At 39.0% G+C, this 205,000-nt stretch overlaps 4 protein-coding genes across 4 annotated transcripts; 2 read left to right on the top strand and 2 right to left on the bottom strand.

Annotated features, from left to right (window-relative positions):
• Positions 1 to 12,735: 12,735 nt before the first annotated feature.
• On the bottom strand, positions 12,736 to 26,230 carry LOC139710952 (developmentally-regulated GTP-binding protein 1). The gene is made up of 11 exons (XM_071622874.1): positions 26,141 to 26,230; positions 24,173 to 24,296; positions 23,643 to 23,687; positions 23,002 to 23,132; positions 22,067 to 22,136; positions 21,062 to 21,161; positions 19,025 to 19,177; positions 18,418 to 18,520; positions 16,688 to 16,800; positions 15,643 to 15,765; positions 12,736 to 12,835 (listed from the first exon to the last, which is right to left on the bottom strand). The coding sequence occupies exons 1-11, from the start codon at positions 26,177 to 26,179 to the stop codon at positions 12,736 to 12,738; spliced, it is 1,101 nt and encodes a 366-aa protein (XP_071478975.1). The 5' UTR covers positions 26,180 to 26,230.
• A 3,305-nt stretch (positions 26,231 to 29,535) lies between these two features.
• LOC139710949 (pseudouridylate synthase RPUSD4, mitochondrial-like) lies at positions 29,536 to 36,467 on the top strand. Its single transcript, XM_071622870.1, has 8 exons — positions 29,536 to 29,669; positions 30,292 to 30,739; positions 31,766 to 31,864; positions 32,579 to 32,623; positions 33,562 to 33,767; positions 34,514 to 34,748; positions 35,591 to 35,688; positions 36,260 to 36,467. Exons 2-8 carry the CDS (start codon positions 30,322 to 30,324, stop codon positions 36,449 to 36,451), a joined length of 1,293 nt encoding a protein of 430 aa, XP_071478971.1. The 5' UTR covers positions 29,536 to 29,669; positions 30,292 to 30,321; the 3' UTR covers positions 36,452 to 36,467.
• A 4,863-nt stretch (positions 36,468 to 41,330) lies between these two features.
• LOC139710954 (LIM domain kinase 1-like) lies at positions 41,331 to 152,243 on the bottom strand. The gene is made up of 16 exons (XM_071622875.1): positions 152,123 to 152,243; positions 146,297 to 146,396; positions 135,156 to 135,291; positions 94,251 to 94,360; positions 86,884 to 87,093; positions 81,390 to 81,483; positions 68,955 to 69,271; positions 58,117 to 58,270; positions 56,857 to 56,943; positions 53,090 to 53,177; positions 52,247 to 52,290; positions 48,888 to 48,947; positions 47,997 to 48,062; positions 46,635 to 46,809; positions 45,461 to 45,671; positions 41,331 to 43,326 (listed from the first exon to the last, which is right to left on the bottom strand). The coding sequence occupies exons 1-16, from the start codon at positions 152,136 to 152,138 to the stop codon at positions 43,197 to 43,199; spliced, it is 1,998 nt and encodes a 665-aa protein (XP_071478976.1). The 5' UTR covers positions 152,139 to 152,243; the 3' UTR covers positions 41,331 to 43,196.
• A 286-nt stretch (positions 152,244 to 152,529) lies between these two features.
• On the top strand, positions 152,530 to 168,762 carry LOC139710951 (nucleolar complex protein 4 homolog). Its single transcript, XM_071622872.1, has 11 exons — positions 152,530 to 152,673; positions 154,992 to 155,243; positions 155,962 to 156,066; positions 157,454 to 157,606; positions 159,660 to 159,797; positions 160,675 to 160,837; positions 162,116 to 162,176; positions 163,062 to 163,172; positions 164,900 to 165,063; positions 166,525 to 166,721; positions 168,646 to 168,762. The coding sequence occupies exons 1-11, from the start codon at positions 152,530 to 152,532 to the stop codon at positions 168,760 to 168,762; spliced, it is 1,605 nt and encodes a 534-aa protein (XP_071478973.1).
• The last annotated feature ends 36,238 nt before the right edge of the window (positions 168,763 to 205,000 follow it).

The raw sequence follows: 205,000 nt of genomic DNA, 5'->3' as shown, positions 1-205,000 counted from the left end.
ACTCCAAAATGGTTGGGCTACATTGATTTACACTGCATATCCCCGTTCTTCTTGGGCATTTGCCATCATGACTATCGGACTATTCCTCAAAATCGCAATAATGAATTAATAAATTTCAATAATAACAAACAAATTGGACAACTACATCCTGCTGATAATTTTGACACGTATAAGGGTGATGTATCTTCAGTTAAGGGTTAACTTTACACTACATTGATACAGAATTATCCTGTATACACCAATTGGTTTTAAGTCTTATTTTATAGCTATTATGCCAATGATTTACATTGATCTGACATTTCTCAGGTTACAATATTGGCATTCTTCGGGATTATATTCAGATTTTAGACAATGTGAAATTAAAACGTGTTCAATCAGCAGCATGCACTTTTCTGAAACATTCAAACTACCTCAAAGGAAATTTCTGTATTAGTCTTGAATTTGAATATTTATTTCCACTTTCTGTTCCCAAAAACAAAGAAGCAAGCATAACTGAATTACAGTGACTATTACTGTACCGTGACATTTTGTATGACGTGAAAGATATCAGAATATATACTGTAGCAACAACATAGTGCATATATATAATATGTATATAATATATATATATATATATATATATATATATATATATATTTATTTATTTATTTATTGTGTGTGTGTGTGTGTGTATGTGTGAGTCGCTTATCTTTCATAAGTATACAGGGATGGAGAAAAGTAGTTACCATCTTAAGAGTGGTTTGTCATGTTATGCAATGAGCTTTTTGTGAGGCAGGTCCAGTTTGACACATACTTCAAATTCTTCTTTGAGTGTCGGCTTCGAACATGGGTTCAGAGAGAATATAGAATAGTTGTGTGACTCCAATCTCTTTAACCTTATTGAGTATACATGACACATATATAATTATGAATGATTATGGGCAAGTCCAAGATAAGGTCCCCTCAGAAGGCAAAATTTCATCTTTGCTCAATATTGACATGTTTGGTATCATTTTGAAGCTTATGAGTTGAAGTTTTGATTTCCGTGGAGGAAAAAATGACATTATGTAAATTTATGCAAATTTCAAGGGCTCCATTTGCATAAATGTGAAACACAGCGTTACGTATGGGACATTTATAAAAATTCATATTAATTCAAAGGAAAGCAAATAATATTTGATTAATATGTGGACATAAGAAGTTCATCACATAGTTTAACTTGGTATGAAAATTTAGGGATTATGCAAATGATTATGCAAATTAGCTCGTGTCCTATCATGAGATGTCCCATACGTAACAAAATGAGGTCATTTTTTTAGGTTTTTTCTGAAATTGCTAAGGTTATTTTAATGCCCTTTTGGAAAGTTCTAATTTATAGTTTAGAGAAATTAAATACCAGAAAAAAAAAGAAAAAAAAGTAAACGAAATATCTTTTATTAGGCATTGAAATAATGATACGTATGGGACAAATGCGTTACGTATGGGACATCCTCATATATATTGCATGTGAATGCATGTAGCTAGCTGGGAAGGTCTCTCAGTACACAAATGGTCAATCATCCTGAAGAAAGCATCCCAACATTGTAGCTACTTTTTGAGTTATAGACACTTGAAACAATACATGAACTTGACTGAACAATTTTCAGAAAGGGGGAGGGGAAAATGGCAAAATACACAATGAAAAATCAGCATTAAAGGGATGGTATAGTTTTTTGTAGAAATGGGGATTCAGTTTTCAACATTTAAAGAGATGATTGGAAACCAATTATATGAATTACTTAAGAGCATAAAATCCTCAGACTAGAGGAATTCAAAGTTTATGTGATGGAGATCCAATTTGAAATGGTTGTGATATACATGTATATAGAAAAAAAAAGTAAATATGATTTTTTTTTTTTAAATTACAAGTGATACACAAATTGTCCTTATTCAGTTTTCAGTAGTAGCCACAACAAAATTCATGGGTATACATACTGAGGTGTGACTCGAATCAATGACCTGACTGCTAGACAGACATCATATATCTACTCAATCACTGGGGTTCCACGCAGCAGGTATTGCTTATTTATCAAACTTAATATTTCTTGTGTCAAGTTGTTATTTATTGAAACTAAATGGCAAACTGCCCTTCATCAATGGAAGTAAACACTTTAAAACTATTCAATTTTTCAGTAGTAACTATCCTGATAAAAATAGGGCATACATACTCAGGTTGGTCATAAAAAATATAGAATATGATTGAATGTGATTATGATGGTAAATATCTTGGGAATACTGTTCCCTTGTCAATCTGGATCAGTATTTGAGTAATTTCAAGTGATTCCACCTCAACAATTATGCAAAAATTTGTTTATGGGTATTTTGCAAAATTATTTTGCAAAATACCCATAAACATGGTTCTCCACACACTAAACGAATGGGGGACAAAGGGCATGCATACCTAGGTTGGTCATAAAAATATAAAAATATGATTGAATATGATTATGATGGTGAATATTTGGGAAATATTATTTCCTTGACAATCTGGATCAGTATTTGAGTAGTTTCAACTGATTTTACTTCAATAATCATGCAAAATACCCATAAACATGGTTCTTCACACACTATATGAATGGGGGACAAACTGTCCCATACGTAACTGTCCCATACGTAACACGTCATGTCTGTCTTTAATTAGAACCTGTGATTAGAGCTTTTTACCTAATGACATGAAACTTACCCGTGATAATCTTGAGTGTTGTGACTTTCATCACAGTGAGTTACAAGTTGTAGAATGATATACTTTCAGAGAGTTTTGAGGTTGAAAAAAATGTTCCAAAAAACAACATTTTTCTGGTCCCATACGTAACGGCACATATTTTCTCTTCTAGAATATAATTGTCAAGGTCATTTTTCTCAATTTTTTACATGATTATACTTCTCCTAGATATCAATCACCATGATGAAGTTCAATATGATCAAAGGCCATTAACACTATTTTTCAGGTCATAAAAGTCTCTGAATGTCCCATACGTAACGTGCGTGTTATCTTGGACTTGCCCTTATACTCGCAATAACTGACGTACTTGTGTACGTCAATAGAGAAAATTGAATTATGTACGAAATCATTTAGGCTCTATCTTGAATTCAAGCAACAGTTTTGTTTGCACCTTCGGAAACGTCTATCACTTACTTTCTCATCCACGACAAACTTCTCAAATAGCCATGAACGATAAATGTTATTGTCCGAAGAAAATTCTATCTAAGTTAGCAGAATGAGAAAAGCTTTCTACGGTTTAAAAAAAATAATGGATTTTCAAATTCTGTACCACCAAGCCGGCAATTCATCAGAATACACTGAAGCGAAAATTGCATTGAACTGTATCTAAGCCACTTTTCGTATTATCATGACTCTAGTCCCTTACTCATACAATAATGAAAATGAAATCGAACATCTGCATCATTCTAAAGTCTCAATAACTCGGAAGCCCCCCCCCCCCCCCCCCCAAAAAAAAAAAGTCAGTACTTCGGGACGTATGAAATCCTTTATTCAAATATCTACACAATTTTCCCACAAGTTGCTCAAACTCTGTCATAAAGAAGACCTACCAGGTGTGCGTTTCATTTTCATTAAAATATCATGCATTCTTCTCTCTACACAAAGAGACACAATAAAAAGGAAAGCAGACTGAATCAATTTCGGACAGGTGAACTACGAACAAAACTGCGCCATGGACGCCAACCTCTCACATACCACCACACTTTGGGGACCCCCAAAGTACTCTCAAGAAAATGAGTGCTTGTCTTGTGGTGCCAGAAATATTCGATACCCACACACTTCATTAAAAAAACCAAAACCAAACAAAACAAAACAAAACAAAACAAAACAAAACCCAAAAACAAAACAAAAAACAGAACAACAACAACCTGCCATCAAACGCCGGTTTATAATTTCTCTTGTCGTATCTCATATCTGTATCGCAAAACCACAGCAAAGTAATGTGCATTACAAAATGCTCACCAAGGAGTAAAAAAACACCCATATTTCATTTAATCAGGCCATCCGTGATAGAAAAAAAAAAGGGTTTTCAGTTTTCAGCTTTATTTATTTTTAATGCTAAGTATAAACTTCTCACTGATGAGTTGTAATGCTTGAGCTAAATCAGGAGAACCTTGTAAAATATACAAACTGATTGATGATACATGTATCTGCTGACATCGCAAGGGCACGTAGTAATTTCCAGGCACCCGTAATGCCGACGATTGTATTTATATAATCCGACTAAAGCATATGTCAAGGACAGCAGTCAGCCATGTAAAGTGTGCACGTATACCTGTTGCATAGTTGTGTAGTTTTCAGGGTGATTCATTTTTAATGCTACGCATACACTTCTCACTGATGAGTTGTAATGCTCGAGCTGGACCAGGAGAACCTTGTAGAATGTACAAACTGATTGTTAAATGATAAATAGATGGTTAGATGCATGTGTTTACCCGGGGAATGTAGTCATTTCCAGGCACCCGTAATGCCTATTGGGCCGTATAATGCCGACGATTGTATCATAATCCGACTCAAAGACAGCAGTCCGACATGAAATAATGTGTGCATGTAAAGTGTGTACCCAGTGTACGTATACCTATAATCGCATAGTTTTTAATTTGGTTGTAGCCTTTGATATTCATCTCATTTCATGAGGTTGCCATTGGTGGGAGAGTGCATTTTCGATTATTAATAATACATTGCATAATAAAAACTGGGAAAAAAATCGTATCTGTACATGCAATGAGACCGCTCTGTGCGATACGCATAGCATCACCAAAAGATTAATACGTCTAGAATGACCAAGGACGATCAAATGACAAGAGTCCCAATTTCATTAAAAAGTTGAGAGGATAGCAACTCTTGCTACAATAACAACTACCCGTAGTAACAGCCAATCAGGAAGCTAGATTCTTGTTATCATGACGAATTGCTATTCCAGCAAGAGTAGTTGCCATTATAGCACCTTATGAAATGGGGCTCAGGTGTACCATTCACCTCTGACTCCCCCATCCCCCTCCCCAACACACACACACACGCGCGCGCACTTAAAAACCCCCAAATAAAACAAAACACGCAAAAACAACAATAACAACAATGACAACAACAACAACAAACCTCTGGCTGGTATACTCATTCATGATGATTGGCTTTTGTATGATACAGTTATGTGTGAAGGAGAGCAAATTGATACACTTGTTTTTCAGAAATCAAATTTCCTACTTTGTTAAGGTTACGCCTGACCTATCCTCTCTCTTCTCAATAGATAAGGTCTGCAACACTTTCTGTAGTGTAGGAGGAGGTGGGACGTTCAATCTTACAACTTTTCATGCTTGAATGTGAATTATGCGATTTATAGACAAGGTATCTCTGATATATTACCAAAGTGATACAGGATTATATATTTCCCATCCAATTTTGCACTTAATGCATGCAGGAATATAAATTGGTCATTCAATTTTGCAAAATAAGATGCTATCCAAAAGTGCAAAACCTCTACTCAAAATCGCTACTGGGCAGCCAAAATACTTGCAGCGGAAGGATTAAAGATAATGATACCACTTAGTGGTAGAAATGCCCCCATATTTGTTGTTGTTTTCTTTTGCTGTTTTGTTTTGTTAATATAGGTTATCCCTTTCAATATTGCACTTAGTGCACGTGAAAATATAGCTACAGCTGTACATCATTCAATTTTGCACATAGTGTAAGAAACGGTGTGAATAGGTAATTCAATTTCATAGACAGGGCAGCCAAAATTGCTAATCTTTATTCAAACTCGTTTTAAGGCAGCTACAATTGCCAATCCACATTCAAATTCACTGCAGGGTAACTAAAGTCGCCAATCGGCAGACAAGCTTGCGCATCGGACAATCAACTTTGCTCATGAAGCCCCCTCGAGCTAGGTTAGAGCATTCAGTGATTTGAAGGTAAACGTAGTGGTTCAGCAGCTTAGGCTAATGCGGACAACATCAAGAAACACAAATGGCGCATGACATGGCCTGTATTATTACCACTGAATCTGTTTTATTTGGTAAGATTCCCACTTTCTGTTCATGACCTTGATACAATCCTATATTACGACAAAGCTTAATCATATAAAGGCAAATAATGATGAGGGTGTGTCAAACTAGTGCCGTGTTCTCCTTTTGCTTGCCATATAGACAAAATCATGTTAAACAATGCATCTGACTTAAATACTATCCTCACTCCTACTACAATGTAGTAAATGAAGAACAGGATAATGCAAGAAAAAGAAAAAATCACAAGGTACAATCAAATACTAGTACCCAAGATTGACACATTCTTTCAACATGTCAACATGCATGGGCCAAAGAACATTTATAAATGTGTGTGTGGGTAGAAAAATGTGTCTATGCCTGTTATGATGGCTTACAGCGTATGTTGCCTATTGGGCGTAACGATCTGATTTCTCCAGATGTTCAAGCATTCTTACAATGCATTACATGCACATAACTCCTTTGTCACATTCTGTTCAACCCACATCTAACCACATACACACTTCACAAATATGCATGGTTTGCCCACATGGGGGAGGAAACCATTCACAGAGGCATAGCAGGAAAGGTGCGGCAGTGACATCATTGCCTTCAGGATTTGAGCAGGTGGAATTCAGCAAACAATATACATGTACCACTTCTTTGTTTTCATACCCTCATATAGTAAGAAACCTAAAACAATGAGGTAACTGTTACAGTTGTAGGTCTTCCATATTCAATATTTCCCTATGTATTACTGACTGAGAAGTTATAAGTACTCACTTTAAACTTCGATGGTAACATATGTGATTCTTCATACGAGAAGGCTTTGGATTTTTCACATGGAAATTGGCATTTAACAACATATTCCTCATGTTATAATTCAGTGTGAAAGAAGTTTTTTGCCATGTAATTCACAGGTATTCATCTGACAGACTGATGGTTTTTGCATCAAATAAAGCATTCATTTCGATTTCTTTTCAGATGAATTCCATTGAATGTGTCTTCTCTATCTTCTTTAAACTTTTCTTGGATGTGTTCACACACCTAGTGTGCACCTCTGCACTTAATCCCTTTGTCCATGCAGAAGCACAAGATATAATGCTCAATGATCTCAAACCAGTACAACATGTACCTCCACATAAAGCGAATAATTTGAACTATATAAACAATTTAATACCATTCGATTTGAAAAAGAAACCCTGAAAGCAAACAAACGAAAAACTCCCTTGTCAAGCAATTCATATAATCAAAGAAAGTAAAGATGGCCTTTAAACTGTGATGGCTATGAGTTTGTACAGCGAATCCCTTGTAAAACTCTATCCTTTACCCATTGTAAGGATTAAAAGGTAATTTCATTCACAATTGAACTGCTATTAGACAATTCCCCCTTGTGAACTAGAATAATTAAAGTGATCATAACCACAACTTTTTTAGGCAGCAGAAGACAGAGCAGGACCACGGATAATGTTCACACTCTAATTATGCCATCGATGTGAATATCTCGCACATGAAACCTTACCACAGAATATGTCATTTTAAAGACTTGTGTGGGGCCGTAGCGCCTATAAATTCATTTTATTGTTTATACACTGGCTACTCAAATATCACACAGTGATATAATGAACATTAAGTTTGTAATCGCATATTAGCATACATTTTGTAATGTTCCCCCATGGGTAGAATATTCCTGGGCATGATTTCCCGTGGGAGAACATTTTTGTGTAAACAAAATGATAAACTCTGTAAGCAGCAGGTAATGAGACTATGGTTCGCAATTTGGGTATGCACTGCACTCAAAAAAACAAAGACACTAATGCTGTGCACATTACAAGTTGTGTGTAGATAGCCAACTGTGTGCGCATTAGTGATGCCACAACAAATGTCTACCACAGAAAATTAGTGTTGCATGTATTGCCTGCTACTCCCAGTACTTTGACTAACCCATATAAATGCGACGGATGATGACTTTTGTTCTTGGCAAGTCTACATAATGTTTCATCCTGAGGGTATGAAATGATATTTTAGAGAGTTCTCAAATCCCTTGTAAGCATTTCAAACACTTTGGATGGATAACTCCATAATTCGATATGTTCCAGCCCACACACGCCAACATCTATGAAATTATTATTATAAGCCACTAATATTGTCCGAATGTTGACCCCCATGCTGATGGAGCAGCACGATCACATTGATTCCTTGGTTCTTTGAGGAAGATTGTCTGTAAGTGCCCGAGACTTGCGCTCATATCCTGTAGGGTTAAAAAGAGAAATATATAAAACAAGGAAAAGTAGAAATTACGCGGTGCGTAATATATGTCCCCGCCGGAAGTAGCATTTAGTAGCAAAATGTACAATATAGGTAAAAAGATCAAGGTCAAAGGTCAAAGAAGTCAAAGGTCAAAATTCTATGTAGAAGTTTTGAAGCCCTCACCTAGTGCCATCACATAAAGCATACGGAATCGAAATCGGGTTAGAAATGGCGAAGGAGTAGCATTTGGTAGCCAATGTACAATATAGGTTAAAAAATCAAGGTCAAAGGTCAAAGAAGTCAAAGGTCAAAGAAGTCAAAGGTCAAAATTCTGTGTAGAAGTTTTGAAGCCCTCACCTAATGCCATCACATAGAGCAAACGGAATCGAAATCGGGTTAGAAATGGCGAAGGAGTAGCATTTGGTAGCAAAATGTACAATACAGGTCAAAAATCAAGGTCAGAGGTCAAAGAAGTCAAAGGTCAAAATTCTGTGTAGAAGTTTTGAAGCCCTCACCTAGTGCCATCACTTAAAGCAAACGGAATTGAAATCGGGTTACAAATGGCGAAGGAGTAGCATTTTGTAGCAAAATGTACAATATAGGTCAAAAATCAAGGTCAAAGGTCAAAGAAGTCAAAGGTCAAAATTCTGTGTAGAAGTTTTGAAGCCCTCACCTAGTGCCATCACATAAAGCAAACGGAATCGAAATCGGGTTAGAAATGGCGAAGAAGTAGCATTTTGTAGGCAATGTACAATATAGGTCAAAAATCAAGGTCAAAGGTCAAAGAAGTCAAAGGTCAAAATTCTGTGTAGAAGTTTTGAAGCCCTCACCTAGTGCCATCACATAAAGCAAACGGAATCGAAATCGGGTTAGAAATGGCGAAGGAGTAGCATTTGGTAGCAAAATGTACAATACAGGTCAAAAATCAAGGTCAGAGGTCAAAGAAGTCAAAGGTCAAAATTCTGTGTAGAAGTTTTGAAGCCCTCACCTAATGCCATCACATAAAGCAAACGGAATCGAAATCGGGTTAGAAATGGCGAAGGAGTAGCATTTGGTAGCAAAATGTACAATACAGGTCAAAAATCAAGGTCAGAGGTCAAAGAAGTCAAAGGTCAAAATTCTGTGTAGAAGTTTTGAAGCCCTCACCTAGTGCCATCACTTAAAGCAAACGGAATTGAAATCGGGTTACAAATGGCGAAGGAGTAGCATTTTGTAGCAAAATGTACAATATAGGTCAAAAATCAAGGTCAAAGGTCAAAGAAGTCAAAGGTCAAAATTCTGTGTAGAAGTTTTGAAGCCCTCACCTAGTGCCATCACATAAAGCAAACGGAATCGAAATCGGGTTAGAAATGGCGAAGAAGTAGCATTTTGTAGGCAATGTACAATATAGGTCAAAAATCAAGGTCAAAGGTCAAAGAAGTCAAAGGTCAAAATTCTGTGTAGAAGTTTTGAAGCCCTCACCTAGTGCCATCACATAAAGCAAACGGAATCGAAATCGGGTTAGAAATGGCGAAGGAGTAGCATTTGGTAGCAAAATGTACAATACAGGTCAAAAATCAAGGTCAGAGGTCAAAGAAGTCAAAGGTCAAAATTCTGTGTAGAAGTTTTGAAGCCCTCACCTAGTGCCATCACTTAAAGCAAACGGAATTGAAATCGGGTTACAAATGGCGAAGGAGTAGCATTTTGTAGCAAAATGTACAATATAGGTCAAAAATCAAGGTCAAATGTCAAAGAAGTCAAAGGTCAAAATTCTGTGAAGAAGTTTTGAAGCCCTCACCTAGTGCCATCACATAAAGCAAACGGAATCGAAATCGGGTTAGAAATGGCGAAGAAGTAGCATTTTGTAGGCAATGTACAATATAGGTCAAAAATCAAGGTCAAAGGTCAAAGAAGTCAAAGGTCAAAATTCTGTGTAGAAGTTTTGAAGCCCTCACCTAATTCCATCATATAAAGCAAACGGAATCAAAATCGGGTTAGAAATGGCGAAGGAGTAGCATTTTGAAGCAAAATGTACAATATAGGTCATAGGTCAAGGTCAAAGGTCACAACTGAAATTCTGTATAGAAGTTTCAAAGCTCCCATGTAGTGCTATCATATAAAGCAAACAGAATCAAAATCGGGTTAGAAATGGCGAAGGAGTAGCATTTTGAACATTTTGATCACACACGGACGCACAGACGGACGGACAGACGGACAGACGGACAGACGGACACACGGACACACACACGTAGCCCGTTTCATAGTCCCCTGCTCGAACTCGTTCGGCGGGGACAAAAAACTACATATTGATCAGATATAACAAAACATAACAAATGATTTAAAAAAAATAACATTAAAGGGACGATAAAGTTTTGGTTGGGATAGGACTTCAGGTTTCCAACTGTTTTTTATGAGATATTGAGAATCCCTTTATGAAATATGAAAGAGCACACAAGTCGAAGAGGAATTCAAAGTTTACATGATGAAAATTGGTTTTGAAATGGAGATATCCAAAAACAAAGAGGTTCTAATTAAAGGTGGGACCCACCTCTTACTAGGATCACTCAGTTGTACTTTGTTTCTGGATATCTCAGCTATTTAAAAACCAATATTCATCAAAAAACAAACAAACAAACACTGAATTCCTCTCAGAATTGTATGCTTTTTAATATGTCATATTAAAAGGGATTTCTAATTATCTGGCAAAAAAGTTAATATCTGAATCCCACATCTCAACCAAAAAATAAACCACCCCTTTAAATCTCTAAATTATATCTATTCTCCCTTTAAATCTCCCTTTAAATCTATTCTCAGTGCATCTGCATGAGGATAATGTTCAGAACTTATTGCAAACTGGAAACTGCTATTATGAAGTGGATGCTAGAAACAGGTTTGATTGTGAAAAAAAAAAGAATTACTATAGTAATTAGTATTACTATAGTATAGTATTGGTGGAGATGAGGATTGAGCTTTTAACTTTTTGCGAGATACACATACTAAGAAACGACTTTTTTTGTGAGATACTAAGAAATTTTACAGAGCAAACCATTCTGAGAGGAATTCAATGTTTATTTGATGAAACTCGGTTTTAAAATGGCTGATATATCCAAAAACAAAGTAAATGAAAGCAATCCTAATACAAGGTGAGTCCGACCTTTTATTAGGATCCCTTTGTTTCGGATATCTCAGCCATCTCAAGACCAATTTTCATAAAAAAAGAAACTTCGAAAATCCTCTTAGAATTGTATGCTCTTTCACATTTCATAAGAGGTTTCTCATTTTCTAAAAAAAAAAAAAAAAAATTTAGAAACCTTCAGCCAGGTCTCAACCAAAACTTTACCATCCCTTTAAACCAACACATGCAGGAAATGCAAACACACCGAAACAGTGTACAGTGTGGAAACACAGTACCAACTGGATGGGAGCAGTCATACTGTACTACGTCACCTGATTATACCGTCACAAAGTTCACACACCTTCACACATACGGTGTCACATGATACCGTCCTGCTGTTCTACACCTTGTAATTCTTGCACAACTCAGCAAGTAAATCATTTTTTTTTAAACGTCAAAACAAGCCATAGATCATATCAGAAGAACGTAAGCATGTGACACTCTGGCAATAGCAAAATTCTACAATCCAGTATCTGTTTAGAAGATGGAATACTGTACAGAATCTTCCCTGTATAATGGTAAAAACTCCTTTTAGGTACAATCCCCCCCCCCCATCTAATGTCTTACAAATTGCATACATTATCTGTGTTTTTTATGACTAAAATTTCTTGGTACTGAAACCTGACGAATCAAAATTATTTGAAGCACACAAGAATAACTGTAAGAAACCATAAATATATGTATACATATATCTATAAAGAATACATACATTTGTAAAGAATAAAACTGGGTTAGGACCACTGCTGACAAAGTATGCATATCCATGCAGTTGAGGGTGCAGAAGATTAAAAATTTGAACATAACAGGTCAATTCAAGCCAACACAGTATCATGCTTCATTCAAAACTACAAAGTTTCAAAATTTCTCAGCATCCTGAGACTTTGAAATTTGGGCTTGAAGCACTCATAGTTATGGAAACAATATTTCATCTCTTGAATTGTGAATGAACAAGTCTTATCTTTTAATTGTTTGTTTTTGGAGGTTTTTTTTTTTCTTTTTAAAGCTGGCTTGCGACTTTCTCAGGGCAATGCCAAGATGGATATGTATCGTCCCTGAGGTGACAACATCTACCTCAAAATCATGAATGTTCAGGGGAGCAAAAAATACTTGTTCATTTTCACATCATTTCTTGCAAAACAACACCAATGTTGACATCAAATAATGTAGTAACATTCTCTTTGGATTACACTAATAATTGTTCTGTATTAAAACTCAACTCAGTCTCGTCTATATATTCAAAATTGAGTTAGGAGGTTTTTGATAAATGCTGATTCATGAATTGAGATACAAGGTCCTGTCAACCCAGGGATGATATACAATTCCAACATATGCTGCACTTACTTTTTTACAATCTGGATCACATCCTCGTCCCTCAGTAAATGTTCTCGGCCAACTTTCTGGGGATTGTGTTTCACAGATGATCCCCAAACAAGAGCACTGCGACAAAAATAAGATAAAAGGGACAAAAAAAGAGCAAATGATATGCAGAAACATGCCAAACACACACACACACACACACACACACACACGTAAAACTCGCTAAATCTTCGCTTCCAGGTGAATAGGTTCTTTATATGTTCTTAATATGTTCTTAATATGTTCTTTCAGTGAAAGATCATTCAATGATTTTGACACTTTAGAATTCATTTTCTCTTCAATGATAAAAAAGCAGCATATTTCACAGCAAATACTATGTAAGAAACTAACAAATGCCACACACACATGCTTGCACATATATTGCTGGCTCTATAGAACCATAGTAACATGGCCCCTACAGGAAAGTCTGCACAACTTCGGCACAGTAGTGCTGATACTTCTTCTTGGGTGAGACGCAAGTTGATGATAAATCATAGCCATTTCCTAATACATATCATGTACCCAATGTCACACTGTTGCACAATAACCACAAATCTAGAGAAAAGAACATAAAAGTATCTCGCTGGATTATGAATACCAGAGCAGAAATAACAGAAGAGAACACTGCATTTCGATAACCACATCCCCATCAATACAATTTGGTTTGACCGCATGTTTTGAGATGGACTGTATTTTTGGCATGAAACCGGAGTTTCTATGGAAGTGTGAAGTGGGGAAGTGTCTCAGAGCATGCCAATCTGACACAGATTTCCTGTTTTTCCTCTCTGATATTGTACTATCATTGCAACCACAAATATCTTTCAACATCGGTAAGAACAATTACCAGAGATTAGATCCCTACCCACAATATTTCCTGTTCAGTCAGCTGACAAGAAATCTGTTAAAGGATACACTGAGCTACCTCCACCTCACAGTTGTATATTGAAGAGACAGCCAAACCTGTCTACAGTGACCACCGTCTATAGCGGCCACCTGCCGTATGCTCCCACTAAACACAATTTCCCCCCATGAGAAAAGCCATGTCAACGACCCTGTCTATAGAGGCCACCTGTCCACATCGGCCACTTTTTTTGTCTCCCTTGGGTGCCTGCTTTAGACAGGTTTGATTGTATAACTAAAGTGATTTATTTGAATAGATAAATGCTCATACACTTCAAAGACTCCATAGCATGGGGATTCACGGGTGACCTAATTCATTTGCCGCTAACCACGGTACATTCAAAATTCACAAATTGCAGTGGTCAGCGAATGTGTGCATCAAAGCATACGCTCATCATTAAGGGTCGACTCCACTTGAGATTCTTCATCTGTGTGTGTATTCACAGAGAGATCAGTGACAAAGCTGTACACATTTCATTACAGGGATTCTCAAATATATCTGAACTTATATCTGTCTTCCTACTCCATGGTGTCCCAGTGTGACCGGGTCTTTAAAGGGGATGGCTAGTAACTGATCAGTGGGAATCAGTGCGAATGCTGGGGGATGATTGTTCCAATTCTTGTGGGATTCATTTAAGAGTACATTATATATCTATCGTTGTGTGAAAATTATTTGCTTCAGAACGGTCTCACATTCAAGTAATGTGCAGCTTAATGCCCCGTCACTGACCAGGCATGCTAACCTGGAAACATTAAACTGCACCTTACTTGAATATGAGACCATTCTGAAGCAAACCACTGATCAGTTACTAGCCTTCCCCTTTAAGGGACTTCCACTGATAGTTGCTGCGAGTATACAGTGTATCTGAATGATTATCTTTTCAAGGAAAGCTAAGATTTCAAGGCTCATTTAAAGCTCATGCCAAACAGTGCAGTAAAGCTATGTCGTCGAGACGAGTGGTCTGCTTCCTGGACATACATTTGCATTTCACAAACAAGCATTAAAAAAAAAGACAACAACAAAATAAACGAAGATGAGTCCATCAATATGGCTCCCCATGTTCTTTAAGAAATGGAGTGGGGGTACAGAACTGTTGAGAGGAATAGAGGGTCTGTTAATACAGTGCACACAAATGTATAACAGCAAAAATTTAAAAGAAAATATGTTACTCTGCTTATTACCCTTTTTACCTCTCCCCCTAATTTCTTGTCTATATTTGTGTTTGCCAGTCTCCTCATTATCTTTTCTTTTGGTATGTGTGCTTGTTTCTTTGTTCTCTTCTCTATCTGTCCATATCTATCTATCTATCTATCTATCTATCTATCTATCTATCTATCTATCTACCTATCTATCTATCTATCTATCTTTCTATCTATCTACTTCTATCTATCTATCTATCTATCTATCTATCTATCTATCTATCTATATATATATATCTATCTATCTATCTATCTACTTCTATCTATCTATCTATCTATCTATCTATCTATATATCTATCTATCTATCTATCTATCTATCTACTTCTATCTATCTATCTATCTATCTATCTATCTATCTATATATCTATCTATCTATCTTTCTATCTATCTACTTCTATCTATCTATCTATCTATCTATCTATCTACTTCTATCTATCTACTTCTATCTATCTATCTATCTATCTATCTATCTACTTCTATCTATCTAATTCTATCTATCTCTCTATCTATCTATCTATCTTTCTATCTATCTATCTATCTACTTCTATCTATCTATCTATCTATCTATCTATCTACTTCTATCTATCTATCTTTCTATCTATCTATCTATCTACTTCTATCTATCTATCTATCTATCTATCTATCTATCTATTGATCGATCGATCAATTGATCTATCTATCTATGACTTGTTTCTCCCCTTTGTCCCCTACAAATATATACACACATATTTAGTTATCCCTACACCCTTTTTTCAATGTCTATCTCTCTCTTTTGTGTCACACTCACTATTTGAGTTCCTTCAGGATGGCTTTGTGCAGGTTGTTACAGAAGTCCTCCACCGAGCAGGCATCACTCTTGAGCACGATGGGGGCCTCGTAGTCTGGCAGCTGCCCCTTGGGTTTGGTGTATCTGGGCATGGATAGGGGGAAATGACATTAACATTTTCTGTGCTCGGCTTCCAGATCGGCATACACTGTATACGGCATATATTTGCAAGTCTAATTTTGCACGAAGTTGGACTTTCCAACTGGTTGAATTCACAATCGCGGTGTGCAGCACTGAGTAAAGAAATGTGTGAGAGCATGTCGCATTCACATCGGGATCAGAAATAATATTTTCTCATGTTTTCTAATCTGCGAATAGCATCCGACTCACGAACTTTGTGCAAATAAAAACCCCACAAAATATATGGTGTATATGGTAAACTGGTGTGCTTTCTTCACCTGTTTTTACAGATGTCTCGACAACTTCTTGTCCTGCTAAGAGCAATCATTATCAATCAGATCTTATTGGTGGTTGGTGAGGAATCAAGTGGCAACATTTTGTAGGCCCTGTTTACATCAGTGGGTGGCTGGGGAGGTCTTGTCACATTAATAACATATTCATGGGTCTGCATTAGACCGCATGGGCAGATATACAAGCCTGTAAATAACAGAGATCACACAATCCTGTCAACCCAATTTATCATTACAATGCCCTGTCATGGACTACTGTAAAAGTGGATATTTTCGCAAGACTAATCTTTCGCGCTTGGCCCGGTAAGAAGAGTTTCGCGTGTTTTTAATTCCACGGAATCAAGACATCACGCACAGGAACATATGGCAAGCAAAACTATCTGCTTTTATTTTCGCGCTAGTTTTTGGTTGCGCAAAATGCGCAAAAATTACAACACCACGAAAATTTCCACTGTTACAGTATCATTATAGCTAATTCAAGTAGACCCATCTACTTAATGCATTAGATATGAGATGACAAATAATCATGTAACATACAGATAATCACATACTTATATTCATATGACATTTCTGATAGGGGAAAAAACTTGACTCACATCCTAATGAGGTCAAGGTAGGCCCAGATCTTCTCCAGTAGGTCATCAAAGTTCCACTTGTGGTGGGCCGAGATGGGCACGCAGTGGGGGATCTTGTAAATGATGTCAAGCTCCTGTACAGAGTGGAATACAGAACGGACAGAGAAGAATGTACGTTAACATTTCGATCCTTTACACCACAGGTAGGAGTATTAGGTAGACATATAATGGCAATAATAATGTCACAATAGAGGAATGAATTAAATGCCTATTGCCTTGATTTTAATTCAAAATCCGAATTTTCTGGGGCCTCCCCCTTCGTCTGGGATGAAAAAGCTAATGAATTTTCACAGTGAGTAATGCATTCCTTTACTGTGACATTATTATTGCTATTTCTAGTACTGCCAATATGCGGAGCAATTGTGATGTTTGGAGGTAGACAAATGAATATTTTTAAAGGACAAGTCCACCTTCATATACATAAGGATTGAGAGAATGCAGCAATATTGGTAAAATACATCAGTGAAATTTTGAGGAAAATTGGACAATCCGTTCAAAAGTTACAAATATTTTAAGTATCTGCGCAGTCACTGCTAGAAGAGAAGACTACTACAGTGTATGACGTCACATGCGTACAACTATATAAGGAAAATAAAAAGAGAATTTCACTAAACTTTACTTTTTGAATAAAGTGCACATTTCTTCGACTTGCTACTGACGTATATTAAGGGTAATATTATTCTCCCTGCCTTCTGAAAGAGAGAAGTGGAGTGTTCTTTTGTCAGTTATGCGAGAAAAATGAAAATATGTCGAATTTTCTTTATTCTTTCTTTATATCGTTGTACTCATGTGACATCACAAGCTATAGTAGTCTCTTCATCCAGCCGTGACTGAGCAGAAACTTCAAAAATTCATAACTTTTTTACAGATTGTCCGATTTTGCTCAAACTCTCATTGATGTGTTCTACTAATATTGCTGCATTCACTCAACCCACATGTCTATGAAGGTGAACTTGTCCTTTAAAGACTATTGGTTCATAATTTTACTGCTAGAAATTGATATCATTAAAGGAGCTACATGTGTACATACATCATAACACTCCAGTGTTCAATTATTTCATGGTGACTGCATATCCATTGAACTCAGTTCTCAAACTTTATCTTGTACAAAATATCTTAAGTTGTGAAACCTCAATCGTCAGAATGATGATGCCATCAAATCTGCGTATGGTGTTACTTCCCACACTACCACACCACATGCCTGTTAGGAAGCAGATTAAGAAGCAGCCTGGGCTGCTCTGAAATAATAATATTTAAAGCTTCTTGCAGCGAAACCCACAGACGGGTATACCCTGTTATATTGAGCTTGCTTACAGCGAGGTACCACTCTTAACAAGGTGAATTTGGGGGATCCCATATTTTCCATTACTCTATTCAGCTGGTCTCTTTTCCACAAAGTTCATAATGAGGTACCGATTATAGCGAGGTAAAATTGGCGGTCACGGAGAACTTGTTATGACAGGGTTTCCCTGTGTTGTACTTCACAATCTGGCTGCATTAGAGACTAATCTGTAATTCAGTGATGAGTGACACCATGAAAACGTCTGTGAAAATGGGATAATTTCAAATAACCACTTTATCAGAATGCTGACAAAGTGTAAATACGGAGGTCCAGGAGACCCATCCTTATACAGCAGTAGAGTAACTGACTTTATGCCTCAGGAAAGATAATCGGGATGAACGTCAAGTACCTCGATGGAGATCTGGTCAATCTTGTTCAGGACATAGATGCACGGGATGTAGATGCGGTTGCCCTCGATCACGTCGATGAGGTCATCTGCCGAGGCATCACTCCTGTCATGATGCCAATGACCAAAAATTAATAAACATGCGACATTATAGAGATTGCCTTTTTCAAAAAGGCATAATATGAGATGTAATATACCAGTGGGAGTAATATTTTCCCTGAGACTTTATCTTGGGGGGGGGGGGGGGAAGGAAACATACCTAACTCCCAAGGGATTGTCAAATGTTAGGTCACTACAGTAGACAAGGCAGTATTTGTGATATAGATGGTCTACACAATGGCATATCATTTCATTCTAGCTTCATCAGCAACTAATCAAATCCTGGAACTACATTATGTGACAGGACATCACTGCTCATGATATAACCATTTCAACCTCGCTACATCATTCCAGTCACGGTATAATGACCGATCACCAATCAGTATTTATGGAGACTATATTAGAAGTCTACTCAATTTTCTAGAAAGAGTTGCTATCCAAACATCTTTTATGAAATGGGGCTCTGGATAATTCTCCCAACGACATGCTGCACTGCTAAGAATGTCCCTACCTCAGCGTGATGTCGGCGTTGTGGATCTTGTACTCCGACAGGATGGTCTTTACTGTGTCAAGGTCCAGGGAGGACTGGGCGCAGGTGGAAGTCAGATTAATGCCGCCCTTGTCTTTCTTCTTGTAGCCGATATTTGGGGGCTTTTTGTTCAACCTTGGAAGGAAGGGGGGGGGGTAGCATAGCATGATTGAAGAAATACTGTCGCATAGGGTAGTATTCGGAGTGGAACTTCAAGTCCTGAAGGTAAGCACTTTTACATCTATCCCATTACTATTCAAATGTAAGGAGCTCGTGGTATTGTCGGGTGAGAATGATAAGAGCGTTAAGGTGTCTTGAACACTATGGCTTTAGTGGCAACTTTACGCCTTTACCGTTCTCAACCAATGATATGTGCCCTGTATTATGTGGCTGTGGCTCCCGTTCAATGTGTCTCAAACACTACGGTTTTAGTCAGGGCTGCACACTAACTCATTTTTTCTCTACTGGTCTGACCTGTCTGTCGGACCAGTAGGTACCCAGTTTTTCTATTTTCTACTTGTCTGGTCTGACAGTGATTTTTACTGGTCCTGGACAGCCGGACCAGTGCCAGTGTGCAGCGTTGCTCTAGTGGCAACTCAATGCCCTTATCATTCTCAACCGATGATACATGCCCTGTATTATGTGGCTGTGGCTCTCGTTCAGTGATTTACCTACTCATGGAATTGTTCCACATGTCCCGAAGTGTGATATATTACGCTTGCAACTCGGTATAGAGTAATATGCAAAAAAATGTGAACAGCAGCAATTTATGACAAATTAATGCAAGGCAGGATTTTTTTTTCTCTTCATTTTGTTATAAGAGATTCGACAAAAAGTACACTTTACAATCAATGTCTAAAAGAATATTGACAAGAAGCAAAAAGGAATGCTAGTTACTGACCATAACACTTAAAGGGATAGTACAGTATTGGTTGAGATGAGAATTTGGACTTTTAAATTTTTGCAAGATACCAAAAAACACTTATGATATAGCACAGAGCATACCACTTTAAGAGCATTTCAAAGTTTATTTGATGAAAATCGGGTTTGGAATAACTGAAACATCCAAAAACAAAGTAAAACAAAGCGATCGTTACAAAGTGTGGGTCCCACACTTTATTAGAATCGCTCTTTTTTGGATATCTCAGCCATTTCAAAACCAATTTTTATCAAATCAATGTTGAATTCCTCATAGAATTGCATGCTCTTTTATATTTCGTATGAGATTTCTTATTATCTCACCTAAAAATGTTAGAAACTTGAAATTAGGTCTCAACCAGTACTGTACAGTCCCTTTAAACTCTGTTGAAGTATAAGGGTTAACACTCAAAGGTAGTGACCTACCTCTATGCAATAACACATCACTAAGTGCTGTTACTACCTAGAAAGTAAGAGTTATAAAATGGGTTCAAGAATGTAGCCAATCAGAAGTGCTCAAATGAGTCATGTGTGCGCTCTTGATTTTCTTACTAACATGCACGGCCGTGCAAAAAGTGTGCAAGGAAAAGTCAAAACGGCATGGCGTGTTATCCTATGGCAGATAATTTTTCTTTGATATGTACGTACTACTGTACGTGCGTGCGCGCGCAGCACCACTGCACATGGTGAGATCGTCTTTAAAGCCGATTGAAGAGTGGCCCAGTTGTATTGAAATATGAAGTCTTATCATCTGATAGACTGCTATTATACTAAAGATAGTTCTTCAACCCATTTTATAAACCAAATAATGCATAGATTTAAGTTCGTGACGTTAGTGGAGATGCAGCGCACTCTCTGGTATTCATAATGTAGTGCAACATGCACTCGGCTTCGCCTCATGCATGTTGCACAATTGTGAATACCCTCGAGCGCGCTGCATCTCCACTAACACACTCACACCTGTGCATTATTTGTATATCATTACTAATGTAGGATACAAACATATACACATTAAAGTCTCATGTCATCACAGTTTTGGCGGGTGTTTTCCTCGTACTGCATTCATATAACTCAGATTTTTGTAACCACTGCAATACTTACCTAATGCCGAATCCTTCCAATTCGTGCTCTATTAACTTTTTATGCTTCAGTGGTTTGAGGACGTCGAGAACTATCAGGATCAAGCTGCACGTTCTTGCAACTGCATGAAAAACACACGGAAATGATACATTGTCATGTAAGTTTACAAGGCTATAGCAGGTCAATAAGACATTGTGCATAGACAACGTAATATTTCAAACCATGTGAAATCTCGATATTAGATGGATTTTAAACTCAACCCGTCTTTGTTTGTATCTGTATTTTGTCTCTTCATTGAATTTCATATCAAATTTAAAAGAATAACACCATTGGCAACATCTGAACAAACACACGTACATCTTCGAAGTATGCTTAAAAGCATTGACATTTCTACGTGGTTTATGGCCTGGATAAGTATTTCATGATAATGGAAAAACTGCCATTTATTGGATGTTGTACTTAAGTTCTCACAACAATGTTGTCAATACAACTCTGCTGTTTCTAACCTATCACTGTTTTAAAATTATGCCTTCTTTCGCTTTATCATCAGATGTGCATAAACACTTGCCCCCAGTCTCTCACTGCACCTAAACTGTACCTTATTTCATTTAATTACAGAAAATACATACAGTATAGCAATAATGGTTTCTTTGATGTCCTTATGACTTGTAATTCACGCTGAAACATTAGCCTCATGAGCTACAATTACACAGGACATCCTTCCACATCTGTTTGTTTTCGTTTGGCTTGTTTTTATTTTTTCAAAGATCAAAATCTGGGCAGCGTTTCCAAAAGCTCACAACTAATGCGTAAAGTTGCAATAATTGTAGTTTCCATGGCAGCAGCCATCATGCAGCAACCAATCAGAAGTGAGCATTTGAGTCATCACCATGGTGAATGCAATCATAGCAACATTCAATCATGGCAGAGCCCTTCATGAAATGGGTGTCTGACATCAATATGTGAAAGATGGAACCTGGTAACATCCCCACCCCGAGACACCAACAGTCGCTCTCCACTACTCACCTGCTATGACTTGTCTTCCTCTTCCCTTGCCATCTTTGGCACCCTCGATGATACCTGGCAGATCGAGCAACTGCAACCAAGAAAAATAACAGAACGGGGAAATAGATAAATAGATAAAAGGGCAGATTAAAAAGAGAGAATAATATACAGAGAGATGTTAATGAAATGTTGATGATATATTGATTCACATAATAATACACGAGAAACAGAGAGAGAGAAAGATGTGTTCATACCAATTCATGATCATATTCTAACAATCAAAAGGAATAATAGAACACACGGTGAACCAAACATGGAGGAAAAGTTGTGTATTTCGCATTCTATGCTAGAGATAAATGAATATTGTCGAAAAGAGCACACACAAGTCTTGATGTGGCTGCTTTAAACTGGTTGGTAGCAAATTTGCAATAGAAGTGAGTTATTTAATATACCACTGACGTCACCACTGAAATACTTTGACTTTGACTATACTTTTGCTATAGTCTGAATACTGTCACATACTTCTTGCTTCAATAAAAAGAGTCAGAAAATTTCAATAACTCCCTTTCTGATGATACTAATCCTACAAAATCATGACCAGAATATGGCTCAACAAGTGGTAAAATGTCATCAAATATTTATTTAGTTACTGCGAACAGACAAAACTTTTCAAGAATGACATCGAACCTCGTTCAATATTTCTGAAATCCCATCACTTAAACCTCTCAGAACCAAAATAAATAAAAATAACCCGCCACTGATAATGATAGTGTCAAAGGTCCCATTGCCAGGAGTCAACCTTGCACCAAGTATAATTTCTTCAAAGAAAATACAATACATGCATAAAATCAGCAAGACCTTATTTCCCCTGCAGGCAAAATCAGACATACTGCTGTCATTGCCTGCCTATTCTGGCTCTCTGATAGGCACATCTTCTGGTGCCGTTCCGGACATACCTGGATCTTTGCCCCCTTGTACCGAATCACTCCAGGTACTGTGGTCAGTGTCGTGAACTCGTATGCAGCCACCTCAGAGTATACGCCGGCCAGATTGCTGAGAAGAGTGGACTTGCCGACCGATGGGAAACCTAGAGAGGAAATATTACCAGAATGGTAGACATTGCAAAGAGTTTCTAGGCGGGCTGAAAACAGATTGCGTTAAAGATCAGATTTGAAACAAGATTGACATTGATGAAGCAACTCACTTGATTCACAGTTTTCCTTGAAAAATAACTTTGCATGTACTGCATCCCACAGATCACTATCATTTATTCTGAAACAGGATGAGAGTTAAATGAATACATGTAAGAAGCAGTATTAGCCCATACTAGCAAAAAAAGAAAGAAATAAAGATAATAATAATAAATAAAAATCAAGATGCTAAATCATACCACTCATTAGACACAAACTGCTTTGTTAGGTCTAAGACCAAACTCTCTGGATATGCCACAGTATGTCAGTACATAAAAATGTATACTATATAGAAAGCTACTAAATTGGTACATAAAAATGTATACTATTTTAGAAAGCTACTAAATTGGTACATAAAAATGTATGCTATTTTAGAAAGCTACTAAATTTCACAGCCATGAACTCACCAACAAAGCCAATCCTTGCATCACCTGTTTTGGCGACATCGAATCCTGTGATGGTACGAGAAAAATGCATATGACAGTCAATTTTTTTCTAACCATTTGAAGAACGGTACAATTGATTTTTTTTTTCTCCCCCATCCCTATTTTCTAGCACTGTTTGCATGAGGTTTCAATAAATTAAGTCCATTCAATCTGCCACAAAGTCTCAGTCAAGGTATAATGTATACATAGCTCACAATGATAGTCAAACAAATGTACATGTATGTTTTGACTGTTATTGCTTCTGCCAGTACTCTACACTTTGATAACTAGTTCTGCTACTCATGATAATACAAACTGTCATGTGGTTTACATTCATGAGCATAAGAATGGTGTGGTATGTTTGTAGATAATGATAATGACAGTCACAACAAAAACACCTTCCAAAAAACAATTGCAATAATAACATCTCATCAATATCAACAACATGCATAATTATGGACAAAAGCGAGAAGAAATATCTGAGATATGTCCTCAATTTACTATATACATACCTTCTCCAGTGCCTCCACCACCACCTCCTTTTGGAGTTATAAGTTCCCGACGTAGTTTAGCCAGCTTGGCTTTCAGCATGCCAAGATGGCCGCTGGTAGCCTTGTTCTTCTGAGTCCTGGCCATCTATGAATATGACGACAGACAGAGAGAGAAGAGGAAGGGAGGGAGAGAGAGAGGAAAAAAAGAGAGAACATAAAGACATGTTAGCAGGGTGCTACATAACTTTTTTTATCACTTGCCCGGTTGGGCAAGCAGATTTTCAAATTGTTGCAAAACACTTGGCCGAACAGGAATTTCAGTTTACTTGCCCGAAAAAAAAATCATTGAATATAAGTAAATAATGCAAAAAATCACATTCTCAGACCCTATGAAAATACTTTGCTTTATCAAAATTTTATTCTATCAAGATTTGAAAAACAATAAAATACAATGAACTCTCTGGGTAGTTCTGGTTACAATGTATCTTCTAATGGAAAAAAGAAAATCATGTTGATAAACGGCACATAATGACTCGAGCAAACAGCAAAATGAGCTTGTCGCAAGCTCTAAAATGTGTGAAGTACTTTAATCTTTACAGAAATTGCGCGCGCAGTCCTTGAAGCTCTAGGGTTGTACATGCTCCCTGCTATCTGTGAGCTGTATTTTGCATGCTTAGCTTTCCTTGCATTTGAGACAGTGGAAAATTGCTATGTTTGATATTATTAATTTGTAAAAGGGCTAGTAGTAGTGTAGTACTCGTAGATCTAGTTTACTGGGCAGTGCAAGTGGCACCTGATCATGATTGAGTGATTATCATTAGGCACATGAGCATTATGCTGATTGGGCCTTTTCATCAATGAATCGATTGAATGAAATGGGAACAGTTAATTTACAATCTGGACTCCTTACTCACTTTTTCAAATATTATCTTATATAGGCAATTGTGCACTTTACGGCCCTATATTATCGGTGCGAGATTTTACCCTAATCGAGCAGTGCGTGCGAATTCGAGTTCCTATCAGGCACCACGGTTCGACAGCGGGTCTTCTGGCACTGTACTGTGTACATGTGTGTGAGATTTCGTGTTGGGATGCATGCAGTGTGTGTGAATGTGTCAACTTGCGTGTGCGTGATGAAAGCTCTTACGGTACGCCACATGGTTGCTCTAACGCCCTTCCCTGCCTGTGCGGCGCGGCGTGATCGAGCGCGAGTTGTGCATTGATTGGCACACAACTGGAACGCAACGAGTGGTAAACTTCCGTGCTTCAATCATGATTTTAAATGAATGAATTTTGCGTGATATATTAAAGCAAAGTATCACTAATCAAACCCATTGCGGAGGGCGTATGTCTGCTGCGGCCTTGGCGGAATTATTCTGTAAAATAATAATTAAAAAAACACAAAATCTTATCTCGATTCGTCAGTCTGTTAGTGTTTATTTCGTCTACAGTCTACCAGACGCCGTGTGAGGTGTGTATAGCTACCGATTTACGGCAAGCCACTACATGGACACACACACACACACACACACAAGCGCAAGCCTCGCCCGCGTGGTTGGTTTGCGCGATCAGCTAGCTCCGCAGAAGCGCCATGAGTGAGGCGGGCTTTTACTGACCTTATCACTTGTCAAACGGCGTTCCATACAGCAAGAGAAGCTCGCCAGCTGCTCAGTGCGGAATGGGGATATCACCTTAGCACACGGCGAATGAGGTACCGATAATATAGGGCCGTAAAGTGCACAATTGCCACATTATATACGCAGGAGTGTAATTTAGGTTTCTGGACAATCTAATTAGACATGAAATTCGTAAAATTCGGACGCGCATTTTCACTGCACTTAGTCTATGATTGAGTCACACAAAAGTGAGTATATGGGACATAACAACGCATGCATGGCCGATATTCCGGGTCCAGTCATATCACATACGCATCAAGACTTCAGTTGCTGTCAAATGAAATCACCAATATTGTTGACCAGTTGGGCTTACCTCTGCCTCTATTTCTGCAATCCTTTCTAAGATGCCCATTTTTGATATTCAGAACAGCAGAAGTTGCTAAAATGTGGAAAATCAGAAGTAGATAGAACACAAAAGTGTTTACCGGTACGTAGCTGGCTAGGAACCACTCGAATGCAATGAATGAGATTACTGATCGCGGGCGCGCGCTTCGGATGGTGCCGGTGCGCGCCGTGTGCACGGTGTGGGTCGCCAGCGTGGAGGATCCGATGATCCGATGAGCTTCAGGTGGCGCAAGAGATCCATGCAGCGCAACCTTGTTCCTCTCATCAAGTAGCCTTTAAACAAGGCGACTCGCTCTGCGTGCCCCCGTATAGCGCGTTTACCCCACAAACCTGTTGGCCGGCGAGTGGAGCGAGCCGCCTTTATCCACTCGTTCAGCAGGGATGTGTACTTTTGTCGTTGTTGTTGCTTTATATTCTTTGACAAATTTGCGTATAAATTTGACGCAGAAAATACACACGGCACCAAGGCAAGCCTCGTTAATTCTACTTAATATTAACGAGGCTTGCCTTGGTGCCGTGTGTATTTTCTGCGTCAAATTTATACGCAAATTTGTCAAAGAATATAAAGCAACAACAACGACAAAAGTACACATCCCTGCTGAACGAGTGGATAAAGGCGGCTCGCTCCACTCGCCGGCCAACAGGTTTGTGGGGTAAACGCGCTATACGGGGGCACGCAGAGCGAGTCGCCTTGTTTAAAGGCTACTCATCAAGAGGTCTCAGCCTGGAGCTGTAGGGTGGGGGTGGGGGTGGGGGGGGGTGGTGTGGGTGGGGGGTTGGAGTGGGCCCGGGGGTGGGGGAGGTATAGCAGCATTATAAAAACAAAACAAAGCAAAACAAAACAAACAGCATTCCTATCCTGGGGATCAGAAAATAATCATCAGTTGATTACTATTATTCATTCATGATACACATTTTTGTTCAGTTAAAACAAACAACAAACACTTCTAACCTACGGCTATAGGCCTATTGTTCCGCGATATGTTGAAGTAAAGTTCAAACCAACAATCCATTGTAGCTCTGTCAATTTACAAAAACAAGGTGATATCATAAGAAGAATGTGCTAAAGCTAGCCGACGGCGACTGCCAATCATTGGGTCAAACACTGTTAATGATGATATTGGGAAAATCTGAATACAAGCATAACTATGATAAGGACACATTAAACTAAAAAGTAAGAGGTTAATAAATTGTATATATATAGTACGTATTATTTGTATAAATTATATATATCCTATACAAAAAACAAGAAAATTACAATTGTATAGGCGTAATCATTGTTTTTATCATTCTTTTTCACGAAGCATAGGCCTATTGCCCACCAAGGCAGATCTCCATTTAATCTAAAACAACAACAACAACAACAACAACGCCGATGACGACGACGACAACAACAACAACAGAAACAACAATATGGTGAGGAAATATTTTGTCATGTCTTGCTAATCAGTGATACAGGTGACTTTACTTTGAATAAACCTTTAGTGAAAGCAGACAAACCTCTCCTTTCCCTTTATCCTTTCAACTATCCTATCTCTATGCAAGTCATCCCTCCCTCCTATTCCCCTTCCGACGTATATTATAATATTATGTTATGCTACGGGGGCTGCACGCAAATCAAGCTACGCTTATGCTGTAGCCCCTCTGTATTATTCATTGTTGTATGTTTTGTTGTACTTTTGCTGTACATTGTACACAGGCAATGAACAAGAAAATACTTATATATATTATTACACTTATGTTTGTACATGAATGTGTATATGTACAATGATGATACAGAAACCAATAAATCAAATCAAATCAAATCAAATCAAATCAAATCAAATCAAAATAACAACAACAAAAGGCACATTTCTATGATTACATATGCCGATTCAGGAAAACGCAAGTTTTTGAGGAAAACTGCATATTGGTGCAGAAAATATATACTAAGTAATCTATGTACAGTGCTCACGGTGGTTTATGTGTCACATGCCCTCTGTTATAGCATCTTGGAATTATATACTAAAGTAGGCATATATAGTACGGGATATAACCACCAAAAACCCCCCACACATATTCTATAATTAAATTGCTGCAAAGATAAAATTCTGGGTATATTGCATAAAAATAACTAGCACACTACAGGATGCATTTTAGGTCACCAATGGAGCACTTTTAGTTCCTCCAGAAGGCATGGAAAACAATTTGCCATATTGTTTTATCAGTAAACACTGAATATGTGCCTTTCTTGAAAATGTAGATTTATCCGATTTTTCTCCTAACATTCTAAATCTTTCTGCATTTGACGAATGCATGATGATGTATAATGTTTTGGTAGTTTTTCCAGGACCACGAGGCCTACATCGGCTTACGCGCGCTTGTCAGTGCAAACACGCCAATGGTCACTGATCTCTCCGTAAGTGCCATAGGATTATTTGGTTGGATGTTGGATTTTTAACAATTATGTTGTATACATTATATGTCTAATTGTAGTTTATAATTCATGTCCTGTGATTAATTTTGTGATTACATTTCTGAATAATGTTTATATAGTGTTTATGTATAGACTTCAAACAAAATTAATTTCCAAATGGTCAATAAAGATTGAAAATGAAGTAGAAAGAGAACATAAAATGTAAGTATACACAACCCTGCCGCTGTCGTGCTTAGCACGGCCTCTGCATGGTCGGGCTAATAAAAATGGTGCGTAGGCCTATGTCGTCTTGGAAACTGGTATCCTCATCTTCTTTATAAAGGGTAAAATGAAAAAAAAAACAACAACAATACTCTAACGGCGGGACAAACAAATATAAAAAGGATAGGCCTACAAGAAAGAAGAAGAAGAAGAAAAAAGAAGAATGAACATTTTGCGAGAAGTTCTCCATAACAACATCCCCTGTGTTGCCTTATCCGTGCTTGCGGTTTGCCATATGGGGACCATTATATCAAAGATCGTACGATCTTTGATTATATTAGCAAAGATTAGAGAAAAGCATGCAGTGCGCTATTACGTCGAACCTGTCTACAGCGGCCACTCAACTTCCTAAAGGGAGACAAAAAAGGTGACCTTTTTAGTCAGGTGACCCCTGTAGACAGGGTATTTCGTATTACATGGTTTTTCTCTCTGCGATTTTTATTATTATTATTATTTTTTTTTGTGGCCGTATATGACAGGTGGCCGCAAAGGAAGGTTTGACTGTACCAATTCAAATGCGTTACATCTAGGCGAAGAGGTGTCATACGTGTACACACCACCGAACTACTAATAGTTCGGTGGTACACACACTGGATCCCAGATGATCCACGTCCCCAACGCCACGTGCGTTTGGGTGATTTATTTACACACACTCAGCTCAGTCGGCCGTCGGTCAGCATCTGTGCTGTGTTTTTGTGACGAAGAATCAATCAATGGCTTGGCTTTGGCTGTTGAGGCAATCTTAGTAGCTTTGTTTGGCATGTCCAGCGACATAGCTTGTCGCAGTAAGCTTTTTGCCTCACAAACATGCTCCTTTTCTGTGAGTATATTTGTGAAAAGTATCATTTTTTGAACTGCAAAATTGCTTGACCAAAATTAAAGTTCGTTTTGTACAGTCCCATGTATGCTTATCTGTGTTAGTGCATATAAATTTTACGATGTATTCACTTGTGTGCAAACCGATCACTTTCACAGTAAATTTAAATTAATTTTACTAGACTTCTAGATCTAATTATAGTAGAGGGTGTTAGACACATAACAGTTGATTACCAATGTTTTGTTATACTTGCATGGCTTGGGTTGGAATCAGGTGGCCGAGGTGCACGCATAAATACTATACTCGGGGCGGGGCCAGGTGCGGTGAGCTGAGCTCTGAGTCTGACTGAGGTTGTTTGCTGCTGATCTACAGTAACCCCAGGGCGCCCCTTCACACAGTACTGATAGTAAACAAGATACACGATAGCTGTGGGAGTGCCCTGAGTCAACACTAACAGAGTGGTGTCTCTGAGCTCTGTAGTATACAGTGTATGATGAAGTGTAACTTTGAATCTAGTTTGTAAAACTTGGTGCATTCTTGAATTGAAATGGTTTCATGACTGTTTTTATGACTGAAAACTAGAATTAAGCACATCTGCTGACTTCGTTGTTGATCATCTTTCCAGGACCAGCCAGTGACCACACCCTGAAACAACATGACATTTGCTGGGAATTGTGAAAGACTTTACCTGGCACTGCGCCAGGTCATTCTCAACGATTCAAGACGGCACATATGCGGACGTCTGTTGTCGACAACCCCGCGAGCGGTTCTCCCGCGAGGCGCTAGTTCTGCCACTCAAAAGAAGCCTTCGACCAAATCGCAACCAGAGAAAGAGACAGCTACTGATGCAGGGTTTGCTTCCAGAGACATTTTCGTCGATGGCGAGGTCACTCACAAAAAGACTCTGAGGATGACGCTGGAGAGAATGGGGCTTTCCAAGGATGCAGACCCCAATCAGGCCTTCACCTTGTCTGCCAGGATCCGCAAGCAGCTCCAGGAGAAGATGGGAAAGGGCAAGGCCCCTGGACAGCAGGGGGAGGGGCAGGAGGAGGAGGAGGAAAGCCCAAGCAAAAGTGAGACTCCAGTATTCGTTAGATAAGGGATTCATTTTCAAAGCTTAATTTGTGTATTGTTGCTCATAATTTGTACATTGTCAGCTTCAGTTATGTTGTTGTTTATTCTAATGTTTGATAAATAATATTCAAGCTAGTTTATTTGAAACAGCCTTTGAAGGTTACCATGGTATTGATGAGAGGTTCATTGCTTTATCAATCTTCTTTTGAGCTTTACCAACAGTCAGTTTTTATATAAATGTTAAACTTTCCACTGCATGATCAAAGAGACTCAATGACTTAGCCCTCTTGTAGGTTTATGTTTTGATCTAACGTCATGCAACATCATGCAAGCAAACATCCCCTCACAGTGATGTCAAACAATTCCACTTGTGGAGGGTGGCAAACATTTGTACATGCAGTAGTAGATATTAGTACATTCATAGCTGTACTTGCAACATATACCATGTTAAAGATGAAGAACAAACAGAACATAAACAAAAATCTTATTATCCAAAGAATAAAGAAATACTCTATTTGACATTTTAAAAATCTGTACCGAAAACAATAACAGCAATCTAACCCTCCAGAGATTACAGAAAGAATGTGGAAGGATTTTTTTCCATCATTTGTGAATAGAAATTCAATGTGTTTTCTACTTGTATAGTCACTTGCCTAGTGGCGGATCCAGGGCGGACCTCACCCACCGAGCGCACGCCCCCCTTTATTTTTTGTTGAAACAAAAGAAATAAAAAGGAAAAAATGGGGGGAGGGGAGCATGCGCCCCCTCTAATTTTGTAAACGTGCCCCCTCTTTATGGAATTCCTGGATCCGCCCCTGCTTGCCTATATACATGTATCTTCTGTGATTGAGTACACTGTTGTACATAAGGAAGCAGTCAGCTTACCAGAGAGATGTCTTAACCTTATTCAAAAGGATAAATCTTCTCGTGCTGATTGTGTGAAAGCTTGTCCTATTCACTGCTTACCAGTTGATACTGTAGCATATTTTACTTTCCGTTTTTATTCTTTGATTTGAACAACACAGGAAAAGCCAGAAACCTCAGACACCAGACAAGAGATCTCAGCAGACTGACTGGAGGTGTAGTCGCCAGCATACTGAGAGAGAGAGTCATCTATGATGATGGTAAATCAAATCAAATCAAATCAAGAAGTTTTCTTTCACTTACCTTAGAAACCTTGGATTGAGTGAATACAGCAACATTAGTAGAACACATCAGTGAAAGTTTCAGGAAAATCAAATGATTTGTTTAAAAGTTATGAATATTTGAAGTTTTTATGCAGCCATGGCTGGATGAGAAGACTATTGGTACTGCTGTTGTGATGTCATGTATATGTACAAAGATACAAAGATGTTGTCATTATCATCATCGCTGCTATCACTCTTCTTCTTTTCTTTTCGTCTTTCTTCCCTTTTCCTTCTCCTCCTTTGTCTTCTTTCCTTTTGTTCTTCATAACACTATTTCCGGTAATATTTTCAGTGCTACAGCTGTATGATACTGTCATATGAAATGGCGAGTGTAAACTATCAAGAATCTGGACTTCCTGACGATTTTTCAAGTGGTTAAATGCACGCTCGTGGAGAACAGTACTGAGCGGCACATCACATTCATATCGGGTGTGATGTGCACGTCACATTCGTATCGGGGACGGAGTCCATATTTTTGTGTGTCTTTAGATTCGCAAATGGCGCCTGATGCGCGGAATTCCCCAAAATAAAAACCTCACAAATTATTTGGCATATATATTTGTCAAGATAACTGAGTACTCTCTTTATCATCATCATCACTGCTCTTGGTGCTCTCGCTGTGATTTAAACCTTTCTTGTCACACTCAACAGGTGACATCATTGCTCTGGACAAACCATATGGACTACCGGTACATGGTATGTTGTGTGTAATGATATTGGCTTGATTGGTAGTGTGTCTGCCTCCCAATCGAAATGACTCGGGGACGATTTTCTAGTCTAACTGAGCAGTGTTGTGTATAATCATATCTTCCCCTTCTAGTAAGGGGCAAAACGCTGTGTCTCTCAGATAAAACATTACATGGAGGTCCCATGTGTGAGTTGGTCACAACTCATGCACGGAGAAGATCCTGCTTCATTCATTCATTCATCGTAAAGAGCAGGGTGCTTACCCATTGAAGTGATCCACCTAAATACCTGCTCCAGAAAAATTGGTAAATAATGCTAACCCCTAGCAATAGTCAGTAAATGGTATCAACCAGGCACATTATGCCATGTGAAGGATGAATGAATAAGATGTAGCAGAAAGGAATACTCCACTGGAGGAGGGACCATACTTGCCTACCCTGGCTTTCAAGATTAACACTGCAAATTTGACAATTTAGAGGTTTGTTTGCCTTTTTTACATTCCAAACTGCAGGGTACATATTTGAATCACTTTAATCCAAAGAGACCATTATCTATTAAAGTAAACCTTTCGTCAAAAGAGTATTGACCCTTGATATTCATGGTCAATGTGACTTAATGTATGGTGAGAGATATGTGAATTTTGTACCTCTATTTTCTTAGTGAAGAGTGCCAGATGCATTACATTTAATTCTGATCTCTTTTATCTTATGTGATTTTTGGAGGAAAGTATATCTTTACAAATTAGTTTCTGTGTATTTCAGAAACCATTGGCATTTATATGATGATTTTTGTGTGTGTGTGTGTGCTGGAGGCTCAAAATATTACCTCACAAGTTGGAGTTCAGGACACTTTATCCCTTTGACCAACTCCTGACTGATAATGGTAATTTTCCTATTTTCTTTTCATGCTTATAATTTGTTTTGTTTTGTTTTGTTTTGTTTGGGCAGGTGGACCTGGCGTCAGGCACAGTGTAGATAGTCTCCTTCCCTGGCTGGCCCACAAATTGGACAGGGCCAAAAGCCAGCCTGAGCTTCACCTGATCCACAGGCTGGACAAGGAGACTACAGGGGTCATTCTGTTGGCCAGGTCAGAGATGACCGCCAGGGCCCTCCATGAACTCTTCCGGAAGAGAGAGATCATCAAGAGATATTGGGTATTTGGTCTTTCCTTTTTCAGAGCAGAGATGCTTTATTTTGAACCTTTTTTTTTTTTTTTTGAGTTGTTTTTTTTTTTAAGTTTTGTGCAGTCAAGGAATGTTTAATTGTTTTATACATGAGGAGTTTAATTACAAAATAAGATAACTCCTTATGCCCTGTTTGTGTTTTAGTTTGGTTGTCATCACTGTGCACAAAGAATACTTCCAGTTTAAACACTATGAAGATATTTGCATATTGTTTACTGGGAAGAACTGCAATGTGAATAAAATGATGAAAAATAAAGACATGTATAAACCAGCACTACCTGATATAGAGAAAAAAAATGTCACTAGCATGTTCCTAAAAAGAAAATGGTTGCCATTGTACAAACTACAATGCAAATGAAAGGGCTTATCAAAGTCTATTTGAACGTCTAATTTTGAGTAGAGTAAATTAAAGTGAAATATAGGGGAAGAAAGCACTAGTATTTGCTCAGTCTTTTTTAGTAGCTTGATTTTATTTAGTTGTGTTAAAAGTTTGTTTGAAAAGAAATACAAGAAATGGGTAGTGAAAGTTTGACCAAATTTTGATTTAAAATAAGAAAGTTATGAAATTTTGAAGATGTGAACAATCGAACAGAAATTGATGACTGTGTTATGTAGCATGTGCGCTTCCCTTCCATTTGGCCAGTGCATTAAATTATACAGAGCAAACTAATGCAACCAAAGAAACACTCTCGTCTCTCTCACTCTCATCTGGGCAGGTCATCACTGTGGGTGTGCCCAGCCCCCGGGAAGGCATCCTGGACATACCGATGAAGGAGCAGGAGGTCGCCGGCAAGCACCGGATGGTGGTCAAGCCGGACCTTGGCGACGTCTACCCCGAGAGCTGGGGTGTGCGCTCGGGGCGTGACAGGGATGCGCACACGGCCATCACGAAGTACAAGGTTCTCCACTACCATCACAACTGCGCCCTGGTGCAACTTGAACCCAGCACAGGTAGTGATAAAATTCAACACAAAGATACTGAAGTACAGTCTTGATTTTCTTTTTAAAATGTTTGTGTGCCATGTTTGCATGCCCAACTCATGCCAGTGCCAACTTTGCCTATTTTGCTGAAACTCCCAACACTCAAACAAATTGGTGTTTTGAACATTGGCGATTTGTAAGAAGAGTAGTCGTAGCTGTGTCGTAGTGTTTACATCACTGCAAAGCTTGCAATATTATCTGCAACATTCCTCACAGAAAGGTTTCCATAAAAAGTTATGTGTTTTCCAAAATCTGTCATGCATTGTGATCTTAGAATAATGCGGTATACTGCGGGATTGCACCGTGGCACACGAAGAGTTAACTGTCTTTTCTGTACGTTTTAATCCTGGTAAATTTATTTGCTCAATTCAATGTGGCATGCTGTTGTGATTTTTGAAGAGCAGCAACTGCAGTTTTTCTCATACAGTGTATGATGACAAAATGGCAGAAACCAGCCAATAAATGGACTGAAATGAAGTGAGATCTCCAAGAGGAATGAACTTAGACTTAACAAATACTCATATCCATGCAGGGTAGAATTTTTCTACATTTTTTTTCCAACTTACTAGAGATCAACTGTAATAACTTTATCAGGGGCCGGGAGAAAAATTGGCTTGGAGTATTGATGCTGTTCCCTTAATACATACTAATGTTTGTTGCTACTTGCTAATGCAAATAGTTGTGTCTGACATTCATGGGCTGATGGGATGTTGTAATGATGTATGAATGTAGAGAATTCCAATAATAATGATAGATATGCATTTGTCATCAAGCAAGATATTATTGCATGTGTTCTCTATCTTTTGTGGCAGGGGTCAAGCATCAGATCCGGGTCCACCTCGCGCAAGGCCTGGGCTGCCCTATCCTGGGTGACTACAAATACTCTCACCAGAATAAGCTGGCTCCACAGGTATGGTGACACACATTCTGCTAGGTGGGACTACACTCCCATAAAACTCCAATGGTTACATTGTGTTCCTACATGGAGATCTCAGAACTGCATTGTAACACTAGAACTAAACCAGAAGATCAAAAGTACTGTAACTATTTTTGTGTTTATGAGTACTGCAGTCAGCCTACAATATTTGATTTCCAGGTCGGAGTGTAGGCCTACACAAACAATTGTATATAGTTTTTGTATTGTTTTTAATTAGAGCTTTTGTAGGAGCAAATTGTACAGAATACATGTCATGAACATGTGTTCTGGAATCAGAGCAAATTATATAATGCTGCGCTTGCATTGGTATTGATAAATGTCTCCCATTATGCTTCATTCCTGGAAAAAAAAGTATAATATCTAACGACATATTGTTCCTCTATTGTTATACTCCATGTTTCTGTAAAGTAAATATTACAGAATGTACAGTATGCATGTGTTCTGGAGTCAAAGCAAATTATGTAATAATGTGCTTGAATTGGATTGATGAATGCTCTTATTATGCTTCATTTCTGAAAAAAAAAACACTCCTGAAAATACACAGAGACTTACGGACAGCATCCTTCGCTCCCTGGGCATCACGCAGCCCAAGGCCCGGACGGTACCGATGCACCTCCATGCCCGGCAAGTCATCATCCCGCACACGTTCAACGGGAGGAACATCTCCATCTCGACCAAGGTGCCGTGGCACTTCAGCCACAACATGAAGAGACTCAAACTGAAGTTTGATCCTTGATGAAGAGAGGAGTGCTGATTGGAGATGATCTTGTGTGACTCTCTCTGATGTTATGTAATCTTTTACAATTTGAATTACATTATGAAGGTATAGTGCTTAAAAAGTGCAATTATTCCATACCATGTACAGGCTACAACTGTACTGTAGCTTAAAGGACAAGTTCACCTTCCTAAACATAAGGATTGAGAGAATGTAGCAATATTAGTAGAACACATCATGGAAAGTTTGAGGAAAATCAGACAATCCGTTCAAAAGTTATGAATTTTTGAAGTTTTTGTGCAGTAACCTCTGGATGAGAAGACTACTGCAGTGTATGAATAACTTAGATGTAACATGCATACAACAATATAAGGAAAATTTAAAGAGAATTTCAAAAAAATTCCATCTTTTGAAAAAAGTACACATTCCCCTGACTCGTTACCGACAAATGTTATGGGTAATATTATTCCCCTTGCCTTTAAAAAGAGGCAAGTCAAGAGCTCTTTTATTATGCGAAAAAAGTGAAAATATGTTGAATTTTCTTTTACATTTTCTTTATACTGTTGTACGCATATGACTCACAAACTGTAGTAGTCTCCTCATCCAGCGGTTCCAACACAAAAATTTTAAAAATTCATAACTTTTGCATCGATTGTCCAATTTTCCTCAAACTTTCACTGATGTGTTCTACTGATATTGTTGCATTCTCTCAATCCTTATGTTTATGAAGGTGAACTTGTCCTTTGAATAAATCAGTCAAGACAGATGAACTTATTACATGGAGTAGAAGTTTTGCCAAAGTTGGGCCCAACGTCAGGAAGTTATTGAAGTTTAATGTTGCACATTTTTTTCACGCAAGCATTGGTATTCATCGCAACATCTACAAAGTGGAAGAGGTGATGTCATTATCTCACAAGTCTACTATAACATGTGATGGGTTCATGGTGGCCCAATCGCTGCATACGTTCTGCTGCAAGGATCAGTAGACCTCTATGCAGTCCAAGCAATGCTGCTAGCAGCTTGTTGTCTGTGAATAACATGAACTTGCGACCATACAAGAACATGTAGAATTTCTTTAGAGCAAAAACAATTGCCAGTGCCTCGCGCTCTTTTTGCGGATATTTCTGTTCTGTCTTTGACAGCGTTCGTGATGCAAATTGGGTGGGCTTTTCCTCTCCATTCGGAAGGATATGTGAAAGCACTGCACCCACTCCAATTGGACTTGCATCGGTGGCAACTGACACTGGAAGTTTCGGATTATAATAAATCAAACATCCTGATTCCCTATAAAGCAACTGCTTAGAATGCACGAATGCATGCTCTGCTCTGTCTGACCACACAAACTTTTCCGTTTTCTCTAGCAGTTCAGTTAGCGGTGCAATTTCATGTGCAGGGTTTGGAATGTACTTCCGGTAATAATTGAGCATTCCTAAATATGACCGTAACTCTGAAATGTTTGTAGGTCTAGCAATGTTCTCAATTTGCGCTACCTTTGAATCCATCTTGTGCATGCCTTGCGCATCGATCTTGTGCCCAAGGAACTCTACCAAGTCTCCTACAAACTCGCACTTTTCTCTCTTGAGTTTCAACCCTCGTTCTTCCAAGTGCGGAAGCACTTTATTGAGATTTTCCATGTGTTCTGTTTGTGAGCTACCCGTGATCAAAATGACTCGCATTAGCAATTGGGATCTGATAAGAGTTGGGCCACGTTTACGTTTTCAGTATGTTTACAATGAGGTAATGGTTGTGATATGATGAAATTGGTGGTCCAAGTGACCTCTTTATAATGAAGCTTTCCCTGTATGTTTGTGGTTGCAACAAATAACACAGTCCAGCAAAAACATATGAAACATTGATAACTAATGTAATACACCTTAAAGTTGTACCGGCTGATATCATCTAGTTCATAGACCAATGATATAAAAAATAATGCAAAGGTTTGAGTTTGTAATATTGATGGAGCTGTTGTGCATGTTGAACTATACCATACACCATGTATGTCCCCCCCCCCCCCCCCCCAAAAAAAAAAAAAAAAAAAAAAAAAAAAATTACAGCGGGACCCTCTGCAGTGATAACTTAAAAAATTGTAAATCAATTCAAATACAATTTCAGGGTATGAAACTGTAACTTACTACCCACATCTTCCAGAAAACCCCATCTGATTTGCTTCAGTGGTCAAAGAGAAATAAAGAGTTTTGTAGAGCTGTCCGTTGTATTCACACATTATGCAGTTCCAAGAGCATCCGAGTGATAAACTTGGAAGAATCAGATCCATGACATGCTTTACAATGATCCACATTCTTCTGTCACCACTTGGTCAAATTGGATGGGGTTTTCTGCACAATATAGGCAAGATATTGTATTTTAAGACCCTGAAGTAGCATATAGACAGTTGTCATATTGGAAGTTATCAATGCAAAAATCCAGTTGTACACCCCTAATGGGTTTTGTTTTGTTTTGTTTTGTTTTTTTGTTTTGTTTTGTTTTGTTTTTTTTTTTGGGGGGGGGGGGGGGAGAACATACTGTATTGTCAATACCCTCGTGTGTGCTGCATCTCCACAGATGCACTTTCACCTGTGCATAATTTGCACAGCATCATACGGTTTTCATGATGTATGAATCTTGTTCATCGAAGCCAAGAGAACACTGTTACCACAACAAATTCAAACTGATCATTTGCATGGAGTTGTTGGAAAGGAATTTCATTTATTGGCAAACTGATCGAGTGTAACATAAAACTCAACATAAAATTGAATAAAATATATCATTTTGAACATACTGATAATATAAACTCTTTAATGGATCATTTCTCTATCACTCCTACTTGCACTCTTTTCTCTTGCACTGCGTGATTGTCATTGCATTTTTATCCCCTTTCTGTAGGTCAAACACAAACAGAAATGCATTTAGTAGATTCAATGTAGAGAAAGCAGACCGTTTCCTGTCGTAACTAACTATAGCGTACGCACAAAAGTGTGGATGAATTACTCCCTCATCTTTCAATGCACAATCTACGCATTATAATTGATACGCTCTAGTTGAATCGTCTTTCCCAGCAAGACTGTATCTAATGCATGTACAGCGAGCTGGATGAATAGACTACGGCATGTCCGCGTGAATAGTGCGCTCAAATACACGCTGACATTGTTCAACAAGATATTTTTGCACAGTTTAGAAAAACATGATGCGCACTTTGTAAAACAATGGAACAGACCAATTTGGCCCAATCCATATTACAACCAACTAATTGTACACACACACACAAAGGCATTAAAGATAATTGCAACACACAAAAAAATAGATTCAATTTCAGAAACACAGTCCATCTCAACATTTTGTCTTAAGATCTCGCATGTACTATGCAAATACATCATCAGAAGAACAGTCTACCGTTAGAAAGACTTGCTTAAGAAAGGCTAGAATGGAATAATATATTAAAGCATAATGATACAGTCTCTATTTCTATTGCACAAGGAAGCCTTTCACATTGGTAGAGATGAATTATTCAATCAATGGAAGTTGTTATTTCACTGGCGGAGCAAGTTTGTTGGCATTTAATAGAATCTAAAAGAAGGATATGTGCGGGTACTTGGTCGCATCTATTGGATGGAGATAGTGTGCACTAATTGGAGAGATGTTTGCCAAATGCATCAGATTGCACAGATGAATCAACTGAAATGTGAATGTGAATGGCTCAAGTGCTACATAGAGAGTTGTTTGCCAAATGCGTCAAATTGCACAGACGAATCAATTGAAATGTGAATGGCTCAAGCGGTGGGAAAAAACACAGCTCCAAGACTCTAATAGCTGCAAAATGTAAGGCATAATCAAAGAGCTAGCTCATGAGCTGCAGAATTAAAAGGAATGACATTCACTTACATTTGTGGAATGATGCATTTGGAAGCTTTTAGAGATGAGTTCATGATCTAAATCTTCAACACTACGCCTGACCCAATATTATGCCATCTCCAGGATTTGCATACTTTGCTCGCAGTGGGTCATGTTTTGGTCTCTGCAACCCTTCAAAGCTGATGCAATCCCTGTTGCCATGGAAACAGGGCGTGATGCCACCTCTCTTGATTCACACCCACAGAAGATGTGTACCAGGCTACGTGATGTTGCCGCATGTATTGAATGTGTGTGACCTCACAAGGTACATGTATACATGTAGTGTGTAAATCTTTTATAACCTATAACTGTACACTTTGCCACGAGGCATTTGAGCTTCACTTTGGTGAAAGCCCCACACAGCAATTCTTACAAATTTTGGAGCAGTTGTCCGTACATTTCTGTACCAAAAGCTGCACATCTGTAATAGTGATATTCAAAGATGCACATATTCACTCACCTTTATGAGAAAAACATCTGTTCAATAAAACAGAAACTATGAAGAAAGATATTTTTCTGCATCACTCAGCTTTGGTTACTGTGCCAAAGGTGCATGGCATGGCACTGTAAGTTTTCACAATCCCTCGCAAATTAGCTTGACATAAGTTCCTGCAAAAGGCATACCACAACTTGAAGAAAAATATCCATCAGAAAGGAGATCAAATAAAGTAAAAAGTAGTGACCTGCTCGGACAATTTAGTTGTCACCTGCATCAGAGCCTATTAAACAGCCACACAGTCACACCAGATTTAGGTTTGCAAATATTCAACACATTTACATCTCCTACTCGGGCTTCAACAAGTCACATTTATGCAGTCGCAAGAAAAATCTCTTTCATATCACTTGGTCGCATGCTGTATCACAATAAAAAAAATCACTGTATTTGGAACAACAATAAACAAAAAAAAAAATCAAGTGACTTTGTTTTGCAAAGTAGTACTTGAATTTTCAAGATGATTTTTGTTCATTAACATTACCTTCACCTAACTTCAATTGTTTGAATGTTCTGGAATTTATCAGAAATGCAAAACCAAATATATATAAATATACAATTCATTTGGGTTTTGTTCCTAGTTTGATACAAGAGCAGTACAAAAATAAATACCCCTTACCCCAAAGATGCAACTTGTCCAGATAACAGTAATGTTGGACATGAAGCATCCTTGACCAAAAGTGTACAATCTTAGTATGGCAACATTTCAAAGAATGCTCAGATAATGATTTCCTAAAAGGAAGATACAAAAACTTTACACTTCCAGGTTCATATTGAATTTCTTGGTTATCTGAGCAACTTCATCTATAAATACACTGTAATTCATACTTTATTTGATATTGTTTTGTATCCACATTTTCTTTGTCATTTTTGGTCAACTGAAGTGTGCATAATACTCTTCTATCTTGAATATTTAAACAAAAAGCAGAGTTCGAGAAACTTTCCATGCCCTCTAGAAGTATCACTACTAGTCCAAGATCCACAGTCAAAAGATATCTGAACATTATTCATAAATTCCATCATCATCGCCAGTATCGAGAGATATGCACTTTTCTTTGTCAACTACTGCTACATGAGCCCCTTTTTGCTTCCTCACATCAACTTTGCTTCGCATTTAATGAAACTAAATTTCATGCATCTACAGTGAAGAAAAGGGGGAGATCTGAGAATCGGAGACATGCTGTGAAGGATTTGTGTACAGTCGTACAGTGTATATCTCATAAAAGCATATGGAAAGAGGGAGGCCTTACGCCAGTGTTGGGAAAAGGTCTTTGACCCATAAATACATGTATGGTAAAACATCCTTAAACCCGATGCCAATTGTCTACCATGTCTTTTGCTTTTCAAGAAGCTGTCTACAATTGTATGTACAACTTCTACATCGTGGGCAAAATATAGACAGAGCCAGAAAAGATGAATGATCAAAAGGCCAGGCTGGGCTGGTTCACTGCCACAGTGCGTCTAATTTCTAGCACAAAAATGCCCATGAAAGAGTCGGGGATAGCAAAGCTAATCACCATATTATATCATATTCTTGTATACTAATACTGATGAGATTGGTGATAGTCCAGCTACAAAAACAGAAATGCTCGGCTCTCTACCTAACTGCTCTGAAACAACACGGCACACTTTTCAAATCTCAGATCTCGCCTTTCTTCCCTGCAAAAGATTCTGCCAAGACAGCTGCCATTTGCATAAAATCCTTGTTTTCTTTCTCGTAATACACAAATAGCAGCATGATTTTGTAATGAAAAAAATGAACAAACAACTGCGCATACGTCTACTAAAAAGAAAGTAGTGTGCGATGCTTACTGGTGACAGCAAGAAGAATTACAAACGGAAGTCAACCTTCACAAAAGTTGATCTTGCGTGATTCACCAAAAGTGTGTGAGAAAAACGGATATCTCCCGAAACATACATGTACAATGCATAATACTCGATAAACAAGTTGGCAGCCACAGAGACTGAACAGCGCTTCAAATCCATTCTACAGTCTGCCGCGGTCCCAACTGAATCGACTCACACAGGCTTGAATGCACCTCCTGACACATCACAAAGTCATCAGTGAATAGTTTCGCGAGTATTGCAACCACTTTGCTGAAGCAAACATTACAATTACTAATTGCAGAATGTTGGAACAACTTTATTTATAAAATAGCTGTTGGAACAACTTTATTTATAAAATAGCTGGTGGAAGAGCTGTTTACGTCAGTGCAGAAGAGTCATGTCACAAACACCGACCATTTCTACGACTTGTCCAAAATGAGCGGGAACAGCATCGAGTGTTGCCCCTTGAGGAGCATCTACATCCAACGAGCAGCAGGAGGGGTACAGAGTGTTCCTTTGCTGAACATTTTGAAAGAGTCTTGGTCTCTGCATGCATAATCATGAGTTTGGCGGCGGGTCATCGCTGGGTGGGATGTGGAAGCTCTCGGCTTCCCTCGCCTCGGGGGAGAGCTGCTCGAAGTGGAGGGAGAAAGAGGTCAGTCTCTGCTCCAGCTCATCAAAGGAGGGGCTGTCGTGGAAGAGGAGATGTGGAGAGTTTGAATGCAAAAACAGATAAACACCAATTTCAAGTCTTTAAAGTGAGATCATCATCAAATAGAAAAAAGTAAGATAACAGCTGTATTTTCAATAATATTACTGCACATGTTACATAGCAAGAAATATTTTTGAAGATATTATCAGAACATTATCACACGTACTGCGTAACAGTTCAAATTCGTAAAATTCTTGAATCGAGTTGTCTTCATTGCAACTGAATGACAATTGCCCTACAGCGACGTAAATAAGCATTGAATTCATCTGTGTTTAGTAGAGTAGTAGCCATGGCTCCTACTAAACACTGATGAATTTGGTGCTTATTTATGTTGATGTGGGGCAATTGTCAATCAGTTGAATTTCATCACACATACAGTATCTTAACTCTTCATGTGCCATGCTGGAAACCCCCTTTGTGCCACATTATTCAGAGACACTAACGGTTTCATGCTTTGAGAAAACATTCTGTTTTTCAAGTCTATGTAAATTCTATAGATTTCTGTTTATCTGGACAAATAGTGAGTAAAGTTGGAGAGAAAATGCCAAGCTTTGCTTTGATGTATTATTGTACTGACAATTCTATAATTGTTTTCTTTCACATCACCAGTAGCTACATTACTGCAAAGGCATGACTTTTGCACACAAAACAGTGACAGAAACTTAGAAATTACTCTCAAATCCAGTAGAGAACACCTCTCGATAATCAATACTACATGAAATGCAAGCTTTATGTGAGAGGAATGGAAGTGCGAGAAACGCTTTCATTGTACCGCAGCATTTGGTGATTTATCGATCGGATTGGGCGGATCGGTGCATTTTAGCAGAATATGCGAAGTTGGCACGCCGTAGACTGAGTCGGACGTGCGAACATGGCACATAAAGAGTTAATTACTTTCTTTGATTTTCAGATTATATCTCAAATATGTCAAATTGATAAAAATAGTTATCTATTCTTACATTTGTACATTCAAATTCTTCAAAAATACCCATTCCCAGTCCCAGAGACCACATATCTGTGGTTTTGTGCTGCATGTTATAAATTTTTGTTGTTGTTCATTTCTCTGAAGGGTAGAGTAAAAAATTCTCTATTTGAGCCCTTCGTTGTTCACATATATTGTTTGCTTTGGTTGCAGAATTTTTCAAAAGCATCCTGATTAACTAAAGTTAACAATTGATTCTTAAATTGGCCACATATTCAATATGAAGATAAAGGTTCCTATTTCTCTCTTCAAATCTGAACAATTTAACAAATACTAATAAAGCTTTAATTCTTGACCAGTTCATAATTTTTTTTTCCCATTATAAGATGAAAGAAAATACGCTTCATATCTTTATATATAATCACATTATAATTCACATTTCAATGATACCTGAAAGACATTTCCTTAAATCAAGAGTGAAATTAACAAAAAATGTAACACTCATGGGTACTCATACCAACAAAGTAAAGTAGTAAACGACCTCTAGTTATAAACGGATGGGAACGTGACGAATTAGAATGGGAAAACAATTTCTGGCAATGGTGTATCACTTCTACTAATCTCTCTTCCCAAGTGAATCACAGGAAACATTAAAGGGACATCCTGGTTTGCTCTATAGTCATAGCCTTCAGATGAACATACACCAAAGGATCCAAAACTGGCAAATAAAAAAAGGGAAATTCCCTGTTACACACATCAGGGAATATCCCCTGTTGACATTACTGTAAAGTGGTGCTGTGGTGGTGTATGTGGTGTTGTCTTCTGTTTGCATTTTGTTATGATCATTTCTGAGTACACACACTCTCTTCTTTAGTTCTTAACCCATTGAGGATGGACTGCTTTTGCTATAACACGCATTTCCCCAAAACACCTGCCCAAGTATTCTCAAGACTAGTCTTCAAAGGGTAACGGACAGTTGTGGAAGTTGGGTAGTATGTACACATTGTACATGTACATGCTGAGTGAGACATACAGTTGTACATGTATGTAATAAACAAATGCATGATTAGCAAAAGTTCAATCATTTGATGACACAATAATTACTACCCCCCCCCCCCCCCCCCCATGGTTAGAAATCTGCTGATCATATGATCTGGGGCAGAGGTCATGGGGTGGCTCGAGACTGACCGCTCATCGGGTTCCAGCCGGACGCAGGTCAGCATTATCTGGTGCAAGGTCTTTGGGCACATGTCGCAGAAGCCCTGCATGAAGGCCGGCTCGTCCAGGCCGTAGTCGTTCCTCCGCGGCAGATCGTCGGGGCAGGCGCTGACCCTCCCGATGATCTCGCACATGACGATCCCAAAGGAGAAGACGTCCACTCTTTCGTTGTAATCCTTACCTTGAATATGGAGGGAGAGAGAGGGGAAAAACATGGAAACGATAATTCCTCTGGATTTATATCACATATGAACTTTGTTCTGTAGCACTGCAACTCAAAATTGCTCTTAAGACAGCACATAAACGTTGTGCAAAATTATGACATACATTTTTCTGTATAAAAGTTCAAAATTCTGACAACACTGCTACAATAATCAACAGAACCCTTGTCCATTTGTACCTGGACGCAAGACCCTTGACACTGAGGCATTCAGTGCTCCTCTACCTTGTACTTCATACCTATGACAGTTACTTGAGAAAGTAAAAAAAGAGGTCACTGGAGTAACCTGACATGACAGGAAAGGGGGATTATCAAAATGACGGGAATTCCACACTGAATGAGAGTCAGTCTGGAAAGGAGTACAATTTTCTGAGCAAAACGATGAAAATTTAAAGGCACTTTAATATGAAATTGTGAAGTTCTGCTAATATTTTTTTAAATGAAATAGTTCTTGAACAGTCAATATGAATATGCAAATAGTGAAGTCATGATGTCATCCTCTCATAACTTGCCATATATTTGCTTACACATAAAATTTAGAAATTTCCACTTTTCATTCAAGCACAATTATGCCTTCATTATTTTGAAGTTATTCGACCAGGAATAAATTTGTTTTACACTTTTATAACAGAAAAAAATCATTCTTTATAATTTTTTTTTCCTTTACACAATCAATGGAAAATCGTGGGGTGATGACATCATACTCATTCATTTACATATCCATGTCAACTATTCAAGAACTGTGATGCAAAAATTAGTGAATCTCTGAAATACCATAACATCCTTCCTTCTGACCCAATTTTGGCCAAATATTCACCCTTGTGGCTGTAATATATAATTTTACTCCTTCTTTTCAGACAGCTTTAAAGTGGCCTGAATTCCCCTGTAAGTGGTGAAAATGGTGGTGATTCCACCCTGAATTACCTCTTAGCATCTCTGGAGCCATCCAGTACGCCGTCCCCACCACCGTGTACCTCTTCTTGGCCCCTGCTGTGGAGTTGGCGCTCCTCCCCCTGCCCTGGCTGTTTGAACACATGCAGTCCTTCTCATCCACAAACACCCTGGCAAGACCAAAGTCGGCAACTACCACGGATCCGTCCTGCGTGAGAAAACACACATCAATAGTGGTGGATATGTACATGTATCTCGAGGGACTTAACTCTCACATGACTTTGCCTAGTAGAAACAATGTGAAAGCGTTCATTATGGTTTTTGTTTAGTTTGGTTTTTGTTTAGTTTGTGCAGTTCACTTTGTTATGATCATGGAAAAACAATCATGTCTATTCAAATGATGCCTCTAGATTTTGGTGGTCCCTAAGCGTTGTGTTTTATAACTCTACAGGCATTGTCAGACTGGCACAGGATTGAGAAGTTTAAGATTGCGAAGTCTTCACGATCTTTTGTCATCCGGTCGCACCGGCAGCGAAACTTCTTGATCTTTGGATCAAGAAGTTTTGGTCATTAGTGCGCGTGTGCAAGGAAGAAAAAAGAACACGCTGTCTGATGGCTACTGATTGTGATGTAACAATGAGCACCTTTACAACAAGATAGCTGTGAGCTTTAGGAGGCACCGTCCACAAACAGGTGGTGGACTGGTCATGTGACAAAGATCGTGAAGTTTCAGTTCCTAGTGGTCACACTGGCAAAAGGTCAAGAAGTTTGGCTAGGTGGTGGAAATATCCATAGTTGGGGTGGAAAGTTTTGTGAGAAGTTTCAAGGGAAGTTTCAAGGGAAGTTTGCAGTCACACTGGCAAAACTTTGAGATCTTTATAAAGATTGCCATCTTTAAACGTCGCAATGTTTTGCCAGTTTGACTGCGCCTTATGGCAAATCTGATCAAGAGAGTATCAATTGATGTCACTTGAAAATGCCAGTGGTCATTCAGATTTCATTTCAACAAGAGTCAACAATAGGACCAGGCCCTACAAATGAAATGTGAAACAGTCATTTGAATGAGTCTGATATCTATTTTCATTACTTCACAAGGAGTCTCCACAGATGACAGCAAAATTTGGACTTGGGCCACTCTCATATTCAAGTATTCAATTATTACTTTGAGGTGCCACCAACATGAAGTGTCTATGAAAAGGCTTTTAAGTGAAACCATCAACACTTCTTTCCTTGTGTGTGTGGGTTCTTTTTGTTGTTGTTGTTGTCGTTGTTGTTGTTGCTTTGTTTGTTTTTTTGCAAATCTATTGCATGTGATCCTCTGCTGTATCATTCATGACAACTCTCTTTCTTGGGGCAAATTGTATTGTGCTGTCTAACATATATCAATATACCTACCGCTCTGACAAGACAGTTATTCGAGTTGAGATCGCGGTGGATGATGCCCATGGCATGAAGGTATGCCTGTAAGACAATCAAACAAAGACAGACACACAGGTGAGATACGTAACAAAGATTAAACTCAACAATTGCTTCACTAGTCATCAAAATGTTGCTACTTTACCTCGTACACATTCTACATGTACTTGTTGCAATACATATTTCATAAAGACAGGTTCCAGAATGTAGTCTATATGGCAAACATGGTGAGTTCCTTTACATGTTTTCTTGTTTCCATGCAGTATATTTCACATGCATCCATTTCTCCTAATTAAAAACATGGTGCAAACACAGTTACAAATGTACGTAGTGTACATGTACATGGTATAGGTGAGACTTTACATTCAGACCATGTGATACAAGCAAGCATTACTTCTTATAAAACCCTTCTCAGAAATGATGAGACAACATCTTCCATATATAGAGACAATTTTATGCAGAATCTTTTTCATAACGTCATATCACGCTATGACATGTGATTGTTGTATGAAGTGAAACCCAGAGCAATGAATAGTTGTACTGCTTTTAACTGTACAATAATTGCAGTGATCATGACACTTTTATTAACTAATAAAGGGGAGGAAATCTACTTTTCTCCACTTGTCGTTCACGTTGTGAATCCACTACTGAAATTGAAGAGGCATTATGGAAGAGTTTCACATATAGTGGCTATAAAATGCACCAGTTCAAGTTCCTCGCATCTCATCAAAATTGAATACTTGTGACAGTTGCGATCTGTCTGGAGGTTTTGGTAGGCATTGAAATTGTCACAGGTAAATCTCCATTTTCAAATTTGATATGAAAACTTTTCAAGCTTAAAGACAGACTGCACTGTCTGTGGACACTTACCATTCCTGAAGCAATGTCCCTTGCAGCATTTATTCTGTGCAACCATGGAAAGGGCTTATCCTGTGCAAGGAGAGAATAGAAAATAGTGATGGAAAATGAATTCATTGTGCAAAAATTAATGTTTTTCACAAACGGCTCCTTACAACCATGTTAAGCATTCGTCAAAGTCGAGCATAGAAGAGAGTAACTCCAAAGAGTAGCAGGATATGTCCCATTGGCGTAATCATATGGTATACTTAAGGCCTTAGTTCTTACAGTTTGTAAAGACGATACAATAAAAACAGAGAATGCAGATGGTGAAAATAGTAGGCAGAGATAATTAAGTCTTAAGCGACAGGTGAAACTATTGAGAGATCAAATTCTATTTGTGGCAAACAATAAAAGAAAAATGATAAAAGGAATATGGTTCAGTTACAAGTACAGCATGTACTTATCATGGGACACAGTCTTTCAGATACTGCTTCACTTGCCACTTTTTTTTTTGCCAACTCAACAAAAATGATTTATATGATATGAATGATCAACATCCCTGCGTTGCTATAAGCTGTACGTCGACTGAGGATTACAACTTGAACATTTTATGCACAAGGCAGCACAACAGACAACTTTCCATTTTAATTCTATAGCTGACAATATGAATGCTTACAATCTACCCTTTCTGTACCAAGGACTACAGACAGTGTGTACAACACTTTGAGGTTTTCTGCATCAATTGGCATTTGAAAGCCCACAAAGGTTAACACATAAAATCCTATACTCATATTTTTCAATGCATACATTATATCTGTGTAGCTCCTTCCAGTTGATACTTCACTTTTAATAATGCTAAAGGTTTTTAGTTTCCTTCTTCTTCTTCTCTCTCTACAAATTTGTAACTTGGAGTTATCAATTTTTTCCCTCTCTGTTTCGCTTCTCAGTGCTCAGCTGACATTCTGTTTGGCCTGAGCAAATACAAGTATCCCATCATTGATCTGGGTGCAATAGTGATCCATCTCAATGTGACACAATTATGAGGGGCTGAAATGCATCCGGCACTGCCTGAGAAAAAAAAAATGATACTCCTTGCCCAGTCTTCCTCACTTCACGCCGAGTGACAGAACTTGTGGATTGTCCACGCAAGGAGAATAGTACAGCATGTTTATGCATTTTGTGAATGATGATCATTACACCTTCTACTACATGTACTTCATAAATGTAATATGCCCCTCGATGTATAATCTAGAATAACAACTAGTGTCACGGAAGCTTTGCAATCTCCTATAATTTTACTTATTTTAGTCGCAGATCTAGGAAATGTATAAAGTGCACCATACCCACTTCCGTCACTCAAATACTATTCAAAACAAAAGATTAAAAGTATAAAGTGAGTTTGCACCTATGAAAATATTAATGTATACTCAGGTATTTAGGGGTTATTACCTAATCTGTTCTTTTCCAATTGTGACCTACAGCAATACAACACATGAATGTACATTCCCTTCTAGACTTACTATGACACAAAAACTTCAACCACAAAAAGGAAATCATCAAGACAGACAAAGACTTCAGGGGCTAGGTCATTTACTTTTATCACACACGAACCCCCATACATTAATGTACATTGCCACATGTCAACCAAGCCACCATCCATCTAGTGCTAGGTGCAGGAATGATTTACCACATTATGTACTTGGAAAGGTCTCCTATTCTAGCATGCCTTGTGGTTTATTGTGCTATAATCACTCGCACACCGCTTCCCAAGCAAAAAATGAAGAAGCCATTAAAAAAAAAAGACAACAGCAACTAACAAACAACAAAGAGTACAAATAAAAATTAATGCTGTCATCAAAATTAATGGATTTTTGTCAATCTCTTTGAATTCTAAGGCTTGTGGACATCAAAACCTGACACAAACGAGTTTGCATGCTGTTGATGTTTAAAAAAAGACAATGAACCAATGCTACCTAAACAGTCCCTGTTCATCGTAAAGAGCAAATGACAAAATGACTGTCAATGGATGTAGACTATGAGGAGAGCATCCCGCAAAATCCACCAATATCCTGCAAATTCTCACATCCTGTAACTACAACCACAGTCGCTACTACCCCGCGCTTAAATTGCCGCACGTCAACCTAGCTAGAAAGCCACCACCAACCTGGTGCAAGGCTCAGGAAGGTACTTTGGGGAGGCCTCATAGCTCCTAGCATGCCATGTGGTCTATTGGGCTATCACTCATACAGCTCCTATGAAGCCAGCGACAAACAAACCACCGAAAAAAAAACATCAACAAAAAACAAACAACACACAGCTAATGGACTGCCGCCGCCTACGTGATAATTCAGGCAACCATGAGGCGATGCACGACACAAGTACGTCAGAATCCCAGCAACAACAACAACAAAAAAAAAAAGACCCAAACAAAACAAAACAAATATACGCATCAGCGAGGATAAAGGAAGGAAGTAATACGTCTGGAATTACTGTTAGTCTCTTTAGAAGCGAGGAAGCGCAAAACCGGAAGAGGGATGTCCAGATATAATCTATTGCTAAATTCAGTGGAATGATGCGAGTCTGTCAACAGATGCAGCAAGCTGCTGGTTGAGGTTTAGGATACCTAAAGAGGAAGTGATATTTTACGTAATAATTGACAACCTTGAGTGTGACACCAGAATGTATTGTACAAGCTACGGATAATGCATTGCACAAGTAGAAGATGATTGCAAAACAGCCCTTGAATACTGGGGCAATATAATTTTGTTGCCCTAGCAAACTGTTCTGTTGCACAGAGTGATAATAGGGAATAAAAGAACAACAAACAAACAAACAAATAAAAACAATAACAAAAAAATTGCAATCATGTTTAATATGCTACAGTGTATTTCCACTCACTTGCCTTGTGAGGCATTGTGCATATCAACTATGAAATCAGCTTTCCATCGTGACTTTGCAAACTAAACCCCTTGATTCTGAGATTTTGCTAATTCCCATGCAGTTATCACACAGCAAATCAGATTCCAGTTATCAGTGGGTTAAGACACTGAGACTGCACTCTCCATAAGATTCCAGTGAGACTTTGAGCATTACCGAACCTAAAGCAAGACATTCCTTGATACACTGCTCATCATTTTGATGGTTCCGTGACATTTGCTCCTGCGACAACTGCTCCATTCTTTTTTTCTCCAATGACTTTATACGGTTAGACTTGGGTTTGTGATATAGGGTATAAGGTTTAGTTTGATGTGAAGATTAAGATTAGGGATACATTTATGGGTAGAATTTATGTTCAGCTCAGCGTGCAGACATTCCATGGGAGCAACTGTTGCAGGAGCAAAATGTCATGGAACCCATTTTGACATTGACGAGATTTATGAAGCACTTACGAGATCTGATATGACCTTCAGGAGTGTTCCTCCACCGACGTACTCTGCAAAGGGAAGCAGACAAGTACGAACTCTCACAATTCGATTCTCTAAAGAGCAGAAACGAACCAAATGAGACTTGTAACAAATTATTTGATTGACGACAGAGGTTGCAGTTTTTTTTCCTTTTCCTTTTCAACAGCACAAAATTTAACTTGACCAGTGGCAGATCGGGGGGGGGGGGGGGGGGGGGGGGCACTGGGCACGCTCCCTCTTTATTTTTGTTAAAACAAAAGAAATAATAAGAAAAAAAATGGGGGCATGTGCCCCCCTTAATTTTGTAAAGGCGTCTTCCCTTTACAGAATTCCTGGATCCGTCCCTGTTGACTAATACTTTTTACTGATCTTTTATTAAAACATAATGACCATTTCAATCTTAATACATACCCTTTCTCAAAATCCATCTTTCTTATGACAAGGAATTTTCATTAATCTCTACATCCATTGTGACTTGTCGAGAGTAATGTATATGCCATACATTCCATTTGCAAATTCTGCGAGTACTAGCACTATTTGTGAATTTTACAACACGAAAAAGTATCGACTTTGATCCTAACATGAATGCGACGTGCATGCTGCGTACATTTCTCCATGCATGCAGGGAGTCATGACTCGCAAAAAATTAGACTCTCACTAAATATATGGCGTATACAGCACATCTACAGAGAGAACTTCTTTTCAGAGGACAAACTGGTCTGTCTGGTCCTCAATGAGTCATTTTTCTTCTCTTTTTCTTTGAAAATGAGGAATGACTCTGGCAGTGAGTCATGTCTGGATCAAGCTGACAGGAGGCAGAATCTTTACCTGTCACCAGATTCAGTCTCTTGTCTTTGTAGAGGACGCCAATGAATTTCAGCACATGGTAGTGGTCGAGACTCCGCAGGACTTTCACCTGGTTAAAAAAAAAAGAAAAAAAGGAGAGTGGAGCCATGAATCACAGTGCACATTGTTAGACAGAATTAAAAAAAAAAAAGATGCTTAGAAATACATTGTACAAATGTCTGAGTTTTCTTGGTGTTGGGTGTTGGTAGCACAAGTCTGCTACACCAACAGGAATGGTAGAAATGTAATGGGTTGGGAAAATATTAATCATTTTTAGATTTTCTATTTTGTCATTCAACATGCCCCCTCCCCATCCCAAATTGATACATGAGGAATGTAACAATTACGGGAAAATTGTGACACTAGAAAAAATCACATTTTAACGAAACTTGCCAGGCAGATTAGCTGCAGAAAATTTTCATCAGTTAGGGAGATCATACAACAGGAGATTCAGGCTTCTACCAACCTTCAGTTGTGATTTTATAGTGATTGCCAGGTAGCTGTTCAAAGCTACCTCAAACAAGGCCAGAAAAATAATCACACACCCCAGTGTGCTTTCAGTGACTTTGTTGACAAAGCAAATAAGGGAGTAAGATTCTTTTACAATGAAATTTTACTCTCAGTATTTTTGCAGTTTGTGAACCCTCACCACCGATAACCAACATCATGTCACTGACTTGCACTCAACATTTTACAATTCACCATCATAGCCACAAGCAATTTGTGCAGCTAGCTACAATTATTTTAGCATGATGGATTCTACATCACTTGTACTGAGCCGACTGTACAACCAGTTGCATACCATATGCACATTACAACATGGCAAAATCTCACAACTTTTCTTTGGTGCCCTTTACAGCATCAAGATTTTCTGGTGCAGTATGAATGGGAAAGTCTCAACAACACACACTGTTTGTAATGTCATAATATTGACTCAGTGAGAATGGTCCTGTGTTTTGTAACATATTGTGCATGTTTCTCAAATTGTACAATACAATGTACAATGTATGTATATATATCATTGTGGAATGTTTATCCTTGGTGGTCATACTAATGTAAAATGATATGGTTTATCATCAAAATCTCTAGACCACAGTTGCCTGTCAATGCATTAGTATGGCATCTTTAAAAAAGATGAAGACGTGATGGTTAAAAATCATTTACGTGTCACTGCATGTTACACTGACTCATAGCTTCTGTATTCCCCCCCCCCCACCCCCTTATCTTCTCCACTGCAGTGGGAATCTCTTGGGAAAGACCACCGGATTTGAGGACTCACGATAACGCAAGTGCCTCCCCTTGCAAGCGGACACAGTATATGTTGCAACAAAAAGAACAAAAAACTGTCCAGAGATAAATCATGAATCCACAGGAAACATAGACAATGGAAAGTGAATCTCTTCCCCCAATACAGCTCCTTTTTCTGCCAAGTTATACCTTCCTTCCTCTCAGTTACACCAAAAAAAAAAAAAAAGACAAAAAAAAAAAGACAAAGTGATGTTACAAAAAGGGGGATTAAATTTCACCAGTTCTGTGTAAACATCCCAAATTCTCTTTGTGTTATTCTAGTGCTCCCGTTTACATTCCAAAGCATGACGCAGAATCACATTCTGGGGAATTTGGAGAAGTTCAAAGCATAATTAAAGGCCTGTCATCAAAAGGTAAAGTTCAAATCATAATGGCCTGAGTTAATAATAATGATAAATAACACTTTTATACAGCACTTAATACTGACATTTCTATTCAAAGCGCATTGATACAGAAAAATATTACATGAAAATACAGCATTACATACATATAATATGTGACCCTGCATCACAAAACCAACAAAAGTCGCTAGACATGGATTTTGGGCAGATTCTGAAAGAGCAGACTCTAAGCTTGTACAGCTCAATTGAAATGGACTCTCCTAACCTATTTAAATATTGGAAAGAAGGCACACACTCTGGAAAAGTGTGAACTTAGAAAAGAGGCTCTGAAGTGCAGAGTCTATTCAAGCACTTTATCTTTACCAAACAATGCTAGCTGTGAGATGAATGGGACAAACACAGGATGTAAACCACTGGAGCAACAACAATGAAGAGATTATCAGATTAGGCTGAAATTAAAGAGGAGTAGTACTCAATTAACACATTCTGTCCATGATTAATGCCAACTTTCAAAGCAGTAGCATTATCCCTTCAACAGCTATTAGACTTGAAAGTGAAGAGTGTGCAAAGGGTTATCATGAAATGAAAAAAGGCCTCTTAAGACATACCTGATCTCACTACTCTACAAAAAAAAAAAAGTGTTGTAGAAAAACTGCTGAAAATGCACTCTCCCATTTATTTTATGATCCCAAACTTTTAATAAGAATTATGCTTAAAATATGAAAAACCCAATATTGATTTGGTTGACCCGTTTCACCTTTTTTGAGTCCTCACGTAAAATCAAAGGGTGCGACTTTTTGTTCGTTTTGTGATGCACGGTCACATATAAGAACAACAAAAATAAGAATTGGGTAAATATTTAAGTTTTCAGCAATGATTTAAACTTATCAACACTTTCAGCATTTCGGATAAGAGTTTAAAAAGTTAGAGCAAATCAAAGCCCTGATTTGGAATTAGTCCATTAATAGGCATACATGTGTAGCTTGCACATGCTGGTGTGAGCATGCATTTAGCACTGAATGTTTGTTGGTGTACTGAATGTTTCACATGCATTTTTTCATGAACAAGATTGAATCTGTCTTTGTAAATTTTGTACCACAAACACTTCTTCATGACTGAAGAAAACAACATTAGATAATTTTTCTTGCACATAACATACATGAATAATCAGTAGAGCACTTGACAAGACCATGATACTGGCACAGAAATATAACAGGTATTCAGTGTTTTATGTTGATTACATAAATTCATTACATTAGCTCGTCCAGATAGAATTAAGTTACAATTGTATGTTTGCTAAACTATGCCCATTTCCACATCTTTTGATGCATACAAAATCCTACCTTGGGAACCAATTCTAGATCTTCCTCGATAGTTGATAATGACTTTACATTTTTTTAAGCCCAGGCACACTACATGGCACCGATGTCTGTCAACGAAAGCGAAATAAACTTTACTCCTGAAGGCATTTGAAATCATCCTCCCTACGTGTATGAAAGTTAAACAAAAAGCACAACACCCCTCCCCTGCCAACTGAATGAAGAAACAAAAACAAAGAAGCAAGACAAATCAAAACAACAAAAGCAAAGCAAAATCTCCACAATCACTCGCCCCCCCCCCCTCAAAAAAAAAAAAAAAAAAAAAAAAAAGGTAACAACACCCTCATCCTCATTTACCACCAGTGATTTGGCTCAGTCGGTAGCGCGTCTGCCTCCAGATTGACGAGTACCGGGTTTGATTTCCCAAGTCTCACTGAGCAAAGTTGTGAACATATTAATTAAGTATTTTGCACCCTAAGGGGCAAAAAATACTCTATCCCTCGGATAGGACGTTAAATGGAGGTCCCGTTTGTGAGTGAGTCGCAACTCATGCACATAAAAGATCCCACTTCATTTATTTATCACAAAGAGCAGGGTGCAAAAGCCGCTAAAGTGGTCCCGCCTCACACCCAACTGGACTCCATGGAAGACCAGCTGGTGCAGCTGAATATGGGCTATCCAGCTATCTTCTCAGATGGATATGAAACAAAGAAACAAAAACCAGCTATGACCCAATTACTACAGTCTTCTACCTCACTAGAATATTTCCATGACAACTTACCTCCTTGAGGAAGTCCCTCTGAGCAGCCTCACTGTACCTGAGCAACTCCTTGATCACCATCACCTCACCCGTGTATCTATGAGTGACCTGCCAGTCAGCCAATAAGGAATAGATTGTACATTCATTAGCACACTGCATATTAAACGTTCAGTGAATGGCCATACAAATCTATTCCAATACCTACAAATTCATTCTCCTGCCTACCGGCATTCTTCCGAACAATCAATATTTTCTATCAAGTAACTTTAAGTTTGTGTGTGTGTGTGTGTGTGTGTGTGTGTGTGTGTGTGTGTGTGTGTGTGTGTGTGTGTGTGTGTGTTCTTTTTTTTCTACATAGACATATATAAGACAATTTAGAGTGTAATCATATAGATATCAAAGTACAGTTATTTATCAATCAATATGATATATACCGGCCTCTGAGTCTGGGCTCAAACCTTTACTTGTCCCAACAATATCACTTGTTTTAAAGTCGAATTCCATGCCAACTTAAAGTTAGTCTGAAAAGAAAGAGTAACATATCATGACAAGTACAACGGTGAAAATTTGGTCGAAATTGGATTACAGTGAGGAAGTTAGTAATGAAATTTCAAAGATTCACTAAATTTTTTTCATAACTGTTCTTGAACGTATGATGTAAATGAGTGAGCAGATGATGTCAACCCTCACAATTTTGATTGATAGTGTACAAAGAAAAATGATGAACATTAATTTTTTTGCAACTGATTGACAATTTTTTTTTCTGCTATAAAAGTATAAAACATCAAGTTCTCCATCACTGAATAAGTTCAGCTAGATATACATGTAAAAGGATTTGAGACTGGGGTTGTGAGGGGATGACACTAGAAACTCACTATTTTTGCATATATTCATATTGACAGTTCAAGAACTGTTTCGTGAGAAATTAGCGAAACTTCACAATTTCCTACCTTCCATAATTTTCATCTGATTTTGATCAAATTTTCATTGCTTTGCTCGGAAAAATTTTAATCCTTCCTTTCAAACTAGTCTGTTAGCTTTCATCTACATGTAGGTTTCCCTTTTCATTAGTAAGAAAATCTGTTTACATGCACAACCAAACACGCAGAAAAAAGTGAGACAAATTGTCAATTTGAACAGACTGTCTACTTTATACATCTAATCTACATGGCATATATCATACAGAATTCTCTTTATTAAAATCAATCTGTACACAGAGGTGGCATTAATGCACTCTGAAGGCGAGAGAGGTCTATCAGTGGGGGTGACCGCTTGACTCACCTTCACTGCTTTCCCAAAGTATCCCTGCCCCAGTACTTCCCCCTTGATGAGGTCCGCCGGCCGGAATATTCGGTGGTTCTTGTTGGACACCTTGTGGGACTGGGTCCTGGACAGCGGGGAGGTTGGACTGCAGACGCCAACAAAGTTCCTGCGCCTGGAGAAAATACAGAAGAACAGATACACATGGTAACAGAAGGATTACCTCAAAACATTTTCATGACATGCAATACTAAAAACAAACACAAAAATACTGGTTAAGTAAATAAATAAATACCACCATTTCACTGAAACTTGTTGAGTCAACAACTTTCATTACAGTACTCGTATAAGTACATCCACACAACTTACTCAGTGCCCAAGTAACTTAGGGACGGCTGTATGACCTCTGCCCCCGTGTTGGGTTCATGGGACTGGCTGCGGAAAAAGATCTCCGAACGCAACATGTCGGCAGTTCTGCGCGGGACACGTACTGCAGAGCCAAATCACAAAATCATACAACAGTATATCTCCTAAAAAGGAGAGAAAAGCTCACGAAAGAGATTATGCTGTCGCAAATCCCACAAAGCACCTTCCTCAGTACTCTATTAGGAAGCAGTCGGCATAACAAAGACAAGATTTCTAGTCAGTGGTGTTGCTGCCTCTTACATCTCCCAGTCTACATCAGTCAATAAGCGTTTTTCCACTCACGGAGCACCGTAATCACTTCACGAACAAGGGAACCTTCACATCCGATCCTCTATTTGAGGCTCGCAGACGGAAAAAAAGAACATGGAAAGTTTAACATCCAGTTGGGAGGATTGTCGATAAATTCTGATATCCCAACATGCCTGAAAAATCCAAGGAAAGTCAGGATTATCAGAAAAACTGACGAATAATAATCAAAACCAAATTCCTCTAGTGACAGTTCATACTTTTCTCCCACACAGATGTGCATGTGTGTGTGCAGACAGCACAGTGACAGCTACTTTGCGATAATCTCTGAGATTCTCACTTTTTGATGTATGCATCCTTCTGACACGATGCCTCAAAACAATCTGGTTCATTCCAAACAGCACTGCCGCCCAATCGAAAGGCTTTCTGCATTTCTACATACGAGTTTGCGTCACTTCCTCCTGACACCGAAAACGACCCACACGTATTGTCTGGCCACCACTATGAAAATTCCCGGGATTCTTCAACACTCATTTGCCTACAAATAGCAGCTACTTCTACTTCCTTTCTCCATGGACCACACTTCAAATCACTTCATTCTGAGCAGGATGACCAGCAGTTAAAGGGCTACCTTACCCAAGCATGTCTTTTGGATTCAGTGAATGCTATAGAGTTACAGTGATAACGAAAGATAAAAGTGAAAGTTTAGGGAGTCTGACAAGCCATTCAAAAGTTTAATTTCATTTCCCGCAAAAGAAATATAAACTAAGTACAAATCATATAATGTTAATAAAAAAACAAAGTTAGTTATCACAATGACCTTTTCTATTTTTGAGTGTGCATGAATTCCACATTTTTTTTTTTCAAAATTCAATGTGCAGCTTGGATCATTCATGATTGGAACTTTACACATAATTTGAGATGCCACAGTAGTAATGAATTCTGTTGTAATAAATTGTGTTTTATTATTTGTCTACAAGTGTGATAAGACAAAAGATTTTGAAAGTGTCTGTCTCAAGAGAGCTGCACATGGAATTAACCTAATACACTTGAACAATTCATAGACTCAGAACTGATTGATGGACTTTCCTAATAAACCTTTTTTTCTTTCACAGATTATTTTGCATTCCCTGAATCTACTACTAGTACGAACTATTCAATGTTAGGGACACTTCCCTAACCTTTAAACTGCGGTTTCATTTTTTTTTCTTTCCCCGGTTACAACAAATGCCTCCTTCACACAAAACTTCCTGTTTCTATGCGGGAGTTTACCATGACCTCTCTATCAATCATCATTTCTCTGGTGATGCCCATCGATTGTTTTGTAAACAAGTCCAGATTTACATACTAATGTACAATTGTACACTCTGCCCAGGCTACAAATGGAATATATTCCATGGAAGCATACAATATGATTCAAGAGTCAAAATAACAGATTCTTGTTTTTTGTTTTGTTCTTTTTGATGACCAGGATTGAGGAAATGAGTGACTGCTGGGAAAAGTTGAAAGACATCTACTGCAAGTTATGCTTTGAAAAAAAAATGCTGTGAATTTATTCATTATATCAACAATATGATGATGATAACTCGGCATTACATTTCATTGACTCATCTGATCAATATCATGATTTCCACAATTCCCACTATGAACACATATGTATGTTCATGTATTAAGCACCTGATGTATTCATTTTTTGAAATTCAGGTATATTTCTTTCTTTTGTTATTTCACTCTCTATTTATCCATCCATCCAATCATTCATTCATTCACTCATTCATTCATTCATCTGTTCATCTTTATACGTATCAATTCACTGAATAGATTAATTTATCTTTTCATTTATTCAATCCCGTGTAGTTGTGTTCTCGTTCATATATCTCTCATCCATCTATCCATGAAGTATATCTATCTATCAAAATATATCTGCCTATATACAGTGTATACCCATATCATTTTCTAGATGACTGTAAAAAAATGAAACCACTTGAATCACTTTCCACCTGTGCTCCACACTTTTTCATCACCAATCATCTATTGCTCCCCCTGGCTGTCATACCCTACATAACGCTGTGGCAAACCCTCAAAAGGCAGTCATCTAATCTCACGTCTGATAGTCTATTGATGTCCACTGTGCAATATTTTCCCCTTACGTACATAGTCTCTTAACCCGTTGAGGACGAGTCCCGATTATACTCAGGCAGGTGTCTACGGGAAATGCGTGTTGTAGCAAAATCAGTCCGTACTCAATGGGTTAATTCATTCTAATACTCCATGAAAGATATGACGAGGCGCACTTATTGTATATAATGAAGGTGGAGGTCATGCCACACAATATCTCTCTGTCAGAGATGCCACACAAACTTTAAGGCTCACAAAATATTCTGATTTTTTTTTTTTCATGCCTGTGTACATTCATGAAATATCAACCGCATATGCCACATATTTCACAGGGTGTTTATTTTTGTGAATTTCATGCATCTGGTGCTATTTGCAAATTGAACAACGCATGAAAATATTAACTTTGATCCTGACATGAATGTGACATGCATGCATACACTTCTCCATCCATTTCTGTATTCAACGATCGCTAAATCTAATCACTCATGAAATTGTTAGAAAGTTCCCATTTGCCAAAACATTAAACTCGCTTTATATGGCATATACAGTAGTTGTTAGGCAAGCTATACTCATTACGTTTAACAAGTTGAGGGCGAGCTGATTTTGCTACAACACACATTTCTCATAGACATCTACCCGAGTATACTCGGGACTCGTCCTCAACGGGTTTAAAGAGGCATGCATGACTGCAAGTCCACTGTCAAGTACATGAAGGTGTGTCACTGCTGATATCACGTTTCTATAATCCTCAGTGACATGCAGTACATATTCCCTGAGCTGTATGAAGGCGTGCAAGCTAGCAGACCCTGGGACTGTTGAGAGAGAGTGGATCAGCATTTCACGCTCTCCTCAATTCCTCCCCCGGACAGCGTCTTAACCCGTTGAGGACGAGTCCCGAGTATACTCGGGCAGGTGTCTATGGGAAATGCGTGTTGTAGCAGAATCAGTCCGTCCTAAACGGGTTAAATGCCTTTGGGGGAAAGTAATTCTGCGAGGTTGAAAGATTACCCGTATTTCAATGACCTGTGACTGTGCTTAAAAATAGCGAAGCAACATTATCTGACTCTTAAATATTCTAAGGACTTCTGCATGTCTACAGTGACAGGTGAAACAAATCTTAGTCTTCCTTCCAGCCTGAAGAGCACAGAGTGAGAAAAAAAGAAGGAATTCCTTGGGGCAACTTTTTAAACTATTTCAGACACTGTAAAAAGAAGAAAAAAAAAAGGATAACATGGAGCATGAACCCCTCCCTTTCTAGGGAACAGTATTCATTCTATTCAACGCTTATCATGCATGTACCGGCACAGCCCAATATTGAGAAGCTGTTCCATTTCACCATGCTTGCCAATTTAACGGATTTATTTTTAGATGAAGACTATTTCAAAGACCTGTGTTTTACAACTGAAATAAAGGTAAGAGCAGGTTTATACGTGGGCAAAGAGGCCTAGAGTTAAACAGAAGTTTTGAAATATATCCTTGACAATAAATTGACATCCTTTTATTTCTAAATATTTCAACTGCAATTGCGTACCAGTAAAGTATCATCCAAAATTGGCACATTATACAAAATGTATTTAATTTGTTGTGATTTTTAGTTCATACATAGTGCTATATTACAAAACAATTACAACTATTTGCCCGAGATTGTATGCCAATGGGAAACAAAAATATAAATCAAATATTCATGGCTGCTTCTTTATCAGTTGCTACTCATGTCTGAGTGATTCACTATAATATTGTGATTGGTCTGAAATGTGTCAAACTGTCATTTCTTGGAGTGTAGACACACAACCCAATGAAAACCCTAACCCAATGAAAACTAGTCCCGAGTATACTCTGGTAGGTGTCTATGGGAAATGTACAGTGCATGCTATATAGCAAATTCAGCTTGTCCTCAGCAATGGCTTAACAGAACTTCCCCTCCCCCATCAATTGCATTTCACACCAGCACACTTGGGACTAAGGAACTTGTATGCTTATACATGCAGGAGAGACCAAGATAGCCTACCATCTACACAATCTGTTTAGTCAGGGAACATGACAATGCAAGACTGACAGGAAACTCATGAAATCGAAATATCTGTCTCGGAAGGTTTATCATTACATTCATGCTTCCTACTTTCATGACTTTTCTGGAATAATGCACTGATAAATTCTGCCACCCAAAATATCTCAGGGAGGTAAAATATAAATATACAGGATGACTGACCATGTTATTATCACACGATGACACAGCAGAGAATTTTATTCACACTATGCTAACATAAACACTCTCTTGAGCTGTCACTCTCATTATTCATCTATTTTGTTGAATGACAAGTCCTCTTCACAAACATAACAGATGATACATACATGTAAACATTATACCTCTTGCCGTTCCATGCAGACAAAGTTCCTAAAATATAGAAGGATACATTTTATGTTATTAATGGTAGCTAGCAGACTCATGCTATTTATATTTAACGATGGCTGCAAAGAATTTAAAGCAATCACATGCAAAATACAGACCCAAGAAGTATCTCATAAACTACAATGTATTACAAAAATACTGCCACATGTGAATTGGTAAAGTATAATGTACAATGAAATGCAATCTTCTCTGTTTGAGGTCAACTACCTCCACATGTCAGTACCTCCACTAGAAATGACCTGCATGAGTATAATATACAGTAGTACAGAGACTGAAAAAAAAACCTCCCTGCTTTTAATAAACTGACCCACTGGTCTATTTGGTCTATTTCCAAAGGCGGTGTCCCATTGCGCGGATCAAGTTTTCAGTTTCAGTTCCCCAAAATAAAGCTTCCCATGTATAACTGCATGAGAGGTGCTCATAAAAAAGAAGTGAAACCCATTGCTCACCAAAGAAAGCGTTATGCACACAAATATGGAAGAACAAAAGTGTATAAGGACCGCTGACCCCGATGACTACCAAACATGTTTTGTTAATATTCTCCAAATAAGGATGTCCTGCATATAGTGTTGACACACTGATCACACTGAAGTGTTGCCAAGTTGTATCATAGAATATGATGCAGAGATCGAGCAAGATCAAGTTGTAAACATGAATTACAGAGATACAAGTAAACAGATTACAAAATTGGTTTCATCACCAGAAGTTGATTGAAGGCATATTTGCTGTATAATTCAGTATAAATATCTTGATATTCTTAAATTATAATCTTTTTTTATCTTTTTTCTTTTTTTTTTTTTTTTGGGGGGGGGGTTAAAGGGATGGTATAGTATTGGTGGAGTGGGGGATTGGGCTTTATTTAACTTTTTGTGAGATATCAAGAAACCACTTGTGAAATAGTACAGAGTATACCATTCTAAGAGGAAATCAAAGTTTTTTGATGAAAATCGGTTTTGGAATGGCTGAGATATCCAAAAACAAAGTTAAACAAAGCGATCCTAACAAAAGGCGGGTCCCACCTTTTATTAGAATTGCTCTGTTTTGGGTATCTCAGCCATTTCTAAACCAATTTTCATCAAATAAACGTTGAATTCCTCTTGGAATTACATGCTCTTTCATAGTTCATAAGAAGTTTCTCATTATCTTACCAAAAAATATTAGAAACCTGAAGTTAGGTCTGAACCAAAACTATACGATCCCTTTATCAAAGCTGCCAAATACATTGTAGGCGTACTACATGTACCTCATAACCCCGCCTCCCCAGCTTTCAGGTCTATTTTGCTGAGACTTTCAATGATCAACACCCACAGACGTGAGTCAAGGTTGTTCTTAGTGACTAAGAACGCTTATCAACTGCTTGCCAAAGACTTGACTGATGAAAGCACAAACTCACTCTGGACCATTCAAATCCCTCAGTGACAGTGACAGTGACGAAGTAAAATTAGACATGGGATATGTATCAACCAACAGAATGGAAGCTATCCAAGACAGTACCTGTACAGGTCAAAGTTCAAAACAGACCACATACCCAAAAAGTTGCAGTAAATGGAGTTCAGGTACTGTATAGATTTATGACACTGAATCTCATGGGAAGATCAGGTCTGAGGACATCAAAGCCCTCAGAAATCTTATCCAAGCCAATGACGTACATGTAGCCTGAAACCCATGAGTATACCACACCCTTCAAGATAAAAAATGAAAACAAAAAAAAAAATATTGTTTTTGTTTTCTTTCTTTTTCTGCCCATCATAATCATCACACAGAAAACCAAATCACTCATTTCCCTTGGACCCGAGGCTCAGCGTCGATACATCCATCCGCCCATGCGAATCTGGAGCCTCACGACTCAAGGTCAACTTGCAACACATCGCCAAATCTTTTAAGTACTCTCTCTTCAAGATCAACTTGTAATATATCCTGGAGTGTATAGTCTCCATGCAGCCACTTTAACACTTCCTCAAAAGCTACATTGATGATCTTCAAAATTGGGATGCAAGAAGGGGCTGTCAGAAGCCAGATACACGTGTCTAGAGCTGCCCAATCACTCTTTGATCCTCTCTGAGCTCCACAGTCGCTCAAGGCTGGGGTAAAAAACAAGAGATCCTGTCCCCACGTTTGGCTAAGTCCGTGAGGCTGAAATGCGATACTCCTGGTTAAGCACCTGGATCCAGTATGCCAAGAAACTGATGTGGGAGAGGTAATCGTGCTCTTTCAGAAGAGGGCAGAACATGTGTACGTACAAGCGTGTAAAACCAATATGAACTACAATGTATGTACAGCACAGTATAATAACCATGGACATGCATGATGAAATACATGCTAAATTGCCTTCCTTGTCCATATCATACACTACATTTGCAGTAGTCAGGGGCAAACAGACAATGGATGATGGAATTACATGTTACCAATTACATGATCTCAAAACTTATTGAGAATGCCACAGTTCTCCCACTATAGCTTTCTGAATCTGAACGCATGTGGCGCGCTAATCTTTTTACCTTAAATTCTTGGGATATAAAAATTCCGGTTATGAACGCATGCTGTGTAAATGTATGTTTTTATGCACATAGAACGCCGAAGTACTAGCATTCACAGATTGTATCAAATTCTGTCCCACTACGAATCACCTCCAAGTTTTGTTATGGCCTATTATGAGATGTCACGATTAGCTGTGTTCTCCCTGTTTTATTACGGCCTACCAGGTTTCTCATCAGCACCATGACTGCCACGACAAATTTTTGTGACAGTTTAAAAATCTGACACGGTAGCATCAACTGCAATGACAGACTGTCAAGTATGTCCATCGCGTCCCCCAATATTGTCTCACATCCATCCTGTTTTGTCCACGGTGACCTGAAATGGGACTGTCATGGCTGCCGGGAACATGGTGTAAACATTGCATTAGATGGAGCTTTGGGATGGTTTTTTGTTTTTTGTTTTGTATTATGTTTTGTTTTTCTCATTTCAAAGAGATTATACAAGCAAACATGCACTTCACCGACAAAATTTCCTGGTTATCCACCCGCATGTTGTTTTGTTGAGACATGACAAGACATGGCTTAACACAACATAAAGCTGTAAGTGCAAAGAAACTTCATGTAACTTAACTTTCACTTTTCTTCCTACATATCAAGCATGAACACACATATACTATAAATACGTATGATAACAAATAGTCAAGAATGTGTGCCAGTGCAAATGTTGACACACACTGAACTCTCTCGTCTGGGCTAGCGTGGTCGAGCATGATCTGGTTTAGTCACTGTTTAAAGACGGAAAGAATCATCCTTTTCCATACTGAATCAAAGGATTTAACTACTTCCATGGCCAAACAATTGGCGTATTTCAAACTTCCTGAAATTAAAGTGCAAATTTAGGTTTAAAGTGCAGTGTCAAGGTAAGTTGAGTTTACTATACAAAAGTTAGAGGAATAGAACTGTAGAAGTTCCATCGAAGTCTGACCAATAATAAAAAGAACAGTTTCATAAATTATGTTTGAAGTACCAAAGCAGGAGCAACCACATATACTGTATAAATTGAAGGTGATGGCATCAGTACTTCACAAAGCTCCCATTAATGAGCACATGAATCTGCACCTAATTTCAATGATTCATTTATTTTTTCCACTTCTTTAAAATACTTTTGTACTTAAGTCAATATTAATATATAAAATATATATAAAATATATTAAAATATAATAAAGGTGATGTGTTTATCCTTAAAGTTTGCATCAAATAACTGCAGACTAAATCGCAGACTTGTAATGACCTGGCAAAGATTTCTTTATTTGGGAGAAATGGTTGTTGTTGCTGCAATTACTAGTATTCACCATAAACCTAATAATACATTGTATTAATGACATTTGTGTGTACAATCCAAACGGGAAGATTTGAGGTGATGACATCATCACTTATCAATCTATAATTCCATAACATTCATTATATTTTGTCTGCTTTAATCAAAACTTCTACCATTCTGATTTTACTTTTTTTTTAAATTAAATGTCCACCTGAATATACTGTATGTTGTGGATTTGCTCTTTTAAAAGCTTTGCACTTGAACTGCACATGCTCAGATTCATTTGAGGAAGTAAAAGTCTAGTAAACGCATGAATGGAAAGTACTTGAAACCCTTCTTTTTTTTGGACACATTTTGGATCAAAGAGATAGCCATGGTACAACAATTTATACATCCTGTATAATCATGAATCATCAAAGTATCATTTTGACCTGGCACTGTGCCAACACTGAGAGCCTAGACGCATTGCTCTCCTGTCATTGGTGGTATTTCACAACTTTGTATGATCCAGTCGGTGGACGTAAGTTTTTGTGGTGCGACTGCAGTGGCGCGATCCTGTCCGCATCATCCGAGCTAGCTGCCACTCATTTCCGGCTGGATGTGTTTACAATCGCAAGCCCACGCACGCTTCCCTTCCTGTTGTGATTAGGCTGGCTAACTGGCTGATGATATCTGTTGCTCTTTGCTGTTTAGATAGTTAAATACATTGCTATTTTTGTTTGGAATGGCTGGTGGGGGGGGGGGGGAGAGAAGGACGGACGGCAAACCTAACTTGCGTTACTCACAGCACCAATGATAACAGCAATTTACAGCTATCGGATATGTCACACACGTAAGTCCCTGCCTTGATCACACTTCCTGGGTTAAACAAACTGGTAATCTCCTGAATTTGTATTCACTTAAAACTAGAAAAAAAACAAAACAAAACAAAACCACACACAAACATACACACACAAAACAGCCCCAAAATAACAATGTACAAAGTGTAAGTATGAATGTATGTATGCATGTATGTATGAATGTAACATGTACACAACTGTAAATCTGTCTGTGTGTGTGTATATATACACATACAGCTGTACACACATAAACACACACATATCATACATTGTATGAGAGACAGATGGACATGCAAGCATATTATGTAATCATACATACATACAGTAGAGCTGCATTTGGGATTTTATGGCTGTTATGGTCATTATGTGTACACTGGTGGGAGAAGACTTGACCCGTTCCTGCAAGATTCTAAAATTCTAGAAATCAAATGGAGACTTACACATTACCAGGCAGTGAAAGTACAATTGTCCAGTGTATACATAGGGATATCAAAATAAGTAGGTCTTCAAATTTTGTTTGAAGTGATCCAGTGTTGGTGATGATTTCAGGAGAGGAAGGAACTTATTCCACAGCCTGGGAGCAGTAGAGGAGAAAGCTGCATCGCCAGCTTTATAATACTGTAGTACAATTGCAATCTATATACATGCAGTGTGTTAAACTGTAATAGAACACTTCTGCTAATTTCGAGTGAGATATCTATGTCATTTCCATTCTAATCAATATATTATTGCCATGATTACTTATCACTGACTGACATGTCACCAATTATTAAGTAGAAATACAATGCTTCTATTTTACTGGGCATCAGATACAGAACCCACCAATAAAAATGGAGATTAAAAAAAAAAAAAAAAACCATGTACAGCATTTCTATCACAAACAAAGGATATGTTCACTCCTTGCCGTGAATGAAATAATTTCACTCCACTCAGTACTTGTCCATCTGAATGAAGAGTATCAAAAACAAAAAGAATATGGGGAAACAAAAAAAGAATATTGTAGAATGAATAAAAACACTCACATTTTGGGTGCTGAAGTGTGCCTATCTAGTTTGACATGCCTCCTCTGCTGTTCCTCCCCTCCGTAGAACCCTATCCTGCCGAGGCGCCCTCGTGGGGAGCCGTCCGACAGAGACGGGTGGATGTTGTTGTTGAAGACGGGGCTGCCCCCATCCTGCCCCTCCTCCTCCCCGTCCTTGGAAGACGGGGATGGCGTGTCGCTCCCGTCGCTGCTGGAGCAGCCGAAGATCTCCTGAACGTCGGGCAGGGCGGAGGAGGTGGGGCCGTGCTCGACGGTGATACGCAGCTCGGTCGTCCTCTGGCACAGCATCTGATCAATCTGGGCATGAAAGGTAGTGAATATCAAGTTTAGAGGACCAGCATCCAGTTGCAGTAGAACTGCCTTAAAGGCATACATGTAGTTTACCAATTTCAGATGAAACAAAACACAGCATTAGTGGCACTCGAAATGGTTCTAAAATGTGAGTTAGGAATAGAAACAGCCACTGTAAAACTTTGAATGCGTATGCCATCTGTAATCGATGTTAAGTGTTGTTAAATACACAAAATGTGATCAATTGTTATAATAAAAATGTTTCCAGACTAAATCTTCTACAGTTATGGTTTATTGAGAGAAATACTGACATCTCCATATATTTTAGGCTTTATTGCGAAAGTTTTATACGGTACGTATGTTTTGTGACACAACAGGCCTACACATATGCATCAAATGTGATATCTTGTACATTTTTAAAAATCCCTGCTCCCAAAGGTAAACAGGACCTTTAAAGATCCAGTAGTACGGGGATTCATGGGTGAAGTGACCTGCTATGAGCACAATCAAATAGAACACGATCGACACACTCGGAGTTAAGAGAGAGATTGACTTTTTGGAAGAGCTGCATTCAGCCAACGCTCGAGACAGACTGACCAAAACACTGGACTGCCTGGTCATAAATACGTCGGTACATTGCTACTACCAGTATGGTGGTCCACCATGATGTGAGGACACCTGTCTCTTTAATCCCTCCGATATACGAGTGATGTGATATTAAGCCCTCTGGCCGACAGAGCTCAGACACCCTGTCTGGTCCGAGTCTAGCCTGATTACATAATATACTACATTCCTCCCCCCTTAGATTACAACCTCCATTAAAGTGATAACTTGCAACTGCATCAAAATAGAACGTGTTTCTATAGGAGCTAGCAAAACTTGGAAAACGTCAGTCTTCAACAGTTATATCATTAACACTGCATTCACATAGCCAAATAACCTGAATAAAGTACTAAATGAAAAACACACACACAAAAAAAAACTCACAAAATATTATCATTATATAGGTATTACTTATCATTCGACCAGGTAAAGAATATGGGGTACATATCCTAGACATTACAAACATGAAACAAAACAAAAATAAACAAAAGAAACATTCAGAACATATTAACAGATAGTACATGAACAAAGTTTCCTAGGACAACATTCTACATGAGCAGCCATGCACGGACTATTCGCTTATAGGGTGTAAGCGGCCTTATTGTCGTTGTTGTGAATAAGAGCATGACAACACAGGAAATAAACAAGCATTTGACTACGCTTGTTACTAACATTTACATAATGTACAATGGACTTAGCGTCCTTTGAGACACATGTTCACTTAAGCTATACTCTATCGTCAAATGATGGTGACCATTGCGACCCTCACAAACACAGAAAGTTTGGTCAGCATACCCCTGGAATTAAAATACATGTATTATGCAAAATATGGTCACCCTTTTAAACTGACCTGGAATTAACAATGCCAAATTAATATACGGAAGAAAGTCAAAACAAAACAAAATTGTCAGACATTTGCCCAAACAAACCAAATAAGGATAGCATCACCTAACAATTGTGTGAATGAACGAAACATACCAAATAATAATGATAATAATCATAGCATCTGAAGAGATGATGAGGGAGAGAATATAACTTCCAAACCATCACACTCACGACATGTATACACACAACGAAACTAAAACCCCAAACTGTGTACAAAAATGTAGTTGCCAATTAAGTACACCTTGACAATAAACTCGCCCAGAATTCCAGAACGAAGGGGTGGGGTTGAAGGCATTGTTCTAATGTTTCAATGTTCCTGACTATGGACGAATAAGTTAAAACAAACATGAACTTGACATGAAATGCTGATTTTCAAGTAAATTTTTCAACATACTCGCTGCATTTGGGATTATACTACCCCGAACTTTTACAGTATAAATGAAGGCATGCCTAGATATTACTCTTCGTTTCTGTGTAGGGATACAGACAACAAAAAACACATAAGGAAAGAAAAAAAAAACAACAACAACTCAACTGATATAACACAGTGTCATCTACCAAGTTTGTCGGCATTATGGAAATCCATATCGGTCAGGTGGATTCCGCTGCCTGATCGGGTAGGTTTTACGGTTCGGCGCTAACTGGTCTTGCCGTTGGAGCTCGCTGTCGTTCTGCGACATGACCGGGGGTGGTAGCTCCGCTGGTGGGTCGGTCGTCGCGGTCGCGTCTACACTTCCTTGGATATCTAGTCCTTCATCGCTGGTGATGTCGCGTGCGGTATTCGTCAGTCGAGATGTACCGCCACTCGAGGGCGATATCGTAGAATTGTAACGCTTGCGAATGTGGTCCGCGTGACGTTTAATTGCCCGACCGCTGTTGTCGGCGATAGCGACTTCGAATGAAACCGGCCCATTCTGCGAAACGATTTCTCCACTCCACCACTTGGGAGATTTCGAGGTGAAGTTTTTGGCATACACTTTGTCTCCCACAGCAAAGGTACGCGACTTCGAGCTGCTGTCATGCATTAGCTTTTGCTTTTCCTGACGATCATGCACGCGTGACGCGATATCGGGTCTCAAACGATCGAGTGCGGTCGTCAGACGACGACCCATTAGCATTTCAGCGGGCGAGATTCCTGTCGTTGAGTGTGGAGTTGTGCGATATTGCAGAAGAAATCTCGCGATATTTGTTTCCAACGAACTATCTCCCGTGCGCTTCATCGCGTCTTTGAATGTGCGAACGGCACGTTCTGCTAGGCCGTTAGACGCTGGGTGATATGGGGCCGACTTCGCGTGTGCGATTCCATTTTTCTTCAAGAAGACGCTGAACTCCGCGCTAGCGAAGGCGGGACCATTGTCGGAGACTACTTTATCTGGCAATCCGTGCGTTGCGAAAAGTAGCCGTAACTTCGCTATTGTCGACGCTGTCGTCGTCGAACCAACTGGGATCACTTCAAGCCATTTGGAGTACGCATCGACCACGATGAGGAAATATTTCCCCATGAACGGCCCAGCGTGGTCAATGTGCAGGCGTGACCATGGACGATTTGGCCACTGCCATGGATGAAGCGGTGTGGGTGCCGGCATTGGCTGATTTTCCTGGCAATTGCTACACGATTTCGATGTACTTTCGATGTCGTGATCCATTTTTGGCCACCACACAAACGCTCTCGCGAAACTTTTCATCCGAGACACGCCTGGATGTCCCGCGTGGAGCGTCTCCAACACTTGCTTCCTTCCCTGCCTAGGAACGATCACCCGATTTCCCCAGAGCACACACTCATCTAGCATTGATAGCTCATCGCGGCGCACATGATACGGCTTCATGTCGACATCGACGTCCTCTCGCTGCTCAGGCCAACCGCGCTCTACGTAGGTTAACACGCGAGACAAGACCGGGTCACGGCGCGTCCACTTCCGAATGTCGGCTGTAGTGATGGGCGATGATTCAAGCGTGTCGAGGAGGAGCACTGTTTCCGCCGGCAACGGCACCGTGGGCGGCACATCGGCGAGTGGTAGACGACTGAGAGCATCGGCATTAGCGTGTAATCCTGTCGGTTTGAAACGGAGTGTATACTCATAGCTCGCGAGAGTGAGGGCCCAACGCTGAATGCGAGCTGATGCTTGAGCAGGGATAGGGCGGTCCTCGTTGAACAGGCCGAGGAGGGGCTTGTGATCGGTGACGAGCGTGAAGTGGCGCCCATGCAGGTAAGAATGGAAGCGTGTTACCCCAAACACACAAGCTAAACCTTCCTTCTCGATTTGCGAATATTTCTTCTCGGCTTCCGCAAGTGTTCGCGAGGCGAACGCAATCGGCTTTTCTGACCCGTCTTCCATGCGATGCGCGATCACCGCGCCGATGCCGTATTGCGAGGCATCACAGGACACGACCAGCTCTCGGCTTGGATCATAATGTACCAAAACTTGTGATGATAACAGCAGCTTCTTGGACGAGTCGAATGCCGTTTGCTGAGCTGAGCTCCATTTCCACGGTGTCCCTTTCTTGAGGAGGGCGTACACAGGTGCTAGCGTGGTCGACAAATTCGGGAGAAATTTGCCGTAGTATGTGAGCAGCCCCAGATAGGCTCGCAGTTCAGTGACGTTGCGGGGTGCAGGGGCATTCGTGATCGCTGTAACTTTACCCGAAGTCGGATGCAGGCCTTGCTCGTCGATGGTGTGACCCAAATACTCAACCGACGGCTGCATGAACTTGCACTTGCTTCGCTTCAAGCGCAGCCCAGACTCCTCCAGCCGCCCGAGCACCATGTCGATTGTCGAAAGATGGTCGTGGTCATTGACCCCGGTGATGAGGATGTCATCGAGGTATACCGTGACGTGGGGAATATCGCGTAGCAAATTCTCCATTACCCGTTGAAATATGGCTGGGGCGGACGACACCCCAAACGGGAGCCTGTTGTAGCGATATAGCCCCTTATGTGTGTTGATCACTACGTACTGGCGTGAGTCATCGTCGAGCTCGATCTGCTGATACGCTTGGGACAAATCCAGCTTCGAGAACTTTTGTCCCCCTGCAAGTGATGCGAACAGGTCCTCAATTCTCGGGAGTGGGTACTTGTCTAATTTCGCTACGCGATTGACTGTCATTTTAAAGTCACCACAGATACGAACTGACTGCTTATCAGCTTTCATCACGGGCACTATGGGTGCCGCCCATTCCGAAAACTGGACTGGTTCGATTACCCCATCGTGCTGCAATTTCTCCAACTCCTTCTCCACCAGGTCCCGCATCGCATACGGCACCACCCGTGCTTTGCAAAAGCGGGGCGCTGCATCCTTGTTCACGTGAAGCGTGGCTTGCAGACTTGTGAACTTGCCCAATTCCTCACGAAATACCGCGTCGTGACGTTGCAGGATGTCGTTGACGTCGGTTGTGGCTGCGGCGTTCATGTTATGCACACTTGCCCAATCCAGCCTCAGCTCATGCAGCCAACTTCTACCAAGGAGGCTGGGACCATCTTCTTTGACCACGATGAGCGGGAGCGTTTTCACCTGGCCATTGTGAGCGACGTGCACCTCGACCATGCCCACGACTTCCAATTCGTGGTTGGTATAAGTCCGCAGCTTCATAGTTGTTGGGCTTAGTCGTCGTTTAGGCCAATATGTCCGGAATGTCGTCTCCGACATGAGCGAAATAGAAATCGACACCGGTGCATCTATTTCGCTCATGTCGGAGACAAGTTCACAAGTCTGCAAGCCACGCTTCACGTGAACAAGGATGCAGCGCCCCGCTTTTGCAAAGCACGGGTGGTGCCGTATGCGATGCGGGACCTGGTGGAGAAGGAGTTGGAGAAATTGCAGCACGATGGGGTAATCGAACCAGTCCAGTTTTCGGAATGGGCGGCACCCATAGTGCCCGTGATGAAAGCTGATAAGCAGTCAGTTCGTATCTGTGGTGACTTTAAAATGACAGTCAATCGCGTAGCGAAATTAGACAAGTACCCACTCCCGAGAATTGAGGACCTGTTCGCATCACTTGCAGGGGGACAAAAGTTCTCGAAGCTGGATTTGTCCCAAGCGTATCAGCAGATCGAGCTCGACGATGACTCACGCCAGTACGTAGTGATCAACACACATAAGGGGCTATATCGCTACAACAGGCTCCCGTTTGGGGTGTCGTCCGCCCCAGCCATATTTCAACGGGTAATGGAGAATTTGCTACGCGATATTCCCCACGTCACGGTATACCTCGATGACATCCTCATCACCGGGGTCAATGACCACGACCATCTTTCGACAATCGACATGGTGCTCGGGCGGCTGGAGGAGTCTGGGCTGCGCTTGAAGCGAAGCAAGTGCAAGTTCATGCAGCCGTCGGTTGAGTATTTGGGTCACATCATCGACGAGCAAGGCCTGCATCCGACTTCGGGTAAAGTTACAGCGATCACGAATGCCCCTGCACCCCGCAACGTCACTGAACTGCGAGCCTATCTGGGGCTGCTCACATACTACGGCAAATTTCTCCCGAATTTGTCGACCACGCTAGCACCTGTGTACGCCCTCCTCAAGAAAGGGACACCGTGGAAATGGAGCTCAGCTCAGCAAACGGCATTCGACTCGTCCAAGAAGCTGCTGTTATCATCACAAGTTTTGGTACATTATGATCCAAGCCGAGAGCTGGTCGTGTCCTGTGATGCCTCGCAATACGGCATCGGCGCGGTGATCGCGCATCGCATGGAAGACGGGTCAGAAAAGCCGATTGCGTTCGCCTCGCGAACACTTGCGGAAGCCGAGAAGAAATATTCGCAAATCGAGAAGGAAGGTTTAGCTTGTGTGTTTGGGGTAACACGCTTCCATTCTTACCTGCATGGGCGCCACTTCACGCTCGTCACCGATCACAAGCCCCTCCTCGGCCTGTTCAACGAGGACCGCCCTATCCCTGCTCAAGCATCAGCTCGCATTCAGCGTTGGGCCCTCACTCTCGCGAGCTATGAGTATACACTCCGTTTCAAACCGACAGGATTACACGCTAATGCCGATGCTCTCAGTCGTCTACCACTCGCCGATGTGCCGCCCACGGTGCCGTTGCCGGCGGAAACAGTGCTCCTCCTCGACACGCTTGAATCATCGCCCATCACTACAGCCGACATTCGGAAGTGGACGCGCCGTGACCCGGTCTTGTCTCGCGTGTTAACCTACGTAGAGCGCGGTTGGCCTGAGCAGCGAGAGGACGTCGATGTCGACATGAAGCCGTATCATGTGCGCCGCGATGAGCTATCAATGCTAGATGAGTGTGTGCTCTGGGGAAATCGGGTGATCGTTCCTAGGCAGGGAAGGAAGCAAGTGTTGGAGACGCTCCACGCGGGACATCCAGGCGTGTCTCGGATGAAAAGTTTCGCGAGAGCGTTTGTGTGGTGGCCAAAAATGGATCACGACATCGAAAGTACATCGAAATCGTGTAGCAATTGCCAGGAAAATCAGCCAATGCCGGCACCCACACCGCTTCATCCATGGCAGTGGCCAAATCGTCCATGGTCACGCCTGCACATTGACCACGCTGGGCCGTTCATGGGGAAATATTTCCTCATCGTGGTCGATGCGTACTCCAAATGGCTTGAAGTGATCCCAGTTGGTTCGACGACGACAGCGTCGACAATCGCGAAGTTACGGCTACTTTTCGCAACGCACGGATTGCCAGATAAAGTAGTCTCCGACAATGGTCCCGCCTTCGCTAGCGCGGAGTTCAGCGTCTTCTTGAAGAAAAATGGAATCGCACACGCGAAGTCGGCCCCATATCACCCAGCGTCTAACGGCCTAGCAGAACGTGCCGTTCGCACATTCAAAGACGCGATGAAGCGCACGGGAGATAGTTCGTTGGAAACAAATATCGCGAGATTTCTTCTGCAATATCGCACAACTCCACACTCAACGACAGGAATCTCGCCCGCTGAAATGCTAATGGGTCGTCGTCTGACGACCGCACTCGATCGTTTGAGACCCGATATCGCGTCACGCGTGCATGATCGTCAGGAAAAGCAAAAGCTAATGCATGACAGCAGCTCGAAGTCGCGTACCTTTGCTGTGGGAGACAAAGTGTATGCCAAAAACTTCACCTCGAAATCTCCCAAGTGGTGGAGTGGAGAAATCGTTTCGCAGAATGGGCCGGTTTCATTCGAAGTCGCTATCGCCGACAACAGCGGTCGGGCAATTAAACGTCACGCGGACCACATTCGCAAGCGTTACAATTCTACGATATCGCCCTCGAGTGGCGGTACATCTCGACTGACGAATACCGCACGCGACATCACCAGCGATGAAGGACTAGATATCCAAGGAAGTGTAACGCCCTTTCCACACCGGAAGCACGTTCTGGCCCTGGCTTGTTTCGGCTGAGGCGAGGAAGCCATTTGGTGTACTTCCTCCCTTGGAGCTTGCGCCGTCTGGAGGTCCCGAACATTATTGGCAGCCATTTCGATGCTGGTGGCGATTTCCACCGCCTTCCCGAGATTTAAGCTCTTCTCCGCAAGAAGCCGACGTTGGATGCGGTCATCCCGCACGCCGCAAACCAGGCGATCACGTAGCATTACATCAAGCGACGTCCCGAAATTGCAAAACTCTGCTAGAGAACGAAGTGATGCCATGTAGCCCGCTATCGTTTCATTATCCATGCGAAACCGGCTGTTGAATTTACATCTTTGCACTATTTCGCTTGGAATCGGGCAATGATGTGCGTTCATCGCTGCCACGAGATCGTCATACTTCATGGCAGAGGGCTTGGTTGGGGCCACCAGGTTCCGTAGCAATTTGTATGACGAAGGCCCAATGACTGTGAGCAGTGTCGCCTGCTTTTTTCCCTCAGATGTAATGTCATTGGCTTTAAAATAGAGGTCCAGCCGTTCGACGTACTGCGACCATTCCTCTCTCCCCTCCAGAAACTCCTCAATTTTCCCGATGAGAGCCATCCTATACAGTACATGTATAGGTGCATTCGAAAAATATCCTCGTCGCCAGTGAAGTGACCTGCTATGAGCACAATCAAATAGAACACGATCGACACACTCGGAGTTAAGAGAGAGATTGACTTTTTGGAAGAGCTGCATTCAGCCAACGCTCGAGACAGACTGACCAAAACACTGGACTGCCTGGTCATAAATACGTCGGTACATTGCTACTACCAGTATGGTGGTCCACCATGATGTGAGGACACCTGTCTCTTTAATCCCTCCGATATACGAGTGATGTGATATTAAGCCCTCTGGCCGACAGAGCTCAGACACCCTGTCTGGTCCGAGTCTAGCCTGATTACATAATATACTACAATGGGTAGCCCAATTCACTCGCTGCCCACTGGGGTACATTTACATTCGAAAACTACACCTTGTATGAATACCACCGGTCAGCAAGTATGTGCATTGAAGCTACAACATGTACTCTTATCTGTTACTGTCAACTCAAGTCAAGATTCTTCAGCTGTGTGTGAACTCACACAGAGATCAGTGATAAAGCTGAACACAATTTGTTATGGGCCGGGATTCTCAAATATATATGAACTGGGACAACCTTCCCATTGCAGGGTATGTATATTACTATGTTGAATACCAGGTCTTTAAAGGTACTGTTTACTATTGGGAGCAGTGATTTAAAAAATGTTCAAGATATCACATTTGATGCATATGTATAGCAGGGCTCCACACTAACTTTTATTTTTGGTGGCCCAAAGGCCAACATCCGACCTTTTTTGGTGGCCCGATCAGGCCACCAACTTCTTCATTTCTGAAATTTGGTGGCTCGACATGCGTTTTTGGTGGCCCCGGGCCACCGGGCCACTGTTAGTGTCGAGCCCTGTGTATAGGTTAGGTGTATCACAAAACATCCTACCATGTAAAAATTTTGCAACAAAGCCCAAAATATAGGGAAATGTGGCTATTTTTCTCACTAAACTGTAACTGTAGACGATTTAGTTTAAGATACATTTTTATTATAACTATTGTTCACATTTTGTTTATTTAACAATACTTAACATTAAACTGTTGAGGACGGCCTGATTTTGCTACAACACGCATTTCTTATAGACCCCTGCCTGAGTATACTCGGGACTCATCCTCAACGGGTTAACTATACTGATTCAAATTTTTACATTCGTTGTTTCTATCCCTAACTCACATTTTAAAACAATTATGAAGCACTAAATCTGGGTTTTGGTTTCATTTGCAAATGGTGAATAATGCCTTTAAAAGTTAAACCATACAAGGCTACCCTGGAAACTAGAATTCAAACAGCCTGCCAAGAAGTGTACACCTGCTCCACTGCCTGGGCAGCATTCCAGCCAGTAGTATTCCACCTGTGCAGCACAAAGTTACCCTGTCATTCCAACCCAGTCATACACAACGGAAGAGAGAAGCATTGCAAGACTATTGCGGAGGAAGTCTCCTGTACATTGTACATACATGTACTTGCAATATGACAGGGCTTGAACTATAAACCTTCAGACTGAAAGAGTGTATAGACCTTTAATAACACCTTTACCTGGATATAATTTTCCTTATTCATTGCAGATTTCAGTGCATGACATTGTTGCACAAGCTATTAACAATTAGAAATCTTAATATTGCCTACTCCAACACTATACTGTACCACATTCATTTTGGGGATCATGCTGCTTTATTTCCCAATAACATGGTTGCCATTTGTTCCATACACTATTAAACTTCATCTGGACTTAAATAGTAGCTCATGACAGAGACCACTGAGATGTGTCAAACTGTAATATCCAAAATGACAGTTTGCCTTAATAATTCCAACATGTATGTGATATATATTCTTACACTTTGCTATTAAAGCAACGAGAAGGGGGGGGGGCACAATTTTGCTCATTAACGCTTAAATGATCACTAATTGCAAATTCTTTCATTGAGAGATCCCATCCATTCAGTGAGACATGCATTGTTCCTTCACGATAACACTCAAACTTGGAAAAAAATTAATTTGTCATTGTTGTCTTTAAAGTTCATGTGCTCTGTCATGCATGACATTTTTTCAGCACAATTAGGTATCAATAGAAAGAGGAAGAGTTCCTCTTTCCTCACAATCAGCATTGCACTCTCCATAGCTGACAATTATGAAATGGTAGCCCTCCAAAGTTGGATAACCTTTTTTTTTTTTGTACGCTCTGTATTGCAATGGGAATTCATTGGGCAGCAATTTACAATGAAGATAAGATAATAACAATTGTAATAACAGACATGTTGATGCCCAAAGTTTGATGTTTATTGTTTAATTTGATACATTCAATTTTTTGCTTGAAGGTCTGGTGATAAACAAGAGGGGCTTTTCGATGGATAATTTCTCACCTACTGGCACTGTGAGACTGTGACTATTCAAAACACAAAGGCACTGCTCATGGGGACAATACCTTGTAGACAAAATAGAAAGTACAACTGGCTAGTTATCATAACCCGATGCCTACAGGAAAACTCCTGGGTCACATGCAAAGTCATGGGGAATTGTAGAGATTCTAGTCGTAAACAGGTTAATGGCTGTCTATTTCAAGTTCCCCACAAAGCACATGGAAGTCCGGACCATCATGGCATGAATACATCAAAGCTCCTTTCAGTTTCGGTTGAGATCTGCTACACGTAATGGATCCCGGCCCGCGTGCAAGGACACGCTATCTCTATCCCACTTTCCATTTTCGCCCGCTGGCAGGTTGCTCTTGAGCCAGCCGATACACACTTCGAAGGAAGTGCAGGATTAGGTGATCAGGAACGCGTTTCCCTCCTCGGCTTATTTTTGGATGCAAAACAAACGTCTTGATATCAAGACAATTCTCACAAGGAACCGATATGATATCAACGAAAGATCTCGTGGGCACACAGCTTTTAGTCATTATACTCACTGTTGGGTGTTTAGATGTATACATAATTGAATATCAGATCTTGTTTATTTTCTTTTAAAAAGTCTTTTAGGAGAACTTGATTATATCAACATGTTTTTTTCAGGGTTATGGAATAGTCTTTTTTCTTTTCTTTTTTACATTTTTACTCCTCTGTTTCATACTGATAACTACTTCCATGATATTTCAAACAACCCAGGGTGAAACCCTTTGTGTATTGCTCCCGTTTAATACCATCTTGCAACATGACCATAATGATGATACTTGGTGATTATGGTGATTATGATAATGATGTTATGATTATGATGATGATATTTTTCTGATGATATATTTTTTTTTGTTCACTCTTAATCTCAGAGGTTCGTGATACCCATGTTGGAGGATCACAGAGTCACAGTTCAAAAACAATTTGTCAAAGAGAGAAAATATGAATGCTTTTAACACAGCTTGAGGAATGTGAGGTTGCAAGAGCATCTACACACGCAATGTCCTGGGTACAAGTACACAGTGTACCTACATCTTTGTATCAAATTGTGTTATTGGGTATCAACTGCCAGTAAGCACAGCTGCAAACAGCCACAGCCACTAGTCAATGTATTATCAAGGCAGTAAAAATCTACCCGCAGAAGAGATTATGAGTGGGGGGGGGGGGGGGGGGGTGGTGGAATTAACCACTTTAAATGTTATCTGTGAAACCAACAAACAATAACACAGGGAGAATGTGAGTAATATGAAACGAATGCAATCTGTGCATTGTAAGCCAGACAGCTTGACATTGTGGGCTGACCTCTGTGATGTCGCGGTCACTGACCGGCGTGCCGTTGACCTCCAAGATCCTGTCTCCCACCTGCAGAGATGAGGTTTCTGGCGTTGTCTCCAACCTGTTAAAACACATAAATGACCAAACCAAGATGGCATCACAGAGATTTTATGTTTGCTTTATTTCTGTCCTTGTCTAACACCTTTGAACAAAGGAACATAACTGCTTTAAGGATTGTGCTACACTTTCTATTGTGAAAAAGAATGATCATAAACATCACACTCTTACTTGTATATATGGCAATTTGAATGAGGAAAGATAATGTGATGATTCAATGACAGTTATAATGCTGCAATTACAGTATTTACATATGAAAGAGAGGTTTGAAGGAAGGAAAAGGGAAGGCATTTGAGAATAAAGTAATTGATGCTAAAAAAAAACTCTCTGTGGAAATAAGCAGCATCTCTCAGTTTCTTCTTTTTGTTTTGTCATCAACATCTTTTTTTTTTTTTTTTTTTTTTGCACATCAATGACATCAAGAATTGCAAAACATTTTTTTTTTTTTGGCAAAAGGACACTGCCTTATCACACCCACTCTGCAGCATTAAACTTTAAAAGCCTGAACTGACAATTTGATGATGACATACTGAACAGTCTTGATCAGGAAAAACAACAACAAAAGCCAACCAATCTTCATTGCTCCCTAGAGAAGAGAGTGAGCATGCTGAATATTTATTTACAAATGGTTATTAGTATGCAATATGTGCACTACTTCCCTATATGTTATGTCATTAGGGACAGGGACAGTGTCCCCTGATTTGTTACTGTAGCTGGAGAGAAAGAAATACAGTCTGCATGAACATGCAGAGACAAAGCAAGACAAAATCAGACCAAATGTGCAGATTTGATTCTACAGACGTCGGCAATAACAGACTGTAAATCTCCTTTGAACAATATGGCGTGGCAGCAGGATATAAAAAGCTTATTTGCAAAAGGGGCTAGATCCACTTTTGATGAAAATTTAGTTATTAGCATCACCGCACAGAATTCCATTTGAGTTACTTACACTGAAAATTTCAACTCCCGACAACCGTTTCAATAGAAATCATCGCAAAATTAGATTTAGATTTTCCATATATTTGTGTACAAATTCTCACAAACAAACCAATTTTACTCCAAAGTACTAAAAGTGGATCTAGCCCCTTTTGCAAATAAACTCTTCATATACAGATGATTTTACACGTGTAGCTATGATAGCAGTAGTGGTAGCAGTAGGAGCAAAAGAGGAAGTGGTAATACTGTCAATTAATGTTACAACTACTATCAGCTACTACCTAACTACTACAATTGTACATGACTACTACTACATGATTGTACTACTACTAAGTACTACTAATAACTATACTGCATACACTGTATATACCACTACAACTTCTACTCCTAAAAGAATCATCATACTTATTTTATACCCTCCTCTCTCTTTTCTTCTGCTCTTTTTTCCTCCTCCATCTCATACTTCTTATCATTATAAGAAGCACCACCAACATCATCACTATAAAAAATGATGACAAAGTCAAAGACCCCCTTTGACAGAAGTATTCAGATCCCCCCCCCCCCTTCCCAAGCTTGATGCTCATCCCATCCGCATCCTAGCAACATGGATCCATGGAGGAAGGGACTGAGGGGAGGAAATCCAATTAGGGGATTCATAAAGGGAGGTATTGTGGGCGGGGGGGGGGGGGGGGGGGGAGGGGCCCGGGCGGAGTAACGGTGCACGCCTCCCATTCAGGCAATACAGGAGGCTTTTCATTAAAAGGAGTTGAGCATCTGTGAAGACAGCATGCATGCTATGAATCTTGTCTTATTTGCATAGTTCAAGGCAAATGAACGTACCAAGTCACCTTGAAAGTGCAATTAACGACATTGAGAGTCAAGTCATTTGGTTCCAGATTGCAACAGTCGTCAAATGCCAGCTAGAGAATCCTCTATTTGATACTATTAGGTCAACCACATGACATCTTTGACCCAAGTACTCAGAGAAGACATGAGGAAATTCAAAGAAACATTTTTCAAACACACATCACTATATCTAACACTAGAGTCATCTCTTTCATTTCATCTAAAATGGAACCATGCTACGTATTAAAATATGGGTCAAGTTTTCATAAAGAGGAAATTTGAAGTCCGCAAAATAATGGCCTTTATCTTTGAATCTGTCAGTTTTGAAGAAATTTTCAGGATAGGTCTAATATGGTGAAAGGTACAGGTAATTAGGTTTTACTGGGGTGTTTGGGAACATGATCTGGATCCAGGAATTTTTTAATAGGATACGCTTTATAAAATTTCATGGTATTAGTGACTCAATGGCCTTGGTGGAGGTTTCTGCTCACAGGGCACTTCAACTTTTGAAGTAAAATGGTTTATAATAGGAAATACTGTTTCACTAACTTCCTCAAAACACCCACAGTAGCAAGAAATTGACTTTACATGGAGTTTTGACAACTTTAATTGACCCTGAATTATGTGTTGTAGAGTGAGTGCACTCTCCTGGTAATTAAACCCCATTTGAGCTCAAGCTTAACAATCTTAGGGCCAACAAACAAAATTCCTACAGGCATTGTGTATGAAAATGTTGCCCATGGGACTCACAGGCCTATTAAAACAGACTCCCAAAGTTTGCCAAATAAACTTGTCCCTACGTTCACACTAACCCCGCGTTCACATTGGTCCCCACGACGCGGGGACAGCCACAAGAGATCTTATCTTTTCTACGACTGACCATTCACATTGGTATTTCATCTGTCCCCGAGCTGTGGGGGCATTTTGGGGCTTGGAGCGAGCTCTGCCACTTGAATCCAGGCATACCGCATGAGCACATTTGATGACCACAGCTGGACGCTATCAATTGCGCCCCAAGGTCACGCTCCTCTCCAAATCTTGTCCCCGTACCCGACTTGCTACGCGGGGACGAGGGGACAAGTCCCAGTGAGCGTTCACATTATGGTTCTTGAGGAGAAAGTCCCGTGGTGTGGGACTTTCCCTGCATCGCGGGGACCAATGTGAATGTAAGGCCCACATCGCAGGGAAAGTAACCTCCAACACCATAGTGTGGACTCCCATTTGGACTTCTCCCACTGTCCCCCTGAAGCTCTCTGGGTTTGAGGACAAAATGTGGAGGGGAGAATGCCCTTGGGCTCGTAATCAAGAGAGCCCAGCTCTATTCATCAGTGTGCTCATGCGTGAACTCCAGTGTCAAATCACTGGACATATCTGTTCAATGTCATGCACGGCCCAAATGGCGACATAAAGGTCCCCGCAGCTCCAGGACAGTCGATAGTAGTGTGGACGGTCAGTCACAAAAAGATAAGATCTTTCCCGACTGTGCCCACAACATGGGACCTAGTGTGAATGTGAGGTGTAGATACCTTTACTCTTACCTAGTATAAACTGCAATAGAATGTAGGCCTGACTGACTCAAAACAAAACAAATCAAGCTTGTCACCAATTGTTGGGTTCAAGCAAAAAACGGAAGGCAGTCAAAGTCCCAGAACACATCATTCAGATTGGTCACTTCTGCTACCCTGGTGGATTGATAAGATAATGTGAGGTGGGACAGGAATGATGAGAGATATAATGTCTGCTCTAGTCATTTTTTCATCCAGCAAAACCACAACATAGAGTGGGACTGCCAGAGAGGGCAGGGACTGGAAAAGTATTCTGTAGTGTGCTCAGACCAGAAAAAATGTGACCCGCCACGACAAAAGGATCTGAAAGTCGCTTACGGCTGAACCGAGAAAATCGAATTGAAGTCAGATTATCAAAATTGGTCAAAACCATTAAATTTCTGTTTTTGGCTTAATGTTGTAGTCCAATATTTCGTCTATCATCTGCCAAAATTTCAAAGCTAACCGATCAGAGGAAAGGCAAGAAATCAGCATTTTTCTGGGCCATGATTTTCCGACTTTCAATGAACAGAAATGTGTCTGAAGATTTGGATTTACCACCACAGATAGACTTCGCCTCTAGCAACGAGGGACTGATCTTCTCGGTCAGTGGATGGCATCCTGGTTACTGATTGGTCGTGCGTGGATGGCTGGCACTAAGCTTGAATGAACATCACAGAGGTTTCTATGAGGAGACCTTCTATTGTCAAGAGGTAAAACTGTATTACCTCTCCATCATCACATTTGCATCGGAAAGAAAACTTTGAAGGCGGTTTTCTCGAAACGCTGATTTCCTAGACCACTCGACATACAGTGTAGTCTAATAAAATCATCAATATCACCGCAACCGAATACTTTCATGAGTCGTGTTATATATGAAGTCAAAGCAGAAGATTAAGGGGATAATGTCATGTCATTTTCAGAAAATCAACCTCCATCAACTTTCGGATCCTTTTGTCGTCGCGGGTCACAAATGGTTCTAGGTACAAGCCAGAGGGCAGAGAGCATTTTGTTCAAGACTCTGCTATGACGCAGATCTTTCCTCTTCATTACTGACAATAACCAACTCACTCTAAATGAATGGATAATATAGCTCACTATTCATCCTTATCAAACACCTTATTCCATAATCCTTCCCTTTAATATACCAGAGTGTACTCCACCAAGTCTATTTCACTTCTCCCTCATCCACCACCTGCTCCTCAAATATAGTTTACTGTAAAAGTGGATATTTTCGAGCGACTAATTTTTCACGCTTGGCCGGGTAAGAAGGGTTTCGCGTGTTTATAATTCCGTGGAATCAATACACTATGCACACTGCATGCACAGGAACATATGGCAAGCAAAAATGTTTGTGTGTTATTATTTTTGCGGTACTTTCTGGTTGCGTGAAATGCGAAAAAATTTCAACACCGCGAAAATTTCCACTTTTACAGTATGTACCCATAGAAGGCACCTTGTGTAACTTGTCAAGCTTTCTTTATCAACATTCAGTGATCCATCCAAACTTGATCTAGTTGTTATTAAAGTTAACAGGCCCACTCAGATGTATCAATGTACCCTGATCCAGCAGGAAGGCCATGATGACAGATATGACGGCTGTTAAAGGGTTTTAGATAATCTTATATTATTAATAATTATTCACAGCTCATTTCCAGACATTTATGTGCCAAGCGATGATGAAAGCACTCCATCTTGCATGCCAATTGGTGATGAACAAAGCACAGTGAGGGTCAATCTCTCCAATCTCCATGATTAAACCGGTTCCACGACATTTGCTCCCGCGACAATTGCTCCTTTAAAGTATCTGCACGCGAAGCCAAATATAAATTCTACCCACAAACAGAACCCTAACCCTAATCCTAATCCTCACATCAAACTTAACCTAAAACCCTATCAAAACCCTAACCCTAACCCTACAAAGTCCATGGAAAAAATAAGACTGGAGCAATTGTCGCAGGAGCAAATGTCGTGTCACCAATTAACCTGTTCTGCACAGGAACCTGGTGGTCTCTGTATTAAGTCTATGGGGATTTCAGAATTCAGCATGGAACGGGTTAAACCAGACACCTGCTTACCCAGATATGCAGATGCTCTTGACCCCATCCTCGCTGGAGTGGGTCCCCGCCTCCTGCTTCTCCTCCAGTGAGAGGGAAAACCTCTTCTGGCCCTCCGGGGTTGGCGGGATGTTGACCAGCTGCACGGTGTGGGCCTGCTGCTGCTGCTGCGGCTGCTTGGGACTGCTCTTCCGGCGGCGCGGGATCACAATCTTCTTGTAGCACTGGCCGCTGGGAGCGGTAAAAGGGATTGAGGTATTAGACAATGTCAATGGCATATACACCTATGCCAAGAAAGGCAATAAGAATGTCACATGGTGCACATTAATGAGGAGTATATGGCTTATCCACATTAGACATACACGCCAGACATTAGCAGTGGCCTGGTTGCAAAAGGCCAATATAAGATGATGTCAGGCCACCAAACTTCCAGAAAGGTTATCTCTTGGTGGCCCGATTGGGGTTCCAAGATTCAAATGGATTGTTGATGTTTCATTTTAATTCGGGCCACTGCATTTGCTTTTGGTCCACCAAAATTTAAAGTTTAGTGTCAAGCCCTGGTTTATCCTGCTTGCTTGCATTTCACTCACTGTAGCACTGCCACATACTATGAGTAGAAACATGGGCCATGGAATGTAAAAGATTTATACCAACTTGACAGAAAGACAAGAAAGACACAAACAGAAACAGAGTCAGCTATATATTATCTCCTTGCAACAATAACCACACTGGGAGGGTGGTACAAAGATGATGTTCATACAAGGTGTACTTCTGACCTAAAAATAGGTAGCGCATAATATGTATTATGTCAGTTGCAACTGAATATGATAAAATACAGGTCAAGAAAGAGAAGTCCTGTCAATGTCTACAAAGTTTCCTGTAGCACTGTGTTCCACTGAGGGGTAATGGAAGACAAAACAACAAAGACAAAACAGTGTGTGTAGCAGCATGAAGATGACAAAAATCATATTTTTGCTATTCAAACAAAATTGAAAATTGTTCACACTACTAAATCAAATATGATCTTAGAAATATTTTCATAAAAGACATGACTGCTTTTTTAACCCTAAAAGACGGGTGAAAGATATCATAAAATTGTATTGGTTGGCAACATGAATAATATTATGGAAAGAAAAGTTTAGTATTGGCTGCAGGGTACATGTAGCTATACTCCTTGCGGAAATCAATTTTGATATTAAATACATAAATACAGTATATAAGCAAGGAGGTACGAGAGAACTCGTACCTCCTTGATATAAGCACATAAATAAATTTTACTTTTTGATATCAAGCACAGCTTGAAAATGAAAAACAAAAAACAAAAAACACCAAAGGCATACAATTTAAAAATTCAGTTAAACAACTACAGAACAAAAGGGGCGTATATCTATCCCTTACAATCTTCTTGCAGTCATATTCACCTCTTATTTGTTCCTCATTTTATCTCATTTCGACGTACCTATGTCTCTCTATTCACTCCACTCACACTAATATCTTCAATATTCATACACCGGCTTCACAATAACTCGCTCTCTCCACAAACTACTCTGTAACCATGTTCCCAACATATATATCACCAACATCATCGGTACAGACTGCAACCTAGAAAGGTCACACTTGATCACAGGAATGAAAGCATACATGATGTCCAATATAAACCTAATTTAACTGCACTACATTGACTTCTGCACAAACAAGGGACAAACAGCCTGTGCACTTCTCGTCTAACAGGGGCTGCTGATCACCAAATGTCGCAGAACAACTGCATTGTTTCAGGCAGACATCGTTGTCATGGAAAGAGTGCACTTGCCTTTGTGAGATATTCATTCATATAATGATTTTTTAAATAGTTCTGTATATCAAGTCACCCTTTGATGAATGCTTCTGTACTTGCATCCTCTTGTCAAAATTTAGACAGTACACACTACTGTAAGAGTGGAAATTTTTGCGGTGTTGAAATTTTCGTGCATTTCGCACAACCAGAAGCTGGCGCGAAAATAAAAGCACGCGAATATTTTTGCATGCCATATGTTCCAGTAATGGATGTCTTGATTCCGCGGAATTAAAAACACGCAAAACTCTTCTTACCCAGACCCAAATGTCCATTTTTACAGTACAGCCATATCTTGCTATTGATGGGCCACTCCAGGAAAGAAAAAAAGGGGGGCCTTTGTAGACAGGTGACACATATCACTGGCTTGCTTTGCACAGGAAAACACACACACACACACACACACACAATCTTCTCACTGGAAATTCTGAAGATACATTCTTATGCTCCTTTTTATACAAGAAGAAACTGTTTTTGGTTTTTTTAACAGCTAGTACCTTTCAAGTAACTAATATCTAATGATTATCAGCATCAACTACAAATGCACCAGGGTTAAGTAGCATTTTGTTGTGCTTTAGGGACACAGTCAATCTCAACACACTCAATAGCTGCGATCTTTCCATTGCATTTATTTCACATTTTAATGGGAAATGAAACCCAGATATATACCAGCATGTGGATTGTGCTTTATGCAGAAATATCAATTAGTAGGACTCATCTGAGCAGTTCGAGGAAAATTGGACACTCATTCATTCCAAAGTTATGTATGGTCTGGTACCACTGAGTAAGAAAAATATTACAGTTCATGTCTCAGCAGGAAAGAAATAAAGAAAATATAACTTTTGTGTACACATTCCTCCTGCATCAGCTAATTGTTATTGAACATAAGAAGTTGATATAACGGATTTACTCCACCTTCCTTCTTAAAGAGTTTACCCAAGTGCTCTGACTCTCATTATACTAGAAAAATGAAAATATGTTGAATTTCTTCATACATTCTTGATATCGTCCTACTGTGACATCACAAATTACTGTAGTCTTCGTATTCACCGATGACGACACATGGATTTAAACCAAAAACTATACAAATCGAGAACTTTTGAAGGGATTGTGCAATTTTCCTCAAATCACACTGCTGTGCTCATAGCAGTGAAGCTTTCTGCATTCCTTCACTCCACATTATTTGGGGTTCATCCCTTTTAAATACAATGTACATTCCTATTCTGGATTTGGGCGGAACAAAAACGCAATTACCAAACAATGAGCAACTTAAAGAAATTAGATAATCTTTTTCAAGAAGATATTGCCATGTCACAGTGGAGTGACTTCCCACCATGTAACCAACATGCTTTCTGCAATACATGCTCTGCATTCTGTAAACTACTATGTAAATCTTCAAGTCATTGATGGGCACTCAGACACGGTTCAGTGGTTTCATTAAAAAAATCTCACTCTCATTTCCACGGGGAAACCACCTGAGGCCAGTAGATGGATTCCATTCACAATCAAAACTCATTAAAGTGTGAGTTAGTAGGGCCCCCGAAAGGGGTGAACTAAACAAATATTATCACCCTCTGTGCTCTCATAAAAATATTGTGAAGTCCTGAACCGTGGTAGCCAGAGGTGATGGAGTGCAGATATTTTATTAGAGGAGACTAATTACTGACTTACATGAGAGTCATTCTATCCATGCAGATAAAGTAAAGTTAATGGAAACAATTCTCTCTTCAACAAATAACAAGAATAGGAAGAATAAATAACATTGACACACTGTATCCTTCACACAGGCATTTCTAAACACACTGATATACAGAACTGAGAACATATGTAATTTAACACAATAAACGCCACTATTATATGTTTTTGTGTTTTATTTAGCCTAAATAAACAAATGGCCTAAATTGGCCTCAATCAATCAATCAATCAATCAATCAATCAATCAATCAATCAATCAATAAATCAATCAATCAATCAATAAGAAGTCCTGTTCATTGCAAAACACATACATAGGATACAGTATGACTATGTAAATATCCATACAAGGTGTATGACAGAGGATCTAATGTTTGAACAAGAACGATAATCAACGTATTGTGCTTTAAGTTGCGGGGAGTTTTCTTCCTTGAGTCAAAATTCCTGGTCTTTACAATTATTCATGAGTCATAACTGAAACAAATGAATGAAGTGTGACTACAAGAAATAGTGGCAATTCACAATCATCATAACATTGAATTATCATCACTTGTATCACACATGTTATACAAACGTGAGGAAAAGGGAGCCAAGTGTACTTATTATTGGCATGTATCCTGAGGGTGAAACATTGAGCTAATGCAGGGCTGCCAACCTTGAGTGAGAGTTTGGCGTGAGACACTGCGAGGGAGCGGAGCCAGCGACCTCCTGGCTAGCGCCTGGCGGCCTGCTGTGCGGCCGTACGTATGTACAATGTAAGTACAATACGTACTACGTACACAGTCAGTGTATGTCAAGCGATGTAAAGCACACGTCATAGCCATACATACTGTAATTTGCCAAAAGTACAAGCTACGCTCACGTGGTATAGGTAGAAACTAATCATCGTAATCCAATAGCTCGTCTTTGCGCGCTAACCAAAAACGATTACTATTGGTTAAGCTTTACACCAGCGCGGGAAAATCTCGAAATTTTGGGCTTGGGCATATAGATATTCGGAGAATTTAGAGATATATTTATTTTTGTAGTCATGTACATTCCCATTTTTGGGGTTTAGCGTGAGATTTCGTTTATCAGAGTGAGACAGTCAAAATTGGTTGAATTGCGTGAGTCTCACGCTCAATGCGTGAGAGTTGGCAGCCCTGCTAATGGTTATGTGCCCTCTGGCACATTATGGAACTCTATTAAGTCTTTGTTTTTAGATTTTATATGAGCTCTTTCAATGGTATCATTTAATTAAATTTCTGGCTAGGCTTCATTATCTAGGGATGGTATAGTCTTGGTTGAGATGGTTATACAGATTTTTTGTGAGATGATTAGAAACACATGAAATATTAAAGAGCATACGATTCTAAGAGGAATAAAAGGTTTAGGGCAAGTCCAAGATAAGGTCCCCTCAGAAGGCAAAATTTCATCTTTGCTCAATATTGACATGTTTGGTATCATTTTGAAGCTTATGAGTTGAAGTTTTGATTTCCATGGAGGAAAAAATGATATTATGTAAGCTTATGCAAATTTCAAGGGCTTCATTTGCATAAATGTGAAACACAGCGTTACGTATGGGACATTTATAAAAATCCATATTAATTCAAAGGAAGGCAAATGATATTTGATTAATATGTGGACATAAGAAGTTCATTAAATAGTTTAACTTGGTATAAGATTTTAGGGATTATGCAAATGATTATGCAAATTAGCTCGTGTCCTATCATGAGATGTCCCATACGTAACAAATTGAGGTCATTTTTTTAGGTTTTTTCTGAAATTGCTAAGGATATTTTAATGCCCTTTTGGAAAGTTCTAATTTATTGTTTAGAGAAATTAAATACCATAGAAAAAAGAAAAAACAGTAAAAGAAATATATTCTATTAGGCATTGAAATAATGTTACGTATGGGACAAATGCATTATGTATGGGACATCCTCATACATATTGCATGTGAATGCATGTAGCTAGCTGGGAAGGTCTCTCAGTACACAAATGGTCAATCATCCTGAGGAAGGCATCCCAACAGTGAAGCTACTTTTTGAGTTTGAGACACTTGAAACAATGCATGTACTTGACTGAACAATTTTCAGAAAGGGGGAGGGGCAAATGGCAAAACACACAATGAAAAATCAGCATTAAAGGGATGGTATAGTTTTTGTAGGAATGGGGATTCAGTTTTCAACATTTAATGAGATGATTAGAAACCAATTATATGAATTACTAAAGAGCATACAATCCTAAGACTAGAGGAATTCAAAGTTTATGTGACGGAGATCCAATTTGAAATGGTTGTGATATATACAAAAAAAAATATATATAAAGTAAAATTATTCCTTTTTATTGCAAGTGATACACAAATTGTCCTTATTCAGTTTCAATAGTAGCCACGACAAAATTCATGGGTATACATACTGAGATGTGACTCGAATCAATGACCTGACTGCTAGACAGACATCATCTACTCGATCACTGGGGTTCCACGCAGCAGGTATTGCTTATTTATCAAAATTAATGTTTCTTGTGTTAAGTCATTTTTTATTGAAACTAAATGGCAAACTGCCCTTCATCAATGGAAGTAAACACTTTAAACTATTTAATTTTTCAGTAGTAACTATCCTGATAAAAATAGGGCATACATACTCAGGTTGGTCATAAAAAATATAGTATATTAATGATGATTAAACATGATTATGATGGTAAATATACAGGGAATATTGCTCCCTTGTCAGTCTGGAACAGCATTTGAGTAATTCCAACTGATTCTACCTCAATAATTATGCAAAAATTTGTTTATGGGTATTTTGCAAAATTATTTTGCAAAATACCCATATAAACTTGGTTCTCCACACACTAAACGAATGGGGGACAAAGGGCATGCATACTCAGGTTGGTCATAAAAATATAAAAATATGATTGAATATGATTATGATGGTGAATATTCGGGGAATAATGTTTCCTTGACAATCTGGATCAGTATTTGAGTAGTCTCAACTGATTTTACTACAATAATTATACAAAATGCCCATAAACATGGTTCTTCACACACTAAATGAATGGGGGACAAACTGTCCCGTACGTAACTGTCCCATACGTAACACGTCATGTCTGTCTTTAATTAGAACCTGTAATTAGAGCTTTTTGCCTAATGACATGAAACTTACCTGTGATAATCTTGAGTGTTGTGACTTTCATCACAGTGAGTTACAAGTTGTAGAATGAAATACTTTCAGAGAGTTTTGAGGTTGAAAAAAATGTTCAAAAAAACAAAAGTTTTCTGGTCCCATACGTAACGGCACATATTTTCTCTTCTAGAATATAATTGTCAAGGTCATTTTTCTCAATTTTTTACATGTTTATACTTCTCCTAGATATCAATCACCATGATGAAGTGCAGTATGATCAAAGGCCATTAACACTATTTTTCAGGTCATAAAAGTCTCTGAATGTCCCATACGTAACGCGCGCATTATCTTGGACTTGCCCTTTATTTGATGAAAGTCTGATTTGAAATGGCTGAGATATCCAAAAAAAAGTAAAACAAAGTTGTCATAATGAAAAGTGGGACCCACCTTTCATTAGGATGGCTTTGTTTTGGATTTCTTTGCAGCCATTTCAAAACCCATTTTCAACAGATAAACTTTTCATTCCTCTTGGAATTGTATGCTCTTTAATATTTCATATAGCTGGTTTCTAATTATCTCGCAAAAAATTAAAACCTGTATCCCCATCTCAACCAAAACTATACCATCACTTTAAGATTCATGAACTAGAGAACACGACACCTTTATACACTTTGATATTTGGGTAAGTTTGTTTGTATATGCTTGTTTGTTTGTTTGTTCGTTTTTTTGTTTGTTTGCTCGTTTGTTTGTTTTACCAGTACAGCTTGGATCTCTCCACCAGTGCGTAGCTGTCTCCATCCCCGATGTAGGTCTGACACTTGGAGCACACAAAGCAGTCAGGATGGAACTTGTGTTCCCCGGCAACCTGCACGATGGAGAAAAATTCAGCGGAAGAAAGTTGTATTGGCAACATTCCAGGAACCCTGTCATCACTTTCTGATTTAAAGACGGACAAACGCACATGGACAAGGTAGAAAAATGTTGCAATTAGGCAGAAAGTTTGCTGTTCAATGACACTATTTTTATATCAAACTCAGTTCTACATATTTCCTCATTAGATTCCTGACAAATTGTGATGAGGCTCCGATTTACCTTGTAATCATTGTATGTCTTTCTGAACACAACAACTAAAAAAAAAAAAAGGACATCTATGTGCAAACCACTGTCAGAGTTGATTCCTGGAAGATTGACAATTTTTTTTTTTCTGAGCTACATCTAAATGCACTTTGCACACACACACACACAAAAAAAAAACCAAAACAAAACAAAGCAAGACAAAAAACTGTGGCGAGGTCAAATTGACAGTTAGTTGATAGTTCTACTTTTCCTGATAATGTACAGGTGCAAAGGAGGAAACGAATCAATTACAAAACATTTCCAAGCTGAGCGTGACTTTCACAGGTAATGCCTAGTGGCAAGCTGCACCCTTCTATACCGCTCTTTTCTTCTAAAACAATTGAGACGTTTCTGATTACACAAATCAAGTAAACCTAATGTCACCCACACAGTGCAAAGTCCCATACAACTCCAACAGTTAATTTAAGAATAGCCTGTGGGCAGACCATCAAAGCATTTTTTATACACGCTGTGTAACAATCTTTTTTTCTCTTCTGCAACTTGCATATCATCAGATTTGACTCCCTTTGTCAAACTGTGCAACTTACAAAATTTCTTTGTGATTCCCATCTTATATTCATCTATAAAAACTCAACTCTGCACACTGCCTTTGAGTAAGCAAGCTGTTGGCACATTTGTGTGATCAATTAGTCAACGATGCCTGCTGCTCGCACTACACCTGCGGAAGAAGACATTTGCGAGTCTGCATTCGCGGTCAATCCATGTACTGAGTCAACAATGTTTAACAACGACCGTACCCTAAAATTCAGGGAGATATACTGTTGTTTACGGAACAAAATCCTTGTGTATCGGGGAAAATAGTATGGGGAGATACTGGGAGGATTTTTTTCCAACTAAAGGTCCGCCCTGTTGACTCGAGCAATTTCCGGTCTGCGGCATCAGTGGATTGTTGACAGATCAGAGATCATTAGAAATAGTATACTGTAAAATATAAAGAGAATTTATAAAGACTGTAAAGAGACTCTGTTTTGTGACATTTACAGGCCCCAAAATTCTCTTTACACACGCTGTAGGTTTCCGTTGTTGTTGTTTTTCTACTTAGACACCTGTTTTCTCGCTATGAAATATTATGATGTTCTGAGTCTTGACAGTTCATTGCCTGCTTTTTTTTTTAATGTGCTTTGTATTTTGGGTTACGATATGATAAAAAATAATAAATATCATAGTTGGGGGAAAAATATTGAACTGATGCTACTCTGGTTCTCAGTTGACAATATACTCAATTCACCTTGTGTTGTTCTATCGTTGCCTATTTTGCAAGCTGACTGATATTCACATAGACAAAAACTCTCAAAAAAATTGTCTACCATAAAACAAATACATTGTACAGTTGAATACAAGAGGAAGGATACGATACTTTTTTTTCTGTCAATCTGGGTCTCGATCGTGAATTCAACCACTTGTTAAATTGCCTTGCAAGCCTCAATTCATTGTTGACTTTTAACAAAGTTTTCAATCAGTTTGAGCAATCCTAATCAACTTTACGTTGATTTACATGCCATACACTGCAGGGCTGATGTGAAAAGTAAGAAGAAATGTTTGAAGTATCATCCTCAAGCATTCTACATGTGGCTAGACCTAACTGATAAAAAATGTATATAACGGGAAAGTAGTCGCTAAACCTTGCTGTATCAGTTGTATGCCATCAAGTGAAATGACTTGTACATGGTAAATCTCCCTAACTCTTCAATCTTAAAGTACTTATCATAACAAAGTTTGAAAGTAATAGGCATTTACTTGAAAACTAATCAAATCAATTCATTTCGGAAAGCACTAGTACTATGCCTCAACTAATCTGAAGAAAATCACTTGAATCAATTTTTCTCTACGATGGCAACATCAAAAGAACACACTGAGCAAAAGAAATAGTTTACCTGGATTTAATATGCAACACCTGAAATGTGCCACGGTGAAAGATGCTTGAAAAACTTTTGATAGCCAGCAAATACAAGAAGCAAGTTATGAAAGAAGAAGAACTTTTTTTTCCTTTCATCTCTAGGCAGCCCAAACAAACTTTTAAAGGGATCGTACAGTTTTGGTTGGAACCTAATTTCAGGTTTCTAAAAATTTTTGGTGAGATAATGAGAAGCATCTTATGAAATGTGGAAGAGCATATAATTCCAAGAGGGATTCAACGTTTATTTGATGAAAATTGGTTTCCAAAACAGAGCAATCCTAATAAAATGTGGGACCCACCTTTTACTAGGATTGCTTGGTTTTACTTTGTTTTTGGATGTCTCAGCCATTCCAGAACCGATTTTCATGTCATAAATTTTGAATTCCTCTTAGAATGGTATGCTCTATATTATTTCATAAGTGGTTTTTTGGTATCTCACAAAAAGTTAAAAGCCCAATCCCCATCTCCACCAATACTGTACCATCCCTTTAACCCATTGAGGAGGGTTGGATTTTGCTACAACACGCATTCCCATAGACGCTTGCCCGAGAATACTCGGGACTTGTCCTCAACGGGTTAAGATACGGCGACACTCATATTGTACTGTGGGTTGAAAATGCACATTAATGAGTTCTCTCCTCAATTATTCAGGCACTTACCTGTTTCCAAAAGAAGTAACAACAGGACGTGAAAAACATGGCGGAGGACAAAACACTTGCATATTTCCAACACGAGAAAGGGGTAAAGCAGGCAGCTGGCCGATTGCAGGACTTCTCTGCGATTATCTACAGGGCTGCTATGTCCTCTCTGTGAAAACTATTGTGCTGCGACTACACAACCACAGCCCTGCCTGTCTCAAACGTACACTGCGATTACTCACTCCGACGAAGTCCCCCTTCGCCCAATGACTTGCCTCGAAATTGCCTTGGCTCGTGAGGGGGCTCATGTACCGTATGGGGGTAGGGGGAGATAATACTTTTTAGGATGGCGGCTGGAAGAATACGGCGTCCATCTGATGCCACACTGATGCCAAGCAAGCTTGGTTACCCAAACTCAGGGAAGCAGATGTTGACAGGGAGCACAGCGACCCTCGATCTGCTCACTGTCAAAGAGGATCATCCGCAGGAATCTCTGTCAGACTTTTTAAAATGACGATGGAAGTGGGCGCAGATGGACAACCAAACAGCTGGACGCAGGAGGCTAGCCTGCCCACATTTTCAAAACCGTGCCTCTGAGCTCTTTGAAGAGCCCGAGCGGAACCAACAATCACATCTGACTTCCTGCCAGTAAAAGAGGAAGGGGGCACTCCTTGAGGGAGGGGAGGGAGAAGGGGGGGGGGGGGGAGGGGAGGAGAAGGTATGAAAGGATAAATGAGGATGAGTGGGGAGACAGGTGAGGTCAAAAGGAAAGGGTGGAATTCAGGGTAAAAACACAACGAGGCAGGAGAGAAGATAGATGGAAGGGAGAAGGATGGATGAGAAGAAAGATAGAGAAGGAAGAAGAGTAACAGGAGGGAGAAGAAGGAGTATCCAGGAGAGAGGAGGAGCAAGAAAAAGATGGAGAGGGGAAGGGGGAGGGGTAAGAAAAGGAAGAAGGAAACAAGAACAGCAGAAGAGGGGGAAATGAAGACAAAGGAGGTAAAGATCAGAAGGCAAGAAGAAGGGGAGTATTAAACAGATGAGGTGAACAGATGGGGAGGGGAGGTAAGATGAGGGGTGATGATGGGGGAAGGGATGGGGAAAGATGAGGAAGGAGAGGGGTACAGAAATTTCATCATGATTCTAATTCTCCCTGCTATGATCTCATGCCCCAAAGTGCAGCATGAAGGCTGTCTAGATGACTTTTTGGTAATGCCTCGAATCCGAGCGCCTTGCCTGTAATTGGCTGCTGGTGGCCGACCTATGCTGAAAGGAGCAAGCACTGTTCAAACTCCATGTTGCTAGGGAAGATACTACTAGGTGCCGATATTCAAATGGCCAGCACAAAAATCCTGTTTTTAAAGTTGATCAACATGAAAATCTGATTAACATTCTGGGAAGGAAGAAATATGGTATTTCAGAAACTAAAGATAGCTCTAGTGCTAAAATGTCAAATTTCATTAGTCTAATGTTTGCATCAAACAGACATTCAATTTTCAAGTTTATTCAATTCAAAATTTATCAATGCCATGAAATCGAATTTTACTAATCAAATAGAATCAAATTTTATTAGTCAGACTTAACCATATTTGAACTAAATTTGAATTAAATCTAAATTAACTCAAATATGAATAAACATTAACTTTTAATTCAGATTTATAATATCCCGCAACAGTCTTTTCCATTCAGTGAAAAGCGACATTTTCAGGTAAACGACTTCAGCTGTATTACCTCCAGAATAAGATATTCCACTGCATATAAACTAAATTCAAAAGTACAGCAATGTATTTAAAAACATTCTGAGAATTACACAAGACCAAAGTGAACAAGATGGATTCAATCATTTCCTATCTTGGCTTTGACTTCCACAGAAGCTAGCTGCACAGCTACAGTCAACATTACTGAGTATAAGAACTAACTATCCACAGTATAAGATCTTGTGGATTCCTACATTGTAAACAAAGGACAAAAGCTATAAAAGCCAACACCCCCATCAGTCTGATACTGTAGGATGCAACCCAATACAATATTGACGTAGTGGGAATAGATGAATCACCCCATCAAACGTGTGTGCATCAGACCTCCTGTTACTCATCTGACAAGCATGTCATGACAATGCAAAACTCGGCTAAATGATTCCCACAACACAAACTTAATCATCAAACAGAGAGATCACTATATTTCTATTTAAACAATTTCTTTACTTGCTATATCATTGTTCTTTTTATATCCTTAAAAACTTAATCATCAAACAAAGATCACTATGTTTCTATGTAAACAATTTTTTTACTTGCTATGTCATTGTTCTTTTTATATTCTTAAGCACACATCTGTCTGCAGTTTACAGGGAGGTCTTGTTTCTTCAGATCAAATGCATGCATTGTCGAGTATGCTGCTGGTTTCACACGTGGTATGAAAACCACCATGCAGTTCTAGGAACCGCATTCTTGATTAGAACAGCATGCATGGGCACGCTGATAAACTCGCTAAACATTTGAAAATGAAGCTGAAATCGCAGTGAAAAACATCATATCACAGGCAAAATCAATGTGTGAACACATCCAATCACGCTTCTCAAACATAAGGATTTGCCTTGAATACTCCTACAAGAATCAAGCATGCAACGTATGACGGAAACCCTGCATGCTTGCTATAAAAGTCGCTGAACATTGTGTGCAGCTGTGACTTCTCACAAAATCTATACAGTGATGCAATTTGGGCAGAACAGTTAATTCCTGGTGTGAACAGCAAGAAGAAATGTACTGTATACATCAAATATTTTGTGAGGTTTTCATTTTTGCAAATTTTGCAAGTGGGGTGCTTTTCGCAAATTTAAACACACACAAAAATATAAACTCTATCCCGACATGAGTGTGATGAGTGTGATTTCTAGGTTCAGTGCTTTTGTACTCCACAATTGCGAATCTAACCACTTCCGCGAAATTATCGAGAAGTCCCGATTCGCAAAAAAAAAAATAGACTTGCTGTTATTTATGGCATTGATACAGGAATTTCTGCTTCATATGATAAGCTTGAGCTTTCCTGTCACCACATCAGGCCATGTCATGATTTTAAAAAACATCTGTGAATTCTGATTTGCCCACAAGAATCCAAGAAGCAGTGACTCTATACCATTCTTAGAAAAATCTGGTTCATGTTTGAAATAACCACTAGCATAAACCAAATGCCCAATTTAAAAAACAAGTCAATCCCAATCTTATCACGACAGGAGTGTGAACAGACTCTACAAATCCTGTAAACTGTGAGAGCTCCCCCTGTGGGTAAGAGACAAGAGGAAATAGGCCCACAAAGTGTTCGGATTGTCAAAAGGCGAGTGAGAGGGCTGTTAGAGGTGACAGCGATAGGTGCGAGTAATTGCAGCTCGAAAGATTTCAACACAAATTTAAAGACCATCTTGTAAACTTTCAGAAAGCAGTGCAAGCTTTAAGAAACTTTTTTTTTGTCTCATCAAAGATTTCTTTTAAAAAAATGGGTTCACAAGATATATCACTCTGAACATACATTTTTCAATACTATAGGAGCTGCCACTGAGTATCAAACCAAAAGGGGAAATTTTTCTCTCTGTAGCATTTGCATTTATCTCAGTACATCATTCATCAATATCAAGTTCTTTGCTTCATCTACATAATATATATATAAACCCTTATTTCAGAATTGGTAAAAGACTGGTTTTCTGCTCAGCTAATACATTATCTTAAAGAATTTCAAACAGACTGACTTCATCCCAGACACTGCCAAATGTAGAATATATTGAGTTTGTTTGCACGTTCATATTACAATTTCTGTCAGAAAAGCAGGATTTTGACATGGCACATAAATTCAATTCCTTTATGAGTTTTACAGTACTATTACTATTAAAGAAAAAAAAAAGACACACTCTGAATTGAAAAGGAGTTTATAATGATAACTATATGCCTTCTGATGGAATACCATGTTGTATATCTCTGCTAAGGGAAGGGATATTTATTCTCACTAGCGTTCTACCGCGGGATCCCGCAAATTTGCGGTAGGACGATTTGCCGAACGCGTAATACGCGCTGAACGTTTTTTTCCTCGCGCAGCGGCAGGGGAAAAAAAATCGTGCGGAGGAACGCGGTAGGACGCTGATCGTCCTGCCGCGGTAGGACGGGCATGATTCATTCTTCGTGTGCACGCAACTACGGGCAGATACTGAAGTGGTGCACGCACATCTTTTCCCCGTCGATCGGATCTCTGTGGCACAACCTTTGTAACGTTAATGATGCATGCACGATACACTCGTACACTGGCGCTGAAAATCTAGTTACAAACCTTGTTGTACATGTATCATGTTGTAGTGTATTTGGGCGGCTCGAGTGTGTCACGCGGGGTTAGTAACGGTGCGTTTCAATTTTTGAGTTCTCACGATCGTATTAATAAACATAATACACTTTCTTTCGATCTCAACATCAGCAAAACTGCGTTTGACTTGTTTGCACTTTACGAATTCTTTGAGCTCTGTCACAGCACGATCATGACAAAGTTTTGTTCAATTCTTTGGAAATCATGCTCGGCAAAACTGCGTGTGATTTGTCTACAAATATACAATCTAGCAAATTCTTTGGGCTCTCTCCAGCACGATCATGACATTTTTAAATCTAATTTTATCTTTTTAAAGTTTTTGTTCGATCTCACTTTCAGGAAAATTGCGAGTAATTTTTTTTCTTTGAGTTTGTACAGTACGATCATGACATGTGAAGTAAACTTCAATCTATCACACACTTTCTCATACTAGTAGTAAAGTTGGGCAAGCGTTTTGGAACAAGGAAAAAATGCTTGACCGAATCGGGCAAGCAAATTATTTTGAAGTCATCCTTTTCCCCCATATTTTCCCTGAGCTCCAATATCAATAAACCCATAAAAATCGAGCATACGGAAGCCCTAAACTAACGACTGTCTAGCGCTGCTACGCAGTTTCAACAACTTTCGAACACTTACTTTTCGATGAAACACGAACACTCGAGAGATCGCTATGATCGGAAGTACGAGTAGTTATACAATGTACTTGAATATTTATTCCATTGCAATTTGTGTGTGAATAATATTCCGTAGTGACAAAGCCCAATATTTTGGCAGTGAAAGTAGCCACAGCAGAGGAAACTGCCGTTTTCTGCTCGCCGTTTACAAGCTGTTTGCAGGTGAGTATAGGTGACCCCCTTGTAAACAGCCATACAGTACTGTAACTGTTTGTGCACCACGTGTCTGTAGAGCACGCAGCGAATTCGGAGAAACAAAACAGAACGCAGTCACGTAGACAAAGTTGTGAACACCAACTTGACCAAGAAGGAAAACATGAAAAATCCCACGATGGCAAGGTGCCAGACTTGGGGGAAGGGTGGGGCGGTAGAATAGAGAGCATTCAACAAAGGAAACCGCGCGCACTGGTGCATTCCTGGAGGTTATTAACAGTCTGGGGCCTGGGGGACCCGGGATGGACAGGTAAGGAAAGCAAATCGAAGACCGAGGGCGAAGACCAAGGATGTCAAACATTTAATACGATTCGTTATCACAGGCTATTTTTTCTTTTTCCTCTCATTTCTTATCTGTCTGATCTTTCATTTATCGGTAAAAAGAAAAAAAAACATTAATTGATGTCAGGATTCAAATAACTTTGTTTTTTGTGTGCCTTATTTTCTTTTCTACTGAATTATATCTTACCTCAATTATCACCACTGATCGGGGAAAAAACAACAGTAACTGTTCGTTTCTCACAGTTCACAATCCGAAGTTTTTTGTTTTTGTTTTTGTTTTTGTTTTTTCATAAAGAAAAAAAAATGAAAGAGAGAAAAAAAAAGTTTCGGTTTTCCGAAGGTTCGCTTAACAAAATATGGAAAAAGAAGAAGAAAAGTTAAGTAATTTTGAAGGTTTGTTGATTCGAAAGCGAAACACAATGTGTAATTCTGAAGATTCCGCAATCCCGAAACTAATAGGCCATAAGTTTCGTACCACGCATGCCTATACATGAGAGTTCGTTCTAAGATTAACAAACTTTTTCTCAGATTTACAAACCCTGGGGATAATGCCACAGTAATATTCGTATTAACGAATCCTTACATTTTCTTTAACAAACATCTGGAGATTTTGCGTGTTTCAGATTCGAAATAACGGGGTCATCCCACGAGACCGACACCCACGACTCATACAGCCCACGAGTTCGACATTGAAAACAGGTCCATGAGTCATACAGGTCACGAGTCATAGAGCCCACGAGTTCGACGCTGATGGGCAAATGAAGTTCATGAGTTCGACACTCGGTGAAAACGGCTCACGAGTTCGACATAAATAAAAACAGTTTACGAGTTCGATGGATATACAACACGGGATTTAATGTGTCGGTCTCGTTAGGCCTTTTTTTGCTCACGTTAAATGGGTTATTCAAATACCGGTTTTAATTGATTGACTAAACACAGTCACGTGATGGAGGCACATTGGTTATGTTCGCCCATGGGCAGAGCATTTTTGTAATGCTCTCCCATGGGAAAACATTTTCACGTAAGAAATGACAAACGATACCAAACGATTGAACGATCATATTTTTCACGCAATCGATAGGATATAAATTTGCCTATTCCGTACAATGTGAAAATTAAAGCAGGTGACCGATAATTGTAATGCGTATGAAAGTGTGATAATTTGACTAACCCATATAGGCCTAATCTAACAGATAATGACTTTCGTTGTCGGGAACATGTACCAAACATTCCACCATCAGGGTTTGAAACACTATTTCGGGAGGCTGTAAGTTCCTCGACTTCGTCTCGGGACTTATAACCTCCCTCAATAGCATTTCAAACCCTTCGGATGGAACATTCGGTATTTTCCCTCCCCGCCAGTGGACATCATCTATGTCGAACTCAGGGCTGTATGACTCGTGAGGTGTATGACTCCTGGACTGTATATTATGTAAATATGACTCGTGGGTGTCGGTATCGTGACGTACATGAACCCGAAATAACGAAACATCAGAATTTCCTTTCAACGGAATAATGCATACCGTGCCTGAAAGAAATCAACCATTCTAAACCAAAAGATACTATACTTATTTGTTACGATTATATCTCTACGTTTTCCATACCTCCTTGTAAAATATCACTCACTGCTATATGAATACTCCTCGATAAAAAGTAAACTATGTCGAACCATGTATGTTAACTTATCTTGCCTTAAAGATTTTGTCTTTTCTTGATTATCCCTAATAACCAGAAGGTTCGATAATAAAAAAGAAATAAATATATAAAAAAATGAGAGGAAGAAAGGATCGAAGGTTCGTTCATTTGATAACGAAAATTGATTCGGTATACTGCAAGTTCGTTTATCAGAAAAAGTTTCGTACGACGTGATTCATTCTCTGATCAACGAATCTTATTTCATTTCCAGAGAAACGAACCTTCGGAATAATGCCACAAGTGGGATAAACGAACCTTGTTGATTATTTTCGGATTGACAAACTTCTATATAGTCGGCAGAGGGAATCTGCGTGTATCGGATTTGCAATAACGAACCATCGGCATAACGAACCTCCTTCTTCTTTTTTTTTTTGTCGGAAAATGAACACCACGCCTAGAAATCATCGATAGTGTCGAATAAGAATGAAACTGATTTCTTATACCTCAAAGATTATTCTTTTCTGAACTTTCTCCCAATGCCCGAATAAAAAGAGTGGTTTTAGAGCGTGTTGCTCTGAAAGTGCTTTATTCCAAAGGTTCGTGAATCCGAAAATGATGAATGATATGGCCTATTAAATTCTCCGAAGGTTTGCCAATCCGAAATGAAGGTTCGATTTTGTGATGGTTCGTTAGTTCATATATAATAGGGTACTGTTCGTTATTCCGAAGGTTCGTTAATCCGAACATTTTGTGGCGTTATTTCGAAGGTTCGGTAATCCAAAAATGAAATAGGGTTCGTTATTCCGAAGGTCCGTTGATCCGAAAATGAAATAGGGTCCGTAACAAACCTTCGGTATAACGAGCTTTTATTTCATTTTCGGATTAACGAACCTTCGGAATAACGAACCTTATTTCATTTTCGGATTAATGAACCTTCGGAAGAACGAACCTTTGGAATAACGAATCTTCGGAACAACGAATCTTCGGCCTAAAGAACCTTCGGAATAACGAATTGTAACCATATGTATATGTTGAAAAAATGGTGTTATGTTGAGGTGCATGTAAACACATAATTACAAACACAAGAACACACGATTCACGAACTGGAATACAATCGTAATCTCTATTATGATTGTGGAATTGATGAATTTTATATCTACTCCTGACATTATTGTGATGAAAGAAAAAATATCTGCTTTTTTGAATCTCTCTTAAAAAAATCGAGTGAAAATATTCACCCTTAAAGGAGTGAATACAAAAAAGAGTGAATTTCGAGTGAATTTCGAGTGAATTTTGAGTGAAAATGTTCATTTTCACTCGTTTTAGAGTGACCTCAGGGATCACTCCAAATTCTTCGAGTGATCCCTGAGGTCACTCCAAAATGAGTGAAAATGAACTTTGCATTCAATATTCACTCCAATTTCACACTAAATTCACTCTTTTTGTATTCACTCCTTTAAGAGTGAATATTTTCACTCGATTTTTTTAGAGAGTACGTGTGTGCGGAGATGGGTTAAGATGATAGGTGAGTGGTCGAGTCGCGACTTGATAATGTTTTCATCAGCGTATACTCCATTACAAAAAGTTTTAAAAATGGAGATATCAAGGAATGAAAATTAAATGAAAACACACACCTATACAGAATCACGCACATACCCGTTTAAAGCTGACAGAAGGTTCGTTAATCCGAAACACACAAATTCCCTATAATACCTAGAGAATCCGAAAATGAAAAAGGGTTCGTTATAATCCGAACATTTGTGGCGGTATTACGAAGGTTCGTTATTCCGAAGATTCGTTAATCCGAAAATGAAATAGGGTTCGTTGTTCTGAATGTTCGTTTATCCGAAAATGAAATTGGGTCCGTAGCGAACATTCGGGATAACGAGATTTGTTTCATTTTCTGATTAACGAACCTTATTTCATTTTCGGATTAATGAACCTTCGGAATAACAAACCTTATCACTTTTTCGGATTATCGAACCTTCGGAATAACGAACCTTCGGAATAACGGACCTTCGAAATAACGAACTACAATCGGTAGGCGTAAATTCACACACGAATACACGATATACACCAAGAGACGAACTGGAATATAATCGTAATCTGAATATGTGGAATTGATTTTATCATTGTTATTTTCATTTTTTCCTCTTCCTCTCCCTTCTTACGAAACTGTGATGATGAAGAAAAAAAATTCTGCTTCTTGTATACTATCCACACTTGTGTGCGAAGGTAAAGTGAGGGGTACCGAGTGGTCAGGTGTCGGGGTCATCCAACGAGACATTGGACATTGGAGTAGTGCATACAGATGAGGCTTATGAATATGTCTTACGGTATTTTTTGAAAAAGTGGACCTTCCAGACTTTTATTTTATATTTATTTATTTATTTACAGTATTTATTTTTTGGGGTGGCGTATAATGTATACGCACCCTAACACCACCCCCGCTACGGGCCTGCTGATCCTGATCATCCTCTTTGAAATAATGGGCTGCGTGTTCCCCTTGTCATTTATCAGCCCCTTATTCTCATCATCATTTTATAACGATGACCCCCCCCCCCCCCGTCTTCGCCGCAGGTTATTCACTGCTGTATAAGTTTATCTTAATTCGATTAAAGGAGTGGTATAATATATTGGGTGATTTTTTTTTTCATAGCAAGATACTCACAATCAACCTTTATGAAATGTTGAAGAACATACAATTCTAAGAGGAATTGAACATTCATTTGAGCAAAATCTATTTTGAAATGGCTGATATAAAAACAGTGTAAAACAAACGATCGTCAAAGTGGGTCTAACTTTTCTTGAACTGCTTTATTCCACCTCCCTGATATCTCAGCCATTTAAAAACCAATTTTCATCACTAAACTTTGAATTCTTCATAGAATTATGTGTTCTCTATTATTTCATTAGAGATGTCTCATCTAAAAGAAAAAAAAACATCTAGTCCCATCTCAAACAAAACTGTACCATCCCTTTATCGAACCTTTCCCTGTGGAATAATGAACTGTCGGAAAACTCCACAAAGAGTCCGGATAGAATTCCGCAAAATACTACGTGGTGGCCATATTTTACTCTTTCTTTACACACCGATCTGCAATTCCAAACGGTAAAAACAAATGCCAGTCCCTTCCAGTCAAAATGGGATGATGTTCGTTGTTCCAAAGGTTCGTAATTGAAAACAAATTTTCATCAAATACAACTTTGAATTCCTCACAGAATTATGTGCTCGTAAGCCGAAATTAGTAGGGACATACTCAGCAGCTCCAAAATTCGTATTTTGCCCTAAGAATAAAGATTCCTATGTTCAGCGTTCATTGATTGCTTTATGTTATATCAAGGACGCAATATCTGATCTCCAAATGCTTCGGAAGGGGGGGTGCGGAAACTCCAACTGCCTTTCAGGAGAGGGGGATACTTTGATCTTCTCAAGCGAGCTTTTGTGAGAGCGAATGCAAAACTTTGTTGGGTATTTTTAATTATCGTTTACAATAAAACATAGACATGCATTGTTTTCAAGCTTTAACTTTAAACATCACCATTTCCGAAGTATATTATTCCAGTTTCTTTTCCCCTAACTATAATCTGAAAGTCTGCCACATGCATGATCGCTAAACGCCACGCTTTGCGTGGATGTGCCGAAGTACGAAACGGTTACAGCTCGTTATTCCGAAGGTTCGTTATTCCGAAGGCTCTTTAGTCCGAAGATTCGTTATTCCGAAGGTTCGTTGCTCCGAATTTCATTTTTGGATTGACGAATCTTCGGAATAACGCCACAAATGTTCGGATTAACGGGCCCTTTTTCATTTTCGGATTAACGAGCCTCTAAGTATAGGGAATTTGCGTGTTTCGGATTAACGAACCTTCAGAATAACGAACCTTCGGAATAACGAACAGCACCCGTACGAAACACGTGGTTTCACTCAATTCAAAGGAATGAGGTTATTGCAAGTTCGATGGATCGAATGCCCCTCATGACTTAGTTGAAGAGATCAAGAAGTCTTTTACGAGCAAAGAAATAAAAATGAGAGAAAAGAAAAACCCCGAACGAAAGTTGCTAGCCAAAATATCTAAGTAAAATTTAGTGGAAATTTACAGTATATATATAATAATATATATATATATTTTTTTTTCACAGGTGAAGTTCCTTCGAACTTTGAATAGGGATACGCAGTTTTGAGGGGCATGAAATTGTCATGATTTTGCTGTCTAATCGGGTACATGTATAGCTCTCAATAAGCATGCGGCTGCATAACATTCTCGTAGTGAATTTGTCTCGGCATACGAGACCCTTCATACTAATAATATTTCTGTAATTCCACTTTTGATTGAGTGATTAATCAATCCCTTTTATAGTTCAGTGAGCATTAAAATACTGGTATTCAAGCATATATAATCGACTGTTCGATGTTGTCTAGTATGGGCCAAAAGAAAAGCTATACACAATCATGATGTGTTGCTTAGAATCATGATCTTTGCCAATTACAAGCTGATCGTTGTTCGATCGATGTTTCCAGGCTATGTAATACGCTGTTTATTACCAGAAGTGCGCGCATTCTTTCGTCCAGCACCTGGAGTCTGGCAACTGTTTTTGTGGAAATGCCCACAAGTGTATGTTGTGTGTGTGTGTGTGTGTGTGTGGGGGGGGGGGGGGGGGGGTCAAGTTTCTTCTATCCGAAGAGACTGCATACGCACAATCGGCTCTTCGCTTTTATTTTACTGTCGTCAATGTTTTTTCCCCTTATTCTTTGCTGGTAATAGCATTCGTAATTTAACCGAAAATAAAAAAGGTCAAACGGTTGGTTATTCGGCAATTCCATCCAAGTTGTAAGTTAGTTTATCATAAAGAGCAATACATGTACATGTAATAGTATTTGACAATTACAACAGTGAAAGAAATGATCAAATTTGATCCTGAAATTGATCCTAATGGCGATGTAGAAGAGAGGGAAACGTGGCAGATGGAAGGATTTTTTTTATCATTGAATTTTAAGAAAATTACAGATCACCAGTATATTTCATGTCGTCAAAACTATATCGTGTTTTTGTGTTTATGTCAGTGCGTGTATGTGGGCATACGTTTACTTGCGTGTTTTAATTCAACTCTCATCGTGTATTAATATCCCATAATTATAATTACAGCAATCTGCGCATCCCGAGAAAAAACTGAAAGATGTAGCATCTCCTTGCTCAAAGTCTTGTACTACGCCTCCCCCTCCACCACCCCACCCCTCGAAAACCAACCTAACATAACATAGTGTGTTTGAAAACACCGCTGTGCTTCTCAAAAAAAAAAAAAAAAATTAGAGAAGAAAACAACTGTACATTTCGCGTCGTAACGTGTTGATTGCACGTCGGTCTCCCACCACTCAAAGAACATCTTACATGACACCGTGGGAGCTGAACATGAAAGTTGCGTTCTTCCCAGGCACGCACATGTTGAATGACAGCACGTGGTTATTGCGCACCTCTTCTTCTGCAATAGACTGTTCACAGATTTTCTTGCAGACTGACTTGATTACAGTTGTTCTCAATCATTCAACTAGTGTGCGGTACGCGTTTCTCTTCATATTGTTATGGTGCTGTTAATAGCCTGCAGCTGCAGGCCGGGAAAACAACAGCGTGTTTGAAATGGAATTGTTGGGAATATATCACAGGTTACTACTGATTTGAGAAGAATTTGCTTTCCTGTCTTCCAAAGTGGTATGTACAGGCAATCTCCCCTAAAAGCCCAACCAATTTAACGTAAAATCCAGCGATTTTCTTGGGATTGCAACGGTATTTTAGCAGCAGCCTATACTCCTGTAATGATAGGGAGATCAGGAATGAAATTGCACATCGTTTAATACAACCTTGGGCGTCCTTACACGCGGAATGAGTTGCCCGTCGAGGCGTGGTAAATATTCTGTAGGTGTAGTATGTACCAATAAGAACTAATTTCCGTAAAACAGTATCCCGACAGTGAAAAGAACTGCCGTGTCGGTAAAATAATGTCAATGTGACGATCAAGCTGTAATTACAATGTACAAAATACAATCTACAAACTACAAGAAAGACATGATATTACATTCGCTCATCAGAAGTGAAATTCATCCACCAAAATTTACGTCTAAAAAGGCGAGTCTAAGGAAGGTGTGTGACCAGGGAGGTGTGCTCACCTCCCTGGTGTGACCGTGGCACATTCCGTATTCTATGTAAATAATCATAAGAGTTGTCAAAATGCAGCTTCACGATGTTCTTTTTGTGACTTGTGTTTTGTTTTGTCGGGTTTTTTTTTCTTAACAAAGGAGCTTCGATATTTGAAGCTCGTTTTTCCCATTGGCATTTTAACATGTCATACGTTGCACTCTCGCTATTCGATTGCCTGACAAAGAATATGAGTCACGTGTAGATATTTTTTTCAGTGATTTCGTTCATTTACATCAACACAAGACTCGCGAATTGTCATGTCACATTATATAGCTCATTTCACTGTCGTTAAATCAGGATTCAGGTACTAACTAGCCTAGACCTACTTAATCATAATCACTTCATCCTTGGATGTAAATTAGGGCCTACACTTTATTTTTTGAGTGATCCCGATAGAATAGTGTCTCAGCTTGAAGGTTGCGCGACGATATTTTTCCACCTCATTTGTGATTAAACTGGCATCCATACGGCCACAAACGATTTCAAGCCGTGTAATTCTAGTCTTTACGATATAAAAATGGCCATACGCATCGTAGTACACCCCCAGCTTCTGGCTCTCGTTGGTTGCGTTGCTAGCTGCTCGAATTCTCACTTCTGTTGATTGGGATCACACGGCGTACAACCAAACCGGGCTCCCACACACACACACACACAAAGCATGAGACGTGACCAAAATGTGGCGGTAGAACGCGGAGGGACGCCAGTCGTCCTACCGCGGTAGGACGATCTCTCTCTTACAGAAAAAAATCGCCAGCGCGCACATCATGTCAGATGCGCCTATATACGCGTAAAATCGTCCTCGAGCGTTCCATGCGTCCTCCTGCGGTAGAACGCTAGTGAGAATAAATATCCCTTCCCTAACATATTATGAGAAAGACCAGCATCAAGATGTTTCCATTCAGGAAAAAGCTTTGTTTTCTGATGTAAATAAAACATTAACTATTGAATGCAGAAGGAAGATTAATTATCCAAGTGATTAAACCAGCACAGGTTTCACTCTCAGTGCTACACTGTTTGTACATGGTAACTAGGGAGCTGGTGGCTTAGAGTTCCCTGTCTATCCTATGTGCCAACCTACAAGTTGCACAAAGGAGACATTCATGTTAAAGGTTTTATGACATACAATTTATGCATATGTTGATTTGTGTTGATTCATGATACCCTCAACATCACTTTTGTGGTGAAATGAATATCTAGAAACAATCCATATATTTTTTTATAATTTTTATTTCATTCTTCTTCAGATTACTTGGGTACGGCCATGAAAAAAGATGTTCCAAACCAAGACCCCGTTTACAGTGCGGGGCTGGGCCGAGCCGCGGCCGAGCCCAGCCTCAATTGCGAGGGAGGGCCCCGCAATTTTGTCCGTTTACACTGCCGGGCTCGGCCGCGCTTTTGATTCAAACCTTTCAATATGTTGTCGTAGTGGTGCTCTGCTTGTAAACACATGCAATTTGGTATTGTCTGGTTTTCAGACCCTTTGCCAAATGAATTCCGTGGCGACAAAGTCGCCGTTCGGGCAAAGGCCTTTGCCGAAGGAAAAAAATCCTTTGCAGGACAAAACCACATTAAACTATACTAGTTTTCGACGTTGAGGGGGTTAATATCCTGAACAGCGAAATAGTACAGGCAGAGGGTTTGGAAGCCAGACTAAAATTGGCTGCGCATTTGGCCCAGTTTACGTTTACACTGAGAAAAGGCCGGGCTCGGCCGCGGCTCGGCCGCGGCCGAGACCACCTCCAGAGCGAGGCCAAATGCGAAGCCAATTTTGGCCTCGCATTCGGCCTTTTGCACGTTTACACCGAAGCGGGACTGGGCCGAGCCGCGGCCGAGCCTCGCACTGTAAACAGGGTCTATGATTCTGGTTGTGACCTCATCTATCAATCATTGCTAAAGTACTGATATGTATAACAAAAGACATTGGAATGCACCTTCCCCTCAACTCAGCATAACTTGCATGTTTCTGTGATATTAATGTGACTAACAAAAGACATGGCGGGGAACATGCAAGTTATGCTTGGTCTCAGGGAGGGTGCATTCCAATGTCTTTTGTTAATCATCGAGCAATGATTGACAGATGAGGTCACAACCAGAATCTTGTTTGGAAGGGTTTTTTGTGTGGGATGCATATCCAAGTAATCTGAAGAAAAATAGAAGAAAAATTATTTAAAAATATAATCATGCAATATTTCTAGATTATTCATTTCACCACAAAATTGATGTTGAGGGTATCATGAATCAACACAAATCAACATGCATTATTTGCATGTTTTAAAACCATTAAACCCTTTGTGTGCTTTGAGTGCTGATTAGCACAGAAAACCAAACAGCAATGTACAATTTGTACATACTAGGCGTGTCTTCATCAGCCCGAAGTTCAAACTAGCGGAATATTTTGCGGTCTTAGAAAATAGCCCGATACAGCGAATGTGCGTCTTCATCAGCTCGAACAGCCTGCTTCGGGAAATTAGCCTGAAAATTGATGCATGTGCACTTTGCGTCATTACTCTGCCTAGCTCGCGGTTCGAACCCCGCTCAAAATCTCCCATATCACCGTATGTACGATAACCAGGGAGGTGAGCAGTACAGCATATTCTCTCCAAAGGGATATTAATAACGCTACTCTTCTGTCCAGTGAGGAATCTTATATGAAATTAACGAATTGCAATGTTTAAACAAATCCAAAATACAGACAATCTGCAAGAATCTTCAGCTAAGGTAGAGTGGACCAGAAGAAGAAGTTAACAAAAAACAGCTAGCATGAGAAACAGTAGGCCTAGCACACACATGTGATCCTTGAATACACCGTGCGTATATGTACTATGTCCACTAGCTTGTACATATGCGCTTTCCATTGCCAGCTGGCTAACCAGAAGCGTGGAGGGACTGAGAAAATTTAGAGCTGATGGAGACGCACCCAAAATAGCGCGCTATTTCACGAATTAGCGCTCTAGTTCACGAACTAGACCAAGATTTTGGGGGAAATTTTCCCGATCAAATAGCGCGCTATTTGCGTCTTCACTACACAGATAGCGTGCTATGTTGACATCGGACTAGTTTGGTAACCGCAAGATAGTGCGCTATTTTGAAACTTCGGGCTGATGAAGACACGCCTACTGCCTAAAGTCCCTGAGAGAGAAAGGGTCAAGAAAGGAGTGTTTTTCTTCTTGATTTAAATACAGTGTCACAGACTTTACAATCACAGGTCATTACATACACAGCAACTTGTAAGTCTGACTATAATCTGGGAAGTGTCACATCAAGATGTATCCCCTTTTCTAAGGGTCCAATATCATACCAGCTCTGCTTTTTAGTGGGACCTTCCATTTCCATTCCCATCCTAATGTGCTTGTACTATTAAAAAAAAAAACAACAAAAAAGCCACGATATCATGTTTTCTTCATTGTTACTAATTTTCACATGTATTTTGTCAATTTACATTTTTGCAAAATTTATTACAAATATGTTCTGCTTATTACATTGTATATACTTTCTTGGAAATGAAAATAAATTTGAATCTTGAATCTTGAATCCTTGCTCTGATCAATGACATGTCCAGCTTGCCTATACTGTGACATTACTGACAATGATATGTACAGTGTACATGTACATGTAGGTCCACCCCAATCTTGCGAAAATTGGACAATGTATAAATTCTATGCATGCAACTGAGGGAAAGACACATACGTACCCAAATTCATTGTTTCTCTTTGTCTCTCACTTTTCGGACAAAAATATCTGCGGCGAGGCGCTCGCTGAGGCACTCACATCTGGGAATCACCTTACATTGTCAGCATGTGTCACTCTTTGTCACAATGATATATGTATAGTCATCTCATGTAGCATGACCTTGCGCAATATGCATTCCAGACTTATTGTGCCTTATCTCCGATACTGAATAATGTGTTCTGCAAGTACAAAAAACATGCAGTATCACGTACTATTGAAATCACTGCTCTGAAGTGCATTACATTCAATGAGCACAATGAAGCAAGAAGTACAGTGTATGCCACTACAACTACAATTTGTATGACCACAACAAAACCATAGTACAGAGCTCATTACTGCTCATAGCAATTAGAAACAAAAGAGACAAAGATTATTACAGATGCTTGAAAATGCAACCTCTTTGATATCAGAGTAGGACATTTACAAACTGGAAGTTAAACATACTATGTACTGACCATCATCATTATCGCAATATCCTTTAATAATCATCTTAAAATTACATTTTCAAATACTCCGTACCTGTCATGGAGAAGAAAATCTGAATTTGTCAAGAGAGCAATCCTGACTGCAGTGAAACAAAGTTCTCTGACTTGGTGATGATTTGTGCAAACTAGATGGGATATCAAGGCACTGGTCCAAACTAATATGGACATTTTTGGTAATATAATACACAAAAGGCACTATGATATAAATGCAGTAATATGCTGACTTGAACATCACTTGAAAACTTGACTATCAGGGAATACGCTGCACAGATTTGGCGCATGGCAGTAAAGGAGGTAATAAAAGAATTGAAATTGGCTGCTATGATAGTTTCTCTCACCCTTGTTTGTGTGACACTATAATTATATGACCATTTGCATCTAAATTAGCCCATGACTGCCACATGACTGTGATATCACTTGCATTGTCAGTCTCAAAAGAAGAATCATTAGCTAGATACAATATCTTCAAGTTGGCTACAATAGATACCATAAAAACAAAGAGACATAATAGTAGAACGCCACATATCACTACTGGACATAAAGGACAATAACTGCACAAACAACAAACTTTTACCTAGATTTTCACAATTAGAAAATATGACACTGGTCATGATATGTACTTAGGTTAAAACATGAGGTGACCATTTACATTTAATTGCCATAGATACATTGTGTACAAGCCTCCCACAGACCTGCACGCTTACAAAATCTTCATTAAATTTGCTTGTTCATGAAAAGCAAAAGAATACAAATACTTGTAAATTGTAGCATTCGTGACAATGAATCGTTGACTTGTAGTAAGGCCAAGTAAAAAAAGAAACCAGTTTCTCGTCCTCGCGCGCATCGATTTTGGCCGCCGCATCGATTTCTTTATACAAATGATGCACAGGATTATTTCGTGGCGTTAGTGTAGGCGTAGCTCACTCTCGGGTATTTACAATGTAGTGCAACATGCACTCGGCTTCGCCTCGTGCATGTTTCACAATTGTAAATACCCTCGAGTGCACTACGCCTACACTAACGCCACGAAATAATCCTGTGCATCATTTGTTTTATAAAATGGGTCGAAAATTCGAAAACTAACATCATTTTTCAGCGTTTTTCACGTACCTTTGTGGGTCAAGACGTCCGAAGATGTTCGTCCCAAACTTTTAGTAATTACGCACGTCGCACTCGCGGAAGTCCCGCACATACAGTATATGGGTGGTTGGGTTTCCGGACACCCGCATGAAAACTTACTTATTTTACATAGAATATGCACCCTTTACCTTAAAGACTTGATATAGACTCCTCATATAGGCCTACTAGACAACATACTCTGAAAACGGCGTGAGAATTAACCTGCTAAATCGTTGGATTTGCTCTTCAAAGTGACTCCATGTACGCGTCCGGTCCCATAACGCTTGGTCTACTGTACTGTACAAAGCGTACGTATAGTACAGTATACGTACGTACGCCACATATGTTATGCACAAGGGAAGACAGGCCGGCCGGCCGGCCGGCAGCCCGAACTAGAAGTTGTTTACAGGATTGACAGCGCGTACGCGTATGCATGCAATTCATCAAAGGAGCCGCCGCGCGCACAGACGATCGGCAATCTACCATAGGATTACAGGCAGTGCAATTGTACTGAAGTAAAGGAAGGAGGTGTGTCTCATTTCAGCGCTTCCTATTGGCTACATTCTTGAACCCATTTTATAATACTATTTACTATTTTCAAAATGGCGCTGAAAGTACCAAGAAATTCATAATTCTCGTCCCAGCCCGCTCCCCGCCCGCATCGAATTTCAGTTGCCGCATCGACTTTTTTGATATTTACTATTTTTCGGCCGCCAATCGTGATTTCTCATTGCTAAATGCGCCTTGCGTCCTCTACTTGAGTACAGCTGTAGCTTCTGTAGTGCGTATGTAATATAACGCATGCATTTCACACTGCGAGCTCGGCAAGAAGGAATGACCCACAAAGCAGTCGAACTGTAGTTTGGATGGGCGCGCGGCGGGCCTGGGCTGTGATGTATATGTACAGCGCACTCGGTACGTCGTGAACGCGATAGCGGCAACATTTTTTTCGAACAATCGCTGATATTCCACGCATATTTCGCGCATTGTTCGTATTGTTCCCCGTTTCTCATATTTTAAGCGGATGAATTGTACTGTGCAAATGCTTGTGAGGATTGTATCGAGTTTGTATGTATACATTTTCATGTCATTGTGACTATGTGCATGTGTGTGCAGTGTCGGAAGGTACGGTGCCAGTGCAGTGGCCGTGCCGGCCGCGTATGCGTGTCTGTAGCTGTCAGGGTCCCCATCCCCCTGGTCTGTCAGCTGTCTGCATGCAGGTACGCACGCATGAACACATTCGAATGTGTAGAGGCCCAAACACTCTGCTCTGTAACGTTGCATCTGAGGCTGCGTTCACATAGAAGTATACTATTCGGGTATTCGGGCTCGTTTTTCGAGGGCACGCGATTAACTTGAATCGAACGATAGGATTTCCTCACACCGGTTCACATAAGAGGGCACTATTCGAAAGTACCGAATAGCTGCATGCGAAAAGTATAGCAAAGTGGGAATAGAGCTTGTTCGATTTTCTTGCAGCGTATACCGTCCCTCGTTTATGAAATAATGACAATTTTGGTCTGGATTTACCGTTTAGCAAAAATAAGCATGTAGACTAACGTTCTGATGCAGTTTAGAAATTGTTAATAAGATTTGCTGGGATGTAGGAGGAAGAAATCCTCACTGCATGGGATGGTGAGTTGACGGTGCGGGTGATGGTGTATTCGGTGCTCGAATAGCGAATACCGAATACCGAATACCGAATACTTCTATGTGAACGCAGCCTGACGGCGATATACTAGTATTCTATTTTGAAGAGAATATGAATGTGCTTTTCCAGCAAATGTAGAATTATTAAATGGGTGTATCTACAAAATGAATAACTTTTCAGCGGATTCTGGTTTGTCTCGTATTTCTGCGGGATACTTTTCTTTACGATGTAAATTCATGGACACGGCCGTGAGTCGTATCACCTGTAGCGTGATTGAATCATTCATCATCCAAATGATGAGTGACTATCAAATGTCTTTTCAGAACATGAAGAAACATCTTTATAGGCCTATGTTTAATGCTATAATGCCATATCAGTATCATTTTGACATCCATGTACCGGCCAGTTTCCAGTTGAATGTGCTACAATTGTACTGTGAAGAGATGCAGATAGGCCTACAGCGCAGCTGTGTGGACACAAAAAGTCACAAACACCAATGATAAATAAAGCAGTGTTTTGAATATCATGGAATTTATTTCAGTCATACATTTGTTGATAGAGTGTTTTATACCTGTTTCAATTAATAGCACAATACATCAGAATGGCAAGTACACTGGTATCAGAAATGCCAGTATTAAGATGGTCATTTTCCCTTGACATCTGTATAGTGGAAAGGAAAAGCAAATGTATTTCTGCATGCATGAAGTTTCATTTCAAGTATGGTGCATATTTATATCTATTTGTTTGAAAATGCACAGAGTGCTGGCAAGACATACACTTGGGACCTGGTCTCTCATAACACAGCTACCGCATACCAGAGTGATATTTCATTTCATAAATTGGATATAGAAAATAGTAAAGCCCTCTCTCGTTACCTTTCTCAGAATTACCGGACAAAAAACACATGTTACTTTCATTTTGACAATCCTCGAAAAAATAGTAAGATATCAAATAGTAAGGACCTCCCTCATCGCCTTGCTCAAAAAACCCGGACGAGAAACTACTTTCTTTTTTTACTTGGCCTAACAACTACAATGACAAGGGGGGGGGGGGGGGGGGTAGTGTATGACTGATGAATGACTGAAATAGATTATTTATAAGAGTGTATCTATTTGTAATGTATGCTGGCACAATTCAAATGAAGAATTAAGGTCTTAATCATACCTGCAAATTTATAAGCAGATGAACTCGGTGCAAAAACTAAACAAAACAGCCCAGCTGACACCAAGCCATCCCCACCTTTGCATTGAAAAGTGAAATGAATTGCTAGAGAGATGACATCTTATGGAGAGGTAATAGCTCAACAGTATTATCTCAACAAAAGGCTCGCTGATTCCCCAAACAATATTTTTTTTTGTTCATTTTTCCTTTATTTATACCTTTTTCACATACTGGCCTGGAAAGTAAAACATGCTGGCTCTTCCCTAATAAACTCCGCGCACACTACTCTTTGGTTTCATCTACAAGAGGGTAATCATATTCCTGACCTTGGCGTACTGGGGAAACAGGAAACAAACTTCCCTGACAACTTCCTGTAGAAGAGTGTTATAGTTGAAATTGACCTGCTAGATATCAGTTGGAAACTGGGCACTGGGGGACATGTTTACAGGTTTTCACAGTACCCAGAAAAACATTGCATTAAATGCTGACAGCACAGACAGTATTTCTATCCTTAGAGAGGGAATAAATAATATGCAAATGAGCCAGACATCTGATTCTGTCTTCCATAATCGCTTTTATAGTGTACCTGGTTGCATCATGCAGCTCTCTTTTGTAATTTACGAGTGGTCGTAAATGTACTCACGCTCGGGACATGAAAGCAGTGCAATAAAAGTGGGAACTTTCGCCTCGGTGACATTTTTCATGCTTGCCCAATTTCAGTGAAGTTTGCTTGTTTATTATATCGCTTACAAGAGTAATTTTGCATGTAAAGTATCAAATATATTTTAACATGTTGCTGTGTTCACTATAACTCAGTCTCTGGTAAAATTTGTGGAAACAACAACAGTGCCAACTACTTCTGTGCTTGCAGTATTCTAAATTAGATAATTGTAGGTCTATGCATCATTTGAGGCATAATAGCAAGAAAAGACATAATGATACCTATGTATCTCAGTATTTATTTCTCTGTTAAACTTTTGGTGCACTTGATAATTCTAATGAAGGAAACCCGCTAGGTCTGTCTACACAGCATGCAGTGACTGTCTTGAAGAAGACTACAAATGGTCTGGATCATGATAAATGTCCTCATGTCTGGTCGTACAGTGTGATGGAATATCTATTTTCCCAAATGTCCAGTGCCTAGACAACAGCCACCAACAACTATACATTTACAGCCTTTCCTTTTATCTACAGCTTCTAATGCTGGCCTGCCAGGGCAGTCCGAACACTTTCATCAATACTCTGAAACTAATTTAGCCAATGTCCTTTTGTTATCTTAAACAATCATTTTCTTTTTTAAGTCAAATGAATTCACTCATATAGTTTCAAACTCTTATAGTCATTATTAATTTGACACACATTTGGACACACCTGTATCGATGCACATCACACCCAACACAATGTTGACTCACACAGATTAATATTTCCTTTAATGTAACATATTTTTGACCATGACATTTATATTGTACTGCTGTATACCTTTTGTATGTCTATCATGTTTATGTATCAATGTTATATGTGTGCTTCGCATATGTATGTAGTACGCCAATGTAATGAGTTGCATGCAAAAAATGGAAAAAAAATCCAGAAACGGACAATAAAATTGAATTGAATTGAATTGAATTGAATTGAATTGAAAACTAAAGAACAATAAGGGGAAAGGGCATAATTCTAGAGGGATGCCATTTACATAGAATGTGCATACTGAGGATGCATATAAACACTAACTGCACACAATCACTCAAGTGTCTGCATATCCTTGTTTGCATCTTACTCGTCAGTGTGTAATGGCCTTTCTGGTAGGCCTATATTTGCTGAAACCAGGACCTAGCAAGCTGACAGTTATAGGGAAATTCCTTGCCAGTCTTAATTACCCTCCCCTCCCCCCCCCCCCAACAACAACACACACGCCCATGGTGTTATTGATGGGCTAATATTTCAAGTTACCCTCCCCTCCTCCCCCCCCCCCCCCCCCCTCCCCACAACACACACACGCCCATGGTGTTATTGATGGGCTAATATTTCAAGTGTCAGAACTGCTAATTGATGTCAGTCAGTCTAATGGGAGTTTAAAGTCCCCTGACACATCACATAAAACCTGAAAGTGTGTCTGTGCACCCATGTCATGTCAACTCTGAAGAAGAGATTGGCCGTATTTATGTTGACGGATGGTACAGCTTCGGTTGAGATGGGGTTTCAGGTTTCCAATAATTTTAAATGATGATTTATTTTTTAGATAATGAGAAATCTCTTTATATGAAATATGAAAGAGCATATAATTTTAAGAGGAATTCAAATTTTATTATTATTGTTATTAATAATAATAATAATAATAATAACAACAATAAAAATAAGAATTATAATAATATGAAAATTGGTTGTGAAATCGGCGAGATGTCCAAAATAACATGATCCTAATAAAAGGTGGGACCCACCTTTTATTATTCAAAGATCACTTTGTTTTCCTTTGTTTTTGGATATCTCAGTCATTTCAAGCCTGATTTTCATCAAATAAACTTTTAATTCTTCAAGGACAACCATGAACTAGAGTAGTAAAGGCAGTTCCATGGAGGGTGAACAACTGCACAACTGCTAAGTGAATTTATCAAGTGACTTTCAGGGTATTCAGACGCAAAAAATTTATACTAGAACGGTATTGCTATACCAAAACGGTATAGCTATGCGATGAATTTATACATCTGAACGCCGACTAATGAAACGACGTATAGCGAAACGATGGTCAGAGCATCGTTTCGAACTAGAACTCGATAAGGAATCAGCATTCTGTGTGTGTCTGAATGTATGGCAACCATATAGAATGGCATAACTCGGCGGGGCTTAATGGGAGTGCGCACGAAAGGTGACCCCACGGCTGTCACTCATGACTATAACAGAATGCGCAGTGGGAAACTGCACATCTATACGACGTTTCCCAGAACGGTCGAAATTAGTGTCTGAACGGTCTGTCGGCTATACGATGATTCTTTATACGTCGTTTCGTTATCGAGTTTTGGTATAAACTAGCTTGCGTCTGAATAGGGGGTTTATCACACTTCATATAAATGTAATTGCTCTCACTTTCCTTGTGCAATTAAAAGGAAAATGACTTTAACCACTATAAATCAATGCTACGTGTAGTTCTAATAAAAACGGAAGGAAAATCAAATACATCCTTTCCAGGTCCACTTCTCTCATCTTTTTATTATTGACTTGATATCATGCACTGGTCTTTGAAACAAAGCATTATCATATCTACTGTGAAGACAGCCTGATTCAAGAATGAAATCTTGCCAATCAAATTATCGAACTGACTCTTTCCATGACCAGAAGCTAACAATACCGAGAACTATCCATATAGGTAGAGTTGTTCACGTATCCATCTAACGTAAAACTAAAAGTTTGGCATATAGAGCCTCTTTCATCGGCAGATTCCCCTTTTTGATGTTTGTTTGATTTTCAAACTTCTAACAAAAGTAAGAGGGAAGAATGTTCGATACAAAAAATTTAATATTCCAAGTGCTGTAGGAGTATCCTCCCAAAATGACAGTCATTTTGAACCAAAACATTGAAAAGTATAAGACAGAAGAAAATTTAGGTATGATCAGCTAAATCAAATTAGCTGAAAACAAGAATTCACAAATTTCCATGGATCATAGAAGATGCCGTTCATGTCATATGATGGAATACATATGGCTCATGTGGTCCTTCTAATTTTATCACTACTGAATATCACCCATTTTCCTCCATGACCTGCTTTGTGACATTTATGGAGATCATGTTCTTACAAAATCCTGAAGACACAGGATATGAATTATAACTGATTGCTGGTTATCAAACCAAGAGTTCTACATTATGCAACAAATGAAAATCAGTGATAAATTGCATCATCTCCCTAAAAGTTGCCAGTCAACTGTCAGCACCAAGGGTCACCTGAAACAGCACCAGTAAAAACTGCACACTGGAGTGTAACTTTGTGTGAATTATCAGTGACAGATATTAACATTTGCTCCAGAAATATCACAATATTTGTCCAGAGACTCCCATTTTTTCAGTCTGCAGACACAGGCTTTACTTCAATCATATAACCGATGGGTAAACGGGTACCTTCTATTTATGAACCAAGCGCCTATTTCTTCAGTCCTAAAAAAAGAAAAAAAAAATAAGAAAAACAAGGAAAAGTAGAAATTACGCGGTGCGTAATATATGTCCCCGCCGGAAGTAGCATTTAGTAGCAAAATGTACAATATAGGTAAAAAGATCAAGGTCAAAGGTCAAAGAAGTCAAAGGTCAAAATTCTATGTAGAAGTTTTGAAGCCCTCACCTAGTGCCATCACATAAAGCAAACGGAATCGAAATCGGGTTAGAAATGGTGAAGGAGTAGCATTTTGTAGCCAATGTACAATATAGGTAAAAAAATCAAGGTCAAAGGTCAAAGAAGTCAAAGGTCACAATTCTGTGTAGAAGTTTTGAAGCCCTAACCTAGTGCCATCACATAAAGCAAACAGAATCGAAATCGGGTTAGAAATGGCGAAGGAGTAGCATTTGGTAGCAAAATGTACAATATAGGTAAAAAATCAAGGTCAAAGGTCAAAGAAGTCAAAGGTCAAAATTCTGTGTACAAGTTTTGAAGCCCTCACCTAGTGCCATCACATAAAGCAAACGGAATCGAAATCGGGTTACAAATGGCGAAGGAGTAGCATTTTGTAGCAAAATGTACAATATAGGTAAAAAATCAAGGTCAAAGGTCAAAGAAGTCAAAGGTCAAAATTCTGTGTACAAGTTTTGAAGCCCTCACCTAGTGCCATCACATAAAGCAAACGGAATCAAAATCGGGTTAGAAATGGCGAAGGAGTAGCATTTTGTAGGCAATGTACAATATAGGTCAAAAATCAAGGTCAAAGGTCAAAGAAGTCAAAGGTCAAAATTCTGTGTAGAAGTTTTGAAGCCCTCACCTAGTGCCATCATATAAAGCAAACGGAATCAAAATCGGATTAGAAATGGCGAAGGAGTAGCATTTTGAAGCAAAATGTACAATATAGGTCAAAGGTCAAGGTCAAAGGTCACAACTGAAATTCTGTATAGAAGTTTCAAAGCTCCCATGTAGTGCTATCATATAAAGCAAACAGAATCAAAATCGGGTAAGAAATGGCGAAGGAGTAGCATTTTGAACATTTTGATCACACACGGACGCACAGAAGGACGGACAGACGGACAGACGGACAGACGGACAGACGGACACACACACGTACGGAGCCCGTTTCATAGTCCCCTGCTCGAACTCGTTCGGCGGGGACAAAAAGTACTTCAAAGGTACATTTTTGTCAACACTATGTTATCTTGTATTTCTTGAAGTCTTTTATTGAAGCAAGCTGTCATCTAGTGCAGCTATAACCTAAGCTAAATGAGCAGCTATAGCCTCCCTAAATCATGACAAAAGGAGTAATGAAATTGACTGCAGCACATATGATTATGTGTATATGGGTATAGAGAACACTGCTATACAGCGTAATATGGCGTTGCACAATACACAAGCTTCAGTTTGATGGTTACATAGATGTGTACATACATGTACAAAGTTACAATCATGTGTCATATGATCAAAGATGCTCTGAAAGATGCAGGTAAATAGCTGGCCTGGTTACTGTACATATGTAGTTCTGTCAGGATCATGGCTGCGTGTAGCAGATTCTAGGGCCAATCGCACATGATACACATTGTACAGTGTACGTATGTCCATAAACCCCTATGATACAACTTACACATTGTTTCATTGCAGTGTGAATGCAGAACTCAACAACACAATTTTTAATTTTTTGATATCTACCTTGTAGCTGTAATGAGCCAATTGCATCCAAATGACAACTACAGCTCAGAGTGCATAAAATATAGAATTGTTTTGCAAATGATTTGCTGTAATTCAAATCAGCAATAGCTCAGTTTGAAATGATTTTGTTGAATAAATTTGAACTCACTGGCACTATTTCACTTTAGTTTAAAATGTTATTCAGATAAAAATCATTTCCTTAAATGTTAATGTTTGATTTTACAAGACATAGCGCATTTTTGTACAGAGTAGAATTCATGCAGGATCACCTGACAATAAATGTGTACCTGTTGAAATGGGCATTGCAATCAAAGCTAGACAACAGCCTCTGCGAGTTATGGCTGGGTAAAAAAAAACAAAAAAAAAAAACTGTTTTTTTTTTCTCTCTCTCTTTGACAATAAATCAGTCCCTTGACAGTCAAATTGGGCAGTCGTCTGCTGAAGATATGACTGCATTGGAGGAGCAAAGGGAAAGTTAAAGGACACATCCACCTTCATAAGCATGTGGATTGAGAGGATGAACCAATATTAGTAGAACACATAGGTGACAGTTTGAGGAAAATTGGACAATCCATTCAAAAGTTACAAATTTTTGAAGTTTCAGTTCTGCGATCGCTGGATGCTAAGACTACTACAGCTTGTGATGTCATATGTGTACAACGATATTCAAGGAAAATATAAAGAAAATTCAACATATTTTCACTTTTCTTGCAAAATAGAGGAGCACATGCCTTGTCTCTTTCAGAAGGCAGGGGGAGTAATACTACCCATAACATATGTCAGTTACAATTTGAGGGAATGTGTACTTTTTTCGAAAAATTAAATTTTGTGGAATACTCTTAAATTATGTTTTCCTTATGTCGTTCTACTCATGTGACATCATCAACTGCAATAGTCTTCGTATCCAGCAGTGACTGCTCATTAAATTAACATTAAAAATTCATAACTTTCAAAAGGACAGTCCAACTTTCCTCAAACTTTCACTGATGTGTTCCACTATTGCTGCATTATCTCAATCCGCATGTATATGAAGGTGAACTTGTCCTTTAAGTTTGTCACCAGAGCCAGCACACCTTCTGAGACAGAATTACTTTCATGACTCAGTCGGTTTAGTCATCATTCTGTCTGTCAATCCATCAGTCAATCAATCAATCAATCACTCCTTCAGACAGCCAGTTGTGTCTGGGTATTTTGCTAGTCTCTCTTCAAGTAAATTCTTTAAAACAATGGGTTACACTCTCGTAGCTGTGACAGATAGACTTGAAAAGTGTGTGTACATTTGTGTGTGAGTGTGTATCATGGGTTGATATTAATATTACATGACTGTACATATTTCTCTATCACTTCTATAACTCTACAGTCTTCAATTTATGAACCACCTGACTTTGCAGTTCAGCATCAAACCTTGCACAGGGGTATAAACCTGGTACACTTTATGTATGCCTATATGTTCATAAAAAGCTTCCATAAGGAAGTGAGCCTAATCGTAAAGCAGAAATTAATGTCAGGTACTTAACTTGGTGTTGAGATTTCTTTCCACTAAAAAAAAGAGAAAAACATCACAGAGTTTGCTTGCTGTCTTATAAAAACAGCAGCTTGATGCAAACCACCTACATGTACGACCTCCAATATTCTGTCACATTTGCACACGTCAGAAAACAGATCATGTCAAGAATGATGGCAGTTCCCCTGACCTCTAGAAAATCACCCAGTTCTATGGGCACTGAAATAATGTTCTGCATGACTCTCTTGTAATGTATAGTCTAGACTCCACTTAAGGCTCAACAGTCATGCTCTGATAGTCGTATCTGCAGCAACATGGGACGCGCAATACCTCCTTCAAGTTTACCCTGCGGTGCGCCAAACCTTCCACACAAGTGGGCAATCACCCACCCCCCCCCTTACCCCACCCCAGGGGATTAAGGGCGAGATATCACAGTGGTGGGAGTCAGTGTTTCGCTTTCGCTGGATGTTGAGTAACAAAGACCCCAACTAGGTTAACAACACAGTTCTTTCGTAGTCCTCAATCTAGTCCTTGTTATTGTTATGTTTTTTAAGAAAGAAGAGAGAGAAGAGAAGTCCTTGTTTACATCATTATTAAAACTCCAGGTGTGACGAATCTCCATAAAATAACACATCCTGATACAGATTTTATTACAGCAATGTCATCTACAAAAAAAAAAAAATGTTTTTCACAAGCTTCTGGGGAGCAGTATCTTCCAGTGATTTCATGTGTGGCAGTTTGGCTTCACCACAGATAAAGAGCAAGGGTTTGTGCTAAAATATGATATCAATAAATGCACAGAGCTTTCACCACAATCTGATTTATTCTGAAAAAAAAAATATTCTGAAAAATAAACATTCCTTTAACAAGCTACTGACACATGTTAAGGGTAACATTATGTATGTCTACTACCTTCTGAATGAGGTACTTGTAAGTCTATACATTTCTCCTTCAGTATGCTATAAAATTCAAAATGAAACATATTCTTATTGCTTGATAAATTTTCTATATATTCTATTTATCTTGTTCATAAATCTGCTCATAATTCTTGAACTTTGAATAAAAGTCATCAAACTTCACTCTGTCTGATGTGTACAATTGTACATCTTTTCTTCTTTTTTTTTGCATTCACTACAAAATCTCCATGTATAATTGGGGGTATTTCTCCTTTAAAAGGGAAACTTTTCCCACTTAAAAAAAGGTATGATTTATGTAAGCTGTCTCAAAATCAGCAAGCTGTATTCTCACATCTGAAACTCAAGATTTATTCAATTCTGGTTTGTTTTGTTGGGTTTTTTTTTTGGAGGGAAAAGGAATGCGATACATTGGATAATATGGCATCAATAATCAAAATCATACACAGTTCTACAAAAATTCAGATTGTAGCTCAAATGCCACGACAATCTACTGATTAGCAGGAAATATCTATCATGAATGCATACGAAGAGATGCAACACTACACCAACAAGGCCTTATTGTGATTACAACTCTTGTGATTGCAATCATGATGCAGATGTCACAGTACACAAGTGAAATAAAAGCCCCCAATGTAAAGTGTTACAAAACAAATCAAAACAAAACAAAACAAAACAAAAATATTTAGACATTGATGGTCACTACTGTCTTTCTTGCTATTTAAAAGTTCTATGGTAAATACAAGGTAATACTAAGATAAAGCAATGTGACCTATGACATAACAAAGATAAAACAAAAACAAAACTAATGGACACTGATGGTCATACTGCCTCCCTGACTTCAAAATTTCTGGTGAGTATACGGTAATGATAAGGTAAAGTGATATAAACTATTACAAAACAAAACATTAATGGATATTGATGGTCATTATACACTGTCTCCCTGGCTATTTCTCTGGTAAATATGAGTACACTGAGCTATTACACAGATATCCTCCGATCAACATCTTGTTTTGATGGAACATTCTAATGACAATGCCATCAGGACAAAATTTCTGATCACTCTCTCTCTCTAGAGACTTGGGCAGTTCAAAATTAATCTCAAACACTCACCATGAAATTGAAATGGTCGATCATCTCTCTGAGCCCTGCAATCAGTGCCATAATTACTTGACCAAATGTGTGAGCTAAACGTGATGAATTGTGGAAGAAAGCACATTCAAGGACCAGATAGGCATACCCTCCCCCTTCCCCCCCCCCCCCCCCCCCCCCCCCCCCCCCCCCCCCCCATCGCTCCTGGCCCCAAGTTTATGGATCATGACTGGGGTCACTGACTAGCATTATACCAGTACTATCAAAGCTGATGGAACCAGGGAGATATCCCTCCCTGGCTAATAGAATGCATCACTGGGCTCATAACATCCATGGTCTTCTGGTTTCAACATTCAATCACATCACATCTTGGGCTCAGTCAAATCTAGGAAGCATGGACGAATAATTCTGATTAAAAAAAATAAGAAATCCTGCTGCTTATCTAAAGAGATCTACTTTTGCTGAAACAACCAATATTCTCCTGAGAGAGATTTTCAATCAACAGTTCTTTTTTTTTTAATCATCATCATTATTCAAAAGTTTGTCCCAACTATAGTTTGATACTTAATAATTGAAGCTGAGACTTTAATTGTTTCCTTCAATAAGATTTCCTTCAGGAAAAAAAAAAAATCTGCCTGGGATTGATGTGCCCAAGACTTTTATGGACTCCTGAGAAGAGATCTACAAAGGTTTATTCCTTGACATGAGAGGAAAATCATGCAGTTAAAAACCTGTCCTCCTACACTACCAACAACATGAAATTTCATCTGCTTTCAAGTGCTTTAATAGAATATCTCAATGGTGGAGTTTGGTGCAGATCAAATGTTTCCCTTGATTACATAAAATACCCTTTTGAAAAATAGGTTCATTAAATTCATCTCATAAATGATGAAAATGTTTCACTTTCTTCAAATTAAGAAGCTATCAGGCAATACTGTCAACCCTCCATCAAAGAGAGAGACATTACAAAACAAGTTCACATTTAATGGTGAAGTTGTAGATGGCGCTATTTGATTCTAGGAGTATTTTGTAAGGGGTAAATGCACAATGTGATGGGGGCAAAAATTGTCCCCTTCGCAATAAACAGGCCAGGACTCATGTACCACGTACTGTTTTGTTTATCTTTACTTTGCCTTGCTTTGCCACTGGTGTAGCTTTTGAAATGTGCCTCTGACATACTGTATGTACATGGTCAAAGATCAAATATCAAATAGCAATCTAACAGCTCAAAAGCTGATAAGGTTGCTTTACAAATTAGATTGTAAGCTCACAGAATTCAGAACTAAATTTACAATTATAACACTGAAAATATGCTTGATAATAAAATAAAGCACAAAATTAAGATGATTACACATACATCAGACCTAAGCTTGACGGGAATTGAGAAAGGTTGTAGGAACATGATATTCAACAAGAACAACAATGTGAAACATGATCGCTGGGACTTAAGCACAGACGATTTCTTATGGGTGCTACTTGAAAAAAGAAGAAGATATTTTGATCATGTGTGAAATGCAATATGGAGGAATGCAGCAAGAATTTGATGGTATTTATCGGTTGTTTTGGTAAAATTATTTGAAATTAGCAAGAATCTGGTCATATTTCGACAGAGAAATCTAATGTTCCACTAAAATTTGATTCCAAATATATCACAAGTTATCGTCTTGTTACAGTAGTATTGGAAGGGAATATCATTTACTATTGACACAAATACTATGTAATTTCTATTGAAGGATATGTAATATAGAAACATATTTTTATGGGGTTACTACCAAACTACATGTAGTTGGCATAGATTAAACATTCAGTGAAATGTAATCTTGGCTGGATGCATTACATGGAGACATTGCTTGCATGTATAAGTAAAAAAAAAAAAAATCAAGATGCAAACATGATACCACGCAGACACTTCAAGGGACACGGAGAGACGCTCAGGCGGCGCAAGGTGCTTCACACAACACTGGGCACGGCGAGCTTGACACAGAAATATTCTAGTGCTGTATGGTTTGACTGACCTGGTGGAGACTCGCATTGGGGAGGTGACTGTTTTCACATGTTCAAAAAAGTCCCTGGAATTTAACTTGCCTTCTACCATGGCAAGAAAACAAATATGTGGGCACACACAATTTTGCACACTGGTGTCTATGTCAACAGAGCCGCAGACAAAGAAAGCATTCCATTCACTGTATAGAAAGGAAGGCGGGGACTGAAGTACATTACGAGATAGACAGATCACGCTCTGTTATTCGGTGTAATTTTCTTATTGTTAATGTGCCCCATTCTGGATTCACCAGACCACACATCAGTGTGCATCAATGCCTTTAAAAAGAGCAAATAGCTCTGTAAATCAAAAGCGTATAACGGTATAGTACATAGTTTGTGAAGGCTCATGGCTTAAATTCAGAATGAAGTACAATTGCAACTAGTATGAAGAGTTGCTGAACTGTACACTGCAACTAAAGTAGTGAAGTGCTTATTCATACTCATGGCAATGTAGAACTTTCCTTTCCACACAAAGTTTTAATCAAAACCACTGATCTAAAAGATGTGTTAAGATGAAACAGCACCTATAATAGACAATAACAAGCATGTAAACAGCAATCCCCACCCACTTTCTGAAAAAAGAAAAGAAAAGTAAGAAAGAAAGAAAAAAACGTTGTTTCAGGTAGGTGTAAAACTCTGCATCATCAAATACTTCCTGGATCGAATCACTCTGTGTTCATTCATGAGACAGGCATTTGGTGGCATCACTCAGGAAGAAATAGAGGATTGTACGATGTATGGGGGAGAAAACACTCACAGGGCAAAATTCAGTATGCAGGTGGGTTGTGGAAATTATGCATTTGAGATGCACTCCCTTCAAGCACAATTGACAGTCAAAGGATCAACAATTTCCATTAGATTGTGAGCTCAACGAGCTCCCCTGGTTACAATATTTTACTATTACATGAGTTTGGAAGCATTTCGATGCCAGTGTTTCAGGTCTTAGAAGGTTTTGGAATGACACCAAAGTAATTACCTCTCACCCCCTCCATTGTCATGTGCACAACACAATAACTTGCAGAGCTAGCAAAGTAGTAATTATCTGTTATTGATATGTAATTGTTTTTAGAGAACACCATCCCATTATGTTGCGGAACTCACAAAACTTCCTGGCATGAAATATCATTCCCTTGGTTTATTGCTGGTATCAGGCTTGTGCACTCACTCTATGTACTTCTGTGGGAAAACATACCAGCCATGTCGCAGCTTTGTTAGAGCTCAAGTGCTTTCAAAAGCCATTAAAGGATACATTCACCCCCCCCCCCAAAAAAAAAAAAAAAATGTGTGGCTTAAGTAATTGCACCAATATCAGTAGAACACATCAGTAAAGTTAGAGGAATATTGGACAATGTATTCAAAAAGCAATATGAATTGTCAAATTTCAGTGCCACCATCACTGGATGAGAATCTTGACTATAAAACAGTTTGTGACATCACTGCTGTCTCAATGACAACAAAATATAAACAGAATTCCACAAAATTTTATTTTCTATGAAAAGCAAACAATCCGTCGACTTGTTACTGACACATGTTGTGGGTAATATTGCTCTTCATACTCTCTGAAAGAGGTATTTAAAGAACCCTTTCATTTTACTAGATAAATGAAAATATGTTGAATTAATAAAATGTTTTCTTAATATTATCCTGCATGACATCACAATGTGTTGTAGTCTTTTCATCCAGCAATGGTGGCACTGAAATTTTTAAAGGACAAGTTCACCTTCACATACATGTGGATTGAGTGAAGGCAACAATGTTAGTAGAACACATCTGTGAAAGTTTGGGGAAAATCCGACAATCCGTTCAAAAGTTATGAATCTTTAAAATATCTGTGCAATCACTGCTGGAGGAGAAGACTACTACAGTGTATGATGTCACATGCGTACAACGATATAAGGAAAATAAAAAGAGAATTTGACAAAACTTGACTTTTTGAATAAAGTGCACATTTCCTCGACTTCTTACTGACTTATGTTAGGGGTAATATTATTCCCCCTCACTTCTGAAAGAGAGAAGTTGAGTGTTCTTTTATTATGTGAGAAAAGTGAGAATATCTTGAATTTTCTTTATACTTTCTTTATAGAGTTGTACTCATATGACATCACAAGCTATAGCAGTCTACTCAGCCAGCCGTGACTGAACAGAAACTTCAAAAATTCATAACTTTTGAACGGATTGTCCGATTTTCCTCAAACTCTCATTGATGTGTTCTACTAATATTGCTGCATTCACTCAACCCACATGTCTATGAAGGTGAACTTGTCCTTTAAAGATTCACAACTTTGGAATATATCATCAGATTTTGTCTGATATAGTTGGGTGAACTTGTCCTTTGACATTCAGCTCTACACCGATACCATTGTCTACCCAATTATACACCTGGGTAGACAGGAGTGTCTGGGGTAAAGGTTTCTGGTTCAAGATCACCAGTGCTAGTGTGTTAATCAATCCCTGGATTTCCAATTTGTTACAAGCCTCGTACACAATCATATAGACCATCATCACACCAGTACAGTTTAAAGCCAGAAATACAACATGTACTTCTGTCCAATCCAAATGATCTCTATGTTTAACTGACCATCATATTCTGTGACAGCAGCAGAAAATACTGCTAAAAATGATAATTACAGATAATGAACAATTTATTGCAAGTGGCAAATCATGACAGTGATGTATTTATAGCCTTTAATATGAGAAAGGTGTCTCAGTAACTCCCATTTTTGTGTTCTATATGGTTCACATTTGTTTCAAAGGGTTTTGCTACAGTATCTAAACTGTAGTTTCACAGGCACAGTGCTATGAAATGTCACCTTCTGGTCGATTGCAACAAAATGACAACAAGCACTGCACAGTTTAGGTTGTTTCCCCTGAACCTTGTAAAGTGGCCGTTGAATGCTGAACTGAATTCTTTTCTGTAAAAGAGTCCATCTGCTGTCATAGATATATTTCTATTACCAGCAAAAAAGTCTTCTTTTTTTTTTGGTCATTTTTTTCTTTCATTTTAGAAACTAACCTATTGAAAGATGAAAGGCCAAGTTTCAGATTACAATCCATGAGGTAAATATGATACCGGTATCTCATCCCAACACATTCTAGACTGGATTTAAACAATACAAAAAACAAACAAACAAACAAACAAACAAACAAACAAACAAACAAAAAACCATACACTCACACACACACAAACATGTCAGGGACTGAGGACTACCATGTCATACAGGGCTTGTCAGCATTTATCAAAGTTGATATAGGAATATGAATATGATATCTAGAAAACATACATAATGCAGAGTCTGTCGTCCAATAAGATTAACCAGGGAACGTCATGCGTGTTGCTCATCAATTTTTGCTGACAAAATCCATTGCCCCTCATTATTTCCCTGATGAATCAGACAAACAAGGTTAACATTGCTGATTTACAAAATTGTGACATGTGTGTGCATGTATCCACAAGCTAATCTGTACCTCACACAGACTGACATTTTTTTATTTTTTCTTTAAAATCACACTTGCACTCTTCTGTACTTGTGCAGGGGTTGGTATGACATTTCACAGACATAGTGAAAAAGCAAGTGTCGGATGATTACTCTCAAAAAGAATACCTTGTGACACAAAATTTAGCAATGAATTGCCATTCTAAATTGCCCAATCAGAACGGAGCATTAGGAGAGCTTGAGAGATTGCTGTGATTAGCGATTGATTGCTAAGTTTTGTGTTACAGGGTCCTGACATGTGTAATGGCATTGCTGTCGAAGTCAAGCTCATCATTACCCTTTGCCTGTGTCTAATACAGCAAATTTGAAAAACAAGCACTGATGAGAATACTGAATTTTTTTCCCCTACAAGTTTCATATTTAAAGGCACAGTTGTCAAACAATCTTTCTTCAAAAAATTGAAGCGGTATGGTCCTACACTGGCCCTATATAGATTCTTTGATATTGTCTAGATATGATACCATGACAAAGTGGGGTTGAAAATAATTATCAAAATGCTTTAAAAGAGTAGTGTGTGAGTGGACTTACTTTTTGTCAGTCAGATACATCATAAGACATATCAATGATGTACTTGTACAGGGAGTGGATTGCTATTAACTGGGCTTTCAACAAGAAGGTTGTGGGTTTGCGCCTTTTGTCCCTGAGCAAGTCAATGAATCAAATACTTTCTCCTCTGCAAATGTAGGTGTATGTACATAAATGACCATTTGGTAAAAAGTTGGTTGCTGCTGTTGCACTCAGCTTCTATTCACCATAAAATGGCTGCCTGGCTGCAACACTATATGTCATTAATAATTATCATTATCATCATTATAACTGGCATTATAATTGTGATTATCACTTGAACTATGATCATTACTGTTTATCGTCAATGTTCCTATATACAAATGACGCACAGGTCTGAGTGCGTCAGTCGGAATTGTGTGCATAAGGTAACTATGGAATGCTTAACCCACGAGGCGAAGCCGAGTGGGTTTAGGCTAAATTCCATAGTTACCGCATGCACACTATATTCCGACTGACGCACGAAAAGACATGTGCGTCATCTGATTTATAGAATGGGTAATTTTCTTGTCAAAAACCCATTTTTCTATCGTGTTACCCGATGACAAAATTACTGGATGCATTTCCTTTTGGCTTGCCGTAAACAAGCATGCATCAGTTTTTACTGGACGCACGGCCAGCCATGCATCAGTATTTACTGGACGCATGGCCAACCTGAGTGCGCGAACGCTTGCTTAGTGCGCAAACCTTTGTTACAAGTACGCGTACTCTTGCTACAAGTGCGCGATAACATGTTTACCACGGTGACTCAGCATACGTAGCGTGCGGCCAGTAAAAATCAACACATAACTCTCGACCAATCAGATCGCAGGATTCTCGCTACCCATTCTATAATTACTTTTATTACCATCATTACCATTGTTCTCATCACTGCTGTTTTCATAATCATCATCTAGATCGTCACTGTCGCCGTCGTTGCTATCGGCACCAGCATTGTTGTCATTATGATCAATATGACCGTCATCAGCAATTTAAACAATAACAACTATTGATACTGCTTGAATACTACGTACTTCTAAAAGGAAGAAGTGAGGTACTGCTGTACCTATAGCCTTCTTGCGTCCACCTTACCATAACTGGACCAGCAATGAGTTGACCGCACCCCTGGCAGGATTCCCCAAACTTGGCCCAGTAGTCCTTCTGGCAGTACAGCTTCTTGTCCCTCTCATGGTACCATGACGACAGGCGCTGCTTGCACTGGCTACAGCTGCTCCAAGCACAAACAGATGGAAGGTAGAAAATTTCATTAGATATACAATTGTAGGGGTACGCTTCCACACAATGCCAGGGTAAACAGTATAAATTACAAGAAGTCCCTTGTGATCTCCGGAGTTTGGCCGTAACAATAGTGCGTCAGCAAACAATAAAAGTCACAATAAATGAACTATGGTATTCTATGTACAAACGTGTAAATGGTAAGTCATGAACAATTTACCGGTAGGTCAAAAGTTAGAAGATGATCAGTATCATGATACTCACACTCAATACTGATCATGATGGACATCTTTATCATAAATGAAAGGTGTACACACACATGTTTAATATGTTTACAACTACTGGTAAGGTATTTTACTATAGTTGACAAGAACTTCTACAAACATCTCTATGCAATGTCTTCATGCACAGCTGCATAAATACATATGTATCAATTTTTACAAATAACTCTCACCTTCATGGTTCCAGTAATCATGAAATGTCTGTGTAATACCTTACTTTTAAAAGCTTGTGGGCTTATATTTACTTGTTATATAGGTTTATACACTGTGGGTAGTCTGTTCACCATATTTACATGTCAGCATCTCTAAGTGCATACAATCATAAATTTGAAACATACTATTGCACCTGAAAGGGGAACATCAATTTTGCCTCATTCGTTTCTACTCCTAACTGTCACTTTTCTCTTATGGCAATCCCAATTCATGAAAACATTGACGTAACATTTTTCTCAGGTATTAATTTGATGGCAAGAACCATAAAATATCTCTTTCCAATCTACGGGCCCTAAACCTGGAGTCTTTTAATAGAGTCCTCCGAGTGTTGAAAAGAAATTTCATGAGGAGAAGATTAATGAGTCGACTTACAATCTGTAGCATCTTCCGATGAGACATAGAGTCTGGCGGCAACTAATGGAAAATGTTAAAGGTGGTCCCTAATCTCTCTTTTAGGAGGCCACTTCATCAGTTCCTGCCATATGGCATTTGAAGGAAGCTCTTCGTATTCAGCTTCCACACATGGTTGTCAAATTTCAAGAAAAAACACCCTATCAGTCCTGGCAGTGAACAATAGACACCCCCTTTTGCTGATACCCCTTCTGCCTCATCTGGGATTGTTTTGAGGTATTTTGGGGGAGTTGCCACATAAACTGAAATTTTCATGAGCAAGTGTCGCAATCTGAATGTCATGGCATTTACAGAGTGATCGACAACATTCCAAAGGAGATATTAGTTTATAAATATGGGGAAAATTGTTTTGAATTAAATCAAATCAATAAAATACAAGCACCAGATTCATATAAATAAGGGTAAAATTGGTGAAATACATGTATGAATAACAGAAAAACTGTCTCTATGTTCATTTCTTCTCATAAAAAGAAGGTAAAAATGAAATGAAAATAAAAGAGACAGGTCTTTCATAATGGAAACAGGTCTGCATGCAAGAGGCCACATCATCCATGTTAAAATATGTGTGAAAATCAAATGTCATAAAATTTGCACATCTTGGGCACAGTTGGGCAGAACATTTCTTTACAGAAAGAGTAGATCGTGTATTAACAAACCACTGCAGACAGAGTAAATACTACAGGAAATTCTACACACAAAATGTCATATAAGTGGGAAGTAATGAGTAGTTATTACAAGTGTATGGTCTTACCAAAAAGATGGCAAATTGATTTACATGGTAAATGTATGGTGAAGCTTTACTATTAAAACAAGACATAATTCAAAAGTCAGAAAATTGTACAATACTCTTCCATGTTTTCATTGGCTCACATGACTCTGTTCACATCTAATCCTGATAAACCTGAGGTTGCAACCACATGTACAGAGACTCCAACCCAAAGCACCTTCTGATCTGGAGATTCTCCCACCTGAAACCCCTAGCAAATGGGAGATTCCAAGTTGATAACGTGCGAAGCGCAAAATTCCCATGGTTCTAGATGCTCTCTGGTGCTATCTAAGGCTTATTTTGTCAACATACGATAGCAATAAGTAAGAAATCCTTTCCAACAGGAGACACAGAGCCAGGGCGGGAGAAATTAAATCATAAGCGGGAGAACGGGAGATTTTGCAAAGATGGGTTTTCGGCGGGAGATCTCCCGTCGAAAACGGGAGAGCTGGAGTCTCTGCATGTACACACTTTTCTCTGTCAGTATAAATTTATTTCCTATACCACCCTCAATCCCCCCCCCCCATTTTGCAATTCCAAATCTTCGTCTCTGTATTTTTTAATCAAACCCACTGGAAAGCATTGCATTACTAATGCAATAAACGGGCTGCCGCTCTTTGAGCAGAATTAAAAAAACACACACACACACAAAAACAAGCACTGGCAAGATGTAAAGTTTTATTCAAGCCACTCTCGCTATGAGCTGGGCTCAATGCTAATTTTTTTTTTTTTTTTTTTTTGGGGGGGGGGGGGTCTGGTGGCTCATTCGGATCACTTAAAGGGATCATATGGTTTTGGTTGAGACCTAATTTCATGTTTCTTACATTTGGGCCAGTGAGATAATGAGAAACCTCTTATGAAATATGAAAGAGCATGTAATTTCATGAGGAATTCAACATTTATTTGATGAAAATTGGTTTTGAAATGGCTGAGATATCCAAAACAGAGCATTTCTGATAAAGTGTGGGACCCACATTTTATTACTCTCTAAAAAAAATCGAGTGAAAATATTCACTCTTAAAGGAGTGAATACAAAAAAGAGTGAATTTAGAGTAAAATTGGAGTGAATTTTGAGTGAAAATGTTCATTTTCACTCGTTTCGGAGTGACCTCAGGGATCACTCCAAAATCTTCGAGTGATCCCTGAGGTCACTCCAAAATGAGTGAAAATGAACATTTTCACTCAAAATTCACTCCAATTTCACTCTAAATTCACTCTTTTTTGTATTCACTCCTTAAAGAGTGAATATTTTCACCCAATTTTTTTTAGAGAGTACAATCGCTTTATTTTACTTTGTTTTTGGATGTGTCAGTCATTCCAAACCCGATTTGTATCAAATAAACTTTGAATTCCTCTTAAAAGGGTATGCCCTGTACTATTTCATAAGTGCTTCCTTGGTACATGTACATGTATCTCGCAAAAAGTTAAAAGCCCAATTCTAATCTCCATATACTGTACCATCCCTTTAAATCTTTGAATCTGAAATTTTAGTGGCCCGAAATAAAAGCAAAAGTAACAATCTATTTTGCATCTTAGTTGCCCAATCGTGCCATGGAAAGATAAATTTGGTGGCCCGATACCAGTTTCCAGTGGCCCCTGGCCACCAGGCCACTGCTATAATGTCAAGCCCTGCTATACATAGGGATTTCTGGGCCATTCAGCACTCAAAGCACACTGAGGCCCGAATTCACGAAGGTGGTACAAATGAAACCATGGCTTAAACCATGGACAAAATCCATGGAGCGCCAAGTGTCGCATGGAATATTTCGTTACGAAATCAGTCATTTCGTCGATGAAATTATCATTTTGTAACGAAATAACATTTTGTAGCTAAATGAACATTTCGTCCACGAAATAATAATTTCGTTAACGAAACGGTCATTTTGTCGACGAAATGACCAATTTTGTCACGAAATATTCCTTGTGACACTTGGCGCTCCATGGTTTTTGTCCATGGTTTAAACCATGGTTTCATTTGTACCATCTTCGTGAATTCGGGCCAAAGGGTTGAGAGGAAGCTGTCTCTGTAAAGGGCAGCTAAAACTGGGAACATGTGCATGTTTTTAATTCAACAGAGGGAAGTAATGAAGCACTTGCTTTGACATCCCTTTACCTTTTTTTTTACTGCAGCAAGCATGCATCCATTCTGATGAAACTTTTGTTACACAACCATTTCAAAAAGCTAATGCCGTACAATAGATCCTACTGTCATCTTCAATATGAGTGGCACATTTAAATGAACATGGTAAACTAAGTAAAATAAGCCCATTGTTCCCAATTTGAGGCTACAAAGATTGTATGCTCTACAAACGGAAATTATATGTATTTTTTTTCATTCCATGGCTACTTAGCAGCTTCAGCCCTTGTGAATATCACATACAATTTGTATCTAGTGTCTATTTCAGTCATGATGGGCGGGAATTCAGTATCATGCCTTTTGTATTTTGATGCATTGACAAAGTACAATTTATATCTGGCTCATCACAAAAACAACAGAATATATATCTTTCCTTCTTATTTTGGTAGCTCTCTTTAGAGTTATGGCCAACATTTAAAGCTATACAGTGTTTTGAAACTGAAGAGGTCTAAAACTGGTAAAAAATGTTGCCAAAAAACTTGCAAAAACCTGGAAAGACCGATGCTAACACCTAGGGTCACTTGTTTATGGTTTGATGACATCATAAGAGGGTTTAAATTGTGCACTTTACCCAGTCAGGAGCAACAGCAATGACGAGCAGTGTCTTGTTTGCAGTAATACAATTGTACCTATATGGGGACCTGGGACAATAAATGCACCATTGATGTCAAGTAAAATATAAAATTCCAATTGTAAATGACATGTTTTATTTCCCATTTTGATGAAACTTTTATTACTGATTGTCAGATTTGACAAGATTACAGTCAGTGCAGATAAGACGGGTCAATAGATTGTTTGCTTTCAAGATGGAGAAAAGAAGTCAAGTTTGTCACTGCCTCTGTGACAGAAATCCCCATAAAATCATTTTCTTAAATGCATGTCTTAATAGGCCCTACATATCCATATGAAATATGGTAGCAGAGGTTTGCCTTGAAATAATGCATTTAATGGCATCTACTTTTATCACCTTGTGTTGTTTATCACAGTGAATACAGTGTAGAGAGTTTAATAGCACTTCCTTCATTGCATGCACTCCAAACAAAAGAGCTACATGTTGAAAAGTGGGCACTGTGAGAAGTACACTAGTTGCAATGGTATTTTTTTCTCTCTCATTCCAGCATGCATTATATTCCTCCTCAATACACAAATATTCTTTTCTAGAATTTGTCATCTTATCAGACAAATATAAGACTAATATTAAAACAGAGATGTATGTAAACATCACTTCTACATTGTACCAATTACAAATGCATATTATCATTGGCACAGTTTAATTATTACTCTCTTGTGAAAGATGTTGGCAATTCGCTATAAAAAAATCATTAACTGGTAATTTGCACTGGTGATCATTAAACAAGGCTTTTTTCATAATTTCTCTTTAATACTTTGAATAAATATATTATAGCACTGGGCATCCAAAATTCTGTTACCCACACAGCATACCATCCAATAACGCTGATTTGGAATACTTTTATGGTGTAGCCCACCCAAGGGAATACCTCGATGAAATTATGGCAGAATTTCAAGGTGGATCCTGTGATTTCTCAAGAAGAGACATGAAATTACATTCAAATGCAATCAATATGTTGGTAACAAAGAAAATGACAAGTTTGCACCAAGAGGACTTTTAGGTAGATCTACGTTAGACATTTGTACCTCATGCACATACATTTTACGCTGTACTTTTCCCTTACCTTGTAGCACCTGTTGCTTTTCCGCATTCGCAAGACAGAAGATGACAATCATTTACTGCCTCCATACCCCACACGAGAATACTTTAGGTAAAATCCTCTGAAACTGATCCACACAACCATCCGCATGTACACTGTATGGTACACTAGAGTTATGACACCATGGTCAAACAATTCCTCATAGAAATAAATGCACCCACAGGTGCATCTTTACTATGCTTGGTGCCTGTGTGTTCTCACTGTCTGGTTCCTCAAGAAATGAATGGTACTTGTCTCTCAGTACTGCGAAATTCAGCACTGACACACACGGATCAGAAAATAAAACCGAGAATTTCGGAATGTTTACAGACACAACACTGCCCTCTGGATCAGGCACAATCGTAAGCTGATTCACTGCTTCTGTGTTTGCCTTAGCTCTTTTTTTGTACAACCACAGTTTATATTTGCCAAACAGACCACTGTGATGGGAGTTTCTCAACATGTTTTGAATTGGGTCTTGAAACACTATCAGTCTTCAAACCTGTTCTAATCTAAACCAATTATCACCTGATGGCAATCAACACTAAAACAAATGACAGACTGGGATTGGGGGGGGGGGGGGGGGGGGGGGGGGGGGGAGAGGCAAGATATACAGGAAGAAAAAGAAGTGAAACTTAATGGGTACTTTCAGACCATGTTGATTACTTGTGTAGTCATGTGCCGACAAACGTACACATCGTATGACTACAACTCAGCACTTCAGAGACTCCAACCCCAAGCACCTTCTGATCTGGAGATTCTCCCGCATGACACCCCTAGAAAATGGGAGACTCCAAGTTGATGTGTGTCTCGCGCACATCATGAGCGTGAAGCGTGAAGCGTGAAGTTTCTTGCGGCTGGGGTCCAGGGCCCGCTTAACCCGTTGAGGACGAGTCCCGAGTATACTCGGGCAGGTGTCTGTGGGAAGTAGCAAAATCAAACCGTCCTCAACGGGTTAAGGGCCCTGGACGCTCTAGGGTCCAAGATGCTCTCTCATGCTATCTAAGGCCTACAACTTGTATCTTTCAACATACAATGGCAATATAAAGTAAGAAATCCTTTCCAACGGGAGACACAGAGCCAGGGCGGGAGAAATTAATACTCAAGCGGGAGAACGGGAGATTTTGCAAAAATAGGCTTTCGGCGGGAGATCTCCCATCGAAAGCGGGAGAGTTGGAGTCTCTGGCACTTGTTTTAGAGTATCCCAAGCATTATAAGCCCTTGACTGTGAAAATCATGTATACTGTACTGTACATGGTACATTGTAGCATTCACTAAAATTCACTGCATCCGAGTCTCACTCTTGCGCAGTATGTACCTGTTGGACAGCTTTGTGAACAGTACTTTCTATGACATCCATCTGCAGGCCTGTGCTGGTTCTAGAGAGCATCAACTTGGCATGAACTTCAAATACTCTGAAATTCCACCTGCCAATGTGACTATAAAGCAATCCACTGATTTCTGAAATTTTGCTACAATTGTAAGTTGACTTTTTGAAACAATAAATTAAACACATAAACTGCATGGCTTATTACATTTCAAATACAGCTAGAAGACTAGATACAAATGTACATATGTGTGTACAATGTACCTTCATATGACTGTAAAGGCTGAAATTTCATCCTTTTTCAGTTGTTCAACCAAGAAATTTCTAGTCAGTGAAATCTGTGTGTGTGTGTGTGTGTGTGTGTGTGTGTGTGTGATCATTCACTATTAACCCGTTGAGGACGGGATGATTTTGCTATAACATGCATTTCCAATAGACACCTGCCCGAGTATACTTGGGACTCATCCTCAATAGGTTAACATAAAGTGCAATATACAAAAACGACAAACAATTTTGAGCACACACACACAAAACTAAAGATTGCATGGTCTACACTGTATAGCCACTTGCTACAATCTGTATTGTCAAACGATGCATAAAACTGTGACTAACTTTCTGTTCAAGTATTCAGACACAAAAAGGTGATCTCAAACATTTCATCTTGAAATATTCAACATAAAACAATAACATTATATCATGCAGTATCTAGTCATACATCAACTTGCTAGTCTGTTTGAGGGGACATGTCAAAAATATTAACATATTAAACATTCATCATGTGCCAAAGGTTCAATAACATACAATACATGTATCTCAGTCTATGCTTTGTGTATTTGAGTCTTTAGTCTAATGATATATATATATATTTTTTTTTACATGTATACGTGTTGACTAATTTGAATGCACTCATTAAGGAAAAGCAAATTTCAAAGTTTACAAACTTCATTTTCAGCAAGATACTTGGAGTTAAATGGATATTAATATTCTAAAGCATACAGATGTTCAACAGCATCATGAATTGCATTTTATCAGTGATGCTGTCCAGTGACAGCAATGTGTTCAAGTATCATGATCCAATTTGAAAGAGAAACAGCAGGACCTTTAACCTCAGACTCATAAACTGTGTTGCTATAAGAACCATCATAAATTTTAATAGCAATACTAAAGAGGCTTTGAAAATTCTGAAACTGAAACAAACAATTACAATATAATCAACAACAAAGGGCTCTCAAGAGAGAGAAAAAAATACTGCACCTCACGAAACCAACAATAAATAGCATTAAACTGCTGTTGTTCACCATTTCAACCATCGAATGATGTGGTTTCTGGGAAGTGATGGGTTTAATAGTACCAGTAGTATCTCAGAAACTTCACATACACATTGTACATTGCAGAAAATGGATTGTTGTGTGTGAACTCATTTACCTAAATATAAATGTGTACATTGTATGCTGTATTATTACATAAAATACAAGTATATAACCCAGACTTCAGTGTGGCCAAACATAAGATACCAGAAGAAAACTAGAAAAGCACTCAGACTCCATTTACAGTGAGTGAAAGGGCCGGGCTCTGCCGCGGCCAAGCCCGGCCTTCCATTCACTGTAAACGCGCAAAAGGCCAAATGCGGTACCAAAATCGGCCAAGCTCTGGAGGTAGTCTCGGCGGCAGCCCGGCCTTTTCTCACTGTAAACGCAACCTGGGCCAAATGCGGTACGGTACCAAATTTAGTCTGGCTTCCAGACCCTCTGCCCGTACTATTTTGCTACAGTGTATTCAGGATATTCATGCCCTCAATGTCGAAAACTAGTATAGTTTAAGGTGGTTTTGTCCTGCAAAGGCCTTTGCCTTCGGCAGAGGCGGCGACTTTGTTGTGGGGCGGCGACTTATTCTTATTTGTTGGCTCTGTGATATGAATCCTTTAAAAAATAAAATATAAAAATGAAAATTCCTGGATCCAGACAGTGATCCATATCATTACCAAAATGTAATCATCTCTTTCTTGCATTATTGTCAAGTTTTCCTGAAAATTTCATCCAAATCCATTCAAAACTTTGAATTACCATTTTTCAAACAGACAGACAGACTGGCAATGCTGACAATCAAACATTCACATGTACCTCCTTAGTAGCGCTAGGTTTATCAATTAAAAGCAAATGCATGGAAAACATCTACGACACATTCATAACTGCCGAGTAGTCCAACATGACAAATTTCATATGGGGGGGGGGGGGGGTATAATCAAGAGCTACAATGTAGAATCTGCAAACTAAGTCGCCTTGCACAGTGACCCTTTAACTCTTCATTTTCCGCCTCAAGCAGCTGAGTTATTGCCTAGAATTGTGCCAGCATGCATTACTCTTGTGACAGGCTGCGACAACTGGTGGACCGATAGAGCTCCTACGATGCATGCCTGGGCTAAGTGATTCTCAAGTCATGTGCCATCGATCAACGTCACGGACAATTTGCGATCAGTACAGACCAAAGGAGGGAATGCATCATTTATTTCCACGCTGCGACTTTACTATTCAATACAGAACCATTTTAAAAAAAACAATTGTTATGCCATAGAATCACATAGTCAGTGCATTGGAGTGGCATGCATGTTCCGAGCATACTGCTAAAGAAACAACACCATCAGGCCATCAATTATTTGATAGTCTTGAAGTTATAGCTGTGGAAATTGCACTTTGCAAATTGAAATTCATGTCGGAACAATCTTACTATAGATACTGAACTCTGGCTGATAAGAAGGCTGCCTAAAGTGAAGAAATGAATCCTAAAAGAATGCGCCTATTAAAAGGAATTTGAAGTACAAACAGTTCCCATACCGTATACTTAAGTTTTCACACTATACGTCTGTACTTCCCTATTGCTGGAATTGAAGACTGGAGATTAATTTCACATACTGACTGAATTTGTCTTTCCGTTTGATACCATCAGGCTTAATTTCACACACATTTATTGGTCCTTCTTTGATAATTTCTGGTAGATTCTATTGTCAAAATCTGATTATATCACAGTCAACTAATCCTGGTGATGTATTCTAATCTAATCATATCTGGATGACATGATTTGATACAATTGCACATTTACAATCAATACAGTTTGGGGAACTGAAACGAAAAGTGATGTGGTGACACAATAATGGGTCACCCAAAACTACCATGTAAACAGGGCTCAGGTACAGAAAGTACATTCAGCTACAGAATATGGAGGATCACAGCTGGTTGAGCTTTAAAAAGGAAAATGCCAAACCCAAATATACGTATTTTAATTGAGAGAATGCAGCAATATCAAGTTGTACACAGCAGCAAAATTTAAGGAAATTTACTTCTTAGACAATCCGTTCAAAAGTTATAAATTTTTTTTGGGTAAAACTACTGTAAAATGAGGAATGTTTGCGTGCATTTTAATTTCGCCAATCTTGGCTCTTGCGAAATTAAAATGCACACAAAAGTTCTGGTCTACAATATATATGCATCGAATGTTTACCAGGCAACTCACGAAAATTCCATGCCGCGAAAAAGGCTGTCGGCTTTAATTGGCAAAAATGTCATGACGCGAAAATATCTTGTTTTACAGTATAAGTTTTGGTGCTGCCATTGTTGAATGAGAAGACTACTTAATCGGGCCTACACTTTGTGATGTCACAATATGGACAATATAAAGACAATGTTAAGAAACTTAAACAAATTTTCACTTTCTAGAATAATGGAAGAGCACTTGACTCCCACTTTCAGAAAGTAACGGGAATAATGTTACTCTTTATATGTCAGCCAAAAGTAAAGAAAATGTACGTATTTTTTCATTAAAAAAACAGAATTTTGTGGAATTCTCTTTTTTATTTTCTTTATACCATTGTACATGATACACATTGTATGTGATGATACATGTACACTGTATGAACGGCAGTGGTCTTCTCATCCAGCAATGGTTGCACAGAAACTTTAAAAATTTTAACAGATTGTCTGATTTTCCTGAAACTTTGCTGATTTTTTTTTTCGTTTTTCTTTTTTTAGATATTGCTGCATCAATGCATATTGTACATTTACAAATGTGTATTCTAGGTTTCATTCCCTTTAAATTCTCATCCAGAATCTACAACTGGACACCAGATTTACGGTACAATTCCTTGCTTTTTGACACTCACGTAAAGCAGAGTGTATGCCAGTCACTGTCCAGTGCCTGCACGTACTCCGCGTCGCTGATCCTCTGTCGGCAGGCCGCACAGATGGGACAGTCAGACACATCTACAGGAGAAAACGTCAAAGACATACAGAATGGAGAGCTGCTCAAAATATCCTGCACATCACACAGTGTTGCCAATTTGTAATGTGTTCTAAACTTTAACAGTTCATAACCATTTTTGTGTGTCTAATTTTCCCCCAGGTTTTCACCAATTTCCTTTTTTCTTTTTAAATCCATAAAAGGCAACATAATATCAGGATTGATATCACCATTGTAATTTGAAGTTTGATGTGTGGTAGAATGAAGATCTTAGCCAATACTAGCCAAGACTCTTCATAGAAATCAAAATATTTAAATCACATAATAAAAAATTTGAGCCTAACTCTGTAAATGCCAAGAGAGTTTAGATCCATTTTTTTTTTCTTTTTACAACTTCTATGTGAAAACAACAGTTCTAGGTAAATGAACCCAGTGCTCTTGAGCAGCACTTGTACGCATCCTTTATTAAAGTTCATTAAATAATTGACACTTAACTTGTAACTGATTCGAGGATTTTCAACCAAACATTTAAATCAGAAAAACATTCTCACTGGGTGATCAGTCAAAGAATACATTTCATATAAGAAAGGCATGAAAGTGATATTATTGGCTACTCTGTCCATCCAGCTTCTTGTACATATTAATTATCAATTATTTAATTATTATTAATATTATTCTTATTATTCTTATTATCATTATCATTATTATTATTATTATTACTATTAATATTATAATTGATATCATTATTATTATTATTATTATTATGTATTCAGCCAAATGAGAATTACAATAACAATAACATAACATACACAATTGTACAATCACATGGAAATAACACAATTGATACAATAACACAATACACAGTTTATGTCAGACATAAAGTATAAACTGGGAAGCAATACATGGGCTAGGGCTCACAAAAGTAAGTATTTTACTGTTGCCCTTAGGCATGTGAGCCCTTGTATCAATTATTTTTCATGACACCATTACATTTTGTTCAAAATGATGAAGTACAGATCTGTAGATCAGAATGTACTTTGTATGCAGTACCCATAAATCCAGCTGATGTGCTGAGATTCAATTTTGTATAAGAACAGAACAGTTAAATACACGGCCAAACATGAAAAAACAAAAACAAAAACAAGGAAAAGTAGAAATTACGCGGTGCATAATATATGTCCCCGCCGGAAGTAGCATTTTGTAGCAAAATGTACAATATAGGTCAAAAATCAAGGTCAAAGAAGTCAAAGGTCAAAATTCTGTGTAGAAGTTTTGAAGCCCTCACCTAGTGCCATCACATGAAGCAAACAGAATCGAAATCGGGTTAGAAATGGCGAAGGAGTTGCATTTTGTAGCCATTGTACAATATAGGTCAAAAATCAAGGGCAAAGGTCAAAGAAGTCAAAGGTCAAAATTCTGTGTAGAAGTTTTGAAGCCCTCACCTAGTGCCATCACATGAAGCAAACAGAATCGAAATCGGGTTAGAAATGGCGAAGGAGTAGCATTTTGTAGCAAAATGTACAATATAGGTCAAAAATCAAGGTCAAAGGTCAAAGAAGTCAAAGGTCAAAATTCTGTGTAGAAGTTTTGAAGCCCTTACCTAGTGCCATCACATAAAGCAAACGGAATCGAAATCAGGTTAGAAATGGCGAAGGAGTAGCATTTTGTAGCCAATGTACAATATAGGTCAAAAATCAAGGTCAAAGAAGTCAAAGGTCAAAATTCTGTGTACAAGTTTTGAAGCCCTCACCTAGTGCCATCACATAAAGCAAACGGAATCGAAATCGGGTTAGAAATGGCGAAGGAGTTAGCATTTTGTAGCAAAATGTACAATACAGGTAAAAAAATCAAGGTCAAAGGTCAAAGAAGTCAAAGGTCAAAATTCTGTGTAGAAGTTTTGAAGCCCTCAACTAGTGCCATCACATAAAGCAAACGGAATCAAAATCGGGTTAGAAATGGCAAAGGAGTACTGTATACGCTATATATTTCGCGGGGGTTTTATTTTCGCGAATTTCGCGAGTCGGGAGCTATTCGCGAAATTAACAACACGCGAAATTATTACCTTCCAAAATGAATCCCTTGCCTTGATGATACGAACATTTCAGTACTAGCATACCATGTCACGGCTTACCGAACAGACAATACTGGCTAAGCTTGTTTACACACGTCCACGTCTACTTACGAATACTGTAGAGAGCAATCCATTATCGCAGGGGGACCACTCGTCAGAAATCTAATGCGATGGACTTAACCACTTCAAAAATATTGAATTCTAACTTACTAGTTCGCAGAGTTTGGTAAGTTTTTTTCATGCAGTGTATAACTAGTATCATTCTTATTTGCTAGTAAGTTGAAAATTTACACTTTCTTTGCCACTTCATATTTTCTCTGGTCCCTCAATCGCGAATTTAACCACTCGCGAAAATGTGTGACAGCGGCAATTCGCGAAAATTTATGTACGCGAAAATTATAGCGTATACAGTAGCATTTTGTAGCAAAATGTAAAATATAGGTCAAAGGTCAAGGCCAAAGGTCACAACTGAAATTCTGTGTAGAAGTTTCAAAGCTCCCACGTAGTGCTATCATATAAAGCAAACAGAATCAAAATCGGCTCATAAATGACAGAGAAGTAGCAAATTGAAGATTTTGATCACACACGGACGCACACACGGACACACGGACATACACACGGACACACGGACACACACACGTACGGAGCCCGCTTCATAGTCCCCTGCTCGAACTCGTTCGGCGGGGACAAAAACAGAAACAAAATAAAAACACATCCCAGTAAAGACAGTGGTCTTTGGCCTTTAAATGACAGGTTATCATCACAGGCATGGGTACTGGATTTTGGACAGATTTGTGTGTGCGTGTGTCTAAGCATTACTTTGATATTTTGTGAAGGATGACTTGGATCAGGCAAACCTACAATGTAAACATTTTTTTTTCCTTCTTTTCTTTTTTCAGTTCACACTTACAATGTACTTTCCCTATTAATCATTAGTTTATTTCAGTATATATAATGTTGTTTATCTCCAGGTATGATCAAGCTAATTATATGGAAATTAACTTAACTAGTACAGAACTCTTTCATTTTAATTTGCTATATGAATGCTAAACTGAGAATCCATAAAGAAATATATTCTTTCAATTAATGTCTATAGAGATCTTAATTTATATTTTTTTATACTGTTATTGCATTTAAAATCTTAACACATTAGTTGTTTTTTGTTCAATATTTTATGGAAATGTTTGATGTATGATTCAATACAATATTCTCAACTTCATGCATCAATTGGCATTCATTACACTGAAGGCAACAAGAAATAAATACAACTGAAATATTACACTTTTATATATCAAGAATGCCATCTTTTAATAAGTTGTCTAAATCACAAAAATATAAAAGACCCAGGAGATACTACAGATGTCTGTCATACCACACAGTGCTCATTATTTAACTGACCCAGCTGCTGTTCACATCAAAGTACTTTGCTATATTGATACAGCTGAGGACACGCTGATCTTGTACATAAGTGTAGCATGCATTTCCCATAAGAATACTCGGGACTAGTCCTCTATGTTATGGGTTAAGTAGGGGAAATCCCTACTTCTACATAGTACAAATGTACTTCAAAAGATCTATTGTTGTGAAAGGAACATTGTGTGATCAAGGAAATCAGGAATTTAGTCAAATTACATTTGAACATGCAACAAGTCAATGTAAATTTAGCAATTTGACTGATGGTTATTTTAATGTCTGCACACTTGAAGATCAAAAGTCAGTACACTGCCTTTGATCAATAACAAAAAGGCATCATGCAATGTAATTTAAGCCTTCTGTCCTACATGTATCGCTGCAGCTATAAAACAAAACAAAAAACAAGAAAACAAAAAGACACACACACACACACACACACAAATGCACTAAATTTCCTGACACAAAGTTCTTAAAAGACACTAAGTTTGGTTAGAACTTCTGCCAAGTTCATTGATAAATGTTGGCTTTGAATGCTTTTCATAGTCAGCAGCAATCCTTGACACTACTCAGAATAAAATAATGGTACGGACACTATAAACCAACTCCTGAAATATCTGCACTATGCTTCAATGATGGGGCACATTTGGTGGCATTTAATTGTGTTGTTCAAGATACCGATACTGTCAAACTTTTGAATTTATGTTTGTCCCGACTTAAATCTCTTTCAAGACTAGATTCTTTTCTTTTTTTCAAACTTAGGATGAAATTCATAGTTCTGTAGTACTGTACACCCATCTCTGTTCTCATTTGTGCCACTTTGCGCATAAGGTCACATTTGCAGCAGTAGTAGGATACTGCATACAAATGTAACAACAAAATTCTAGTTTTAACTGTATCTATTTGTACATATTTGCACAACCCTCTACAGTAGATATGTCTGTCCTTGGAATGTTCTCTGGAATTTAGAATTAACAATGGTAATTTAAAAAGTGAATCAGGCTGGAGGGTAGATGAATTAATTTTTACACATCACAAGGTTTGCTAAATATGAAAAATGTCACATTTATTATTCCTTTATCTATTGGTATTTCAAAGACTGATTAGCAGTTACAGAACTGAAAGGATCAGTTTAAATTGTGTTGTTCATATATAATGATCAATAATCAAAATGCATGATATAAAATGACAACTTTGAAAATTCTTATGTACACAGTCAAATTTAATGATAATCAAAGCCTCATAACACCTGTACATAAAATCTTTAAGCCAATTGTAAATTGGATTTATCACAAATGTGCTTGATTATTTGTATGTATAGATTCTACTAGTAATATATTGAGCTGAATCAATCATCTTATATTAAATGTCTCTCAAATTTGCTTTTTCTTTTTGCCTGCCAATTTGCAACACAAATTGTCGACGCCAATGCCATTCCATGTTTTTCGGTAGAATTTGCGAGTCAGTCAGTCCAGCGTCTATTGTATGCCAAGTGTAGAGCTATACACATACCAACATTGCTATTTATATAACATAATGAAAAACACAGGCAGCAAGGTAAGAAACATTTATTTGCTCAGGTAAATACAGACAAGTGTTGCTGGAACCAGTGCCTAAACCAGTGTCAGTACAGTGGCGGATGTGGGGGGGGGGGGGGGGGGGGTTGTGCAGCAGGTACAGCTAAGAAATAAAAAGAAAAAATGGGGGTGCATGCAACCCCCCCCCCCTTCACAGAATTCCTGGATCTGCCCCTGCAGAGGTCTGTTTCAAGACTGTTTGCTCATATTCAAAGACCAACATCTGAGAGACTTGAGAGACAAAATGGATTTTACTTTACCCAATAGCGAACTCTTTACTTTGAAAGTCTGATATTTCTAGCTAACATTAAATGTATACATATGAGTAAAATACAATGTCAATGACTATCAGCGACTTTGGCCATTCTATGATTCTGAGATTATTATGGAAAGACTTTTAGTGGTCCACCACTGGCACTACAGGCATTGGGGTCTTGCTCGTAGCGAGAAATGCCATGCACCAGCCAGACAACATACGATATCATGTTGCATGTGAAAAAAAGCCATTGTTCCCGCACTCGACACACGCCTAACAGATGCTACTATCGAGATATCCAACCCCAGAGGCCCTGGACGAAAGTGATGCAAGTGATGCCCTCGATCACCAGTGGCAGTGCAGTGCAAGTGACCAGTCCAGTCGCTCCGTCTTAAACCAAGGAAACAATTGAGCTTTCACTTTTATTAGCCTTACCTTTCGTGGTAGACATATCTCGGCAAACGGAAAGTGGAAATCACGTTAGAATGTATGTTCTCTTTATCATGCTATACGGTTCGGATGATGCTCCATCAACACAGCATCTGTCGATCTTGCGGTTTCGTTGCTTTATCCGTGTTACGTTGCACATTCTCTCTCTTGTTTTGTATTCAATATTCACACGCCCAGTTTTGCAAGGCATCAAACTGAAGATGGCGCCATTTACTGAACGCAGAGCGCATGCACAGCATGCAGATGCAGGATGTATTGTACATGTACATTGTACGTGTACAACACCGTTTTTTCATAGAGGTGATAGCGTTGCGTGATATCTCACGCAACGTGGGCAAGGCGAGATCGAGAGAGCCGGCGCGGGCACTCCGACGAGCTTTTGAAGAGCAAGCATGGCGGAACACGTGGATTCTATGGAGAAACCTCCTCGTATCGAGAAGAAAAAGATCGGTTCCCGCATCAAGCAGATGACCAAAGATGCCTTGGCCTCGAATGGGCAGAAAGAGAACATCCTGGAAATCCTTGAATACCTGAAGGTAGAGCAGACTACGATTCCAAATAAACTTTTAGGTCTTACACTACAGTGCAGATCGCACCTCCGGCTCCGCTCCAGCTCCGCGCTCCCCTCCGCACTGTGTAGCGCCGGGCCGGGCCAGGGGCGCTGTACTGACACGAACGTTTTGGGGTTGCGGTCGCTGGCTGGTACAGTGTGATTAGCATGTAAATTTTGTAAATTATGTATGGGAAATTAACTTCATAGACTGGAAAAATCCGTTTAAAAATAATTTTTCGACTTTTGCGGCTCTTCTCCGTGGACATGTAACTAGATCTAGATCTATAGGAAAAACATAGACAAGATACAGACCGATCTTTCTTCGAGGTAATTCGGTCAAGAGTGCTTCACCACCTCAGCAAAAAATCTGTCTGGTTCAGTTTTCTTCTTCTTCTTCCAGGTAGAGTGCAGCTTCAAGTTTTGAAGATTATCGCACTGTGAAATGTGTGTGAGTGTGTGGACCCTCACACTCGTCTAAGACAGGATATTGTATTTGTAGCTTTTACGAGTCCCAGAGAGCTGGAGAGTTCGAGAGGGAGCTCGGTGGGGCAATCCTGGGTTTTAGAGGAGGCTTAATTATTTCAGGCTTCTACGGTAAAACGAGGAGTGTTTGCGTGCATTTTAATTTTGCGAGAGCCAAGATTTAGGGAAATTAAAATGCACGCTTAAGTTCTTGTCAACATCACCCATGCCATCATGCATGCATCCATTCACTGTGTAAGCAGTCATGGCTACATCTTTCATCATTTGACATGAACCATGCGCGTGCACTGTTTTCATTGTGCATTTCCCTTGGACTTTGCGGTGATTAGATGCCAAAGCTTAACTCTTGTTAGTGTTAGGATCGAAATTGTGATTTGTATCGCTTGCATTAATCTGAGTGTCGGTGTTGGAGCATCATTTCAGGCAGTTGTGTGGGAGATAACACTAGCACTAGCACTAGTAGTATTAACTACACGCAGCGCTGTCGCGAATCGCGACAGCGCTGCACCCCTTTTCCTTCGCGGACGTTGTTATCGCGCTTATATCGTTCACTGTTTCCTTCATGAATATCTTTATTAATCGTGGAAAACTAAAATATAAGGAACTATCGTAATCTATGATCATCATTCAATAACCGGTGTGCGATTTTTTGTTTAATTACGTCTAAGACTTACCGAAATCTATGGCTGAAATCAGGTCTGTAAACGTCCTTACTGCTTCACTCCTCATCTGCGTGTTATATGAATAGCATTCACTCTCGTATACTACAACGTAGGTAGTCGGAGATAGTCGGATGACCCCGACTCAAAAAGGTCAAATCATTGCCGGTGCAGCACGCACGGATCTACTGCAAGTTTTACGTAACACATGAAACGCACGGGCGCACGGGCGTAGGTAAAAAGCAACCACTTCTGAATGCGCATGCGTGGTAGTTTGTTGATTTTTTGAAGCTCTCGAAGGAAAAGATGCCACCGCACGATCTATACTCCGAAAAAATCAACAATAAGGTCTGGATACCAACAAAACGCCGAATTCAACTCAACAATCAGGAAAATATGCTGTAGGTAAGTGTTGCAATTATATTACTCTTAAAATCATACAAAATAAAAAGTATTTTATGTGATTTTGCCGTCAATAGTGACGGTCGGTTACAACGTTGAAACACTAACACATGTCAGACCCTGTTCACAGTGTCTGGTCAGGCTATAGTAGTATCAAATGTTTAGCACAGAAATAGCACCGAAATTGCATTTGGATGTGGCTGCACATAACACCATAGTGCAGTGGGTACCCAGTATGGCATGAGCTTATTCATGTGTTGATGTACAGTATAGTCACACACATGTGGCTGTATTCAGCCACTCAGAATATGGCTAGATCTAGATGTGATTTTGGAATGGTGCCCAAAAACATTTTAAGCAGCAAAGTCTACAACAATCTGCTATGATTGATGTGAAGCAGGACACTTTCCAAGTGATTTATACCATATATTTTATTATTCAGTCTATCTGTCCATATTTCTGTCTCTCTCTCCCTCTCTGTACTGATGTATGTTCATGTACATTCTTTTTAACTAAGTCATGAGAGCATACAGTATCTATGTATTTCTATCTGTTTTGATTTTTTTTTTTAACCATAGAGCAGATTATTCACTGATATTAAAGACGTGTAACATTGATTTAATAAGTCCAGGCTACATGTAGCCTGTACATACCCAGTATTTACACCACACAACAAATATGATTCATGAATATCAAACCCTCCATTAATGATAGTATCACACTTTTGCCTCTTATTTTGTGTGTGTTTCAATATAAGTCGGAAGACAAGGATGCGGTGAAAGCTTCCATACAGGCCACCAACAAGATCTTCTCAACCTTGCTCGCCCGAGATGCGATGAAGTCATCTTCGTCTTCGTCATCCAAGCCCTCACTGGTAGACAAAGACCCTCAGTCCTCTCCACTGAGTGATGACGAAAAACACCGCAGCTGGCTGAGAGCCAAGTACAGCGATGCCATCAAATGCCTTTCGCGAGTAGTTGGCACCGTCCCCGGCTCCCGTATAGCACAGGTGAGTGAAGTACTAACACTGTATTTGGTTCTTTTGCAAATTATAAACTGGCAAAATAAGCATTTCAACTACTATAGTTGTAGCTCGAGCAGTCACGCCTCGTGAAGATCATTGATGGATGTGTGAATTAGGAAAATTTGAATGCATTTACAGAGTACATGATATTAAAAAAAAAAAGATAATCATAAATCTGAGGTGAGTGATGTATAGAGGTATTGAAGCAACAAATGCTGCTGTTAGATTTGTGAAAGGAAACAATGCCGATGGCAGATTATAGTGGATTTGGATTAGAAGTTTGGTGTGAATTTACAAGTAATTGTGAACACATTTTTTTGAAATGTACGAGAAATGCTTGAAATATCGCCTCTGATGAGTGCCTTTATAACTTTATAACTTTGTTATTTGAATCATAAGCTTACCATACTTCTTTTAAACACAAGTGGTATCATGAAATGTAAATAAGCCTGTATAATTCAGTGGAATTATTAGCTTTTACAGTTTGCAAAGCAATATTAAAAATGATTGTTTTTTTTAAACAAAGTGAATATAATAAAATCAAAGTGTGTGACATAGCATCACATGTGAGCCTGAGAGTGTGTTTTCAAACTCTTTCTGTACAAAATTCAAATTAATTTGAATTTAATTTTAAATCTCCAATTAAAGGTTGGGATTGCCTTTCTGTGGTGTGATTTTGTTCTTCCTCATTTTGTTTTCATAGGATCTCGCCCTGAGTACGCTGATGAAATTTGTAGTGCAAGAATCCCATCATCCGTTGAAGGTGGATCCCAACAATGCCTATTCTTTTCCTGCTCACATCATCACTGTAAGTAATATTGTATGCCAAAATGATCTAGCTATACCAAAATGGTATAGCCATACGATGAATTTATGTGTCTGAACGCTGACTCATGAAAGGTCATATGACGAAAAGTCGTAAAACAAAATGAGGGTCATGGCGTCCTTTTAAACAAGAACTCGGTAGCAACTCACGTTTCCGTGTGTCTTTGATATGAACGTAGATAAGGACCATAGAACGGTACTTCCAGGCAGGGCTTAACGCGAGTGTGTGCAAAAGGTGACCTTACCTCTCCATGGATGAGGACCAGGCAGTGGCTAGCGGTGACCATAACAACATGCGCAGTGGAGTAACTGTGCTTCTATGCTTTTATTATTTAGTTGAAATATGTGTCAGAACGGTTCATGGGCTGTACGATGAAAATTTTGTATGAAGTTTCTTTATCAATTTTTTGTAATAAACGTTTGCTGTCTGTACAGAGAGCTTATCTAGCTGAACTTTCTCTGATATAGCAACTTCTGTTTTGCAACCCACAAATTGCCACAGCTTCGTGTGTTACAAGTGTTCATGGAATATTTGCTATGCACTCTGTGTGTACTTTGAGTTGTAGTGTTAATTGAGAGATTCACAGCAAGGTTTATCCAGCAGGGGAAAGACTCTCTCATGTCCTTCACCCTTCCTATCATCTTGCCAGATAAAATGTGGAGCAGTTTATTGAGAACCTTTGCATCCTCTCCATGATGCAAAGAGGTAAAACTGCTTACAGGTTTGTTTGCTAGTTAACAAAACTCTTTAACATGTATGGACTCTAAAGGTAATGCATATAATTGGCCTTGTGAATCATGTAAGTGCTGATCCTCTAATGACATACAGTGTACATCAATTGTTTGTTCTTTAAAACTTCCAGTTAGCTAATAGTAAATTAGTTGATTATATCAGAAAGACTCTGGATAAGCAAATAAAAACTGAAATATGGGGACTGATGTACGTGAACAATATAACAAGTCATGAATACAACAGAGGCAATAACTGTGCACCAGTTACACAAGTACACACAGTTACACAAGTAAACAAGTGTGTCCAACTCTAATAAAAGTGAGTAAACGTGAACAAGTTATTAAGACAGGTCAAGGGTTCAGCCTCTAAATATTTTTCTCATGAAGCTTGATTCCAGATGAGTCTGTGATCAAGTTGGCCCGTTTGCATAAAACTATGGTAATGTTACAATTAATGGTAACTCTACACTCATTGGTAACCGTCAATGATTTCTTAGCTCTGATTGGCCGAAGAATAGTGTTGCTATTTGGTTTACCATTACTTGCAGAGTTACCATTAATTGTAAAGTAATTGCCAAGTTATGGCGTGATGTACCTATCTCAGTAAGATCTGCCAATTGATTTTGTTCCGCCGGCAGCTTTTGTTACCCCAGTTGCTGTCGCAGAAGGTTGTCATGAGCGAGCTGATTGGCCAGTTCAAGGAGCACATGGTGTACGACGACGTCAGGCACCACGCGTTGCAGCACTTGTACCGTCACATCTCCAGAGTGGCCTGGGAGAAACTCAGTCAGGTGTGTGGTCATTTCTGCCCAAAATTGATAACTATATTCATTTGAGCAGTTTATCTGCAGAATTTCAGCAGTTGAACTGTCATTGAGTGATCTGACATTCATGTGATCTCTCCTCCCACCACCTTTTTGTCCCCGCCGAACGAGTTCGAGCAGGGGACTATGAAACGGGCTCCGTACGTGTGTGTGTCTGTGCGTCCGTCCGTGCGTCGTAGCGTCCGTCCGTCCGTCCGTCTGTGCGTCCGTCCGTCCGTCCGTCTGTGCGTCCGTCCGTGTGTGCGTCCGTGTGTGATCAAAATGTTCAGTTTGCTACTTCTCTGTCATTTATGAGCCAATTTTGATTCTGTTTGCTTTATATGATAGCACTACATGGGAGCTTTAAAACTTGTACACAGAATTTCAGTTGTGACCTTTGACCTTGACCTTTGACCTATATTGTACATTTTGCTACAAAATGCTACTCCTTCGCCATTTCTAACCCGATTTCGATTCCATTTGCTTTATGTGATGGCACTAGGTGAGGGCTTCAAAACTTCTACACAGAATTTTGACCTTTGACTTCTTTGACCTTTGACCTTGATTTTTGACCTATATTGTACATTTTGCTACAAAATGCTACTCCTTCGCCATTTATAACCCGATTTCGATTCCGTTTGCTTTATATGATGGCACTAGTTGAGGGCTTCAAAACTTCTACACAGAATTTTGACCTTGGACTTCTTTGACCTTTGACCTTGATTTTTGACCTATATTGTGCATTTTGCTACAAAATGCTACTCCTTCGCCATTTCTAACCCGATTTCGATTCCGTTTGCTTTATGTGATAGCACTAGGTAAGGGCTTCAAAACTTTTACACAGAATTTTGACCTTTGTCTTCTTTGACCTTTGACCTTGATTTTTGACCTATTTTGTACATTGGCTACAAAATGCTACTCCTTCGCCATTTCTAACCCAATTTCGATTCCATTTGCTTTATGTGATGGCACTAGGTGAGGGCTTCAAAACTTCTACACAGAATTTTGACCTTTGACTTCTTTGACCTTTGACCTTGATTTTTTACCTATATTGCACATTTTGTTACAAAATGCTACTTCCGGCGGGGACATATATTACGCACCGCGTAATTTCTACTTTTCCTTGTTTTTTTTTCCACAGGGATGAGAATATTGAGCCAAAGGAAGCTATTACAAATGCATTTAGTCCCGGGCCAATGCATTATAACCCAGTTGTATTTTATGTAAATGCTTCTATATACGGTACAAATAAAAAGATTGTAATTGTGTTCAGGGCCCCTGATGTGGTAGTTTTGTCAGTTATCCACCTTTTAAAGGGATAGTACAGTATTGGTGGAGATGAGAATTGGGCTTTTAACTTTTTGCGAGATACCAAGAAAACACTTATGATATAGTACAGAGCATACTATTTTAAGAGGAATTCAAAGTTTATTTGATGAAAATTGGGTTTGGAATGACTGAAACATCCAAAAACAAAGTAAAACAAAGCGATCGTAATAAAGTGTGGGTCCCTCACTTTATTAGAATCGCTCTTTTTTGGATATCTCAGCCATTTCAAAACCAATTTTCATCAAATAAATGTTGAATTCCTCATAGCATTACATGCTCTGTCATATTTCATAAGAGGTTTCTCATTATCTCACAAAAAAAATGTTAGAAACCTGAAATTAGGTCTCAACCAAAGCTGTACGATCCCTTCAAGTGGTGCAACTGGGCAGATACATAAAAATCAAATCTGTCTTGAAGCTAAGATGAAAGTCAAGACCAATGAGAGTCTTGTCTTCATATTTTTCACTCTTTTTTTTTGGGGGGGGGGGGTGGAGGCATGGCACTGTGAGAAAGAAATCGAGTTCACTCGTTGCTTATCTTCATGTAATAAAATGTTAATCCACTCCAGAGGATGCATCATTCAGGATGTTGCCAGTTTGATAGCAATTGCTCTTGGAATTTCAGTGTGCAAGACTCGTACAATTGATTGTATGTTGCAAAGGGGTGTTAGCACTAGATGGAGCAAGGATCTTGTGTTGTATCTCTCCTGCAGACAGAACTAACTGTCGCATGCAACAACATTGTGCTCCTCCTGAATACCGTCTCTATGCCGACGGATGATGAAAGCATCAACAATTTTCTGGGAGTCGCGCCAGACCCAGAAGACCATGTGAAGATAACAAGTGTGAAGGTGAGACACACATTTAAAAAAAAATGAATTTCATGTACTATTTAGCTCCCTGAATTAAAAGATGCTGTGTAATTGAAGACTTGGTATCACTGTTTTACTGCTTTTGGTAACTACTTTACATCTGATCTATTTCCAACAGATTTTCATGTGTTTGGTGATAAATTGTATTGGGAACATAAGGGAATAATCTCATGTTCAAAGTACTGTGGGTATAGAATAGGGTAATCTTTTTAATGTTGTTGAACATTTTGGGAAAGATACCTTGCAGTGTGTTGAGAAAGATTGACATTTCATGAAAGATTAAATGCTCAAGAAACTTCAGTGCTGATGTAGGGTACACATGTTCAGATGCCCATATGGAAACATAATAATATGGGAGAATTACCTTTAAACTAGAATCAGTTATTTTGTATATCTTTGAAATAATTTGAAACTCGGTTTGTAGTAATGAATTGATAATGTGAAATATTTTTTTACATCAGAATCTGATACCCAAAATATGGGTTGTTGAGTATATTACATGTAAACTTTCAAACTTTCAAAACTTTCAATTGTATAAAGAGTATACAGTTATTGATAGGTGAAAGACTTAAACATTCTGAAATTACCTGCCATTTTGTGGGAATCAAATGAAAAGAACACATACCAACAACAGTAGCGGATATAATGATAAATTTTGTTGTCTCCACGCACTCTATTTCAAAGTGATTGTTGTTGCTATTATTATTGTTATTATTGTTATTATTATTTTATTATAATTATTATTATTATTGTATTATTATTGTTGTTGTTATTATTATTATTATTATTATTATTATTATTATTATCATTATTATTATTATTATTGTTTCATTTTTCCCCTATAACCCACCATCAGGAACACCAGCGTGTCTTCACAAACACCTGGCTTGCTTTCCTGCGACTGCCACTCCCAACGTCCGTCTACAAGCAGGTCCTAGTCAACATCCACGAGAATGTCATGCCCCACATGACCAGTCCTCTCCTGCTCACTGACTTCCTCACAGCTTCCTACGACATAGGTCAGTGTTGATGGACCGAGAGTGATGTGACACTCAAGCTTGGACAATTTGTTCGTACAGTGCACTCCCATTAATAACAAACACGGTTATAGTGAAACTCCACTTACAACGAAGTAAAAATTCAGGCTGCAGTCATTATCTGCTCTTTGTGTTTTTATTGTTTGTTTGTTTGGTTATAGTGAAATTTTGATATAATGAAAAAAAGCTGCCGGTCCCGAGGACTTTGTTATAACAGGAGTCCACTGTATTCTGTTTTTACGGGGGTCTCTCTTTACGCAGGGCTCAACATTAGCTGTGGCCAGGTAGCCCGGGGCCAGTAGAAATTGATGTCGGGCCACCCAACCCACGGCTATCCTTTGGTGGCCCAATCAGACACTGAAGATTTTAGATTTAAGATTTTAGTGGTGGCCCGAATGGGCACTGAAGATTCAAAATGGATTGTTATGTGTCCGTTTATTTTTGGGCACCAAAATTTCAGATTTGAAGATTTAGTGGCCTGAATGGGCCACCAGAGAAAACAAAATTAGTGTTGAGCCCTGCTTTATGGCAGTCTCGCAGAAAATGTTACAACGGTTCTCCCTCTAAATGTGTTTTCACTATCGATACCTTTACCTGCCATCAAATTGTCGGTTTATCTCTAATATCATCTCTTGAGTATATCTCATCGTTCCTCACTCCTGGGTTAAAGAATTTCCACGGTGCTGTAGCAATATATCTTGTGACCTGTCAAGCATAACAGAAGAGTATCCATGATATTTGGAGATAGAAACAAAAAGAATAGGAAAAAGCAACTAATAGAAACAGAGTAATTCATTTAATTGGAAAAAAAGTCCAATCTGTGCATGTTGTAATTCCCATTCATTTTTTCTAAAGGGTAGAGACACCTAGTTGGGCAAAATTGCCCTAATGGGGGTAACCAGAGAGTACAATTTTTGTAGAAGAGGAACTCCCGCTTTGGTGTCAAATTAGAAAGAAAAGAACCAAGTCGCCATAGTTTATACATTGCACATGTTCTGTTTGTTGTTGGGTTTTTTTTCAAGTATTCATCTGATATTTCTCATTTATATTTTCATTCTTTCTCAATTCCATATTTTCTCCTTCCTGTTATTTAACTATTACAGATTGTCTGTTTCCTGGTTTCATTTGTTCCAGCAATGGAAAACATTGAAAGAAAAGTGCTCTGATTAATTTTCTGAATTAATTTGATAAGAGAAATATTAATCTGTATATGATGATTCATTACAATAGTAGTTTTTCTTTCTCTCTGTCCTGTTACAGGTGGCGCCATCAGTCTTCTGGCTCTCAATGGCATCTTCATTCTGGTCAATGAATACAACCTGTAAGTAGGCACTGGCATGAAGGTTAATTTGCATTGTGTGCGTCAGATAGGACAACATATTTCAGGCTTCCCTAAATTACTGTATATGCCGAATATTTCATGAGGTTTTCATTTTTAAGAAATTCGCAAGTCAGGTACTATTCACGAATTTAAAGACACTTGAAAATATTGACTCTGATTGCGATATGAATGTGACGTGCATATATACATTTCTACGTTCAGTACTATGCTCACAGTCATGAATTTAACCACTCTTGAAATTGTCGTGAATCTCGATTCGCGAAAATTTAGACTCGCTAAATATGTGGCGTATACCATAGTTAAATTACGTTTTCCTTGGACATCATGAAACCTAGGTACAGTTTTAAGGAGATGCATGTGTGTCTGTATATGTACCCCTCCCCCCCCCCCCCCCAACAACGCACACACAAATATTTTGTACAGTGGAACCAGGCTCCTTATTATGAGGTCAAATATAGTGAGATACCTGATAAAAACAAGGTAATTTTGCAGGTCACATTCTTCTCAAATATTCTTTTATTTTTTCCCCTGATATGACAAGATGCCCAATATCATGTGAAGATTCCAGTGGTCCCAAAGCAGCTTGTATTAATTGTTAGGTTCTTCTGTATCGGGAAATCTTGCCCTTTTCACAGTTATGTGAAAAGGAAGATATTATATGACATTTGCAAAAGTAGCCGGGAAATTGAGACATTGTGTTGAGATAATTTTATGTGACTTGCCTACCATGACAAATGTAGTTGGTAAAGAAAAATTATATAAATTCATTCTTTTTTCTTTTAAATACAAGCATTATACCATGCAAGTGAGGACTGTTTCCCTCAACAGATTACAGCATGACACAATTATGTTTCATTCATACAGAGAGTATCCAGAGTTCTTCACCAAGTTCTACGCCTTGTTTGAACCATCCGTCTTCCACGTCAAGTACAAAGCTCGGTTCTTCCACCTCGCAGACCTGTTCTTGTCCTCAACGTAAGCAAGAAACACACACCTCTACTTCCACAGTTAGATTTGTGACAAGTCATCTTTTTTACAATGTATTACCCCGTTTACAGTGCAGGGCTGGGCTGAGCCCGGGCCGAGCCTGGCCTCAATTGCGGTACTCGGCCCTGCAATTTTGTCCGTTTACAGTGGAGGGTTCAGCCCGGGCTTTTAATTAAAACCTTTCAATATTTTGTCATAGTGGCGCTCTGCTTGTAAACAAACGACTATTATTGGGAGCGCGCTGGTCGCAATTTGGTACCGCATTTGGCCCAGTTTGCGTTTACAGTGAGAAAAGGTCGGGCTCGGCCGCGGTGGAGCCGTGGCCGAGACTACCTCCAGAGCTTGGCTAAATGCGCGGCCGATTTTGGTACCGCATTTGGCCTTTTGCGCATTTACAGTGAAATGAAAGCCGGGCTCGGCCGCGGCCGAGCCCGGCCTTTTCACTCACTGTAAACGGGGTCTTGGATGCAGAAACTCAGGTATTGAGATCGTGGTGTTGAGATTTCCTGTACTGTAAAACACAATATTTTCTTGGCATGAAATTTTTGCGAATGGGAGCTGACAACCTTATTCGCAGCATGAAATTTTTGCGAGTTGCCTCTAACATTCAATGCATGTAGTGTAGTCAAGATCTTTAGCGTGCATTTTAATTTCGCAAAATTCAGTTCTTGCGAAATTTGTGAAATTAAAATGCACGCGAACATTCCTCATTTTACAGTAATTACGTGGTGTTTAATTGGTGAAATGTACCGGTAGTTGTGAAGGAAAGGGTTTCCCTTTACAGGCATTGAATTAGGAGTTATTAATTTCCTGTAAGACTTAGTTAGTGGGGCATACAAAATCATAACTGAACACATTGACCCATTATCATTGTGTACTGGAAAATTTTATGCAGTAATTTTCACAATACTTTCCCTGCAGCAAGGCTTATTCTCATTTATGCCCTTAGTAGTTGTAATTTGGATGTTATGATTAAACACAGAGGGGAATAGATTTTAAGTAGAAGAGTATGTTACATTGGCATAAATATTAACTCCTCCAGTGAAAATTCATATGACAAATTGGCTTACATGTTAAATTAGTGAGGATAGAAGAATAGAAACCCTCTTGAACATCATATTCTTTCTCATGCAATTATAATGAGAGTAATGGCAAGTGTTCTCATTGCCAAAAGTAGGCCAAACCTTGCATAGCTCTTTGTGCATACTCTTTGATTGGTCTTACCTGGTTTTGTGCATGAATGCTTAACTATTTGCAAACAGGAAAAGGAGGAAAATATATTTTGGCTGAGAGTAATGTGGCTGGTTAAAGACTGAATCAGATTTGGAGGACACTGGCGATCGTGTTGATGAGAAAGCAAGATCCAACACATAAATAATGAGACAGAATTGGTGTCTTTGTTCTCCTTGGAACTTGCAAGAGAAACATATTGGAAGAGAGTTCATATTAGACCCATGTGTCTCACAGACTATAGTCTTGGGTTACAGATGCTCTCTGACACGTGTCATTACCAAACCTATACAAACACACACTGACATTTTGAGTGCACAATCCAGTGAGTTCGTGAAATCATTTCATAAACTCATTGGAATGTGCACTAATAAACGTTGCAAGGTGGTAGCCAAATAGATTGTATGTGTATGTTTGATTATTTACCATGTACATGTATGTATAGACAGATATAATAGAAATGTATGTATGTTTGTTTTCTTCAGGCATTTACCAGCATATGTGGTGGCTGCCTTTGCCAAGCGGCTGTCCCGCCTGTCCCTGACGGCGCCCCCACAGGCCCTGCTGATGATCATTCCGTTTGTGTGCAACCTCCTGATGAGGCACCCGAGCTGCAAAGTGTTGATTCACAGGCCGGACGGACCAAGGGGTAAGCAAGTCATCCAAATGTGTGTGTGTGTGTGTGTGTGTGTGTGAGTGTGTGTGCTTGAGAGCAGTACACGCAGCAGGTATCTATGATACTGAACCTTACTGATTATTATGGTTTAAAAAGTAATACAGTGGAAACTCGATATAACGAGATGGTTGGGACCGAGTCGTTTTCCTCGTTATAGCCGATATCTCGTTATATCAGTAGGCATAAAAGAAAGCATAACATGAAGACATTAATTTGCACATGTGGGACTACCCATCATCTTTCAATCAATACTGATAACATGATAATGTGTGTGAGGGAATTACTCACCTTTATGGGTAAGAAGATGTTTTTTGCCAATGAAATCCAATATCAAGAATGTGTTTCTTATTAATTGTAAATGTTTGAATTTGTAAATTTATATAGCTTGCGATTGTGTCAAGATCGTCTGTGGATTGGTATGTGATTATGGTATGGGTGTGTGTTGTGTGTGGAAAGCTTGGTCTGCACAATGCTGTGTGTGCATGTATACGTAGGCCGTCCCACCACATTTTCTGCATGTATCAGTGTGCGCGCACACACACACATACACGTACAACATGCGGTGCTAGCTGGAGTGCACTGAAGAAAATATGTGTGTACAAGACAGTTTTTGCGCATGGAGCTTTACAATCTCGGAAGATGATAGCACAGGCGAAGTAAAGCTTTAGGCCTACAAAAGACATTTTGCTTTACCTCGCTATAACAGGTTTGATTGGCTATGTTTTTCTTTGTTTTGAAGTCACAAAATTTATCTCGTTATAGCAGTTATTTCGTTATAGCCGATCTCGCTATAAGAGTAGCATTTTACTGTAGACTTGTGTGGAAGGAAATTTGGGTCCGGGAAAATTTCCTCGTAATAACCGATATCTCGTTATAGCAGTGTTCGTTATACCGAGTTTCCCCTGTACTTCATTTACCTGCTTATTATTATTATCAGTGAAATCATGCAGCACTCCTTTTTATAACAAAATAATCCCCCCCCAAAAAAAAAAAAAAAAAAAAAAGTTTAGTGGTCTGGATTCAGAGGAGAGTAATACTGATGAAAAAAAGAATATGGATTCACATTTGTTGATTGTATTTTTTGACATGAGAAGTTGTTTTGTATATTTGGTTTGCACATTTATGAATTCAAGTGGAAGCTGTATCAATGAATGAAATGGAAAGACTTGTTTGTTTAAGTCTAAAACAGCACAGAAAAGGGGAGTGTATTAATGCAATCAGTATTGGTGACATCTACTGACATTGTCAAGTCTAACAGAATGACTTTAATTCAGTTCAAATCAAATTATATTTTCAGTGTCACATTTTTTTTCCAGGTAAAATTACAAATGACTTGATGGTCTATTTGACCATTTTCTCGGTTGAAAACTCCATGTATACCTTCCACTTCATCTTATTTATTGTCCTGTCACTTCCTTTCCCCACCTCCCACAGAGGTTTCTGGTGACCCCTACAGGATGGAGGAACCAGACCCGGCTAAGAGCCGCGCCCTGGAGAGCTCCCTGTGGGAGCTGCAGACATTGAGGTCCCACTACCACCCGGGTGTGTCAAACAGCGCGGCCAGCCTCGAGAGACCCCTCCCTAAGATGGAGTGGAACATGGCGGAATATCTGGAGCTCACCGTTCAAGAGGCAAGACCTTGTGTTCTCTCCTCTGCTGATTACTTGTGTCTATATGTGTGTATTTGTGTGTGTGTGTGTGTGTTGTGTATGTGTTTCACTCAGAAAGACATGTCCGTCTGTCTGTCTCTCTGTTTCAGGATGTGTCTCTGTCTGTCCATTTAAATCCTTGAAAGTTTGTTTTAGTTACAGACATACTACTGTAGTACTTGTAATTAGCAATGTTTAGGAAAGTAATGGCAGCAAATGTTACTTTTTTTGAAAGGTCAAAGGTCACAGGCAGAGGTCAGTGAACTTTAGGGCCCAATGTTAAGTTTTTAGGGCGCGTTTCGTTTGTGGCTTGTAACTTTTGATGTATCCGTCTGTTTATGACCAAACTTAGATGGTAGATGTCCCTTTGGAAGTTGAAGGTTACCACAAGGTCAAAGGTCACAGACAGGGGTCAACAAACTTTTAGGGCCCAATGTTAAGTTTATATGGCGCGTTTTGATTATGACTCATAACTTTTGATCCCTTTGTCTGTTTGTGACCAAACTTGGATGGCAGATGTCCCTTGAGGAGGTGAAGGTCATCACAAGGTCAAAGGTCACGTACAGGGGTCAACAAACTTGTAGGGCCCAATGTTAAGTTTATATGGCGCGTTTCGATTGTGGCTCGTAGCTTTTGATCCCTATGTCCGTTTGTGACCAGACTTGGACGGTAGATGTCCCTTGGGGAATTAAAGGTCATCACCAGGTCAAAGGTCACAGAAAGGGGTCAGCAAATTTTTAGGGCCCATTAAGTTTTTATGGCACGTTTCGACTATGGCTCATAACTTTTGATCCCTTTGTCTGTTTGTGACCAAACTTGGATGGTAAATGTCCCTTGGGGAGTTGAAGGTCACCACAAGGTCAAACTTCATAGGCAGGTCAATGAACTTCTGCGAGCTAGAAAAATATTAATTTCTTGTACACGAATGGTCGAGACACTATTTGGCACTTGCCTTGTTCCATGTTATACTGGTCCATTCCTGAAGAAGTTACTGGTCCGACAGTGATTCTTACTGGTCAGGGACCCCTCGGACCAGTGCCAGTGTGCAGCATTGGTTATCCCCGCAAACTGTGTCAGTGAACGATCTACACTGTATATTTCAGTACAGTTGAAGAGGCTCTAAAGGTGTTTGCAGAAGGGGGAAAATGCACAGTGGTCCTGGTGGGGTGGCAAGTTCCAGCGGACTCGAGATGTGATTGGTATCTCTGAGCTCCTCCTGTAAACTTGCTAGAGAGAATGGAGAGTTTGTTTGAGGCTCAAGTTTCCTTATACCTGTGTACTTGGGTCATAGATACTCTCCGACATCATCATTACCTTGTATTAATTAGTAAGGTGTTTCATTTCTTCCAGCCGTAAAGTATAAGAGCAGATGTTGGGGCACTTTAACCCACCGAGGACGAGTCCCGAGTATACTCGGGCAGGGGTCTATGGGAAATGCATGTTGTAGCAAAGTCAGTACATCCTCAACGGGTTAAGTTGCAGTGTATGAGCAGAAAAATGATAGGTGTACATCTGTAGTTTAGATTTTATTTTGTTTAATACTGTTTTTTCATATGATAGATATATTGGTAGGTTTTATCAGTCTGTGCTATTCATCATACAACTCTCCTTACTCTTCATTAAAATGTATTGTATGATGCAGTAAAGCTGTGTACAGCCACATATTCAACAGTTGTGTTGGGCAGTTGCATAGCAGTTGCTTGTCAAGCATGGTGTTGTATACCATAGGTGCCCATGACCTCTACTCGTGCTAAGGAGCATCACAATACAAGAGCATTCTTTAAAAGCTTCATTTCAGTTGTAGGAATGTTTGTGACTGCCACGACCATGACAGGATTGCAATGATGTATTTGTTTGTGTTTAGCTTTTTTTGCTCATTAGTATTTTGCTGTGTGTCTTTTTGTAGATGGTTGCCAAGGAAACCAAGAAAAAGATGAAAACGATGCCGTTGGAGTTTGAACCGCCGCGAGGTCTTCTTGGAGGAGGACAGGACTTGTTTGATGGTAGATTCTGGGAATTCTAATGAACACTTGAGCGGGACTCAATTTGTTGTTTTTTTACCGTCTTTTCCCATGGAGAATCTTCAGTGAGAAAGTGTGTACTACTTTCCAACGAACTCTTGTCATGTGACGCGTTGAAAGGTACAACATCTGTCATCCCTCATCATTACCGTGACCTTTGTGCCATGATCTGTCCACACCTCTGCGCCGAGTTTAATCTCCTTTTTTCGGAGGCCATTTCATGTGCTGGACCTTTGCTAGGAAAAGCAAAGCCCTGCAGATAGCATTGTGTTGATTGAGATACATGTATCTAGCAGCACCATGTGATTTTCACAAAATGTGTACACATTTCCATGGTATTAAACTTAAAATCTTTTTAAAAAATGCCTCTTGATATGTATGCATGCATGTTGTGGATGAGATGGTGTTCCTCCACTCCCCATACCTTCTAACCTGTTGAATGAAAACTTATGAATTTCTGTCATAATCCATGGGGATATTCTGTGAATGTACATGTATAATTCTTAAAGGACAAGTTCACCTTCATAAACATAAGGATTGAGAGAATGTAGCAATATTAGTAGAACACATCATTGAAAGTTTGAGGAAAATCAGACAATCCGTTCAAAAGTTATGAATTTTTGAAGTTTTTGTGCAGTAACCGCTGGATGAGAAGACTACTCCAGTGTATGAATAACTTAGATGTCACATGCGTACAACAATATAAGGAAAATATAAAGAGAATTTCACAAAATGCCATCTTTTGAAAAAAGTACACATTCCCCTGACTCGTTACCGACAAATGTTATGGGTAATATTATTCCCCCTGCCTTTAGAAAGAGGCAAGTCAAGAGCTCTTTTATTATGCGAAAAAAATGAAAATATGTTGAATTTTCTTTTACATTTTCTTTATACTGTTGTACGCATATGACTCACAAGCTGTAGTAGTCTCCTCATCCAGCGGTTCCAACACAAAGATTTTAAAAATTCATAACTTTTGCATCGATTGTCCAATTTTCCTCAAACTTTCACTGATGTGTTCTACTAATATTGTTGCATTCTCTCAATCCTTATGTTTATGAAGGTGAACTTGTCCTTTAATATGATACATTATTTCTGTTTATAGATATGAGATTCACAAACTGTGAGATACATGTAATTGCTTCACAAGATGACCTATGGATCCAGAATTATACAAGTGATAGTTTTTCAAGTACTCTACAGGGTGTATAAAAAAAAGTTACACTTTTGAAAAAATTGTCTAAATTACATTTCAAAATGTTTGAAAGATTTTTTTCATATTTATGAATGCCAAATAGTCTCATCTATTGAGTGCAATCAACAAAACAAATTTTTGTTCACGCTTGGCTGAACACTGACGCTCTTTGTCCAGAGTGTGAAAAATGACTTGCGCCAAATTGAAAGAAGATGGAAAATTCAGCCAGCAGTCCAAATAAGTGCTCTCATTCAAACAAATTGCTCTTTTGCTTAAAGCTTTGATTATGTTATGATAGTCTGAGATTTTGTTGTCAGTTTTATCTTAATTCTAATGATTTCATTTCTAAATTAATTGGTGAGAATTAAAGTGTGTAATTACTTCAAGATCTTTAAAGCACAGTTTTCACAATACACGGACACATTTATTGGTTCATTCAGTGAATGAGTGATTGCTTGCTTGTTTGCTTGTTTGATTGATTGAATGATTGATTGATTGATTGATTGAGTGATTGATTGATTGATTGATTGATTGATTGATTGATTGATTGATTGATTGATTGGATTGATTGTATTGATTGAATGGTCTGAGGATGCATTAATTTTGTACTTTTCTACTTGACTGAGTGACTGGCATGTGGGTTCGATATGTCTGTGCATGATTTGTGATACCTGTGCTTAAAAGATCTTAACGTTGTTAATCAACCTCCCATAACACAATGGAATCCTTTAAAATGTTACAGAAAATCGTCAGAAAATTCCTAAACTATCATAACATAATCAAAACTGTGAGCAAAAGAGCAATTTGTTTGAAGGAAAACACTGCTGGCTGAATTTTCCATCTTCTTTCAATTTGGCGCAAGTCATTTTCACACTCTGGACAAAGAGCGTCAGTGTTCAGCCAAGCGTGAACAAAAATTTGTTTTGTTGATTGCACTTGATAGATGAGACTATTGGGCTTCGATAAATATGAAAAAATCTTCCAAATATTTTGAAATGTAATTAAGACAATTTTTTCAAAAGTGTAACGTTTATTTTGATATGCCCTGTATTATTATAAGTGATGGGACCTGTGACGTATGTATGCTACTAAGCAACCTCTGCAAACCGGCACACAAATAAATGAGTCCTCAGTCCATAGTTTGAAACTGTGCTGTGGTGTGTTATTTCCTGTCCTTGCTTTGTACAGTTACATCTCACAATGTACACCTTGCATTCGTCACTGTGTCTGTACCCTTTAGTTACACCTTGGTTATATTGTACTCGAACAGTTTGCACCGAACAATTTGCACCGAACAGTTGCACCAAAAAGTTGCACTTTGCACATTCAATAACATTGGACTTAAGCCGATAAGGGTGAATTTACTTGCAGAAATCACTGTCCACAAACATCCTGGGCCCCGTTGCATAAAACTTACCATTGAATTTTAATGGTAACTACCGTCAAAATTAGGCGTCACAGCCAATCAGCATCAAGGATTATAAAATTTACCGCTAATTTGCAGACTTACCACTAGAAAGGGGCGGTAAGTCCAGTGGTAAGGGTTTTATGCAACAGGGCCCTGGTCTGTGATTTTTTAGGGTGGCAACCAATGCCCCCTATCGCCCGAATAATTAAAGTCAATCCAGGCAAATCCCCGCTTCTGACGTCACTGGAAACCAACACATACTTAGAACTTACAGGACCCACAATCTTCAGGATTTGCTGATTCGTTATCAAGTGGACCCCCCAACTCAATCCCAAACATATTTAACACTCGGATGTTTCACTTCTTTGTTGTGAAAAGTAGGGGCACTACCATGTACCCTGCCTTTGGATTACACACATTTATGTTACATCTCTTTCCTGTTATTCACATTGTATGTACTTGTACATGCTATTGATTATGTTGAAGGAGAAAAAAATACACCTGAATTTGAACTTGAGCATGAATTGTTTCAATGGTCTTATAATTGGTGGTGGAATGATTCATTTAAAGTCGGACGATCGTCATCCCTAATGGTACGTAAACTCCCGAATGACCGAAGTTTGTGCATGCAATTGCGCGATGCCAGACTCGGTGCCAAAGAGTATAGCAGCTATACTATTTAAAGGGGAAGTCCGGACGATTATCAGCCGTTTCGTGTGTAAAGAACAATATTTCATGAACCTATCACCCTTTTCCCGACGACAAAAGACCATCAGATACATTTACTATGATTTTTTTTTTTTTTAAATAAGGTAATTCTTCATGTTCGAATCCGTCGCGAGCTGCCCTTCGTACTATCTGTCCCAGGATGCATTGCGCGTGACGTATCGGGCGCAGTTTCCTCAGCTGAGAGCACCGCGAGCGAAGCCCAGCTACGCATCGATCTCCCATTGCACTGCTGACTGCGGGCGGTATCTGCATGCCTACTAGTGTGCCTTGTCGGCGCTACTGCAGGAGACCGTACACCGATTTAGGAGTGCTGTTGCCAAACGCTGTATTCCTTTATTCAAATAATCTTCGTTATATATCTATATAAAATCTTCAAAGATTAATGTAAAATAGTTGCAATGCTATAACATTTTCGTTTAAGTTGAAATATGTATGTATTATAATACTGCCGTACTTATTAGTGTCCACCCCATCACTTACAATGCATTAGCTGTTGTCGGGCTGTGCAGGCATACATTTACGTCTGCTGCTGCCAAGTGCTATCACAATCCGCGATCGTTTTTTCGACTTCTGAGTGTGAACAATCTGAAATCAGTCTGTCAATGTCAGAATTATTGCCTCTTTTGTTGTTCGAGACTGTTGAAAAGTGTGTCTGACGGTGATAAAATACGACAGTATACATGTAACTTGAACCGAGGAAGAAACGCCAGCGCCAGCTTGGTACCGCCGCCGCGCCGCGCCGGTAACTACGACCAGCAGCCCAATACACACAGCGTAATCGGGCTGCGTGTTGTAGCATTCAGGATCATGTAAAGGTAGTATCGTGGATAGATATCAATTTAAAATCGAAATATTTCTTCAATTTGAAGACTTACTAGTAAAGTTGAAGTATTGACAACACCCTAACACTTGACACATCGGCATTTTTTTAATGAAGCAATAGATCATGCCGCGTGCATCCGCTGTGTGGTCAGAGACTGTTGAGCGGTACGCTACTACCGCTTGCTTGGCCCGTATCACCGTTGCTCAAGCAGGGCTCCCCCGAGCCAGCTGACGCTCCAAGCAAAAAGCAATGTGAGGATGAAACGTCACGCTGTCACGTGATCTTTCTCGCCGGCGTACAGAAATCGAACGGTTACGATTCAAAATTAGTGATGCTAAAAAATCGATTGTGGCGAGTTGGGAGGGTCTTTTTCAATGAAACTTAGTCATTATGGTCCTTTATTTATGTAGATTTTGGTTAATTTTTTTCAAAATCGTCCGGACTTCTCCTTTAAGAGGGCTTACTCCCGCGCTTTCGCGTAGTACGCTCATGGGCGAAATACGGACGCCATTAGCTGGCAGACTGATAGAGGGCGTATATTACGTGATCATATCCTGATTATATAGTACACTTGTAGTGATGCATGTCTGCTTTTCATTTTCCCCCTTTTTAGGGGGCATACAGGTGAAGAGATGTAATTAGGACTTCGTTTTGTCAAACAGAAGTATCATTCCTGTCTAACCATGAAATGCAATTGAAGAAATGTCATTTATTTTCAAACATGCAGTCCCACAAAGTTTGAGCTAAAGTAGCCCGAGAGAGAAAGAGATAGACGGCGTTTATCAGCTCAAATACAACCTTTGAAGGACTACAGATTGAAAAGTAATGAAATTTTGTCAAATCTTTTTTATTGTATCTACAGAAATTATACTTTTTGTGACAGATTTCTGTGTGCTATATCCATAAACGTGTGGGACAATGCTGCGACCGAGACACGTGTGTGTGTACGCTTCATACACAAACATTGTGACCGCAAGCTGCGGTGATTGGAGGAGAGAGGCCAGAAGACGCGTGGCTCTTTTGGCCTCTCTTCATGCGCATGCGCACTGAGATTGTGCGTTCATTCGGAAGCTCTCGTGGCTCGTGATCGGACAGCTCCTTTGGGTGAGGAGATTTGTAGCACAGAACTCTTGTAGTCTAGAGTGTTGTTCGCTGACCCATTGAGCCAGCGCTATTCTCATTCGGGGTCACTACATTTGATACAGAATGGGGGAGGCAGCGTGTTGCGTTCGTCTCAGTGCCGCACAAACCATTCGCCACGATTGTAAGGCTTTAAAGGGGAATACTAAAGAAATAGAATTATATATGAAGTGAAAGAGTGGGACACATAGAACAATTTGTCGTTTACATCGTTTAAAATGGCCTTTTTGAAGTGGAGTTAGAGGATTTTGAAAATTTACACCTGTCACCCCCCTGAAATCTAGGTCACAGCGTAAACTTCGAGGCTTTGCCGATGACGTCATGGAATGAAAGGAATCGCGCAAGGTCTCGAGCGCCGCAGGCGAAGGCCCCCGCGCGCATAATGCATGCATTGTATCATACAAGCTGTTGTAGATAGTATTTGCATACAAAGTTTAAATGTTTGTTTTTCGATAATGCACGACATCGTACGTTAAGGCCATGCAGTGATGATCAGGATGATTTCTTGGTGGAATTTGAATGTGGGAGCGATGATGAACTGAGTGATACAGTCGATGATGAAACTAGTGATGATGACCCTGGTGAAGTTGGAGAGATAGATGTTGCTGACGAGCCGCACGGCGGGGCGCAGGAGGGAGACGCTACGGGCGAGCTAGTGGGGAAGGCCCAGGGCGGTCCTGTTGAAGCGGACGGACTTAGTGGAGATTGGCAGTACGAGCCCTTGCCACACGGCAGGCCAGGGGACAATGTTGGTAACGCAGGACCAATACCAGGTAGACTTCAAAATTTAGATGGGTAAGAGTTGTTTTTTTATTCTGAACTGAAAATGAACCGAGCTTAGTGCGGACTTGATCTCGTACTTCAGAGCAGCAGTAGGCCTAACTGAACACAGCCCAGTCGCTGTAAGTAGCGCAGCGTCTGGTCGGGCTACGTATTATCAATCACATCACACTCACTCCTATACAGCCCAGTCGCTGTACGTAGGTACGTCGCGACAGGTATTCGCACAGCGTACTTACAGCGTCTGGTCGGGCTACTAAGTAACTCACTCCGTACTCCCGTTCACAGCTCATCAGCATTCTATCTAGCAAGAGCTGGGTACTGCACGATCCATTCATTACTTCACCGAGTCCATCACAGTTTTAGCACTATCAATGAAAATCGCAGTGCTCTGTATCGTTTATTTTATCACCAGATAGGCCGGCCGGCCTAGTCAAGACTTCGACTTAGCCGATGCCCGCGCATTGATTGCGTGGTATCTAGCATTAAGGCGGTGTCACACCTGTCCGGGCAAGCTACGCGGGCTTGTGGCGAGGAGGTAGTTTAAAACACGTAGAAGATTTTCCGCGGGCGGACAAGAATGTTTGCAATTTTCGCACTTGTTTCTTACTTACTAGACGCGTGCTACTTAGCTTCTACTTGCGTGCGTTCCGTGTGACTCGCGTGAGAGCTTTGAAACCGATCCATTTTCTGTTACGAGCGATTTACGGGGATTGCGAAGTACCCGCTTTGGAGTTGCCTGTGAGGTGCTACCGGTAAGGGTTTCCTACTTGTGTTCTGCGCGTACCTCTACGGGCAACTCCCGTGACTCTTCCGGAACAAGTTTTGAGCATGCTCAAGGCCTTGTCATACCGTATCTGGGGAAGTTTTGCGGCTTGACTTGCGGGGAAACAAATTTGCTACCCGGAGCTCTCCGCAGTTGGCCCGAACTTGACAGTACCTAGCACTTATCTCGTCCTTAGTTGCCCGAAGGTGCGCACGCTAGTCCAATTTTCCCGCAGCAAAGTTTTGAGCATGACCAAAACTATTTCCGGATGAGTCGCGAGGATTGCCCGAAGAGTTCCACGCAGAACACCCGTAGGAGGGCCGTAGCCGCCGCAATTCACAGGCATTTGACCCACTTGAAGTAGGTAAGCTGCCCGCTGATCTATGCCTATGTGAAGGGAGTGCGTGCCATTTGTGGGCTCATTCTCTTCTTTGTCCTCTGTCCTCTGTGGCGTCGAGGACTACCTGGTCCCTTTCGGACAGGAATTCATCCGCCGAATGGACTTCAGCAGCAATTTGATGCATTTGCTGTGAATCTTCCGGGCTTTGTGGCTGTCCATCCACTGGACGTTCTCTGCCCTTGTGCACTTTCCGTCTACGGGGCATCTTCACTTCTTGAAAGCTAGTTGACAAATGATTGTTTGCCCATCCACTCGAACCAGCCTATTGTTCAGGCTATATAGCACTCACCTCGCAGGCGACTAGTACGCAGAGAACACGCAGTTGTGGCGCAGGTACTTCGCAGAGCCCGTATGTCGCCCGTAACTGACATAAAAGAAGCTATCACGAAGCTATCACGTGACACCCACGCGCCTAACATGCAGTTCAACGGAATACACGCAAGAAGGACTTGGGTATCACGCGTTTATCATGTAATACCCACGCCAAACTCGCCCTAAACCTTGTCCGGCCGCAGAAATTATTCTGCGTGCTGAAAAATCCCCATACGCAATAAGCCCGCTTAGCTGGTGTGACAGGGCCTTTTTTGGCAGCGGGTAAATAGAGCCAGCGTGCGCACCTCCGGGTAACTACTTTTGAGATACATGCTAGGTACTGTCATGTGCGGGTCATCTGCGGGGACCTCCGGATAGCAAAAATGTTCTTCGGAAGTCGCACGCAAGGCTGGTGTGACACGGCCTTTAGCGATCCACGTACGCCGAATGTTTCGCGAGTTTTTTTTTTTTTCCGTATATATTTCCTTCTTCCGTGGTGTACTCCACAACCACGAATTTAAGCACTCGCGAAATTATTGGCAAGTCCCGATTCGCGAAAAAATAGACTCGCTAAATACATGTACAATATGGCATGGCGTACACAGCTGTAGTACTACCGAGGAACTGCCGATATAATACATTGTACGTATCAAAGAGGTACGAAGCTCAGGCTTCTCCGCTCTTTGATACACGGAGGCTACTGCACTGCGACATACGCGGCCGGTGATGGGCGCATGCATGTGACTGATCGACTACGAAGCACCATCGTACAGGCACTAGGCCTGACAGCGTCTGTATTCGTGGCCTAACGCACACGTAACAGACTCTATTTAAACGAGGAAATGTGTGATTTCACAGGAGACTTGAAGTAGAAAACAATTTTATTTCATTTTTTGTGACATTCTGATAAAAAATGGCTTGGGATTTCGGGGTATGAGCCTCGACATCACGCTCTCATCGAGAGCATACATAGGTAAGCTTAGGCTGTTGTGTGATACTTCCGGGTTTGCCTTTCATCCCATGACGTCATGGACACGCCCCCCAAATAACCACGGATCTTCCGATTGAGCATGATTCAGGATACAATTTTTCTAAGTAGCCGTTCTCCAAAACGCAATTTTCTAAATGGATTAAAGGCCGCTGTGTTTAACATGGTCTATGCTTGAAATGGGGGAATAATCCAACAAAATATGCGTTTCCTTTAGTATTCTGCTTTAAAGTACCAGTGCAATGTTGTTCATATTGCTGGTCTATTTTCCCCTGTTATTCTTATTTCAGCAAATGAAGTAACCATTTATATAAGCTAAGTCTTGCATGTTTAAATCTATGGATGCTGGGCCGTTCTCTGCTTTACTTGGGCTGCCTTGTCAATTAAATTTCAATTATAAACTTTTACTCTGAAAATCCATTAAAAAATGAAATGCATATGCTCTTGTGTCTGTAAATACACGAATGCAAACATCATGCATATTTGTTATTCTTGGAGCTGCATGAGATTTTCTGGTTCAAATGTGTCTTTAATATACAGTATTGTACCTTTTTTGTGGGGAGGGATGATTGTGAATCTGCTTGTTATTTTACACTGTGTATAGAATTTAACACACACGCACACACACTCAATGAGTATGGAAAAACAGAATATAATACATTGTAGGTCCATGAAAATAATATTTCATGACAGTTTAGAGCAAGAAATATTTTGGAACCAAAAGCAACTACAGTGTCTTTTGTGACAGGGCAGTGGACAGCAAATGTGTGTGACTCTTGTGCCTGAATTTAACATAATATGTTTTCTCTTCGGCATGGAAACCACATGTTGGCAACATTGCTATATGTTACTCTATTGAAAGTTTTTAATGAATTTTGAATTCACCATTAGTGTTATTAAATGTATCGGATTATACATGTACAATAACATTATGTTATACATGTATATCATATAATATATATTATGTGATACATAATATACATTATATTGATGCTTTTAAAAAGAACCTCAAGATCTACCTTTTCCATTGAAATTGACAATCGTTTACCTGTATGAATATATAAGTACGTATATCGTTTGTTTATTGTTCTTACTGTGCATCTTGTGTGATACTCTGTTGTAATGTACTGTATGTATATACTCTACAGCGCCATGAGTATTTTTTTTAGGTAGAGTGAGCGCTTTATAAGAGTCTCTCTATGATTATTATGGTGTATGAATACATGCATGTACAATGTATTATACACATACATGTATTACATCAAATAAATAATAAACTATGACAAAACAGAAATAGGCGAACAAGTATCGTCGCGCAGGAAATAAAAGCGTTTAATGATATGCAAAATATGATTTGACCTACACAAATTCATATTCATTCTGCATAGATCACATAATGCTCACCACTTACGTCACATACGTTGTCATGAGTTTCGAAACCTATGTCTTTGTATGTTTACAACATCTGTACAAATTTCAAAGGCGGCTTAATGGAAGTGTATAAGATGAAAATAAAGAGTTAGATTTTGCAACACTACTAACATTCATGTCAGCGTTACAGTTGCTACCTGGAAATAAACATCACTTGATTATCAACTCTTACAAATGGAGAAATACGAATATTATGAAAAATATGATAGCAATACGAGACACCAGATAAAGGTTACCACTTATGATCCTGTAACTTTGACTTGATCACTATTCATGTACGTCATAGACTTGTGAAACTCAATTTATCAATAACTTGAAATCTTTTACATGAAAATCCTAAGCTAGCAACTTTATTGCTTAGCATACAGAATACAGTATTATGAGATACAAAAAGAGTCAATCAAGTGTTCAAGTTGCCTATCATTTGACTTTATTACCACAGCTTCCCAAAAATCATGACAATATATTTCTGTATACATAAAAAAGCATAGATTGATTCGATAGCAACCTCAGTAAAAAAAAAATCGTTGTAAAGAGTCTGTAGGAGCGCTGATGAGCATATTATGTATTTAAGTTCACACATCTCTTGTACATAAGCTATATTTCAGTTTCATAATTGAACATCAGTTTTGCGCAGTATCGTCCGAACGTCACCGTTACGATAAGGGCACTAAGGTTATACGCATTCTCCTCAGTAAGGCTTAATTTTTTTTTTGATGAATACTTATCTACTTTGCTCTCTAAAAACAGTAGAGCTACGCGACACTTCTGTCGCTAGTTAATAGTTTATTGTTTGTTTGTCTGTTTTTTTACATGAAAACAATGGACTTGCTTCTGGGATAGGACATACCAATATAAGTGAAAGGACATGGAATGAATGTATAAAAAAAAATCAAGAAGACCCAATGCTGAAAAAAAAAGACAGACGAACGACAAAAGACAAACGTCAAAAGACAGACCAGGCACTTACGTGAAATGATAATCCTGACTAATGCTCCCGATGAATATGGTAAGTCCACTGTACACCGAATAAAACTCATAACCATATACAATGGTTTCCGTATGAATGTCATGTAGTCACGTAAATGATATAAGTTGTGCATCCACTGAGCACATGATTTTCAACAATCGACACCTTACAAGTGTATTTAGCAAGATCTTCCATGTGCTACATGTAGGCCTACATGCGGAATGAAACAGCATAATGTTTAAGAACAATACCCCAACAAGTAAAAACAAATGCAAATCATAAGACGCAATTAGGAAAAAACAAAAACAAAAACAAATGCAAACCATAAGACGCAATCAGAAACATCAAAAATATCAAAAGCTGCACCCTACATCAATTTCTCCGTGATAGAAAATAGCATAATTTGATTTCGAGAACTTTCCGGCGAGTTGTCTTCTGTATTTATGGCTTTTATATCTCATGTAGTGAATACAATACCGGTACATGTATACGCATAATTGACTAAAATGCAAAGGACAGATACGAGTTTTGATAGAAAGTTTAGTGTAAGTTTGTCTTGGAAAAATATCGGAGTTACAATGTATTATCACTATTTGTCTTGCAATATTAAGGACCCCTATACAGGGCTTCACACTAACTTTTTTGTTTGTCAATTTCAAATTTTGGGTGGCCCGAGAGAAAAATTTGTTGGCCCGAAAAAATAACAACAATAAAACACATTAAAAGTCCTGTTTTTTTAATGAGTCAAATATGTAAGTTTTATCATAGTAAGAATTTGAAGTTTTTCATGAATAAACCTCAACAAACTCGCAACACTCACTCTCAGGCACTCATTCAGTCCTTTCCATCCATCCTTTAAAGCAATTTAACTGCTAATTTCCGGCGCAAAAAGTGACGAATTTATTGACATACTTTTCAAACACTTTTGGTGGCCCGAGGCCGTCAACCAAATTTGCCCTTTTTTGAAATTTGGTGGCCCGACTTTCATTTTTGGTGGCCCCGGGCCACCGGGCCACCGTTAGTGTCGAGCCCTGTCATAACATTGTGGGCACGAACTCGGTGAAGTGGCAGCCTGACTAGAATCCCCCTCCCCCAAATCACCCCAGACAGTCTGGGAGTGATTGCATACCATTCGCATAGACGGATATCTACATTGAGTGCATGGAGTTTAGACCAAAAGATTAGCCCATACGTCGGGGATATGTTCCAGACTACGTCTGGCTTCACGAAGGAGAACTGTTGCAGTGAAAAACAAAAACAAAAACAAAAACGAAAACGAAAACAAACTAACAAACAAACAAACTGTTAACTCGATTAATATCCTGTTAACCTATATCCGCAAATCTTACCGCGGGAGTCTCCAAACAGACTGCTTTTCTGTCTAAGTGGGGTCTAGATTATGTTAAAACACCGTGAGCATGCCACCGGCTGCAGTTTCTCTTTATTGCGCAAGAAGCTTTATCTTCCCTACAAGTTACGAGGTGGTTACTTTGTAATACACTGTATCATGATACGGCTGTTGCTGGCATGACGTTTCATCTGCAGTAATAACTAATGTTATTGTATAAATCGTTTAATCATATACACATTACCATTCTAAATTAAGCTACAACGGACACTACGGCAATATAAAAGATGCTGTAAAGATGGTAAATGGTACCATCACAATAAACTGTCATTATTGTTTTGTCATAGTCACAGGTCATGAATCAAAAGCACCGTGGACTAGTAAGGCAGCTTCGTAAAACAGTGTAGCAGCAGAATAATTAAGTCCCTGCACAGTTTTCAAAAGTAATCATTGTTGTTATTATCGTTATTTTATTTCATTTTCATTCACATTTAGAATCATAATTATTGGTACTTTTTCCACTGCTACTGTAACTACTGCTATCATTGTTTTTTTGATTAATCAATCAATCAATCAATTATCTATTTATTTATTTGTTTATTTATTCATTTATTTATTCATTTATTCATGTATTTATTCATTCATTTATCACTTTACTGTCATGTTCACACTACCTGGTCTCACGGGAATGAAGACAGTAAGGCAATGCAGCATCGCGGCTTACACGTTTGCTCTGATGCCACATCCACATTAAGTTGCAGCATTACCCATTCTGTCAAATTTGAAAGTTTGTAAAGTTTAGAAAGACGGCGCGGCGGGTGAGGTCCCCACCCTTAAAGAAGCAACAGGGAAAATAGAAAGACTTCAAATTGCGGGCACGTTTGATCTGGATGTTAGGCGCTGGACTTGCCGTCGGTATACTTTTCTGGAGAATTTGGTGTGACGCACGTAACGGCGACGATAACGAGCAGGACGACGATGAGGAGGGCGATCAGGGCAATGATGACGATCCACCAGATGGGAATGGCGGTGTCAGTACTCGGTCCGAGTGTGCCATCTGGACCTGCAGGGCAATGTATAAGATGAAGAAGAGAGTGAAGGCGTTTGATTCACGAGTGAATGTAGCCTGTCGTAGCTCCAAGCCCCCGTTTACCAACCTCGACACTATATCTCGTTTCGTACAGTTGGTCGAACGGTACAATAGAGCACCCCTATACTGAAGACCGAAAGTGATATGTACTCTATCGCCAATCCTTGCAGGAACTATGAGGCTGGAGCAAGGTAACTTTCACGTTGACAAGTCTTATTCTGAAAATGTTATTGGAAATAATTTTCCATCAATCCATCGCCTTACTTACCCGGTACTTCGCAACGTTTGCTGCAAAATGCTTTGTTTGTCATTATACAATAAATGTACTTTTATACACTCCTTCGTACATACATATTGTACTATACTTTATAGCTTGTACCTTTTTGCTTTTATACTTTGTGTTATGTATATCGCTTTTTGGAAAGACAACAATTGAAGTGAAAGTTACACATTTCGCCTAAGAGAGAAAGTCCATGACTATGTTGAAATCCGTTTTAAATATAATAGAAGAGTATGATTTTGTGCAATGAAAGTGTACAAATTGCACTATACTTTCAAATTAGCGGAGGTGGCGATGTCCCTAGAGTGAGGCAGCTTTGAGTAATGCAGTATTTCCTTATCATTTGGTTTATCAAAATAATGGGCAGACCTTTATTTGGTCCGCCCATCTATTCGAAAACATCGGAACCGTGAAATAAATCTGTTCCTATATTATATGAAACAGAATCACCAGAAACAAAACAAGAAAGAATGGGAAAAATACGCAGCAAGGTATAAAAAATAATTAAGTAGGATGTAGAGAAAAAAAAAATGATATCGCCTGGTACGCCTTTTACAGTAATCATCTAGTTTTCCTGCCAAAGGTTTCATGTTTTGTCTCGAAATGTAATCTCTGGGTACTTAGAATTACCATCGTTGGTACAAACACATTGTAGTTATACATTACAGCAACTCAAAAGTTGGACGTCATCGAATCTGGGAACCATCTTCAGGAGGTCTATACTTCAGACTGTGCAAAAATGCCATGTCTGCTAACGTTAAACTTCGAGTAGCTTGACCATAGAGGTTCAAAGAATAGACTGGAGACGGGAAATGCCATCAGGGGGTGTTTCATCAGCGTTAGTCAGCGCTGACAATTTCAGCAAAATCCTTGCTTTTGATTGGATGAGATGCTCTGGTCACTGACTGTTACTATGGTGATTGTAAGCGCTAACAGCTTGTCAGCGCTGAGTAACGTTGATGAAACACCCCCAGGTCTATACTTCGCCAATTATCGCCAATGATCGCCCTTGTCTTACTTACCATTTTCGCATAGAAGCCCGCTGTACCCAGTGTCGCAAGCGCATGCAAAACCGTCGGCCAGTTGAACGCATACACCGTTCTCCCCGCATGGATTCGGGTCACAGTCATCTGGCACAATTGCTGGGAGGAGGAGGAGAAGAAGAGAAAGAAAAATGAAATCGCAAGAAGAATACAAAGAAGAAATAATGTGTTGGCGAGAATAGAGTAGTATCAGAAAAAAGAAAAGGGGAGAATTAGAATATTGGTAATAATAGCAGAAGTGGTAGAGTATTTTTAGTAGTAACAGTAGTAATAGTGGTAGTCGTAATATGTATTAGATAGTAGTAATAGTGCATGGTATGTAGTAGTAGTAGTAGTAGTAGTAGTAGTAGTAGAAGTAGTATATAGTAGTAGTCGTAGTAACAGTAGTAGTCGTAGTAGTCGTAATAGTAGTGTTAGTAGTAGTAGTAGTAGTAGTAGTAGTAGTATAGTAGAAGAAGAATTTGTAATACAGTAGTCGTATTAGTAGTAGTAATTGTAGTAGTAGTAGTAGTAGTAGTAGTAGTAGTAGTAGTATAGTAGCAGTCGTAGTAGTAGAAGAGTAGTATTAATGATGATAGTAGTAACAGCAGCATCGTAGAAGGAATATAAATCAGCTCTAAATGAAAAGGAGATGGAGGAATAGTAATTGATGATGGATGAAGTACACACTAAAGTCAATGACTTCCTCATGCCTTTTGCAACCAAATTTAGTCATTATGAATATAATAAACGTCAGCTGGACGATTTCTTTTTTTCGGGGACTGGTAAGTCACTCGCTGCGTGATGATATAATTGTACTCATGATTGCAGAGACAACAGTAATAATCAAAGACATCTTATGTTAACAGTAACAATTTTAATCATGACAATTTCATTATTGCATCCACTATTTGCAAAATATAAGAATACAATTTTTGGGGGGGTAAATCCCAACAATAAGAGTACATAATTTTGTAAGGGTTTGTGTAAACGCAATTTACTTCATTCTCTACCTGACTGCATTTGGTATCTATTATGGAATCAAAATTGTAAAGGAACAGTCGTACCCTAATTTGCATATTAGCTGAGTTGATGATGTAATTACTTTAGAACTTCGATTCTCCCATGAATTGTAATTGTCATGAAGAAAAATTTGTAGGGATGGGCAGTACAACTTATGTTTTGCACCTAACACCACTTCCTTGGACGCCATCATTTCTAGTTATAAATTGATGTGAAAGATATCAAGTGTTTTTTTACATGTCATTTAGAAATAAAATGCAGTGCCTGGTTATGAATTGCTTGAAAATTAATGTAAAGATTGAGCCTAATGACCTCATTACCTCCGACTGGGAAATATCTTAAATTGGGATAGCGGCCAACGTGCATTGTTTCGCGAGAAAAAAAAAAGTCTCGTGAAACCGCAAGGTTTGGGTGACTTTTTTGTTAGTTTTATGTCTGAACTTTTGGAATCTTCTTCTACCTACTTGATTTGTCCACATTTATGAAAATTAATGTATGCATGTAAAATAATGTAGTAATTTCTCCCTGCATTTTAGATAATGGGAGGGTCGTCGTTGTATGTTCTATACTGTATAATACTTTGTGGGAGATGTTGTTATAGCGGTATAAAGTGCCGTTCGTAGTTGGTGCTTATGGCGGGCGGTTGATGCCGTTATTTGCAAAGTAAACTTATGTAGACTCTCGTGTGGCATATTCTGTACTTACGTGTTTCGCACAGGTCTCCCGTGTAGCCTTGGAAACAGACGCATTCATCTGTCAGACATCTGCCGTTCACACACGCCTGTCCATCGACACAGCCTGAGCATACGGACAAATTAAGTGCCAAAATATCACATGTAGGCCCTACAGACTCACACACAAAAATAACTGAACACACACAAACACGCACGTAACGCATGAATGTCGTAATAATTCGTAAGTTGAAAAAGGTTCATACATAGTAAAACATGCATAAAAGCAAAAACAACACATGCTGATTATAACACGTATTACCTCTGTCCAAATTGCCCTTTGTATTCAATCAAGAGTTAAGTGCTCTGAGCTGCCACAGCCTTTACGTTAGAATAACAAATGTGTATCTAAAAACTGAATGATTAAAAAAAAAAAAAATCAACCAACCTGGCGCTTCTGTTGAATTCATCGCCGGTCTTGTCGTTGGCGCTTCAGTAATGGCTACATTGAGACACGAGTATGCGATGAAAGAAAGAAAGTCATGTAACATACCCAATCCATAAATTATATCCGTCATTATCATCGTACGAAAATGAAATATTGTAAATGTTTTGGAATATTTTAATGGATATTACCAGATCTCTCTGTTCTTTCTCCAATGCGGGGTATACACATATAAATTCAGATTTGGTTATCTAATGAGGACAATTTGTGCATCACAATCACCTAATGAGTAAAAGAAAATGGTATATGTCTTTGAAATATCGCTACTAAGCTTCATCTCAAGATTGTTGGTCTATGGGGTGCCATAGCACATAAAAAGGTACAGGCAATAGGGACTGATGGAGTTAAATGGTTATTGATCCGAATCGAGCGCGGCATTCTACTGTCACGGTATACTATGCCAACCTTCACAGACATACATGTGGATTGCGTGAATGCAGCAATATTAGTAGAACACATCAGTGAAAGTTTGAGGAAAATCGGACAATGCGTTCAAAAGTTATGAATTTTTGAAGTTTCTGCTCAGTCACGGCTGGATGAAAAGACTATAAGTAAGCTTGTGATGTCACATGAGTACAATGATACAAAGAAAGAATAAAGAAAATTCAACATACACGTGTATTACCATTTGTCTCGCATGACAAAAGAACACATGACTTCACTCTTTCAGAAGGCAAGGGGAATAATATCCTGAACATACGTCAGCAGCAAGTCGAAGAAATGTGCACTTTATTCAAAAAGTAAAGTTTTGTGAAATTCTTCTTTTATTTTCCTTAAATAGTTGTACGCATGTGACATCATACACTGGTAGTAGTCTTCTCATCCAGCAGTGACTGCGCAGATACTTAAAATATTCATAATTTTTTAACGCATTGTTCGATTTTCCTCAAATTTTCACTGATGTGTTCTATCAATATTGCTGCATTCTCTCAATCTCAATGTATATGAAGGTGGACTTGTCCTTTAAGCTTGTTTAAAATCATTTGTGTGCTTGGACTGCCGATTGGCAAAGAACACGCCATGATGTAGCCTTGAACACAATGATGTCTGAAGTCTCTGATGGCACAGAACGGATTAAACATCCTCTGCTTGGCATGTTATAGGCTTTTTCATAACCATCGTTTACACATCATGTCATTATTATCAAGGGCATAATTGATGAGATGGTTGTCCTAAAAGAATTAAAAGAAACTAAGCTCCCGTATCCTATTAACGAGATAATGAAGAAGAAAGCTGGAAACGAAATGAATTATAACAATAAACCCGTCGATAAACATGATAGATTTGACAAGACGTAATTATCATGATAAATTTATGTAGGAATTGTTATTTTACACTCTTCTACTGTCATTTCAAATCATTCAATATGTTTGGAAAGGGTAACAGGAAAAGCAAAGTATTGATGTCAAATTCCTCCGTATGACAAAACCAGCATTTGATGCAATGTCCGCTTGACACTTGGCAGCTTGAATGTTTGAGTGTATCGCATGCGATGTGATGAACATTTGCAAATATGAACTACAACTTCACTATTAGGCGTATCTTTTAAAGCTGTAATGGACTTCTGCATTCTGGTTGGTATTTTCTTAGAAAAAAAAAGCGCATGGAATTTACTTTGATTCAACAATAATCTGCTAAAAAAAAACCCTGATAAAACCTACCGAAAACTGAAAAATAATTGACAAAGGAATATTCAGACATCTACAAGCAGTATCTGGATGCAAGAAAGAGTTCGGTCATGCTATGGTATACTAAAGCAACTGCAAGATCATGATTATGAAGATTGCGTCTCGCCTTCATTGGACAAGTCAGGATACATGTGCTATATATACGGATGACGTGGAAAGTGTGGAAAATGTACCAGTGCAATTGAATTGGCATTTTTTCGTGCGGGAAGGGGAGGAAGGGAGGAGAAGAAAGCCCATTCACGTGCTTAAATGGATGATAAAAATTTGGTTGAGATGGGGGTTCAGGTTTCTGCAACCTTTTGTGAGATAATGAGAAACCAATTGTGAAATATGACAGAGCACACTATGATAACAATTAAAAGTTTATTCGATAGAGCTGGTCTTAAAATGGCTGAGATATCCAAAACAAAGCGATCCCAATAACAGATGGGACGAACCTGTCATTAGGATCCCTTTGTTTTACTTTGTTTTTGGCTATCTCAGTCATTTCAAAACTGATTTTCAACAAATTAACTATATGATTTCCTCTTAGAACTGTATGCTCTTTAAAATTTCATCGGTAGTTTTTAATTATTTTACAAAAAGCTAAAAGTTGAAACCCCATCTCAACCAAAACTGACAAAAAAAGTCGGACAATCCGTTCAAAAGTTATGAATTCTGAAGTTTTTGATAAGTCACTTCTGGATGACAAGACTACTACAGCTTGTGATTTCACGTGTGTAGAACGATATAACCCAAATATAAAGAAAATTCAACATATTTTCTCTTTTCTCGCATCATAAAAGAAAGCTTGACTTCCCTGTTTCAGAAGGCAGGGAAATGACATACCTTTAACATTATGTCACTGATAAGTCGAGGAAATGTGCACTTTTTGTCAAGAAATAAAACTTTGTAAAGTTCTCTGTATATCTTCCTCATATGTTTCTACGGAGGTGACATCACACACTGTAACAGTCTTCTCATCTAGCAGTGACTGCGCAGATGCTTTAAAAATTCATAACGTTTGAACGGATTGTCCGATTTTCCCCCAAACTTTCACTGATATTATCACTAATATTATTGCATTCACTCAAACCACGTGTATATGAAGGTGGACTTGTCCTTTAAGAGACCAAGTCAAAGGGGGCTCAGTGATAAACCTTCGCACTGACAGCCATACCATTCTCACAGCGGATCCCATAAAAGCCCTGCCTACAGGTACACTGGAATCCGGGCACCAAGTTGACGCACACACCACCGTTCAGGCAGGGACCCGGAAGCTGTCCACACTCGTCTACGTCTGTTGTGCGGAAGCGCGAAATCAGCTTCAATCTCGTGCAATGCATTTGAAAATATCGCACAGTCGTATTCCGAGATAGTTTCGGGGCCAGAGATTATGATAAACAATGATGAGGCAACAGTGAAAATGAGACACAGCAACAAGGCCACCCGTGGTGTCAGAAACCAAAAGTATACCCCCGAGACATAGACAAAAGGTAAGTATACCCCAGAGACAAAAACAAAAGATAAACACACCACTCCAGGAAAACACAATACAGATCAGCGCAAGCACACAAATGACATTAACCGCAAGCAAAACAAAATAAAAAATAAACTTTTCAGAAAGGACGAAATATTTTTGATATAAGAGAAAAACAACAAATAAGCAAACATGAGATCAGATGAGGCAATAATAACAAACTTACAAAGCGACGCAAAACAATAGCACACAAGGATAAAAAAGGTGTGCATAAAAACGTAACAGGGAACTACAAAAAGTCAAAGCGTATATGATTTTAAGGGCAAAATGAGATGCAGAAAAAAAGGACATTAGGCCCTACTACCTTGAATTGAAGGACGATGAGTTAGTCTCAATAGATTGGAATAAGTGTCGGCCTACTTGAGATTTTCATGAGGCATAAGAAAAACAAAAGTGATAAGGCCACAGGGAGAGCAAAAAAAAAAAAACGAGCTGAGAGCAGAACAACTTTGATATTTAACATAATAATAATCTGAGAGATACAAATGGAGAGTAGTGCGTGATAGCACCCGTAAATATTGAATATGAGTCGCAGAAACAAAAACTCAAGACAAGCGAGACATTACGAACAGAAGGATGGGTAATTGTTAACATAAACATCTACTCAAGCAAGCAGTGTAATCATACGATATGGGAAAACGGTTATTCATCAATAAAACGATCGACATGTTCTTCAATTGTTTTGCCTTTTGAACCATTACGTAACGACAACATGATGTGATTAAATGCTGTCTTTAAAAAAACCCCAAAAACACTGTCTTTGTTGCAGAAAACAAAAGACCAAACTATGTTTCTATTGGTATCAAAGAAATAAATGAGAAATTCCAGGGAGTATCTTGACAGCATTATGCCTTCATCACTAACACACTGCAACGTCAGCCGCTTGAAACGTTTCACACTATTTGTTGTGAATTTACGCATGATCATGTTTAAGATTAGGGCATCCTAATATCTATCATTAACATGAAAATACTGGTATGAAACTACCTTTCTTCTGCAATCTACACATTTTAGCTATAGATAGAACAAGTGAATAGCGAGAGAAAACTGAGATAACGAAACTTCAAAAACATGCTTCTAGACGCATATAGGTCTACTAGATGAAGAAGGCTAAGAAGACGAGAAGGTAGAAAGAAAAGAAGTAAGAGATTGTCATACATAAACATACCCATGTCACAGATATCTCCGGTCCATCCACTCTGGCATTCACATCTATCCTGGATACAATCACCATTCACACAGGATGGGTTATTGCCGCATCCCACAGCTGTGAAACAAGAGAAAGAGGTATACATCCTTTTCAAATTAATTGAAGAGTACAATTTTGTTTACCAGTAAACATTTCAATACTAGTAATTCATTTCGACTTCAGCAATTTTGTTCAGCAAGACCATAAAGACTGTTCTTACTCCAACACAGTCAAAGTATAAGTGTATGCAACTATCGTTTACGTTTTGAGTGTTTCATTCCATTGTAAATTTCTCTTTAAAATTCCGTAATACAATATTCATTCAGTGACACAGATGACTGTATTTCCAAACCCGAAAGCCTGTGAAGCATTATGTTTCCATCGTAACAGAACTAGACAAAATCGTAAGTGTATTACAGGGGGGAAATCATAGGGATGACAACAAATGAAACAGATACTACTGTACTATTTGCATCTGGTTCAAAAAGCAAAGCCTGTCAGTGGGGATAAGCAGTGGAAGCGTTTGAAAAGTCGTTGAGGACGAGCTGATTTTGCTAGAGCACGCATTTCCAACAGACACCTGCATGCCAGGGGCTGCTATACTCGGATTACTCTTCAACGGGTTAAGCAGTAAGCAGATAGAAACAACTTCTTGCCGCACGCCACGGCTTCAGCAATAACGCGATTTGACTGACCTAAACGGATTTCGCACCGCTCGCCGGTGTACAGTTGAGGACAGAAACACGCGGCACTGGGTAACCCAAGTATTGGAGGCAACACATGACACGTGCCTCCATTCTTACAGGGGTTATCATCACAGGTCACTGAAAATTTGGGGGAAAAAAAGCTTTGAGGTGTGAATTTTTCTTCAATTTGTCTCCCTCTACAAATGAAATATGTAAAATCGTAACTGTTGATCTGTCATATCTAACAAACTTGGTTGTTTTTGAATTAAAAATCCCACTGTAGTCCTATTTGTCTAAGTGGGTTACGCTTGTGGATCCAGAAAACTTGAGACACATTCATATTACGTGCTGTGGTGCGATGATAATTAAAAAAAATTCATACCAGGAAAAGTCACCAAAGAAAAAAAAAAGTTACTGAGAATTATGGCAAAAGTCATACAGAAAGAAATTTAAAGAAATGTATCCAGCAAAATGCCCGCTTGGCATTTTGCAACTTATATGCCCTATATATACGCAAGGAAAACTTCTGTGAAACATTCACTTCTTTGCGTAAATGAATAATCTGAGGAATGTGGGAGACATAGTTATATCACAAATATTCACAAAGCGCAACAAAAAATAAGAAAACATCAAGAAAAAATGGTGTTTCAGTGACACCACAAAACGTGACGTGAAAATCGATGTCAAAAAAGACACAAATTAAAACGCTTTGATACCTGATGGGGTAGTGGTAGGTGGCACAGTCGGGGTGGTAGTCGCTGAACGGATAATCGACGAGCAGGGAAAAGAAGGGAAGAAAGCAATTGATGAATAAGCACTATAACTAAACACTACCCGATTCCCGAGATGCCACTGTTATACTTTGTGCTGCTCTTCCGTCTGTGGTCCCCCAAAAAACAAAGTTGGAAAATTACGATCCTCAAAGTTTTGCATAGTTTCAGAAAAGCTAGTGGCAAATACAAGGCGTTTCACAACTTCTGTATAAACAGTTTATGCATGCCCACAATGGAGACGGCTTCATTTCAAATATCTGTGGTAAAGGAGAACAAATACGTACAAGCACGATAAATATGATTGTACTTATATTATGAACAGAATATCTCTTTATCATACACAAACAGGCTTATACTTCTTTCACACATTATGGTTCTTCATCTTCGATCCCGAGTGAGGTTAGGACATCACATACATCCGCTTATATTTGCATCTATGGATATAGATGAGAAAAGTTAGTTGAGTTAGTATTGTGGTTACACAAAGCTGCAGAGTGAGTGTCATATCAATTTATGAATATTCCATTAGCATAATTATGATATGGCAGTAGTAAACATTTTCCGTATACAATGAAACAATAAAAACGGATATTGCCCATATTCAGATTTATGGTCTTCGATAAATAGGCCTATAATGCCGGGGTCTATACGTAGAGAACATATAACAGCAAACAAATAAACAAGTAAATAAACAACAAACAAACAAAACGTGCAGTTAATCAAGCGAAGCAAAAATAATAACAGGAATGAGTTATAATGGGCTTATCACCGCATGAGACGTACGACCACATTGACCATGACACTGAACTCTTCATAAATGACGATAGCTATTTCAAAGACAGTGCCATCACCGTTAAACACTAACACCATCCACTCGAAAAATCCATCCGCAGAGAATATTACAAACACAAACACCATGAAATCGCCTGTATTACCTGGGGGTGTTTCATAAAGCTGCTCGTAAAGTTACGAGTGACTTACGAGTGACTGGTGATCAGTTCTTGTGCTGAATTATGGAAATTCAGATAAGTATAGCACATCAGAACTGATCACCAGTTGCTCGTAAGTTGTTCGTAACTTTACGAACAGCTTTATGAAACAGGGCCCAGTTTCAGCATTAGAAGAGTGCGTTTGAGTGTGTGTGTCGGTGTGTGTAAGAGAGAGCGAGAGGGAGAGACAGAAAAAAAACCGTGTGAAAAGCCATCAAAAGAATAAACAAAAACGGTGTTGTGGAGTATGTTTTCTACACTACTAATATACATTCTTCTGTGAAGCGTAAGAAAAGAAGAAGATATGAATATTTGATCAATGCTGATTACTGATTACAGCAATATTATCTGCCTAAATGCATTAACCTTATAAAGCCCAAGCTATTTTGCCTTCATCAGCGTTAAGTAAGGCTCCTGCACGGGTAGCTGTTACCGTGTTAGTTTCACTTCTTGTAAGTAGCCATAACTGTTATTCAAGTTTTCTGTCGCATTCCCAAGGTTATTAGTTACCATCCAAAACTTTATCAGGTCGAATGTTATTAATGGGCATGTATCAGTCCAAAAGCACGAGCATAGCATGGGAACAGGGTAAGCTGGTTATTATGTATGCTGATCGTTAGTGCATCAATCCCGCGGTTGAGTGCATTTCGGACAGTCACAGGGATCCTGATTATTTGTCCAGTGTGTATTTTCCTTTACGCCCGATATCAGCAATTTTCATGATACCTGGTGGCGTAGGTGTCGTTGGCATTGGGGTGGTGGTCGGTGGAGCTGGAGTCGTCACTGTAAAGGAGAGTCGACGATTAGGGAAAAGTGGAGAAAGCAATCGATGGATAGTCACTGTTACTTTAACACGTGAAAGATAAAACTGTGCATGAGATGTCACCGTACTCTTTGTTACTCTGAGTTTCACATTTTACAACAGCAGCGAAGAGGCTTATGTCCGCTTTCGAGATGCTTTCAATTCCAATATCTATGTAAACTGAAGCACACATGAAATGATAATGATTTTAAACATACAATGTATTTCTTTCATGATTTTACATTTTACTGAGAGAGCGTCATTTATGTATATGTATATATATATATATATATATATATATATACATACACACACACACACACACATATATATATATATATATATATATATATATATATATATATATATATATATATATATATAACCTTCTTAATCTAGGACCCCTAGTAAATATATATAAACACCGGTATTTTATTCAGAGCAGTGCTGGTGATTGCACGTTCACTGAAACAGCAGCTGCTGCTTAAGAATGCAATAAACTCCCTGCCTGTATCAAAACTGCCAACTCACTAATCTTTTTTTTTTAAAGTTGGTAAACACGTATCATTTTTTTCCAAATCATAATAGAAATAAAGTTCCTGTGTATGTACAGGAAATATGTACAGAATACATTAAATAGGTATCTACTCAAAGATTTTGCAAATGCTTAATGATAACAATGAGGATAAACTATAAGGAAATACAAAAATACGAAACAATGATGACATATGAGTTAGTAATGTTTTCACATGAGGATGAAGTATAATGTAAAGTGTGAAATGTAAGATGTAAAATGTCCAACCAAGGTGAACTGTGAACAAAAAGCACTATATTTATATATGTATACATACATACATATGAAAAAAGTTAGCTTGAAAGTGGAGGGATTATAAATGAACGCTAAAAATGAATGACCGATGCCACTCTTGTGAGAAGTCCGACAAGAGTGAGCTTGCTAAACAAGATAAAATCACCTGTGCGGGTTCAGAGAAAGAAAAAAGTATGAGTTGCAATCTAAGGAATGAAAATCATATAAACAAACAAACAAACAAACAAACAAACAAACAAACAAACAGACCAGCTATGTGGAATGTGCTTCCTACGCCATCGGCAGTGTTGTTCTGTGACGAGCGCGCACGCAAAAACAAACAAACAAACAAACAAACAAACAACGATATGAACGGATGAAAAAACTGTATAATTATTCCTTACAGCAATGTTACCTGCCTATGCACTGAGTGAGGCTCCTGCATGGTTAGTAGTTACCGTGTTAGTGTCATTTGTTGTAATTGGTAATTAATATTCCCTTCTATGTATCTATGTATTTATGTTTTTTTATGTTCGTTACCATCCAAAACTTTACTAGATCAAGTACGCCTCTGCTGCTGCGGGCATGAGTTAAACAGAAACACGACTCGTATGGCTCGACATTAGCGGTGGTCCGGTGGCCCGGTGGCCCGATGGCCCGATGGCCCGGTGGCCCAGCTCCCTCCCACCCACCCCCCTCCCCCCCCCCCCCCAAAAAAAAAGAAAAGGTTAGTGTCGAGCGTTGGCATAAATATTTCCAGTGTCCATCTCCCATAAAATTAGGATAAGGTGATAAAGTATGCTGATTGTTAGTACATTAGTGCTGCTTTCTTCCCTCTCACACCGAATGTCGATTAGTTCTGTCCCTCTGTAAAAACAAACAAACAAACAAACAAACAAACAAACAAACAAACAAACCAACCAACCAAAACCCAACAAACCTATATCTACTAGTCACCCTACTAGAAAGAACACAGTGTCCCACAGTGTGTTCACAGTGTTTTCACAGTGTGTTCACATAGTCGACTATGTGAAAAGGCTCGAGTTTAACAGTGTGGAGATGATTACACACTGTGGGTTGGTTTTCACAGTGTTCACGTAGTACTGCTTTGTTTCACATTGTGAATTGATGACTCACATTGCGTTCACACTGTTAAAATGATAGAATTTGACAGTGTGAAGAGATTTCACAGTGTCTTGAGACTGTGTTCACACTGTGTTTCTCACACTGTGTTTCTCATACTGTGGGACACTGTGTTCTCTCCAGTAGGGCAGGGTCAGCACAAGCACTATTCTTATGGAACCCTGACAACCCGTGACAATGCGATGACGTGAACGTGAATGAATGCAGAGTAAACATCAGGTCCGGGCGATGGAACATGCCATTATATAGATCCTCTCCGAATAGATGTGATCGAGGTGACAAAGTATCGTGGTGGATATAACTACGTTCGATCGTACTAACCGAGAGTTTCGCAATGCGGGCCCACATAATTGGGAGCGCAGAAGCACGAATAAGGAAGGTTGTTGACTAAATCCGCGATGTCAAAACAGTTTGCGCCATTTAGGCAGAGACCGTCGGCGCACGATGGTGGAGCTTAAAAGAAACGAAAGAGGGAGAGGAAGAGATATTAAAAAGGGCACACACCACCTGTCAGCAGAGAGACAATAAAGTCCGTATCAATGTCGTCGAATGATCTGCCGCGACAAAACCACACCCAGGTTTTTTTTTTTTGTTGTTCTCCTGGTTCAAAGAAAAAGAGCAAAATCATCACATTCAGGTTATTTGGTATAGTATGATTGTTCCTTGTGATATCATGACGTATACCAATTATCATGTACGGGCATAAAATTCAATATGCGTGAAAATGTTCTAGCGTCTTGCGCAAAACGATATACATGTACACTCAATGCTGGAACACACGGCAGAATTAACTCAAGACGTTGCAACAAAAAGAGAGAAAAATATCTTGTGAATGATATGATACAACAGGAAATACACGAATTAACTCAACAATGCAACACATAGAAAGTAGGCCTACACAACATTGATTTCGTCAAAAGATTACACTGCATACAAAACCACAATTTAGCCTCTTCAGGCGGAATGAAACTAAGCGTATTCCATCTCTTCATATAAATAAAAATAACAAAATTGTAGTTTTGTTTCATCAAATCGGACCTATTAGAAAATGTTCGAAAGTGTAAAGTTTCACATATTTTCGCCCAAAATATAGATAAGTCGCAATCACATGTGCAAATTGGCTTACCTACGTCCCGTTTCATTAAACTTGTTTTCAGTAACAACTGCCACATTGCTATGGCAAATGTGCTCTCAGCCAATCAAAAGCAAGGATTTCAGTAGCTAATAACTATTGTAACTTGTTATTGATAACAAGTTTTATGAAACGGGTCCCAGATGTCATCACCACCAAAGTCTTCCCTATATATATATATATATATATATATATATATATTCTAAAACATGCGCTTTCCTCGCCAGGATAAAGCGTTTTAATGCCATTTTAGGTTTTAATCTCATATATACATACATACATATATATATATATTATGCGATATATAGTTTTTTTTAATCATGTTTTTCTTACTCATTACATAGCTGTAGTTTGCCAGTGACCTACCAACGAGCTCCTGTTGCTTGATTATTGACGCTTACGACACAAAATAACATGATAAAAACAAGAAATAAACCCACGCTCTTTACAGGTAGAGTGTTTTATGAATGCCCTCCTTTTTTCCCCACTCATTTACATTTTCTTTCACCAGTCCACCTTAAAAGGAAACCCAAACCCAAAAAGTAATGTTTATTGAGTAAAAGCATTAGAACACATAACTGAAAATTTGAGGAAAATCGGACAATCGATGCAAAAATTATGAATTTTTGAAGTTTTGGTGGTGCAATGACTGGATAAGGAGACTACTTCAGTTTATGATACCATGTGTGGACAACAATATAAAGAAAATATAGCGAACATTCAACATACTTTGGTTTTCTAGCTTTAATGAAAGAGCACTTGACTATCCTCTTTCAGAAAGCAGGGGGAAAGATATTATTCTTAACATACATAAATTATGTCGGTAACAAGTTGGCGGAATTCGTAATTTTCATGAAAAATGAATTTTTGTGGAATTCTTCTTTCATTTTCTTTATACTGTTGTCAACACATGACGTCACAAACTCCAGTGGTCTCCATATCCAGTCATTACAACACTAAAACTTTAAGAATTCGTAACTTTTGCATCGATTGTCTGCTTTTCCTCAAACTTTCACTGATGTGTTGCAGCTTTCCTGTAATCCACATCACTCTTTGGGTTTTGGTTTCCTTTAAAGACTTGTACTACAAGGCCTTATCAATGAACTCTTGCCTACACAGCATGGGACGTCTCATGAATCACATCACTATTTCAACGATTCACAATTTTTGTGTACAAACAAATGGGAGAGCGAGGTGATTATTATTATTTGTGCATGGTTACGACAGATATTGCTATTCTGCTGAAAAAATGGCATTACTGGCTTATATTATACGTCTGATTTGATTTAAAAAAAAACTGCCACCAAATTCTGTTAACTTGATTTTCTCTATTCCTTATGAAATATATACTGAAACATGGTACTTTGGCTTGAGAATGCACTTTCTTTGCATAAAGATAGAACAGAAAAGAAATAGTTGAATATAGGACAGACACTGAAAAATATAGGAAATATCTGGTGACTACGTATCTTGAATTTCTAACAAAACTGATGTGATACACCAATCACCTGTTTAGATTAAAATGAAGTTTAAAGTCAAGTACAAAAAAAAATTGCTAGTGATTAGTTTACCACATAAAGATCCTTGATAACTTTAGTTATGATGTTGTTAGATTTATCGCCGATGATTATCAAATATGAGTTAGTAGAAAATACCGTTACACGGACCCACAGTAGCAACACTGCTCTACAACTGAAGGTTTGGAAATTGGGAATATCGCTGACAACTGAAAAACAAAAACTGTCTTAAAAATCGAGTGTTACATTGCAAAGTAAAAGACTCGAAACAAAACTAAACTCCAAGAAAAAACAAATATTCATCACAAAATCAAAACACGACATAATTATGTGCAGAAAATTGTAGCAACAGTGATTGGAAGAAAAAAAAAGATCATTCTCACACACACACACACAAAAAAAAAACTAGACTTGGAATTTGTCAAGACTGACAAATTAAGTGATCAGATTTTTTTTTAAATCAATGATTCGAGTCCTGATCGCAATAGGCATGACCATATAGGTTTCATCTGTGTTTAGAGACATTGGCCGTGTGATATTTGGATTCTCATTTGAAAAGAGAATCAGGTCTGCCATCTTTGGTACCAAATTCGGTATACACTATAACGAAGATACAGAATGAAGTATATTTGACCATTGACCCCACTTTGCACAGCCAAGATGGCATCTGAGTAAAAAGTGTTTATTTTGTGAAATGATCCTTTTAACATGGTCTTTGCGTGTGCAAAATATGGGAAAGATAGGACATGTATTCACCAAGATACAGGATGAAACATTTATGACCTTTGACCCTAATTTACATACCCAAGATGGTGTTCGATCAAGTAGTTGTTATTTCATTAAATAATGTACGTGATATGAACTGAACATGTGCAAAATATGGGGGTGATGGGGCTGTTTTTCTTGAGTTATTGCAAAGAAAGTTGCAGAAAGAAAGAAAATCTCAATACATCGAAGATAAGCTTTAATTTCAACCAAGATTTTTAACGTAATCCCTACATTGTATGAAAAAACAAAGGATGCATAATGATAGTGCAAAGTCTTAGCTACAACATATTAAAATCAGGGAGAAATTCACCGAAGCATAAGTGAGCTAGTGCTCGAAAAAGATAGTCATGTCAATTTTCATTTGCAGAAAAACTGCACTCCCATAGAGATAACACGTCATAACAAAGATAGAGAAAGAAGTACATATGACATTTGACCCCACTTTGCACAGACAAGATGGCATCTGAGCAAACAGTAGTTATTTTGTGAAATGATTCTTGTAACATGGTCTTTGCGTGTGCAAAATATGGGAGAGATAGAACATGTATTCATTAAGATACAGGATGAAACATTTATGACCTTTGACCCTAATTTACATACCCAAGATGGTGTCCGATCAAGAGTTGTTATTTTATGAAATAATGTAGGTGACATGAACTGAACATGTTCAAAATTTTAGGGTGTTTGAGGCTGTTTTTCTTGAGTTATTGCAAAGAAAGTTGCAGAAAGAAAGAAACATCTCAATACATCGAAGATAAGCTATAATTTCAACCAAGTTTTTTAACGTGATTCCGACATCGTATGAAAAAATAAAGGCACATTAACGATAGCCCAAAGTCTCAGCTACAACATATCAAAATCTGGGAGAAATTCACCGAAGCATAAGTGAGCTAGTGCTCGAAAAAGACAGTCATGTCAATTTTCATTTCCAGAAAAACTGCACTCCCATTAAGATAACACGTAAACTGGTCAAATTTGACAAGGTTACATTCAATCCATTTTTATGAGGTAATGTCGTCATCCAATCAAAATGTTGTTGTACATTAGTGAAAGAACATTAAATAAGCTACATCATACTGAAATCTGGGTGAAAATTGGCAAAGGATTAGTGAGATACGCTCGAGTGAACTTGAAATTTGATGACGTCATTTTGAAAATTTACTTTTTTATTTTATTAAGAAATTTGATATCTTTTAATCATTTTTTCAGCATCGTCAACCTATGAAATGACATGTACAACTCATCAGCTTTTAGAATATGTAAAGAAAATGGGGGTCACCGTCCATCCTGACGAGTAAAATCGGATTTAAAATTGGCGGTTTTTTGGCATTGTTGCACTGTATATCGCCATTTACGCGCGCGCGGAATTTCAACTTTGACGGGCCCGTATGACGTCATATTAAGTCGGATTGACTTGAAACTTGGTAGAAGTATTCCTTGACATTTCAGGCATCCGATAAGTGTAAAAAAACGGGAAATTTTTACTGTATATGAGCTGTGCGTGCGTATATGTGCGCGCGCGTACGCGTCCGTCCAATTTTTTCAATTTTTCAAAAAATGCTCAAAATGGTCTGAAACGTGTGCAAAAAAAAATTGAGCTCGATTTGAGCATACAAATATTTCAACGCGCGCGTACGCGCGCGTTTTAAGAGAAAATATGAATTTTGAGAATATGAGTAGAATGCGCATAATTTGAAATATGTGTGACGTAAATTTCATTGAAAAATTCCATTCCATTGATGAGATATGATTGAGAATGTGTTTTCATATAATGACGTCATAGTGACGTCATGGTCGACTGATCACTATAATAATAATAATAATAATAATAGCTGGTTTTTATATAGCGCATTTCACACTTAAGTGTCTCAATGCGCTTTACAGACTATTATTACCCCGGTCACTGGATACATGATTTCCAACCAGCACTAAACAGTGCTCATTCTCCACTCCCTGGGGAGCATTCCAGCCAGTCGCAGCCATTTTACAGGCGCGCACATGCTGATCAACCAACATAAGCTTTCTCATCCTACCGGGTACCCATTTATACTCCTGGGTGGAGAGCAGCAATGTGGATAAAGTGCCTTGCTGAAGGGCAAACGTGTCGGGCTTGGCATGGGCTCGAACCCACCATACCACGCTCATGTCGTTCACAGACGAGCGCTCTTATCCACTCAGCCACGACACTATGATTTTATTTGACCCGTCGTCTTTGGGACATGATACATATATGGTATAACTTTGAAATTGATAGGAAGAACACTTGCTGAGCTAATCGATACACAAATTTTGTCCAGAAATAAAGAAAGAAGAACCACCAACAAAGAATCCGTACAGATACAGAAGGTGATCCGAGAGGATACTCGGATCACCTAAAGAAGAACCACCAACAAAGAATCCGTACAGATACAGAAGGTGATCCGAGAGGATACTCGGATCACCTAATGAGAAAATTACTATGTATGAGAGCTTTGTGCAGGAGCATGCAACATAACATGCTATGTGCGTGAAAAAGGAAGCACCTTAAAGGACAAGTTCACCTTCATAAACAAAAGGATTGAGAGAATGTAGTAATATTAGTAGAACACATCATGGAAAGTTTGAGGAAAATCGGACAATCCGTTCAAAAGTTATGGATTTTTGAAGTTTTTGTGCAGTAACCGCTGGATGAGAAGACTACTGCAGTGTATGAATAACTCAGATGTCACATGCGTACAACAATATAAGGAAAATATAAAGAGAATTTCATAAAATTTCATCTTTTGAAAAAAGTACACATTCCCCTGACTCACTACCGACATATGTTACGGGTAATATTATTCCCCCTGCCATTAGAAAGAGGCAAGTCAAGTACTCTTTTATTATGCGAAAAAAGTGAAAATATGTTGAATTTTCTTTACATTTTCTTTATACTGTTGTACGCATATGACTCACAAGCTGTAGTAGTCTCCTCATCCAGCGGTTCAAACACAAACATGTTAAAAATTCATAACTTTTGCATCGATTGTCCAATTTTCCTCAAACTTTCACTGATGTGTTCTACTAATATTGTTGCATTCTCTCAATCCTTATGTTTAAGAAGGTGAACTTGTCCTTTAATCCGACATTACCTTCTGTAGTTGGCTCGACTGCAATTACGTCAACGTTGGTCAGTGTGAAAAAATAGAATGACATGAATTGTTACACCTCGTCAATCAAAATGGTACTAGAAGAATGAGAAGTCTTATTGCAAACAAAATATAGATGGGTTTGACAATTTTGAATCACGTGCATTTTCGCATATTTGATACATTTTTTTAAAATTTCGGCATGAATAGCTTTTAATGTTATTTGGGCATTTTTATTTCTTATCTATCTTAGATATTGTTATTCGTTGATTATGTATGTGCTCTGTGCCAAAATAGAAAAAATTCCTCCCTATACCAACGTAGACAGTGTGCAGAAACTTTGTGTATGATATGCAAACGTTGTCTGCGTATATAATTTGAAGGTCTTAGATCATCTACTAAAACTAATTTCAAAAGAAATGTTTACAACACTTAAAACAGAAACTCGCATTATTCATTAGCTATACCGATGTGTTGTGTATAAGAAGAGCTCCAAGGGTGCATTGTTACTATAGTCATGTTGTGATTTTCTATATACCCCACGAACTTAACTCATTATTCCATCATGAGTTCCCAAGGAACATTTCCACTCCAGGATATAGTAGGCTATTATCTATAAGATGAGCTAATACCAATAGTATTGTAGAAACTTCATCTAGATAAAGTCAATAAACTCGTGATTATTTATGGAGCATCGCATGTTTTCATTGAACAGTGAAATTGATTGCAATGTTATATGCAAATAACGTAGTGACGTCATCACCATAAAACTCTCCCTTTAGTTTCTTGTGTTGTTAGACTTCTCATTTCCTATAACTGTTTGTTTTTTCACACAGTCTTTATGAAGTACAATGTTATTCGTTTGATATTGCACTCGCAATTTTTGTCAAAGAAATCTTGAATATGCAGTGAAATTGCACTGAAAACCTCCGTGGATTTCACATATTGTTCCTGTTTTGTCTTAGTTTGTTGGGTTGTTTGCTGCTGTTGTACTGCTGTTGTTTTGGTTTACGCTCATTTTGATAAAGTGCATGTGCAACGGAATACAGCGTTCTCTCTGATCACCCCGTGCCGTGGTACCTGCAGTTGTCGGTTGTTGGGTTGTTCTGGATATCGTTGTTGCTTCCGTCTCGGTTGTAAGCAAAGTGGTAATCCCTGCCGTAGTTGACATATCGGTCGTTGGGAGGAATGGAGTGGTACTTGGGGGCATCGTACTAGCCTCTGTGGTGACAACTATGTCCGCTGTGGTTTGTTCTTTACTAGTCGAGGCGACAACGGTACTTGCTGGAGCTGGATTGAGAAATGGCTCGGCAATTTGGTTCTTGTGATAGATGTTTGTTTGGATCATTATGTGCCATCGACTTGCGGTCAAATCAGGGCCAAAGTGACGAGGTCAGAGTGGGGGACACTCATACAAGGAAACATACACGAACATTCAAATCCTGGTAGCCGCGCTCTGACAACTTTAGGGAAATATAAGAATTTGGAAGACGCTATGACAGATATCCACAATATAGAATGTCCCGTATCTGTCAGGTTACTAGATACTTAACTTTTCTGTAACACTAATTGTCATTATGAAGAGATCTTTGCTTCGTTTAATTCCACAAATGACAAACCCCCCCAAAATTATTACGTTTTCCCCATCGTTTCACCGTTTACAAACGAAGAAAATAGAATAGCCGACGTAACAAATGGTTTTCTACCGAAAAAAAAACTATGAAAAAAAAAACAAAATAGGAAAAGGAAAGGTAACAAAGACGAGATATTAAAAGTTAAAGAAACGATTGCAACTTCACAGAATCATAACTGAAGAAAAGGAATATGTCATATAACAAGCAAAAAATGTTAAACTGTTAAGCAATATTCTGGTTATACATGATAAGGAACAAATACACCTGGGGGTGTTTCATAAAGCTGCTCGTAAAGTTACGAACAACTTACGAGCGACTGGTGATCAGTTCTTGTGCTGAATTATGGAAATTCTGATAAGTATAGCACATCAGAACTGATCACCAGTCGCTTGTAAGTCGTTCGTAACTTTACGAACAGCTTTATGAAACACCTCCCCCCCCCCCCCCCCCCCCCCCATCATGGACCGATCGGGCATGGCAGCGGATTGTGGGACACATGCAGTAATGGCAGATTGTCTGCCAGGTCCGATCGGTATATAAAGGGATTGTACATGCTGTACATGCTTTGAGCTCCGAAGAGAAGCAAGCAGTTTGTCTGCTCATCAAATTTCCTTGCGCTGGACAATTACATGCACCCTATCTTCAACGCAACGTTTATGAAAGCATTGCTATACAACACACTGTCTGGAGATAATCTTCTACATAGATGTCCGAGATTAGCGCAAGCTCAGGTTGAAACAAGCGTATTTCTTTAGCTCAAAACGTAGTTAGTGCAATGTTAATTATTTCCTGATATGCTATATTAAATGTTAGCCTTTCCGCTGAGGGTATGCTGACCGAATTGATGGCTATAAGTTCGGGGCGTCAGCAAAAGGGATTGTGTTTACAGCGCGTTGCAGAATATTTACCTTTCCTTACTATATGCGCATGGGCTTTCAGAGCGGTTCAACCAATCACATACTAGAAGTATCAGAAAGTTTCTACCCCACAAGGGTTAATGGCGTTAATAGAGTGAGTCTGATTAGAGTGTGTTAAACGAATATAGGAGAACAGCGTAGCGGCCGTAATCAATCCTCGGTTTCTAAATTGGCACGTAACTCTACATAGATGAACCGGAGGGGTATTATGTTGGCGTTACGTGAGAAGTTGTGATAGCCGATCTGCATAGGGAGTGTACGTATGCAGGTGGCGCCTTAATGAAAAATATTTACGCTCACCGTTATGAAATAGAAAGGAAATATAGATATCACATTTAAAAAGACCATGAAACAAACGACTGAAAGGGAGTAAGAGAGGACATAACAAGGAATCACTCCGGGGAATCACTTCAGAATGTTGAATACAGCGTAATATGATTCTTTCGCTTGTAAATTAGAACGATATAGAGTACAAAAAATGCATATTGGCAGACTCTGACTTTTTAGATCAACTTTGACTTTTCGATACTTTTGAAACCTATTATAGTAAAATACACTCAACACGCACCCAATTGCACACCTGCACACACACACACACACACACACACACACACACACACACACAATCAAAAGGAAAACATATTTTCTGAAATACTACATGCATGATTTACTGTTTGCATGTTGGTT

Source organism: Diadema antillarum, unplaced genomic scaffold (assembly GCF_040938485.1).
Source record: "Diadema antillarum isolate AM-2024a unplaced genomic scaffold, OU_Dant_1.0 seq00001591_RagTag, whole genome shotgun sequence".
Classification (NCBI taxonomy): Eukaryota; Metazoa; Echinodermata; class Echinoidea; order Diadematoida; family Diadematidae; genus Diadema; species Diadema antillarum.
This window is presented reverse-complemented; position numbering and strand designations above follow the sequence as displayed.

Bases quoted from the DNA above. Each gene is read 5' to 3' on its own strand.
- LOC139710952 (XM_071622874.1), bottom strand. From the start codon at position 26,179: ATGGGCATCTTAGAAAGGATTGCAGAAATAGAGGCAGAG. The intron at 21,162-22,066 runs GTGAGTAGTGGA...TTTTTCATGCAG, and splicing joins AGGAAGACAAGTCATAGCAG to TTGCAAGAACGTGCAGCTTG. The intron at 19,178-21,061 runs GTAAGTATTGCA...CTTCCTTCCAAG, and splicing joins TTGGAAGGATTCGGCATTAG to GTTGAACAAAAAGCCCCCAA.
- LOC139710949 (XM_071622870.1), top strand. From the start codon at position 30,322: ATGACATTTGCTGGGAATTGTGAAAGACTTTACCTGGCACTGCGCCAG. The intron at 30,740-31,765 runs GTGAGACTCCAG...TGAACAACACAG, and splicing joins GGAGGAAAGCCCAAGCAAAA to GAAAAGCCAGAAACCTCAGA. The intron at 34,749-35,590 runs GTAGTGATAAAA...CTTTTGTGGCAG, and splicing joins GCAACTTGAACCCAGCACAG to GGGTCAAGCATCAGATCCGG.
- LOC139710954 (XM_071622875.1), bottom strand. The intron at 56,944-58,116 runs GTGAGTCAAGCG...GCTGACTGGCAG, and splicing joins ACTTTGGGAAAGCAGTGAAG to GTCACTCATAGATACACGGG. The intron at 48,063-48,887 runs GTAAGTGTCCAC...ATTGTCTTACAG, and splicing joins GGGACATTGCTTCAGGAATG to GCATACCTTCATGCCATGGG.
- LOC139710951 (XM_071622872.1), top strand. From the start codon at position 152,530: ATGGCGGAACACGTGGATTCTATGGAGAAACCTCCTCGTATCGAGAAG. The intron at 155,244-155,961 runs GTGAGTGAAGTA...TTGTTTTCATAG, and splicing joins CCGGCTCCCGTATAGCACAG to GATCTCGCCCTGAGTACGCT. The intron at 162,177-163,061 runs GTAAGTAGGCAC...TCATTCATACAG, and splicing joins CTGGTCAATGAATACAACCT to AGAGTATCCAGAGTTCTTCA.